Below are 288,358 nucleotides of genomic sequence, written 5' to 3' on the forward strand. Positions count from 1 at the left end.
AGAGACTGTACCTAGAGTCCAGTTGTAAGGCTGATTTTGAGGTCTGCTTTGTTAACTATTTGTGCCCAGTTTTGCCTGCAAGATGTAAGTTTTCAGACAGTCTTACCATCGTTAACTAAACAAATCACATCAAGTGTCATCTATTATTATTATTGTTATTATTTTGTTAAGAAGCAGAGTACAGTGTTGAAAAGTGAGGACATGGAGTCAGACTAACTGGGTTGGGATCACCCAGGCTCTGCCACTAACAGCCTGGTGACCTTCGGCCAGTTCCTTAATCTCTCTGTGCATCAGTTTCCTCATTTGGAAAATGTGGATAATATCTTCTTCTGAATGTTGTTGTAAGGACTGAATAGTCAGTATACATAAAGTACTTAGAATGGTGCCTCGCTTGTAGTACACCTATGGCATCAGCTGTTATCTTTCCTATTTATTAAATGTGAATTTGAGGGCTTCCCTGGAGGCACAGTGGTTGGGAGTCCGCCTGCCGATGCAGGGGACACGGGTTCGTGCCCCGGTCTGGGAAGATCCCACATGCCGCGGAGTGGCTGGGCCCCGTGAGCCATGGCCGCTGAGCCTGTGCGTCTGGAACCTGTGCTCCGCAACGGGAGAGGCCACAACATGAGCTTTTTAAAAAATAAATTTATTATATATTTTTAAATTTTTGGCTGTGTTAGGTCTTCGTTGCTGCCCGCGGGCTTTCTCAAGTTGCGGCGAGCAGGTCTACTCTTCGTTGGGGTGCGCGGGCTTCTCATTGTGGTGGCTTCTCTTGCTGCGGAGCAAGGGCTCTAGGTGTGCAGGCTTCAGAAGTTGTTGCTCGCGGGCTCTAGAGCGCAGGCTCAGTAGTTGTGGCGCACGGGCTCAGTTGCTCTGTGGCATGTGGGATCTTCCCGGGCCAGGGATTGTACCCGTGTCATGCATTGGCAGGTGGATTCTTAACCACTGCACCGCCAGGGAAGTCCCTTGCGCTTTTAAAGTATCTAAATGGTATGAAATTCTGACTAGTTAGGACAGAACAACTAGTATTTCTGGGAATGTATGTGGACTTAAGGGATTTTAGTAATCGAGTAATTTGTCTCCACATTTGTGAAATAAACGTACATAAAATAAAACTTTTTTTGAGTTCACTTAAAAAAGCAGTGTACATAGATTGAATTATCCAGATAATTGTTAATATAAAGTAGTTTGCTCCACAAGAGTCATAAGGAAGCAGTGGTATTTCTGTAGCTCTTGCAGATGTTTATTGGAACTTAATGATCTTTTTATTCTCATACCCTTTTTTAAAAGGAAGAAGTAGGTAATTAATACTCTGTCACATTTCCTGAGTTTTTAAATTATATAAAGTAGGGTGGTGATTTCAAGGGAAGAAAGGCAAGATATTTTTTATTAGCTATAGAAATAAAATTAGGCTGTGGAATGAGTTTTCTCTTTTTTTGTCCTTTAGTCTAATTTGTGGAACATTAACATCTACAGTATCTTATCTTTATTTTTCTCCTCTGATGGAAAGGTGACTATTAATGATTCATTTTTTGAGCATCAAGATATATCATCTGAAGGTGACAATGTTCATGTATGGATATATAGGAAATCAGGCATTTCTTTACTGGCATTTGGTGTTCAGGGGAGAAGAATGCTGCCTACAGAGAACTTGGGGGTTCTGAGCACCCTGCTCCACTCTTGCAGGTGCTCAGTACAGATTCACTGAGTGAACAAAGAGGTGAAGTTCTCTAATAACAGGCAGACTTGTTATATCAGGCCTTGCCATTCCGTGGATGAAATCTTTCTGAAGGATGTCAACTTCCTTTTGCTTTCCTTCTCCAGTCCTGTTCCTGTGATCTCTGAGACTCAAATAAAGAATCAGCCACCATTCAAGATTTTTTATGTCAGTTCAACAAAGGGACGTAAAGGTCAATTTCAAGCTGCTCATATTCTACATAGAATATTCAGAGTTAATGACTGATAAATATATTTTTCTATATGTATATTTGTAGTAGAAAGAATATTTTTATATTTTACCGTCAGCAGCAGAATTCGTTTTTGGGTGAGGATAGGCTCTGTTTAAGAATGTACCATAATAGCTACTTTGAGAAGGATATGCGAAACTGTCCCCGACACTCCCTCCTTACCCTCCCTTCCTTCTTTCTCATGTGGGCTTGGCCAAGGTAGGATTGACTGAGATCAGGAGGGAACAGTATTCCTTGCTTCATATAGAATGGGAGAACTTTTGTGTTTCTGAAAGAAGATCAAGAGAGACAAGGAGAGAAACTCTTAAGAGGAAGGAATATATGAGGAAGATTTAGATCAGCACTGTCCAATAAAACATAATGTGTCATACAGATATATAATTTAAAATTTCCAGTAGCAAGGTTTAGAAAGAAAAAGAAACAGGTGAAATTAATTTTAGTAATATATTTTACATTAACAGCATGTCCCAATTTGGACTAGCCAGATTTCAAGAGTTCAGTGGCCACACGTGGCTAGTGGTTACTGTATTGGGCATCACAAATACAGTGACAAGAGCCCCAGCATCATTAAAGTTCTGAGCAGTGGGAATGGATGAGGGTTCTTTTTTTTCTTCAAATCATTTATTTATTTATTTATTTATAACATCTTTATTAGAGTATAATTACTTTACAATGGTGTGTTAGTTTCTGCTTTATAACAAAGTGAATCAGTTATACATATACATATGTCCCCATATCTCTTCCCTCTTGTGTCTCCCTCCCTCCGACCCTCCCTATCCCACCCCTCTAGGTGGTCACAAACCACCGAGCTCATCTCCCTGTGCTATGTGGCTGCTTCCCACTAGCTATCTATTTTACATTTGGTAGTGTATATATGTCCATGTCACTCTCTCACATTGTCCCAGCTTACCCTTCCCCCTCCCCGTATCCTCAAGTCCATTCTCTAGTAAGTCTGCATCTTTATTCCCATCTTGCCCCTAGGTTCTTAAGAACCTTTTTTTTTTTTTTTTTTAGATTCCATATATATGTGTTAGCATACGGTATTTGTTTTTCTCTTTCTGACTTACTTCACTCTGTATGGAAGTCTCTCGGTCCATCCACCTCACTACAAGTAACTCAGTTTCGTTCCTTTTTATAGCTGAGTAATATTCCATTGTATATATGTGCCACATCTTCTTTATCCATTCATCTGCTGATGGACACTTAGGTTGCTTCCATGTCCTGGCTATTGTAAATAGAGCTGCAATGAACATTTGGGTACATGACTCTTTTTTTTTTTTGCTGTATGCGGGCCTCTCACTGTTGTGGCCTCTCCCGTTGTGGAGCACAGTCTGCAGACGCGCAGGCTCAGCGGCCATGGCTCACGGGCCCAGCCGCCCTGCGACATGTGGGATCTTCCCGGACCGGGGCACGAACCCGTGTCCCCTGCATCGGCAGGCGGACTCTCAACCACTGCGCCACCAGGGAAGCCCGCATGACTCTTTTTGAATTATGGTTTTCTCAGGGTATATGCCCAGTAGTGGGATTGTTGGGTCGTATGGTAGTTCTATTTTTAGTTTTTTAAGGAACGTCCATACTGTTCTCCATAGTGGCTGTATCAATTTACATTCCCACCAACAGTGCAAGAGTGTTCCCTTTTCTCCACACCCTGGATGAGGGTTCTTAAATTAAAAATTTTAATTCATTTTCTGTGTTATGCCAAGATGCAACCCCCTCTCCATCATCCCTGTATCTTCAGTAAAATTCTATTATTGTGTATAGAATATTTTTTGTGAAATTCATTTTTATCTGTATTGGCAGGAATACTATTAAGTATTCACCCAAGCCAGGGGCATAATGTGTCTCCCTCATTTCCGGAAGCCTAATAAAGCCAAGTCTCATTCATTCTACAGCCTTAACATCTCCTATTAACATCTTAACATCCTTAACATCTCCATTCTACAGCCTTAACATCTCCTATATTCCTCTCCTCCTTTCTGTCTGCACTTTGCTTTGTTTACACTGTACAGTAAAAAGAACAGGGGCTGTGTTCCACATTTGGGTTACACAAAGCAGAGAACATAAAATAGCCATCAGGAGACAGATGTGAGTGAGATGAGAACCCAACAGAAAAGGCAAATCAGAGAAGGCTTGGAGATATGGCAGGAGGGCAGAGCAGGGGGTTGCCAGTCTGCATTGGATGGGAACTTGACTCAGTTTTATTCAAGTATTAAAATTAAATTTGGAGAACTTGGGACCATTCAAGAAACTAGTAATTTTTATGGGCAGGCGTAGATGTGAGATCTGGGAAAGGCTACCTAGGATGAATTAACATAACACAACATAACACAACATAACACAACATAACACAACATAACATAACATAACATAACATAACATAACATAACATAACATAACATATTCTGTCTTACGAAAACAATTTGTTGACCTGAACTACAGTACAGGTCAACAGTATACTACAGTTTTGGGTTTGGGTATAAACCTAGCATGAATTGACATAACATTATTCATAGTATTTGTTTTCACATTTAGGGTGACTATTCATACATTTTGTAGCAGGAATATTAGTATATTTAATAATGGGTTGCTCCCTCAGACCCCACGATGGGGTGTGACATAATATAAGATATATGCACTCTATTGAAGTCCCCAAATTTTAGAATTCCAAATTCTAGCTGGCCTCTTGAGTTTCCAGTAAGGGACTGTGGACCTGAATTTGGATTGGAGGTAGGGTGTGGGTGGAGAGAGGAGGAATGGGAAAAGCTTTCCTAAAACACTTCACATCACAGCCTAGAGGTCAGTGCTTGACTTGTCAGCTCTCTGCTGATAGACACACCCCTTCTCCCCTGGTGACAGCAAATGTTCTCTCTCTTTCCCTTACCAGCCTTTATATCTTTCATTCCTTGTTGTTTGTCCTCTACCTCCTGAAGTCCTATAGGGTTGTGTATAGTTCTCCACATAAAATTCTAGGATTGTTGGGTAGTTGGGAGAAACTCTTAAGTCTCAAAGTAAGAGATGCTGTTAATCAGAACTTCACCTCAGAGTGTTTTTTGGAGCAAAAGAGGAGATTGTTTGACTCACGTTGGTTATGTTTAACTGAGTGTGTTGCTTGATCTTGAAAGCATGTAGAAGGCAGTACATGGGCAGTAAATATGTGCTTGACGTTACACATCAGTCACTATTTTATATATAGCATAGTGATTCTGATCCTATTGGAAGAGTAACAGCTCATGGAGTATGCTATTCAGGTATACTATCAAAATCTAGAGATTCTTTCATCTAAGAGAGTTAACAGTACTCTAGAAGGGGCTGATGTATGTGTTTTTAAAAAAACTTTATTGAAGTACAGTTGATTTACAATGTTGTGTTCATTTCTGCTGTACAGCAAAGTGATTCAGTTATATATATGTGTGTGTGTGTATATATATATATATACACATTCTTTTTCATATTCTTTTCCATTATGTTTTATCACAGGATCTTGAATATAGTTCCCTGTGCTATACAGTAGGACCTTATTGTTTATCCATTCTATATATAATAGCTTGCATCTGTTAATCCCAAACTCTAAATCCATTCCTCCCCCACCCCCTCTGCCCCTTGGCAACCACAAGTCTGTTCTCTATGTCTGCAAGTCTGTTTCTGTTTCATAGATAAGTTCATTTGTGTCATATTTTAGATTCCACATATAAGTGATTAGATGGGGCTAATACATACTCAGGGAATAACTTACATGGCCAGAGAGATGTGTTTATCTCTTCTGTGTATTCAGAGGCATCCACAATGTTCTGATATTTTGTATCTTTCTTTATATAATGTCTGATGCAAACTATAGAAAGGAGTTTGCTCTCTCTCAGATAGAGAGTCCTGCATGGCCAGAAGTCTTTGTTCCCCACAAATCTCTCCAGATTATTTTTTTCTGTTTATCTTACTGAGCCAGACTTCTTTCAAGAATTATCTCTCTCCTCTATGTAATATTCATTTTGAAAATGCTTCTCTTTCTATGCAGCTATGACAGAATAATGTGTTCCTTGCTGAACAGAATGCAGAGTAATTTCTTATCCAATAAAAATGAAAAAATGAAGCTGTTCAAAAGAAACTTCCAAATTGCCCTGCAAAGGGAACTCCAGAGAGACACCCCAGCAAGCTGGGAGATCAAAGGGTAACATTCAGGACTCATCCATTTGCATTTATCTTTCATCTGGGCAGCGAGTGATGTGCCAGTCATTAGCCTTTTGCTGTTTCTAAGGCAGCAAACAAATATTACAGTTACTGGAGAAAAGACCTGAAGCCTTGTGGTTGATAAAAGAAAACTCAAAAGTAGGCCTTAAGTTCACAGACATCCACTGTGATTGGTTTTCAGTCAGAGACCATACAGAGCAGTAATTATTGGCCTATGTTGAGTCATGATCATCACAGAAGAGTAAGGACCCTTTCCCCAGAAAGATGCATGCACACACAACTTTCTATAATGTAGGTGTAAGCGTATGGATTCTCTGAAGCCTGTGTCTGTACCCCAGAGTAAGTCTAGAAAGGGAAAAGCATAGAAAGCAAGTATAAATATATGTTCTTATTTTTTTTTAACTTTTAAAATCTGTTTCTGGAAAATAATGCTTTGTTTGTATCTGTATCTTAAAGAAATTACTAAGAAAAGGTAATGTTCAGTTATTTAATTCTGGAATTGTATGTGGCTGAAATAATAGATAGTAGGAATCAATAAGATTAATTTCAAAATCCTGACAGGACAAACCATCTTGAGATTTTTCCAAGGTTTAAAATGTCAGTTTATCTGTAGACACTAAATGAAGAATTCTATCCAAAAAGACTCTGTGGGAGTAGAGCCACCTTGTTCATACCTGAATTATTATTATTGGACCTTTAAATATTCTGCAGCATGGACTTGGACCTTTACATATTCACTGTCGCCTTTAGATGGGCTTTTTGTGGATTGTAAGTGCTCCAGCGTGGAGGGAATAATGGGGATGAGAGGTAGGGGAAGCAGTTAACCAGTTGGTAATATCACTGTGAATGGCTCTCCAACTTAAAAGACATTAAAGAATTATTGTTAACTAAAGAGCATCTTGAATTCGGTGCCTTATACAGTCCAACAATACTATCTAAATGTTAACTTTCTAGGGCCTTGAAATTCATTTTATGGGTACTTTTCATAGCTATTATCATATTTTATTCTCTTTACAACCATGTATGGTAATTATTATTACCATTCTCATATTTTGGATGAGGAAATGAAGGTCAGAGTGGTCAAATAACTTGCCCCCAAATCCTAGTTGTGATAGATCTGGGGCTTCAATCCAAGTGTCTGATTTGCTTTCTTTTGACTCCATCGAGAACAATACATTCCACGTCAGAGTCACCTGGCACTGACAAGTGTTGGTCTGGTTATCACTATCAGTGAGAATTTGTAAAATGAGACTGATTTCTTCTAGGGCAGGAAGAACCAGGGTCACATGAGTGTGCTAGGCTCCTTGTTGTAGAGGAGCATGGAACGGTGGGTCATGGTAGATAGAGAATAATGGCTCTTGGGGTTTGGGAGTTTGGTAGCAAAGAACATAGAAAATAGAATCCTTACTTCTCATTTCTCTCAGCCTACTCCAACATAGCACAGTTTGGTAATGAAGTGAAAGATGTCTTTAGGAATGAGAAAAATAAAATAAAATAAAAAGCAGAGGCCCAATCAACCTTGTGCTTCATTCTTTGCTAAGGAAGATGCTAAGAAGATTTTCCCTCCCAAATTCCAGTTTGAAGCTGAAAGGTCAGAAGTACTAGAACAGATAATGACCAAGGCACAGTATGTTCTAAACCTAATGACAAAGTAGATGCAAATAAATAGCTGGAACTGGAGGGCACTCATCCAAGGGTCCTGAAGGAACTCAAGAGTAAAATAGTCTGTGGGTCTAAGACAATTTATAGTCACAGATGACCCTTGAGTGTTCCTAGAGTTTGAGGACAGGTAACAAATCCAGTTCCCTGTTACAAAAAATTCAACTTTTGTCACTGATTTGTTTTTATTTCTACTTTAAGAAATCAATTCACAGGGCTTCCCTGGTGGCGCAGTGGTTGAGAGTCCGCCTGCTGATGCAGGGGACACAGGTTCGTGCCCCGGTCCGGGAGGATCCCACATGCCGCGGAGCGGCTGGGCCCGTGAGCCATGGCCGCTGAGTCTGCGCATCCGGAACCTGTGCTCCGCAACGGGAGAGGCCACAGCAGTGAGAGACCTGCGTACCGCAAAAAAAAAAAGAAAAAAAAATCAATTCACAAATGTTCATTGAGTATCTACTGTTAGACATTATGACATGATTATGTTTTTGACTTTTCAAGTTGATTTTACTAGATTTCCAGAAAGCTCAACCAATACCCAGAGGTTCCACAAGAATCCTTATAAACCTAGCAGCCTGCCTATTCAGGACTTTAGTCTATTATAAGTTAAACACCACTAGTTTAAGAAAATAAAATCACAGACCAATACCCAAAACCCATAACATAGTTGACGAATAAAATTAGTTTCTTCTTTCAGGTAATTTAAGAGATGATGTTTTATGTACTTATTCTAAATAAGAATGATAGTTTTTGAATGAGGATTACAGGAAAGTGTATTTTTATTTCTTTTCTGTCCTGCCAAACTAGAAATGGTTCTCTAGATTTTTTACAGAAGCATGGAATGGCTTTGAATTGAAACTTTTAAGTTCTTTTATTTCACTCCTTTCAGTCAACCTGAAAAACTATAAGAATCAGAGAAAGAATTTTGATAGAGTCTTTGGGAGATATTCCCCCAAAGAAAAGCAGTATGTAGGTGAAAAGGTACTTTAGCTGATGGTTGTAAAAATGCAACAATTAAGGCTATATAGTTTTGCAACTATAGAAGTTGCAAACTTTTTTTCTCCTTAAACAGCACTTTTTTTTTCTCCTTAAATCCTTTTAAGAGACAGTTGGATTTCTGCTCCCTGCTCTATCTTTCCATGACTCTTTTTTTTTTTTTTTTTTGCGGTACGCGGGCCTCTCACTGTTGTGGCCTCTCCCGTTGCGGAGCACAGGCTCCGGACACGCAGGTTCAGCGGCCATGGCTCATGGGCCCAGCCGCTCCGCGGCAGGTGGGATCTTCCTGGACCAGGGCACGAACCCGTGTACCCTGCAATGGCAGGCAGACTCTCAACCACTGCGCCACCAAGGAAGCCCTCCATGACTCTTAAATGTCAAGGGAAGACAGAGGACCTATGGGGGTGAAGAGGGAAGAAAAGAAAGAGTTGCACTTGGGTATTCTTAATATTAGTTGAATTACAGCCCCCTGACTGTTGCTGGGACTAGGATAATAATAGTCATAACGAGTCTTCAACATATTTGTATATCTTTTAACTTTGGACCTCGTAGTGTGATTGTACTTTCCTAGAAAACTCCATGTAATGGTGGATCATTTAGTAATAAGACTCCATTCTATTTCGTCTTTTTTGTTATATATATGACCTAGCTCAGGAAGTGAGTTTGTCTATTTTTCTCTCAGTTCTTTTTCTCATTGGTATTCTTTCTTCTTCCTTTTATTGTAAAGAGAAGGAAGTTAGACTTTAAGGAATTAGAGGAGGGCTTGTTTGACTTTCCTAAATCGTATTCATTCTCAGAGACTTGTATTTTATAGATGGGAAATAAGGTTTTTCTTATAGCTACCCATAAATTAATGCTGGCCTTTGAGTGAGAAGTTAATATGCGCCTCAGAAATTTCTGCTACTTATCTGGCAATTTTCCTCACATGGAATAAGGATTCACCATTATGTCTAAATGTAACATGAAGATGGAGTTTATGAATGTGCTCTTCATTGGAACTACTGTCAGAATTATGGAGGGCCAACAGTTGTTTTTTTCTGCTCTCTGAAATATTGGTTGAGCTGAATAGTGTTGAGTTGAATAGTGTTCTAACACAGGCTTTCGTTCACATTTGTATCTCCAGACTCTACCTAAAAAGTGCTCAATAAACAAACATCTTGAGCATCTATTAAGTTCTGGGACATGGTGATGTTTAGGAAGATAGGCTCTGGATATAGAACTATGTTGCCATTGTGGTTCCACTGTTCTTAACCTCTTTGTATCTCAGTTTTTTATCTGTGAAAGAAAATAATAGTGCCTTCCTTACAGAGGTGTAAGAGTTAAGGAACACAATGTACAATATCAGGCTAGTTTCGGGATTGTTTGTGCTCAGATCCATTCCTTGCCCTTCCCCAGCAATACTTTGTGTCACAGAGGGGCTGACTCCTCTGAGCTGCATTTCCCCAGGCTCCTGTGTCAACAGACTTCTGGCTGGTGAAAAATTGAGGGGGCAGAAGAAAGGGAGACGTCAGGGCATTTCCCCCTCCCTCTCTACTCCAGGGATATTCTTGGGCAACAACTACATCTTCTTCATGGCACCAGCTCCTGCTGGACAGACCCACCTGGCTTCCTACTTCCTTCAGGTGTCCCCAGCCTCTGGGCTCCCTCCTCCTTTTGTCTCTCCATCCTGTGGGTTACAGTGGCTTCCCGCCGCTGCTGCTCTCTGGCTTACCTCACCTCACTCTTCCCTGTTTGGGTCTCAGTTCCTCCAGTCACTTGTACAACCAATTCCCTGAATTAATTTCTCTGTTGTAAATTCTTAACACTGTTTCTGCTTTTCTGGTAGGTTCTTTATTGATGCATGTATATAAAATATTTAGTCTAGTGCCTGGGCAATAGTATGTTCTCCTTATATGGTAGGTATAAACAAGTATAAACCAAGTAGAAATTAGTAAATCTGTAAGCATTTTAAGTATAAGGAAAAAACCCACAGCCTCCTTATCCATAATTCCAAAATCTATAAAAGCTCTGAAAACTTGAGTGTTTCAAAAATAAGTTTGTGGCAAATAACTTTGATTGCAAATTCTGACTTGAACTGACATGAATTATTTATTTATCCCACTTAGGGTGATTTTATTTATGTTTTATTGCATAAAATAGATGTGCTTGATCTCAGAAGACTGATCAGGCTCCACTGGGAATGTTACGTAATAAATGGTATGTGCATATATTCTCTGTATAAAGTCCCCAAAATTCTGAATTCAGAAATTCATTGGACCCAAGGGTTTGGAACAGGGGATTGTATGGCTGTATCAGATTTCAGAAAAAGAAAAAGTTGAAATGGCTTTGAAGAATGGGAGAGAGAGGAGATGGGGAATTCTGAGTAAAAAGGCAGTTATAAAGAAAAGAGTGGAAAAAAAGGAAAAAATGAGGTGAATGTGAAAAATAGTAAGTAGGAGGAGGAAAAAAGAGAATAAGTAGTATACAAATTATAAAAAGAATCTTCAAATGTTGGATTTTATTGTTAAGAAATAGAGAACCCTTGAAGAGTTTTGAGCAGAAGAGTAACTTAAATAGCATTATGCTTAAAGGAGCATTAAAATAGGTAGGTTGGCATAAAGAAAAAACCTTTTGGAAATGGAGATACATTTAACAGGCAACTTTAATAGGATGAGTAAATGCAATTGAAGTGAGGTAGTGGCATGCCAAACAAAGTACAAATATAGAATCTATGGGACTTGATAATTAACTGGATATGGAGGAAGAGAAGGTGTGATGGTTATTTATATGTGTCTACTTGACTGGGCTAAGGGATGCCCAGATAGCTGGTAAAACATTATTTCTGTGAGGATATTTCCAGAAGAGGTTAGTATTTGAATCAGTAGACTGAGCATAGAAGATTGCCCTCACCAATCCATTGAAGATCGGCTAGAACAAAAAGACCAAGGAAGGGCAAATCTGCTCTCTGCTTGACCTAGAACATCCATCTTCTCCTGCCCTTGGACATTTGCGCTCCTGATCCTTAGGCCTTCAGACCTGGGCTAGGACTTACCTGCTGTCTTGGTTCTCAGACCTTTGGGTTTGAATTGACTACACCACTGACTTTCCTGGCTCTCCAGTTTACAGACGGCGGATTGTGGACTTCTCAGTCTCTATAATTGATCTCTTTCTTTATACCTTTATATATCCTATTGGTTCTGTTTCTCTGGAGAATCTTGACTACTACAGAAGGGTATCTAGAATAATTAAGTTCTTGCCTGGGCAATTGAAAGAATAGTGCTGCCATTAGCAGATGTACGCCAGGCAGGAGGAGGAGCAAGTTTATGCGGAAGACAGTATGTTTAAGTCATGACATACTGAGAGACTCAAATATTAAAGCCATCTGGAAATGACAGAATGTTTATGAAGATGGAAAGTAAATATCAGTTTTGCTAGATTCATTTATGGATTCATGAGATTTTGAGAAAAGCAATTTCGAGTATGTTCTTCATTTGAAATTAACATGTAGAAATCTGGCTGCAGAACTGATGGATTTGCTTTCGTAAAGCTCTTCAAAACAAAAGCCTTGCCAATGCAAGAATTTAAATAAATATACTTTAAGTAAAACTAGAAATTTCTATTCTTATATTAGCTATTCATTTCCCCAGCAACTATGCCACAGTTCCAGAATTACAAATTCAATGAACACATAATTATGAAAAAATTCCAAAGTGATTTTCATGGTTTTTACTTCTTGTGAATTTGGAATTACCATTTTAAGATGATATGAAAATTCTTATTCTTCAAAAGTAGTTTACAAAGTGGACATTTATCTCCTTTTTTTGTGAAATGTCATTACAAAACCACAATCATATTTCATCATTGCTCAAGTACCACTGAAACTGCAGTGTCATAGAAACAGATGAACTTCTCTAATTATAGAGAAAGTGCCTTGCTTAAAGGCAAGCAGTCTTCAAATTTACAACTAGCTCCTTTTCATTAAGTGGGTCTCCTCGTGGCTGGAGTGGTATTAACTGTGGTAAGTGTACACAAAGACACCTGTGTGAGTTTGCTAGAGCTGCCATAGCAAAATACCACGGATGGAGTGGCCTAAACAATAGAAATTTATTGTCTCACAGTTTTGGAGGCTAGAAGTCCAAATCAAGGTGTAAGGAGGGTTGGTTCCACTTGAGGTCTGTGAGGGAAGGATTTGTTCCAGATCTCTCTCCGTGGCTTGTAGATGGCCATCTAATGCATGTCTGTCTGTGTCCAAATTTCCCCTTTTATAAGGACATCAGTCATATTGGACTAGAGTGTACTCTTTTGATCTCATTTTAATTTGATTACCTCTTAAAGACCCTATCTCCAAATAAGGTCACATTTTGAGGTACTGAGGGTTAAGGGTCCAGCATGTCTTTTTGGGGGGACACAATTCAATCCATAGCAACACCTCCTCATAAGTAAGGTATGTTCCTATGACTCAAGTGCCCCTAGGTCCCACTTTAATATAGAAAAAGACTATGGAGTTTCTTGAGAACTAGGTAGAAAGCTAGCTAGCAGCAAAGCAGATGTAAGGATCTCCTGGTTGGTCAGCTGTCACAGCTGTTTCAAGGAGGAAAATTAATAATAATTGAAAGACTAATATTTGCTCACAGAGTCCTCTTTACTTTTAGAATGAAGATATTATCTCCAAAAACTTAGAGCCTGGATACAACATAATTGTCTGCCTATGAGTAAAAGCAATAACTTTGATATGAAAAAATTTTTGAGAGGTACTTTTATTTTATTTAAGGTATTTGTCTTAAATAACATTTATTTACTTAATTATAAGTTTCTGCTGACAGGGCTTTGTCTTATGTTTGACATGTAGTAAGTTTGTCAAATGAATAAATAAACTAATGAACAAATGACATTGTTATATAACATTGGATTATCATTTGGGGATAAGAATAAGGAAGATGAAATTAAAAAATGGAATAATAGAATCCCCTGTAAATAGAATTAAAATGAAATCATAGAACATTATAACTTAGAAGATCCTTGTAAGAGAAAAGTTTAGTTCCTCGTTTTACAATGGAGAATTGAGGGTCAAAGATGTCAATGTTTCTGAGACCACAGGACCAAGTTAGTAATGTGGTGTAGTGGAAGAGCAGGCATTCTGAAATCAGAGTTTTTGTTGTTGCTGTTTTTTTAAACAGTAATCATTAATTCTGTAGATCTGTAGGTCAACTGAGGATTGGCTGCTCTCAGCTGGACTTGGTTGGTGGCTCTGTTGAGTTGTCTGGCCTCTGCTCACATATCTGGAAATCAGCTGAGCTAGGCTGTGCTTGACTTTGATTTGAATTTGCTCACTGTGTCTCTTATTTTTCTCCTGGGAAACTTGGGTATGTTCTCATGGCAATGACAGAGGAGCAAGAGAGCAAGCCCAACTGTGCAAGCTCTTTCAAGCTTTTGGTTATGTCATGTTGCTGATATTCCATTGGTGAAGTCAAAGGGCTGAGCCCAAGGTGAAGTGGTGGGGTATATTCCCCCTCTTCAGTGAAAGGAGCTGTGAAGTTACATGGCGAAGGCCGTGGATATGGAGGGGCAGATTATGAAGAATTGGAGCTTTAAACTACTGCAAGTGATGAATGTTGGGGAGTGCGAGATAGAGGGTGGGAGTTTGTGACTTTTTTTTGCCAAGAATAAGGTACATGCGATCTTGACTTTACTGCATTGCTTTGAGAAATCTGGCTGTCCTCAGTTTCTTTATCTGTGAGCAGGGATTAACGATATCTGTATTACTGGATAATTGTGAACAATAAAGAGGGAGCACTTCTAAAACATTTGTTATGCAGTATATTTTGAACTTATGTTAAGTCTCTTCCCTCTTTTTCAGAGAAATTTCAGGGTGTACATCCCTAAAAACCAAGAAGACCATTATAAAGCAAAAAGCAAATAAACACATAATGTACTAATGTATGTTAGTGCATTAACGTAGAAGAGGAACAAAATAAGGGAAAATTTTCTTGGCCTGAAGAGGATATTCAATGAGGATTAATGGAGGGGACTGGAGAGGGTATTCCAAGGGTAGGGGGGATAAAACAAAATGTGAGGTGATGTCAAAGTGAACACATTTAGAAGATCGTCTCATTACAGTGTTTTCCCCCATGTGGGAGACTAGAGAAAGAGCCTGTCCCACGTGGGTCCTTAAAAAATTTTGAAAAATATCTCTTCTCTCACTTCCATCTGGTCCCTCCCTTTTCCTCTCCCAGGACTTTTTAGAGATTTGTAAAAATGGAGAGAGGACCCAAGGAGGCTGGACTTAGATGTGGTTTGCTTCTCTCCTGTCTTCTGATCTTTTCTCACTGCTTTTTCTAATCCTTGCTAAGAATGGATGTGGCTTTTTTTTTTTTTTATTCATAAAGCCATTATTGATGGCCAGCTCTGTGCAAGGCACTGTGTCTGACGCCGAGTAGAGGTGGTGGAGTAGTGGTGGTGGGATGTGTTTACAGAGACGTATGCAAAGTGTTTCTGCTATCAGGGAGCTGCATATTCTCCATTTGCCTCCACCCCCGATAATCTCCACTCTTTGCTCCCTGCACTGTGTCTCAGGCTGGCCTCTGTTGCCTTCTGGCTTCCATTGGAGTTCAGTCAGTGAACCACCAGCAGGAGGTTACAGACTGGGAGATGAGAGTTTGGTTCCTGCCCGGCAGTCTTGACAAATGGCATTGGCTACACTCCTAAAAGTCATGGCTCCTGTACCCTTTCCTAGAGCTACGGATCCAGCTTCCCCTGAGTTCTGGTAACTGCTCCTTCTTACCCCTTTAGCCTAAGCTGGTAATAGCTTTTCAGCGTTACTAGTCCTTAGATGCTTCATCAATACTTGGTGGTTTCCCTTAATCCACCCACACCTTTGTAGATACCCCTTCACTAAACCTTCTTCAATCACTTCTTCTGATTATGCCATCTGTGTTCCCTCAGGACCCTCACTGATATACCTTCCCACTGTAAGATCAATATGGGAATTGAGAGACAGGTGGTGCTAATGTGCTTTCTTTCCAAAAGGAAGCTTTGCTGGATTAGTGATACCCTATTTTTTAAATATATATTTCATACATTTGCCCTTTTGCTTGGAAAATGCTTTCATCAGGGCTGTTTGTCTTCTCTGAGATACTGAAGACAGCATGTACTGTGTGGTATAGTGGCTTTTTCCCTCCCTTCCTTTACCTTTCCTTCCTTCCTTCCACCCTCCCTCCCTCCCTCTCCCTCTCCCTCTTTTTCTTCTTTCTTCCTTCCTTCCTTCCTTCTTTTCTTTCCTTCTTTCTGTTTACTTGCTATGTGTAGGAAGACGAGAGACAACATCTGAAATTAAGCAATGTTTGCACAAAACTATAGAGCTGGTGTTTTAAGGAAAGAGGATAGCACTAAAACCAGATAATTTGGTCCCCATTTTACATTAGGAAAATTTTAAATGCTGGTGTTTCTGTTTATGCATTATACTTTCTCATGACATACTTCCAACTAAATACCTCATTCTCAATAACCTCCCTGCCCCCTTGCAGTCTGTTGCCAAATTTTATATATATTACTTCTACAGTATCTCAAGAATTGATTTCTTTGTTTCTATTTCTGTTATACATTCTTCTTAAAATCTTATTCTATGGGGCATTTGAAATAGACCTGAGTGTATGATGGCTTGATTTAATTTTTTCTCCATGGCCAAACTCAACTTAGCTCATGAACCCCACGTTCAATTTTGGCAGAAACTCATTCTTGTTAATTCAAGGTTAACACAGTTATGCCATATATTCCTGAATGGAGTATCAGACAACAGCCTCTCCCAGGGTCTGGATTCTGCCTACCTTGTTTCCTATCTCATCCTCTGATGTTCAGTCACTGTTAACATGGGGCCAGGCTGAACCACCTGCAGTTCCTCAGTGTATTTAATGCTTTTTCCTACCTCTGTTTTCAAACGTGTAGTTCTTTTAGCTGGGTAAACCATGTTCCCCTTTCTCTCCTGTCACCTTCTTCACTTCAAGTGAGTGAATAAATGTCTAGTCTCTTTACTTGACCTCTCTTTCAAAAAATTCAATAAGAACCTAGCTTACCAAAGTCCTATGGAAGTAAAGTTATTCCCATTACAAAGATAGGGAAAATGATGCTCAGAGATATGCTCAGCATCATAAAATTGAAAAATATATGAGTTGTGCAGGTGGAATTGAAAATTCCTGTTTCTGACTCTAAGTTTTGTGTCTCACTTTCTGCTTACCATAACCTATTTATTCGTGTAGCACGTATTTGTGGAACTCCTAATATATATCAATCACCGGGATACAGATATTGTTTAAAAATTCTCACAGTTCACTGGAAATGGTGTGTAAGTGGAGAGATAAGCACAACACCAATTGGAGAAGAATTAATGGCAGTAGAGTTAGAGGCAGAGAAAAGTAAACGTGCCATCCTCTGGGAAGATGTGAAAATACTCTCAGAGAGCTAACATTTATTTTTATATATTTGGCTGCACTGGGTCTTAGTTGTGGCACGCGGGATCTTTGTTGCAGCATGTGGGATCTTCATTGCGGCATGCGGGATCTTTAGTTGTGGCAATGTGGGATCTAGTTCCCTGACCAGGGATCAAACCCGGAACCCCGCATTGGGAGCGCAGAGTCTTAGCCACTGGACCACCAGGGAAGTCCCTAAGTTAGTCTTTAAATATAAGTAAGACTTTCCTAAGCAGAATGAAATTCAGGCAGGGGTAACTTTTTTTAATTTAAAATGATGGTAGGTTGTTTATTATACATTTTTTTTACATTGACTTAGATTTTTAAAAGTATTACTTAAAATATTTTCTTGATTTTTGAGTTTTTTTTGGTGCCCCTTTAAACTCTGTGTTTGAAGCAACTACCTTGCTCTTCTCACCCTGGTCCTTTTCCTGTAACAGTCATGGAGTTGGAAAAGGTATACTCTTCCAGTGAAAGATGACAATTTAGGCTTTGTAGAGTGAAGGTGGAGACTGTCCAAAGATATGGCTACAGTGCTGGATTGTGAAGTGGCTAACAGGCTAGGAATTTTTGTTTTGATTTTTTAAACAAGTTTTTGGTTGTCTTTTTTAAAGATTAAGAGTGGTAAAATCAGATTTAATTTTTGGAAGATCTCTTTATAAAGAGTACTCAGTGGAGGAGGCAAGACTTGAACGTGGCAAAAAATTAGCAGTTGGTTTCATCAAACAAGATAAATATTGAAAGTCTAAATAAAAGCAGTAATGATAGATACGGTATTGGAAGTAATGTGATCTTATATTTTTTAATTAAAAGTTTCTCTTACTAATTATACAATTAATTTTTTTCTTCAAGATATGCTCATTTGTCCAAGATTTTTAAAAGAAAAATCATCTTATTTTCCGCCTTTTAATATTTTACTTCACTCCAGTTGAAGTATAAAATGATGGTGAAGTGCAGTGTTACACCTTCACCCCATAATGCTCTATCTGATGAACATTGCTTTATATGTTCTCAAAAAAATCAATAGCAGGAAACCTCAGAGTTGATTTTGTTTAGCACGTCACCACCTATTGAAAAACACGCACATACACACACATGCACACACACGTACAAAATAAGTGCAAAAAGCCCAAGAAATTGAAAGTCATCTCCCAGTCACTCAAGAATTGCCTCTCATAATACTTTACAAATTCTTTCAGCCCTAATAAGGAGAAGACTCCTCCACCACATGAGTGGTTAACTTACTCTAGTGTAGTTTTCTCATTTGTTGACTTAGCAACAGCCTTTGACTCTGAGAGTTAAAAAAATAGGCTGTAAGGAGTAAACATTGATTTACCTAATCAAGTAAGCACCCTTGAAGACAACTAGTTCAAATATAGGCCAACCAGGGTATGTCATGTTTTATTAAGTTGTACTAATTTTTTTGAGAGGGGTCTCAGAGTAACTATACTGGGAAATTAAGATATGAAAATGATAAGTGACGGCAATTAATGTTCTTGATCAGTTTGCACCATGACATCAACAAGAATCATAGCTATAAAAGTATGAAATTAAAAGAATGGAGCAAAGGCTAAGGTAAGTTTGTCCTAGAAAAATATGAAATACTCTGGAAGGTAATAGGTAACTTTATTTTGGCAGTGACTTCTGGCCGACTTGGAGGATATAATTGAATAGATTTTTCTGAGTGTTCCTAATAGGGCATCTTCCTCATGAACCTCAATGCTAAGTGTGTTATCTTGGAAGTTATCATCTCTTCTTTCAGTGGACAGAGAAAGAGTTGTTGAGAAGCCCCCCTCTAGTTTGGTAAATAGACCATCTTTAAGCAATTAAGAAACTGAATATGTATCCGTAGCAGACGTTAGTTAGGCTCTGTCATCATCTTCCCTCCCCTCCCCTCCTTGTTTTCTTTCACACTTTAACAGTTTTATATTTTACATTTAGGTCTATGATCCATTTTGAGGTATTTTTTTTGTATAAAGTGAGAAGTACAGGTTAAGGTCTTTTTTTTTTTTTTTTCTCCATTGAATTTCTTTTGCACATTGCCAAATACCAACTGACTATATTTGTGTTTATTTTCTGTTTCACTGACCTTTGTTCTTTCACTAACATCACTGTTTTGATCATTGAAGCTTTATAGTAAGTGTGAAAATTCAGATACTGTGATTCCTCCAACTTTGATCTTCTTTAATTGAGCTTTTAGTTGTTTTGGTTATTGTAATTCTTTTTAAATTTTATTTATTTATTTTTTTTCGATACATGGGCCTCTCACTGCTGTGACCTCTCCCGTTGCAGAGCACAGGCTCGGGACGCGCAGGCTCAGCGGCCATGGCTCACGGGCCCAGCCGCTCCGCGGCATGAGGGATCTTCCCGGACCGGGGCACGAACCCGTGTCCCCTGCATCGGCAGGCGGACTCTCAACCACTGCGCCACCAGGGAAGCCCTGGTTATTGTAATTCTTTTACTTCATCAAAAGCTTGTAGAATCAGCTTGTTTATATTTTCTGGGAAGAAGAATCATGCTTCTTCTAGGTTTCTGATTGGGATTTCATTAAATCTACAGATCAATTAAGGGAGAATTGACATCTTAACAATATTCTGTCTTCCAATACATGAATATATCTCTTTATTTTTTTTCAGATCTTCTTCAGTTTCTTTCATCTGTGTTTGAAGTTTTCAGCGTATGTATTATGCATGTATCTGTCAGATTTACACCTCAGTATTTAATCCTCTTTGGAGTTGTTGTAAATAGTACTTCTAAAAATTTTAGTTTTTATTTGTACATTTATAGTATATAGAAACAGGGATGAATTTTTATATTGATATTTTATCCTGTGCACTGCTAAACTCACTCATTAGTTCCAGGAGCTTTCTTGGAATATACCTCGGAATTTTCTATATAGAAAATCATGTCCACTGCTAATAGAGGTGGTTTTATTTCTTCCTTTACAAACTAAGTGAATGCCTTTTGCTTTTTATTCTGCTGCTTTTTTGCTATGGCTGGAATCTCCAGGAATATTGAAAAGGAATGGTGAGAGCAGACATCTTTGCATTGTTCCCTATCTTAAAGGGAACATTCAGATTCAGTTTTTCACCATTAAGTATTATATTCCTTGGCATTTTGCAGATTCCCTAATCAAATTAAGGAACTTTCCTTCTATTTCTACTCTTTAAAGTTTTTTAAAATCATGAATAATGTTTGAATTTTGTTGAAGCCTTTCCTGCATTTATTGATATGATCATGTGGTCGTCCTTCTTTAGTGTGTTAATAAGATGCATTACATTGATTTTTGAATGTTGATCCAGCATTGAATTCCCAGGATAAACCCCACTCAGTCATGATCTCTTTGAAATATTCCTAGATTCAATTTCCTAATGTTTTCTCGAAGATTTTTGTATCTATTGTACATTCATGAGGTTTATAGATCTGTAATTTTATTTTCTTGTACTTCGTTTGGTATAAGAATAATGCTGGCCCACTAAAATTAGCTTGAAAGTCTTATCTCTACTTTTATTTTCTGGAAAAGATTGTGTAGAATTGGTATTATTTATTCCTCAAAAGTTTGGTAGAATTTGGCAGTGAAACCACTTGGGCCTGGAATTTGCTTTGTTGGAATGTTTTTGAATTTGATTTCTTTAATAGATATATGACTATCCAGGCTAGCTATTTCTTTTTGAGTGAGTTTTAGTAGATTTCTTATTTTAAGAAATTGGCTCATTTTATCTAAGTTATCCAATTTTAAGGCATAAACTTGTTCACAGTATTCCTTTACTATCCTTTCAAGGTCAGTGAGGGCTGTACTAACAACCCCTCTTTCATTATTTATATTAATGGTTTGTGTTTCTCTCTTTTATTCTTTGTCAATTCATCAATTTTATTGATCTTTTCAAAGAACCATCTTGTTGTTCTATAAATGTCTTGCATTGTTTTTCACTTTTCAATTTCATTGCTTTCTGCTCTATATCATTTCCTTTCTTCTGCTTGCTTTAGGCTTAGTTTGCTCTTCTAGTCTCTTAAGGTGGAAATTAGACCTTTCTTCTTTTCCAACATAGGCATCTAATGCTGTAAGCTTTTCTCTAAGAAATGCTTTGGTACCATCTCACAAACTTTGATATATTTTATTTATTTTCATTTTTATTTAGTTCAAAGTATTTTCTAATCCAACCTCCCTTTGCAGCCTCATCTTCTACGACTTCCCTCATGTAGCTTGTGCTGTAGAGATACTTATTTGATTTTATGCTTTTGTTCCTTCGCTTCTGATGTTTCTATTACTGTGACTCCTTTTTCTTAGTTCAGTCTGTCAGTCTTACTTATCCTCTTCAAATGTCATAAACTCCATGAAGCTTTCCCTGATCACTTCCCAGGGAAGTGATATCCCTTCTTTGAGCTCCCAAAGTATATTATACTTTGCTAATGTCATTTAATAACTATTTCCTTATAGTTACTGCCTACTATAACCCATTTTCTTTGGCTGCAGAGGAGCATTGGTAACTTTACTCTGGGTAGGGCAAACAATGGTCAGAGGAAACAGTTTTCCAGATTTTTGGATTGCAGTATTTCCCTGAATGGTTTCATTATGTACTCGATTACTCCTACAGGTGCCAATATACCTAAATAGGTGGTGGTGGTAGAGGCAGCAACTAATAATTCTTCTTTGCCAGCTAAACTTACACCCAGAATGCTGAAGAATGGTTAAACAGTTCTTTGCTCAATGCTTCCAGTGATGAAAATCTAGAATGTACACATTGGGCATGTTTGTGAAAAATTATGTGTTGCACCTGTAGTCTGACTCATCCCCGTGTACCAAATAAGAATCCATTTTCTTTCTTCAAGTCTTCTCTTTGTTCCTCTACCACTGCCCTTCCCTCCAACACACTCTGCTTTTGTCCTTTTTATTCCTTCTTTTCTCTGGCTCCAAGTCTCTACCTTCCCTCCTGTTCCAAATTACAGCCCTTCTCCCAGCAGTTAACAAGGCCCTTGCCTTATCTTATAGCTTTCAAATCATACACTACTGTATATAAAATAGATAACCAACAAAGACCTACTGTGCACCACAGGGAACTTTACTCAATATTTTGTAATAACCTGTAAGGGGAAAGAATCTGAAAAATATAGATATATATGTATGTATAACTGAAACACTTTGCTGTACACCTGAAACTAACACAACATTGTAAATCAACTATACTTTAATAAAAAAATAAATAAAGCTGGAAAAAAATCCCAAATCATATGGATGAAGATTTGGCAATGTGAGTCATTGTTCTTCTCAGGGCTGTCCCTGGAGAGGTAGATGTTGGCTTAAGAAGTGGGGAAGGGCATTGGATTGCCTCCTACACTGACTTGTTTTTTTCCTTCTGTGTTATTTTTTCTGCATTTCCTGAGTATTTTAAAAAGGCAGTGATCTTACATCATTTATGTTGAGTTCTTATCAATAGGTACCTTATAAAATCATATGCTCTCTTATGTGTCTCCCAACTCTATTAGTTTAATCTTGGAGGATACCATGTCTAATTACCTTTTCCAAATTTCTGTGATTCTTTTCTCTTCCGCATTGATTACGGTGAGCAGAAGGAAAGGCACTTCATAACATATAATATTGTTTGTATACATATATCCACTAAATTAGAATATTTCTTGAGAGTGTAGATTAATTAGTCTTTTTTATTCATGTGTTTCCCACTTATCATTAATAACCATGGTGCTGGATATTTAATTCATCCTCAGTTAATGAATAAAATTGAAAATGAATGAATACAATTAAGACATGGTAACAACAACAACAAAAAAACAGAATACCTGGAAAAGTTTCAAAATGAAGAAATCTAATCAGATTTGCCAACCTGTTGAGGCAAAGAATGCAGAAGGATGTCTTATTAGGAATACAGATTTGGACTCCCTCTTGTGAGAGCACCAGATTCACAGCTAACTTCTGAGCCATCATTGACAGGAAGACACTGGAACTCACCAAAAAACATACCCTGCATCCAAAGACAAAGGAGAAGCCACAATGAGATGGTAAGAGGAGCACAATCACAATAAAATCAAATCCCATAACTGCTGGGTGGGTGACTCACAAACTGGAGAGCAATTATACCACAGAAGTCCACCCACTGGAGTGAAGGTTCTGAGCCCCACATCAGGCTTCCCAACCCAGGGGCCTGGTAATGGGAGGAGGAATTCCTAGAGAATCAGACTTTGAAGGCTAGTGAGATTTGATTACAGGACTTTGACAGGACTGGGGGAAACAGAGACTCCATTCTTGGAGGGCACACAAAAAGTAGTGTGCACATCGGGACCCAGGGGGAAGGAGCAGTGACCCCAGGGGAGACTGAACCAGACCTACCTGCTAGTGTTGGAGGGTCTCCTGCAGAGGCGGGGGGCGACTGTGGCTCACTGTGGGGACAAGGACACTGGCAGCAGAAGCTCTGGGAAGTACTCCTTGGCATGAACCCTCCTGGAGTCCTCCATTAGCCCCACCAAAGAACCTGTAGCCTTCAGTGCTGAGTTGCCTCAGGCCAAACAACCAACAGGGAGGGAACTCAGCCTGACCCATCAGTAGACAAGCGGATTAAAGTTTTACTGAGCTCTGCCCACCAGAGCAACACCCAGCTCTACCCACCACCAGTCCCTCCCATCAGGAAGCTTGCACAAGCCTCGTAGACAGCCTCATCCACCAGAGGGCAGACAGCAGAAGCAAGAAGAACTACAACCCTGCAGCCTGTGGAAGGAAAACCACATTCACAGAAAGACAGACAAAATGAAAAGGCAGAGGACTATGTACCAGATGAAGGATCAAGATAAAAATCCCAGAAAAACAACTAAATGAAGTGGAGATAGACAACCTTCCAGAAAAAGAATTCAGAATAACAATAGTGAAGGGGATCCAGGACCTCGGAAAAAGAATGGAGGCAAAGATCAAGAAGATACAAGAAATGTTTAACAAAGACCTAGAAGAACAAACACCTAGAAGAATTAAAGAACAAACAGAGATGAACAATACAATAATTGAAATGAAAAATACACTAGAAGGAATCAATAGCAGAATAACTGAGGCAGAAGAACAGATAAGTTACTTGGAAGGCAGAATGGTGGAAGTCACTGCCGCAGAACAGAATAAAGAAAAAAGAATGAAAAGAAGTGAAGACAGTCTAAGACACCTCTGGGACAACATTAAACGCACCAACATTCGCATTATAGGGGTCCCAGAAGGAGAAGAGAGAGAGAGAGGACCCAATAAAATATTTGAAGAGATTATAGTCAAAAACTTCCCTAACATGGGAAAGGAAGTAGCCACCCAAGTCCAGGAAGCACAGAGAGTCCCAGGCAGGATAAACCCAAGGAGAAACAGGCCAAGACACAGAGTAATCAAATTGACAAAAATTAAAGACAAAGAAAAATTATTAAAAGCAACAAGGGGAAAATGACAAATAATATACAAGGGAACTCCCATAAGGTTAACAGCTGATTTCTCAGCAGAAACTCTACAAGCCAGAAGGGAGTGACATGATATATTTAAAGTGATGAAAGGGAAGAACCTACAACCAAGATTACTGTAACTGGCAAGGATCTCATTCAGATTCAACGGAGAAATCAAGAGCTTTACAGAGAAGCAAAAGCTAAGAGAATTCAGCACCACCAAACCAGCTCTATAGCAAATGCTAAAGGAACTTCTCTAAGTGGGAAACACAAGAGAAGAAAAGGACCTACAAAAACAAACCCAAAACAATTAAGAAAATGGTCATAGGAACATACATATCGATAATTACCTTAAATGTGAATGGATTAAATGCTCCAACCAAAGACACACACTGGCTGAATGGATACAAAAACAAGACCCATATATATGCTGTCTACAAGAGACCCACTTCAGACCTAGAGACACATACAGACTGAAAGTGAGGGGATGGAAAAAGATATGCCATGCAAATGGAAATCAAAAGAAAGCTGGAGTAGCAATACTCATATCAGATAAAATAGACTTTAAAATAAAGAATGTTACACGAGACAAGGAAGGACACTACCAAATGATCAAGGGATCAATCCAAGAAGAAGATATAACAATTATAAATATATATGCACCCAACCTAGGAGCACCTCAATACATAAGGCAACTGCTAACAGCTATAAAAGAGGAAATCGACAGTAATCGACACAATACTAGTGGGGGACTTTCACACCTCACTTTCACCAATGGACAGATCATCCAGAAAGAAAATTAACAAAGAAACACAAGTTTTAAATGACAGAATAGATCAGATAGATTTAATTCATATTTATAGGACATTCCATCCGAAAACAGCAGATTACACTTCCTTCTTAAGTGCACATGGAACATCCTCCAGGATAGATCACATCTTGGGTCACAAATCAAGCCTCAGTAAATTTAAGAAAATTGAAATCATATCACACATCTTTCCCAACCAGAATGCTATGAGATTAGAAATCAATTACAGGGAAAACAACGTGAAAAACACAAACACATGGAGGCTCAACAATACTTTACTAAATAACCAAGAGATCACTGAAGAAATAAAAGAGGAAATCAAAAAATACCTAGGGACAAATGACAGTGAAAACACACGATGATTCAAAACCTATGGGATGCAGCAAAAGCAGTTCTAAGAGGGTAGTTTATAGCAATACAATTCTACCTCAAGAAACAAGAAAAATCTCAAATAAACAATCTAACCTTACACGTAAAGGAACTAGAGAAAGAAGGACAAAAAAACCCCCAAAGTTAGCAGAAGGAAAGAAATCATAAAGATCAGACCAGAAATAAATGAAATAGAAACAAAGAAAACAATGGCAAAGATCAATAAAACTAAAAGCTGGTTCTTTGAGAAGATAAACAAAATTGATAAACCTTTAGCCAGGCTCATCAAGAAAACAAGGGAGAGGACTCAAATCAATAAAATTAGAAATGAAAACGGAGAAGTTACAATGGACACTGCAGAAATACAAAGCATCATATGAGACTACTACAAGCAACTCTATGCCAATAAAATGGACAACCTAGAAGAAATGGACAAATTATTAGAAAGGTAAAACCTTCCAAGACTGAACCAGGAAGAAATAGAAAATATGAACAGACAATCACAAGTAATGAAATTGAAGCTGTGATTAAAAATCTTCCAACAAACAAAAGTCCAGGACCAGATGGCTTCACAGGTGAATTCTATCAAACGTTTAGAGAAGAGCTAACACCAATCCTTCTGAAACTCTTCCAAAATATTGCAGAGGAAGGACACTCCCAAACTCATTCTATGAGGCCACCATCACCCTGATACCAAAACCAGACAAAGATACTACAAAAAAAGAAAATTACAGACCAATATCACTGATGAATATAGATGCAAAAATCCTCAACAAGATACTAGCAAACAGAATCCAACAACACATTAAAAGGATCACATACCATGATCAAGTGGGATTTATCCCAGGGATGCAAGGATTCTTCAATATACACAAATAAATCAATGTAATATTAACCATATTAACAAACTGAAGAATAAAAAACATATGATCATCTCAATAGATGCAGAAAAGGGTTTTGTCAAAATTCAACACCCATTTATGATAAAAACTCTCCAGAAAGTGGGCACAGAGGGAACCTACCGCAACATAATAAAGGCCATATACGACAAACCCACAGCAAACATCATTCTCAATGGTGAAAAACTGAAACTATTTCCTCTAAGATCAGGAACAAGAAAGGATGTCCACTCTCGCCACTGTTATTCAACATACTTCTGGAAGTCCTAACCACGGCAATCAGAGAAGAAAAAGGAATTCAAACTGGAAAAAAAGAAGTAAAACTGTCACTATTTGCATATGACATGATACTATACATAGATAATCCTAAAGATGCCACCAGAAAGCTACTAGAGCTAATCAATGAATTTGGTGAAGTTGCAGGATACAAAATAAATGCACAGAAGTCTCTTGCATTCCTATACACCAACAATGAAAAATCAGAAAGAGAAATTAAGGAAACAATCCCATTCACCACTGCAACAGAAAGAATAAAATACATAGGAATAAACCTACCTAAGGAGGTAAAAGACCTGTACTCAGAAAACTATGAGACACTGATGAAAGAAGTCAAAGATGACACAAACAGATGTAGAGATATACTATGTTCTGGGATTGGAAGAATCAACATTGTGAAAATGTCTATAGTACCCAAAGCAATCTACATATTCAAGGCAATCCCTATCAAATTACTAGTGACTTTTTTTTACAGCACTAGAACAAAAAATCTTAAAATTTGCATGGAGACACAAAAGACCCTGAATAGCCAAAGCAATCTTGAGGGAAAAAAATGGAGCTGGAGGACTCAGACTTCCTGACTTCAGACTATGCTGCAAAGCTACACTAATCAAGACAATATGGTACTGGCCCAAAAACAGAAATATAGATCAGTGGAACAGGATAGAAAGCTCAGAGATAAACCCACACTCCTTTGGTCAACTAACCTATGACAAAGGAGGCAAGGATATACAATGGAGAAAAGACAGTCTCTCCAATAAGTGGTGCTGGGAAAACTGTACAGCTACATGTAAAAGAATGAAATTAGAACACTCCCTAACACGATACACAAAAATAAACTCAAAATGCATTGAAGACCTAAATGTAAGAACGGACACTGTAAAACTCTTAGAGGAAAACCTAGGAAGAACACTCTGACATAAATCACAGCAAGATCCTTTTTGACCCACCTCCTAGAGTAATGAAAATAAAAACAAAAACAAGTGGTACCTAATGAAACTTAAAAGCTTTTGCACAACAAAGGAAACTATAAACAAGATGAAAAGACAACCCTCAGAATGGGAGAAACTATTTGCAAACGAATCAACGGACAAAGGATTAATCTCCAAAATATATGAACTGCTCATGCAGCTCAGTATTAAAAAAACAAACCCAATCAAAAAATGGGCAGAAGACCTAAATAGACATTTCTCCAAAGAAGACATACAGATGGCCAAGAAGCACGTGAAAAGCTGTTCAACATCACTAATTATTAGAGAAATGCAAATCAAAACTACAATGAGGTATCACCTCACACCAGTTAGAATGGGCATCATCAGAAAATCTACAAACACCAAATGCTGGAGAGGGTGTGGAGAAAAGAGAACCCTCTTGCACTGTTGGTTGGAATGTAAATTGATACAGCCACTATGGAGAACAGTATGGAGGTTCCTGAAAAAACTAAAAATAGAATTACCATATGATCCAGCAATCCCACTACTGGGTATATACCCAGAGAAAACCATAATTCAAAAAGGCACATGCATCCTGATGTTCATTGCAGCACTATTTACAATAGCCAGGTCATGGAAGCAACCTAAATGCCCATCAACAGACGAATGGATAAAGATGACGTGGTACATATATACAGTGGAATATTACTCAGCCATAAAAAGGAACAAAATTGGGTCATTTGTAGATGGACCTAGAGTCTGTCATACAGAGTGAAGTAAGTCAGAAAGAGAAAAACAAATATCGTATATTAACGCATATATGTGGAATCTAGAAAAATGGTACAGATGAACCAGTTTGCAAGGCAGGAATAGGTACATAGATGTAGAGAACAAACATATGGACATCAAGGGGGGAAAGTGGAGGGGTGGTGGTGGTGGGATGAGTTGGGAAATTGGGATTGACATATATACACTAATATGTATAAAATAGATAACTAATAAGAACCCACTGTATAAAAACAATTAAAAAACAGGAAATGCAAATTTAGCTCCAAATGCATAGAACACATGAAAGAAGAACAATACAGTCTTCTACAAAGTTGGCAAGCCTATTTTCTATTCTCAAATACATTCTCAATGGAAATAAAAAACAAGGAAATATCTAAGTCACTCATGTGACTTATGTGGTATATCTATGATCTTATGATCTATGTGGTAGAATTAGGTGATATGCAGTGCTTAATTTCTATTTATGAAAATTAAGTCTTTCAAAACGCACCTATCATCAAAGTGTTAGATACAAATATCTCATTTTTAGGTGTGAAGCTCTCAGATGAATACAAGTTGAAAATTGTATTGGCATACTAAAATGTCTCAGAAAATTATATTATATAAAAGAAAAGCTTCTTATTCAGGAAAATGTGCTGAACTGTATTTCTAAAAGTGAATCAGTGTTGGTTCAAGAAGACTTAATTGAAGTTACCTTGAGCATTGCCTTACTCTATTAGAAGCCTCTCAGATTAAGATTCTTCAGAGAGATTATAGAGCTGAAAGGAATAAGCATGATTCACATTTTTAATCAGGGGAACTTGTATTCCTTTATCTAGGAAAGCAAATCCTTCTTTTCATGCACCCTTAGGTTCTGCCTCTAAGTTTTTTTTCACATTGAGCTCTTCTTTCATATCCTGTGTCAGACTGGGTATCTTGGCAACTCTACTTCGGGTGTGGTCCTTGTCTTGGGGTAGTGATGGAACCTACCAGCAAGCCAGGGTGACTGTTATCCTGGCTTGCTCAGTTAGCTCTTTTCTATACCAAGATGAAGACTGAAGTTTCATTTCAACAACCCAGACATATGTATCTATTTTAACAATGGCCAAATGAAGTTCTTTAAAATAAGACTTTGGAATAATTGAGGTTGATTCTGAAGACACAAAGCTATCAGTAATTTAAAGGTAAGTTTTAAAATAGTAAATGTAGGCTTGTAAGTGATCAATTACAATATGTATACTCAGTAATCACTCTTCATTAGAGGAGAGAAAAACATTTTAGCCATGGGTGGCTAGAAAACAAGGAGCAGTCCCAGTTTTTTACTCTGCTGTAATTTTTGCCCAAAATTGAGCAACTGTTGTTCATCTTCTAATAGAAATATTCAGAGTCTTAGTTTCGGAAATTTTCAGTTTGCTGCATTTGCTGAAGCACCATTATATATATATAATACCTTTTGCCAAACTCTGGTATCATTTTTTAAAACAATTTTATTGAGATATAATTGACATTTATTAAACTACGTATATTTAAAGTATACAATTTGATAAATTTTAACATATGTATAAACCTATCATACCATCACCACAAACAAAAATAATGAATATTTCAATCATCTCCGAATGTTTTCTTGTGCCTTTTTATAATCTGTCCCATTCTCTTCAGAACCCTCTTCCTCCTGCCTCGGCAACAACTTATCTGCTTTCTGTCATTATGTATTAGTTTGTATTTTCCAGACTTTTACAAAAATGGAATACCAGAGTATTTTCTTTTTGGTACTTTGAAAGAAGTATGCTTCTTTCATTCAGCATACTTTTTTGAGATCTATCCATGTACTTGGCATGTATCAATTATTTTTCCTTTTGTTGCTGAGTAGTAATCCATTGTATGGATATACCTCAATTTGTTGATCCAGTCACCTATTGGTAGACATTTGGGTTGTTTTTAGTTTTGGGCTATTACAAATAAGTCTAAATTCCATAGACATCCTTGTATAAGTTTATGTGTGGATTGATACTTTTATATCTCTTTGGTAAAAGCTGGGAATAGAACTGTTGGGTCATGTAGTAGGTATATATTTACCTTTTTAAGAAATTGTCAAACTGTTTTCCAAAGTGATTGTACCATTTTACATTTCTAGTAGCAGTGTATGAAAATTCTAGTTGTTCTCCATCATTGCCAAGAAATGATATGATCAGTCATTTTAATGTTAATCTCTTTCCCTAGAGACTAATGATGTTGAGCATCTTTTGATGTGCTTATTTGCCATCCATATATCTTCCTTTATCTTCCTTGGTGAAGTGTCTGTTCAGTTGTTTAGTCCATTTTTAAAAATTGGGTTGTTTGTCTTATTGAATTATAAGAAATATATTGTGTGTGTATATATATATGTTCATTCTGGATCAATGTCCTTTTTCAGAAAAATGTCTTTCAAATATTTTCTCCCGATCGTTTTAGAAGAGTAAATGTTTTTTAATTTAATGAAATAAATGTGATGATTTTATATTTGTGTCTTTTGTATTATATTAAGAAATCTTTGCAAAAACAAGGTAATGAAGATCTTCTCCTAAATTTTCTGCTGGAAATTTTAGATCTTAATTTAAGGTCCATGACCTATTTCAAGTTAATTTTGTATACGTTCCCTAACCATGTGGTTATCCAGTTGTTCCAGCACCATTTGTTAAGAAGATTCTCATCTCCCCATTGAATTGCCTTAGCACATTTGTAGAAAACGAATTGATCATATGTGTACTGGTCTATTTCTGGATTCTCTATTTCATTTTACTGAGCTAATTGTCTATGTTTTTGATAATACTACATTGTATTATTTATTGTAACTTTATAATAGACCTTGAAATCAAAAGTATAGATCCCTCAACTACATTCTTTATCAAAGTCGTTTCTGTGATTCTCTGTACTTTGAATTTTTACAGAAAAGCCTGTTGAGATTTTGTTTGGGATTGCATTTAATCTATAGATCAATTTGGGGAAAAATGACATCTGAACAATATTGAGTCTTCTGATCCATGAATATGGTATATGTCTCCATTTACTTAGGTCTTTTTAAATTTTTGCAGTGTTTTGAAGTGTTTAGTGTACAGGTCTTACACATATTATATTTGTTCTTTGAGGTTGCTCTTAAGCTTTGTTAGAGCAATCTTTAGCCTAGGTTAATTTGCTTCACTACCAAAGTAATACTCTTCTGAATACTTTACCCGATACCCTGTGGATTACAAGGTTTTCCACTGAGTCTCATGGGAACATGAACTAGTCCTAGCCCTAGGTGGGTTTTATTTGTTGTTGTTGTTTTTGCCAGCAGCAGATAGTTTCTACTTGCATGCGTGTACTAACCAATACTCAACTGCATATTTAAGGGGGGCTTTCTGCAGATCTCAGGAATGTCTCCATTCTTCAGAACTCTGCCTTGCAAACTCTGGCTTTCTTGGCCTGCTGCATCTCTCAGCTTGTCTCCTCAACTCAGAGATTACCAGTCTATGCCTGGGATCCCCATTTCTACTCAGACACTAGACTGGGGCAATTGAAGTGCTCACCACACTGTTTCTCTCAGTGATCACTGTCCAGCGTTGCCTGACATCCAGCATCTGAAAACCATTGTTTCATATATTTTGTACAGGTGTTTAGTTGTTTCAGTTGGGAAGTTATACCTGGTCTCTGTTACTCCAGTTTTGCCAGAAACAGAAGTAATACTACTTTTAAAATCTTCTTTCTACCCTTATCTTTTTGCATTTGTACACTTTTATTTTGAAAGTTATTTCTCTGTACCTAGTATGTAAATTATGAGTTTTTAGTTTTAACTACTGCTTTTGAGGTGGAAGTTTCAGGTAAGACTTGAATCCCAGTAGAGAACTGAGATACAATATAGAAAATGTTGTGCATTTGAAGGCTTATTACTCACACGATGAGGCTTTCTAAGGAAAGCAAAGCTGGCGCCCAAGTAGGTCTGAAAATGGCTTGAGAGAGCAGGGAAAAGGAGACTGGCTTGGCTTTTATTGTGACCGGGGGGTGGGGCTGCTCGCTGGAGCAGGCTTATATGGTTTGAACTTGTGCTGGAGCCAGAGGAGAGCTCTCTTATCAGCTTGCCCACATGTGGGACAGAAGAAGAAGTGGGAGTGGTGAGGCTTGAAAGCTGTCAACAGTCAAACATCAAAAATGGAGTCAGACTCATAATTTACAACTCACCCTGATATTTGACTGATGACTGAAATGGGTCATGTTTCATTTAATTGAATTTGACCTTGTTTAAGTAAGTCCTTATGGCTCTATATAGGTCTTGTAGCCTGAGGTCAGTAAGGGAGGTGAAAGCTTCATTTTGCAAGCCTTTTGCAAGAGCCCAACATTGTGTATTTTGAGAAGTGAAATGAGCATCTTGATCACTTTCAGTCATGTTTAGAACTCTGAAGGGGATAGGGAGTGAGGCCTTGTATTGTGGCTTTAAGTATGTGCAGAAACATGTGAGATCTTGGTTTATATTTTGGGTATATATGAGGCAAGAGATTTCCGGATCTCTTTACTCTAAATAAAGAACATAGGGCTTCCCTGGTGGCGCAGTGGTTGAGAGTCCGCCTGCCGAAGCAGGGGACACGGGTTCGTGCCCTGGTCTGGGAAGATCCCACATGCCACGGAGCGGCTGGGCCCGTGAGCCATGGCCACTGAGCCTGTGCGTCCAAAGCCTGTGCTCCGCAACGGGAGAGGCCACAACAGTGAGAGGCCCGTGTACTGCAAAAAAAAAAGAGAAAAGAATCTTGAGTAAGAAACTGTTCTTGCTGGACTAGATGGTCAAATAACAGTGGCTTAACAGTTTTTAAAAATGTGCAAATGGTGCCCAAATTTGGCCAGGGCATCCAGTGCATGAAGTTTTGGATTGTGTTGGCCCTTGGATCCCACCCATGGTTTGGGAGATCCTAGTTAAAGCACAGCTCTTGAGTGAGCATCCATCACATGTTGGTGTTCATAAAGTACAGTTCATAATACTTTTCATTAAATACATAAAATACAAAAAGAAAACCCCAAAAAACCCTCCCGTTGCTATTCACTCAGCTGTTCCCAAGGGGCTTCTCAGATAGCCAAGGGGTCTTTGAGAGGGCTGACTTCCTCCAGAAATAAGGCATTTGGCAAGGTACCGAAGGGGAGACCACCCCCTCCTGGAAGTAAGATATGCCAGAAAGGCGAGGTTTGTCTCTTTCCTGTGGGTACCATTTCTATTTTAGCAAAGAGGCCTTGGGGGCCTTGCTGAGCTTGCAGGGTGCTGCTTTCATAACCCAAGGCATAATGGGTATGGAGGAGCATGGTCAAGGCCTGTGAGAGCTTTTTGCTTCCAGGATGACCCGTGTACAGTCAGTAATTGTCCCTTTAATGGGGCAATCTAATGTGGCTGAGGAGGGCAGTTTTTTACCTCAGAAGTCCATGGGCAACTTGTGGCCATCATGGAGGGTCCGTAGACTTCAACAGGCATTAGAGGGAGTTGCTAAAGCCTCAACATGGAGGAGACTCTGGGGGAACACTAAGGAGAGTGCTATACTATAGTATTGTAATTCAGACAGATTCTAGAGCCCTTTATTGTGGGGAGACTCATTCAAGGTGGGTCAACTTGTGAAAAACAACATAAATGGGATTAAGAAAAATTTAAATGAGGAATATGTTGCCATCAGAACCTAACTAGGCCTAAAAGATGTTGAGCTTGTTTTAGTTCAGTGGTTGCTTAGAGAGTTGATAGCTGTTTCTTGACAGTGGCGGGATAGAGTTGCTTTTAGGAATGTGACAGCGGCATGTACCACAGTGACTAGTCTTCCTCACATAAGTGACCGACCATAAGTAGTCTGTGTACAACATGAGTGGGCCTGTATATTCCACAGTGTATCAGCCTTTCTCCTGAGCTCTAACTAGAATTAGGGCCAATGCCTGGTTGAGTCATACAACCAGTGGTCACAGGGTAAGAGCTTAGAGTTAGTCACAGCTTATGCTGGAATCAAACTCATGATTCAATCTGAGATACACAGATAGGTCTGGTCCTATCCCATGGCACATGACCCAGGGTCACTCTTTTTTTTTTTTTTTTTGCGGTATGCGGGCCTCTCACTGTTGCGGCCTCTCCCGTTGTGGAGCACAGGCTCCGGACGCACAGGCTCAGCGGCCATGGCTCACAGGCCCAGCCGCTCCGCAGCATGTGGGATCTTCCCGGACCAGGGCACGAATCCGTGTCCCCTGCATCGGCAGGCGGACTCTCAACCACTGCGCCACTAGGGAAGCCCCCAGGGTCACTTTTTAAGTAGGACCCCAATCTTATACTCCTGTCTCTAAATGTTAGTTTTCAAAACTTTCTAATTAGGTCAGTTAAATCTATGACAGAGGCTCAGTAGGACTCAGCAAATGCAGCACAAAGCAGCACAGCTCAAAGTGCAAGCTTGCCAGCAGGCAGCAGCATAGCTCAAAGAATGTGCTAGACAACAAGCAGTAGAGCCAGTTAGCCAGTTGTTTGATCCAGTACATTCCCTTTATACCAATTTGCATCACCATTGGAAAAGAAAAGTTAAATAGTACATGGTTATACTAAACCAAGGAGCTCCTGATTTAGTATATCAGTTAAAAAAAATAATTTTGATTGGTAGACAGAGAGGTAGGATGAAGGCACAAAAGAAAGTGTAATCATCTTTTCTAGGGTAGAGAAGGATTTAAAGAGAAGGGAACACTTGAGCTGGTCTGGAAGGAAGATTAGAAGTTTTCCAGGTGGAAAACTGCTGGAGTGGGGATGGGTTGGTTTGGTATTATAAGCTGAAAGAATTGCACATGCAAAGATGTGCAATAGTGCATTTAAATAATTGTAAGAAGCTCAGGATGGTTGAAGCAGAACGTTCACATCAGCAGTTAGGCTAAAGCAGATAGTGGAGACCTTTGTGCTCCACTGAAAGAAAATCATGATAAGGTTTGCATTTGGAAAGGTCAGTATTGCAGCAGTACATGAATGACTTAGAGGAAATGTCTGGAAGCCAGGAGGCCCAAGGCTACAGTTAGCTCATGTGGAACTTTTATGCAAATTAGATAATGGTATCCTTTCTTAAGGTACTTTATTTATTGGAAAATATTCATATCACTGATTATAATGGATGTTTTATTGTGAAGTGAGAAACTTCTATAAAAAACATATAAATCTGTAATGCCCATGAAGTAAATGGTACCTTCATCAACAATCTTAAGTGTGGTGAGTGGGCAGAGCACAGACTATACAAACATGCATATCTATCATCTATCAAGGCCAATAGCAGCAATTTAAGTTGATATAATCCAAGGGCTTGGTGATCTATGGTTACTCAGACTCGAAATTCCAGATGTAAAATTTGAAAAAGTGGTAGGACTCTTAAGAAATCTCCAATCCTGCCCTGTCCCTTGGGAAATGGGTGGATAATTATGTCATCCAAAAAATGGGCAATAAAAAAAGAAACAGGGTGGTGGTTGGAGGGGTATATTAGGAAATGATAGTTTGGTTTAGCTTTAGACATACTAAATTTGTAGTATTTTTGGACTTACCTGTAGGAAATTAGATATACTAATCTGTAGCTCAAGACAAAAAAGTAGATTGAAGTCACAGACTTGATAGTCACCAACATATTGGCAGTCATAAAAGACATGGGAATATGTCATGCTTAACTACAGGAAATTAGATGGCTGAAAGAACCAAAAGTAAGCATGGCTCCTTGTCTCTTCCTCCCATTTTTTCTAATATTGTGACAGGGTTCTTGTATGATTTCATACAGGGAGAAATTGAGTCTCCCAAACAACTGGTATTGGATTGTCATCCTTCTACCCTGATGTGTGGGGACTCAGAGACAGATTTAATTCAGTTTTAGAGAAATGAAGCAATGTGCCTTTTCTTGAATCTGCTAGTTCATATTCTATATATAGAGGCAACAAAGCTTCCTGATTGAATACACTGGCTCTGAAGGCCAGCGTTCCTTCAACGTGAGAAAATGACATCCCAAAGTGGAACATGGCACGTATAGAGAAGAACCAGCAAAGTGGGGATAACACAATAATTAGGGCAATCTGGACAGAGAGGCAGAGAGTGAAGCGATTAGGGACTTTGAGATCAGATTGCCTGGGTTATAATGCAAGCTCTGCCTCTTACTTGCTATATTAACACGTTAATTCTCCTTATTGGGTCAATTTCCTCATCTGTAAAATGGGATAATAATGGAATGACCTCACAGAGTTGTTTTATTAATCATAGGATTAAATGAAGTGATATGTATAAAACTTTTAATTTAGTACCTACCGCATTTGTTTTTAGCAAATGCTAGTGATGTGCATTTTGCATCAGGAATCTATGTGCTTGCTGTCGATGTGTGTGTCTTTACAGTATGTATAGAAAAATGTTGTAACTATAATTGATTAATTGATGCTTATTCTAATTTATTCACAAAGGACTTTGATGTGGCACTATCATTAGATACAAATATAAAGAGATTAGAATAAAAGGACAAATAAGTTGAGTCATATAAAGCCAAGAGGACACAGCAACACATGCCATAAAGAACAACACAATATTTGCAAGTGGTCATATATTCACCTGAACAAATTTTAAAAGGTGGAGTATACATTTTGGCTAATTCTTCTTTCCAAGATAGTTTCTGAGTTCATGCCATTCATGTATTTCCACCCTGCACTCCTTGCATCTTGGCAACGGAGTAGTGTTTCACTCTCCCTGAAGAGAAAATGTTTTCAAAAAGTTCTTTTCTCCTGTCTTCCCAATTTTGGTTAAGTGTTCTACCATATGCCCAACTCTCAGAAGTAAAACTTTGGGCATATCTTGGTCCCTTTCTCCCTATATCGACTCCATTAAGGACATGTTTTCCTCCTTTGCAGTGCCTGTCCTATCAGATCTCACCTTTCCATTCTCACTGTCATCCCTTTGGTTTAGATCTTCATCACTTCTTGGATGTCCTTTATATTATTTTCCTATCTGTTTTTCCCTCTGCCGTTTAATCTCACCCTATTTCAGTCCCTCTAATACATCTTTATCAGATGTATCAGTAGCTGCTCCAAACAGAGGTATAATCCTATTACCCACTCGCTCGAAAACTTTGAGTGGCTCCCTAATGCATTCCAAATAAAGGATAAACACCTGAGGTACAAGGAATCCTCATAATCTAATCCCACTTTTTATTTCCAGATTAATCTTTTACCATGTTCCAACACATAGCTGTGTTCTAACTGCTACCCCAGTGCTTTCTTCTTTCCTTGTTCCTGCATGTTTAGAGCAGTGTATTAATCGTCTCTGTGTTCCATGAAACACAGAGTGGAGTGCCTTGCTTAAGGTAGAGAGTTCAAGTAAAAACTAGTTTTCCTTTTTGTGAATTGAAAACCCATGGAGTGTTGCCCCCTTTTGTTTACAGTAGCCTAGAGTCCAAACCACCAAATAGGGAATGATGCTGAATGACTCATCTTTTCCTTTTGGTTCGAACCCTCATGGAAACAAATAAGGCAGGGTGAAATAATTCCATACTCTTTTTTCATTTTATCTAGCTTCAAAGATTGTTTAGGGAGATAGAAGATAGAATTCTGTATAGAAAACTTGGATCTCTACTGATACAAATCATATATGTAAACTCAGAGCTGGAGTAAAGCCAATAGTACTTTGAACATTTCCAGAACCCTAAGAATATTCAGGCTTTAACATAGACTTTTATGTAAAAGCTAGGGGATGATCCAAGGACATATATTTCCTAAAGACTTTGTAAGGTTAAAGGGCAGCCTCCAGATTAAAGGGATACTGTAGCAAGTAGCAAGTAGCAAGGTGGTTTTTCACACTGATACTTGGCATTTGGTCAAGTAAGAAATAATGTACCTGACCTAGAAGATAAAGAGTACTTCTTCCTTTTTTATTTTAATTAATTTTTTTTATCGGAGTATAGTTGGTTTACAATGTTATGTTAGTTTCTGCTGTACAGCAAAGTCAGTTATATATATATCCACTCTTTTTTAGATTCTATTCCCATATAGGTCATTACAGTGTATTTAATAGAATTCCTTGTGCTATACAGTAAGCCCTTATAGATAAAGAGTACTTCTGTAGGACCTTGCTGGGTTCCCAGTTTGTGACTCCACCTGAGCCAGTCTCGAAGACCCAGCAGAAGTAGAGAGGAAGGATGACTCAGTCCAGTAAGAATGATGGCCACAGTTTTAAGAAGGGATGACAGGATGATAGATGCACAGGAAAAACATCCCAAGTGCATGAGGTCTCTTGATTATAATATGAACGTCCAAGGCTGTGAATTTTAGAGCCATGTCTTTGTTATGAATCACATTGAACCTCTCTAGGTATAAAGACAATGAATAGTAGATAAGCATGCACTATAAAGAACAGGAAATCTCAATTAAGACAGGCCTTGAGCTTTATCTCAGATGTCAATAAAACCAAACTTCCTTGGATCTGAAAGGGAAAGGCATTCTAAAACTGAAACTCAGCGGTTGACAGGATGCTCCGCACCTCGTGGAGGAGGACAGAAATGTTGTGGGCTGGTGCCTGATGCAATCTTGGCACCATCTTTGATTAGGAGCTAATGTTAGCAGAAAGATCAGGTGTCAGTCATGACCAGAGTTGTTCTTTACTATCTTGAGAAGGTCACTGGATTGCTGCCCCTTCTTTTTTGAAACCTGATCTGGGGACCACAAACAGCCACAATGAGCTGGATCACTGCCATGTGTTCTAAATTGGGCTGACAAGGCTGACTCAGTGCCAGGAGTAGACACAGGATGCAGCTTGAAATATTCAGATGGAGAGAGGGTTGGGTTCTTTTTCACTTTCAGTAATGCTATTTGAAGAGATAAGATTGGATATGAACATCAAAGAGTAAATTAAATGAGATTTGTCTTGCATTTGGATAGAGGAGATCCACAAAGGTCTGCCACTTTTCCATGTTAAATTTTGGTTGTGGATTACCTTCCTGTCTTGGGAGGCTGCTGTTCCTTTCCAATGTGGTGGGCCTTCTCCTTAACACGGTAAATTTAAACTTAGTTCAAATGTCCCGTGAGAAACAATGGAAGATCCCTCTTGTGAGCAAGGATATGTACATAGCCATAAACACAGTTTCTGTTATTTCTGTGTGAATTTGCCAGCTGCACCTCACTAGAGCTGAACTTTTGCTACATAAATAAAACCATCTGTTGTATCCCAAGAATTTCAGTCTCTAGAGAACAGGATCATAAACAATCGATCCTCCCCAGAACTTGCAGTATGTTAGTTTGAGTAAAGCTTTCCCACAGCACTGCTTTAATTATTTTATCTGTTTTTAATCTAAGGATTTTATAATTTGGTCTCTCTAATCTAATGTTTTTTGTGGGTATGTAAGGAAAAAGTCTACCCCACCACTTTGGGCAATGTGAAGAAAAAATGCATCCTTTAAGGTATTTTGCTGAATGGATCACAAATAGATGCTCAGACAGATTAAGAGAGAGTTTGGAAGACGGAAGTATATTATTCCATTTTTCTGATGGGAAAATGAGACATAGAGTGATAAGTTCAAGGTCCCACGTACCACAACTATTAAGGGCTAAACATGATCCAGATTTTGTGAATCCCAGTTGAATAATCTTTTTACTCAACACTGTCTTCAACTTGATGTTTATTTTCTTTGAAGGATGGATAGCAATCATGTTTCTTAGTAAAACAAAGAGAATCCAATCTTTGACCAATTGACCAAACAAGACCCACCAGCTGGGAAATTCGTTGCCTCATAAAAGTGAAATTAGCTTCTTTCTGCTTTTCTCTTTTCTTTAACCTCTCCTGCCCTCTTTAGCAGAAATTGTTTAGTGTTATTTCATTTCATGGAAGAAATGAATTTCTAGGAGGCTTCTGAAACTAGAATATGTTTGTCTAGAAGACCAAAAGGGATTGATCACAAAAGTCTTCTCATTTTAAAAATTAATTTATTTATTTTTGGCTGTGCTTGGTCTTCGTTGCTGCGCACGGGCTTTCTCTAGTTGCGGCGAGCAGGGGCAACTCTTCGTTGCGGTGCGTGGACTTCTCATTGTGGTGGCTTCTCTTGTTGTGAAGCGCAGGGCTTCAGTAGTTGTGGCACGTGGGCTCAGTAGTTGTGCCTTAGCGGGCTCTGGAACACAGGCTCAGTAGTTGTGCCACAGGGGCTTAGCTGCTCCGCAGCATGTGGTATCTTCCCAGACTGGGCTCGAACCCATGTCCCCTGCATGGGCAGGCAGATTCTTAAGCACTGCGCCACCAGGGAAGTCCCGAAACTGTTACCCTTGAATGCTGGCCAGAGAGTGTCTCTATACACAAAGCTGTATTAGAATCACCTGGGGAGCTTAAAAATGAAATACTAATGCCTGGGTCCCACACCCAGGAAGTAGAATTTCTTTGGTCAGGGCGGGGATCTCTAACATAATTCTAAACGTGCAGGCCGGGTTTGAGAACTACTAGTTGATGCACCTTATTCCACAGGGGCAATAAGCCTATGGATTCCAGTCTTTCTGCTAGGGTGGTCTTCTTAGGAATCATTTTAAGTGAAGCTAAGAAATCAGGTAGCAATATGGAAGGAGGCTCAGGAGGGATGGAAAACAGCTGAATGTAGTGGAAAGACTCACTAAAAACTGGTTTCTACTTTTTCCTGAGATTTGACTAATTCTCCAGTAAAGCTTAGGTGGTTGGAAGTATGGAACATAGATTGACAGGGTTTCCTGACCATGGCTCCTGCCGGAGCTGGCCACAGTTCCTCTGGCACCGTTTTTATAGCAGGTTGAAATACTATATAGACTCTGCCTCTTTAATTTGGATGTATAACAATGCTGTTGTTGTTATGATATATTTTGGCACATAAAGGTATTAATAGCAAGTATCTTCACTGAAATTGTATTTGGATGTGACTTAGTAGGCTGCTCTATGCACACACTGATATTTACTGAGCTATTTGGGAACAGGATGTACCCTGCATCTTAAGTGACCATGAGCCTCCCCAGTCCAGTAAATGCATACTTCAACTAGTACAATTTTTAAATATCTTAATGCTTAGAAGTAATAAAAAGAAATTCAAAGAAGTTTAAAAAATAGTTAAAGCTGATGTCTACTTTTTCTTCGGGACAACAAGGTATCATGGATATCAAGTCAATGTTCGCAGTTTGGGAAGAATCTATTCATGAGTTTATCTTATGCCAAAACCATGGGCAAAGTGAATCCTTGTAGCTCGTTATGAGAATTAATCCAACTTTTGTTTAGTGTTAGTATCCTTACTGGTTCCTCTTTAAAAATAGTTCTTCTTTTAGTTTGTAGTTCGTGCTTTTCCCAGGCTGGTTCGGAAGAGCCTGGTAACGCTGCAGCAAACAGGGAAAGGACAGCTCTCCACCTAAGGCACACCAGTTCTCTGGTCAGAAGGCTTTCTGTTAGCATAAGGGAGTGTGCTGGGAGGAGATGAGGGTTTCATCTGTAGGCGTGAGGTCACTATCTCTTTACTTTCTAGGATAGATCTGTTCTGGCCATAAGACATACTTTAAGTTTATTTTTATATCGTGGCTTTAAAAATATTCGATATTGCCAGATACCTACTATTTTAGAACAAGGCAGGAAGGGCTAAGTGAATTTTTTTTAAAAAAACCACTTAATGTGTTTCTCAATACATGTAAATTTTTCTCAAGAGAACCAAATATGGTATCGATTTATAAAGTTTTGTTCTGTTTGTTATTTCTCTTTCAAAATAAGAATGCCACATCCAAACAATTAACCACTTACTTAGATGGGACATTAAAATTTTTTTGACAATTGGTTCTTTAAAGGCTTTGGTGTTAAAATAGTTTATAATGATTCTATTGTAACAAAGTGACGTAAAAGAGTAATGCTCAGGGCCAACTAGTGTGAGTGAGTTCTGGTGCCGGCTTCACTACTCACTAGCTCTGTGACATCGAGCAAATTATCTTGATCTCTGTTCACAGCGGGAGAGAGGGCAGAGGGACTGCTACACCAGCTTTAAATACTATGGTGCACTTAAACACTATTTACATTTCAATGAAGAAATTCTAAAATGAAATTTTATACAGATTTGCTTTCAAGAAATTCATCTCTGTGTGTAAATTATTACTTTAATCATCCCTTAGAAGAACCAGTTTATACTCAAGAATATATAGCAAATTATTTGTGTAAGAGACATCAAGATGGACCCCCGCCACTCCCTGCCCCCCATTTGCTCTTTCCTTCTATGGGAAAAATCTGTTTCCCTGGCCTGTGTATCTTGGAAGTTCTGATACATTATTTTGTCTCTCTTAGATACCCTCAGCACATATGGTAGACTTTTTGATGAAACTAGTGTGAAAAGTCAGAGCCCAGAGCAAAACTTTCTGCTTGGCGAATGTCTCTGTTCTCACAGAAGTTGCTATGAGGCCGGTTTCGTACCTCCAGCAAAACTAGTGCAGTAATGTGAGGGCCCCAGCCTGCTTGTCCCGTCATGGTTGCTGCATTGCCCTGACTGAGATGGACTCAGTCCAAGATCAGCCAGTCACCTCCCCCCCACCAACCAGAATTCTCTCTCAGATCCTTATTCCTAGTCCCTCCTTCTTTGCTTCACCATAAGACCTTACTTTCTCACAGAATTTTATGGGAAAATAGAGGCTATGTGTTGGTTAAAAGTGAATTTCCATGCAGGAAATGTTGCTTTCTCTAAAATAAGGTCCTGGATTTTACATAAAAAGGAAGGTTCTCCAAGATTCTGTGAAGCATTATCCGACTGAAACTCTTGTCATTAAAAATGAAAATAGCATGTTCTCTTAACAGACAGGTCTTTTTGAAGGAAAATGCTGTGTAATTCTAAGTGAAAAAGGACATGTATATTTTTGTCCAATGTATTATTACATTTTAAATGAGGGGAAATAGCTGTCAAATTAAAAGCTTCTGATAATTGATGAAAATAATTAAAACCTAGTAAGTGGTTGTTAGAAATTATATTTAAAAATTGTTAACCATGAAACTCCTAAAAGTAAGCACAGTGAGTCCATAGTATGTATCCAAATATTTCATGAAGAAAAAGAAAGTTATTACTTAGACAATCAGTTGAAATTGGAGAAAATGTCCTCTTCACTGTTACACAGTATGGGCTTATTCAAAATGTTTTTTAAAACATATCTGTTGAGCTTTAGAAAATTATTGGTAGAGTTATCACAGCAAGGTTGAGAGAATTGGATATCTGTAATGGACCCTCTAACCCCCTTATCTGGAAAATACAAAATGTCCTCTAGATGGAGCACCAGGACTTCTCTTTGTTAAGATAAATAAGTCTTAATTTTGTGAAAGGAACTTCAGAACTTCATTTTAAACAGAAAATAAAGAACCTGTTCTTAACTTTGGCATGCATTACCCGGAACATGTACTATTTGATGAAGGAAATGTTATATTTCAGACAACTTATCCTTGCATGTGCTGGAGTAAAATGTGTTTGATTTTTAATTATCCAAGTGAGATTCACTGGGTCCTGGAGACTTGCTGTGGCATGTGCAAGAGCCAGAAAAGCTGCAGATGTTCTCTAAAGACTTGAGTGTAAGTGAGAGGGAGGGATGGTGGAGGCTAAGAGCCACAAAGGTTAGGAAAAGTCCCTTTGCTAGATGGAAGCATTCTCCAAAGGTAGCTTCAGTGTCTACCGAAGAAGTAATCATGAATGTGAAATACAGAAAGGAAGTTTGAAGTCATCAATGCATTCTTCTCATTTTGCAAAAGAATAAGAAGAGAATCAGAGAAGTAGATGTCTTTCTTTTATGCTGATGAGTTAGTGATGTCACAGACAAAATTGACTAAGTAGTATGGTGAAGCTTTGTGGTTTTAGATGTCTAGCATCCAGTCCCTCTTCCTAAAAACACTGATTTTCTTTTGGGAATTATATTCCCCAAAGTGTATGGAATCTTACAGTGGAAATCTGACGTGTCCCATGAAATTCCTTCTGTATAGCCAAGGGTTAGGTATGTGACCCAATCAGTTTTCCAGGGACTTTAAATCTTGAGCAGAGTTTTTGTAAGAAGATAGGAAAGAGTTGGAATTCATTTATCTTAGGTAATCTTATAACCTAATATTCATTTGACTAAACATGATTCTTTTTTCCCCCCAGCTTTACTGAGATATAATTGACTTATAGCATTGTGTAAGTTTAAGGTGTACGACGTAATGTTTTGATATATGTATTCATTGCATATTCCAAGCATGATTCTTCAACCTTCCTATTAGTTCTATGAGATCTCCAATAACCTGATAATTCCCCTTTTGCTTAGGTTGGCCAGAGTTAGTTTCTGATACTTGCAACTAAAGAACCTTGTGATTCCAGCAACTACCATCCACCCAACAATGAAGCAAGACCTTCTTATTACAAATTTAAATCACCCAGCAGAGCTGCCTTAGGTCACCAAGAGTAATTTAAGACTGATTCATACAGGAAAAATAAAAACACTCTTCTAATTGCCCTGACCAGAAGTATAATCAGAATACTATGTTCTAGATCTTTTGAACAATTCCAAATTTTGAATTGTAGTCAGATTAATCTGACAACGCTATTGTAATAAACATTTGTTGCCTCAATAAGAAAAGTTTTCCGTTATATAATATTATGCTAGAGAACACTCTAAAATTATATTTAAGGTAGCATTTATAATCTTTTCTGATGATAAAAGTAATACTGATTTATTTTGCTCAGATTTTTTCCTAAATCTAAAAATTATATAAAATGAATAAACTGTTGCTTCTTTTCCTATTAGAAATGAGGAAAAAATTCTCCAAACTGGTAAAGTAGTACAAACAATAAGCTATAGAATTATGTGAGTCAGACTAAAATAACAATGAAATACTATGACTGTTGAAATTTCTTTCCTCATTCAAATTCTTTCTCAAAAGCATTTAGCTTAACCCTGCTATGTAGAAAATGTGTACAAAAACCTCCTTTTTCTTTTTAATGTAATTTCTTTTAATATACCCAGCAAGTAATCACTCACTCCCACCCACGGTATCTCAAAATATAATTTTTAAAAAGGAGTTTGATGTTTATAAAAGTTTCTTAGGCTATTATAACTAATCTTTGGAATAATGCAGTAGGATATGATTTATAAGCTGACAGGTCTCGTGTTTTAACAATGAAATCTACTGGAAACAGTTAGACCATTCTTATCTTAATGACATTTTAAGGCAAAATTTGCATTTTGGCTCAGCTTGCAAAGCAGGGGAAAAGAATGCTCCGAAGCCTGAGAGCAGGCACGTTGGCTTTCAAAAGCAAGCCAGCAGAGGGCTTTCCTGGGCTTGCTACAAGTGCCTTGTTAATGGCATATTCATAGCACAACTGAAGAAAAATCACCTTATGAAATATAAACTCATATTAAAAGGAAATCAGTTTCCTAGATATGAGCTACCTTATTAAATAAAAAGAAAAGCTGGTTAGTAGATTGAAATTTATATGATTTAATTCAACCTAAAATTTGTCTTTTTAATGTAACATCCTTTTGAAGGTCACAATGTGTGTTAATCAGGTAGAAGTGCAGGTAAAACCTCACCAGACTGTGGGGTTCACTCATATTAGATTTTGATGTAGGTGGTGCCCTATTGTGGCTTTAACTGGGTTGCCGTGCACTGGGGCTGGAGCCAGCTCGTACTGGCTCGTGAAAGCCTGTTATTAAATTTGCAGAATTTAATGAGTCAGTTGGAATCACATTTGTAGCTCAAAATTGGGCATGGTGGGAATATTTACACCATGGAAATCTGCAAACACTCTAAATCTGGGCACTCCCCTTTCCCCTGAGCTGGTTGTTAAACATTTACCAGCACATCTCTGGATATAACAAAAAGGGGATTTTCTTAAGAATTGTGCCATCTCACACCATTTTCATGCCTGTTCATGCCTGCCTCTGTCCAGGCTGGCTGAGTGCACAAAAAGTCATTCTTGAAGGTTTGGTTCCAGTGTCTTAGATATTGGGAGCTCAGTCTGGCTCTTTCTTCACCGACAAGTAGGTGGGATCTGGAGGTGGGCTCTGGAGTCGCCCTTGGGGTTTGGTGTGCAGGGGAACGTGTGTGGATGAGGCAGTGAGCGCAGGCCTTGATGTGTCTGTGAGCAGTGGGCTGCAGCCCCTCTCTCTGTACCTATTGTTTATTTTCTCCCCTCTGGTCTTTCACAGGTTATAGTAATTGAGATTGTCTCAGGCAAGGTTAACCTATGTCTCAGCTGTGCCTTCTAAAATGCTATGTCCTTTCAGCTTCACACCTCACATGGCACCTGTCATTGTTGATGTAATAATATTGTTATTTATAAATGTGGTGGGGCCTCAGATTTACGAACACCACATGCAGATGTGCAATGAAAAATTAGGTTCTTTATTTTTTTCTGTAGCTGACCTTATGATGATCACCATCCACAGCTCTATTTGGTTGGCTTCGGTAAATGTCCTTCACAATTCCAGCCCCTTCCCCGGCTGGCATCTGCGTGTGGAGGTGTCACTGTCCTTGACTGTCTTTGGAACACTGGCTCTGAGGTCTGTACAGTGTTCTCTGAACTAGTGCTGGTCTCCTCTGGGAGTGGCTGGTCTGGACTTCTCCGTGGGTTGGTGACCTTTGCTCTACAGTTGTTCGTATCCCTCGTGTTTTGCTGATGTTTGCAACTGCTGATGGAAGCTGCTGTAACTCTTGCTTTGTTATTCTGGTTATTTTCTGATGATTTGGGGCTCTCCTTCAGCTCTCATTGGCTTTGTGGAACCCTTTGAAGTCTGTGAATCCTTGGCCATGCATCCAACCACCAGACTTCTGTGTCGGAGGTGCTTCTTTCTTCAGATAGCTGCCCTCTGGTGAGCTCTGAAGTCAGACTCTCAACAACCTTCCATAGCATTCCTATGGAAGCATGGTCTCATCTGTCAAGTGGCATCTGAGGGCTGCCAGGAGAGCTGCACTCAGGTCCTCCCTTTGCTTAATCCATACTTTGCTTCTACCTTCCACATGTCTTTTGTGGAGCCACCTTCTTCCCTACCTTTGATTCTTTCTCCTCCCCACAGTCTTTCTGGCTGTGTGTGATGACCTTTAACTCCTTCTTCCTCCTTACCTCACTGAGAACTCCATAGAAAACTCTAAGACCTAATTCCTAAGTCCTGCTTCTTAATATATGAGGGGGAGAGAAGTAGTATAGAAAATCTCCTTCTTTGGAGATTTTGGAAATACTGTTGGAAAAGCTTGGCTTTTAAATTTATTATCTTTTTGTAGGCAAAATATCCTATTTTGTAGTTTTGAAGCTGAATATCATATTTTCCTTTTTTCCTCTGAATAATATGAAATCCTAAATGCAGATATATGCCTCATTCTAACTTGGAGAAGATCATACACATAAAATTGCAAAAGAGAAAAAATATATTAATTATCCCCATTACATACATGTAACTTTGCTCACCCTCTGGGTTATACGCTACATGATAGAAGGCTCTCCTACTGTTCAAGACCTGTTCTCTCTCTTTGAATTTGCAAACAAAGCAACTGACATAGGATTAATCTCCAAAATATACAAGCAGCTCATGCAGCTCAATATCAAAGAAACAAACAACCCAATCCAAAAATAGGCAGAAGACCTAAATAGGCATTTCTCCAAAGAAGACATACAGACTGCCAACAAACACATGAAAGGGTGCTCAACATCACTAATCATTAGAGAAATGCAAATCAAAACTACAATGAACTATCACCTCACACCCGGTCAGAATGACCATCATCAAAAAATCTACAAACAATAAATGGTGGAGAAGGTGTGGAGAAAAGGCAACCCTCTTGCACCATTGGTGGGAATGTAAATTGATACAGCCACTATGGAAAACAGTATGGAGGTTCCTTAAAAAACTAAAAATAGAGCTACCATCTGACCCAGCAATCCCACTACTGAGCATATACCCTGAGAAAACCATAATTCAAAAAGAGTCATGTACCACAATGTTCATTGCAGCACTATTTACAATAGCCAGGACATGGAAGCAACCTAAATGTCCATCGACAGATGAATGGATAAAGAAGATGTGGCACATATATACAATGGAATATTACTCAGCCATAAAAAGAAATGAAATTGAGTTATTTGTAGCGAGGTGGATGGACCTAGAGTCTGTCATACAGAGTGAAGTAAGTCAGAAAAAGAAAAATACCATATGCTAACACATATATATGGAATCTAAAAAACAAAAAAAATGGTTCTGAAGAACCTAGGGGCAGGACAGGAATAAAGATGCAGACGTAGAGAATGGACTTGAGGACACGGGGAGGGGGAAGGGTAAGCTGGGACAAAGTGAGAGAGTGGCATGGACATATATACACTACCAAATGTAAAATAGCACAGGGAGATAAGCTCAGTGCTTTGTGACCACCTAGAGGGGTGGGATAGGGAAGGTGGGAGGGAGATGCAAGAGGGAGGGGATATGGGCATATAGGTATACGTATAGATGATTCACTTTGTTATACAGCAGAAACTAACACAACATTGTAAAGCAATTATACTCCAATAAAGATGTTAAAAAAATTAAACAAAATAAAATAAAATGAGGATAATGATAAAAAATAGATACCTTATATGATAAAAAATATATTGATATATAATATATCATATGCATGTGTGTATATTTATGTGCATATATTAATATATGTGCCTATATACATATAATGTATTATATGTGTGTGTATACATACATGCATACGTGTATGTACACACACACACACACATACACATATAAAATCCTGTTTATGTTACTCCTTTGCTTCAAACTCTCCACTAGTTTCTATTCTTCTGAGGGTAAAGTCCAAAATTCTTACAATGGCCCAAAGCACTTGAATGACCTTCCTTTGCTGTTCCCACATCCCAGCCTTGGCACCGTTCTCTCCCGGCTCACTCTGCTCCAGCTGCACCAGCTTTTATTTCTTCAAACCTACTGTGCTCTCTCCTTCTTAAGGCATCTACATAAGCTGTTTTCTCTGCCTGGTAAAACCTTGGTTCTCTCTGGTTAACTCCAGTTCTCAGTTTAAAAGTAACCTTCTCTTGGAAGTCCCTTCTGACCCTCCCCTTTCCTGCAAGACTCTCTGAAGGCATCTTGTACTTTCTTTAAGGGCACATATCACAATTGCAATTAAATAATTAACTTCATAATTATTTTAATGTTGTTTACCTCACTGAGGAAAGAGGCTATCATATTCATTTCTCAATTTTTTTTTGCCTATAATTATAGTACCCATTGTTAGTTTGAGATGATTTGAATGTTTTATCTTTATGTGTTTTATCGTCATACTACTTAACATAGTGTTTCACCCATAGTAAATGTCCTAGAACTTATACCAATAAATAGTTATAATTTTTATTTTCTCTATTTTCCCCCCCTGCCTCCTTCTGTCTCCTCATCTGTAGGAAAAGGAGAGTTCTTTCTGAGATATTTCTGTGAAGATCAAAGCAATCAAACTCAAACCAAGAAGTAAGCCAGGTGTTAGATTCTGAAATGTTGAATTCAGCTTCGTGTAGCAGTTTGCTATCAGAGACCTTTTAAAAAAATGCCACTGGAACTTCTAATGGATCACAGTTGCCTCCAGAATGCCTCCAAGTCCATTATATTTAGCATGGAACATAAGGCTTTCCACGGTCTGGACTTCGCCTCCTTCTAGCTTCATTTCCCATCTCACTCCACCCCGCCCTCCAATCCTGCCCACCAAGCCCACGTGTCAGGAAAGGGAGATGATCATCATTATTACCATCACCTCTAACAATGTTTATTAAGAATTAGTTTACACCAAACACTGCGTGAGGGCCCGTGGGGACATACAAAGATGTTTAACTCAGGATCACAGCTCTCAATCACCTATTAATCTAGTCGAAGTGACAGATATACTCATAAAAGATAGTTAAATAGCAAGTGCCAAAGAGTGGTTGAGAGCAGAAGAGCAATTTCCTGAGATGCCGCTAGTGCTCTGCTTTAGGTTTATGTTTCCACAAGTCAATGTGACTTTTGGGAATCAAGGAAAGGTAGAGAGGAGATATTTAATGTTCTGCCTGTCTCTTTGAAGGTAAGTCCTATGATTTATCCACTGCTTTGTGTAGTCTTCCTTCTTCCTCATCTTCAAAACTATTGTAATTCAATCTGAATTCAGGATACAAAGGAACAGATGTTTGTCAATGACCGATGGCCCTCATCCAACTCTCCTTGAGCCCTTGGCTTACTAACTTTACAAACCCAAATTTATTAGCCTGTGGAGAGCAGTGCTTGGATTCATTCACATAGAGGAGTTAACCTGGTCCACTGGTTGAGGCCATGCATTCAAATACCAAAAAAAAGAGGCTTTGAAAACTCTACTTCCCCAAGAGTCTTATAGCGAGGCATATATTAATTTATTCAGTTAACAAATATTTTTGAGACAATGAGGAAAGGAAGTGATTAAAATGTGTTCCATGCCCTCAAAAACCCACAGTAGGTGAGACAGACCAGTAAATATATAATACATTGTTCTGAGAGCAATGACAGTGGTATGGATGATGCATCACACAAAGGACTGAGCACCTTGTTATTGGAGAAGGGTTACACAGCAGGGGTGATGTTTAAATTTAATATAGAAAATTAGCTTGGGGAATTCCCTGGCTGTCCAGGGGCTAGGACTCTGTGCTCTCATTGCCGAGGGCCCAGGTTCAATCCCTGGTCAGGGAACTAAGATCGCACAAGCCGTGTGGTGCGGCCAAAACAAAAAAAGTTCAAGAGCTAGTTTTGCTTTACCAGAAAAGAGTGGATATTAAGTCCCCTATGTCTAATCTTGTGTATTTTCCTATCTGTTTTACCAGAAGTGGTAGTTCTTAGGCATAACCTGTGAAAAAAAGTAGAACTAGATGCTTTCTTTCAGACCTAGTGAAGACCACTCTGAAGAGAAAGCCCTCCCAAGTGCCAGCCAGGGAAGGGCCATATCACCACCTCTAACTGCTCTACCGAAGCACTGACCTTACTAATTCTTCTAAATAAGGAAAGTTGATGCTACAATATTGTTGCATATAACTAACAACCCCAAATCTTAATGGCATACTACACATTTATTTTTCTGGACCATGTGAATCAACTCTGAGGCTATTTTACACTGCAATCTTTTCCACATGTTTCCTCGTTCCCCTTGGACTAGTGGCAACCCAGGACATATTATTCTTCCCAGGGATAGCAGAAGTGCAAGAGAACAATCCAAAACTCTGAAACACAGGTAAACCCCTGCTGGAGTTGTGTCTGTTAACATTACATTGGCCAGAAGAGTCATGTGACCAATTCAAACATCAATGGGGAAGTGAAGTATACTTCTACTACTCCAATGGGAGGTATTGCAAAAGCACACAGAAAAGGGAAGACGTGATTCTATAACAAGGAGAATATGAATGAACAACTGGAAATAATAATCTATCCAAGTGTGTTCCTGCCTGTTGTCTGCATACTACCACATAATTCTTAGATGAAAGCCTTCATCTCCAAGCCACTCAGTGCTGAAAAATGTCTCCCAAACCCCCAGTCTTGTCACAACTTCCCTGTGTCACTGAAGTTGCCCCAACTCCCAGCAGTGGGGTACTGTAAGAGAAGTCTAACCTAGAGGTTCTCCTGGATCTGACTCTCGGGTAGCAGAAGAGTAGCTGTATTCAGCACAGTGCTTGGTGATAAAGAGACGATTTCACAGTGCCTCATTTCTGTTTCTCTTGGGGTTCTCACTCACAACTTTCATCTCCCTTCTATACCTTTCAAGAAGATTTTTCTGGGAAAATGTAACATCTTTGGGTATATATAAATCCTAGTTTTCCAATTTTTTCCTGTGGCTAAACAGATGATTTGGGAATCTTGGAATAGTAAACCCCATCTAGTTTATGGTAACTCTTACTAGAAGGTCATTGTTCCAAGATCAGTAGTTGGCAAGCTAGAGACCCAGGAGAGCCGATGGTATAGTTCTTGTCCAAGTCTGAGTCTGAGGGCAGAAGACCAATGTCCCAGCTCAAAGACAGTAAGGCAGAGGCAGCGAATCCTTGCTTACTTGCCTTTTTGTTCCATTCAGTCCTCCAGTGGATTGGAGGAGGCCCACCCACACTGTGGAGGGCAATCTGCTTTGTTCAGTCTACCGGTTCACATGTTAATCTCATCCAGAAACACCTTCACAGACACATTCAAAATACCGTTTAACCAAATGTCTGGGCACCCTGTGCTCCTGTCAAGTTAACACATAAAATCAACCATCACAGTCAGTCATCCTCCTTTTTCTCAGTTCCTCTGTCTCAGTCATGGATCACTGCATGTCAAGGAATAAAATTCTAACCAAGTTAACTCAAGTAAAAAGGAAGTGATTGGATAGATAGAAACCAAAATGTGGTGAAACATCTTCTCCGTCACTTGTTCCTTTGCTTCCTTCTGAACATCTGTTCCATTCTATTTCTTTTTGCAGAATTCTTTCCTATTTAACAACATGTACATGATTGGGAAATAGCTGCCATCCCTAATTCTGTGTGACCACAAAGCCCCAGGGCCCACAGACTTATGACTACATGTGACTTTCATCTCTATGATTTATGTTTCAATGCCTGAGAAAGAGAATTGGATCCATTGCTAGGACCACCATATATTATTTCGTTTAGCGTCAAGTGCCTATCCCTAGTGGCCAGAGAATGTAAGTGCCTTACTTCCTATTGCTGCTGTAACAAATTACCACAAACTTCATGGCTTAAAACAAAAATTTATTATTTTATGGTTCTGGAGATCAGAAATCTGAAATCAGTTTCACTGGGCTAGAATCAAGATGTTGGCAGAACTGCATTCCTTCTGGAGGCTTTAGGAGAGAATCCATTCCATTGCCTGCTTCTAGAAGCTCCCTGAAATCCTTGGCTGGTGGCTGCTTCCTCCATCTTTGACTCTCTCTTCCACTCCAATCCTTCTGACTCCTGCTTTCACTGATAAGGACTCTATGGTTCTATTGGGCCCACAAGGAATTAAGTTAGAGGAGTTGTTAACTTAATTACATCCATAAATCTCTTCTGCCATGTAAGGCAAAATTCACAAGTTCTGGGAATTAGGATGTGGTTGTCTTTGGGGAGCGATTATTCCACCTATCATAGTGAGAGTTGTAAAGATGTAATGCCAATGGAGCAGAAGCTATGTTGCCTCTGGGAGGAGTTTCTCTGCATAAGAAGTGTGGAAAGAGTAGGCATATTAAATAACAGATACACTTCATCTTCCCAAACAAGGAACTGTTTACTAGCAGGTAGTGAGACTGGCCCTCAACCTCCACTTAATTTTTCCGACCTCTGCTGCTTTCTCCTCCAATGGGATCTATCAATTCCTCCATATTTGTAATGCACTTGCATTCCTTTTTTTGTACTAGAATAGACTAGTTTGGTATTTAATTTTCCCGAAGCTAGAGTCTGTATTACAACACAGATGCCTAACCCCCTTAGACTCATGGATCAGAAAACACTGGATGTGATGGAGGTGGTGTTGGGGATCTGTGCTTCTAATATACTCCCTAGGTGATTCTTGCATACACCAAAGTTTGAGAACCACCTCTGTATTCTCAGGTAAAGCTGATAAACTTATCTTGTTAGAAGAGAAGACTGAAAAAAACTTTCCAAAGGAACTAGTGTGTTTTCACTGCAGCTTTTGGGAGATAATGATAACAATTTTGCATGTAACTCAGTAACACTCTAATTCAGGCTGCAAGCCAGGAAGAGGTCATGTCAAGATAAGGGGGAAACACTTTTTAGGGCTGATCCGACCTTCTTGTGACTCTCAAATCACAATGAAGGGCTTAGTTTTTTCTGAGTTATGTTTTCATACTGATTTGTGCTCTGCTGAAAACCACAATGGTGCCACGTCTCTAAAGGCAGTTTTTCTGTATTAACCTTGCCAACTTAGAAAAGGTAGAAGATGATAAGCTGATGTTTGACACTCCAGGCTGCAGGTTGCAGTGGCTATTGTCATAAATCATTGTCAGGTGTCTGAGTTGGAATCTTGGTTGTTATATGAAGTCATCTGAACCATCACACTTAGGGATCTGACAGGTTTTCTTTTATATTTTAAATAATTTGATCCAAGTATGAGATGCTTTAATATGCCTTCTTTATAAATGTATAGTTGTTTGTTTTGAATAACTTGGATATAATTATTAGAAGAGTTAAATAAGAACTTACCTGTGAATCATAGATGGCTCCATATCACGAGTTTGTAATTCAGTTGAGAAGGTATGTTGCAAATACGTAAAGTAGTAACCTGGAAAATGAGAGCATATAATTTTTGATAGCTGATGGTTCTGTTTTTGGCAATGCAACAGATGAGATGATCTAAAAATTTGTCAGCTATAAAATACTTGGGCATGCTGAATAAAATAAAATATTCATCTATTTAAGTGGTTGAATAGAAGTAAGGAATATCACCAAAGGCCAAAGACAAAGCAGAAACTAGATTTGGCATTCCCTCACTTTGAGTTTGGGATTTGAATTTATACTCAGTATGCTGGGAACCCTCAAATTGAGAAATTAACACGAAATTCCTTGGAGCAATTGGCAGAAGTAAATGCAAACTCTTTTTTGGAGAGGCATAACTTCAACGCTGGCAGTAAAGAATTACCACAGAAGATGTTCTACCAGATGGGAAACCAAAATTCAAAATTACAAAACCTATGCGGTAATCCACCCTAAGTGTGAGAAGCCAACACAGCAAGCAACAGGGTTAGAACCCTCCTCCTCCTGAGAAATTCAAGTAATATTATCCCTCAGCAACTCTAAAATAAGTAAATCTAAAATGACTGAAGATATAAAATGGAATTGAAAACATGAGAAACCAACATAATTTATATTGTTATATGTGTAGTACATTGTATATTACACTATATATTATAAATGCACATGTAATGTGCTATAGTATGTAAGTGCTACAGTAGTTTAGAAAATAAAGAGAACTGTAGGAAATATTGGTTTTATATCAAGAACTTGATGCTAAAGTGTTGACAAGACAAAGCTTTAGTTGTAGGAACATTACTTCTTTCAAGATGAAAGATATTGCAAATCAGTGACACCATAGAAACTTGAAAAATGAATGTCCCTATAAAACACAACACATTAACTTCTGTGGGTGAGCTTTAAATTGAAATCATGACCAACATAGATACCACTTATGACACACAGTCTGTATTCAGAAAAGCTAAGATAGATGTCATTTACAAATTAAATTATATGAAGCATTCCAGAAAGTGCTAAGCAGCACACCTCCTGAAAGCATAAATAGAATACTGCAAAACTATCTTATAATAAGGCAGTTAAATTCAGAGTGGTTAAAATCACGTCAAAGATATAGGATTCTTTTTGCTGCTCAATGATAACATAAATTCTAGATAAAATCACTGAACCTGAAATATGTTAGGTTTAGTAAGGCAAGTGAGGAATAGTTGCATTTCACTAGTAGAATGTGATATGATGGGAATCAAATGTTATCTATTTTAGATTTGATTTCAATGAATGAAGAATGAGTGTTATATAAATCACCATAGAAATTAATTTTTCTTAAAGGTGATGAATTTAATTAAAAATACCCCTTTCTTTATTATTGACATATAAACTATAAGCCCAGCAATTTCCCATTCCTGACAGTTGTTTTTAATGTGGTGTGTTGAGGCCAATAGGCTGTCAGGTGTCAACTTTCTAAAGATCATATTCCATGTGGGAAAATGTGCCGTGTTCTTGTATCAGAAAGGGAACTGTTTATCTCATGCATTATGTAGTTGCCTCAGACTTCTTATGAACTTAATATCTCTTCACAAGCTGGTGACTGACTCACTTTTTGCCAGAGTTCCTTTGTCAGGGTAGAATGAAATATAAAAGCTGTCAACTAAATTTTGACAGTAATAACTACATGTAGCAACAGTCATAAATTCCTTTTTTTGTGGTTCTGGGTCTAATCTTTCATCTAAGCTCTCTATTCTACTGTAGCTATTCATGGAAGTCTATTTTACCTATTTTCATGCAGGCTACCATTTAATGTAATGAATTCATAATGTAGTTAGTTGAAAAAGAACTTGGAATTTCTGGTATTGTTTTCTCTGCCATTGTTCATTCTCCTTTACTAATCTCTGACCTACTCTAAACCTGGATGGACGAGGAATAGAAAGCCAGCATATGCTAAACCTCTAGCTATAAAAGAATGGTCACCCTGAGAATTCCCATTATAATTTCTTCTATTTTCTTTACCAGACAAAATAATGTATAGGTTTTAAATACATAGAGTTCAAAATAGAATAACAGTAATAAATATGCCAGGTGATATAACCTTGGAATTTTCAACTTTAACCAGTGAAAATGGCTGTGATGCTTTTGAATCAAACGTTTAAAGATACTGTATGAAATCTGAGATGAAAAGTTGAGAGTTATTACATTTGAATTAAGAATGTAAAATATCCAAGTTTATATTAGAAAGAAGTACTTTTCACAGGCTTTATATTGCTGTTTACTAATCCTTTTTCACCAAGATCTGGTAGTATTTAGAAATAACTATAAGCGTTATCAAAATGTTTCTTTTTTGAACCATGAAATTTAACTTTGGTTTCCATTTGGGAATTTTCCATAGGTATGTCACTTGTGACAAATTTTAAGTCAAGCAGCTACCAGATTGGGGAAAAAAAATCCTAAAATATGATTTATAGAATCTTCATATTTTAGGTCGATTTTTATGGGAAATTATGAAGATAAGAGAAACCGTTGTAAATTAAGGAGGGGACTTAGTAATGTATATTTGTTATGTACATTTCCATGTTTTTCAGAAAGAGTTAATGAGCATTCTATGTAAATCAATTTGGTGCCTCAAATTTAAAAATTCTTTGGAGGAAAATTATTGCTCTCTAAACAAATTTCAGGCTTAACTTTTTTTTTTTAACATCTTTATTGGGGTATAATTGCTTTACAATGTTGTGTTAGTTTCTGCTGTATAACAAAGTGAATCAGCTGTACGTATACATATATCCCCATATCTCCTCCCTCTTGCGTCTCGCTCCCACCCTCCCTATCCCACGCCGCTAGGTGGTCACAAAGCACGGAGCTGATCTCCCTGTGCCATGCGGCTGCTTCCCACTAGCTATCTGTTTTACATTTGGTAGTGTATATATGTCCATGCCACTCTCTCACTTCGTCCCAGCTTACCCTGCCCTCTCCCCGTGTCCTCAAGTCCATTCTCTACGTCTGCGTCTTTATTCCTGTCCTGCCCCTGGCAAGCTTAACTTTTAAATTTATTCTGTATTCACATCTTCTTAAGTATCTAGAATATTTTAATTTTGATTGTGGTTGAGTAGATACATAATTTCTAGACCAATAATTAGAATGTAACTATAAATAGCTAGGCCTATCTGTTTAGACTTATATTAATTTATTGTCTAGTTATTTTGAGTAATGACCAATAACCTTTTAATAAATATTTATTAGACACATATTATACTTAAATTATTTAATCTAATCCATCAAAATTTAAAAATGAGTGTACATGTACGTGTGTGTGTGTGTGTGTGTGTGTGTGTGTGTGTGTGTAGGCATATAGCTACTTATACTTTGGGCGAGTTGGTGTGGTTTTCCTGCTTTAAAAATGAATTTATAGGCAAACATCTTCTCTTGGCTCATAGAATTGGCAATTATGTAGGCAATGGAAAGGCATTAAAATCATGTAAAGCAAGAGTAAAAGATTATTGAGTTTGCGACACAGAAAATAAACTGTGTATATAGTAGATGTTGGGCATGCAATACATCAGGATGTTAAGGATATTTTCACAGAAAAGACCAGGAAGTCACTGCACAAAAAGTGTCTGAGTACAACAAGGTATTAAGAACTGCTGTGTGTTTTTGTCTCATAAGGTAGTTCCTGTGTAGTTAGATATTCCTTACCACTGTGCCCCCATCTGTTAAGTGAGTCTGATACTTTGCAGGTAACTGATGGAATCTGCTGTAGGAAACGTGCACCCCTTATATAATCATGGCCTTCACTCATTTATGGGGCTTAGATCATCTCTATGGAGTTCATTACGAAATATTAGAGCTGTTCTCTAATGCCAATCCAGGTAGTCAATTGCCACCAGAGAAGAGTGCACTTAGTGTTGGATTAAGAAGTTCTTTTTTGTTGTCTAATTGGGTACTTGTCCCAGAGGATGGAAAAACAAGGTGTGAAGGAAGGTTTTCAGGATTAGGTGAGTTACTTTATTTTCTTTTTAAAGTCAAATATTAGAATATTATCTTTTTGTGTTATTTTCTGCTTCTATTGCAGAATGTTTAACAGAAAGATCTGTGGGCACATGAATATGTCAACTTAAACTACACTGTAATGGGACTGGAGTTGAAAATATATGCACATAATTTTAGTTTACTTATAATTCTTAAAGAAAAGTTTATGAAAACATCTAGACATTCTAGGAATGATTGATAGGATTTTATTTCAAAGGACAGTAATTATTTTATGAATAAAACAGTCTTTCAAAGGACAGTAATTATTTTATGAATAAAACATGGAATAGATCACTAGTTAGGAATAATGCTTATCTCTTATGACATCAGGAGATAACAGGGTTTTTTGTTTGTTTGTTTGTTTGATGCTACTGACTTTAGAAGTCATGAAAGGCTAATATAGGCTAAAAAGGCGTATGATGTGCAGGAGTCGGGCAGGGTGTAACTAATACCGGCTCAGTAAGAAGCTGCCATGCATTGCTAATGAGAGATTCAGCCAAAGGGTTGCCTGCAAGTTCTAAAGCTTCAGATGCTGTATGTGGTTAGAAATCCTGGAATTGCTTTTTGAATTACTTTATTACAAAGCTGTATTTATAAGAATTTGAGCACTCTACAAGTACTCATACTTCTAAGATGCCATCTTAGTAAAGACCAACAATTTGGTTACATTTCAGGGAGAAAGGCTATACTGAAATGAACATTGTGAGAAAACTCAATTTAATGATACCTTGGAGTATATTCTTGCTTCATATACTGCTGTTTTCATTACAAGGTAAGAATTCAAGTTAAACTTTTACCTTATTTTATTGTATTTTAGTCTTCCTTGTAAATTGTAGAAACTGTTTCCTCTTATACTGTAAAACATTTCCAAGTCATTAGGATGGGTATGTACTAAATGACACCCAGATCATTTTTTGGGAAAATTTTTAATAATATAGATAATTTGGAACTTCTGGTTTTCATTTTCTGAGTCTCTTTTTTAAATGTTAAAATCATGATTTTATCATGATATGCAGCTGTACTGGAAGAAGCTCTGATTCTAACTTTTTCTCTTCTAAATAATGATTTTAAACAGTTGTGTAATTTAAACATTTGAAATTTTATAAAAGATAAGGAGACATTGAGTACTTAAACTTTCTTGATGCCATCAACCCAAAGAATGGTAAAGGAATGTTTTAAGAAGGACTTTAATGTTTGAGACTAAGCATTGATTTTCAATTATATTATAGTAATATTTATAAATTAATTTTTATAAAATATTTTTATGGCAGAAAGCATTTCTTTACATTCAGTTATTAATTTTTAGTCCCTGAAAAGGGCTGTATATTTTGGGGCTTGTAGAGGAAGTGGGAGAAATTACTGAAGTGTAGAAGACCAGCGAGGTCACAGACACTATCTTCCAATCCTAGTAGTGACTGAAACTCCAAGGAGAAAATGTCTTAGAGCAGCGAGAGCTGGAGGGGACTTTGAAGATCAACCTGGCTACCACTGTTATTTTGTGATGTGTTTGCTTAAGTATGGCATTTACTAAGTCGTAGGACTGGGACTAAAACTTGGATCTCTGACTTCAGGACTAGTGCTTATTCCACTGTATCATGTCTCTGTATAAATCAAGGTACACTGCCCATTCTTTCTGAATTACTGGTCACCCTGATGTCTCACAGGGAATTTGCTGGTCAAAATCCTCTAGAAAATGTAAAATAACTAATAGCAAAACTCAGTCTAAGTTTCAGAATTTAGGTTTAAATGATCTGTTTTATAATCAGATCATGTGATCAAGATATTTGGATAATTTTTTTCATTCATATATATATATATATATATATATTTATCTCTGGCAGGTTATATTTGTACTTCATCCATCTTGACGAGAACATCAAAGTGAGTATTTCTTGTTCTTTATGTCCTCTAAAACATAAAGATAATTGGAATGAGCAAAGCTCAGCAGGTCAGTGTATCTGCTTTTGAAAAATAAATTAAATATTTTACAAAATAAGGGCATGAGATTTAGTTCTTTAAAACATTTCCACAAATTAAAAATTACTAGGCATTCAGTTCCTTATTTATGAAACAAAAATATTTCCTTTCATTTTAATTACAAGAGGAGTTTTTGGTGGTGTCCAATGACTGTAGATACTAAGGGGACATTTTTCACTTCAAAGATTTGAAAAGAAGTTATATTCAGTAATTTCCTATTTCATATTATTATTAATGTACATTGTTGATTAGAAATGTGCTGTATTCTTAACATAGAGTAAACGTTTTTAATGATAAAAGAATAAAATGTTTCTAGCAGTAAATAATGAAAATCATTTTTTGGACTAAACTGATCTTAATGAAAAATGGAATTCTACTCAAAAATTCTACTGTTTGATTTTGATAACCCACAGTTTGATGTGCTTATGCTCATGAATGTTAATCTGCCCTTTAAGACATGGAAAGAGAGAGAATCGAGTATTATGTTTGAAAAACGTGAACCTGCACTTGTCGAATACTTATCTCACCAGTTTTATGAAGGCATGTGGAGAAATTATCATGCATGTTAGTGCTACACTGTTACACTATTTTATTTATTTCTCTATCTCAAAGTTCCTTCCTAAAATGCAGTTTACATCAGAGACTGGAGAGATCTGGGGACACTCCCAAATTTTGTAAAATGAGACAGTGCCACCACCCAAATCTAACCCCTCCAAAGTGGGGAGGGGGACCTTTTCAATGTTAAAGCAAGAAAGACCTCTTTGATAAAGTGATGGAAATCAGGAGGAAAACACCAGCTCTCTCTTGGGAAAGGCTTGTTCAGGTTGCCTAGGGGCCTTTGACTATACAAGTTCTTTTTGTTTTCTTCCAGAAACGGGTTTAATGAAAATCAACAGAAAAGAGCTCTTTTAGCAGCCCAGGTAGGTTATGCCTCAGAAGGAGAGAGAGGCAGAGAAACAATCCATCCTGCTTTGGGCCTCTGCTGTCACTTCAACAATGAGTCCTTTGTGGAGGCGAATAAAATGCTAAAAACAAGACAGGAAAGAGGAGGAAGAGGCAAAGTAACTTCTCTAGTGCTGTTCTGTGACCCTCCAGCTCAGGCTTAGCTCACATTTACTTGTTTGTGGTCAGATGCTTTTTGCTATTCACCTCGGTTCCCTACTGATAGGCTCCCAGAATTTGTGGGAGATTTAATCTCACTACTTGCCAAAACATTTTAATTGGTTTAAAAATTAAGCACAATGTTAAAGGACAAATACAAGCAAAGAGGGGCAGAGAAAGGTGTACGTGATCTGAGTAAAGTACCACAAAAGGGCGTCAGAGGTGTCTTAGTGTCCTGACAAATGGGTTTTATATTATCTAATAAATCTAAATTACAGGCATTGATGAAGAGGTGACCTGACCTTTCTTTTTTTAGAGGGGTGGGGTAGCACTGAATTTGAGGAGGCCTTTTTGCTTGGGTCCCTCTATATAAAGGATATTGGATAACATAATTGCAATATCTTCAAATTATGGTTGGAATGTTTAAATGGGTGGATTTTAAAAAATATTTCTCCATTAAAGATGGATGGTAAGATAGAGAATCCTAACTCAATATTAAGACATTTCTTTGGAAAGTAATATGATTTGAGTATTTATGTAGCAAACAGCTTATATATTCAAGGTGTTTGTCAAATGCTGAATTGCAGTCAATTTCTATTAGCATTTTATGATGGATGCCTGGTTTTTTTTAATATTTTGTGAACTTAAAGAGAATTGAAAAAAAATAGAGGGCAGATTTGATATGCTGTTGTGATGATTCAGAAGGCAGAACTAATTTATTCTTATCAAGAGTGGAGCTCTTTCTTTGCACTAGAATGGGCAAAGGATTGTCTATGGAAGGGAAACACTTTTTTTCTTAAAAAGAGTATTTTGTGTACTTAAGTATCTATGTATCATGTGAAGTGGTTAAAATGATTTTTCTCTGAGAAATGTCAAGTTGGCCAGTAGACCATATTAGCCACAAAAAGATATCAACGTGACTCAGCAGAAAATCCAATTTTGAGAAAAACTGCATTCTGGTAGAACCCACTAGATGAAGAACCTGTGAAATATACCCCCACAGGTGTCACATGAAACAGCCTGTGGATGGGCTTCTACTGTAGACCATTTGGATGTTTTTAGAATTTGTATAATTTACCCCCCTAGACTTATCTTAATACCTCCCTTTTGTTAATAAGTGAGGAACACACTTGCCTTGATTTCCCTTTTAGAGAGAATGAATAGCTGGACACTTGCCCTTCTCTTTCCTGCAGCTAGAGAACATGCACCAACATTACTTAACATCTGAACAAATTTTAAGGGAAGAAATGTTAAAGAAGGGCAGTGAGGTCGCAATCATGCGTTTCACTGTTTAGGATTGAAATTTCATCTGTTATGAGGCCATTCTTGTCCACAGATTCACTCCCCTGCTCTAGGAAGACGGAGCACTGATGGACAGATAAATGTGCACGTAAGGACTCAGGAATATGTTGGCAATGAGATAACAATGACCAGAGAAAGGGTAGACACAGACTTCTGTCAATGGTGTAATTGTGCGCTACAGTGATTTCTCATCTAAAGACTGTATTTCTCTGTGCTTCTCACCCTCCTGTGGAGATGTAATCAGCACGGAGGAAGAATGGGTTGTCCTCTTTCATCGGTTATGTGAATATATGCACCCACTGCTTGGAATTTTTTTGCATTTGCATCACATTTCAAAATTCTTCTCCTGAAAGCAGGGGCAGATTATTTATTTATTAGAGGTTGCATACAGTTTGTATGTGCAGGAGTGACGGAGAGAGGAAAGGGAGACTAGGAAGGGAGAAAATCCAGCACAGCTCTGTTAATGAGGGGCCTTCCTGCTTTAGGCATCTGGGGCTCAGTCTTGCTGGCATCCCTCTGAGGAACTGTGTACAGTGTTTTAGAAGTGTTTCTCCAAGGGATGGGGGAGCTGATATACTTATCCACCAACACCTGCCTCTCATTCCTTGAGGGCAGCTTCTGGGGGGACTTAAATCCCCTGAAAGTCATTTCTCTTGTCTATCCTGATTGGACTCTACCCTAAGGCAGAGACAAAAAGAAGCCGGTGCTTGAGGGTCTCAGTGTGCACAGAAACCCAGACGCAGGTGAAATCCAAGGTGAGATGAGAGGATAAGTGGAGGGGCATCAACAGAACATTTTATAGTCATGGTTCTAAACAGCTTTGGAAGGCAAATCATTCCCATTTGCATAATGTCTATTTCTGGTTCAGTTGGTATTTGTTGACAACACACAAAGGACCATACTAGAGGTATAACCATGAACAGTGGTGTTTGTTCTCTAGAAATTCAATGTTTAGTGGAGGTAGAGCTGTAAAGAAGTCATTTCTGTGTAACTTGTTCATCGAATCTAAGACACCACCAATTTTTGCCAGTATTTGTATGATATAAAAAAATGAAAGAGCTCCCAGTTATAAATGTAAGATGTGCCATTCTGAGTTCAGATCTGTTATAAAAATAAAAGCTGTGTGTCATGTCTTAACATGAAATGTTATAGTATGATGAGTGGAATGCTGCAGAGATTAGGATGCTGTGGTAACCAGGAGGCTGGTGTGCTAAGTACTTATTGTGATTTTCATGGAGGAGGTGTAGCCTGAGTTGGGTAAGAGGATATGGAGTGAAAAACAAATTATATGTTTTTGCCTTGGTCTAATGTTGTCAAGTGTATTCAGTTTTTGCTTAATAATAAAAGTAGGTAACATGTTTACAACACTTATGTGCCTTGCACTATTTTTGGTGATTTACTTATCCCATTTCATTTAATCCTCACAATTCCGTGAGGCAGTTATTGTTATTCTGTTTTACAGATTGGGAAACTGAGGCTGAACAGGTTAAATAATTTGTTCTAGTTTATAAGCCTGTATGAGACAGAGTTGAAGTCACTATACACTTTTAGTGAGCATCAGTGATGATTCATCAGCACCAAAGTAAGAAGAATTTGGTGCCCGGTAATATTGGTTGTTGTGTTAGATTTAGGCAGTTGCAGACAATATAGCTAAAGAGAGAATAAGACTTGTCTTGAGGGAATCCAAGTCATAGACTTTTGTGAGTCTGACTTAGTTTGAAGAGGGAGGAAAGGGAAAAAAGAGGAGATTGAGCAGAGAGGACAAAACCTTGGAGGAATGAAAGCAGGAGACAATGAACTTGGAGACATGATGTGGGCCAAGGACTTTAGAAAAGAGCCTTGAAGTGGTGAGAGAGTGTGGGAATCCTTTTGTCTGCCATGGGGCAGGTTTGCCCTTTAAAAGAAAAAGTACTGCAGTGCAAATTGCCAAGATAAAACTTTTACCATGTAGGAAGGAGACCGGAATCTGTTGAAAAGAGGATTGTACCTGAAGTCACGTTCTTTATCACCCCTTTTTTTTTTAACATCTTTGTTGGAGTATAATTGATTTACAATGCTGTGTTAGTTTCTGCTTTATAACAAAGTGAATCAGCTATACATATACATGTATCCCTGTATCTCCTCCCTCTTGCGTCTCCCTCCCACCCTCCCTATCCCACCCCTCTAGGTGGTCACAAAGCACTGAGCTGATCTCCCTGTGCTATGCGGCCGCTTTCCACTAGCTAGCTGTTTTACGTTTGGTAGTGTATATATGTCCATGCCATTCTCTCACTTCGTCCCAGCTTACCCTTCCCCCTCCCTGTGTCCTCAAGTCCATTCTCTATGTCTGCGTCTTTATTCCTGTCCTGCCCCTAGGTTCCTGAGAACCTTTTTTTTAAGATTCCGTATATATGTGTTAGCATACGGTATTTGTTCTTCTCTTTCTGACTTACTTCACTCTGTATGACAGACTCTAGGTCCATCCACCTCACTACAAATAACTCAGTTTCGTTTCTTTTTATGGCTAGGTAATGTTCCGTTGTATATATGTGCCACATCTTCTTTATGCATTCATCTGTCGATGGGCACTTAGTTTGCTTCCATGTCCTGGCTATTGTAAATAGAGCTGCAATGAACATTGTGGTACATGGCTCTTTTTGAATTATGGTTTTCTCAGGGTATATGCCCAGTAGTGGGATCGCTGGGTCATATGGTAGTTCTATCTTTAGTTTTTTAAGGAACCTCTGTACTGTTCTCCATAGTGGCTGTATCAATTTACATTCCCACCAACAGTGCAAGAGAGTTCCTTTTCTCCACACCCTCTCCACCATTTATCGTTTGTAGATTTTTTGATGATGACCATTCTGAATGGTGTGAGGTGATACCTCATTGTAGTTTTGATTTGCATTTTTCTAGTGATTAGTGATGTTGAGCATCCTTTCATGTGTTTGTTGGCAATCTGTATATCTTCTCTGGAGAAATGTCTATTTAGGTCTTCTGCCCATTTTTGAATTGGGTTGTTTGTTTTTTTGATATTGAACTGCATGAGCTGCTTCTAAATTTTGGAGATTAATCCTTTGTCAGTTGCTTCATTTGAAAATATTTTCTCCCATTCTGAGGGTTGTCTTTTTGTCTTGTTTATGTTTTCCTTTGCTGTGCAAAAGCTTTTAAGTTTCATTAGGTCCCATTTGTTTATTTTTTTTTTTAATTTCCATTTCTCTAGGAGGTGGGTCAAAAAGGATCTTGCTGTGATTTATGTCATAGAGTGTTCTGCCTATGTTTTCCTCTAAGAGTTTGATAGTGTCTGGCCTTACATTTAGGTCTTTAATCCATTTTGAGTTTATTTTTGTGTAAGGTGTTAGGGAGTGTTCTAATTTCATTCTTTTACATGTAGCTGTCCAGTTTTCCCAGCACCACTTATTGAAGAGGCTGTCTTTTCTCCACTGTATATTCTTGCCTCCTTTATCAAAGATAAAGTGACCATATGTCCGTGAGTTTATCTCTGGGCTTTCTATCCTGTTCCATTGATCTATGTTTCTGTTTTTGTGCCAGTACCATACTGTCTTGATTACTGTCACTTTGTAGTGTAGTCTGAAGTCAGGGAGCCTGATTCCTCCAGCTCCGTTTTTCTTTCTCAAGATTGCTTTGGCTATTCGGGGCCTTTTGTGTTTCCATACAAATTGTGAAATGTTTTGTTCTAGTTCTGTGAAAAATGCCATTGGTAGTTTGATAGGGATTGCATTGAATCTGCAGATTGCTTTGGGTAGTATAGTCATTTTCACAATATTGATTCTTCCAATCCAAGAACATGGTATATCTCTCCATCTGTTTGTATCATCTTTAATTTCTTTCATCAGTGTCTTATAGTTTTGTGCATACAGGTCTTTTGTCTCCTTAGATAGGTTTATTCCTATGTATTTTATTCTTTTTGTTGCCATGGTAAATGGGAGTGTTTCCTTAACTTCTCTTTCAGATTTTTCATCATTAGTGTATAGGAATGCAAGAGATTTCTGTGCATTAATTTTGTATCCTGCTACTTTACCAAATTAATTGATTAGCTCTAGTAGTTTTCTGGTAACATCTTTAGGATTCTCTGTATAGTATCATGTCATCTGCAAACAGTAACAGCTTTACTTCTTCTTTTCTTATTTGCATTTATTTCTTTTTCTTCTCTGATTGCTATGGCTAAAACTTCCAAAACTATGTTGAATAATATTTATCACGCTTTTTTCTTATCCTTCACTCTTTCCAGTTTTTCTAACATCATCTGGTCCTCAGTTTGACAATTATGAGGCAAATTTTGGGAATGTGTATTCTGGTGAATGTAAAAATGCTGTTGGAAAGGACATTGCCCAAGATGATACACTAAATTGGCATTAAGTTGGAATAAAAATCCATAATTGATTAGTTTTAATAATCCACAGCTATTTGCTACTATTCCATATTAACCTCTAGAAATCCTAGGGTTTTATCTGGGTTGCTTAGGTTAATGTAAATCTCTTTCTTGCTAATTTTTTATGTGTGAGGCATTATGCTGGAATCTTTATATACATTATTTTATTTATTGTTTGAACTACTCAGTGAAGTATATATGTGTCATTGTTCCCATTTTACAGACAAGTAAAAGGAGGCACTAAGCAGTTAAGAAACTTGCCTTAGTAATGGCAGAATCAGGACTCTAATCCAGATCTGTTTGATTCTATAATTCATGATCTTAATGATTACCCTGAAGTGCCTTGGGCTCTATAAACAGATACATTTAAATTTCTACGAACTTTAAAGTGTCAGGTCTTTGGAGACTGAGGGTGTCACACTCACACTTCAGCAGCAGAAGCTTCTCTGGATGGTGTCTGCACAGATGGGGCTGCAGGAAGTGGGTACATCACTGTCTGTTGCTCCTTTGGTCCCATGCATTTTCTCCAGACCCATCTGCACTTGAAAGTATTAAAAAACTGCTACTCCTGCAGGCAAAGCAGTCAGTTAATGCAAAGATTAGATTCTGACCAGGCTCTTTTCCAAGGAGGGCAGGGAGGCAGAACTGAGGTCAGAGAGCATAAAGGACTTGTCAAATTCAGGTAAGAAGCAAAATCAACCTTGAAATCAGATCTAAGTACAACCTTAGCAGAGCCCTTTCTGCCTCTCCAAGATTTTGCCTCAATAACCCAAGGAAATATGGAGTCAGCTCTTTATAATTTCTGTGTTTGTAGCTGTTTTCCAGATTTTCCAATTGCATGTTTGTCTTGAATTAAATAATTTAATTCTCTTGAATTCTTATTTATTTCTTTTAAAGTTTGAAGCAACTTCTCCAAGATATTTCTTCCATGAAGCTATTAATTGGGGTGAGAGTAAAATAAAAGGTTAGTGCTACATCTATGTTTTTGTATTTGCTTTCTCAAAAGACTCTTTTGGGGGATATAGTGAATCAACTCTCAATGATTTCCACATAATGCATGAAGGAAGCTGAGCCAGGGTGGTAATAGTACTTAGTAATAGTTTGTTTACTTCATATAGAAATTTGAATTATATTTGGAAATACACAAGGTTAAGCAGTTAGACAAAGCTGATAACTATATGACCAGGAAAGCTATCACTGGGTATCAGGAGCTTTTTTTCTGAATCAATTACTGGCTCCTCGATTCTTTGACATTGCTTTTTTTTTTTTTTTTTTTTCGGTATGAGGGCCTCTCACTGTTGTGGCCTCTCCCGTTGCGGAACACAGGCTCTGGACGCGCAGGCTCAGCGGCCATGGCTCACAGCCCCAGCTGCTCCGCGCCATGTGGGATCTTCCCAGACCAGGGCACGAACCTGTGTCCCCTGCCTTGGCAGGCGGACTCTCAACCACTGTGCCACCAGGGAATCCCGACATTGCTATTTTTGCTTACCAATTTTCCATTTCCATTTAGCAGAATGCTAATGGTAGTTTGAAATTCAATTTGAATTTTTTGTTGCATTTAGAATAGCAGGGATTTATGACTAGTTTTGTTTTGGTATCTGTTTTCAGGAGAATACACGGGTTGTAACTAAATTTTTGAAGGAGATACATTTGCTTACATAATTACTTTGACACATATTGATTGGAAAAATACAAGATTGTAACCTAAGAGAAAATTTGAAGATATATATGCCCCCCTAGAAAAAGAAAACTGCATTTAAATTTATGAAAAACATCATTTTAATCTATATTTATGATTAAAGTTAAAGCAGCTCATTTCTCCTCAGTTAAGATATACTTAGAGAGTTGTATGTCTTTAAATGTAGAGACATTTTAGATCAATGAATTTTAAGGTGAAAGGATAATAGAGTTTTAAAATTCTTGCCTTCTGCAGAACTGTGGTTAAAATACCGCAATTAGATAAGTGCCTTTCATGACCTGACCGTATTCCGGAGAAGGCCAATCTTTAGTAAACACTTTACGGTCACTCAGAGATGTTCTCTAATTCTATTGATGTGTTACTTAAATCCTTTCTGCTTGAGTTTTGCCAGTTGTCTCTTGTGTTCTCCTTATTACAGGACAAATTTTCACTGTGATTCATCTGCAGTTTTAAAACTCACTAAGGAGGTCATAGTTTCTTTCTTCCTCTTTTCAACATAATTCTTTGGGGTGATTTTTCTTGCCATGAAAGAAAGAATATTTTTGGTGACAACCAGCAGTGACGTTGGCTTCTGCCCCGTTAAAATTAACTATGGGTCAGAAAGAATGCATCCATTTGTAATTAAGCCTGAGGATTAATACACAAACTTCAAATGGAATGTTTAATCATTCTCTTAAAAAAGTAGTTTCCTTGTGAGTTCTATTATATATTGTGCCTGATCCCTTGAGCTAATGATGGACGTTTTTCTTTAATACAACACTTGCTCCTGGAGAAGTAGCTGATAAGACGTGCCAAATTCCGTCAAGGGAATCATCTGCAGCTTGTGTATTTCTGGTTCTCATCATCTGGGACAGGGATTCCTTACATGGGAACTTGACCTTTCAATTGCTTGAAGGAGGCTAACCTTTGCTCTCAGGGTAGTTTGAGATGTGAAAGCCTGTCTTTCTTGTTTCACGGCACACATAATGAAATGAACTAGATAGAGACTTAAGGGGCTTAAGTCTTTAGCTCATCAAGGCAATAGGCCCAGGGTTCTGTTTTAGTTAACAGAGGTTACTGTTAGTCCAAGGTAAATCTTGACAGATTTATGTTTATAAAAACTGATGCACACCAGAAGATAACTTATTTTTTTGCCCTTCAGGTTCTTGTCCTCATGAATGCCTTAACGGAGCTTTCTGTTCTAAGGCTGGTACATGTGACTGTCAAATATTTCAGGCACTTGGGACACGGTGCCAGATTGGTAAGTTTCAGGGATACTTATGAGAGAATTATGAGATGCCGTGGAGAACATGAAGGCATAATTTGCTGTATTAGTGTTCATTCTTTGGGAGTTGGTACAATAATGTTGTGTATTAACTAGAGTATCCACAATGTATTTCCAGTAATTTTGAAACAATGTGAAAGAAAATGAGTATACCCACTTTAACTTCTCACTGAACTCTAGTTCCTCAAGTGTTTTTTCTTTTCTGTTTTTAAATTTTTATTTAATTTTTAAATTAGAGTTGATTTACAATATTATTATTTTTTCATATTCTTTTCCATTATGGTTTATTACAGAATATTGAATATAGTTCCCTGTGGTATACAATAGGACCTTGTTGTTTATCCATTCTATATACAGTGGTTTGCATCTGCTAGTCCCAAACTCCCAATCCTACCCTCCCCTGCCCCCCTCCCCCTTGGCAACCACGTCTGTTTTCTATGTCTCTGAGCCTGTTTCTGTTTCATAGATAGGTTCATTTGTGTCATGTTTTAGATTCCACGTATGAGTGATATCATATGGTATTTGTCTTTCTCTTTCTAACTTACTTCACTTAATTCGATAATTTCTAGGTCCATCCACATACCTGCAAATGGCATTATTTCATTCTCTTTTTTATGGTTGAGTAATATTTCATTGTGTGTGTGTGTATGTTTGTGTATGTGTGTGTTTGTGTTTCACATTTTTATCCATTCATCTGTCAATGGACATTTAGGTTGTTTCCACGTCTTGGCTATTATGAATAATGCTGCTATGAACATAGGGGTGCATGTATCTTTTCGAATCATAGTTTTTGTCTGGGTATATGCCCAGGAGTGTGACTGCTGGATCCTATGGAAACTCTATTTTTAGTTTTTTGAGGAACCTCCATACTGTTTTCCATAGTGGCTGCACCAATTTACATTCCCACGAATAGTGTAGGAAAGTTCCCTTTTCTCCACACCCTCTCTGGCATTTGTTATTTGTAGATTTTTTTTAATGATGGCCATTCTGACAGGTATGAGGTAGTACCTCATTGAAGTTTTTTTTTTTTTAAACATTTAAAAAAATTTCTTTACTGTTGTATCTATTTTATTTATTTATTTTTGGCTGCATTGGGTCTTTGTTGCTGCGTGCGGACTTTCTCTGGTTGCGGCAAGCGGAGGCTACTCTTCATTACGGTGTGCAGGCTTCTCAGTGCTGTGGCTTCTCTTGTTGTGGAGCATGGGCTCTAGGCACACGGGCTTTAGTAGTTGTGGCACATGGGCTCAGTAGTTGTGGCTCATGGGCTCTAGAGTGCAGGCTCAGTAGTTGTGGCACACAACTACTTAGTTGCTTAGTTACTCCACAGCATGTGGGATCTTCCTGGACCAGGGCTGGAACCTGTGTCCCCTGCATTGGCAGGCGGACTCATAACCACTGCACCACCAGGGAAGCCCCCTCATTGAAGTTTTGATTTGTATTTCTCTAATAATTAGCAATGTTGAGCATCTTTTCATGTGCCTGTTGGCCATATGTATGTCTTCTTCGGAGAAATGTCTATTTAGGTCTTCTGCCCATTCTTTGATTTTTTTTTTTTCTTCTGTTATTGAGTTGTATGAGCTGTTTGTATATTTTGGAAATTAAGGCCTTGTTAGTCGCATCATTTGCAAATATTTTCTCTCATTCTGTAGGTTGTCTTTTCATTTTGTTTATGATTTCCTTTGCTATGCAAAAGCTTATGTTTTATTAGGTCCCATTTGTTTATTTTTGTGTTATTTCTATTGCCTTGGTAGACTGACCTAAGAAAACATTGGTATGGTTTATGTCAGAGATTGTTTTGCCTTTGTTCTCTTCTAGTAGTTTCATGGTGTCCTATCTTATATTTAAGTCTTTAAGCCATTTTTGTGAGGTTGCGTTCTAACTTCATTGATTTACATGTGGCTGTCCAACTTTCCTGACACCACTTGCTGAAGAGACTATCTTTTTATCCATTGTGTATTCTTGCCTCCTTTGTCAAAGGTTAATTGACCGTAGGTGTGTGGATTTGTTTCTGTGCTCTCTATTCTGTTCCATTGATCCATATGTCTGGTTTTGTGCCAGTACCATGCTGTTTTGATTACTGTAGCTTTGTAGTATTGACTGAAGTCTGGGAGGGTTATGCCTCCTGCTTTGTTCTTTTTCCTCAGGATTACTTTGGCAATTCTGGGTCTTTTATGGTTCCATAAAAATTTTAGGATTATTTGTTCTAGTTCTGTGGAAAATGTCATGGGTAATTTAATAGGAGTCACATTAAATCTGTATATTGCTTTGGGTAGTATGGCCATTTTAACACTATGAATTCTTCCAACCCAAGAGCATGGGATATTTTTCCATTTCTTTAAATCATCTTCAATTTCCTTTATCAATGTTTTATAGTTCTCAGTGTATGAGTCTTTCACCTCCTTGGTCAGGTTTATTCCTAAGTATTTTATTTTGTTTTTGATGTGATTCAAGTGTTTTTTCCATTTTAAATGGTACTGGCCCATTAAAACCAGGCTTCCAATTCATCTCTCTTTTGCTTTATAAATTAGATTTGTTATTTGGAGCCACTCATTCTTTTTGACTTTGAATTAATGGAACATTCTGTACATAAAAGAGAAATAGTGTTGAGAGCTCTTCAAAGGCAGAAGGTTCTTAAAAATATTTTTATCCATGGTGTCTAGGTTAGGACCCTACATCAATAATGACTAAAAAGCATTCATTTGTTTAATGAGTATTTATTGAGCATCTACTCGATCCCAGGCTGGGCACTGGGAAGAGTGAGTAATATAGACATGTTTCTGCCCTCTTGGAGGTTACAGTCTAGAGGAGGGGGACCAACACATAACAGATACACAGTAATTACACTTGTGACGTTCTGTAAAGGGAAGTGCAAGATTTTATGAAAATATGCAACAGAGGTAAGGCATACTATCAGAGAAGACTGCCTGAATAATGAATAACTCTGTTTTTTCTTGAAAAGGCCAAAGTTGGCCAAGCCTAATACATTTAGGTAAATTACAAAAAGAAAAGATAAAATGATTGTGCCTTATCTTTATGCTCTTTATAGAGTATATTAACACATTTTAATGTCTTAACCAATATGTATTACACGTTTTGAGTGCTCCATAAATGTCACTGATTTTCATATTAATCTAGAAGGAAGGGTCTACAAAATCAAAATGGAATGGAAGGTGACCCACAAAGGTATAAAGGGAGATAGGCATGAAGGCAACAGGAGATAAAGTTGTATGCTTTAAGACAAACACTGCTTACAATGTGACCAGTTTGAAGTCATGAATTCCTAAATTCCAGCATACTTTGGATGACTAATGCTCCCCATCCCCAGGTCCCAGGCTTCTAAACATGACTTTTTGGTCAGTGGTTAATTTTCTCTGTGGATGCTATTATTTTTGAAAGAATTGCAGAGACTAGAACACTGTCAGTGTTAATTTTTAGAACCCTTAGTGGTGACATTTCTTTCTTTCTGAGCCATTATATTTGCTTTATCACTATCACCTTCTTTTACTTTATCGTTATCTCCTCTCTTCCTCTCTTCCAGAGTCTTTGTTTGGAAGCAAAAATTAAGGAAGTTTCTAACATAAATCCTTTCTTCAAAACAACTTGGAGACCATGTTTTTCTTCAGAAGAGTTTGATAGTTTTGAGAGCAGTTGGTAATTTTGTTAGGTATTTTTCCCTGTGATATTGTCCACCAAAGAAGAAAACATTTATTTTAATGAAAATTAGAATTACCTAGCATGACTGAACCTTGCCAGAAACAGGTATAATTTGTTTTATTCTACTAAATATTATCCTATTTCTTTTCAGTGCCAAACATGGGCAGTGGCAGAGATGGGATTTGCAAAAGCTGGGGACAGTACCACTTCGAAACTTTTGATGGCATCTACTATTATTTCCCAGGAAACTGTTCTTACATCTTTGCGAAGGACTGTGGTAATTTGGAGCCTCGGTACACTGTATGGGTAGGTGATTCTAGGACATAATTAACTTAAAAATTATTTCTGGCCAAGTCTGTATTTTTAAAGTACTGGACAAATCATGGAAAATATATAGTAATCATAGCATGAATACTTAGGGCCCTGACTAGGGAAGGAGAGGGGCTGGTTCTGAATGGGATGGGACAAATTTGTAGCTATTTTGAGTATATTTCTATCAAGATGGAGCCTAGGACTGGGAGAAGAAAGGTTTGCATCCATATGGTAGGGACATGTAGGCAACACAGAAATGTCTATATCATGGATGTCATAATATCAACTCCAGTTGACATACTCATTCTTCACGTTTTATTTGATCATGTTGAAGAGAGGGTAGGTTCAGGCATCAATCATATTACTCGTGTATGTTTCCTTCTTGACATGTCCAGTGTGATGGCCATCTGGATGTTTTAAAATCACATACCTCGGTCTAATCTGGGGGCTGGAATTTATTAAATGGAGTGAATGAATTATATAAACACAGGCTAAAGGATGTGGAGACAGGCAGCTAATTTCTAGGTAGACTGATACTATATGATTGAGCTCAGAGAGTTAGTTCTTAATTGCAGAGTTCTTTCTTCAAAAGAATTCATAGGAGACATCTCAAAATGCGAGCTGCAGAGTAGCTCTGGTAGAAGTAAGGAAGTAGGGACCTCTTTCCCTGCTGTTGTCTTCCTCTGAATTTTCTGGTATCTCGAAACACAGCTAGAAAACTGCAGTGCTGTCCTGTTCTAAAGCTAAAACCCTCCATAACTATCATTTGTTTGAATCTCTGTTGTTGAATCCCTCCGACTTATGTTGGAGTTGCCTAAATTTTCCTCCTCTCTTAGACGAGGCAAATATTCAAAAGTAGGCCCTAAAGCTTTTCAACAGCAACAAATCCTTGTGCCCTCAAAAGGAAATGAAGTCTATTGAAAGTTAACTTATGGGACATGAGGCTAAAACATTGGGGGTCTCTTTAGGTAAGGAAGTTAGTGGCATGCGTTTTTAGTTCATACAGGGCTCAGTCCCCTATTGTCCTTTACTCATCCACTCTAGGAAGGAGTTGCTGGGTTTATCACTCAAACATCTTCTGACTCTCTCATTGAAATGTTCTTGTCCAGTGTCTGATCCTTTTGAGGACTAAGGTGTCAAGTAGATAATTGTGTGATCCTAACACACAATGTTCAACTGTGCTTCCAGAGTTAATAGATAATTGTTTTTACTTGGCCCTGTTTGGTTGGTGGAATTTGCTTTCACATTAACAAATCCATTTACTTTAAATGTCATCTATCCCCGATTTTAAAAGTTGTTCACCTCTTTTGTAGAAAATTTGAAAAAATTCAAAGAAGTCTAAAAAGTACTATCAGAATGATCAGTCAAGGCTTATCAGTGCTAATGGCTTCATATATTTCCTTCTAATTTTTTTCCTCTGGATTTTATACACATAAATTTGAAATTTTACTATGCATAATTTTATTTCCCGCATTTTCACCTAATATTATATCAAGAACTTTTTTTCCACGTCAAATGTTCTTGACAAACACAGACTTTGTTAGCTGTATTTGTTCCAACTATGGAATACTGAAATTATTTAATTGTACCCTGTTTTAGAAATTTAGATTTAAAAAATATTTTCAGTATTTTAAAAGATGTGTGTTAATAAATATCTTTATGCATATATCTTTTTATGCTCTTGATTCTTTTCTTTTTCTTCTTTAAATTCAATTTTATTTTAATGAAAATAATACATGTACTTAGTTTAAAAGATTTCTTCAAGATATATGAAGCCAAAAAATGGCCCCTCTTTCCTTCACTCCTTGACCCCAGCTGAAGTCTGATGCCCCAAAGGCAATTACTTCAATTTTTTTAGCTGTTTCTTCTGGCTTTTACCTAACATGTCAAAATGTGCTATTATTTCTTTATTTATCAAAGTTAGGACTTATTTCTTCACTTCTTACTATGGAAAATGGGAAGTCATCTGTTACGTTATCCTTCGTGCCCCTAACACACACACACACACACACACACACACACAAACACACACACTTCCCTTTTCTCCTCCTAATAGTTATATCACCGTTATTGGTTAAATATGTGGTTTTTATACTATTGTTGTTTACATATTGTACATATATGAAAAATATTTATATAAATATTGTTGAGAGCCGAGCCTAATATGTTATTGTGATTTTATTTCTCTGTACAATTTTATAGAATTAACAGTTATCCCATTTTTCATTTGCTGCATTTTCTATACTTCAATCATTTTTTCCTTCAAAGTATCTCTAAACAACTGTTCTCAATATGGTCAGATACATCAGACAATCTCTCAGTTTCTCTTTCCTTCCCATGTGATGTCCCTTCCTCAGTTCTTCATCTTCCTGTTCCAACTGAGAGTGGTTGTTTTTGAGCCTACTGTACACCTAGCACTTAGGATTTTATTCACCATCTTCCTGGAGAATTTCATTCTTCTGTCTCCTGTATTGGTTTCCCTGTTTCTTAGGTCCCGTGAAGTGTCTAGCAGTCCTTGAATTTTGTTCATACTTGAGAGATAGGCTCTAAAAAGCTTATTGGATGCTCTGATCATGTGGGCAGTGCTTGTTTATAGTGCTTTCTGGAAAGGGAAGATATTTTCCTGGCAAGAGTGTTACCGAACTAGGTTCATTTTGCCCATCTTGCAGCAAGCCAAAATGCTGAGGTGCCGGGGTTTGCAGCAAGGAGAGGGTTTATTAGGCAGCCAAGCGAGGATACAGGAGAACAAATCTCAGATCCATTTCCCTGAAGGCAAGGGTCTTGGGGTGTTTATTGGATAAAGAATAAAAAAGCAGGGTGGCCTGAGGCGTGGAAGCCTGGGGCAAGGTGACTGGAAAAAGGTGTGGGGAGTCGTTGTTCCAGAATGGAGGCACTTAGCATGATCTGAGGGTGTTTTCAGCCCTCTGACATCAAAAGGTCACCACACTTGCACATTGGAGCAAGTTGGAGGGGAAGGGGTCCTCTCCAGTCTTAACCAGCTAACTCAAACTAGACACCCCTGACACCAAGTTCCTGGAAAACAACTCGGGCAAACATCTTATTGTTTAGGCTACATGTTGCTTGGAGTACATGCAAATCTTTGGTAGCAACAATTAAAACGACCTTGGTTAGTGAAGGCAGGTGAAATGGATTTGACTAATGATTACCCATGTTTCAAGAGTGCATAGGAGGGAGAAATTTGAAATCTTGATTATAGTTTGGAAATCACTTTCAGAATGTTGAAATTCAATTCATTCTGATTTCTGATCATTTTGCATATGGTCTTTTAAAATTTCCCCTCTTTTTTTTTTTTTAATTTTATTTATTTATTTATTTTTGGCTGTGTTGGGTCTTTGTTTCTGTGCGAGGGCTTTCTCTAGTTGCGGCAAGTGGGGGCCACTCTTCATCGCGGTGCGCGGGCCTCTCACTGTCGCGGCCTCTCTTGTTGCGGAGCACAGGCTCCAGACGCGTAGGCTCAGTAGTTGTGGCTCACGGGCCTCGTTGCTCCGCAGCATGTGGGATCTTCCCAGACCAGGGCTTGAACCCGTGTGCCCTACATTGGCAGGCAGATTCTCAACCACTGCGCCACCAGGGAAGCCCTCCCCTCTCTTTATAGAAATTTTAATTCTTTTTATCCCCAATGTTCTGAGATGTCATTATGTGAATTTTTTTTTTCTTTTTTTCCCATTTATCGTGCTAGGTACTTGATAGGCTCTTTCTAGCAATCCAAATCCTTCACTTTTGGAATAATATTTCTTTCTTAATTTCCTCTCTTTCTCTCTTTCATAAATTCTGTAATTCAGATATTGGAGCGCCTGAACTAAGTGACTGATTCCTTAATTTTCTCATTGATTTATTTCTCTTTTCCATCTTTTTGCTTTTTTGTTTTACATTTTGGGAGATTTCTTTCCAACCTTAAATATTTATCTTCCAGGAGTTCTATTTCAGTTATAAGTTTTTCCTATCGTACTGTCAATATCCAATCACCTATTTTTATTCCTTGAATTTCACTTTTAACATCATTTTATTCTTGTTTCATGAATGGCCTTTTCTCACTGTTCTCCCTGAAGATATCAATTATGGATTCTTGGAAGTTTATTTTTCTGACTTGTTTTTGATTCCTTTGATCTCCTTTCTTTCGTTTATTTGGCACCTGCCTTTCACATTGCAGGCTTTTATCAAATGATCCATGAATGTTTATTCACATTTGAGAATTAGGCTCTAAAAACTGGTTGGAAGATCTGAATACATGGATGGGGGCTTGCTTGTCTAGTGGGAGATTGAGCAGGGAGTCTCTGGTTTCATTAAATAAGCCCCCAATATTCGTATCTGTACATCTTTTTCAATTTTGTTTCTTCAAGGAAACCTCCTCCAGTATCCTGCCTGGGGTCATATGTCTGGATTCCTGGATACTGAGAACATTTTAGTTATACTCCTACTTAGGCTTTTTGCATTTGCTATTCCCTTTGCCTAGAATGGTCCAAATATCCATATGGCTTGCTCTTATCCCTCCTTCATCTTTACTAGAATTTCCCCTTCTCAGCGAGGCTTTTGTTGGCCATTCAGTCTAAAACAGCCCCCAACCCCCCAACAACCCTCGATACACATGCTGTCTATCTCTTTTCTCCACTTAATATTTCTTCATGTCATGTAGCATATTTTAGTTACATGTAGTTATATATTTTTTATTAACTGTTTTTCTCTAATGGAATATAAGGTTCGTGAGGGCAGGTATTTTTGTCTATTTTGTTGACTTCTACATCTCCAGAATCTAGAACAGTGCCTGGTACATAATAAGTGATCAATAAAATTTGCTGATTAATCACTAAATTATATATTACATTCTTATAGTATTAAAAATCTATCTTATCATTGGTGATTTTTCTTATCACTTTTATGCTTTGAAAGTTCTTTTCCATCTATATAGTTATATATATTTTCTTTCAGCTATTTTCTGCTGTCATTATTTAGACCTTTTAAACTTTATTTTGGTGGTAGGGTAAGAGAAACTAACATTCCTCTTCTCCTTTCTTACTCTTCTCTTTTCTTCCTTGCTTTCTTTTTTATTTTTACTAGTAAACTAATATTCCCATCAGTTTTTTTGAGAAATAACCTCTCTTCCCTAAAGTGTTTGGACAATTTTATTTTTAGAGTTATAGTTACTTTTGCAACATTTAAATATTACTTTGTGTAATATATATATTTTTAACATCTTTATTGGAGTATAATTGCTTTACAATGGTGTGTTAGTTTCTGCTTTATAACAAAGTGAATCAGCTATACATATACATATATCCTCAGATCTCTTCCCTCTTGTGTCTCCCCCTCTCCCACTCTCCCTATCCCACCCCTCTAGGTGGTCACAAAGCACCGAGCTGTTCTCCCTGTGCTATGTGGCTGCTTCCCACTAGCTATCTATTTTGCATTTGGTAGTATATATAAGTCCATGCCACTCTCTCACTTCGTCCCAGCTTACCCTTCCCCCTCCCTGTGTCCTCAAGTCCATTTTCTAGTAGGTCTGCGTCTTTATTCCCATCCTGCCCCTAGGTTCTTCATAATGACCTTTTTTTTTTTTTTTAGATTCCATATATATGTGTTAGCATATGGTATTTGTTTTTCTCTTTCTGACTTACTTCACTCTGTATGACCGACTCTAGGTCCATCCACCTCACTACAAATAACTCAATTTCGTTTCTTTTCATGGCTGAGTAATATTCCATTGTATATATGTGCCACATCTTTTTTATCCATTCATCTGTCGATGGACACTTAGGTTGCTTCCATGTCCTGGCAATCACGCCACATAGTTTTAGAATATTAACATCCTGTATGTAAAGATTCAGATCATTTAAATAAATATGCTGAATTAACTTGTACTTTATGAAGTTACTTCTGTTGTCCAATTTCTGAAGCAAATTTCTTTTTTTCTCTTGAAAATCCTAACTGTAGTTATAATTTTGTGAAGTTTCATGGGACTAATGATGCTATAGAGCTGTAGATGTGCATTGTGGATTTAGTTAACTCAGATGAAGGCAAGTTTGTGTATTGTTGTTGGTTTCTATGCTTTCTCTTGTTTTTCTCCCTTTAAGGTTCATAATAGCCCTAAATGCCTTGGTTCAGTGTATTACTGTTATCGGTCGATCAGCTTGTTCTTTTCAGACCAAGAGGAAATTCGAATTTATGGGCATGAAATAAAAAAGAATGGAATCAGGTAAGATGATAAATGATATAATGAAGGTAATACAACGGATTAACAGAATTTCTAAACATCTCACTCTGGAAGTGAATGTGGAGAGAAGGGAGAGGATTTCTTCAACAGTAACCTTTAAGTTACAGCATACAGACATAAAAATTTCAGTAGGCTCCAAAGCCAACCAGGTGGCCAGGAATCTAACAGTTTAGCCTCCCTAATGTTTTTGCAGGATACAAATATACTTATATAGGTGGAGGTAAGATTATTACATCTACTGGTAAGAGAGATTCAGGAGAAATCCTCATAGTTCAACTCAAATTATTTTTGCCCCCTTTCTTAAATCTTTTCTTCTTCTTTTTTTTTTTTTTAAAGCAGTAAATCTAAATAAAACTTAACCTCTGAAAATCCTTTCCAAATTTGTGTGAATGAGGTTTGGGTGTCAGGATTTTCTGTTAGTGTTCTGACGAAGAGTTGAGAGTCAATAAATAACTGGTCTTCTTGAATAGCTAAGAGAGGGGCCCACTTGTAGAACTGAAACTTTAGGGGAAGCGGGTGTTTATTTATTTGGTGGAAGGTTTCATACATTTTAAACTAGAAGTACTGTGGAGTAATCTACCATCCAATCTAAATAAATATAGAAATACTCAATTTTAAGTTGCCCCCCCATCCTTGACACACTCTCTATCCCTTTTCTCTGCTTAATATTTCTCCTTCATGTCATCTAGCATAGTACATATTTTAGTTACATTTCATCATAAATTTTATTAACTGTCTTCCTCTAATGGGATATATTTCATGAGGGCAGGTATTTTTTGTGTTTTGGCTGACTTATGCTGAGAAAAGTAAATTGTGTGATAGCACAATTCTATCCATCATGCAGAATTCGCCAGCAAGTGTTTGAACCATGGGGATTTTTTCCAGGGCAATGGCTGTACCAACCTATGTACTTTTTTTTCAGTTTAGATTCCTCAAGAGGCAGCAGATGATAGCAGGAAGGGCTTTGGATGAAGCAGCAGGGGAGCCAGGCACTGACCCAGGTTTTGTCATAGTCAGGCAACCCCAATCAGCCCCTCTGCCTCTCTTGGGCTTATTTTCTTCATCAGTTGGGTTCTGTACTTTTCATTTTCTTATAAAAGAAAGATTATCAATTTGAAGGGGAAGGCAATGCACTTACATATGTGTTTCTTGGAGCTGAATTTAAACAGTGGTTTAGGATTTTTATATGGGATTTGGGGTAACATAGTGGGCACTTAAAAATTATTGTTTTGTAAAACAAAAACGCCATTTAAGTAGATTTTCAAGAATACTAACCCTTTGTTAAATATAGGACATAATATTTAAATTTTAACTCAGAAAAAATATTTCTTTGAAGATTTCCATTTGTATAATAGAAAGAAGATGGTTCGTATTATTCAGCTAAATTGCTTATAATAATGCTATACCGGGCCTAGGGCCTATCTCATAGCAGATGCTAGATAAATGTTTACCAAAATGAAGTCAAATGTGTTTGGCTCTGCACATCATACTTTACCTTTCTGGACTTCAGTTCTCTCCCCTGTGAAATGCAGGGTTTTGGTACATATGAACCTGTGAATAATTTTCAATATTAATCTGTGCATTCAGTTTAGTTTGCATTGTTAATGTTTCAAGTTGCATGGAGGTTTTCTTAAATTTATGAGAGATTATCTAACTTCTAGTATCATCACCCATCTCTACTAGCATCTTTTAATGTATAGACATTTGGATAATCACAGTTATGCACGTTTTGTTTTCAAAAATTTTGTGTTTATTCAAATTTACTATGAAAGAGATCAAGTGACAAATGACCAAACCAAGGAACACCTGCAAAAGAAAAACTATACCTTGCCGCAGTGAACATCCCATTGCTATGGAATATCTTTATCAAACATGACTCACTTTTTTCAAGTATAGCTTTTATAAACTTGCAAACTTAAACAATATTATTCGTACTAACTTTTACTAGGAATTGAAAATGAATTTCTTATGTTTATAATTTTTAATAATAATAGATTATGACAGTAAAGTCATTTATTCTCTGGTGTAAATTTTAGTTATTTTCCTATTCTTATAAATCTTATGACTAAAAAAATTATCTGCACACATACTTGTGCAAATGATTACAGATATTTTGAATTGTTTCTTTAGGGACTATCCCTATGTTAATGAGTATGTTTAATTTTATAGTTTTTATTTCATGTAGCCATGTTCTTACTGGAAAGGAACTCACTAATTTGAAGTTTTTGAGAGAAATGTATGAATGTACCTACTAACCTCTCACCTCACATTATTCACTTAGCCTGACTAGTTTTCTTCTGTCCTCTTATGTCTCTCACTTCCTCTGTATGTGTACATGCTTGTGAAAAATGGAGAGAATAGACATTGGATCAGGAGTTTAAATATTCAATGTGACCCTTGCTTAAATAGACCAAATTGTATGCAACTTAAAAATTATGAATATAATCCTTACAGATACTGTATGGAAAGTATTTTTTATTCCTAATAATATACTTTGCAGCATTAAAAATAAAAAATTATAATTAACATGGCTTTTTCTTTTGGAAAACAATGACTTGTACCAAGGTGACATTTTGGGGATAGAAGCTCTTATTTCTTTACAGCCAAGTTTGAAACAAAATTAAACAAAATCATCACTCAAAAATGTGTTTACATACTTTGAGTATTGTTTGTTCTTACTTCAAAATTGTTGAGCAGCATTTTTAGATTATCTTAAACTCTCTAGATAAAAATATAAATACATTCAGCTCTCATTATCCTAAATAGACAAGGTTATTTTCCAGATTTTAAAAATCACTGACATTTAGCAGAAGTGTGCTTTTGGTTGGTTGAAAGAAGCATCCAATTATAAGTATAAAATCTTAATCAGTATGCAAAAATAGGTATCATTTTTACTCTCTTTTTATTTCAATATTAAAATTTCAAAAATGTTGAAAATCTTAACTGCATAGTTTATTCAATAATTTTGAATAATAATTATCTTTTATTTAATTCTCATTCACTTCAAGAAAGAAATAGATCATCTGTAATTGATGTTTCATCATAATTCTTAGATTGCCTTTGTTCTATTTTTTCAAGTTTAACATTGCCTCAGACAATTGGACAGGTTTTCATTGAGAAACTAGCTGACTATATTCTGGTGAAAACAACCTTTGGTTTTTCATTGGCTTGGGATGGAATATCTGGAATTTACCTGAAGCTGTCTGAGGAGCATAAAGGGAAATCATGTGGCCTATGTGCAAACTACAATGACATTCAATCTGATGATTTCATCATTCAGCAAGGTAAGTGGAGCAGAAGAAATGGGTGGGTACTTCTGAGCTCTTCTTCCTTCACTGATCACTCTGTTTATACCCAGAAGGGTACAACTTGTCCTAGGTTGGGTAAAAATGGTAGCTATCGCTTGCCTGCTTATGTGATTTTAAGTGAAGCTTGAAGAGGAAAATATTTTTGTGTCATTCTTGAAAGCCATGAGCTAGCTTACATTTGCTAAATTAATACAAGTCAGGTCTTACTCATGTAACAAATACTAACTGAGCATTTACTTTGTGTCTGGCACTGTTGTAGGAGCTTGGGATATATCAGTGGAAAAAAAAAGCTTCTCCCTTCTTGGGGCTTATATCAACATTTTAGTGATTCAGACCCATTTGGGGCAAACTTGTCTACTTTTGGGCAACAGATATTTTGCTTCCAGTCTTGATCGGAATAAATTAAATGACTTCCATGTAATAGTTTTGTAAATACAATAAAATGTGAGCAGAATTGATAAAAGTTGAGTAATAACTTGGAATGGTTTTTATCATGTATAATGATGTACATATCATTCATTCATCTATTTATTCTAAGTCATGAAACTGATCCCAGTGAGCTGTTAAAAATGGGTTTTGTTTCAATATGGGTACTAGTTTGCAGTGGCAACAAAATAAGAGAATTACAGGACACAATCATGATGTACTGTTCTTAGTACCAGAAGACCTACCTGGCTTTGAATCTTGTTCAGCTCTTACAAGTTTTATAATTTGAGGCATCTCAGTTAATCTCTCTGATACTCAGTTTCTTCAGCTGTTAAATAGGGATTAAAATAATTTGGAACACAGAGCATTGTTAATAGCATAGCTTGATACCATTTAGTAATAGTTAATATGAGTACATAGCTATATTATTCCCAACTCTTACAACATCCTGTAAAGTGGGTGTATTTTCTTAATTTTACAATGAGGACACAAGGTGATGTGCCCAATGTAACACAGCTTGTAAATGGTGTTATCAGAGTTGAGTTAACAGATCCAACTGGCTCCCAATTCTATTCTTAGATAAATGTGAGAGAAACTGACTTTTAATCTGTAAAGCGCTATATAATACTGTTTGTTTTATATTATAAAATTAATAGAGGAGATTTGCCCATATGTTGTGTTTTAAGGGAATGAAAATCCTACGTAGAGTGTGGGTTCTGGAGTCAGAATGTGGGATTCATATTCTGCTTTGCCACTTGTTAAACTTTCTAAGTTTAATGATATACTAGTAGTGTATACTTCATAGAGTTGCAAGGATTAAATGAGGTAATCCCTGTAAAATACTTAGTACACTACTGTACTAAGTATATGGCACATAGTTAATACTGAATACATTTTAGCTAATTTATTATCATCTCCAAGTGTTCTCAATGAGCCTATAATGGAGCTAACGTGAAAATGTTTGATTAAAGACATTGCTTTAGGAGGCCCTTGTCAAAATGCAAACATTTTCCCAGGATGCATAATGCTTCATCAGTATTAGTTTACTAGTAGCTAAAGAGCAGGGTTTCAAGGAGTCAATTTTCTTACATGCAAAATGGAGATAATAATAATGACCCTTAGAGCTTCCCAGCCTCTGAGAATCTAATGAGAAAATGTAAGTGAAAGTGTTTAAAAGTCTGTGAGCACAGTACAAATGTACAGTATTGTACATTTCATCACGAAATGGTGTTTTGCATCCGGTTGGGTATTTAGAATGAGAGAGTTCACAAACTTGGAATCTTGAGACTATATTAGGAGGTAGGGTTTTGGACGTAGGCAGAACCAATCAGATGGCAGCTATTGATTTCTTTTCCTTCTGTATCAAAGCTTTATGAAAAAAATAATACTCAATTCAATTCTCAATGTTAGAGTTAAAGACTGCCATGGGCAACTTCCCTGGGAACATCTAGGGAACATGGTATAGAAGTTGGGATAGAAAATAGCATCTGCTCTTGTTAGAGGCAGAGAGACTCAGATTAGGATTTGCGTTAAGAGTCAGACAGACTTTGATAACCTGGAACATAAAATGGTTGCTTACAGTGAGATAATTGGGCAGCAGGCAGAGGGGTGTTAGCAGATTATTTGTGGGAGAAGACCGGAAGGAGGCAATTTGACTGAATTACGGCTGAACTGGCAGAAGGCAAGAAGGACCCTGGAAAGTATATGGAAGGAGCCTAAAGAGAGATTTCAGCTTTTTCACAATTTTATTTAGTGCACAGAGTAAAGCAGAATGATAAAAAAACTAACTTATGATAATTTATAAAGATGTGACTAGAACCTGCTTTCCGATTTTCTCTCATACCGTAATAATGCAAGAATACTTCTACAGGTGAGCTGTATTACCTTTAGCTTAAAGATGCCTAGTATTTTCTTGAAACTCAGCCTGTACTTTGCTGATTAGATAAATCTTTAGAGGCAGAGAGGGAGTTTGATTGAATCCCATTGAATTAATAATTTCTTAACAGTGATTAAAATTGTATTTCTGCATTCCTATGCATTCTTCAGGCATGATTTCACAAAGAAATGAGCCTTTTCAGAATTTCTGTAGATATAGAAATATTTAAATTTGTTGTCTAGTTGAGATTCTGGTTCCATAATTCATGTCTATGGCTAGCTACTCATAGAAGCCCTGATTTACTCTTGTTTTTCCCAGCATAATAATTACTACTGCCTCTCTTTCACTCTTAGAAGTGTTCCAATATGGACAGTAAATTGCTCTGTTTGTAGTACATTTTATATGAAACATTTTAATTTTAGTTTTGCAGGCTCCCGGACCACCAACTGATATGGATTTAAAGTCTCATAGTAACCAACATTTGTGACTTTTTTGTTAATGCAGTGTAGTGAAAACAGCTAAATATGTGGTTAAAAGCTGGAACTAAAGTGAACTCTAAGGGATTGCCCAGGTTGTTTAGTTACATTAAAATTTGTGCATAAATATGGAAATAGGTGGGCCTTTAGGAAATATTTTTGATTCTGCAGACCTTTAAAAGTATGATGATGCTTTGAAATGAAATGTGACTATAAATTTACTTAAAAGGAACATCAGTTTTTCCTTTTAAAAATAAGTATATTTGGCTTCCCTGGTGGCACAGTGGTTGAGAGTCCGCCTGCCGATGCAGGGGACACGGGTTCGTGCCCCTGTCCGGGAAGATCCCACATGCCGCGGAGCGGCTGGGCCCGTGAGCCATGGCCACTGAGCCTGCGCGTCCGGAGCCTGTGCTCTGCAATGGGTGAGGCCGCAACAGTGAGAGGCCCGCGTAACGCAAAAACAAAAAAAAATTAAAAAAAAATAAAAATAAGTATATTAGACCAGACCCATGCTTGGTTCAGGGTATAGCATTTCCAACAATATCAGAGATAATAAAGTGGACCAAACATCTAGGACTCTACTAATCTATTTAATAAATATGGAAAACTCCCTTGTATTTATTCGTTCACTTATTTAGCAAATATATTTTGTGCACCTACTCTATACCAGATAGTAAACTAGGGATCCAGCAATAGGACCGCTTAGACAAGCTCTCTCCCTTCATGTAGTAGAAGGCAAAATAAATAGACAAATTAAAATATAATTTTTGTGAGCAATAGCAGCCATTAAAAAAGGGGGAAAAGGAGACTAAGTGACAGAACAGTGTATGTTTGGTGGGTCTAGCTCATGTGCCGGAGAAGGCTTCTCTGAGGAGGTCATATTAAATAGATGTCCACATGAAGTAAGGGAGACAGCAGAGGGAAGATTGGGGTGGGGGAAGAGTGATTTCGAAGGAGGAGATGCAAGAGCAAAAGCAGGAGCAGGGTGGAAATGAGCTTGAGTGAAGAACATTATAAAGCTTGTATGATTGGAGTAGGCTGAGCAAAAATAGGAGTGGAAGATGTAGGAGGGATAGGGTGGGGTAGAGTGGGTGAAACAGGTGGGGAGTTGGGGGAGTGCAGAGGCCAGATCAAAAAAGTCTTCCAGGCCCCTGTGAAATTTGGGATTTTATACTAAGAGAGCAAAGCGTTCTTATAGATGAACGTTTACAATCTTCCCCCAAATTGGTAGTAGTAAGTAGACATCTTCCTATCTTGAAGATGCTGAGATAGAATGGTGAACCATTTGGCTTGCAGTTTTTGATTCTAGTGGTCCAGTAGCTTGTCATCGATGGTGGACCTGTGGCTGTGTAAATCTCAGTGGTAGAGATGCTAACACTCAAATATGAAGGCTGTCAGATGGAACTTTGAGATGTCATCTTGTTTGGGTCTGCGGAGTCCTTGAGATTTCAGATTCAGCCCTTGTCCGAATGTGGGGCAGGATTAATTTTCATGTCAGACCCTGAACTTGTCCTCAGGCCAGATAGAAGGCCCAGAGTGCTCACCACCAACTGCCTGTTTGTTGCTGCTGCATAGTAGCTCCTGAATCTTGCCTCTGAATAATGCTGGGATGGTATCAGGATTCCTAATCTGTCCCGAGCATCTTTAGAAACACTATTCATCATATTCCAATGGAATGAATTCACTTCTTAGTACCCTCTTCTCCAGGTGTCTTTTCCATTTTTTCATTGTCTGTATGACCATCCTCTGAAATCTCCACAAGGGCTCTAGGTACCCCAAAAATGGAGCTACAATTTTAGTAAGGTTCTGACTTATGTCAAATAGAATGAGAGGGCTGTCTGAAAATTTTCATACCAAACTTTGACTTATGTTTCTTAATTTTATGCATATTTTTTCTCCTCTCTGCATTATAAACTGCAGGCTTAACTGGTATTCATTTTGTACCACTCACTTTTCAACCCTTCCCCATTTTGCTTCAATGAAGTTTGCTTTCTCTCTCCAATGGTATTAACTTTTATTTGGTACTTAAACTTTGTTCAATTTATTTTTATTATGCTGAAGTAATGTTATAGTCTAATATCATTGGTAATTATAAAGCTATTGAGTTTAACTTTTTGACCAGGAAGTTTATGTTGGTGAACTGTGTCTTTGTGGAAAGTGATCCTATTATACATATTTTTTTTGTATGTGTTTGTGTGAAATAGAGGACTATACAGAAGACATTGCTATGTTTGCAAATAGTTGGTTGGTGCAAACTCCAGATGACCCCAAATGTGTACCCACACCCTCAGATTTTCCAAATCCATGCTCCAGTGGAATGCCAGCATTTGAGGTAAATATGACGTGAAAAATTTAGGCATGTTGGATACACCACACATATACTGTATTTGTATATTTAACACTAAGCATTTTTAGCGTAAATACTACATAAACACTATTAAAATCAGGAAATGTAATGCAACAAGAATAACTTAATGATTATTTCAAAAATGGTGACTACAATGAGTTTCATAAAAGTAGTACTCATTATAAAAATATGTAGTTAGAAAAATGTTGTTTAAAATTTATAAGCCTACATACTTTCTCTTTCCTAGTAAGAACAGAGTGTCTTGCAAACAGATCAGCAGAAAAAAATGAGAGTACAAGCATATCATTCAGTATATTCTGCTGACCGCCATCTTTTTCTGCATAGGCAATCTTCTTCAAGTGTCAGATACTGTTGCAGTTTCCCTTTTTGAGCTGCCATGAATATATTGATCCATATTTATATATTGCCAGCTGTGTTAATGATCTTTGCAAGTAAGTGAAATGATTTTATTTGCAATAAAATTTTCTTTATCCAAAAAGAAGAGCAAAAACAATTGTGTAACTTCATCATCTCAGCAGTTCACAAAATGTAATGGGAAATGTAAAACATAAACTGTACTAACAGCTATTAAAATCTTACTGGATAACAGGTACAGTCTGAGTGTTTTATATTAACAGCATGAACAGAGTACATTAGTTCTTATACACTTTTTGTGCCACTGATCCCTTTTGGGAATCTAGAGAGGCTATAGGCTCTTTTCAAAATAGTGTTTTGAAATGCACAAAATAAAGCATATAAGATTACAAAGGAACTAATTACATTGAAATAGAATTACTGAAATAGTAAATGAAATGAATTTCTGATCCATGTGCTCTTTTATGTGCATTTCAGGTCTAATAACTAATGTAGTTTGATATAGTGATGAGTATAAACAATATTTTGAGATATCTGCAACAATTAAATGAGAAATGAAAATATGGAAAAATGAGATATGAGTTACATTGATGACAAAGTTACAGATTCTGCTAAGAACATTGTGATGTGTTGCCCATGTGTGTAACTGAAAGAAGTGCTAAATATCAGCTGGAGATTAGCAAAAATAAACATGTAGTATTTTTCACATCCAAGGGCACAGACTCTTGCCTTCACTCCCGGGTTAAGAACACGTAGACTAAGGTGGTTGTCTAGGGAACAAATTCAGTGAGACTCATCATAACGTGTTCATCAATGTAGAACTTATAAATTACCCATTATTGAGGTGAAGTCCTTTTTATTTTAGTTTTTCAAAAGTTTACCAAGTGAAAGATACATGTACCCTGATATTCATAGCAGCACTATTAACAATCGCCAAGACGTGGAAGCAACCTAAGTGTCCATCGACAGATGAATGCATAAAGAAGATGTGGTATTTATATACAATGGAATACTAGCCATAAAAAGAATGTAATAATGCCGTTTGCAGCAACATGGATGGATCTAGAGATTATCAGACTAAGTGAAGTAAGTCAGAAAGAGAAAGACAGATACTATATGGTATCACTTATTGTGGAATCTAAAATATGACACAGGTTAACTTATTTACAAAACAGAAACAAAGACGTAGAAAACAAACTTGTGGTTACCAAAGGGGAAAGGGGGAGGGGAGGGATAAATTAGGAGTTTGTGATTAGCAGATACAAAATACTGTATTTAAAATAAACAACAAGGTCCTGTACAGAGCAGGGAACTATATTTAATATCCTGTAATAAACCATAATGGAAAAGAATATGAAAAATAATATGTATATATATATGTATAACTGAATCACTTCGCTGTACACCAGAAACTAACACAACATGTAAATCAACTATACTTCAATTAAAAAAAATTACCAAGTGTATGTGATTAGCTATCTTGAATGTTCGAGAATATCTCAAGAAATTTTTATGTTTGCATCTTTTAAGTATCCCAAGAAGTTTAAATGGTACATGGGAACATTGCTGTAAAGGACCAAACTAATTTTTGGTTGAGTAAAACCACTGAAATTATATCTTGGGTAGCTTGTTAAGAGGTCTAAGTTTATCAAAAGTGAAAACAGAGAGGAAAGGTTGAGGTAGTGTGAAGTTATTTATAATCACTCTGCTTTAATTAAATTAAGATTATTATAAAAATAATGAATGTAATAATATTTTCCAGATGTTAAAATGAGATTGTTTGGGAAACTTCTTAATTTTGAATAAAGTACAGTTATACCTTTATTTGTATGTATACTCTCAGGGATTTCTGAACTAATGCAGGAGCTTTGAAAGAGCATTCCCTCTGCCTAAAATATTGAGTACTGACCTTTATATTTTATAACATTCTGTCCTCTATTTGGTTTTATTTTTCATTTAAGTGCTATATTGTTCTATCTCTGTTCTATCACTTAGTCTCTTTTTTGAGGACTCTGTAGGTAGTCCATTGTCCTTATTTAGCCATCTATATGGAATTAACAATTGTTCTTATTCCATGATGACTCATTCTGGGACCATTCTCCAACAGTCTTCTCACTTGTCTTATCATCTTTAGCACTCGTTTCTCAGGTAGGCTGAAGTGAAGGATCACTTGGCAGATCCAGAAAAGTCAGTCGCCATTTATTAGTTGGGATATTGTTTGGTTGCTTCAAAAGCATCAGTGGCTTCGGTTCAATTGAATGCTTATATTTCTCCATTGACTCAGTGATACTATTGCTATGTCATCCCCCAAGGCCTAGGGTATTATTTTCAATTTCATTGTCAAAACTGGCTCACCACTTCCATGCTCATATTTTAACCCTTAGGAAGGGAGAAAAGGAAATAGAGGGCTGTCAGCATTTTTAAGGAAGTGATGTGGAAGTTTCATGCACATTCTCACTTTTAACCCTTTGGCCAGAACTTAGAAACATGGGCCATACCTAGAAGTAAGGACAGCTGAGAAATGTTGTCCTTGGCTGGGCAGCCATATGCCCAGCAAAAACTTTCAGGTTCTAATACTGAAAAGAAGAGGGAACTGGGCATGAAAAGTAGCTGGCCATACCTACTTCATCTGAAATTTCATCATTAAGAAGTTAACATTTTTGTCTTTTGAAATTTTGATGTATTGAGGCTTTGGATTTCAAAACCTAATGGCTTTCTTTAGGGCAAATAAAAACAGCAGGATGGTGAAACACCTTTTACTGGTTGAAATCAGCTGACACCTTAAGATACATATCTGAGGTGAAGAGGCAGGGCAGAGCAGGCAGGTAGTACCAAAGAAAGGGCTTTATAATGGAATAAGTGGGCATTGATAAAATGGAAGTGAGAAGGTACCAGGGTTAGCCTTTCACTCCCCTCAATATTTCACCCAGGACTATACCTACCTACAATCTTTTTCCCCTAAAGGAGATTCTCTTCATTTCTTGTGTTAAAAGACTGCCTACAGGGATCCTATACCATGATTATATAATTGTGAATCTGCTGAACACAAATTAATTTCCTGCTTGGATTATGATAGTGTATTGAATTCAATTCAACACATTTTCTGAGTGTTTATTCCGAGTTGAGCATTGTGCCACATCTTGGTGAAATAGAAACAATTTATTATGCTGATTTTTAAATTTTTTTCCTTTAAACCCACATTTGTTTATTTATTTATTTTTGGCTGTGTTGGGTCTTCGTTTCTGTGCGAGGGCTTTCTCTAGTTGTGGCAAGCGGGGGCCACTCCTCATCGCAGCACGCGGGCCTCTCACTATCGTGGCCTCTCTTGTTGCAGAGCACAGGCTCCAGACGCGCAGGCTCAGTAGTTGTGGCTCACGGGCCCAGTTGCTCCGTGGCATGTGGGATCCTCCCAGACCAGGGCTCGAACCTGTGTCCCCTGCACTAGCAGGCAGACTCTCAACCACTGCGCCACCAGGGAAGCCCTATTATGTTGATTTTTAATTTATTTTATTTTTAAATTTTTTGTTGAAGTATAGTTGATTTACAATATTATATTAGTTTCAGGTGTACAGCATAGTGATTCAATATGTTTATAAATTATACTCCATTTAGCATTATTATAAAATATTGACTATATTCTCTACGCTGTACATTACATCCTGATAGCTCATTTATTTTATACCTAGTAGTTTATACCTCTTAATTCCCTTCTCCTATCTTGCCCTGCCCTTCATCCCTCTCCCCAGTGGTAGCCACTAGTTTGTTCTCTATGAATCTCTTTCTGTTTTGTTATATTCATTCATTTCTTTTATTTTTTTAGATTCCACATATAAGTGAAAACACACAGTATTTTCTTTTTCTGTCTTATTTCACTAAGCATAATACTCTTCAAGTCCATCCACGTTTTTGCAAATGGCAAAATTTTATTCCTTTTTATGGCTGTGTAATGTTCCATTTATAATATTCCGTAATATTTTCTTTATTCATTCATCTTTGATGGAAACTTAGGCTGCTTCTGTATCTTGGCTATTGTAAGTAATGCTACTATGGCAAAACAAATTCGGAGTGTTTACAGAACACAAAAAAAGTGTTGCTGGGCATGGTGAATGGGAGAGAGAGAGGAGATGAAGTTAGAGAAGTAGGCAGAGTCTAGATTACCTAGCGTCTTAGGGCTCATAGTAAGGAGTATGAATCTTTGCTTGATCTTATTTCATACAACTTGACTATTCTCAGCGGATCTGAATTTGCCCTTTGCCTTATCTCTTACCCTACTCTGCTTATTCTGGGTAGGCTGACTGTGCTTTAGCCTGAATTATGTCAGAATGTCAGTTAGTTCATTTGGGATATAATAAATCTGGGGGGAGGGGGTAGTACAAAATGAAAATGCAAGGCCCCCTGTTAAAAACATTGTTGAGAATTTCAAGATAGTGACAGCAGAGTGTGAAACCGAGTACAGGGTCCAGCTAAGTGAAGGGCCTTTTTAAGAGCAGGGCCTTGTGTGACTGACTACACAGGTCACATTCCCATAAAGCTGGCCCTGATCTTGATAAATGTTGCTGAAAAAAATGAATGCCTTCTACTGATGAAAAAAAACAATGCTGCTGTGAACATTGATGTGCATATATCTTTTTGAATTAGTGCTTTTGTTTTCTTCAGCTATATACCCAGGAGTGGAATTGCTGGGTCATAGGGTAGTTCTATTTTCAGTTTTTTGAGGAACTTTCATTCTCTTTTGCATAGTGACTGCCCCAATTTACATTCCCACCAACAGTTTACTAGAGTTCCCTTTTCTCCACATCTTCAGCGACTGTTTGTTATTTTTTTGGCAACAGCCATTCTGACAGGTGTGAAGTGATAATCTCATTGTGGTTTTGATTTGCATTTCCCTGATGATTAGTGATGGTGAGCATCTTTTCATGTGTCTGTTGGCCATCAAAACAAAAAACAATTTAGAAATAGTCCCTGCCCTAGGAACTCAGATTCTAATGGGGCAGAGAAACAAACCTTCAGCAATTATACATGCTTTAAAAGCAAAGTGCAGTGAATGTGGAGGAGAGAACTACTAACTTTATCAGGTAGTGCCTAGAGGAGATGACAGCTGAGTTGGAATTTGAAGGATGATACATTACCAGTTCTTGAACTTGTCGTGTTTCTGCTTCTAAGAATGCTAAACTTAGCAGCAAGGAAATGCTTCTAATTTTGCCACACCCAAATCAATTGATTTATTGATAAAAACAACTATTGTTTAATGTTCATTTTCCCTATTAAAGTTCACATCCAAAATGGAAAAATAAGCTTATTTTCCCCTCAGTAAATTGCAATAATAATTTCTTTCTTGCCCGATTGTTGTTTTTATGCAATGCCAAATGTAATATGCCCAGTACAGTTCCTAACATAACATAGTCACAGTAAATAGTAGCTATTTGAATAATAGTTGCATTGGGTTGGAAAGCCAATATTCAGTTACTTTGTTAGTTTTCAGAGCCTCCATTAATTGTAGGAAACAATGCACATATTTAAAGTAAATCATAGATTTTAATGTCTTTCTAGGAATTCAACAGTTTTAACTTACCTTGTTTTTCAGAGACTTTTCTTATTCAGAGGTTTAGAATATTTTCTGAGTTTCTGAAGTTTATATGCTCAGTTCTTTTTTTTCCTTCTAAAGCTCAGTTAATTGGACTAGATAAGCTTCATGACTCAATTACAGTAGCACAGGATAAGTGCAATTTGAGACTGGTGGCTTTGGCTTTTACAACAGAGATACTGAAAATGCTAAGGCTCACAAAATACAACATTCGTAAGGTCATTATCTTGAAAGATATTTAACTATTTAATTTTGAGTTTCAGTTGGGTTGAAAAACAAGCCCACTACCTTATAAACCCTGTTTATTTTATAGATGCCTTGTTAATCTGCTTTGGGAATTGGCAGACCTCTTATATTTGTTTGGAGGAGTTTCTAAGGCGATTATAAGAAAATACTTAAAGGTTATTCACTCTTGGCAGCATTATAAAAGTAACTAGCTTTAGTAATTTAAACCTGAAAGAATTAAAAATCTTCTTTTAAATCTTAAATTAAATGCTATTTATTTAATCTTTCAAAAGTTCTGCAGGTTATTAGTATTGGTTTTATTCCAGCATGTATACTATCAAGAGCATGGTATCTTAGAAATAATTTTCATATTGGTTGTTTTTGCTGTGATAGAATTTTATCTGTTCTAATAGGATTTGTTAAATTCTGAAAGACCTAGGATGCTTTGTGTGGGAACAAAAAAATACAAGGATTCTGGAAAGAACATCATAATTAAAATAGAAATCTTTTTCAGTATAGGTACTCCCTTGAATCAAATGAAAAGTGGCCAAATTATTGAAAGATGAAACAATTTACCTAGGCCTTTTTAGCTGGGATCCCATGTTTATCTGTTTTCTGCATTATTGTACGTAACATATTATAATGTATTATATACAAGCTGACATCAGCTAATATTAGAATATTCACCACATACTCAGCATTTCTTGAGATCAGGAGCTCAAAGGTATGGTTTCTGTCAATATTTCCTGTGTGATATTGGATCTGTCTTTTCACTTTTCAGAACTCACAATGATGAGACCTATTGTCGAGCAGCCACCGAGTATGCTAGAGCCTGTTCCCATGCTGGCTACCCTATTCAAGACTGGAGAGATGACTTTCCAGCATGCAGTATGTTTCATTATTTTCCAGCCCTGTGCACCTCTATTAATTTTAGGCTTATCCTAGTACTCAAAACTTACCCTAGTGCTCAAAACTAATGAATTGCAAATACTTGTTATTGATGCAATAATGTTGGTAAACTTTTGCATACTTTTAAAACACTGTAATCTCTGTCTTTCTGTGTCTGCCTTACTTCACTTAGTATGATAATCTCTAGGTCAATCCATATTGCTGCAAATGGCATTATTTCATTCTTTTTTATGACTGAGTAATATTCCATTGTGTGTGTGTGTGTGTGTGTGTGTGTGTGTGTGTGTATACACCACATCTCCTTAAGACAAATATCATATGATGTTGCTTATATGTGGAATCTAAAAGAAAAAAAAAGACACAAATGAACTTATTCCAAAACAGAAAGAGAGTCACAGACACAGAAAACAAACTTATGGTTACCAAAGGGGAAATGGAGGTGGGGGAGGGATAAATTAGGAGGCTGGGATTAACATATATACACTACTATGTATAAAATAGATAACCAACAGGGATCTACTATAGCACAGGGAACTATACTCAATATTATGTAATAACCTATAAGGGAAAAGAATATGTATATATATATATGTATATGTGTATATATATATCTCTGAATCACTGTGCTGTACACCTGAAATGTATACAATATTGTAAATCAACTATACTTTAATAAAAAATTAAAAAAATCCCCAAAACCCCACTGTAATCTTTTTGAGTGTTGAATAAAGTTGATTTACAGCTCGCCTGTTTGCCCATTTTAGTTGATAAATGTGATGACAGCTTTGTCCATCGGGATTGTATCAGTTGTTGCCCACCAACCTGCACATTTGAGGACCAATGTCTTGGGAGTAATCTCCATTGTCTTGATGGATGTTACTGCGCGGATGGTAAGTGCTTCATGAAAGAAACCATGTCTGCACTCCTGGAAACTAGTACCCCTGTGATCCAAGAATCATATCTTAATGTCATCTCTCAGGATGATAGGGCTGTTGTGATTTTCTATCCTTGTAGGATTTGATCCTTGAAGTGACTAGAAGGAATGGCTGCTTTTCTTTAGTAAAAGCCTTATTCCTTTGCAAATTTCCTTGGAAGTTTGGAACTTTGTCTTGAAGTTACCCATGGCAGATCTTTTGTTCTCTTGAGTATTTAAAGATATTTAATAATTTATATACTTTCATTTTTTAAAGATGAAATCAAGTTCAGAAAAAAAAAAACCTTCACATTTTGGCAGTACAAGATTTTAGTCCTGATGTAGTTTTAATATTTGAAATTAGAAGTAACATAGTAAGTGATAGAAACGGGATTTAAATCTGCTATACTGATAGACATTTATAAGAACATTGAGGATTTACTCAAACCCTTTTATTTTTACAGATTAAAAAAAAATAGAATCCCAGAGATGTTAAGTGATTTTCCCACTGTCATACACTTAATATGACTGAGGACTACTTGGAATCAGATCTGTTGACCTCAGTCCATTGTTCTGTCAGTGCTACTCTAAGTGCTTTGGACCCGTGCCAGGCCTAAACTGTTTGTTACCAGCCAGTGATGAGATAAGGAGTTTGCACCAGAATATAAATCCGTGCACCAAAATATAAGTCAATGCTTCCTTCATCTAGAGAGTCTTACTCTGAAAACCAGATCAGCTGAATCAAACAGTGTGCTTAGTAACACTGGTTCGACCACCTTTCCTCATTAGAGAGAAGTACTAAATGCAGTTCTACTGTACTAACCCTTTGAGAAGCACTGCTTGGCTCTTTATTATCTGTGTGATGATAGTGTAAATCTCTCACTTTGACATAAACAGAAATAAAACCAAGAATATACTTTCTCCCTCTTCTCCTCCCCTCTTCCCTCAAAAGCAAAGAGACATTAGTTGCCCTAATTTTGTACTGTGAATCTTGAATTTCTGATGGCAAGTCATGGGATAAGAAAGTTGAAAACCACTGAAATAGACCCTTATAAGGTAGCTACTGATTGAGACAGAGCAAGGCTGTCGGTAACCTCCTTGAAAGTAAAGAAACTTGTTATTTCCAGCACATAGTGTAAGCAAGTGTTCAATAAAAGTTGGTTGAATTATTATATTCAAAGAATACAATCTTTATTATTTATTTTGTGAATTTGATATGTTTTTCTTAAATAGGCCTCATAATGGAAAATGGGACTTGCATCTCCTTGGAAAATTGCCCATGCAGTTTTCATGGATTAGCTTATTCAGTTGGTTCAAAAATTGAACAAGAATGTACTGAATGGTATGTGATTAATGTACAGCTAATTATTTCTGGATACTTGACTAGTTGACCATTTTACCATGACATATGTTTAAAGAAATATACTTTTTATTGATTTTTCTTCCAAAAATTCCAAGACACAGTTTTCCTTTTATTTAAAGCCTTACAGGGACAGGGTGGTGGGGGGAACATCTATATTTTCTTTTATGATGTAATTCTCCTCACTTCCCTTGGTAGTTCTATAAAATCTTATATCCATGTGATGAACTGTTGAATTGTCTTGTTATTCATAATCACCAATTTGCACAAACTTTTACCTTTAGAACTTGATGGTTCTCTTGGCCTTCTCTACTGAGTACCTTAAAAAGTGACTATCCAGTTTTTGGCCATGATTAGAGACTTTTAGAAATTCTTCTTAAATTAGCTAACTAAAACTATTATAGCCAAAGATTAAATCCCTTCAGGGCAATCTAAAAAGAAACAGAGGTGTAAATGTCTTTAGGCAATTTTCCCTTAGGTGTCTGTGTATATAACTGAAATGCAATTGAAAACTAACCCTGCTCTTAGATACTGATTTGAGTTCCTGCCATTCTGAGACTGCTTCTGTCCTCCAAAATTCATACCTGTTTGATGGTAGAAGGCAGAATTTATCGTACAAAGGGAATATCTTTTCTCTCTCCTTAATGTCTGATGATGCTCAAAGCCAACTTTTAAAATTTTTAGTAGATGAGTTAACTTATTAATCTTAACCTCTCTCTATATATTTCTCTAATGATGTGGGTAAATACTTTATTGTGTGTGACCTTTTTTGGTTTAATCAATGAGGGAAGGACAGAAACAGAAGTTCTCTGCTTAGTGTTTTTGTTCTTGACTAATGCAATAAATAATAATTTAGGTGCTTGCCAGTCCAAATGTATCAGTTAATTGAACTTTTGGAGAGATATTTTTCAAGTCAGATTATTCCGAACCTAAAAAACATGATACATTTTGGTTACATTTACCAATACGTTATTGCAAATATTCATACAGTTTCTCTATACAATTAGATTAATATTTTTATCATTTCATTTAGTGTATGTGTTGGTGGAGTTTGGAACTGCACTGAGCATGACTGCCCAGGTAATCTTTTAAAATGTTTTTAAAGACAATGTCTTGATTTTCTTGAAATTGAGGAGGAAGCTAACACTGATTTTTGTAAGGTCATCTCATATAAATGCAATGATTTCTAAATCCAGATATTAAGAGGATAGTGGAAAATTGAATAAATGATAGCTCTGAGCAGACAGCTTTGGGAAAAATTTACTAAAATAGTAGAAATATTCTAAAAAATATGTGGGACAGGTATCATTTAATAAATTTTAAGTTAAATTGAATAACATAATTTAGTAAGTTTGTCAAACACTTTAGTTATTCTTTTTGATACCTAAAAATTTATCCTAGGTTGACCTACTTCTTTTTAAGAATAAACATAATTTCTTCTTCCTTCTCCTTTTCTCCTTCTTCTTCTCCTTCCCCTTCTTCTCCTTCTCCTTCCTCTTCTTCTTCTTCTTCTCCTCCCCTCCCCCTCCCCTCCCCCTCCCCTCCCCCTCCCCTCCCCTCCCCTCCCCTCCCCTCCCCTCCCCTCCCCTCCCCCTCCCCTCCCCTCCCCTCCCCTCCCCCTCCCCCTCCCCTCCCCCTCCCCCTCCTCCTCCTCCTCCTTCTTCTTCTTTTCTTCCTCTTCCTCTTCTTCCTCCTCTACTTCTTCTTCCTCTTCTTCTACTTCTCCTTCTCCTTCTTCTCCTTCCTCTTCTTCCTCTTCTCCTTGCTCTGCTTTGCTCCCCTTTGCTCCCCCTTCTCCCCCTTCTCCTCCTTCTCCTCTTCCCCGCCCCCCCCCGACCTCCTCCTCCTCCTCCTTCTTCTTCTTCTTTTTCTTTTTTGGTAGTTCAATGCTCTGTTGTAGGTGATTCTCATTTTACTACTTTTGATGGTCGACATTATTCTTTCATTGGAATGTGCCAATACATCCTTGTAAAAGGAACTGGAAAAGATAAATTCACAATTACTTTACAGAAAGCTCACTGTGAGCAGGTAAGAACATTTCAAAATGACCAGAGGAATGTTCATTTTTTTTGACTCAAACTTCTTATCTCGGTTAAGAATGGTAACATGAATGGGTATAGTTATTTTCTTCAAAAATAGGACACCACTGATTGTTAAGATGCATCATTATTCTATATACTACAAAGAAAGAAAGCATGTTGATGATTAATCTGTTATACTATTAATATCATGTATCCTGATTTCAGAGATATTAAATATCTATTAAAATATAGGATATTAAAATAAATTCAGAGATATTAAAATATATTAAAAATATATCAGATTAAATAGTGCGTATTTATTGTACTTTCTTTCTTAAAAATGGTATTTGTTTATGTATAGGTTTTTGGAACATTTCATGACTGCACAATAGACAATAAGCTTTTTGTTACTTCAAAACTGCTCTCTCTTTTTTTTTTTAACATCTTTATTGGATGTTAATTGCTTTACAATGGTGTGTTAGTTTCTGCTGTATAACAAAGTAAATCAGCTATACATATACATATATCCCCATATCTCCTCCCTCTTGCATTTCCCTCCCACTTTCCCTATCCCACCCCTCTAGGTGGTCACAAAGCACCAAGCTGATCTCTCTGTGCTATGTGGCTGCTTCCCACTAGCTATCTATTTTACATTTGGTACTGTATATATGTCCATGCCACTCTCTCACTTCATTCCAGCTTCCCCTTCCCCTTCCCTGTGTCCTCAAGTCCATTCTCTATGTCTGCGTCTTTATTCCTGTCCTGCCCCTAGATTCTTCTTTATTCCTGTCCTGTCCATCTTTATTCCTGTCCTGCCCTAGATTCTTCAGAACCATTTATTTTGTTTTAAGATTCCATATATATGTGTTAGCATACGGTATTTGTTTTTCTCTTTCTGACTTACTTCACTCTGTATGACAGACTCTAGGTCCATCCACCTCACTACACCTCACTACAAATAACTCAATTTCATTTCTTTTTATGGCTGAGTAATATTCCGTTGTATATATGTGCCACATCTTCTTTATGCATTCATCTGTCGATGGGCACTTAGGTTGCTTCCATGTCCTGACTATTGTAAGTAGAGCTGCAATGAACATTCTGGTACATGACTCTTTTTGAATTATGGTTTTCTCAGGGTATATGCCCAGTAGTGGGACTGCTGGGTCATATGTTAGTTCTGTTTTTACAGACTGCTATCTTAAAGGTGATTTTTGACAGAATTTAACAAGTTTCACATCATTCTAAATAGATATGATGGATTTTTTAGCATTCTGGAATATTTATTTTAAACATAAAATGGTTGTTTCCAACAAAATTCCAGTCTACTTTGTTAGCTTTTTTTTAGTTTGATTTTTATTTTTTCTTTTGCAATATGTCAGGTCTCAATTAACCTTCTGTGTGGAACAGTAATTCTCCTTGTTCTTTTCTACATTGAATTTTTAAAATATTTAATATACCACCAATGAATTTGGAAAGATCCTTTAATTATGCAGTATGGAAAACATAATTATTGGCACTTTATTGAAAAAATTTCTATTTAATAATCTGTGTAAACTGTATGTATGTATATGGTATATTTAATGTACTACATAAAGATATATTTTATTAGTAATGGGGCTATATTATATTCACAATAAGATGTAATAACTATTATATTGCTTATTCTCAAGTTTTCTATATACCATAAATTTTTATCCATGTGTGCTCTCTCCTTTCTTTTCTCCTTTCTCTCCCTCATCCTCTCCCATTTCCTTCTCCCATTGGTCCTGTCCCTTTCTATGTCTTTCTCTCTCTCTCTCTCACTCCTTTAATTGATAATTTGATTTTTATGCAGAACCTTGGCTTGGTCTGCCTTCAGTCTGTAACTCTAATTCTGGAGGATGATTCCAACAAACAAGTGACCCTTAGTAGGGGAGGACAGATCCTCACCAGTCCTAACCAGGGATTCAGTCTGAATGGTAAGAAGCAATGCTGATGGTGTACTTTTCTTACATGAACAACAACAGCAGCACGACTTCAATGGAGTCTTTTCCCATTAGCCGACTAACCTAACATTTATTGAGTGACTATGTGTTGCCAGCTCCTCAGCCAGACTTAGTTGAGACTGCCATGTTTATGGGATCTAGTGTTTATCTCAAGTGGACTAGAGTTTGGAAGAGGAGAGATACGAGTAAACAGCCACTTAAAAATATGATAAACCTAAAGATATGCATAGGGACTTTGGGGGTCTAAATGATTAGGTACAACTCACTCAACCCTGCAGGTATGGTCAGGAAATTTTCTTAAGGAAGGGACTATCTCATTGAGCATTTACAGCTCCTACATCCTTACGTATGAAGGAGATGGGGGAAGTGTTCTAGGCATAGCAAAGAGAACTATGCAGTATGTTTAGGGGGAACTGTAACTACTTTGGCATTGCTGCAGCATGAAGAGGGTAAGTGTAGAATGTCCAGAGATGAGAAGAGGGAAAGAGATGGGGGTGAGAATGGGAAAGACCTTATTTTTTAAATTGAAGTCTAATTGACTTACAATATTATATTAGTTTTAGTTATACAACATAGTGATTCAATATTTTTATAAATTGTACTTCATTTAAAGTTATTTCAAAACAATGATTGTTATTTCCTGTGCTGTACAATATATCCTTCTTGCTTATCTGTTTTATACATAGTAGTTTGTATCTCTTAATTCCATGGGGAATGCCTTATATACAGGGCATCATACTTTGTGGTTTTCCTGGGAGGCCCTGTTCATGCCTGTGTTCCAGTATAGTTGCTAATAACAGTCTGTTTTGCTTTCAGAAATGTCTTGAATTGTGTTATAAATTACATGGTCACAGTCAATGTCGTGCCAGGATGTTGATTGAACTTGATATGAAATTGAATATGCAATTGTTATTATTTGACCATTTTTATGTACAAAGATGGCAATCTCATATGCTTCAACCAAATAAGCAATGAGTTTTAATGAGGAGACTAACTTTGTCTTTTTTTTCTTGGTAGACTACTATAACAACACTATGGAAATGGCTTTGAGAAATGTTAGACAGGAGGCACAGATAATAGTTAGGATATTATTAGAGGAGGGCATACAAGGAATGAGGAGGAACTGATCCAAGACAGTGACAGTAGAGATGGAGAGAGGAAAACAGATTGAAATTTTATTTAGAAAAAAAGTGCTGTCAACTCGGTGATGGATTGGATTGGGGTTGGTTGGGGAAGGACAATAAGGGGGATGAAGTGATCAAAGAATGATTCTCAGATTTCTCGGTTTGGTGACCAGACTGATGGCAGAAATTGTGATAGAGATGCAGAAGCAACTCTTCTGGTTGCAAAAGTCAAATTCAGTCTTGAGCACAAGTTTCTCTTCTCTAAAGATGTCTCATAAAATGGTGCTTCTCTAGTGCTGTGCTCCCCTTTTTGCTGACAGTTTCAAAGGAATGGGGGGTTTTTGAAAAAGTGCCCCTTCCTTATTGAATCATGACCAATTCGTGGGAACACACACACACACACACACACACACACGTTAAGGAAAAGAGATCAGATTTCAAATGTCTAAGGACTGTCCACCCCCACCATGAGATGCTTGCCAACTGAAATTACATGTGCACCTGACAATCTATTAAAAATATCTGCTGAAGACCCAGAGGGAAATGGAAGAAAAGAAAGCAGGCACAAGGTGATGAAAATTGGCCCCGGAGCACAGGAGCAGGAACTGGGAAGAAGTCTTTTGGAAGAAGACTCCCGATGTACATTAGCATTTCAGAACACTGCCTGTGAGTCTCAAAGCTGATTTATGTATGTTCTTTTCCTGCAGGAATTGTTGAAATTCAGACTCTGTCATCCTTATTTATTCTTCTAAAAACCACGTTTGGTTTAAAGATTCTGTTTGCTATAGATGGGGAAAGAGTTTATATTCAGCTCACTAGTGCGTGGAAAAGAAGAACGTTAGGTCTGTGTGGCACGTTTAATGGGAACATAAGGGATGATTTTCTGTAAGTATGATCTCTGTATAGCTAACATAATTTAATGACTAGTAATTTAGAGGATATAAATTCTTACATTAAAAATGTTTACTTAACTAATAATAGCTTAGTACTCACTGTTCCAAGAGCTTTACATGGATTACTGTATTTAAATTTTGTAGCAATCCCCTGATTAGTATCTCTGTTTTATAGATAAGGAAGCTAACTGAGGCACCAAAGTGACAAATAAATAGCTCAGTCACATAGCTCAAATACAGTGGAGCTGGACTTTGGGTTTAGGTAGCGAGACTCAAGAGCCTGAAGGCTACCCACAGAATAACTTCCCGTTATTCTCTCTCTGCTGCCTATCCTATCAAGCTTAACGGTATTTTATGTAAAAAAAATTTTGCTGCCTTTAAAAAGTCTTAGAATCATTTGGTATGAATGATAGTAAATTATACTTTAATAATATTGATATCATTTGGTATGAATGATATCTCTAAAGCAACATTGTGGCATCTAAGTTAATTGGATTTTATGATAGTTGGTGTTTCATTAGGAGAAAAAGCAATAAAATACATTTATACCCCTTGTATTGACAAAGCACTTTCACCTACATGTGATAAGACATGGTGTATAACTTAGTGTAAATGCTTTGAGCACCTGTTATTGTGCTAAGCACTGTGGGACAATAGAGGCAGTAAGACATTGTTCCCATCCTCAAGGAGCTTATATTGTGGATTGGGAAGGGACAACCGTCTTTCAGAAATAATTTGTTCTAGGCGAGGTATTAATCACAATATGTATAAAAATACTGAGGTGAATTCAAAAAATTAAGTGTTAACTTGTGTGGTTGTGGCTAGAAGCACAGCAAAATTTTGAGTAGCTCAGGGTGGGCTGGGTAGGCGGGGAGCGTTTCCTGGAGAAGCCATTCTCCAAATGCCATTAAAAAAACACTTCTGCATATTCTTCCTGCTTTGGCTTCTATCCGCTCCCTAATCTTCCCCATTAACTCCTATTTATTTTTCAAACCAACGCGGTCATTATTTGCTTCAAAAAGTGAGTTTGTATCCCACCAAAGTTAATTTTGACTCTTTTATCTATGAAAATCTGTCATTTATCTGTCCGGTTTCCACTTAAAACTGCAAAGGCGGGCTTCCCTGGTGGCGCAGTGGTTGGGAGTCCGCCTGCCAATGCAGGGGACGCGGGTTCGTGCCCCGGTCTGGGAAGAGCCCACAAGCCGCGGAGCGGCTGGGCCCGTGAGCCATGGCCGCTGGGCCTGCGCGTCCGGAGCCTGTGCTCTGCAGCGGGAGAGGCCACAACAGTGAAAAAAGACCGTGTCCTTAATCCTTATATTCTTAAGAACTAGCAGAGTACCTTATATGCACTAGACAGTTGAACTGAACGGAGGTAGGACTTTTGATGTGGCACCGAGAAGAGAATTTGGATCAGCAAGGAGAAAGGGCATTTCAGTTTTTTAATTTTAAAAGAGAGTTTCTTTTACCTTTTCTCCTGTGTAATTAATTTGCTTTTAGGTCATTTACGGGTTTTGTTTGTTTGTTTGTTTCATTTACTGGTAGATCAGAATATTGCTTTCTTATCAATTTGTGAAACAGAAACTATATTAAGTGACTTGGTTAAGATGTGCAGAGGAGGCATTAAGCCTTTTCTCTTCCTGTTTGTCAGAATGGGTTAGTAGTCAATGTTTAACAGATGGCAGATCTGTCTGCCTCTTTCTAAGGCACCAGTCTCCTCCATGTATAAACATTCAGGCCTGATAACAGTGCAGGATAATATTTCAGAGTCAGAGATAATTTTCAAACATTGTTTAGCTTTCCAGCATAAGCAGTTAAAATTCCTTGCATCACAAAGTTAATGTGAATCTGCAAACATAATGAATGGAAAATATTAATTACTTGAAAATTTATTTTGTATGCCTTGTTTTAGTAAATTCACTACGGTGAACTGAAAGGCTATTTTATAAAATGAATGCAATAAATAAATGGGTCTACATTTCAGCTTTTTTTTTGGTATTTATTGTTTTAAGTGAATTAAATGAAATAAGAGAGCCAAGCTCTGAGTCAGTTCCTCCTGGGAATCCTGAGTACACCTATCACCTTGACCTATTTTATTGTGCTTTGTAGGGATAAAGAGGGATGGAGAGGGAAGGAATGAGAAGAGCTAGTGCAAGTCATGCAATTTCTGTGAGTCTTCATGTTCTCATTGGAGCAAATAGATTTTGGACTGGGTGTTTGTTATAATTCTATACATTTCTAGAATAGTTTCATTTTGAGGAATAGAAAAAAGAAGGAAAGGGTGGCTACAAGGGATGAGCATGGTGGAGTAGCTTGTGTGGCTCCCTCTTTTACTCCTGTCTTTGTGGTGAGAAGCTCCATATAGCTTCATATTGGTGATTGAGATAAATGGTAGGCAAAGTAGTTATGTTTATTTGGACACTAAGAGAGTGAAGATAAATGCTACTCTGTTATTTGGCCGTGTTGTAGCAATTCATGCAGTTATGGCTTGCATTAGTGAAGTTTTGCTTGGTCAAAGCTTCCTACAGGAAACCTAGTCCAACCTGATTCTCTAAGTAGTTCTGACAGTGTCTGGCACAGCTCCAGCAGGGATTGTCACTCACTATTGGCTGATGAGTTACTAAATCTTGATGACTTCTGGAGGGGGCATTTTAGTGTCTGCCTCTTAAACATTGTTGTGGTTTATAAGCCTGAAGGATAGATATTTCTCTTCCACTTTGGTTTGCTGAGGGAACTGAAGAAGTGAGAAAACGTGGGTGAAGAGTGCCTCATACCATTTCTCCTTAATTTTCACTTGGTTTGTTTGCCCAACCTCACAGTGGAACCTCAGTATGTCAGGCCTCATAATGAAAATTGAAATACTGAACCAGCAGTGTAGACTATTTCTTCTTTAGGACATTTGTCTTTACCCTGAAAAGAATCACGTGAGTTCTCTACCTCCACCTCCCTAAACCACACGCATTCATGCTTTGGTTGTGTGATATTTCATCAAAGTGGTGTGAACTACGTTTGAATCTCACCTCTGACACTTAGCAGCTGAGTGAACATTAATATTTCTCTAAGCTTCTGCTTTGCCTTCTCTCTAAAATGGGGATAATGGTGTGTCCTTCACAAGGCTGAAATGATTATTAAATAAAACCATGTATGTCCACAATTTGACACATTGTAAAATCTTAATAATAAGAAGCTAACACCGTGTATATTTAAAGATGTAATAAAACATTTCAAGCTTTAAGATTTCTTTGTAAATTAAAAAAGTAGTATTCTCTTTTTTCAATATTTGAAGACTCTGAAGGAAGGAAATGAATGGGAGAGGCTAAGAGAATATTATATTTGCTTTCTAGTTCTCCATCAGGCATGATAGAAGGTACCCCACAACTTCATGCAAATGCATGGAGAGTTTCCTCCACTTGTTTTGCACCTGTTCATGTTCCTATGATGGATCCCTGCAACATTAATCAACAAAACAGTAAGTCTTTCTGCATGTAAACCTAAGAAAAAGTTCTCTCTATTACTGTAATTTTGTAAAATTAGATAGTGATTTTAAATTCTGATTTTCTTCATTATGATAAAATCGATGCCATTCTTTATGTATTTTTATTTAATACATATGCCTCTTTATGTAATCTAGGTTACTTTAAAAAAGAACTCCAGAAAATGACTCTTTTATTTACTACTCTGCATTCATAAATTTACTTATTTTAGATGTTCAGAAATCCCTCAACTGTTCCCAAATGTGAGCTAGCATTTTGGGTATTTCAGATTATTTAAATGCTAAAGAAAAATCTCTGGAAGTATTCTAATAATGCTCGTATAGTCTTGGGATAGTCAACTTCGGTTCCACAGTGTGACAGTGCGTGTGAATTCTCCTGTTTATTGATGTCACACTACGAGTTCCTACTCACAGAACATATTATGGCTTCATAAGCAGGAAGCCAGTGATCCAGAGAAGTTTTGTGCCGTCAGGTGTGTAACAATTTGAGATTGTCGTAGAGTTCCAATTTACAACGACAGTGCAACTCACATGCCAAGAATTTTTGGCTGTATTTTTTTTTTTTTTACTAAAGCCACAGCAGACCACGTGAAAGGCTATTTTACTGTTCAATAAAAGAAGGCGTATTTTTTTTTTTCAAAATCACTTTGTGAAAGAAAATCAATGTGCATGCTTAAATAGATATTTTTATAATTTAAATTTGTTCCTTTATTTTGGTTGGTTTACTGTTTTTATGTAGTTTTAAAAATTCATTATTAATATTGATTGAGTACCCATGAGAAGTTAGCAGAGTTTCTGGATTTTGTAGTGGTTGTTTGGAAGGATTCTGTTTATTGTTCTGTGGTCCTTATTATTAACTTATAGTTTTAGTGTCCTGGAAAGAAAACAAGATAATCTTGCTTTTAGTGATTTTTTTTTTAATCTAGGCCAACTTCTAATTTATCAATTGGACTTTACTCCAATTTTCTCTGGTTGTTTCTTTAATGACCTCCTTTATTCCCTACCATTTTTTTATATATATATTTTTGTCCCCATATCTTATGTCTTCTATGACATATATATTTTAGATATTATTTTTCTTCACCTTTGCCATGAACTATTATTTTTTAATTTCAAATAGGTAAATTCAAAAAGATCCCCAAAGAAAGGAAAATAAATAGATGAAAGTCAACTCTAATATGGATTCTGAAGGATATTTTTAAACAAGGATTTTCTGAGTCACCCTTTCACTTAATGTCAGTAGGAATGTTTTTTGATCTACAAATCTTTAGGGCATGCAATAAAAGCTATTGCTTGGAGATCCTGGGAATTAGGAGTATATATGCTAATAGTATGCTGTTATAGTCTGTCATTTGTTTTCATATATTATGTGCATAACAATGCAAAAATATATAATACTCAGGTAATTACTTAGATAATTACCATGTGTTTCCAATAATAAATATATTTAAAATGCTCAGCAAAAAAAGTTCAGTATAATTCCTCAGTAATGAAAAAATTCTATCTCTAGCAGCTCATCTTGTCTCTCAAAGACAATGACAACTCAAAGATTGATTAATTTTATCTGTGAAGAAATCAATGCAATCAATGCAATCTTGGTCCATTGCACCAAGAAATCACAGGACGAGGCTTTTTCAGAAAGATGAAATCCAGATTGTTTTGTCAAACTTGGTTACTCCCATAAAGAATTATATCTGAGCAGTCATTCTCAAGGAAAAGTCAACACATTTCAAGAACTTATTATACACATCCCCTCAAATGGCTTGGTAGTGATAGCTCATAGCCTTTAGCATATGTTCCATTACCAATTTCTGTTCATTATTCATTTACTCACGTATTCGTCATAGATTCATTTATCAAACATTATTGATCTAATATTTACCAGACATTGTGCACTATGCCTTGCGCAGATATTGCATTTAATGACTATGTGGCATCTACCTCATTACCATTTACCTCAGAGACTCCATTGGAGTGAGATGATTCCTAGTCCTTCCTGGATAATTGTGTATCCCAGGGAATTGCCATAACATCCACAATTGGCACTGCTTTTATTGTGTGTGGATGTTGGGAGGTAAACATTCTAATATTCATCAGTTCTTTATAGCAGAATTAGGGTGATTTCCTAAGATGGTCCTCAGGAGATGGGGTAATTGAGGCCACTTCTGTCAGTTAACCCTTCTGTTGCTCAACTTATTCAGGTATAACACAATACTCTTTTTTTTTTTTGCTAGAAGAATATTAAATATGGATTAAGTGCTGTTACCAATATTACCAAAAGAAGTATAAGCTGAAAATATTGGCTCTTATTGAAAATAATATGCAGTACAGTGTTATTTCTCGGAAAGCAAGATGCTTGGATAGTGCTGGAATTTGATACTTCAGGGGTATTTGATACTAGCTAGACTAGTAAATGAAGTGCTAATGGGGTTCTTTGTCTGTTAGTTGGATATGCAGCACACTGTGATGTTATCCACCAAGAGCTCTTTGCTCCTTGCCACATCTATATTAGCCCTGGGCTGTACTATCAGCTGTGCCGCCATGATGCATGCAAGTGCGGAAGCGCCTGCCTATGCAATGCTCTTGCCCACTATGCCTACCTCTGTGGCCAGCATGGTGTTCCCATCGATTTCAGAGCTCAGATTTCATTCTGTGGTGAGTATGATGGCATTGTCACTGATAAAGATGATCAAATAACACTTTAGAGATTTTTGTATTTGTAATTACCGCTATTTTTTTAAATAAAAAGTCAATATTTGCTTAGGTTATTTGACTTATTATAATGTGTAAACATGAAAAAAAGTGAAATACTTCATTTCTTAAAATTGGAGCTCTGTTGGATAAGACCAATGGCTTTTGACTATTTTTACCATAAGCAAAATTAGAGTGTAGTTGTATGGTTTGAAATATGCAACAGAAATAATTTGAAACATTTGAAAAAAATTCTTATAGAAATGTTCTAAATATTGGAAAGTATGGGAAAGCATTATGTGGTAGAGTGACACAGATTTGTAGGTAAATAGGTAAATTATGCAACAGACAATTATTATCTCAAGTTCTTAGGGCTCGAATCTTCCTGGTTATGATGTCTGTTGTTATCATGCATAGTAGATTGTTTCCTTTCCTTACTGTTCTATAATTTCTTTTATGATTTAATCTTTCTTTATCAAGACTGCCCATTCCCCTTACCACCATTAGAATCTTCTGTGACCTGGGTTTCAGGAGCTTCATTCTCTCCATCTCTTCATCCCTCAGTGGTTTCAAAAAACTTTTTCCTATTATTCCAGGAGTAACACTGGCCAGTTGTGATGTTAATTTCTCAGCTTGGGCTTTCTAAGACAAAAATAATGTAAATATAAAGGTAATGTAAATCCATATACCAAACCTGTGCAGGAATTTGATTTCTCAGAGGATACTTTATTTCATCAGAGACCCCACAGAGTTAGAGAAGCTTTCCTGGCATCTCCCTGTACTATGAGCAGATTTCTTCTAGTCCAGAAGTTGGCAAATTACACCCTTGGGCTTCCCGTGTTTTTGAAAATAAAGTTTACTGCCCATATGTTTGCATATTGTCTATGACTGCTTTTGAGCTACAGGGGTAGAGTTGAGCAGTTGTGACAGAGACTGTATGGCCAGAAAAGTTGAAACTATTTACCATTTAGCTCTTTACAAAAAAAGTTTGCTGACCTCTGCTGTAGTCCATCTTTTCAACTGACGATGGAGATTGTTTTGGAGGTCCAAGTTAAGCGTCTCCCAATTCCTCGCCCTGAAAAGGACTAACTTTCATTTTCCATTTCCTTAAGAGTTAAATATCAGGTCCAAGATTACTAGGACCCATCCTCCCTTCCTCTACTTAAAGTTCTGAATTTTATTTCTCTCTTTACTTCTGGCGTATGGAGAAGTTACCCTCCACCGCCATTTTTTTCTCACAATATCAATTATACATTTAACATTATTTCAGTTGTGTTTTATCCAGCATTTTTGTTTGTATAAGTGTGTTTTTCGATTATTTTAGTTTGCCTACTGTAATCAGTTCAGTTTGTTCTAAAAAGAAATTGGAGGGTTTAGCAAAAAGTGCAAACATGATTAAAAAGGCAAAAAACAGGAGCTGTGAGTACAGATTGATAAAGTCAAGTTTTGTGCTAATTGTAGAGGACTAAAAGTTTACTTAGGATTAAATAATGTCAAAGAAGAAGGTGGTGTCAGTATAGCAGTAAATAAATTAAAAATGTGAGGAAGGGAAGTTTATTTAGATGGATAAAATGGCTTAAAAATATTTTTAAAAATTATAGCACAGACTGTTAAAGAATGTTATGGAATGTCACCTTTAAATATATTTCACATAGAAATTTTGTTCTTCTGTTACAGTGAGGCAAAGAATTATTTTATTTATTTATTTATGATATAGGATTCTGTAATGTTCTAGGTTTATTGATGTAAGATATCTTCTTTTTTCATGATTTATGTCTATCATAGACTTATAACCCAGCATAAAATGCTTCTCGGCCCTGTGGAGATCTTTCTCAACTGATGCTTCTTCGTCCTCAGGGGTGGTGTGCCAGAAAGGCATGATGTACCATTACTGCTCCACCTTCTGTCGCCGCTCCTGCATCTCTCTCTCTTCCCCAGAACAGTGTCCTGATGACTGTGCTGAAGGCTGCAACTGTCCCGAAGGCAAATACTATGAAGACACACTTAGCTTTTGTGTGCCCATGTACGTCACAGGAGTGGGTTGACAGCGTCCAGTTTTTATCTCTTTTCTCCCTTACAGGATAAATGGGCTATCATGCCTCTTTCCTTTCTTTCTGTTTTTTATCTAATTGACTCAGCACCATAAATTTTTCCACTATTAAACAGTCACTTTTTCCATGAAATAAGTGTGCGTATTTGCAAAGATCTGCTTGTGAGTTGTTTCTTTAATAGTTCTTAATGTCTTTACCTTTATTTATTTATTTGTTAACCCTGTATGTGTTCACAAAAGCTCTATAGAAAGAGCTAAGGAATCTGATGGTTAATCCTGAAGTTTATTCCCACTTGCTTTTGCCATATCAATAATGATAGCAAGGTTTATGTTTCACGGTCATGTGGCAGATTTTAGTAGCAGGATTTTAATGTCTCTCAGCGCTCAGAAATTTCTCAAATCTCATATGACATTAAGACTTTTGTTGTCTACATAAGGCTAAATGATATACCAGTTGTGTTTCTCTGAAGTGCCTTCAGGGACTTTTTATTTGGTGACAAAAACAACACAGTCTGTTCTGTCACTAAAACAATACAGAGCTTGAATTTAGAAAACAAAATCTAAAGCTGCACAAGGCTTCACATTTGTATAACAGAATTGCATGGGATCTCATGGAGTAATGTCATTGTTAGACTGTGCATTAAAATTACCAGTACAGAGCATATGGTCTGCTTGAATTTCAGTGTTTTTTTAAAATTTATATCCTATTTTGTTAATTTAACCCTTTCTTTTCCTTGCAGATTTCACTGTCGGTGTCATTACAGAGGCAGCATTTACCAACCTGGGGAGCTCATCCCAACGCTCTCAGGCTTATGGTAGATTTCAGTGATGGTGATTGTTCTTGACAAATAACATGTAATCATATAACTTCTTAACCAAAACCATAAATTGAAATATGACACCTATAATTTGAAAAATACAGATAACCTTAATATATACACTTTTAAATCATATATATTACATTTATATATATTAAACCCTTATATATATATATATATATATATATATATATATATATATATAAACCACATGTATATATTACATTTCAACATGGAGCGCCTAAGTCTTGTGCTCATAACTGCAGAAAAGAGCTATGAATTGAAGTTTCAAATAGTGAAATGGAAGGCCTTTGATCAGTTTGATTCTCAAATAAAAGTTAAGGATGAGATGAGTGTTCAAATACTGTAAGTTACTGAGGGGTTTTAGTTTTGTGGTTTATCCACTGGCTTATTGAGAACTGGTGTGTTTTTCCTTATCATGATACCTTCTTAAGGGATTTTCAAGATTCACATTGCCTGAATTTGGTTTTTGCCTTATGCCCTGACTTTTGAACTCAGGTTGCAAGATTGGACTTCACTCTATCTTCCACACTGCTGCCAGAATGACTTTTCTAGAATTCAAACCAACCATATCACATCTGTGTTTAAGGTCTTTAGTGACTCACTTCACGGATAAATTCTTAGTGTCTTAATAGGAGCTGACCTTTGACTCTTTGCCATCTGCATCCCCTGTCACTTCCCACATGGTACTCTGTCGCATGGAAAGCTGTCCTACCCCTACATGGCTTTGTACTACATCTCCACTCAGTGTGACAGCCTTCCTACTTTAATCTATATTGTAACCTTCATCCCTTCTTCAAAATTTTCTCGACTTTGTCTTCTTTGACTGCCCTGATGTCAATTGCTAACAGATTTTTAAACATTTTTTGGTGCTTTACTTCTATGTCTTAAACGTTTCTATGTTGCATGTCACACTGGCTAAATTATTTATTTGTATGTCTTTCTCTCCTACTAGAATATAGTAGGCACTTGGCTAAAGACTACGAATTTTGGTGGTTGAATTCCCCATGCCTGTCACAGTGCCCCACACATATATGAGTGTTTGATAAAAATATGTTGAACTGAAATAGCTCTCTTCGAATTGGACCTACACCAATAACTTATTTGTAAAAATGAAAAATCATATTTGTCAATTCTTGCATGTTATATTGTTTTTGAAATACAGAAAAAACTTGAGGTTTGGTTTCATGAATTAACTACTTGTTTACTTCTACCAGCCAGTGTTCAAATGGGACTGTGAAATGTGATGAATTAGCAACACCCTCTGCTGGTAAGATCTGGATTTTTCCTTAAAGAGAATGTGCCTCTAGTACTGCTCCTACTCTTAGGGCAGAAGTTATTAATCCGTCACAGCCCTCCTTGCCAATGTGCATGGAGGAATAGCCTTAGAATGTTTCTCAACATGGTACTCTGGCGCTTCCTAACTTTTTTCACATTCGGAATTATAATATTTGTAGGACAGTGTGGGGTGGACATATAAGGCTGCTTAGGGGCAGAGCTGATCAACCCAGGGATGCTGCCTTGATGCTGCCTATCCCAGCACCACCCCAGGTGCCCCAAAGGCTTTAGGGATATTTATCCAGACACCTGTTGGAACTCACTTGTGCAACAGCAGTTAGGAAACCCTACTCCAGACCAGCAGATTCTAATGTACACACAGTCACCTGGGGATCTTGCTAAAATGCTGATTCTGATTCAGTAGGTCAGGGGTGATGCCTGCAACATTTCTGTTGATGGCTGAAGTGATACTAATGCTACTGGGTCCTGGGCTACATTATAAGTAGCAAAGCTTTAGTACTAGCAGCCATCAATTAGAAATGGCATGTAAAATGACATCGACTGCCATCTCTCTTGAGGGTATCATCTTACGATTGCATATCATTCCTGAAGATCTTATATATTAGGAGACCCTTTATATTACTTATTTTCACCACACAAAAAGCCTCAAATTTTTGGTCACTGTGGAGAAATTCTAGGCAAATACTAAACAAAACTACCTTTTGTTGATTTTAATGGGCAGGAAGAGTGTAGGCTGCTAAAACTAATTGTGAGCTATTGCTTTGTTATTTATTTGCACAGTTATGTAATATATTTTATAAATTAGCTTTAAATTATATTCCCTGGATTCAATTTATGAGGATTCAGGCTGTCTAGGGCTTCTTTACAGTGTATGTTCATGGACCACACACATATTCAATAGCTACTAGGCCCTCCCTGCCTTGCCCCATTTGCGTCAGGGTGGCTCAGCATTGAAGAAAAGGATGCCCAGGTGGCCAGACTTCTCACAGAGGAATCCCCAAGATTCCTTTTGGCCCTAGATAAGGGGTGTTATTTAATCCCTCTGAGCTCAAAAGTTTCTGGAGCAATATGTAAGCCCTAGCCTGCCTGTAATTATGTCCATTTTCTTCACGTCTACATTATAATGGGGACTAATGTAAATAATGACTCAGAGGTGAAGCAAGATCTAAAAGTATCATGTGTTTGTTGTAAACATACAACTTTGTAAAGTTTAAATGTACTGTATTGTCAGTCCTCAAAAATTGATAATGTATGTTTGGATTAATCAAAATACCCTGGTTCTTGATCTCAGAAAATTATATATTAGTTGTTTAGTTACTGCTTTATGGAAGGCAGCTAAAGTTTTCAAACTCAAAATAGATTTTGGAAATTTAGGTGATTAAAGGAAATCTGTCTAGGGAATGTTTGTAAGCTCATGAACCAAACATCACAGAGTAAGATCAGTTATTACTGTTGAATGCACGGTATTCTATGGTGAATTGTGTTTTGATGACAAATGCATGTCAATAAGATTAAATGTATAGAGCAAATACAAAGTTAAGGGTATTTTATCTGTGCCTTGTCCCTGAAGTTCACATCTGCCCCGAGGGAAAACAGTATTTCGACTGTAGGTTTCCTGACCCTGAATTACCAGCTGGTGGTGTAAATTGTGAAACTACATGTGCAAACCTGGCTATGAACTTCACTTGTGCCCCATCGTCACCCTGCATAAGTGGCTGTGTTTGTGCTCCAGGGTAAGACTCTTTTTCTTGAATGTTTAGAATTTGATAGAAAACACAAGAGCACTTAAAAACATTACTTATAGGAATAGCCAAAATTGTGTTCTGACTAGTGGTTCACTTTGAGTTGGTAACTGGAAGACTGTTGTAATTATTTTTCTGTGCTCATGGAACATATCACATATGTTATGTGTGAGATGCATATCGCATGTAACACATGACTAAATAATGTCACAATATGTTATATATACAATATAATTAAAGTAATGCAGTGAATCGAGGAGAGAACTCATTTCAGGATGGACTTGGCATTTACCTCCTGATTCAGCTACAATCTTGGGAAAATGATAGTGAGCCACTCTGTATTCAAAACACTTGAAGTACATATCTTTTGTATATTCTGTTGTGCTGTTACTATTGTTGATTTTAAATTATATTATTGATGCCAACTGATCTACCTAATGGATGTTACAGAAAATGGTGTGTTGAGGCTACTTAGGGCAGTGGCTAAGAGTGGGAGCTCTGGCTTGAGACACACCTGTTTCAAATCCCAGCCCTGCCGATATCAGCTGCGTGATTTTTCTGCAAGTTCCTTTAAACTCTCAGGCATTGTGAAATGTGGGGTGTGTGTGTGTGTGTGTGTGTGTGTGTATACACTCAATAAGTATGGGCCACTATTTTATGGCAGCATAATTTACTCTTATCTTTGTAAATTTTCTTTAGTAGCAGAAATGCCTAGTATACATGGAAGGTAAATACAGAATCTGGTGGCTATTTGCTTCCTTGCAGGCACACGTGGAATGTGGCCTCACTGGCCTTCCTTCTTCTGGTAGTGAATAGAGGCAGTGCACAGAGGGAGGGCCACCTAAGGCAAAGAGGTCACCCATTCTTTCTCGATGAACGTACTCACACAAAGCAATTCCTGGGCTCTATTCATATAAACCGGGAGCAAAGAAGAGAGAGGTTTTGTGGTCTGTTTCCCAGGAGAGTCACATTTGTCTAAATGGTCCCCATCTGGAATAGGCTGAAGAGCCAAGTAATGGGACTGTATCAATCTCTTTAGAAAGAAAGGACATAGAAGGAGTGTGAAAGAACAAGGCCTTGCCTGGGAAAATAAAGGCAGGTAGAAATCAGGTCATACAGCAGCTGAGCAAGGAAGACATTTTAGTAAAAAGGACAAGGGAAATAAAACCTTTATTATAGTAAAATAACTGAACCCTACAACATTGCTTGATTTGTTTGATTTGATTATGACTCAGAGATGCATGGCTGATTAAATAAATCTACATCCTAATTTTGTTTCATGTGCTTGATGCTATTATTTAAAAAAATATCTATTTGCTGTCACCTTTGACTTTTAGTTCAACAGTGATTTATTAATTTACTGGTCAAATTTTATTACAAAAACTTAAAGTAATTTCCTCCCACCTTCTCTTATTTTATTGAAATAAGTATAGTTGGAATTGACTAAGAGGCCTCTCACTGTTTGGAAATAATTTTGTTACATGGAACTTTCTATTGTAAAGTTGTTTTTGGTAGTATGATTTGTACTGACTTCCACATGACCTTGGCTGACTTATTTTAGGACAATAAGCCTGGTGTCACTTGTTTTCATGGGGCTCCTTATAGTGCCAGCAGTTCATCGACTACAAATGGACCACATACCTTAGCTCAGAAATCATTGTGGATTAAAGAAATGGAAAGTCATATAGTGGAAAGAGTCATATAGAAATGGGTTAAAATGTTGGCCCTGTTTCTTATTAGGTAAAGTACTTCGAGACAAATCTTAACCACTTGGAGTCTCAACTTTATCTTTTTAAAACGGGTGTAATACTATCTACTTCATAGATGGTTGAGTATATGCAGCACACTAGTCATATGGTAGGTGCTCAGTAAATGTTTATTTTATTATTAACTCCACTTCCCAAACCTGCTTAAAGCAGACAATTCACAGTGATTTACAGCTGTCTTCTTCCTTCTTCCAGTTTTGATTAGTTATGAAAAACTCATCAGTCATCAGTGTAACCATTTAAAACCACTCATTTGGCTGGTTGTTTAAGAATTGTGCTTACAACATTTAATGGAGTATAATCTGTAAAAATACTGAATCACTATGCTGTACACCAGAAGCTAATATAATATTATAAATTAACTATACTTCAATTAAAAAATTAAACATATGAATAATATTTTAAAAAATAAAAGAAATGAGAATTGTGGTTCATTTCCGTGAGGCATCCCTTATCTAAACAACTCAGCAGCCAATGTTAATGAAGCACCTAATATCTGGGACATTGTGTTAAGACACAGGGATGATGGTGCGAAAATAAATATATATAAGATAACAATAGAATCTACCTTATGGAATTGTCACTAGGATTAGATGAGTTAATGATGTATTTAAAGTGGGTGGAACAGTGGCTGGGCCATAGTTAACACTCAAAAATACTAGTTTTTGTTATTGTTCTTATTTTCTCTGTAAGACGTTTAATGAATTACTTGCAGTTCGTTGTGGTAAATCCTCCAATAAAAGTTTGTACAGATTGCTATATATAGGGAGTGTGGTACATAAAAGATTGCACTGAAAAGATTGCACTAAATTGAGTCTTGAGTGATGAGAAAAAAATCTTTTAGTTTTCTAGGTAGAAGAGAGATGCAATGCTCAGGGAAAGTGGCTAGAAGTTTGGAAAGGTTGAGGGGAGAAATTATGGACTCTAGGGCACTGTTGTCTGAAAGAAAGAAATCTGAATGAGTTGATGCATCATTTATATAAATTGTTTCATTTCTTCACCTTTACTCAACAATTGAGTGTCTGCTATGTGCTAGGCATTGAAACACAGCCATTAACAAGATATTCATGGTCTTCCGGAGTGAAACTTAAAGTCAAATGGATAACATATACATTAGATAAACTATGAGCGAGGAAGCAGAGCACTAAAGGAACATATGTGATTATTTCTATTTTAGAGAAGAGGCAAGAAGTCAGGAATCCTGACTTCTATGTTAATTTTGACAACATGGAATCCTCACATTTTAAAGCAAGTTCAGAAAAGAACTATGTATTTTATCTATTTTTACTGGCTAGATTTGAATGTTGCTATTACTATTTTATTATCCATTATTTATTATTTTAATTTCTTTTATTATATTATAGTTATACTATTATATATTTAAATTATTGTATGTATTATTTATTAGCATTTTATTATTATTTATGGAAGCTATTTTTGAGAAAAGATTTTAGGAATATTGAAAAATATATGTACATATTATATTAAGGGTATTGAAATATTTATTATATATAATATGTATTTATTTTATCTTCATATCAAAATATTTTGATAATACACCCAAATTGATTTTTCCTTGAGATTATGAATAATGATTTTGTTTTAATTTTTGTATTCAGAGGTATTTTAAGATACTTTCTTATGGGGTAATCTTTCATGAAGGAAATTACACTTTGAAGAAACCAACATTCAAAACCTGATATGTTAATAATAAAATGTGAAACACTCGATATAATGGTTTCTTATTCAAGACACACCTAAAGTCTCATGGCTTTTAACTTTAAGCACTAACAAAAGAAGCTTTTGATTACTCTCTCTATCCTGTAATAGAAAATGTTATCCAGCTCATACTTCACTATTTTATAAAAAAATTCTTAGACTCACAGACTCTTCTATCAAGTAGCAAATATTAAAGAAAGGGAGACTTACCTCCTCTTTAATTGTTTTTTCAGAATATCTCACTTTACCCGGAAATTTAGGCTTCTGTCTCCCTTTTATTGTACTAAGTGATAACAGAAAGTTTAAAATTTTGCATCCAGTCATTTGCCTGGCATTTATTTATTTCTGTGATGTGAAAGGTACTGTGTGTAAAATAGGGGAGAAAGACTGGATTCGATCCCTCCATAGGTCAGATAGAACATTCTTACGACAGCTGTAACAAATATAGATGGTTTTGAATATGACAAGATTGCTGATTTTTTAAAAAACTGAAATTAGTAGTTTATATTAAATAGCATTTACTTCTTCACTTGAAAGAATGGCAGAGCACAAAGGAAAGTGTTATGTTCCTGAAAGCTGTCCGTGTATCTGGAAAGATTGGGAGTACCTCTCAGGAGAAGTGATTGCTACACCATGTTATACCTGGTAATGAGATCTGTTTATTTCACAATTTTCCTAAGAAATTATATTAGTTTCAGTCATCCTGTATTTACTTAATGTGACTGATTTCAGCAAAAAAGCAAACCACGTCTGAGTAAATAAGATTTTAAAGGCTTTCAGGAGTTGGTTGGGAGCTACTACCTTCAGGGAGATCATTATTTTTACTCCTATTTGTTCAACCCAGGAGAAAAAAATGAACTATGACAATTTGAAAATTTAATAGGAAAAACATATCTCAAGTTTATAAGAAAGTGGTAAGTGTTCCAAAGAGAAGGTCACGTTTGATGGAAAGTTTTCTGTTTGGAAATAAGCCATAAAATAAAATTGAAATACAGTTTCCTTGAAATGTGGATAAAAATTCTAAGTTCATGAACAAGTCCTGCCTAAGGTATTTAAATGGACTCCAGTAGATGAGATGGCATTGTGGTCTTTTAGCCACCAGCAGGCGTATGTTTAATTTTTCATTCCATCACCTGTTTTCTGTGTGACCCAGGCACAAATTCCAGGATTGGCTGTGATGTCTGATAATTTATTTAGACAAAGTGGTAAATATATGCCTTATCTATCATTGTAATAAAATGTTATCAGAACGAATTGGCCATATTTATAAGGGCTATTGGCTCAGTGAATGCTTTTGAATACAAACCTTCCAATATTTATGCTGCTTGAAAAATACTAATTAGAGCCAGGTTTCTTAGAAAGGTAACAGTGTTTGTATTATTTTCTAATAGTGTTTGTCGACGAGGAATGTTCAACTGCACATATTATCCATGCCCAGCAGTGTGCACAATATATGGGGACCGTCATTATCATTCTTTTGATGGACTGGAATATGATTATATCAGTGATTGCCAGGTATTTTTGATAAAGGTATGTCACAATTACTTCCTTTTACTTCCAATTATGTAAATACAGTGTAAAAAACAAGTATGGTGGACCATGGCATATCAAATCCATGTATCATTAGTAAAACCTATAAAAGTTATAGCAATTTAAAATTAATTTCCTTGACTCACTGTAAAGTTTTATTATGTATAAGTAATGGGCTAATTTGTAAACTTTCTGTGCCTCTGTTTTCTCATTTGTAAAATGAGGATAATAATTGTACCTATCTCCTGGGGTAGTTCTTAGGATTGAATGAAATAAATATATGTAAAACTCTCAGAGAGTGCTTGCTATTTAGTAACTGCTTAATAAATGTCAGCCATTTTTATTTTTATTGGTTTAGTTTGGTGAATACAAATATCAGACATTAAATCATGTTTTGGACCACGTATTGTTTATAGTTGTAGCAATCAAAACGACATGGTTCTCAATTCTAGACATGCTATTTTGATGGTATGCTTTGGTAAACCCTGGGCTCTGTATATCTGATAAAATCCTTAAAATTTCTCATATCTTTAATGCATTCAGATTTTCTGTAACCCTAAATTTTATTTAGATATCATTGATCCCAGAATTAAATTTCTAAATGAAAAATGTAAGCTTTAGGAAGAAGTTGCACAAAAATAAGCAAAATAACATCTTTTTCTCCAGCAAGGTAACATGCGGTTATCTTGAATTTGTGTTTTTTTCTGGGTAAGGCTTTTATGTTTTTAGAGCTTCATGTATGATCCTGTTCTTTAAGCATATGTCAAGAAAGTAGACATATTCCCATTTTGTATTAGTTATATTAAATAAAAAACAAACAGTAAAATCTATAGCCTCAATGGAAACCACTGAGTTTCCCTTTCAGTGCTATTTTTAGCCTTCTTTATGAACAATTTTAAGTTTCTTAAAGAATAAATCCCTGGGAATGGATTTGGCAGTGAGATAATTATAGAAGATGACAAGTTGCCTATAGGGGTTGCCTATAGTGTGTGTGTGTGTGTGTGTGTGTGTGTGTGTGTGTGTGTGTGTGTGTGTGTGTGTGGTTTTGATACAATTTGGAGCATAGGAAAAGCACAGTGATACATATACATTCTATGAGTATTTGTCCTCTTAGAACAAGGCTTATTTAGCAAACAATTTTACATGAGAATTTTCTTGTCCCCTGAAGTTTAGGTTGTAAATTGAGAAGCTTGGAAAAGTAAATAACAATTTAGAGATTTGAATACATAAACAGATACTTTTTTCTCAAAATGCATCAGACTGATTTTATACCAAATCCTTACTTCTCTTGATATTTAGGTGTCTCTGACATTCCTTAAGATCCCTCTTCCTTTGACTTTCTAGATATTATGCAGTTGGAGCCCTTCAGTGTCTCTTCTGGTTTCTCCATTGTCTCTTTGTTGCCTTTTCTTTTAGCGTAAGTCCCAGACCATAGATGACTGAGTTGGCTTCTTCAGGGCAAGGACCAAACCTTAGTCACCATTGTTTTACCAGTGTAGAGCATTGTGCTGGGAACATAGTTGTCCACTGAATATTGACTGAACTGGATGTCTGTTCTTGGCTCTCTGCCCTTTTCTCCTAATGCTTGGTGTGATCATCCCTCTCTACCATCTCAACCTCATCTACAAGCTGATGAGTTCCAAATTGACATGGACAGCTCTGACCTTCAACTTCTAGGCTCTTCTGACTCAAGTTCATCCCTATAATAATACACTTTTTTCATTCTGTTAATCTTTCTAAGACTCACATTGCTATCATGTCATTGCTTTCTAAGAACTACGGTTGACTCCCAATTACCAGCTTCCATAAAATCAAACTTCCCTTGAGAGCCTTTGATAATCTTTCAAGGGTCTCAGTTAGCTCCACCCCTCCTTTATGTCTTTTCTCAGGGTATTTTCCTGTACCTGATTGCCTCTACTCCCTCAAAATAACTTTTCTAGTTCACATTTATCTGTTCTGTTCTTCCACATCCTATTGTATTTAATAGTCATCATGTCAAAAGTAAGCAGCCCATTATATTCTGATTATTTTATGTGTGCTCAATTAGATTGTGTATCATTTTATATCAGAGCTCTGCGTTATACTGCTTTTGGATTCCTCATAAGGGCTAACACAATTATGGTTGTACTATAAGAGCTGTAAAATTACTTGCTCAGTTTTTTAACCATTTTTTTAGAGGGTAGAAATCACAAGCTTACACTTAATTAGTAATCTTTGTTATAAACTCATATACATGCCTTTAACATGAAGTATGTAGAACAGTGCTTCTTAAACTTTAGTATGTATGCACATCACCTGGAAATCTTGTTACAATATAGATTCTGATTTTATGTGTTTGGAGCAGTATCTTGGATTCCGCAATTTTTAATAAACTACCCTGATGTTTCATGTCCATAGTCCACTCTTTGAATAGCAAGGATGTAAAGCATTTTCTTCTTTAAAAAATGAATTTTAACTATTTTTGAAATTCTCTTCTTCTGAATAGTAAACTTTGTCACATCTAGAAAAAACAAAGTATCATTGACAATATTGTATCAAACATGACCTGTTCCCATTGGATATGTCATTGAGTTTAATTAATGATGCTTTTTATGCTTTCATTTTAAGTAGCAAAACAAAAATTCTGCCAAACTTTGTTTTCATTTTGTGTAGGGAAAAAATTATTTATAAGTATTTACTAAAAACATTTTAAACCTTGTTCATGTATCACCATATTTGCAAACATTTTCCAATGTGTGACAATGGTCTTTGCTCATGCATTATCATTTCATTCATTTAATAAACAATTTTTAGGGCCTATTAAATGTAAACTGGGTTAACAAAAACACGCCTTCTCTATTTATTAAGATAGAATTTTGCAAGAAAATTCTGAAGTTTTGAAACAAGGATCAGGACCTACATTTCTTTTTTCCTCCCCCCAGTTATTTTGCAAAATGCTGGGCATTTGGTGAACTCTTAACAACTGCTTATTTGATCTACCTGGCTTTTCCTTAACTCCTCATTTGTCTTTGCAGTAGAGAAATCATAGTATTTACCACTGAATTTTCAAACAATTATTGTTTTTTTTTAATTGAAGCATAGTTAATTTACAATGTTGTGTTAGCTTCAAGTGTACAGAAAAGTGATTGTGCAGAAAGTAGAATATTTGTCTCAACTCTGATTCCTGACAAAATGAAAGTATCTTCTTCTGTTTGATCCTGAATGATGGTAGCAGTCTTTTTTTTATTGGTGCTGCAATATAACAGTGCCATTTTATTTAGCAGGCAAGAGCCATTAAGGTTTGGCGTTTAGATTTTATAAACCTGATTTCCTATCATCACTTTAATTTTCTACTATATCCTTCTGTAAAAATGCATACATAATGTTCAGTCTCAGATTTTAATGAGACATGCAAACCTGTATATGAGAAGACATGTTATAGGAAATGTTATTCCAACATTTGAGTACCTAATTAAATACCTGGGTTAAGATCTGTCATTAGGGTTCATGTGGTAAAAATAAGATATAAAGAATATTAAAAGTCTAAAGCTTCAAGTTTTAGAATTGTATATGCCTTTTTTTTTTTGACACCTTTATTGGAGTATAATTGCTTTACAATGGTGTGTTAGTTTCTGCTGTATAACAAAGTGAATCAGCTATACATACACATATATCCCCATATCTCCTCCCTCTTTCATCTCCCTCCCACCCTCCCTATCCCACCCCTCTAGGTGGTCACGAAGCATGGAGCTGATCTCCCTGTGCTATGCAGCTGCTTCCCACTAGCTATCTATTTTACATTTGGTAGTGTATATAAGTCCATGCCACTCTCTCACTTTGTCCCAGCTTACCCTTCCCCCTCCCCGTGTCCTCAAATCCATTCTCTATGTCTGCATCTTTATTCCTGTCCTGCCCCTAGGTTCTTCAGAACCATATATATATATTTTTTAGATTCCATATATATGTGTTAGCATACGGTATTTGTTTTTCTCTTTCTGACTTACTTCACTCTGTATGACAGACTCTAGGTCCATCCATCTCACTACAGATAACTCAATTTCATTTCTTTTTTATGGCTGAGTAATATTCCATTATATATATATGTGCCACATCTTCTTTATCCATTCATCTGTTGATGGACACTTAGTTTGCTTCCATGTCCTTGCTATTGTAAATAGAGCTGCAATGAACGTTGTGGTACATGACTCTTTTTGAATTATGGTTTTCTCAGGGTATATGCCCAGTAGTGGGATTGCTGGGTTGTATGGTAGTTCTATTTTTAGTTTTTTAAGGAAACTCCATACTGTTCTCTATAGTGGCTGTATCAATTTACATTCCCACCAACAGTGCAAGAGGGTTCCCTTTTCTCCACACCCTCTCCAGCATGACCAACATATACTTGATAAGCCAAGAAATATTTTATTCGACCATGGAGTAATTATTTCATACCAAAGACAAATTAGTGATTAACCAATGAAACCTAATAGTCATGGTTTTGAAATATTATCATTCCAGATAGTAAATTTCTCAATACTTGGAGATTTCCTGCTGCAATTTTAATTAATTAATTTATTTTTTAAGAATCAGCATTTCCTTTGAGAAGGATAGAATGGCTGCCAGCACCATTCATTTACTTGCTGCTTTTTCATAGACAAGAATCACTTCTGTGAATATCATATTTAATTCCTTCTTCCTTGTCAAGCAGCTCTCTTTCCTCCCTGTCTTGATTACAAATTCCAGACTTTGTCATTTGTAACGTATTTTTATCTGGTAAAACTTACCATTTATTTTTTTGGGCCCTGTGAAGGATCTAGTAATCAAATTCATAAAAATTTCCCTTTTATTTGCCAATGGGACTTTAAAAAATTAATACTTACTCAGCTTTATCTTGAAAGTATAATGTTACTTGATCTGACATATTGAAGGGATTGTAAAGTTTTTTTTTTTCTTTTTAATCTCTGGATTGTGGAGCTTTTTTGTTTTTTAATGTGGACCATTTTTAAAGTCTTCACTGAATTTGTTACAATATCGCTTCTGTTTTATGGTTTTTTTTTGGTCACAAGGCATGTGTGGTCTTAGCTCCCTGACTAGGGATCAAATCTGCACCCTCTGCATTGAAAGGCAAAATCTTAACCACTGGACCACCAGGGAAGTCCCTGGGTTGTGGAGTTTTAAATGTAATCTGATTCCAGCGAATACTTACCCTATCTTTGTTGATGTTCATCAAACTTTAAAAATTCGAGCTTCCCTGGTGGCGCATTGGTTGAGAGTCCGCCTGCCGATGCAGGGCACGCGGGTTCGTGCCCCGGTCTGGGAGAATCCCACATGCCGCGGAGCGGCTGGGCCCGTGTGCCATGGCCGCTGGGCCTGCGCGTCCGGAGCCTGTGCTCCGCAACGGGAGAGGCCCCAGCAGTGAGAGGCACGCGTACCGCAAAAAAAAAAAAAGAACTTTAAAAATTCAAGTTCTCTGATATTTTATTCATTTTGGAGGCTGTTTATGCTATACTTTAAATAGCACAAGGAATATAGCACATTATTTTTTAAGTGTGTTGAAGCAAATCTAGGACAAAGTTCATAATTGTATTTCCTGAGGTAAGACTTTTTTAAGAGTAAAAAGAGTTGAGAAACCAAACAGCAACTTGACTTGCTATAAGCTCAAAGAAAGAGAGGACACTGGATGTTTTCAGCAAAAGTGGGAAATTTAATATTCCAACTCCTGGATTTCAGAGCCAAACTCTACTTCCATTATCTATGATAGGCCCCTGTCACTGCTAGGTTTCTTCCTGTAACTTGTTCTAGATTAGGTTTTTCAACATTCTGTTCAGTTGATAGCTCAAATGTTTGGTGCTCTCCTTAAGTCTCTGAAAACCCTTCTAATTTCATCGCTCTCAAATTTTTATACCTTGTATCATATCATCATTTTTCATGTCAATATTTCTTGTGTGATTTCTATGTGTCAGGCCCTATACTGAGAAGTGGAGGTACAGAATGTGCAAACATAGATATCAGTTTAGGGTCCTTTGAAACTTAGGCTGATGGTGGAGAGTTATTAATCACCAAATCGCAAAATTCATATAAAATTGCCACTGTAAAAGTTAATGATGACCTATGCAAAATCCAGTTAAACCTTTTAAATTTTTATCTTCCTTTTTTGAAGTGGTTCTTGCTTTGTCTTCTCTGAGGTAATTCTACTGCTTCTGCTGGTCTTTGACCACTCCTCAGTCTCCTCTGGTGGTTTCTTTCTCCAAGAGTTTCTTAGAACACTGGGACTCACAAGTTCCATATTTTCATGCCTGTCTCCTCTATAAAACTCTTAGTTGCTTGTAATCTCATAATATCTTGAAGGATAAACCCTGTATGCATTTATGTATGTACGTAGGTATGTATTTATCCATCCATCCATCCATCTGTCCATCCATCCACAGGAAGTGAAAACAGAGAGGAAAAGAAGTCAAAGGAAATCATTACACCCTATTTAGGCAAATGTAAAGATCTAGATAGAGCCAGATAAAGCTTTCTCTGTCAAATAAGAGTAAAATGCAAATTAATGGCATAGTAATTATACAGTGATGTGGCACTTCAGGAAAAAAAGAAAGAGAGATAGAGGAGAAAGAAGGAAAGAAAGAAGTAACATGTAAAAATTAGATGAAGATTTCACTCTGAATAAAATTTACTCCCCATAAAATAAAAATATTTTCTGCCTTCCAGAAGTTATGAAAGAGATGATGGAATTAACTAATAAGAATTTAAATGTATGTTAAGGGAATAAAAGTAAGTGAAAAAGGAAACGGTAAAATTAAGGAACAAATTAAGGCCCAAGATACATTATAGAGTTGAGATAATAAGCATTTCTTTTAAAAAATGATAAGTATACCATCTTTTGTTTACATTCCATTCCTTTTGGTTCAAATGTGGGAGATAATCTAATTGTCTAGAGTTGTCTTTTTTTTTTTTTTTTTTTTGCCTGCATTAAAAAGTCCCTTGGCCCATCAAAGAATGTGCTGCTTTGGGGCCATTCAGCTGTGGAACATAAACCATGGCTCCCTGAGGCTACTGTATCAGCAGGGACTTTCTGTGGGATAGTTACTGTTAAAAGGGGCTGGGACTATGACAGGTCTTAGACTGACATAGCAAGTAAAATAATATACTACCTTGAGAGGTGCTGACATTTTGTTTTGGAATCACTTGGGAGAATATTCTCTATCAGTGTTTTCAGTACCTGAGCATAAAGGGTTTGAGGAATCTATGTGGCACATTGCTGTTGACCTTTTTCCTCTAGCTTTGTGTTACTTACTGTGTTGCTTAGCAACTCTGTAGCATTATCTCCAAACCTAATATTAACTTGAAATATATATTAGAAACGGAAATTGGAGAAATGTGACTCTTAGGACTTGATAGTTTCAAGTTACTGTCAGCATAACATGATATTACCAGGCAGACGATACAATATAGAATATTTCTTGGCATTTCTGAATTAATATAAAGACTAAAGCTAACATTGAGGCACTTTAATTAATAGTAATAGAAATGTAATGGCAATAGGAATCCTTTCAGACAGCTTTTCACATCCCTTAATCTAAATAACTGTTTCCAAGAGGAAGAGGAAAACAAAACCCTGAATTATATATATATTTCTTCTTTGAAAATTGTTCATAAAGGCAGAAAAGTGTGGCATTATTTTTTGAGTAATACAATGCCGTAATCATCTTGATGACCCTTATTATTCTCCTTTTCAAAGTTTAGGCAATGCTTTGGAAAACAATTGTTTAAGAAGAAGAAAAAGCTCTCGGTTCCTATGAAGTAAGGAAAATTGGGTCACAGAGGAACAAATTAATTACTCTGTCAACAGCATTCATTGAAAACCTATCCTCTAGGCACTGTGTTATAGTGATTACTAATAAGACAGGAAGAATTTGGCCAAACCAAGAATTATATTGAGCTAGTGTTCGTATTGTTGGTGGTATAAAAAACTAAGTATGGAGAATTTACATCAAGACCTATATGATTTCCAAACATTTAAGGACTCTTCTCACTTTGAAAATAAGCACTGCCCCATATATCTAAAAATGAAAAGGATTCAGGAAATGTATGTGAGCCTTTGAAAATTGGAATTTGAGTTCAAAGAGAATTGTCCCTTTCCTTTTGATGAAATTCCCACCTTCCACTAGGTAGTGGAAGGACTCAGGGCAGTGTGGCTTTAACTTTTGGGGTGAAAAGGACCACTTCAAAAATTTGATGAAAATCATAGACTTTCTTCCTAGAAAAATACAGATACTCAAAAACAGCATTTTACAATGAAATTCCAGAGTCTGTAGAACTATTGAAGCCCATCTATTAAACTGGAATAAAAGTTAAAAACCCTGTTTCCAGACAGAGAGTTCTCAGTGGATGGAGAGAGGAGTGGCTGAAGGAAGGTGAGGGTGAGGTAACTGGTGAAAAGGTTAGATTGAGAGTGTGTGGGACTAAATAATAGTCTCTGGAACTAAGGATTTCCTATAACCTACAACTGAATTTTCTCGTCAACCGTTACTAAACTCTTCCTAATTGCTCTGCAAGTGGCATTAAAAAAGAGGGTTTTGAACTCTGTCTCTGCCCTTATTTAGCTAAGTGACTTTAGACATTCATTTAATCCTTCTTAACCTCTGTTTCTTGATCTGTAAAATGGAGATAATACATAATTCAAGAATTATCATAAGAATTAAATGAGACAATGCATGTAAAGTTGGAAGGAAGCCCTCAAATGATATGCATCATTTTATTTACTAATACAGTGTCAAAGTTTTATATTTATTGCAATTTTATCTTGTAGGCAAATAATTATTTAGCCAGAAAACTGGCTTAAAATAAAACAAAAGACGTTGTCTAAAATGAAAATATTTCTTTTAAAATTCTCCTACATGACATGTCTTGTTGGGTATTTGATAAGAAGAAACTAGTTGATAAATTTGAGCTGTAATAATAAAATGGAAAAAAATCCTTGTTGGAACAACATTTTAACAGGAGCTATTATAGATAAATGTTTAAAGATTGAGCTATCTTGGTATACTTTTATTAAATTCTTCACATTATTAGATCAAAATGATTTTTATTTTAGAGGTAAGTTGTATTTCAGTTTCAATACAATTCATTGTAAATCTTGGACTTCTTTAAGATTTGTTAATGAAAAATAAGTAAAAGTTATATATAATATACATTTGTATTAATATAATATTTTTGACATTTCAGAGTACAGATGATTCAGATATATCTGTCATTAGCCAGAACAAGAAATGCTTTGACAACGATATTGTTTGTTCTAAGAGTGTTTTGATTTCAGTTGGGGACACTGACATTTACCTGCATGATACTCCTTACAAACAGGTTAGTGAATTATTTCTTGTAAATCATTTTAACTTGTCCTGAGGATACTGAAAATAAAATAGAAACATTGTGGGGGTACTTTTCTTTATAAGTGGTTACTAGGTTTGAATTTTTTTCTTTGTCATTTTATGTAGCTTCAGTAAATCATACTTGATTTGTCTCTTTTGTTTATACTCCACTTCTCCATTTGCTGATTCTTTCCTTGTCACCTGTTACCTGGAGTACTTCAACATTCTCCAAGCTAGACACCTGGCCTCCTGTCTTAGTTTTTCCCCTCTGATCCATCCTGCCACAGTGCAGCCAGAGTGGTTTTCCTAAAATGGAAATGTAATCTCCTGACACCTTAGTGCTTCAAAACTTTCAAGTGACCTCCCATTGCCCTTACATGGCCTCACCAATCTGGCCATTGCTGCCTCTCCTGCTGTACCTTTCATCGCTTTCTGCTTCAAGCCCATGTTCCAGAAGTTGGAGCTTTTATCAGTTCTTCAAATGCTCTATATTCTTTCTCTCACCTCTGGTTCTTCATGAATGTCATTGCTCCTACCTGGATCAGCCTTTCCATTTAACTTATTCTTATGTGATAAGTTTCATCTTATCTCCTTCAAGGAGTTCCTCCTCTTGCCCTCAAGCTCCCTGTCAGGACATGCATCACACTTCAGTGAAATTACTTGTGTGGTGGCAGTGGTTCCCAACCTTTTTGGCATCAGGCACTGGTTTTGGCACCAGGGACTGGACAATTTTTCCATGGACCGGGGGGTTGGGTGATGGTTTAGGGATGATTCAAGTGCATTACATTTATTGTGCACTTTATTTCTATTATTATTACATTGTAATATATAATGAAATAATTATACAACTCGCCATAATGCAGAATCAGTGGGAGCCCTGAGCTTGTTTTCACTTGCCACTCACTGTTAGGGTTTTGATATGAGTCTGCAAGCAGTTGATTTATTATAGTCTCCGCACAGTCAAACCTCTCTGCTAATGATAATCTGTATTTGCAGCCACTCCCCAGCGCTAGCATCACTGCCTCAGCTCCACCTCAGATCATCAGGCATTAGATTCTCATAAGGAGCGGGCAACCTAGATCTCTCACATGCGCAGTTCATAGCAGGGCTCACGCTTCTATGAGAATCTAATGCTGCCGCTGATCTGACAGGAGGTGGAGCTCAGGTGATAATGCAAGTGATGGAGAGCGGCTGTAAATACAGATGAAGCTTCTCTCTCTCGCCCACTGCTCACCTCCTGCTGTGTGGCCTGGTTCCTAAGAGGCCACAGACCGGTACCAGTCCAAAGCCCGGGGGTTGGGGACCCCTGCGTGGTGGTCTGTGTCTTTTTTATTTGTCTGTGAGTTCTGTGAGAATTGAGACCGCTGTCTTATTTGTTCATTCTTGTAAACTTGGAGCCTGTGCAGTTTGAAAGAATGAATAAAATTCATTCATTCAATCATTTATTCATAATATCTACTTTGTACAAAGTTATGTATTAATTATTGGGACTACAACAGTGAAAAGACACTCACTGTGCTTGCTTTTAAGGAACTTATACTGAGGTGAGGGACATGTTTCAAGTAAATGAGGCTGTGCAGTGTGGTGTGCTATGGTAGGAGTGTGTTTAGGAAATCAGGAGAATCCCTAAGAAGAAGACCTAAACCAACCTGGGATGTTCAGGGTAGTTGTGAAGAGCATAGACTGGTGTCAGTTAGTACTCACTTAGAACCTCTGTTCTGTCACCTGCTAACTGTGTCACTTTGGGCAACTTTATTTAACCCCTCCAAGCTGCAGCTTTCCCATTTGTAAATTTGGGATGATTATGGAATCTACTTCCTAAATTCACATGAGGATTAAATGAAAGAATGAATTTCGGGAAATGGCTCTCCTCCTCTCCTTCACCCTCCTTATTTTTGAAGGCTCAGAAGACATGCTTTGGGGGAAATGATTTGAACTGAGTCTTAAGGGATGAGTAGGTATTAGGCAGGTGAAGAGAGAGAGTAGAAAGGCAATCAGTACAGAGGAACAGTCATGTTGAAAGGAGCAGAGTTCAAAGATAAAATGGCACGTTTGGAGAACTGCAAGCAGTTTAGTTTGGTTGATGTGGATGGGGATAGTGGAGGGAGGGTGAGGCAAAGAGATTCAGGGAGGAGCGTCCAGATTGACTTTCATGCAGGAAGCTTGGGGACAAGGGCAGTAGACAAGGAGGCTGTGTAATATAATATTTGAACTTACTCTACAAGGAAGAAATTTTGGAATTAAGTGACATGATGTGACATATGGCCTTTATAAAGTGGCCTATTTTTGAGTTTTTAGACTAGCGTTTCTCAGTTTGGTTTGCAAAACTTCTGCATTAGAATCATCTAGAATATTTATTATAAGAGCTGGTTCCTGGATTCCACCTCAGGAATTAGAATGGCTGAAGTTGATGACAATCAATATTTCAATGGTTTCCCCAAATTCTGCACACTAAAGTTTGAGAATCGGTGCCCTAGATCTTAGCTCATGTCTCAGTAAGAAATGTTGAGACCAACCAGGCAGCAATCAAGATTTGAGCAAAACAGAGTTTGTACAAGTCGTGCTAACATCTTTTTGAAGTAATTACTGCAGTTTGGTGTAGCCATCAGCTGGATATTCATTTATAGGTGAAGGTTCTCTCTAAGAGAAAGGATGTGTTAAAAAAAGAAAAACTGAAAATAGTAAATGCTTTTATAAAGACTGTTTGACTCATTTTTGAAGTGGTAATTGCAGTTCTGTGTAATGTTCATCTTCCAATTTTCACCTGAATGCAGGTGCTGATGAATCTCCTTCATATAAGTTGTGAAGTATAAAGTAAGATGAAGAAAAATCATGAAGATAGTTTGACCCTAACAAATCTCTGGCTAATATTTTTTCTTGAGCATCAAAATTGAAAATAAGTACCATTTGTTTTATGGCAGATGGATTGCTCATTCAGGGGAAGGAAAAAAACCTGTTATTTTTTTTCAATAAATGTACCACTCTAATTTTATCAAATATGTAGCATATAAACATTTTATGAGTTGAAGCTGTATTTTAAAAGTTTTAATTCTCTGCTCTTTATAACTTACTTTTCTAACATCACTAGAGTTTATTTAAAGCGCAATAATTCTCCCCTGAAGTGCAGGTCCAATTCATAATACCTCAACCTTATAAGGAGAAACGTCTTTACTTCCTAATCTGAAAAGTAAGGAGTACACCATCTCCTTTTGACCATTGTTCTCTTGTAGCAAACTGCCTTGTCTAATAAAAATGAAGGATTTAGCTCTACAGGCAAATAGAGAGGATGTGCTTTTACATCAGGATAACTAATACAAAGCCAACCTGAAGGAAGTCCAATAATCTTATCCAAAAATTTATTTTATGTTCCAGTGATATGTCAACCAGTCTGAGGGAAGTTTAATAGGAAAATACATGAAGAAGGTATTTCATGGATTGAAAAGGAGCTATAAGCTACAAACATTTCACTTACTTACTTTGATTATTGCTGTTCAGGCTGGAAGCTGAGAACTAAGAACAGGCCAGTGCAGGAAGGCGTTAAAAATATATGTTATCCTTGATCTAGAAGCTGCAGATACTGCCATGAACTTGACAAAGTGCATCCTTCTAGGAGCTAACGTTCATGTAGGGGGGAAGACAGTTAATAATGCCAAAGACAAATCAGATAATAGAAAGGTCCTGAAAAGTGTAATCAAAATGGTAAAAATAGGTTCTATGGCAGAGGGTGATATGGGGGCCTGGCAGGCTACACATATTATGGACCTAGTGAAAAATGAAAATGTAGAGCCCTTGATCAAACAGGGAAAATTTTTTTCCTTTGTTTTTTAGTCTTTCTTTACCTGCCATGGTGTTTTTTCTTTATTATTTAATGCCTTGCTCACTTAGACACAGGGTACTTCCAGGTTGAGTGCAGACCCTCACAGGTACTGAGGGCATTGCCCTATAACTCCAACTTGGCACTTGGAAGTAGAAGGAAATGAGGTTAGGTAGAGTCCATTAACAATTCATACTGTCCTATACAATATACCGAGCGCTTATAAGTATGACCTTGATCTAGGAGACTGAAAACTCCTTATGGATGTGACTGAGTTTATTTAATTTGCCCTATGAAATATTTATAAAACGGTACACTATAGTACAGTGTTTCCAAGCTATGCTTTTGTTCTTACTTGGGGGAGAAAAATAACCAAAGGAATTCATATCTCCTTCACAATTTTTATTTTGCTTCTGGTTAAATTTGTTTTATTTACTTTGATTTAACCATGTATTTTTAAAGTTTTTATGTGACTTAATTTCAATGTCAGATTCAGCATAATATTTTATAGGGTATAGCCCTTGCCCATAAAGAACATTGCATATTCTCACTTTAGGTTAAAGGTACTCTAAATTTTCCCAGTGGGTTCCGTCTCTAGTTTCTCCCTATTATCCTTTCTAGCACACACATTATTTTCTTTTAATATACAAACATGGTCTGTCATTTTACTATTCAAAAGCCTTTATCGAGGACATTTTGCACATGGAATAACAGCCATTGATTGTGATGGGTAACTTGATGGCAAAGGGTCTCAGACTATGCTTGTCATGGAATCCATGCTGTAGCTCTCTGGTGCTCTCCTTAGTACTGAACAATCTTAAACTTCCTGCCCCTAAGCCTTTGTTCAAACTGATTCCCTTCTCTTGGGATGATTTCTTCCTCATTCTCTTTTCCAGCCCTTTATATCTTCCTATCATGGCTTCTTATATATCAGTATATATGTTCCACCTCTTGCAAAGAGCCTTCCTAAGTTCCTTTTATGGAAATTCATCTCCCTGTCCTCCTTAACACCTCTTTCTCTCTATAGACACACACACACACACACACACACACACACACACACACACATACACTTTGTGCTTTTGTTTTTCAATTATTCAGGTAAAGTCATACATTTTTAGTACTCAATCATATTTATTCACCATCAATATAAAATTTCTGGGTCAGCAGGTATATCCCCCTAATGTACTCTATGTCCACGCCTTGTTTGTGCTCTTCTCTATATCTGAAATACCTTTTTCCCTTTGCTCATTTATCCATGTTGAGCCTATCCACCAGTGTGTATCTTGTTACCAATTTTATGATTTTCCTATTTTATGCACTTGTTCTGTCTTTCACTACAAAATTCAGGAAAGACAGGGCTAAGCAGAAACACTAGTACGTAGATAATTATTGATGGATATAATTAATGTTTACATTTTGGTGAGAAAACAAGAAATTCATTTTTTTCTTTATTATGCTTTTTCTTTTCTTTTTTTTTTTTTTAAGAAACGATCAGGTTTTTTTCTGGAAAGTAAACCAACATACCAGCTTTGGAAGGCAGGGTACTACATAGTAGTATACTTTCCAGAGAAAGACATCACTATTCTTTGGGATAAAAAGACAACCATCCATATCAAAGTTGGACCACAGTGGAGGGTAAGTCAGCCTATTTGGTAGGTCAATCCAAATGAGATGCAAAAAATGAAATTACATTTACCTTTTGATGTTTTACAGAAATAAAATGATTGATGTTTTCCTTTAAGAAATAAGTTATATTTTCAGAATTACTAACTCAGACCCCAGAGAAGAACAACTTTACCAAGTGCTGTATACAGTTCTTTTTTACTTCAACCTTACAGTATCCAGTTTTTCAAAGTTACTTAGGTCAGGTTCTTTTTTTCCCATTCCCTGCAGCATGGTTATTTGATATGTTTGTAGTAGAGTTAGATTCATTTATTACAGTTTGCATTCCATCTTTTCCTCCATATTCTGGATATTTTTTTTAAGTTTACATACAGTAAAATTCTAAAAAAAAAGTAAAATAATTTACTTTTGTGGTCTGCAGTTCTATGGATTTTAACAAATGCATGGAGTTGTGTATCCACCACCACAGTTCTAGATAGAACAGATCCATCAATTCCCAAATTTCTCACATGTTGCCTCTTTGTTGTCAACTCCTACTTCCAACCCCTCACCCTTGGCAACCATTGATCTATTTTCCATCTGCATAGTTTTGCCTTTTCTGGATACAGTAGAAATGAAATCATGCAATCTATAGCCTTTTGGGTCTGGCTTCTTTGACTTGGCAAAATACATTCAAGATTCATCCATATTGTTGAATGAATTAATTGTTTGTTCCTATACACTGCTAAGTGGTACTCTGTTGTATGGATGTATTAGTTTGTATTATCCATTAATGGTTGAAGATTCAATCTGGGTTGTTTACAATTTTTGTCAATTTATATTTTACATTGTTTTAACTATTGTTTACTGTTAAATATTGTACTAGATATTATTAAATATTTTTATTATTTTAGATATTTAAAATTTTATTAAACATTTAAAATTTATATGTTAAGGTTGCTTTTGAAACGTTGATATAGTTTTAAAAATCCACTTTATCTGAAATTGAAATTGAGACTCATGGATATAATCTGTGGCAAGTTAGGGAAAAATGGGGATAGTAATAACAAATTCTTATAAAACTAGAAAATATACATATTTTAAAATATTTTAAAATGTTATAAACTTAAGATATGATTGTATATTGAAGTCATTTTCTTTCAGCCCTATGCAAAATAAAGCCCCCAAATCTATTCCTAGGTGTTTACTGGCATCTTGAATTTCTTTGATGAAGATGAAGTAATTTAGTCACTGCCATACTTCTTCAGCTATGTTTTCTGCCATTGTCTACCATGTATCCTCCCTTCCTTACTTTTTTGAAAACAAATTAACCATTTATTCTTCTACATCTTCCCTTACTTTTACTGCTGCCTTAAATTTTGGGGTGAGCAGTAGCAGAAGAGGCCACTGTCTTTGAATAGGTATTGTGGCTTCTGAGAGCAGAGGCACCATGGTAAGCAGTGGCCTTGGCAGTTGCAATCCCAAGGTTATTGCCAGCTTTGCTGGAGGCATGGGCAGCCAACTTTACCATTAACAAAGGGCTGCGTTCCATTCTTCAGTACATGAGGGGAGAGGTCAGTTTGTTTAATTTCAAAGCTTAAGGAGGATTTTCATTGCTTTTGGAATCTCATTCTTCCCTGTACTCTTAATCCACCTCCCTCCCCAAGAGAAAAGTTTTTCACATTATTTGAGAAAATGCAGTGGACATTGTTGATGTGGATAATCCATACGGTACTTGCAGTAACCACTGCATAACCCATAACAAACTTTATAAAAATTAGGTAAGATGTGGATTTCATTTATTGTGTCTCATGGTGGCATGGTATATGAATATAGAGTTAATGTTTTCTTTAAAAGTTATGCTTTGAATGTTTTGGCTTTTCAAAGTACGACCTAAAGAAAGGTAAATTATTTCTATGGTTTCAACATTTATAGTCTTAGAAAACCTTAAACATAATAGGAAGTGGATCTTTCATCATTAAAATGTAAATATGTAAATATACACAGAATATGTATATATATACACATATTTGTGTATACACACTCAGACATATACTGTAATGTTTGTATTATACTTGTACAAATACTGTAGTATTTGTATTATACTTTTCCAAGTTACTTATATTATTAGTTATATCAATGCTAATACAATGGTGTGAATAGATAAACTTTGGGGTATGGAAAAACATTTTTGAGAATCTAAAATAACTTAAATATAATTAAATAGACATGAAATTCCACCTTCTTGAAACATTTTTAAAATGATTATTGTGGAAATTCTTAAAATGTCTATTTTAAATCTCTTGAAAATTTCAGTGAATATTAGTTCTTAAATGTTAAAATGAATATAGAATATTTCATGATAATTTTCTTTTACTTTAGGGCAAATTATCAGGATTATGTGGAAACTTTGACAAATGTACTTCAAATGATATGACCACATCCAATAACTTAGAAGTGAGAAATGCCCAGGTATTTGGAGATAGTTGGGCATTAGGACAGGTAAGTGGAATATATGTATTTTAGAACTAAACAAATATTTTTTGTTGTATTTATCCACTAAAACATTTTATCCTTGCAGAAAAATTTATTTAGGTAATACTATTTTATGTAATATTTGTGCAGTAATTCATAGTTGACAAACTCAAACTACTTTCACATTTAATTTCTCATGTAATCCTGTGACAGTCTTGTAATGTAAAGGGTGTTGACTCCATATTATAGATGAAGAAATTGAGACTCAGGAAGGTTAAATGACTTGCCTAATATTATATATCCAGAAAGCCGCAGGAGTGACTTTCGAATTCACATTTTCTAATCTCATGCTTTTCCTTTCACTGCAAAATTCTCTTTATTTGTATTTCTAATGATGTATCTTTTGTCAACTCAAGGTAATGAATAAATGAAGGCAGTATTTCTTAACATTTGCTCTCCAGACATGGCTGGATGTGAGATGGGGAGGGGTAGGGAGTGGATTTGTGGCCAACTTACCTTTGGGAGCAGTTAGAATACATTAAGTCAGGCATATTTCTTTTTTGAAGGATTTCTTGAGGCATTATATTCCTCTAAGGGAGGGATGTGTTTGAAGGGATTCCCGAACTTACTGACACAGAACTTACATTTTTGTGTATTAGTTATCAAGGAAATAGTTTTCTATGGGACACAATCTGAGAAATGCTGAACTCAGAAAACAGTCAAACTGGAAATTTGTTCTACTCTTTTCTTCTACTTTTTTTTTTAACCTATTTTTTTTCTAACTGAAAGTAGTGTCTGCAACTACAATTTCCTGGTTGGTTACTGTTTGGTTAGTTGCCTTACTGTTTTGCCTAATTTACTAATATATCTAAATCTTTTTATAAAAGATTAACATTCATCCAATTTAGTAAAATGTAAGCAGTATATTTCATTGTGGTCTACGTTGGAAAGTATAAAGATTTTATTTTTTAAAATATAAAATGAATTAAGGAATATCTAATTTATAATAATACTTAAATATTTGGACTCATCAAAGAATTTTAGACTCATTAATACCTAATGGACAAAGCTGAAAATAAAAAAAAATTCATTCAGTAAGTTCTATTTAGAACTTAATGTTTTCCAGGATATATGAACACATAATATTATTAAAACATAGCCACTGCCCTTAGGAATTTAGAGTCTAGTTTAGCAGACGAGGTAGAAAAACTTAACAATGGAAATATGAGACAGGTGCTTGGATAGAGGTGTATACAGCATGGAGTTCGTGATGGTCAAAGGAAGGTTCCCCAAGAAGGTGCCATTGAGCTGACTCCTACAAGACTCATAAGAGCTCTACAAGTGAAGATGATGGGAAAGAGTGCAGCAGCAAAGGAGGGAGCATCCCTTTAGAACGTGTTGAGAAGACTGGAGTGAGTATGGTGCCTAACAGGAATTTTAAGAAGTTCAATATGGCTGTGGTGGAAGGTTTGAAGTAGGGAATGGCTGGAAGGCAAAATATGAAGCTGCAAGATACGTGTGCTAGGATCTGGACTCGAAGACCCTAAATTAGTTAGGCTCTTATAATCCAGCTAAGAAATGTTAAATCAGTGAAGATTTAGAAAACTATCTAAGTCTGAGAGACATCTGAAACATCAGCATCTGTTGAAAGGACTGCATAAGGAAAGATGAATTTGGAGAATTCAGGAATGCCTCCCATCTTCCTGACTTATTGCGTAGACACTGGTGCTCTTCCAGGAGACAGGGCACAGAGGAAAGTGGGTGGTAGGGGACAGTGGGGACAGGACAATGGTGTAAGATAAGTACATTTTAGAATGTGTTGAGAGAGAAGTGACAGAGATATTTATGTGGAAATGTCCCAATTTTTGAGATCTCAGAAAAGAGATATGGGCTGGAAATATGGATTTGGTAGTTACTATCATATTCAGGTTGCTGAAGGCATGAGAAGTGTACAGAATGAAAAAAATAGAGATTTGAAGATCAAGTCTTGCAGAGAAGGGAGGTGGAAGGAGGATGAAGAGTGGCAGCAAATGAACTAGGAGGAAACCCTAGTGGTGCCACCGGAAACACATGAGAGACATGTAAGAAGGGTAAAGTATGAAACAGAATCAAAGACAGCGAAAGGGCAAGTGAGATGAAGATGGAAAAGTTGCCTTTACTTTTAGTAACGATATCAATGATGACCTTCTCCAGGCCAGTTTCAGGGAGGTGGATTAGAAGAGGCAGAGACCGAATTGTTTAGGATGTGGGAGGTGAGCCTGTAGACACTTGAGTGTATGCAACTCCTCAGAGGATGGCTTGTGACAGAAAGGAAGGACGTGAAAATTAAAGGAAAGAGAATAATTTGCTTAGGCAATTTTTTTAGTCATGTAATGCTGCACTTGACAGTTTAAAAAAGATTTACCTTCACTCTCTAATATTTTCATGATTTTAATAGTAAATTTAGTTGCTTGCAAAGATAATATATACTATTAACACTGAGTTGGCTGACCACAGGTGCTTTAGGTAAAGTCTGTCTAAAAGAATGTGAATATATTAGGTATGATTGTGGTGGATGAAGTCAGATTAGGTTACTCTGGTTTCAGCTTCAGAAATCACCCCTTAAAAACATTCGTTTCTCTTTTTCCTCAGTGTGAAACCCCAAGTGAATTATTTAAACCCTGTGAGGCACATCAGAACAAATTTCCTTATGCCAAGAAAGAATGCTCCATTTTGTACAGTGATGTTTTTGCTCCTTGTCGCAATGTGGTAAATGAATGCTTTACTAAACTTTCCAATTTAAACAAGTACTGCTGTATTTATAATATTGAGATGAACAGGACAAATAATTTAGCTACCCAATGGCTTTTCAGGTATACTACCTAACCCTTGTTAGGAAGACAAATTTGGGAGTTTGTTTTTCTGTGGCACTGACACATTTAGTTGATTTACATTCTTCCTGACTCCATCTTATTTAACAGCGTATATAATGCTTGTTAATGATCTATTTCAGTTTATGAAACATTTTTACGTCCATCATCAAAGCCATAAATGACTGATCAAAGCCATAAATGCTTATTTTTCTTCAGATGACACTACCAAATGGGCATTCTTCTCCTTAACCCAAAGTATAGTTTAAAAGTATTATTAGTGACACATTTAAAATGGTTTTAGAAGCACATCCCAAGATTGAATGTAATTTATTTAGAAATTTAACTTTTAAAATGTCTTTCCAACATAATAATTTTAGGTTCCAATAGAAGTTTTAAAAATAGTTTAAGATATTATTAAAAACTAAGCAAAAGTACATTTGTAAGTAGAACATTCTTTTAATGCCATGCGAATATGCCAATAAAGAAACAGTGAGCTTCTACAGATATTAATCTGCTGTATTGCAGATGTTGAAGTTATATTTGTTAGTCCCGTTACCTGTGTTGCTAGTTCTTTGATCTTACATTTGCCTAATAAATTCCTTTGGATGAATAGAAGTTTGAGATATTGAGAACTCTCTAGGTGGCAGTGTTAAGCTGATAATAGCAAATTTTGAAAATCTACCAGTTAGTTTTCTTTTAGAAGGTTGAATTTTAATCAGTTGTAGTTAGTAGTTTTTGAAATTAATTTATCTTTCACTTCATTTTCAGATTGATGTTACTTCTTTTGCCAAAAATTGTCATGAAGACACGTGTAACTGTAACCTTGGTGGGGATTGTGAATGTTTATGCACAAGTGTAGCGGCGTATGCGTACAAGTGTTGTCAGGAAGGGGTTTCTGTTCACTGGAGATCATCTACTATTTGTTGTGAGTATCCTCTCAGGGCATCATCATTAGGTGGGAACCTTATGAAGAGATTCATATTGTCTTATCTTAGAAGCGATACCATGGACTCATGGAAATAGAATTTCTTTAAGATGAGTAAATTTTATATTCTTTTGACAATGCAGATAAATTGTAGTATAGCTAAAGGATTTATAAAAGAAACTTTGAAGTAAGTTTTTCTGTTCTGTGTTAGACTGTTATGACTGTAACATTTGAACTACAAATTATTTACATACCATTTTCAGAGATACTGTTTATGACCATTTCTCTTATGGCTATGAAATTCCACTGTTCTAATGATAAGAGACATAGTTTTAAAAACATCATTTTGAATTTGCTTTCAGATTTGACTCTAAACTTTTCATTTACTTGTGTAGATAGTAAGTCATCTGATGAACAGCTTATGATTTTAACACTTTCAGTGGACATCTATAAATTGGCAGATATATTTGCCTACCTATAAAATAATCTTAGGAAATTTAATGAATTATTACAGAGCACTCTTAAAGAATCCTCTTTGCTCAGAGAAAACTCGCAAATGATGATGTCATTCTGAGTTCTTTCACTTTGTCATTGATAAACCATATCTTGCATATATTCAGATAAGTGGTGAGATCCTTATTTAGTTTAACATTTCTTCTTTTTTCCTTTTAGCACTCGATTGTGACTATTACAATGAAGGTATGTGACATTTAAAGAATATCACTATAGTATTCTATTAAATATATCTTCAGATTCAAAATTCTTGAACAAGTTTGCTGGGAACAAGGTATGAAGAGTTCATAATTTGGCATACAGTTAACCCTTGAACAAGGAGGGGGCTAGGGGCGCCAACCCTCTGTGCAATTGAAAATCCATGTATGGCTGTGTAGAGAGGAAAAGATGATTTTCAGGAGAAGAAGATACAGTCTGAAGGTAGGAAGTTGGGAACGTATACATTTAGGGAATGGCAAGTGAGCCAGGAAGGATTAGAGACGTAAGAAGGAAACTGAGGTAGAGCTGAGTCCCCTGGGCTGAGTCACACGACAGTTTCCAGGACTTTCTGAATGGAGATTTAGTGGTCTTCTAATAATGCACTACCTTTTCTGGGAACCAAAAGCTATAGTGTGGTTGTCATTAACTGCAGCTGAAGTCAGATCTGGATTAGAGTCCACTCTCTGTCACGTATAAACATTGTGAACCTGGTTAAGTCATTTAAGTTTAATTATTTTGTTTATTTCTATGTTTGTTGTGAGCTTAGATGAGACACTGTATGTCACCTATACTGCTGGAACAAAATAAAGCCTTATTAAATGGTGCTGTTATAACTAAAAAAAAAAAAAGAAAATCCATGTATGGTTTATAGTCACCCTGTGTTATCTGCAATTCTGCACCTTCAGATTCAACCAACCATGGATTGTGTACTACTGTAGTATTCACTCTTGAAACAAATCTGCGTATAAGTGGACTTGCACAGTTCACACCCATGTTGTTTAAGTGCCAACTGTATGACTCAATGAAAGCCATTGCCTTCTAAAATGTATCTAAATTTCTAAGTATTTGTGCTAAAATTTATTCCCTGTAAAATAAAAGTGTTGTAACTAAGTTCTCAGCACCTAGGAGGCTCTCAGTAGTTTTTGAATAACATGAATGAATGAATGAGTAAAGCTAGCTAATTTTTTAGGTTAAAAGGATGAAAGATATATACCAAACGTATACCTTTTACCATTATGAATAAATATGGACATTATTCAAACTTTTATTATGTTGTGGAAATCAAAGAAACAAACTATAATATAGGAATTTATTTAGCCATCATTTTAGGCAAAATAATTATTTATATCTTATCAGAATGAGAACTTACTGATTTAGTAATAATGAAAATCTCCTAGTCTCCCAAGCATTCAGATTTGCAATGGGAAGTCTAAGAGGAAGTGCTGCCTAAAACTAAGGCATAGATGTAAGAGACAGAGAATTATATGCTCATTGAAAATGCCAGACATTAGCAGAATTGAAGCCTGCTTTTTGTCAAACCTATTTAATGAGGAAGGCATAGCCACTTAAACCTAATTCAGACAAATAAAATGATCCAGGGAAGTGTCCACTTTGACGGTAACTGGACAAAAACCCATGATGAGTAGGTTAGAGTAACAGTTATAGGAAAGCTGATCTATTAAAGAAGAAAACCAAACAACCAATGCAAAGTATTTTCCATGACTTATTGAGCCAGGAAGAAATCTGTCAGCTGTAAAAGTACAAAGAAAGCCAGAAAATTTTAGTAAAATAGAGATGATGAACTAAAAAGAAAATGGACATTTTAGTCTTTGGTTGTTTCTGTTATATCTTTGGAAGTTTGAAGAGGAAAAAAATCCCACATTTAAAAAATTCTGTGTTTGTTAAAGAAAATCTAAACTAAACATATTTCCCACACCACACCCACTCCACAACAATCCTTTGGATTCCATGCTTAAGATGAGACTGATTGCCTAATATTAAGTACTTAATAATAAAAATGGCTTTTGTTGTGTTAACTATACCTATATCATATAATTTAAGCTTCAAAATATGCCTGAAAGACATAACATTATTATTATCATTATTAACACTTACAAAGGAGGAAATTGAGGCATAGGTGAATTAAATAACTTGGTCAAAGTCGTTTAGCCAAAATGTGGTAAATGGATTTATAAACAATCTAAGTTCAGAACCCACGAGCTTGATCTCCATGCTACACTGCCTAGTTATGGTTATCACATCCTAGTCTAGGAATGATCACCGCACGTCGTTATCATATGCTGTACACAACGTACACAGACAGCAAGTTGAGAAAACGCTCCAATAACTTCCTCGCTTAAGAATTCTTTCCTCACACAGTTCTGCTGTGAAAATCTCCATCTGTGCCTTTGTACTTTCTGGCGTTCCTTCAGCAGGCCCTTGGAAACAGAAGCAGAATTTTCTATGAATATTGAATTTCTGCCTCTTACTGCTTGGTACATTTTGCTTTTTGTCAATAAGTCTGCTGCACTTCTACTGATGGTTTTTTTCCCTAATGTGTTACAAGATTCTTCAAACCAGTTCTTCTAGTTTCATTTGTAATACTGTATTGGTAGTATTCAGAGGGTGAACACGGGGCGTTCGGCCTTCATGAGACCCACGAGAGACAGAGATTCTGTTTCCTATGATCAAAGTAATAGGGAACAGAGTCAACCTGCCAAGGAGAGGAAGAGTTGTGAAAGTAACGTGATCAAGGTAGATAATTGAACGGGAATAAAGAATTGTGGAAGTTGTTAATAGTAATAAAAAGAAAAAAGTTTTAAATGAGCATTCTTCATTTGTTTCATCTCAAATAATTTCACAACTATTGTAAACTTACCTAGTCTTCTTTGGACATTCATAGCTGGCATTTTTCTCTGGACAGTATGTTATTAAAATACTTAAATTATTCAAAGCAAATGCAGAGATAAATGATTGTGATTCTGTAGGAGGAAAAAAATTTTTAAAGTAGGAAAATTCAGAGGTTACTACTGAGATAAGTTCAATAATCCTTCACACAATGACTGTTTCTAGTATCTTCATTTTTATGGCATTTGCTAAAAATATAAAGGTTCTATTGCTGTAGGGAGTTAAGACTTCAAGATCCTGCTAAAAATTGTTGTGCAAGTTTTAAGTTCAGAGTGATTTTATTAGATCAGATATTCTTAATACTGTGCTTAAATAATAACTACAGGAAATGATTGCTTTTAGTAGACAGTGAAATTATAATTCTCCCTGCAGAAAATTAATGATAAAGTCAGTGACTTTTGTCCCTCAATTGCTAGTGAAAATGCAGGAAAACAATTCAGACACAAGATATCCATCGACTGGGAATCAACTCAGGAGCTTTCGATTTTTATACAAATGGATTTCTCAGATGACAGTTGTCTCTTCAGGTTGCTGTAGGAAGGTACTTGTGCAGTAGGGGAGAGAATATTTTGTTTCGTGGTCTATCTCCTTTCTCCTGTTCTTCTCTTGGACATCTGTGAGGGTGCTTGAAGCCCACAAGCTGTAGTTGCATATGTCGTCTTCATTTTGAATTGAATCTCATGATTTACATGTTTATATATCTATTTGTACATTATTTACATAGTCACACAAATCTAAATTGGTGTATATTTTCATCTTGGAAGTTTATGTTGCTCTTGTCTTCCCTAGAAAATGAGCTAGTAGGTGGTGGAGACTAATGATATAGTTTTCTTGGGTGTTGTAGACTTTGGCTCGTAGAGAAACTGTGCAGGGTATATATTTGTAACAGTGGTGAGGAGTCCATTGCTGCCAGGCTCATAGCGAAATTCTTCCTGCATCTGCTCAGTTCCATCTTGGTGTGGGGGGCAGAGGTTTTCAGAGCTCCATGTGCACTCAGGGTGTGTGAGTCCCTCCTAAAGCTCCTTCCCCACGGCTTAGAGGTGTCCCTAGCTGCTCAGTGGTGAAGTGTCTCAGCTGATGACTCAGTGGATGGGACGGCACTTGAAGATTCATCCTATAATCCCTACCTTCTCCTGTTCCTCATGATGGAAATTTTGGTTCTTGCTCTCCTTCCTGTCTGGGAGACTTTGTAACCATCTAATCCAATTATCTTCTCCCCTTCTCTTAGGCTTGGTCTTCATCCTGAAAGGGGAAAAACCCAGGTTGTGGGTTTCTTTGAATTTTTTTCCATCCATCTTAAGAGTAGTCTGGGAAAGGAAAACTGTCCTTGAGATAAAAATTGGAGAAAAGAGGAAAAGTGAAATTTACTGAGAGCAACCAGATTGTTCTTTTCTGAAACCACCTATTGCACCTATATTAGCATTTTACATAACCTACAACGTAAATATCTACATATATCTGTAAAAGTACACAGCTGATAATTATGTAATTTAGATAATTCAGAAGAAACCTCAAAGTTTTATAGTACCTCACTTATTTTAAAACATTAAACGTCATAGAGATTGGGTTGAAGGTAAACATGTTATCATAAAACTTAACGCATCAATTTATTTTTAATATTAGTGAATTTTAAAATTAATTTATATAGTTTTCTTTATAAGATGAAGTTTGTAGGAATACTACTTTGACTGAGTTTCAGGTTTGGTTCTACACTAAGTAGTTTTTTTTACTATAGTATCTATTTTTCACTTTATATGAAACCATTGCAGTGTATGGAAATGACAGCATAAGTAACATGACATTTGGCTTCTCTGTTCAGCATCATCTTATTTTCTTCTTTATAGACATACCTCACTGATGAAATTCAGTAATCCCCCAAATAGTAAAATATTGTATATCATGTCTGTGAATTCTGTGTTAATGTAATGCAACCTATTAAGGAGAGATGATTTTTAGAAGACTATCAAAATACCTTACCATTGATAGAACTAAGCTTAAGTTTATTGAGAGTAGATTAGAGTCTTGGAATATTAGAGTGAAAGGTTACCTAGACAAACATCTTCAAATAGGTGAGAAAATTTGAGGTCTAGAAAGCTTAAGTCAACCTTTTATCCATCACCACTAGGTATACATGTACATATACATATACACATACGCAGTCATGTATATATATATTCTAAACTGCATATTCTAAATATGTATATATTCCAAATCAATATAATATATTCTTTTTGAAAAGAGTTGTTATTTTGTTACTGATGAATGTTTAAATGCTCAATAATTTTCGGAGTATTTTTTGGTATTAGAATTTATTCCATTGAAATGGCAGCTTGAAATGTAAAAATCCTATGCCAACTTATAATTCTCTCATTTGCATTTAACTAGGGCTTGGAGAAGGACCATATATGCTGGCAAGTTATGGGCAGACTGGCCTTATTCTGGGGATCAATATGACCAGTAGAAACATTTTCTCTCTGCCAAGAAGTAGTATTCATGGCAATTTATTTTTTACTTTTATGATCACTCCAGGCCTTTTCAGAGATAAGGCATCATGTAAGTATAATTTCCAACTGAAAGTAAGAATTTAGTTTTCCATTGACCTTTTTTCATTTATTCATGCAGTAAATATTAATTGGGGAATCTAATATGTTTATGGCATTTTTCTAGGTGCTCTAAAGGATTTGAAATAAAATAAGACACTGGTGTATGAACTAGCTCTCTCTTTTGTATATAAAATCATTTCTTTGTTTATCTGTTGGCATATATAGATGCAATTAGAATTGCAATTGTTTGGCTGAGTTTTTGGTCCCAAATAAAGCACAGCTTCAGTTTTCATAGCATTAATCACAGAACTTAATTTGAAATTTTTGAAAAATAGTCTGCTGATAATTAACATGTGAAAGATTTTAATGCCAGATTAAAGTTAAAGAAAAAAAGTTGTGACTTAATATCAAGCAAGTTAAGTTAAGACCATAAATCAAAGTCTAGATAGTCATTGAGACGGTCTGTTTTTCTTATGTGGCCTTGTCTGTCGTGGTACCTGGCACCACACTCACTGGTTTGCCCCTGTACATCTATACTGGTCGTATCCACTTGGCACTTGTTCTGCCTGGTGGTTAGTGTCCCCTTCTGATCCATGATGTTCAGGCTACATTGTTACTATTCTTACCCTGCTTAGAACCATGCATGTTGTGTTCTATAAACTTAGGAAATATTTATTGAATGAATGAATCTGACTTAAGTTTCACTTAATTCAGAGAAATCTCCTGATTTTCCAGTTAAAATAAATTGCTCCATTCTTGTAAAAAGAGCTCCTTTAATTCTTTTTAATCTGTGAAAATACCTATCACAGTCTGAAGTTCTAATTTATATATTAGTTATATATTTTTTCTCTTATAAAAATATCTTTTATTTTTCTTCGCATCTTCCAGTGCTCAGCAGAGGGCTTTGTAAGTTTTAGGACACAATAAATGCCTTTGGAATCGTTTATTGGATTTGAGAGAGCTCTTCATTGTGTGATTTACAAAAATTAATTTTTTTAATAGAAAAATCCTAGTACCTTTAAATTAAGGAATTAAGACCTAAAGAAATTAAGGTTTAAGAAATTAAATCTAAAATCTCAATGAAGAAACTTATGCCATGGGTTTTATAAATATAAGGGAAACTTTTAAAGTGCATAACAAAAAAGCATGGCACTTCTCAAATGCTTTGTAGTTGTTCGTTAGCTTTCTCATCATCTCTGGGGAAATAGACAATAATGTTGAGCAAATAGTCTTTTCTTAATGCAGTAAAATCACTTGCAAGAACATTTGCTCATTAAGAATCCAGTGATATTGAAATGCAGCACCATGTTTAAATTGATCTGTTTCTCTATTCTCGTTTTCTTTTCTATCATCCAATTTAGCCATTTGTAGATTTTGTACATTTGAAAATGTTAAAGCTTGCAAGTACAAATGTGTGTCCAATTAACTGTTCAACTATTTGTATGGAATTGTACATTCTGGGGTCCTAAGTTGAAACTTCTTTTTTTCGCCCAAAGACATGATCAATTATTTAAAAATTGGAACTTATCAAAGACTGATTATTTTTGGAGCTGTCACTTTATGCATTGCATTAAAATACTATTTTTTCCTTTAGAGATCTTATAAATCATTTCTGAAATCTTTGAGATTGGCATTAACTATGTATGACAATTGTGCAGTTCTGTTTTTGTCAGCTTTATAAATGAATTTTATGATGCCAGTGCTGATGATCTGCCTTCTCCAGAGAACCCAGGGAATTGTCAAACACTGCTCTGTTTTACAGCATTGGCACTTGTTTCCTTGGAATCTGCTGAAAGGCCAAACTACTTTCTCTATGTCCATGATGATGACACTCTTATTCTGAAACTGTGGGAGGTGAATTCAGCCTTTCGTCGGAGAGCCACATTTTTTCACCATCAGGACCTCTGGATTCCTGGTTACAGTGCTTTTGAGTTATGCAGCAAGAAAGGCTTTTTCATCATATTGACAGATTCTAGTGCCAAAGCATCAAAATATGATGATTCTGAAGAATTTAAACATTTAAGTAGCTTCAGCATAGAAGGTATGTTTCCTGAGATCTTCAAATACAGATTAAGTAGGTAACTTAAATAATGACAGAATATTTATTAGGTTTTAATTTAAAAATCATTTTTAATTAGTTGCATGACCTTTTATGACCTTAGTAAGTTTCTTAACCTCTCTGCCTCTCAGTTTATGCATCTGTAAAATGGGAGAAATAATAATACCTACTTCATAGAGTTATAGTATCCCATAAGTTAATGTGGTAAATTGTTTAGAATAGCCTTAAATGATGTTATTTTTATGATTGCCTCAATGATTACTTTCAGTGCTGTCCGGGCTTTGGAAACAGAACTTACCCATGTCTCCTTGTTGTTTAGTTTTGTATCTACCTTTTCCTTCATTAGAAGGCAACTTCTCATATAGTTTGATTCTTAATGATAAAGACAATGTGTTTATCTCTGTTCTTTGAATACTACGGAGTCTGGTTCCACTGACCTCTAGAAGATTTTTTGGTTCAGCAGAATCCTGGTCTTATTTCTAGAGATCCTTGCTGTTCTATAGCTATTGAATTTTCTAAATTTCAGAGAGGAATCCTCACTGCCTTATCCAGTGTTTAAAAGTCATGCTTTATTTTCAAAACCTAAGAGCTCGATATCTGCCTTGAGTCTCCCAAACAAATTTTTTTCATTCTAACAGACTCAGATTCTAAGTCAGTCTAAGAGAGCTTATCATTTGCCTTTTTTTGTTGTGGATACATTTCTATAAATCTCTTTGGATTTTAGAAAATTCAAACTAAGCTTCAAATTTTTGCCTATTGAATGGGGCTCCTGGACTCATGAGAAAAAGAGTCACTGACATGGCTATACAACATTCTATAGAATGAGTGTGATATTTTTACTTGAATTTACTTAAAAGTTGAATTTTGCATGCCTTTATTTCCTCTCCAATACACAAATCTGCTGCATTAGAACCAGACCCAGTGGCCTTACCTGAGCTTTGGAGAACTGCAGCCAATGGCATCATCAAAATCTCAGAAACTCATCTTTGTGGGCTTCCCAAACCTAGGATACACTAGGGGTTTATTCTAGTCTTGGAACCAACCCTCTCTCATGCCCCATGATCCTAGTAACCCAGGTCTAATGAGTATTTTAATATTTAGATGCATAGATGCCTTCCAGAAAGCCTTATTTTCCTTCTCATACCTTGGAATTGAATTCCATATCTGAAGTCCAAGAAACATAACCTGCTTCCTGAACTTTCTCCCTTATGGAGCTCTCTCCTTCAGAGATAGTTCTGGACTGCTGCAGAAGGACTGGTCTATGATGTGGGAAGGGGAAAATATTAGCAGAGTGTGCAGGAGAAAGATCTTCAGTCAAGGAAGGTTTTTCTAACTACAAGCATGTATTATTAAAACCTATTCATTCATTTTTGTCATTAGATAATACTTACCGTGTACAAGGCAATGAGCTAAATTCTATGAGAAGAACAAAGATGGAGTGTTTTCCTTACGTCTGATGTCAGGCAATAAATATGTCTTTGGTCTTGTCATTTTTCCAGTTGTTTGAATTTGGCAAGTCACTTGGCTCCTCTTAGCCTCAATTCCTTCATTTATAAAATGGAGGTGATACCCACTCAACAGGATTGTTGCAAGGATAAAATAAAATTATGGCCAAAAATTTATTTTGCAAAAAATAAAATTCCAAACAAGTGTATGCTATTATCATGATACATAGATCAATGAACACCCACTAAACATAAAGAAAGGAAGAAGATTTAGAATTTTCCTTGGCCTCCTGCACCTCTTGCTTTTTTAAATGTTTGGAAGATAAACTAACATTTTGATATTCAACCTGAGTATGAAATGCTTTGATCAGCAAGCAGTTACAATGCTTTTTATTCCCCATAGCCCTGTCTTTTCCACAGCCTTATAATCAAAGAAAGGTCAAACCCTAAAGGTTTACTATCATAAATCATTATTTTTCAAGCTGTCCATTTTTGTACACAATCTAAATTTCATTTTTCCCCAGAAATCCAGGCAGCAGTGCCTTACAGGAGGATGTGTGAATGGAGATATGAACCTTGTGCCACTCCCTGTTTTAAAACGTGTAGTGACCCTGCAGCTCTAGCATGTAAATTTCTTCCACCGTAAGTCATGTTTAACCATTCATGAACAGATTCTAGCATTAGTAGATTCTGCTGTCAGTGATTTTTTTTTCTTAGATTAAAAAAATTCTTAACAATAATTTGTTCTAGATACTCATTCACGAATTTCTTTTGTTTTATTCAAGCTGTAGTTATTGAGGGTCTGCTATATGCCAGCAATTCTTCTAGCTGTTAGGGATACAGTATTGAACAAAGTATTTACCTTTCCGCAGCTTAAACATTTTGTTGCATTGAGGCAGAGAATAAAAAATAAAAATGTAAATATATAATGCAATATATTGTTAGATGGACTTATGTATTCTGGAGAAAAATAAAGGAAGGTAAGGGAGCATAAGGCAGGTGTGTATGTGTTTGCTCATTAATGTAGGGTGGTCAGGGAAGAATAGGCTGACAAGGTGACATCTAGTAAGAGATGTGCAGGAAGTGAGGGAACTAGCCATGTGGCTATCTGGGGAAAGAGCCTTTCAATCTGAGAAACGTGTAAAGGTCCTGAGATGGGAATGTGTTTGGTGTGCTTGAGGATGAGCAAGGAGGCCAGTTAATTGGAGCAAAGTGAACAAAATTGAGAGGTAGGAGAAGAGAGCAGAGAATCGTAGTGGTGGGTGAATCATATAGGGCCTTGTAGCCTGTTGTGAGGACTCTTTTTTTTTTTTTTTTTTTTTTTTTTGCGGTACGCGGGCCTCTCACTGTTGTGGCCTCTCCCGTCGCGGAGCACAGGCTCCGGACGCGCAGGCTCAGCGGCCATGGCTCACGGGCCCAGCCGCTCAGCGGCATGTAGGGCATGTAGGATCTTCCCAGACCAGGGCATGAACTCGTGTCCCCTGAATCGGCAGACAGACTCTCACCACTGCACCACCAGGGAAGCCCTGAGGACTCTTTTTCTCTGAGTAACGTCCTGGTGTATTTTGGGCAGAGGAGTGACAGGATCTTTTAAAATGTTTACACTGGCTATTACACTGACTTTTGGTGAGGGGAAGAACAGGGGCAGAGCTGGGCAGTAATACAGACCTGAAGGGGATTTGACTAGGTTGGTAGCTCTGGAGTTTATGTGGGAAGTGAACAGATTCTGGATATATTTTGAACTTAGGGCCATAAGGGATGCTGATAGAGTCAAGGTCAGTTATGAGAGAAAGAGGAGTTAAGGACTCCAGTTCAGGTCTCAGCATTTTGTAGGTTTCAGAATCATATGAAATCGCCATTTTTGTGGTCAAAACTGGTCAAATATCAACTCGAATGATTTCAATTTAACGGAAGGGCTGAGTTGCCATTTACTAAGATAAGGAAGATGTTAGGAGGAGCAGTCTGGAGGAAAAGCCAGGAATTTGGTTCTGAGGATTTTAAATTTCAAACTGAAAATTGTTCGTTGGATTTGGTGATCTGGAGAATAGGAAGAGGCAAAATGGAGATAAGCAATGTAACAGCTTTTTTTTTTTTTTTTTAAGGAGTTTTGTTGTAAAGGAGAACAGAGAAATGCAACAGTAGTAGGAGGGAATATTTTTAAAAGAATCATTTTCTATTAGTCAATTATAAGCTTCTGCTCTACAACAAACACTGGCACTAGAAAAGGTTCTGACATATGAGTAAATGAGATGTAGCCCTTATTTCAAGGAGCTCACAGTCTTTAGGAAGAAGACAGGAACAATAGCAAATAATTGACAATACAGGGGAAAGAGGGCTAGAGGAATAACCACCACAACAACTAGCACATTGAAGTATTTACAGCATGACACATGCTGTGCTAAGTGCTGTACAATTGGTAATCTCATTATTCCCATTTTCAGAAGAGAAAACAAACTGAGGCACAGAGAAGTTAAGCAACTTGCCTCAGACCACACAGTTTGCAGGCAGCAGAGCCAGAGTTTAAACAACTACATCCTGTTGTACGTAACAGGTGCTATGGGAACAGAGAGAAGGAAATGATATTTCTGTTTATTTTCTTAAAAATAAAAACAACCAGTTCTTTCTGAAAAGAAGTCTTCACCATTCACTTGGACCTCCCACATTCACAAACCTATTTCCTGTCTCTTCTGGGAGCCATCAGGAGGAGGGGAAATAACAGGGGCCCCATAGGAAGGAGAGCACGTGGGGGAGGAAGGAAGAAAAAGAGAGGGGCAAGGCCAGCCCTGGCACTGGGGAGGAAATGGAGCTATATTTTGGAGTGGCATTTGGCTAGTTTATTTCTTGTGGCATACCCAGTCTCCAGGGTGGTTGAACCCAGATCCTCAGTGCTTCCATTGTTTGGTCTGTAGCTCCCCCGAAGTTTCTTTTTTGGTATAGTTAGAATGCAGAGAAGAGACTCGGCATGAAACTTCACCCCTGCCAAACTGTTTCTCATCTCTGTCTTCACCACTACTTCTTTCTACTTCTTCCGGTTCCCTGGGCTGAGGCACCTCATTATGGCTCCCCCTGGTACTTGCCGTCCTGAGGGGAGACTCAAGTACTGAGTTGGCGTGTCAACATAGCCCTGCACGCCTCCTTCAAGTCCCCAGCAGAACCACCCTGCTTGTTCTAGATGATTTCAGTTTCTGGCACATAGCAAGTGTTGAAAATAAAAATATCTAGTGGAAATGAGAACTTTTATGAGAAAAGATGCCAACTAGCATACCACAGAGCCCATATGTAAGCAGAGCTATCCCTATTACATAATATACCTATTATAAGAACTGTTCTACATCTGAGGCATATTTTTCAGTCAGAAGTTGACTAGATTACCAGTTGTATGACAAAATAAAGAGGACCCTGCTGTGTGCAACCATGATGACATTTTAAAGGAACAAGTTACTGGGTTTTGGAAGATGATTTTAAAACGATAGCTGTGGTTTTGACTTGCATAAAGCAACTGCAGAATAATTGAGTTGCATAAAAAATGATGTTTATTTAATGTGAGGATAATCAACCGGCCCTAGTATTTTCAGTAATCTAGTAACTTTTTTCTTTTTTGCTTGACAGAGTTTAGAGTAGGATAGGAATATCATATACTAGTTAAAATTTTATTATTTAAGTTCACTTTATGAAATAAATAATTGGTCTTATAAGCTGAACTGTTAATGTTTTTTAAAAAAATTTGTGAAGGAAGTATCGAAGAGATGGCCAAAGGGTCTCTGTTAAAAAGAGAAATTAGCTTTTCTTGGTTTTGGATTTCCTTCCATGAAAGAGTGCCCTCTGGTGGCAACACATGCCCCTAGTGTCAAGTGAATTGGAAAGGGGCTGTATTTTTGGTCCAAATCTTTTACTTTATAGATAAGGCAAATGGAAATGTTTTAAAATATTAAAAATAGTATCATAGCCTGTTGGTGTATTTGAGAGGCAGATAAGCAAGACTTTTTTAAACTATATGTACAGTAATTCTCTCTAGTAGGTATGAATCTAATAATTGGTTGTACATGAAGGATATATTTCTTTTGCATCAGAATAAATTGGACTCTGAGCCCCAACTGGACGAGAAGGAAGACTTTACCTCAGTCATTATCTTGGCTTCATTCCCTTAGAGGATAAGCATTCAGGATGGTCCTGCCTGTTTTTGGTCCCCGATTCCCAAGCCCATGCTTCTTGAAATGTGGGCCTCCTGATTTCATGTGCCACAAACAAGACCAGACGTGTGGGGGCTTGAAATTCAGTCTCCTTAGGCTCATATACAATCACCTCCTCCCAGAGCACGGCCACTGTTTTGGGCACAGGCCCTGAGGCTCTTGAGAACTGCAGCCTCTGCCATCCCCCTTCCCTGTTCTCAGACAAGAGCAACCATGTCCCACCTCCATCTCTGCCACCCAGAGATTTCTAACTACTTTTCAATGACTTCAGGGCTTAATAATAAGCAGGGGAGCCCCTGAACATTCTCTTTTTGTTCTACCAACATCCTTATGGATATTCAAAGAGTGTGTCTCTCTGCTTATATGTTGGGGAGTATAGGAAAGTAACGATACGATGAACATAGAGTAAAATCACAATTATAGAACATGGCCTTAGTGTGTCCCAAACGTAAGTGTATGTTTTGAAAATTCTGTGTTCAGATTCTGCCTCAATCATGAATACTTCTTTATCATCCACTAGCTTGTGATTTCGTACAATGAGGTATGATGGAATAACAGCAAGCAGAGCACTGCTTAGTGCTTGACAAGGAGAATAGAAGAATTTTAGGAAAACTGTATCTTAGTTTCCTCTATTAAATGTAATATATTTTCATATTAAAATATTTTTCTTACTTTAATTTTTTTTTCATCTAAAGGGTTGAAGGATGCTTGCCCTACTGCCCTAAAACTATGATCCTTGATGAAGTCACTCTCAAATGTGTTTACCCAGAAGACTGTAAGTGTGAACCTTACTTCACTTATTCTGAAAAGTAAAATACTTGAATATTTTTTATATGATGGCAAGTGACTATAAACAGAAGTTTTAGACAGACAATAAACCTTCATGAGATTCTTATTCATTGTCCTTTTCAAAGTTTTTGGATTCTGAATTACTTTCTAAACCATGTAAGTCTTTGCTCTCACATTCCTTCTGCAAGCTCTCTCCCAAAATATTTTCCTTAAAGCTAAACATCCTCATATGAACTATGTGGGCTTCACTTTAAGCAAAACAGATTAAAGAAGAGTATCTTTGCTTCTTTGTAGGCATACCTCTGATTCCCACAGAACCAGCATTAATTTCTCCAGGTAAGCCATCTCTACCCATGTTTACAGGTATCGTTACAACTTTAGACACTAAACTTAGCATCATGTAATTTAAATCTTGGCACTCCTAAACAGCTACTGGTGTTAGTACTATCCCATCCATGAGAGAACCCAGCAGTCACTTTGGTCTCACTAAGTAGCTGTTCACTGGATCAACAAGCCACATTTTCAGAATGGCTTCTACATTTGGTCCACCTCTGTCCCATTTCAGTTAGTATAGATAATAAGAACTTCTCTCACGTTTTTGCCTAGAATTTAGCTTTTGCTAAATCCTGATTAAATTTTCACAGTGACTAAGTTGACGCTGAAGAGACTTTAAGGTAAATGAAGTCATCCTTTAAGCACTTTTATTCTCATTCCTGTGTTCTCTCACAGCCTCTGGAGGAGGCATTCTGGGCTCAAACCCTCACTTCGCTCGCTCACTGTGAAACTTGCCTCAGGAAAGGATTGAATAAATCCACTCACAGTGAGGCTTGACAAACCTAATGTATTATATCTCCTGGGGTTATAATTTAGAAAAATTCAGATATTTATTCTTTAAATATGTTTGACAAGCTTTCATTGAGTGTCAACACTGCCAGGTACTGTCCTGACACTGGGGGTGGGGAGGGGGGAGGAAGGGAGAATGGTGAACAAGTCACAGCTCCAACCCTAAAACAGCGAATAGTCCATAGGCTGTTGTGATATTACGGTAGGAGTAAGTCCAAGCGGTAAGCAGGAGGGGTCTTATTCTGGACGTGTGGTCTCAGTTCGCTAACAGAAGGTCAGAGGTGGATAGCTAGAAGGAGGAAGTGTGTGCACGTGCAAAGGCCTGCAGCCGAGCGGGAACCCATCACACAGAGGGGCTTCAAGCAGGTCATCGCACCTTGAGAGTGTGGTGTGGGGGAATTGTGCCAAGAGATGGTCTGGAAGAGATGTTTAGAGGCCAGATCACAAACGGCCCATGAGGAAAGTTGTTGGGTTTGTGTTTTTTTCTGAAGGCCATGGCGAATCACTGGAGGATTTTAATAAGTCCTGTGACATCTTCCAAATAATAGTCTTGCTACAATCATCGCTATTACTACTATTCTTTTTTTTTAATTATGATATTTATTATTTTATTTTTATTTTTTTCACACACACACACTGTATTTTATTTTTACAAGAGATAAATAAACTGACACCAAGCATTGTAAATGCATGACCACAACAAAAGCAACAATGATTGCAATTACCAAACACGAAACACACTCATACTATGTCATAATATTGACATTCAGTCCAGTAATCCTCCACTGTAACAGCTCCTTTACTTTGCAGTGAAAATTGATTTGTATAGTTTTTGTCTCTGAGTCCTTGTGGGATTTTTTTTTTTATTCAAACAGAAAGTCACAAAGATTATAATCATCCTCACCAGTTCACTCAGTCCCATGTAATTAATTTTTTTTTCATCTTGATCTTTTGTTAGCACTTTTATGAATTCATCAGTTTTCCATTAGAGTTCTGAAAATGCTTATTCATTCAGTTCAGCAGTATAGTCAGTTACCAGAAACCTGTACTTGTCAGAGTCTTTTCCATGAATTCCTTGAAGATGAAACCCTTTTATAGGAACATTTTTGCAAAAGCATCAGAGTACACCCAGAACTGTCTGTAAATGACAAAAGACTTAAAAATTACCACGGTTAAAGATTTGATGAAAGTTCATAATAATGCAATTGACAAGGAAATTTAGTTATTTCTGAGATATACATTTTAAAGTAATAACTAGAATTATGACATAACATTATACCAGAACATATAAGGTTTTTAGAAATTTCATGTAATGTCTGAATCATTTATATTAACATATTTCCATACAAATAACCCAACGAAAGTTTAGTATTAGTTGTTTTTCTTTTTGTTTGTTTGTTTTTTTATACAGCAGGTTCTTATTAGTCATCAATCTTTTTTTTTTGTGGCACACGGGCCTCTCACTGTTGTGGCCTCTCCCGTTGTGGAGCACAGGCTCCGGACGCGCAGGCTCAGCAGCCATGGCTCACGGGCCCAGCCGCTCCGTGGCATGTGGGATCTTCCCGGACCGGGGCATGAACCCGTGTCCCCTGCATCGGCGGGCGGACTCTCAACCACTGCGCCACCAGGGAAGCCCTGCATGTGTCTTTTTGAATTATGGTTTTCGCTGGGTATATGCCCAGTAGTGGGATTGCTGGATCATATGGTAATTCTATTTTTAGTTTTTTCAGGAACCTCCGTACTGTTCTCCATAGTGGCTGTATCAGTTTACATTCCCACCAACAGTGCAAGAGGGTTCCCTTTTCTCCACACCATCTCCAGCATTTGTTGTTTGTAGATTTTCTGATGATGCCCATTTTAACTGGTGTGAGATGATACCTCATTGTAGTTTTGATTTGAATTTCTCTAATAATTAGTGATGTTGAGCAGCTTTTCATGTGCTTCTTGGCCATCTGTATGTCTTCTTTGGAGAAATGTCTATTTAGATCTTCTGCCCATTTTTTGATTGGGTTGTTTGTTTCTTTAATATTGAGCTGCATGAGCTGTTTATATATTTTGGAGATTACTTCTTTGTCCATTGATTCATTGCAAATATTTTCTCCCATTCTGAGGGTTGTCTTTTCATCTTGTTTATGGTTTCCTTTGCTGTGCCAAAGCTTTAAAGTTTCATTAGGTCCCATTTGTTTATTTTTATTTCCATTACTCTAGGAGGTGGGTCAAAAAAGATCTTGCTGTGATTTATTTCAGTGTTCTTCCTTTGTGTTCCTCTAAGTGTTTTATTGTGTCTGGTCTTACACTTAGGTCTCAAATCCATTTTGAGTTTATTTCTGTGTATGGTGTTAGGGAGTGTTCTAATTTCATTCCTTTTTTAAAAAAAAAAATTTATTTATTTTATTTATTTTTGGCTGCGTTGGGTCTTCGTTGGTGTGTGCGGGCCTTCTCTAGTTGTGGAGAGTGTGGGCTACTCTTAGTTGCAGTGTGCATGCTTATTGTGGTGGCTTCTCTTGTTGTGGATCACGGGCTCCAGGCTCACGGGCTTCAGTAGTTGTGGCACATGGGCTCAGCAGTCGTGGCACACGGGCCCAGATGCTCCATGGCATGTGGGATCTTCCTGGACCAGGGCTCAAACCTGTGTCTCCTGCACCAGCAGGCAGATTCTTAACCACTGCGCCACCAGGGAAGCCACTCTAATGTCATTCTTTTACATGTAGTTGTCCAGTGTTCCCAACACCACTTATTGAAGAGACTGTCTTTTCTCCATTGTATATCCTTGCCTCCTTTGTCATAGATTAGTTGACCATAGGTGCGTGGGTTTATCTCTGGGATTTCTATCTTGTTCCATTGATCTATGTTTCTGTTTTTGTGACAGTACCATATTGGCTTGATTACTGTAGCTTTGTAGTAGAGTTTGAAGTCAGGGAGTCTGATTCCTCCAGCTCTGTTTATTTCCCTCAAGATTGCTTTGGCTATTTGGGGTCTTTTGTGTCTCCATACAAATTTTAAGCTGATTTGTTCTAGTTCTGTAAAAAATGCCATTGGTAATTTGATAGGGATTGCATTGAATCTGTAGATTGCTTTGGGTACTATAGTCATTTTCACAATATTGGTTCTTCCAATCCAAGAACATGGTATATCTCTCCATCTGTTGGTATCATCTTTAATATCTTTCATCAGTGTCTTATAGTTTTCTGCATACAGGTCTTTTGTCTCCCTAGGTAGATTTATTCCTAGGTATTTTATTCTTTTTGTTGCAGTGGTAAATGGGAGTGTTTCCATAATTTCTCTTTCAGATTTTTCATCATTAGTGTATAGGAATGCAAGAGATTTCTGTGCATTAATTTTGTATCCTGCAACTTTACCAAATTCATTGATTAGCTCTAGTAGTTTTCTGGTGGCATTTTTAGGATTCTCTATGTATAGTATCATGTCATCTGCAAACAGTGACAGTTTTACTTCTTCTTTTCCAATTTGTATTCCTTTTATTTCTTTTTGTCTCTGATTGCCATGGCTAGGACTTCCAAAACTATGTTGAATAATAGTGGTGAGAGTGGACATCCTTGTCTCGTTCCTGATCTTAGAGGAAATGCTTTCAGGTTTTCACCATTGAGAATGATGTTTGCTGTGGGTTTGTCGTAAATGGCCTTTATTATGTTGAGGTAGGTTCCCTCTATGCCCACTTTCTGGAGAGTTTTTATCATAAATGGGTATTGAATTTTGTCAAAAGCTTTTTCTGCATCTACTGAGATGATCATATGGTTTTTTTTTTTGCGGTACACGGGCCTCTCACTGTTGTGGCCTCTCCCGTTGCGGAGCACAGGCTTCGGACGCACAGGCTCAGCGGCCATGGCTCACGGGCCTAGCCGCTCAGCAGCATGTGGAATCTTCCCAGATTGGGGCACGAACCCATGTCCCCTGCAACGGCAGTGGACTCTCAACCACTGCGCCACCAGGGAAGCCCGATCACATGGTTTTTATTCTTCAATTTGTTAAAATAGTGCATCGCATTGATTGATTTGTGTATATTGAAGAATCCTTGCATCCCTGGGATAAATCCCACTTGATCGTGGTGTATGATCCTTTTAATGTGTTGTTGGATTCTGTTTGCTAGTATTTTGTTGAGGATTTTTGCATCTATATTCATCAGTGATATTGGTCTGTAATTTTCTTTTTTTGTAGTATCTTTGTCTGGTTTTGGTATCAGGGTGATGGTGGCCTCATAGAATGAGTTTGGGGGTGTTCCTTCCTCTGCAATTTTTTGGAAGAGTTTGAGAAGAACAGGTGTTAGCTCTTCTCTAAATGTTTGATAGAATTCACCTGTGAAGCCATTTGGTCCTGGACTTTTGTTTGTTGGAAGATTTTTAATCACAGTTTCAATTTCATTACTTGTGATTGGGCTGTTCATAGTTTCTATTTCTTCGTGATTCAGTCTGGGAAGGTATACCTTTCTAAGAATTTGTCCATTTCTTCCAGGTTGTCCATTTTATTGGCATAGAGTTGCTTGTAGTTGTCTCTTAGGATGCTTTGTATTTCTGCGGTGTCTGTTTTAACTTCTCCTTTTTCGTTTCTAATTTTATTGATTTGAGTCCTCTCCCTGTTTTTCTTGATGAGTCTGGCTAATGGTTTATCAATTTTGTTTACCTTCTCAAAGAACCAGCTTTTAGTTTTATTGATCTTTGCTCTTGTTTTCTTTGTTTTATTTCATTTATTTCTGGTCTGATCTTTATGATTTCTTTCCTTCTGCTAACTTTGGGTTTTTTTGTTCTTCTTTCTCTAGTTCCTTTAGGTGTAAGGTTAGATTGTTTACTTGAGATTTTTCTTGTTTCTTGAGGTAGGCTTTTATAGCTATAAACTTCCCTCTTAGAACTGCTTTTGTTGCATCCCATAGGTTTTGGATCGTCGTGTTTTCATTGTCATTTGTCTCTAGGTATTTTTTGATTTCCTCTTTGATTTCTTCAATGATCTCTTGGTTATTTAGTAACGTATTGTTTAGCCTCCACGTGTTTTTGTTTTTTACGTTTTTTTCCCTGTAATTCATTTCTAATCTCATAGCGTTGTGGTCAGAAAAGATGCTTGATATGATTTCAATTTTCTTAAATTTACTGAGGCTTGATTTGTGACCCAAGATGTGATCTATCCTGGAGGATGTTCCATGCACACTTGAGAAGAAAGTGTAATCTGCTGTTTTTGGATGGAATGTCCTATAAATATGAATTAAATCTATCTGACCTATTGTGTCATTTAAAGCTTGTGTTTCTTTGTTAATTTTGTCTGGATGATCTGTCCATTGGTGTAAGTGAGGTGTTAAATTCCCCCACTAGTATTGTGTTACTGTCGATTTCCTCTTTTATAGCTGTTAGCAGTTGCCTTATGTATTGAGGTGCTCCTATGTTGGGTATATATATATTTATAATTGTTATATCTTCTTCTTGGATTGATCCCTTGATCATTTTGTAGTGTCCTTCCTTATCTCTTGTAACATTCTTTATTTTAAAGTCTATTTTATCTGATATGAGTATAACTACTCCAGCTTTCTTTTGATTTCCATTTGCATGGCATATCTTTTTCCATCCCCTCACTTTCAGTCTGTATGTGTCCCTAGGTCTGAAGTGGGTCTCTTGTAGACAGCATATATATATGGATCTTGTTTTTGTATCCATTCAGCAAGACTGTGTCTTTTAGTTGGAGCATTTAATCCATCCACATTTAAGGTAACTATCAATATGTATGTTCCTAATACCATTTTCTTAATTTTGGGGGGGGGTTGTTTTGTAGGTCCTTTTCTTCTCTTGTGTTTCCCACTTAGAGAAATTCCTTTAGCATTTGTTGTAGAGCTGGTTTGGTGGTGCTGAATTCTCTTAGCTTTTGCTTGTCTGTAAAGCTTTTGATTTCTCCATCGAATCTGAATGAGATCCTTTCCGGGTAGAGTATATCATGCCACTGTATATCATGCCAGGCTGCAGGATTGTAGTTCTTGCTTCTGCTATCTGCCCTCTTGTGGATGAGGCTATCTAAGAGGCTTGATGGGAGGGACTGGTGGTGGGTAGAGCTGACTGTTGCTGTGGTGGGCAGAGCTCAGTAAAACTTTAATCCGCTTGTCTGCTGATGGGTGGGGCTGGGTTCCCTCCCTGTTGGTTGTATGGCCTGAGGCAACCCAACACTGGAACCTACCTGGGCTCTTTGTTGGGGCTAATGGGGGACTCTGGGAGGGCTCATGCCAAGGAGTACTTCCCAGAACTTCTGCTGCCAGTGTCCTTGTCCCCACATTGAACCAGAGCCACCCCCCGCCTCTGCAGGAGACCTTCCAACACTAGGAGGTAGGTGTGGTTCAGTCACCCCAGGGTCACAGCTCCTTCCCCTGGGTCCCGATGCGCACACTACTTTGTGTGTGCCTTCCAGGAGTGGAGTCTCTGTTTTTCCCAGTCCTGTCGAAGTCCTGCAATCAATTCCCACTAGGTTTCAAAGTCTGATTCTCTAGGAATTCCTCCTCCCATTGCTGGACCCCCAGATTGGGAAGCCTGACATGGGGCTCAGAACCTTCACTCCAGTGGGTGGACTTCTGTGGTATAAGTGTTCTCCAGTCTGTGAGTCTCCCACCCAGCAGTTATGGGATTTGATTTTACTGTGATTGCACCCCGCCTACCGTCTCATTGTGGCTTCTCCTTTGTCTTTGGATGTGGGGTATCTTTTTTGGTGAGTTCCAGTGTCTTCCTGTCGATGATTGTCCAGCAGTTAGTTGTGATTCTGGTGTTCTCGCAAGAGGGAGTGAGAGCACGTCCTTCTACTCTGCCGTCTGGTTCCTCCCCAACTCATTACTCCTATTCTTAATAGCTACCATTTACTGAGTACTTACTATGTGTCAGGCATTGGAGTACGAACTTTGCATGTATTTAATCTTTATGAGAAAGCTAAGAGAGAGGTCTTATTATTAGCACTGTAGAGATGAGGAATTACTCTACTGCTGTAAAATTTTAGACATCAGTGAATTTAGTATAGTTTAAAGCATATTTTGAGAGGGGCTGGTAGTACTTTCCCTGTGTTGTATAATCTACGGAGTGAATAAGTTTAGAATAACACTGCATGTACTAAACCTGGGACATACACTGTTAATTCCTCTAAGTACTGCTGTCTACTTTGCATTCTGTAATATCCCCCCAAATCAATAGTCATTGTATATTTTAAACATCTAAAACAATTTAAAGTACCATGGTCACTATATTGGGGAGATAGATTTTACTCCATGACCCTCAGAAGTAAGAAAACTACCCTGTAAAATTATTTTTATTTGTAGATGATATGATCCTGTATACAGATTATTCTAAAGTATCCACTAAAACCTGTTAGCACTAATTAATGGGCAAATAATAATACATCAACAAGCTTACAGAAAAAAAAGACCAGTGACTAAAATCATTGTGTTTCTATGTACTAGCAATGAACAATCTAAAAATGAAATGAAGAAAGCAATTCTATTTACAGTAGCATAAAATATGTAGGAATACATTTGGCAAAAGAAGTATATGACTTGTACAATGAAAACTACAAAATGTTATTGAAGGAATTAGGAAGATCAAAATAAATGGAAAGCCATCTCATGTTCCTGGGAGACTTAATATTGCTAAAATGACAATGCTCCCAAATTTTATTTACAGATTTAATGCAATACCTATCAAAATCCCAGTTACTTCTTTGCAGAAATTGACAAAGTGACCCTACATTCATATGGAAATGCAGGGAACCTAGAATAGCCAAAATAATCTTGAAAAAGGACAAAGTTGTAGGACTCATACTTTGCAATTTAAAACTTACTATAAAGCTATGGTTATTACGACAAGCTTGATTATTATAATTCTACCCCAAGACAGTGCTTATAACCCATTGATGATTTTAGAAAACAATGGACTAATTTATTGCTGAGACCACTCAGACCCCCAGTTACCAGAATTTTTCATGACTCTGTGCTTGCTCTGGGCTGGAACTTTGTCTCCTATTACTTTGCTCAAACATTTATGATGATGGAAATGAAGATATTTAAGTCTGTAAAAATTTCATATTCTCTAGAAGATACAACATCTAATATACCATGAACACTGTTTATAGGACCAAGCAATGGGAATTTTTATTCTACTTCATTTATTTTGTAAGTTAGGAGCCATAAAATAAGTACAAAATTAAGGTTATTTATGGAATTTATTTAACAAAAAAATAAAAGTTTTGTCTAATGTCATTGTGGTAGGCTGAATAATGGCCCTCCAAAGATGTCCATGTCTTAATGCCCAGAATTTATAAATATGGGACCTTACATGCTAACGGGACTTTGCAGATGCGATAAAGTTAACAATTTTGAGATGGGGAAGTTATCCTGGATTATCCATGTGAGCCCAATGTAATCATAAGGGTCCTTATAAAAGAGAAGGAGGAGGGTCAGAGTCAGAGAAGGTGTCACATGTCAGATGTCAGAATCAGCAGGGAAGGAGAAGGGGAGGGAGGGAGAGAAAGAGAGAGAGAAAGAAATTGAGATTTGAAGATATTATTCTGTGGCTTTGAAGTTGGAAGAAGGGACCATGAGTCAAAGTATTCAGGCAATCCATAGTTGGAAAAGGCAAGGAAACAGATTCTTCCGTAGGGGCTCCAGAAGGAGTACAGCCCTTGCTGATATCTTGATTTTAGGACTTCGGACTTCCAGAACCACAAGATAATAATTTGGTGATGTTTCAAAACACTAAATTTGTAATAATTTGTTTACAGCAGTTATAGGAAACTAATATAGTCATTTTTAGATGGTATCAACAATGGACACTGCAGTTACAGCTAGACAAAATTTCAGCCATTCATTTTCACTCTTCTACAGTCCTTCAGATTTTGAATATTTTAGAGATACCTTTAGTACTAACAAAAAGCTTTGGAAGAACTCTTACAAATGTGTTTACCAGTTGTGTTTTCCCTTTCCATGGGTAACTCCTTCGCCACACCCAACTGGGGTCTCCAACGATCCACAGCAGCAACTATTCTGCTCGCAAGGAAAACATTTTAGAGATTCACCAGGGAAATGAATCAACTTCACTACGCATTTTAGAAATGCAACAAAATTTGTAACTCCTGAGCAATCTTTAGTGATACTATTGATATTTCTACCTGTTCAAAGAATTGTGTTGACACCAACAAGGCACTGAAGATGTTTCTAGGATGGTGCTTAAAAGCCAGTGCTCTGGAATCAAAATTGCCAAGTTCGAATTCTGCCTCTGACACTTACCAGCTTACCTCTCTACAACCTTAGTCTCCTTATCTGTAAAATGACAATAATATTATTATCTACTTCACAGGGTTCTTGTTAGAATTAAATGAAATAATCTATATAAAATTTCTTAGCATGGTCTCTATCACAAATGAATTTTATATATGATCAATACCACTCCACTAATGCAGGGGACCTCTTCATTTCCTTCAGAAATGATTACTCCATCAGACTTCACTGCGATTGACAAGCTAACACCTACGCCAGGTTTGGAATGTGAGGTATGACTGAGTAATCTCTTCAGCTATTTGTCATTTCCTTATTGTGTCTACTCATGTTTCTGTATCACTATCCAGATGCTATTAAACTTCTTTTGATATGCTCTCTAGTCTTTCTTTGCTAAATTAAATAAGCATTACATTTTAACAATTTTATTTCCTTAACTGTCAGATATTTCTTAGTAATTAGACTCTGGTCACACTAAGAAAAACAAATAAAATGCAAATGAAGTCTTAAGGATGATTCCTTAATAGTAGTAATTGTGTGATAGGTGTAATAATAATTATGTGTGATAACTTAATACTTTTATTTATTGATTTATTAATTGGATAATTTATTAACTTAATAATAATTATGTTTCTTTAATAGTTCTTTAATGATAATAATTCTTTATAATAATAAAGAGCATATTGTGGGCTTCTCTTCGGGCATTCAAAAATATTTATTAAGCAGCTGCTATATGCCGGGCACTGTGCAAGATGACAAATATATACTAGTAAGCAAAAAAAGATAAGGTCATTGAATCCCAGAGCTAGTAATTGTCTTGGCTGAAACTTGAGAAATTATCTCCTTACTCCAAATATGCTACTTGTTCTGATAAACCAATGATTTATTCAACCAATTTTTATTTAGCACTATTTCTGGCTAGGAACTATTCAGGTACCATAAGTAAAGCAATATAAAAGCAGGCAAAAATTCCTGCTTTTATGGAGTTTACATTTTATTGGATTCTGAAACAGCCAATAAGCAAAATAAATTACCAAGCTATGTAAAGCACTAGAGATTGCTGCTCAGGAGAAAAATAAAACTATTTTCAATGAAATGATCCTCACTGAACCTCACTGAGAAAGTGACTGTTACTTTAGAGCAGAAAATCTGAAGAAGTGAAAGAGTGAACCACGCAAAGAACCAGGGCAACAGCATTCCAGGCAGAGGGGCCAGCCAAGTGCAAGGCCCTGAGCTGAGAATGTACCGAACATCTTAAAACAATAAAAGAATAGCAAGGAGTAAAATAGTATGGAGTAAAATAGTAGGAAGTAAATTAGATTATGTAATAATAATAGGAAATAAACTAGATTATGTAAGGCCTTGTGGATGATTGTGAAGACTGTGGCTTTCATTCTAAATGACACAGGAAGAGAAAAGGGAGATTTCTGAGCAGAGGAATTATATCATCTGATCTGTTTCAGGATCATTTTAGCTGCTGTGTTGAGAGTACGGTGTAAAGAGACAATAGAACCAGTTAGGAGGCTATTGCAGGAATTTAGGCAAGAGATTGATGGTGATCTGGACCAGGTGATAGCATTGGAGATGGTGACAAATGTCTGGGTTCTGGATCTATTCTGAAGGTAGAGGATACAGAAATTACTGAAGAATTAGATGTGAGGTGTGAATGAAAAAGAGGCATTAAGGATTCTAAGAGTTTTGCCTTGAACAACTGAAGGATAAAGTGGGCGTTAATCAGGATGGGGAAATTGTGGGAAGTGAAGGTCTGGGGTGGGTAGAGTCAGGAGTTCAGTTTTGCCACGTAAAGATTAAGATTCCTCTTAGACATCAAAAAGCTATGGGTACACAGATCTGGTGAACACAAGTGGAGTTTAGGGTGGAGATCAAGTTAAGATGAAAGTTTTGTAATTCTCAGTGGATAAAGGGTATTTAAAATTGTGGGATTAGATGAGATCACAAAGGGATTGAGTGAAGACAGGGAAGAGAGAAGGGCCACTACAACTTCAACAGATTGAGAAACAATGACAAACATGCAAAGGATATTAACCACTGAACTAGGAGAAAATGGAGGAGATTGTAGGTGATCTGGAAGCCAAGAAAAGAAAATATTAAGGAAGATGGAGTAATAAGCTATACTAAATATGTTAACAGGTCAACTAGATGAGGTCTGAGAATTGATCATTGAATTTAGCAATGTGGAGTTCATTGGTGACCTTGTTAAAGATTCTTTCAGTAGAGTGGAAGGTATAGATTCTTTAGGTGGTTTAGGTGTTGTTTAGGTGTTTCAGTTTTCTTCTATCTCCTTTCATTTTCTGGGAGTTGATACAACTTATACACAGAAAATTTTGCAAGACTGAAGTTGACTATTTGCCTACTTTTGGCTTTTAAATTGAGAAGTCCTCTCTTAATAGTCTCACTATTTAGAAAACTCTTTACCCTCTCTTATTCTTGTTTTTTATCATGTATAACACTGGAATGATAGAAACTGCCCCACAAAATTTAGGGAGAATTAAATGAAAAAAGCTACTTTATTAGTGCATGATATATAATAGGTGCTAAATAGATGTTAATTTTTCTTCCTCCATCCCCTGAGATGCAGTATAGAGTAGTGGTTAAGAACACTGGTCTTCAGAGCAACAACGCCTGAATTTAAGTTCTGACTCTACTAGCTATGAAACTCAGGGCAAGTTAATTTGACCTTAAACCTGATTTTCTATCTGAGAAATAGGGAAAAATATTAGCTCCTACCTCAGAGGGAATAAAATAGACTAATTAGAACAATGTCTGGAGCGTAATAAGTGTTATATTATTTAGCATTGCTATAGTTATTAGTATAATTTATATAGAATGTAATTTATAAAAAAATCTATCACTTATTTATTTTTTTATTTATTTATCTAGAAGTCTGTGAGCTATATATAAAAAGTAATTTATGATTCTATCCAGGTGCTGTCAAACTGATATCACATTTGAGTTTTAATGGAATATATGGATAATATTAAGTTGTAATTTTTTTTAAACTGACCTCAACAGAAGTCTTAATCATATACTAGCTTTATACAACATAATATGAAAGGTTGACTGCCACTGTATAAGTCTGCTTGCAAAGCACTAATCTAGACAATTTGGAACAAGACTTCAGTTTGCTCAGAAGTTGGGTATCTGGGCAATTCTGATAGTCAAATCAATATTAAGGTAAAGTTTAAATGAAGTTCATACTGAATATTTCAGAGAGGATACTTCAACAAAAAGCTGTAGTGAAATTTTAATTGTTCATCTTTCAAAAGCTTTTGTATTTAGGAAATGTACACTATAAGCAATGTGAATGGGAAATTTAAAAATTAAAACATTAGTTGAAAATGGAAAAATATGCTTTAATTTTCTTTTTTATTAACAGCCTCAAGAATTTGATCCTGTTTATAATTGTACCCAATATATATGCCTTGATAAGGAATGGAAGTTGTACAACTGGTCTCTTAATTGCCCAAAGGACATAGAAATGCCTGACTGTGGTTTCCGGGGAAGAGCTGTTCAAGTGAACAGAGATATTTGCTGCCCTGAGTGGGAATGTCCGTGTAAGTCTGCGTTCCTTACATGGCAATGAATTTTTAATCGGGGGAGATTATTATTTTTTTTGAAGCAATCACCTCATCAAGACAAAGTTATTGTTGAACTTTCTTCATTTGATTTATGATTTTGATTCCCAGTAACTTTTAGAGTTGCTTTTTGTCAAACATAAGGAGACTAATTTAAAAGATGTTTTAAAAGGAGCAGTTATTACTGTAATACAAATAATTAGTTAATAGACTAAATCTACTCTCTACCACTTTTTAGGTCGGTGTTCCATGTTGTCAGAACTCAGCATTATTACATTTGATGGAAATAATGCAGCATTGTATAGTATGGCTTCTTATATCTTAGTAAGAATTCCTGGAGAAGTTATAGTTGCTCATATTGAAAAATGTTCCATGAATCAGGTAAGTCATAATCTATTCTTTTGTCATTTCTTCATAAATCTAGTAGCAGAAGTATGTTGCAACATTAGGTATTCCCAGAGTAAGAAAGGACTCAACAACTCACTGAGATTTATCTTCTGGTACTTAAAACAAAATGTGTTTCATGTGAATATATTTAAAGGCATATAGTATTAATCCAAATAAGGTTTAAAAGTCAAGTAATGTATTTTTTTTTAATGTTTTTTCTTTCAGAATGGAAACTCATTTAAGAAGCTAGTGAGTATCTGCAAAATGTCTAGTGAATTACTTATGTTTATTGCTAAAATTATGTTTAACTACATAAAGTTTCAATTTTCTTTCAAATTAAGGCTTCCTCTGGAAGAATCTCTGCACTTTGTTTTAAGAAGTTAAATTTGACCACACCTGTACATAAAGTACTTGTCAATCGGGCAGCAAGAAAGGTAGGAACACAAAGTAAAGCATATCCTCATAATGGATGAAATTGAGAAATTACATAAGCAGAGTTATTTCCAAAAAGAGGGGAAATTAAACACATCAGTGGAATTTCATTGCTATGATGTCTAATCATTCTTTTCATGGACAGTTGAAAATGTGTTTCATACTATTATATGTCTCCTACCATAACATGCCAACTGTTGCAAATGTTTCTCCCCTTTTGAGGTTAACTGAAACAGCCATATTAAACATGCTAAAGCTCTCTTGGATCATATGAGTGGCCAAGCTTCTTAGTGTCAGAGTTAATGTTTAGTGTTTCAGATTAGACAAAGTGGAAATGATGTGAAAGAGAGGATCATAAGGTTGCAAAGGGTAGCAGCCAAAAACACCCGAAGGAAGACTACTGAGAGAAAAACAGAGGGAAAGAGTAGTTTTGAAATGTTGACACCATTAATTGATAGCTTAAAAAAATGAAGGAATATTTAAATTTGTTGAAATGAACTGAAGAAGAGCAATGCGCCATTAAAAAGTTGGAAAGGAGCCATTTGATTTTACAGGAAAAACCTTTATCCAAAGGAATTATATTTACCAAATAGGAGTGAGTTATAAGCTGGATGCTTCACTCAGATCTACATGGTCTCTCAAAAACATAAAAAAAAAATTTATAAAGATTTTGCTCAAAATGGCTGAGCTGTTGTTATATGCTTTCTGGAAATAATTCTGTTAGCACAGGCCGTACATTCTAGACTGGAAACAGTGTTAAAGCAAGCCTAAAATGCGGTAAGATATCAGAAAGTTTAATTTTAAGTCAAACTTAAAATATATGAATGTGTTACTTTTTTGGACATGAGAATTTCTATATATACCTTTGATTTAATGAGGTTGGTATATTAACAGGAAGTGGGTGGGAAATTAAACTCAAACCTGGTCCGTGCTGTTGTTGTGAACATTTGGTTGGAAGGGCTTATTTTTGGCCTCAGCTGAACTGATGGCTGGTCATGTATTCAGTTGAAAACTTGTTAACTTAAAAAATCATTTAGTGAGTTTATGTGATAAAATGACACAGGTCCTGATCTCAAGTAACTTGCAGTTGTGTGTGGGGTGCGTAAATGTCATTATCTGCCAATTAAAAGGCAGTAGGAGCTATAGTGATAGAATGATGACCAAGATATCATGGAAACAGAGATACAGGTCATTGAAAAATGCAGTTTATAGGAGGGTCAAGTGGATATTTTTGGAGGAGGTGACACCTAAGATAAATCTTAAAGAATGAGTAGAAATTAACCAGGCAAAGAAGGCTGTTCCAGCTTGAGGGTGGCAAGAGGAGGAAGATATAAAGATGAGAAATTGGATGGTTAGTCAGATAGAACTCTGAGAAATTTACTGCTAGTTACAGCTCATGGTTCCATGTCATCATTGTTATTTAAAGCACTGTTTTCAAAGTAAAAATCCTTGGATTCCTTATATTAGTATTACCAAGAAAACGTGTTAAAAATATAAGATCTAGGATCCAATCCAAACCTTGGAAGTAGAATTTCTGGTAATCTTAATCTTTACCAAGCTTCACAGATGGTTATTATGAACATTATAATTAAACAAACACTGATTTAGAAGATCAAATAGAGGACCCAGATTAAAGAAAACATCCTGAAAAAAACTTTATTATCTTTAATTTATATTAGGAGGTAATGGTATAATCAACATATATTGGGGGAAACATAAAAAAGCATATATAACGTAGAAGAAAGTTAGGTTTTGAAGAAAATAAAGGGCAATGAGGTTAGAACAAATATTGACTATAGCAAGACAGCAAAAGAACAATAAAAGAACTTAGGAGTTGTGAGAAACTGTGGCAGCAGCAAATAGATTTTTAAGCATTTAAAAATAGTTTATGTTAAATCAGAAGAAATGGAATAATCTGAATTTTCCTAATTTTTATGAGTGTATATTAAAACATAAACATTGTTCTAATAGGTGTAAATGCATTATGTAATTTTAGGTAGAAGTGGATTCTATTGCTGTACCTTTGCCTTTTTCAAATGAAGATCTGTCCATAGAGGATTCTGGTTCAGTGTATGTGATTACTACTCCAGCTGGACTAATCATAAAGTGGGCTCATCTTACAGGGATCATAGACATTCATTTTGGCTCTCAATTTAACTTGTCATCCTACACAGAAGGACTTTGTGGTAAGCACTGGTTTTCAAATCTCTATTTCTTCTTTTTTTTTTTCTGTTCACATTACACCGTCTTGACCCCTCTTGCCCCATTTTTTGGGTTGGAGAAGTGATGTTAACTTTCAGTTCCCCATGTGAGTAGTGAAGGAAGCAATGTCTTTCCATAAATGGACTTAGAAGCAAGAAATAACAGTTCAACTTGGGTATTTTATGGAAATATATGCTTACCACTGTTTCTACAATACTGTTTGTATTCCTACTAGCTCATCTTTATTACGCATTAATGAAGTGTCAGGCATTATTTTACATACTTTAACTCATTTAATTCTAACAGTAGCCTCAATAAGTAGGCACTAGTGTTAATTTATAAGTGATAAAAATGAGGCATAGAATGATTAAAGACTTAAATAACTTTGTTTCTTATTTTTTTAAGTTTGAAATCAAAGAAAATTTAGTTAAGTCATCTTGAAAGTTATATACAGGGAACACAGTGTTCTGAATATTAGTCCCAGTTTTCTTATGAAGTGTAAAGCCTAGTACCTTTACACTTAGGTTCCATAGGTGTAACCTAAGTGTAAAGGTACATATTACACTTCCTTATCACAATATGTTACATAGATACATAGTGATAAGCCAAAGGAAACAAATTAGAAATATCTCTAGGTACATAACAAAATAAAAAGAACAATTCTGGCTCTGGTGTCTGCCAGAGCTATCCCGTTTACAGATGTTTAAGTGAACATCAGTTTCCTTATCTTTAAAATGGGAATAGTAAAATCTACCTTCAAAATTGTTGTTAGAATTGAATGTGAAAGTTAACGTAAAAACACTTAACACATTGCTTAATACAGTCAATAAATATTAGCTTAGTACAAATACATCTATTTTAAACTCACTAAATATTAATTGAGTAAAAGTTAATGGATCAGCTTCTGAGTGTCTGGCATTATGCTTGGTGCTGACAACTCAAAACAAATAGACCAAGTCCTTGCTCTCAACAAATTATATGAGATACCTAAATTTCTTCTTCAAAAATGTAAAGCATTTAGTGGAAAGTTTGGCTAAAATGGTTTACAATTTCCTTGCCTGTTTAGAGCATGCTAAACACAGCACAGACTTCTGTGGTGGCTTAGGTTATCATTGTGGAAATAGTTATTGTATATACATGATATTGGGTATACATAATAACCCAATAGATATTATTGAGTAATAACTCAGGGATTTGGGGAATGCATATTTTCTCTTCTGAGTTATCACTTCTGTGTGCTATAACTTCTGCTTGGTTTTCATGTTTGTTTGGTTCTTTTCCTCTACTGTCAGCTCATGCTTTTATGGAGACAGTCTGCTAACTGGATTCTTAACTAGTCACTATAGAGAAGGGGCTAGGGTCACCTTTTTGCTAACAAGGGTCACCCCCTAAACTTCCTGACCTCCACAATGGGAGAGCAGTGGTTTGTTAAAAGGAAATCAGGGTGCTGGCTGATTGAGTTGTAGTGGACAAGAGTGTGACCCAAACTGAGTATGGACACCAGAATGGGAGGTCTATATTGACAACTTGTTCTACATAGCACTGTGAAGTCTGCAGGAGTGGTGGCTAGAGTTGCAATGAAAACATATTTTTACTACCAATACCTCTTCCCAGAAGAGTTTAGACTTTAAACATAGCTGCTTTACAGTATAGTTCAGTTAGCTTGAGTTTTATTTATTTATTTATTTGCACTGTACTCAGTCTCCTGTATATTTACAAGTGTGGGGCAACTGTGGCAGCAGAAACCTTTATTGATCTTGTTATAACTGCTTGAGGATTAAGATTTGATACTTGAAAAAAATGTTTAACTCGTATCTTTTATAGCTAGGAGCCTTGGGAATTAAGAAAAAATTATGTCTTAAAGTAGGGTGGGATTCAGGTAAGGTATGATCAGGGTCCTAGGCCCATTTCTCTGTACTTCCCTTGGCTTTTCACTTCACTAGATAAAAAGTAAGCTCTGTCCTCAGTTTGGTTTCCCTGAAGGAAGCTAGAGGCTATAGCAGGTCACAGCATCACAGCCATCAATCGGCCATGTCATTGCAAGGAAGAGAGATTGTCTATGTCCTAGAATTCCCCAGGTCAAATCCTGAGCTTAACAATGGTTGTTCTAATGTTGAACAAATCTGTGTGTCTAAGTGACTGCCACAAGCTGACTGGTTTATGCCTGGATTACCTGTAACAGTTGTTAATGAAAGGGAGTAAGGCTTACCTTTATGCTTACCAGGGCCCTCTGCTGGAGTGGTGTCATGTGCTAGGTAATGGGGCAGAGATAGTTCCTGAAGAGAAAAATTTAATGTTTTCAGGCAGGGTTTTCCTGGGGGAATAGATGCTTAGGAGGCAATCACAAAATGTCTACTATTCTGGGGAATACCCTGTCAGATTTAAGAACTAGTTCTTAAATTATGAGATAGTGGTAATAGTGGAAGAGTGTAGGGACAGAATCAATCTCCTCTTTCTTCTTCTATGATCTTTCAACATATCTTGACTTCTAGGATTATAATTTCTTTCTTATCTGGTTAAGACAGTTCTACACTATTTTATCAAAGAATCAGACACATAATTAAAAAAAATCAATCAACGTTAAAGTCAAAGGACATAAATTTGGTGCCTGATTCAGTAAATAATTTATTCATTTTAAATCAGTTATTGAGATGATTTACTTCTGTTGCCTATATTTGGTTTAAGGGAAAAAAATTTTCCTTCTAAATGTCACACATCTTTTTAGGAACTTGCAATGATGATCCAGATGATGATCTAAGGATGCAAAATGGCACAATCATTACGAATATAGAAGACATAGAATTATTTATTGAGAGCTGGGAAATTGAGAAATCATTTGAAGTAACAACGAGGAGGCCTTTTAGAAATTGTACTGAGCACGACTGCAGTCACTGCATTGAGTTATTAAATAGAAGAGTTTTCATCCCATGCCATAATGAAGTAAGTTGAAAGCAACCATAAATCAGAACTGTCATGTTAGACATGTTGAGAGGAAAAGCCAATAAATTCTTGTTCTTGCCATGATGTTCTTCTACTGAGAATAGTTTATCCCCAAACCTCCTCTCAGTACGCTTTGGAATTCAAAATCATTTACTGTTTATTGACTTATAGAACAGGAAGGATAATTATCTTTTTCTCCCCATGTTTTTTTTTTCTGAACTATATCTACAGCTTTCAAGAAAAGTGAAATTTTGTCCTATGAATAAATGCCTCTAGGAGAAAGAGATGAATGCCATTTGATAACCCAGTATAGAAACCAAGACAGTGAGGCTTTAATCAATTCCTGGCCTCTTAGGAGAACAATTTAATTGTTCTTTATTAGTCTCTAACTTAGGAGAACAATTTAATTGTTCTTTATTAGTCTCTAACTTTCTGACTTTAGGTGGTTAGTAGATATTTTAAATAATCTGCATCGTTAAAAAAAGATCTGTTGTTAGAGACAAAAGACAGACAAATACAGCATTTCGTGTATCGTTAAATGAAAAGTTAGTGAGATCAAGTACCTACTAGGCACTGTGTTAAACTCCTATGATACAAAGATGAGTAAGACCCTCTCCTTGCTCTCGAAGAGTCTAGAAGGAAGGCAAGTCTGTGAACAGATTAATCAACATATACAGTATGGAGATGCATAGGCACCCAAGTCGGGAGAAGACTTCCCAGGGTTTCAGACATCTTAATTATTTAGAAGGATGAGTTTGCCAGGAGAGAAGAGGGAGGAAGGGAGACCTAGGCCAAGAAAACAGTATGACAAGAGCAGGGTTGCTGGAAAAGACCATGTTAGGAAAACACTGAAATAGCTTAGTGCAAGACTTACGGAGGGGCGAAGTCTGGGAAGGAGAGTGAGTGAATTGTCAAAGTAGAAGGAGTTCACTCTAGGACTTTCTGTGTTCGACCATCAAGCGTAGACGCCATAGTTCTCAGCCTGCCCTCTATGAGTTCTCTGAGGGAAAAGACAAAGGATATGAAGTCATGGGATAAAAATGGTGTATCTTTCTGGAGCTTCAGTTTTGCTCAGAGATTTGCAACAAAGTAAGTTTTAAATGTTTACATTTTAAAATGCATGCATATAAAAATGAAAAAAATAGCAAATACTTTTTAACTCATTTCAGTGTCATTGTAATCTGTCTTTTTAAAGCATAAAGACTTTCAAAAATTGCATTTTTAACTGTGAACTTAGAAGGTTGATTACATCAGGAAACTTTTCAACTTGACTATTCAAGGCATAGTGAGGCAACATAGGGTACCATTTAGTCTATGATAGCTCCAGCTTTCCCTTAGGTTCCTCCCAGTGAATTTGATGGCAAAAGAAAGGAATGCTTGACATTTCGTTTTTCCGCTTCTAATCTTCATCCTCATTTGCAAATCTCCACATAGCAGGCAGATGATCTTTTGAAAATGGAAACACAGTTGGATTATTTCTCTACCTAAAATCCTTCAGTGTCTTTCACTTACCCTTAGAATACGCTCTAAATTTATCAGGGCTTATAATTTCCTCTATGCTTTGGCCTGCCTACTTTTCCAGCTTCCTCTTGTGCTACACTTTTCTTACTGGCTAAGCTCCAGGCATTCCAGTCTCCTTTCAACTGTTGCACTATTGCAAATGGGCTTTTATGCTTGGAGTGTCCTAAGCTAGAATACTTCCCTCCTCTGATCTATTTTAGCATGGTGACTCCTCTTGATTCAACACGTAGGCTTTAACTATGAGATCCACAAGGCAGAGAACAGGTCTGTTTTAGTCACCTTTATATTCCTCATGAATAGTACGGTGCCTGATAAGTAGTTAGGTGCTCAATAAACTGTGAAAGGATGCATAAGTGAATGGAGGATACAGGAGAATCAGCTTTTGTGGGTTCAGTAGAGAAGGGTTACAATTTTTTTTATATTGGAAAAATTAAGTCATGTGGGACTTCAAGGCAAAAATACCCAGAAAAAATTTGAAGCTATTCTAGATCTCAGAGGAGACCAGTTGAAGCCAGAGGTCAAGTTTGGGGAGTTATTAGTATATGGAGTTTTTAAAAATAACAGTAACTCATGTATGATGTGCCAGAGTCTGCTCTCTATACTTTCCATATATTAGCTCACAGCAATCTTAAGTAGTAGTAGGTTTATTATTAACTCTATTTAACTTATGAAGAAACCAAGGTGAAGATGTAAATGCCCAAGATGGCGGTAGAAACTGTGGGAATGGGTGAGCCCAGGAAGAGCGTTTGTAGTGAGTAGACAGGGCGATCAAGGAAGGGGTCTAGACAAATACTCAGAATGAATTAGGAAGAGGAGACAGCAATGAACAGATGGAAAGGCACCAGAGTGTGGTGTTCTCAAAGTCAAGGGAGAGGCTTTTAAGACACAGGGGCCGTGCATGGCATTATACGCCTCTGAGAGGTTGGCGAGGGTTTAGAATATCAGGGTGTTCCCTGGATTTGACAAGTAGGGGGCTCTCGATGATCATAGCAAGTATTCCATGAAAAGTGAAATGGTTGGAAACTGAGGAGATTCAACAGAGGAGACTAAAAAGAAAGTAATATCTTAGTTTTTATAGATATGGACCTTGAAGAAAAAATGATAGGATATGAAAAATATTAAGTATTTTTATCTGACACTTTGACCTGTGTCCAAATTTAACATCTGAATGTAGTTGCTTAGTATGTTTGCTGAATAAATGAGCAGAGAAAAATTGGAGTGAATGTTGTTACAAGTTAAATTATTTAGATTTCAGGTATCTCTAGATCAAAATGAAACATACTCTGTAGAAAAAATGAGTTTCTAATAAGTTGAGGCATGACAAATTATATAAATTATTTGACTAACGTTCAATATTAGTACACGATTTTTTGAGAAGCATTTATAACCTCATTTAATGGGCAGTGCCATGTATCATTACAGAAAGCTTTAGGAGTTTCCAGTTTTATCTGTAATAGATCAAAGTCTTATTCAGTATATAGAAAACATGATTGTAACCCAAAATGTAATATCAGAAATAGGTTTTTGCTAGATCCACATACTCTGTTTCTTTTCTATCTTTATAAGGTAGATTTATGTACATTAGTACAGACAATATTTATCTTATCTAAAACTGTGTGTTTAAAAAATTATAAATTCAGAAGTGACATCTAATATTACGAAGCTTTGAAAATCTAAGGTCAAAGAGGAACTATAATGAATATTAACTTGCTACCTTTTGATTCTTCAAATAGTTTAGTCTAGCTTAGGGCCTTCAGAGAAATAAAACAACATAACTTATCCCAAGGCACAATGTATCTCTAGGTTTCACCACAAGACTTTTGTGAAAAGATGTGGATCAATTATACCTATTTTTGGAACTATGAATGTGATGCTCTTTCTGCATATGTGGCTCTATGTAACAAGTTTGACATTTGCATTCCATGGAGAACACCTGATTACTGCTGTAAGTAGTACACTTCAAACAATATTTTCCAACACTCAAATAATAGTCCAGTTTTTTGTATTCACTTCTTTCTTTTCCTTTTCAGCACAAAATAATTTTTTAAAATTCATTTATTTATTTATTTTTGGCTGTGTTGGGACTTCATTGCTGCGCACGTGCTTTTCTCTAGTTGCGGCGAGCGGGGGCTACTCTTCGTGGCGGTGCGTGGGCTTCTCATTGCAGTGGCTTCTCTTGTTGTGGAGCATGGGCTCTAGGCATGTGGGCTTCAGTAGTTGTGGCATGTGGGCTCAGTAGTTGTGGCTCATGGGCTCTAGAGCGCAGGCTCAGTAGTTGTGGCACATGGGCTTAGTTGCTCCACGGCATGTGGGATCTTCCCGGACCAGGGATCGAACCTGTGTCCCCTGCATTGGCAGGCAGATTCTTAACCACTGCACCACCAGGGAAGTCCACAAAATAATTTTGTGAGAATAAAGCGAATGTAAGTGTAACCTATAGTTAGGTCTCCCACTTAAGCAGCTTCTGTTTTTATCCTGGTCTAAATTTAAAGCAAGGGTGGGGGTCAAGAAGGTGGAGTAGGAAGACCTTGAACTCACCTCCTCCAACAGACGTACCAAAATTACAGTTACTTACAGGGAAACCATCTATGAGAATGACCTGAACACTAGCAGAAAAGATATTCCACAGCAAAAGTCATAAAGAAGGAACAACACCAAGATGGGTAGGAAGGGCAGAGATGTGGTATAGTCAGGACCCACACCCTTTGGTCAGTGACCTATAAACAGGAGGTATATCACAATTGTAGAAGTCCTTCCTAAGAAGTGAGGGGTCCAAGCCCCACATTGTCCCCCCCAGCCTAAAAGTCCTGCACCAGGAAGATGAGTCCTCAGAACTTCTGGCTTTGAAAACCAGTAGGGCTTATGTTTGGGAGAACTGGAGGGCTATAGGAAACAGACTCTGCTCTTCAAGGGCGTGCACAAATTCTCCCATGCTCCAAGTCCCAGGGCAGAGGAAGTAGTTTGAAAGGTCACTGTGTCAGAACCACTTGCTGATCTTGGAGAGCGCACTGGAGAGGCAGGAGGCAACTGAGACTCGCCCTGGGGATGGAGATGTTGGAAGCATCCATTTTTGGGAGCTTATTCTACTGCAATAACACTGGCGCTGGCAAAAGACTGTTTTGGGATCCTCCCATTAGCCTATTAGTTCCAGGGGATTCTCTGCCCTCCAGTGGGTCAGCACCAGCTGCAAGCCCTCCAGGCTGTGCAGACAGCCATGCAGAAAGCCTGCTCCACCCTCCAGGGGCCCTTAGTCACTGCGGCATTGCAGCCAACCAGGCCAGGGGCCAGCCCTGCCTACCAGCGCACCCACACTAGTTGGCACTGCCACAACAGAAGCGTGCACACAGCCTACATAGGGGGCACTCCTAGAGCATGCAGCTCTGGTGACTAGAGAGGAGTGTGCCCTCATAACAAAAACCAGAGCAAGACACCAAAGAAAAGAAAATTACAGACCAGTACCACTGAGGAACATAGATAACAAAAGTCCTCAACAAAACATTAGTAAACTGAATTCAGCAACACATTAAAAGGATCATATGTCATGATGAAGTGCGATTTATCCCAGGGATGCCAATGATGGTTCAGTATCTGCCAGTCAGTCAGTGTGATAAACCACATTACCAAACTGAAGAATAGAAATCATCTCAATAGGTGCCAAAACAGTTTCTGACAAAATTCAGCCTCCACTTATGATAAAAATCTCTCAATAAAGTGGGTACAGAGGGAGCTTACCTCAATATAATAAAGACCACATATGAGAAAACTACAGCCAACATCATACTCAATAGTGAAAAGCTAAAGGATTTCCTCTAAGATCAGGAAAAAAACAAGGACACCCACTCTCACCACTTTTATTCAGCATAGTATCAGAAGTCCTAGGCACAGCAGTCAGACAAGAAAAAGAGATAAAGGTGTCCAAATTGGAAAGGAACAAGTAAAACTGTCACTGTTTGCAGATGACATAATACTATACATAGAAATCCTAAAGACACCACCAAAATCTATTAGAACTAATAAATGAATTCAGTAAAGTTGCAGGGTACAAAATTAATATACATCAATCTGTTGTGTTTCTGTACACTAATAACAAACTACTAGAAAGAGAAATTAAGAAAACAATCCCATTTACAACTGTATCAAAAATAACAAAATACCTAGGAATAAATCTAACCAAAGAAGTAAAAGACTTGTACTTGGAAAACTATAAGACATTGATAAGAGAAATTGAAGATGACAAAAACAAATGGAGGGAGTTCCGGGAAAATGGCGGAAGAGTAAGACGCGGAGATCACCTTCCTCTCCACAGATACACCAGAAATACATCTACGCGTGGAACAACTCCTACGGAGCACCTACTGAACGCTGGCAGAAGACCTCAGACCTCCCAAAAGGCAAGGAACCCCCCACGTACCTGGTTAGGGCAAAAGAAAAAACTAAACAGAGACAAAAGAATAGGGACGGGTCCTGCACCAGCGGGAGAGAGCTGTGAAGGAGGAAAAGTGTCCACACACTAGGAGCCCCTTCGCGGGTGGAGACTTCGGGAGGCGGAGTGGGGGAGCTTGGGAGCCGCGGAGGAGAGCACAGCAACAGGGGTGCGGAGGGCAAAGCGGAGAGATTCCAGCGCAGAGGATCGGGCCGACCGGCACTCACCAGCCGAGAGGCTTGTCTGCTCGCCCGCCGGGGCGGGCGGGACTGGGAGCTGAGGCTCCGGCTTTTGTCGGAGCGCCGGGAGAGGACTGAGGTTGGCGGCGTGAACACAGCCTGCAGGGCATTGGTGCGCCGCGGCTGGCCGGGAGAGAGTCTGGGGAGGGGTCTGGACCTGCCGAAGAGGCAAGAGACTTTTACGTCCCTCTTTGTTTCCTCGTGCACGAGGAGGGGGGATTGGGAACGCTGCTTGGGAGAGCTCCGGAGACGGGCGCGAGCCGCGGCTAAGAGTGCGGAGCCCAGAGACGGACATGGGACGCTAAGGCCGCTGCTGCCGCCGCCAGGAGGCCTGTGTGCGAGCGCAGGTCACTAGCCACACGCCCTTCCGGGGAGCCTGTGCAGCCCGCCGCTGCCGGGGTCCCGGGATCCGGGGACGGCTCCCCCGGGAGAGCGCACGGCGCGCCTCAGGCTGCAGCGTCACGCCGGCCTCTGCCGCTGCAGGCCCGCCCTGCACTCCGTGACCCTCCCTACCCCCCGGCCTGGGTGAGCCAGAGCCTCCGAATCAGCGGCTCCTTTAACCCCATCCTGTCTGAGCAAAGAACAGACGCCCTCCGGCGACCTACACGCACAGGCGGGGCCAAATCCAAAGCTGAGCCCCTGGGAGCTGTGAGAACAAAGAAGAGAAAGGGAAATCTCTTCCAGCAGCCTCAGAAGCAGCGGATTAAAGCTCCACAATCAACTTGATATACCCTGCATCTGTGGAATACCTGAATAGACAACGAATCATCCCAAATTAAGGAGCCCTGTGGATGAAAGGCTCTTGGTGCTGCAGCCAGGACTCAGTGCTGTGCCTCTGAGGTGGGAGAGCCAACTTCAGGACACTGGTCCACAAGAGGCCTCCCAGCTGCACATAATATCAAACAGCAAAAATCTCCGAGAGATCTCCATCTCAACGCTAGCACCCAGCTTCACTCAACGACCAGCAAGCTACAGTGCTGGACATCCTATGCCAAACAACTAGCAAGACAGGAACACAACCCCACCCATTAGCAGAGAGGCTGCCCAAAATCATAGTAAGTCTACAGACACCCCAAAACACACCACCAGACGTGGACCTGCCCACCAGAAAGACAAGATCCAGCCTCATACACCAGAACACAGGCACTAGTACCCTCCACCAGGAAGCCTACACAACCCACTGAACCAACCTTAGCCACTGGGGACAGACTCAAAAAACAACAGGAACTACGAACCTTCAGCCTGCAAAAAAAAAAAAAGGAGACCCCAAACACAGTAAGATAAGCAAAATGAGAAGACAGAAAAACACACAGCAGATGAAGGAGCAAGATAAAAACCCACCAGACCTAACAAATGAAGAGGAAATAGGCAGTCTACCTGAAAAAGAATTCAGAATAATGATAGTAAGGTTGATCCGAAATCTTGGAGATAGAATGGACAATAGAATGGACAAATTGCAAGAATCAGTTAACAAGGACCTAGAAGAACTAAAGATGAAACAAGCAACGATGAACAACACAATAAATGAAATTAAAAGTACTCTAGATGGGATCAATAGCAGAATAACTGAGGCAGAAGAACGGATAAGTGACCTGGAAGATAAAATAGTGGAAATAACTACTGCAGAGCAGAATAAAGAAAAAAGAATGAAAAGAACTGAGGACAGTCTCAGAGACCTCTGGGACAACATTAAACGCACCAACATTCGAATTATAGGGGTTCCAGAAGAAGAAGAGAAAAAGAAAGGGACTGAGAAAATATTTGAAGAGATTATAGTTGAAAACTTCCCTAATATGGGAAAGGAAATAGTTAATCAAGTCCAGGAAGCACAGAGAGTCCCATACAGGATAAATCCAAGGAGAAATACGCCAAGACACATATTAATCAAACTGTCAAAAATTAAATACAAAGAAAACATATTAAAAGCAGCAAGGGAAAAACAACAAATAACACACAAGGGAATCCCCATAAGGTTAACAGCTGATCTTTCAGCAGAAACTCTGCAAGCCAGAAGGGAGTGGCAGGACATATTGAAAGTGATGAAGGAGAAAAACCTACAAACAAGATTACTCTACCCAGCAAGGATCTCATTCAGATTTGATGGAGAAATTAAAACCTTTACAGACAAGCAAAAGCTGAGAGAGTTCAGCACCACCAAACCAGCTCTACAACAACTGCTAAAGGAACTTCTCTAGGCAAGAAACACAAAAGAAGGAAAGGACCTACAATAACAAACCCAAAACAATGAAGAAAATGGGAATAGGAACACACATATCGATAATTACCTTAAATGTAAATGGACTAAATGCTCCCACCAAAAGACACAGATTGGCTGAATGGATACAAAAACAAGACCCATATATTTGCTGTCTACAAGAGACCCACTTCAGACCTAGAGACACATACAGACTGAAAGTAAGGGGATGGAAAAAGGTATTTCATGCAAGTGGAAACCAAAAGAAAGCTGGAGTAGCAATTCTCATATCAGACAAAATAGACTTTAAAACAAAGACTATTAGAAGAGACAAAGAAGGACACTACATAATGATCAAGGGATCAATCCAAGAGGAAGATATAACAATTGTAAATATTTATGCACCCAACATAGGTGCACCTCAATACATAAGGCAAATACTGACAACCATAAAAGGGGAAATCGACAGTAACACATTCATAGTAGGGGACTTTAACACCCCACTTTCACCAATGGACAGATCATCCAAAATGAAAATAAATAAGGAAACACAAGCTTTAAATGATACATTAAACGAGATGGAGTTAATTGATATTTATAGGACATTCCATCCGAAAACAACAGAATACACATTTTTCTCAAGTGCTCATGGAACATTCTCCAGGATAGATCATATCTTGGGTCACAAATCAAGCCTTGGTAAATTTAAGAAAATTGAAATTGTATCAAGTATCTTTTCTGACCACAACGCCATGAGACTAGATATCAATTACAGGAAAAGATCTGTAAAAAATACAAACACATGGAGGCTAAACAATACACTACTTAATAATGAAGATATCACTGAAGAAATCAAAGAGGAAATCAAAAAATACCTAGAAACAAATGACAATGGAGACACAACGACCCAAAACCTGTGGGATGCAGCAAAAGCAGTTCTAAGGGGGAAGTTTATAGCAATACAAGCCCACCTTAAGAAGCAGGAAGCATCTCGAATAAACAACCTAACCTTGCACCTCAAGCAATTAGAGAAAGAAGAACAAAAAAACCCCAAAGCTAGCAGAAGGAAAGAAATCATAAAAATCAGATCAGAAATAAATGAAAAAGAAATGAAGGAAACAATAGCAAAGATCAATAAAACTAAAAGCTGGTTCTTTGAGAAGATAAACAAAATAGATAAACCACTAGCCAGACTCATCAAGAAAAAAAGGGAGAAGACCCAAATCAATAGAATTAGAAATGAAAAAGGAGAGGTAACAACTGACACTGCAGAAATAAAAGAGATCATGAGAGATTACTACAAGCAACTCTATGCCAATAAAATGGACAATCTGGAAGAAATGGACAAATTCTTAGAGAGGCACAACCTGCCAAGACTGAATCAGGAAGAAACAGAAAATATGAACAGACCAATCACAAGCACTGAAATTGAAACTGTGATTAAAAATCTTCCAACAAAGAAAAGCCCAGGACCAGATGGCTTCACAGGCGAATTCTATCAAACATTTAGAGAAGAGCTAACACCTATCCTTCTCAAACTCTTCCAAAATATAGCAGAGGGAGGAACACTCCCAAACTCCTTCTACGAGGCCACCATCACCTTGATACCAAAACCAGACAAGGATGTCACAAAGAAAGAAAACTACAGGCCAATATCACTGATGAACATAGATGCAAAAATCCTCAACAAAATACTAGCAAACAGAATCCAACAGCACATTAAAAAGATCATACACCATGATCAAGTGGGGTTTATTCCAGGAATGCAAGGATTCTTCAATATACGCAAATCTATCAATGTGATAAACCATATTAACAAACTGAAGGAGAAAAACCATATGATCATCTCAATAGATGCAGAGAAAGCTTTTGACAAAATTCAACACCCATTTATGATAAAAACCCTGCAGAAAGTAGGCATAGAGGGAACTTTCCTCAACATAATAAAGGCCATATATGACAAGCCCACAGCAAACATCATCCTCAATGGTGAAAAACTGAAAGCATTTCCACTAAGATCAGGAACAAGACAAGGTTGCCCACTCTCACCACTCTTATTCAACATAGTTTTGGAAGTTTTAGCCACAGCAATCAGAGAAGAAAAGGAAATAAAAGGAATCCAAATCGGAAAAGAAGAAGTAAAGCTGTCACTGTTTGCAGATGACATGATCCTATACATAGAGAACCCTAAAGATGCTACCAGAAAACTACTAGAGCTAATCAATGAATTTGGTAAAGTGGCAGGATACAAAATTAATGCACAGAAATCTCTGGCATTCCTATATACTAATGATGAAAAATCTGAAAGTGAAATCAAGAAAACACTCCCATTTACCATTGCAACAAAAAGAATAAAATATCTAGGAATAAACCTACCTAAGGAGACAAAAGATCTGTATGCAGAAAATTATAAGACACTGATGAAAGAAATTAAAGATGATACAAATAGATGGAGAGATATACCATGTTCTTGGATTGGAAGAATCAACATTGTGAAAATGACTCTACTACCGAAGGCAATCTATAGATTCAATGCAATCCCTATCAAACTACCACTGGCATTTTTCACAGAACTAGAACAAAAAATTTTGCAATTTGTATGGAAACATAAAAGACCCCGAATAGCCAAAGCAATCTTGAGAACGAAAGAAGGAACTGGAGGAATCAGGCTCCCAGACTTCAGACTATACTACAAAGCTACAGTTATCAAGACGGTATGGTACTGGCACAAAAACAGAAAGATAGATCAATGGAACAGGATAGAAAGCCCAGAGATAAACCCACGCACATATGGTCACCTTATCTTTGACAAAGGAGGCAGAAATGTACAGTGGAGAAAGGACAGCCTATTCAATAAGTGGTGCTGGGAAAACTGGACAGCTACATGTAAAAGTATGAAATTAGATCACTCCCTAACACCGTACACAAAAATAAGCTCAAAATGGATTAAAGACCTAAATGTAAGGCCAGAAACTATCAAACTCTTAGAGGAAAACATAGGCAGAACACTCTATGACATAAATCACAGCAAGGTCCTTTTTGACCCACCTCCTAGAGAAATGGAAATAAAAACAAGAGTAAACAAATGGGACCTAATGAAACTTAAAAGCTTTTGCGCAGCAAAGGAAACCATAAAGAAGACCAAAAGACAACCCTCAGAATGGGAGAAAATATTTGCAAATGAAGCAACTGACAAAGGATTGATCTCCAAAATTTATAAGCAGCTCATGCAGCTTAATAACAAAAAAACAAACAACCCAATCCAAAAATGGGCAGAAGACCTAAATAGACATTTCTCCAAAGAAGATATACAGAGTGCCAACAAACACATGAAAGAATGCTCAACATCACTAATCATGAGAGAAATGCAAATCAAAACTACAATGAGATATCATCTCACACCAGTCAGAATGGCCATCATCAAAAAATCTAGAAACAATAAATGCTGGAGAGGGTGTGGAGAAAAGGGAACCCTCTTACACTGTTGGTGGGAATGTAAATTGATACAGCCACTGTGGAGAACAGTATGGAGGTTCCTTAAAAAGCTACAAATAGAACTACCATATGACCCAGCAATCCCACTACTGGGCATATACCCTGAGAAAACCATAATTCAAAAAGAGTCATGTACCAAAATGTTCATTGCAGCTCTATTTACAATAGCCCAGAGATGGAAACAACCTAAGTGTCCATCATCGGATGAATGGATAAAGAAGATGTGGCACATATATACAATGGAATATTACTCAGCCATAAAAAGAGACGAAATTGAGCTATTTGTAATGAGGTGGATAGACCTAGAGTCTGTCATACAGAGTGAAGTAAGTCAGAAAGAGAGAGACAAATACCGTATGCTAACACATATATATGGAATTTAAAAAAAAAAAATGTCATGAAAAACCTAGGGGTGAAACAGGAATAAAGACACAGACTTACTAGAGAATGGACTTGAGGCTATGGGGAGGGGGAAGGGTAAACGGTGACAAAGCGATAAAGAGGCATGGACATATATACACTACCAAACGTAAGGTAGATAGCTAGTGGGAAGCAGCCGCATAGCACAGGGAGATCAGCTCGGTGCTTTGTGACCGCCTGGAGGGGTGGGATAGGGAGGGTGGGAGGGAGGGAGATGCAAGCGGGAAGAGATATGGGAATATATGTATATATATAACTGATTCATTTTGTTGTGAAGCTGAAACTAACATACCATTGTAAAGCAATTATACTCCAATAAAGATGTTAAAAAAAAAAAAAAACAAATGGAAACATGCCATGCTCATGGATTGGAAGAATTAATATTGTTAAAATTATCATTTACCCAAAATAATCTAGAGATTCAATGCTAACCCTATCAAAGTACCAAAGAAATTTTTTACAGGACTAGAACAAACAATTCTAAAATTGTATGGAAACACAAAAGACCTCAAATAGCCAAAGTAATCTTGAGAAAGAAAAAGCTGGACATATAACCTTCCCTGATTTCAAACTATACTACAAGCTATAGTAATCAGAATAGTATGCTACTGGCACAAAAACAGACACATAGATCAACAGAACAGAATAAAGAGCCCAGAAATAAAACCACACTTATATGGTCAATTAACCTATGACAGGAAGCAAGATGTATTTGGGGAAAGAAAGCCTCTTCAATAAATGGTGTTGGTAAAACTGGACAGTGGCATGCAAAAGAATCAAACTGGACTACTTTCTCAAACCATACACAAAAATAAACTCAAAACAACTAAAGACTTAAATGTAAGCTGTGAAACCATAAAATTAGACAAAGATATAGGCAGTATGCTTTTTTGACATCATCAGTCTTAGCAATATTTTTTTGAATATGTCTCCTCAGGCAAGGGAAATAAAAGCAAAAATAAACAAATGGGACTAAATGAAACTAAAAAGCTTTTGCACAGCAAAGGAAACTATCAACAAAATGGAAAAGCATCTTAGTGAATGGGAGAAGATGTTTGCAAAATACATGTCTGCTAAGGGGTTAATAACCAAAATATCCAAAATACTCATATAGTTCAACATCAGAAAACAAACAACCCAATTAAAAAACGTGTAGCATATCTAAATAGACATTTTTTCCAAAGAAGGCATACAGGTGACCAACAGACACATGAAAAGGTGCTCAATATCACTAACCAGCAGAGGAATATAAATCAAAACCACAATGACATACCACCTCACACCTGTCAGAAAGACTGTCATCAAAAAGACAAAAATAACAAGTGTTGGTGAGGGTGTGGAGAAAAGGCAACCCTCCTGCACTGTTTGTGGGTTTGTAAACTGGTACAGCCACTATTGAAAATAGTATGGAGTTTCCTCAAAAAACTAGAAATAGCATATGGTCCAGAAATTTCAGTTTTGAGTATTTACCTGAAGAAAACAGAGATAGTAACTCAAAAAGAAATATGCACCCCTATGTTCATTGCAGCATTATTTACAGTAGCCATGAAATGGAAACAACCTAAGTGCCCATCTATAGATGAATGGATAAAGAAGATGTGGTATATACACAACGAAATACTACACAGCCATAAAAAATGAAATATGGCCATTTGTGACAACATGGGTGGCTCTAGAAGGAATTACGCTAAGTGAAATATGTCAGACAAAGAAAGACAAATACTGTATGATCTCAATATGGAATCTAAAAAACAAAACCAAAAACAAACAAAAATAGATTCTTAGATAATAGAGAACAAATGGGTGGTTGCCAGTGGGGAGGGGTGAAATAGGTGATAGGGATTAAGAGATACAAACCTCCAGTTATAAAGTGAATAAGCCTAGGCGATTTAATATACAGCATAAGGAATATGGTCAATAACACTGTAATAACTTTGTATGTGGACAGATGGTTGCTAGACTTATTGTGGTGATTATTTCATAATGTATGCAAGTGTCAAATCACTATGCAGTATACCTGAAACTAACGTAATATTGTACGTCAACCATATTTCAATTCGAATAAATGAATGAATGGATTTAAAGTAGGCCTCAATTCTCCCAAAAGGAAACCTAGTCCACAAACGTTAGTTAGCAAAATAGATTGAAATATTGAAGAAATCACAGAGGTTTGAAGGGGATTTTAATCTTATATCCTACAGCACACTTTGCTGGTCCTCATTCAACCTGCCTCTCTTTCCCATGCTTGTCCTTACACGTTGGTTGTGGAGAGGTTGGAGATTTTTCTTCCCCCTTTTCCTTCTTCCTAACATAATATCTACTTCCTAGAAACCAGTCTTTCTGGCTTTCTTTGATTAATATCTAGGTTCAATATTTTTCCAGATACATGTTTGTATTTCCTTTTTCTTTTATATTTATCCTTTGGCCATTTTTATACATAGGGCTCAAGCTTTCTCATCAAGTTATAACTTCATACAAATTTTTTATTAAACTTTTCAACAAACTTGGGCACATTTTACAGAAAATATTGTTAATTTAATTATAGCCATTCAATGGTAAAAGGTTTTCAAAATGAATGTTACTAAAATGCTCAAAATAAAAGGTTTTCATCCCCCCCCAAAAGAATAAAATGCACAGATAAAGAATAATATATCACAGACACCAGTTACATGACTCCACTTCAGAAATAAAGCAGCTCATGGTGTACCCTCTCTTGTCCCTTTCCTCTCCCTACTCCCCCAGAGGTACTCACTATTCAAGAGTGGGGTTACTTGATTCACTGGGAACATACGACATCTTCAGTTTTACTATTACAATCGTTCTCTACTGAGATGTTACCAATTTACACCTCCACCAGCTGCATGTTCATTTTTTAACAGTATGACTTTTTAAGATCACTGAAAATCAACAAGAATTTTCTGAAACATAATTTAGAAACTGCTCAGCAATGGTAGTTTCTTCTGACAGTGAAGGATTAAGCCTAAATACGCGGGATTTTCCTTTTCTATGACTTGGTTGAGTTGCATATTTAAAACATGTTTCTGTGCTTATTCTGTGTGGACTGTTGTATCTCCTCCTACTGCACAGAGCAGTAACTTCATAATAGTTGATTCTATATTTATGCCAACCAAATTTGGGCTGCGTTTTGGTCGTATTTATTTGATATAAATCAGATGAATTTTTCCTGCTATAACATAATACTAGCTGGACACCTGGAAGATGGCCAAAAATACTCATTGATTCTTTTGTTTCTAATTTATAGTTAAGTAATACATGAAAAGTAGACTTTGAGGAGACTGAAAATGTGCAAAATTTATTTTCAGAAAGAAAACTAACATTTCTTCCTTTTACTAGAATTCAAGTAGGTCACTTTTATCATTAGCAAATTCCACAAATCCTCTATTATTTATAGCTTTGAGTTGCCCAGAGGGGAAGGAATATCAACCCTGCGTGCGACCTTGTGAAGCAAGAACATGTCTGAACAGATGGTTCTATGGACACTCTTCATGTCTGGATTTAAGAGAAGACTGTGTGTGCAAAAATGGAACCATTCTTCACAGGCCAGAGTCAACTCAGTGCATTCCAGAGGAAGAATGTGGTAAGCAGAGAAGTACAAAATGACATCTTAGGGACCCAGCAAATAAGTAATACTTTTTTAGAACTTGGAGAGATGTGCTGAGAAAGACTGATTAAAGGTCACCTTAAGTGTTGGAAAGGAAGAGAGTATGTAATTTGATTTTAATATGATTTCAGTTGAAGTTACCAGAATTAGGGACTTTGGTGGTGGTATGTTTTAATCTCTACTTATGCTTATAATAACTGGAAAAGAATATGGCAAATTAAGAATGAAGAGAATAGTGTGTGGACTGAATTGAAAGTTCAATTATTTCACGTATTAATGATTCAGCTTTACCTCTATGAGCCTGAGGTTATGCATCTGCAAAATGGGGAAAATAATAGGACTTATCCCACAAGGTTAGTGTGGGGATACATAAAATAATAGAAGGAGTTTTGTAACAATGCCTAGAGAAAAATAAACACTCAAGAAATTTCAGAAAGTGTTGTTATCTGGGAGAAAACATTGAGTATTTCTACTTTCATTTTCAAACCATTTTATCCTGACACATTGTCTCCGTGGTGGTTGTGGATAAAAAAGGGCCCAACTGAGAAAATTGCAGTGCAGTACTTTATCTATCATAGGGCTCATTGTTATGGTCAGAAGTAACGCTAGTAATTCAAGGGAAAGGCAAGTAGAAGTGAAATGCATATATTGTTTCAGAAAAAAGTTTGTGTTTGCCACTGAAGAAGTATTTGTGGAAGAATTTGAGAATATACATGGTTATATTTGTTTTTAGGGACCTGTGAGATTGGTTTGGTAGTAAATAAAGTAAGAGAAATTCACTGGAGGCTGGGAATATGGTGGTCACTTCATTTATCTTTATTATTCCTTAAAAGAACTACTAGAGGGCCATATTTATCATTATGTAAAACATTCATAATAAAAGTAATAGAGTCACTAAATAATATTTTGCTTGACTACCTACTTTCTACATTTAGATTTTAAAGCTGAAATGTTTTGAATTTTGATATGACAAACATGTTAATGTGAGGTAGAGACTACCTTGTTTTCTAATGCCAGTTTTAACAGTTGATATTTTAAAACCAATTAAAATTTATGTTACCAAGTTTGTTCAAGCTAAATAAATTGTATTAACAAGACTTAAAATGAATTTAAAAAATTAACAAATCATCTTATTTATAGAAGAGGACATGCAAATTTACAGATAGTTGTAGAAGGGAAAAATATTTTCTGTGGAATATAAAAATTTCATTAAAGAAAAATGTAAGCTAGTAGCTGATGAACAAAAAGAAGAAGCTGAGAAAGGGTAGATAACGGGACATGTTACCTGTGTCACTGGGCCAAGTCACAGTCTGAAATCAAAACATCACAGCTTGGTTTATTTTCGTGCCCAGGTTCTAAGTGATATAACATTGACCATCTTTTTAAGCGTGCACTGATAGTGAAGACCAGCCTCGAACTGCTGGGGAAGTTTGGAATGGGGGCATTGACGAATGTGCCCTGTACAAATGTTTGGAGAATGGAAGCATTATTCCCATAGAACCTGATTGTGATGAAGAGCCCTCGCCAATTTGTGAACGAGAAGCTGAAGTCGTCCTGAGCTTCATTGATAAGTGGACCTGCTGTTCAAAGGAAGTTTGCAGTATGTATGCAGGCTGAAGCCTTACAGTCTGTTAATGCCACAAAATATGTTGATATTCTTTGTGAAAAAGCAGGGTAGGCATGATGCTTGGTGTTAAAAAAAATGTATGGGGTTTGGGGCTTCCCTGGTGGCGCAGTGGTTGAGAGTCCGCCTGCCAATGCAGGGGACACGGGTTCGTGCCCCGGTCCAGGAAGATCCCACATGCCGTGGAGCAGCTGGGTCCGTGAGCCATGGCCGCTGAGCCTGCGCGTCCGGAGCCTGTGCTCCGCAACGGGAGAGGCCACAACAGTGAGAGGCCCGCATACGGCAAAAAAAAAAAAAAAAAAAAAAAAAAAAAAATGTATGGGGTTAAAGTAGCAATGAAAGTATTGCCATAAATGTCACCTACACTTTCTCAAAGCAAGTTTTACTTCATTATAGTTTTGTTGATTTTGCAAATAGACATGCAAAACTCTGGCTATTATCAAATAATAATATTCAGAAATACGTGAAGATAAAAGATCTGGGAATCTTTGACTTATGACAATCAGGGGTCAAAGACAACAATAGGTGACCTTAACTCTGCTGCCTTTTCACATATGACCATTCTATGAGCTGAATGGTTTAATTGTAGTGTAAAGACATGCATAGTGAGAATCATTTCCCTGCTTTGAGTTAGAAACACAGGATTTTAGTTGTGTTCACAAGTTTTTTAATACTTCTGTTTATTTCCAGGCTGTGACATGACTTTGTGTGAAACTGCCATTCCAACATGTACAGATAGTCAAAAATTGATTGTTGGCTATAGCCCTCTTTCTTGCTGTCCACAGTACCAATGTGGTGAGTAATTAATTAGGAAAAGTAAGAATGAGGTTCGCTGTTCAGAGTAGTGGATTAAATTCTCATTTTTGTGTCTACAAGGAAATTTATTATAAAAGATTGTTTGCAGAGCTGTCTTGCTAAAGGTAGCTTTTTAAAAACCTGCAATTTCTTTATAAATATGTATATGTATGAACTTTAAATCTATTTATTATATATATATAATTAACTCATTCTAAAAACCTTAATTTCAGTGGAAATATGTATTTTGAATGTATATATTTGTATATTTTAACTGTAAATAATTTGCCATTTCCTATATATTTCTGCTAAGATTTTATGGCAGGAGATATATATATATATATATATACACACACACATACATACATACAGATGATTAATCATATATATGATTAATAGAATGTTATATATATATTTTAAATGTCTATTTACATATATTTTATATGTAAAAGTATTTATTTTATATATAAATAACCTGCTATTTCCTATATATTTCTGCTAAGATTAAGATTGTTTTAATGAGCTAATTATCACTAAATTCAAAGAGAACTGAGCCACACTATTTCATTTATTTATTGTCTCACTCTATACACATTTCCAAATATCTCTGGACTGTTTCTGCAGAATGTGACCCACTCAAATGCCCCGAAATTGCAGTGCCAGAATGCAGAGAAGACCAGTTCATGCTTCAGGTTCAAGAGGAAGAGACTTGCTGCTTTCCTCCTGCCTGTGGTAAGCATTCTGTGAGGTCATTTCCTGGAAGAAGAGGGAGGATCTAGGGAAAATCTCTCATTTCATATGAATTTCATGGGACTCAATGGTAACCAAAATTCTGCTGATATACTCTTAAAATTCAACTGAACAAGAATAGCAGAAAAGAAAGTACAGCATTTTAAATGATTCTTGACAATTATTTCAATTAGTACTACTTTTCCCTATCGACAAAGACTATGTATATCATTGAAAACATGATCAAGGTAATATAATCAAAAACAAAAAATAAGGCTAACACCTAGTTCTTTTTAAAGAAAAATTTAGCCCTGGCTTTCCTGAATAACCAACGAAATAAACGACTCTGCTAAGCAGCTCACCTTTTTAAAACTTCATCTCCTGTATATCCTGTGTAAGCAGATGATCTCGAAAAGAGAATGGTAGAAATAAATGAAAGGTGTCTGGGAAATAACTGAATTTGAGCTAAATATTCTGACAAACTAGACTTTGAAAAATAAAGAATTCTCTTTACCATTTCACTGAGGAATTATCATATCAAAGGCTGTTGATTAATGTAGGTTTCAGATAAACCTATGTAGATCAAAACACTTCTTTTTGTATCATTTAAGGTTCTTTGACTGCAGTGGCAACAACTGATTGATTCTGGCTAGCTTAAGCACAACCAATTATTGGGAGAATTGGGGAATCAAGATTTTGTAGAATCAAGATGAAGCATTCAGTCAAGCCCTGGGAAGAAGGGAAACCAGCTTCTCTAGGTGTCAGTCACTAATGATTGAGTCAGCAACATCCGTTTCTCGTCTCGATGTGCCTCTATTTATGACTCAAATGCTATAGAAAGACATTCTCATTCGTACAAAGTGGGTTTTTCCTACACATGGGCCTGGTAAGAGTGAGGCACCTTTATTAAGAGTCACTCCAAGGCTGCGTAGGTGAGGCATTTCCTCAAGTGCATTAAGAGAGTTGTTATCAAAGTTGGAAGAGGGATGCTAAGAGCTCAGAAGAACAGGTGCCTACTACATTGTTCATTCTTGGGAGTGATCCAGAGTAGTGAATTAAGAAAAATAAGTATATCAATGGTATTTTGATCCTAGTAAGAACAAATTACTCCTGAAATCTTATATTTCTGGTAAAATGGTTCTTCTGTGTCACTGTGCTTGGGAAAGTATAAAGCAATACACTCAGATAGTATTATTGTTTTTATGACCAAATAAGGAGATCCGTTTATTAAATCCTTATTTTCCTTGCTTCCTATTTTGTTTTACATAATGTATTTTTATTTTGATTTTATATGTGTACAGTAATCTGAACTGATAACTAGTTTGTTTTTAGCTCAGCTGCGACTTTGCCTTTTTGTTTCACCTTTAGTTTGCAAATCCTGCACTGAACCTATTCCACTATGTACTGACGGAGAATTTCTCACTGTGGATCTTAATACTACACAATTCTGTTGTCCTCAGTATTACTGTGGTAAGTATATTTTAACTAATTAAAAATATCTAGATATGTTCAATATTTAAGAAGGCCAGTGCATGTTAATTGTACTGTTATATGAGACCTTAGTTGAGTTCTAGCATATTAAATACATGTAATGTTTTCATACATCTAAGAGTGCTTCTTGGACAGTATTGTTACCTCCCCAAAATAGATTAGCTATGACTTTTCTCATCATCCTAGACTTTCTAGATATACACGTGATTCCATACCCTCTTCACCTCCTTTCTCTTCTTGCCCCCCTGCCATTTCTCAGGGTTCTTAACCTGATGAGTGTGTCCTAGTTCTACTACTGTTGTTGTATGTGCTTGTGTTTGTTCGGTCCTTACCAACACACTGCAATTGGGTGATGGGAGAGGAAGCTCTGGGGAGATCCAAGTCCATGTATCACATCAGTAATGGCAGTGAACTAAATGGTAGCTAGTGAAAACCAGCAACTACGTGAAGTTAATCTTTACTCATGTTATTTTTCTATTTAGTGTGTGAGCCAAATCTCTGTCCTACGCCACTACTCGACTGTGCACAAGATATGAAACTTGTGAAAGAAAATGTATCTGGTCAATGTTGTCCAATATGGCACTGTGGTAACTAATTTTCATATTTTAAAGTTTTACTAGAATGTATTAATATATACGATCAATATAAATATGTTGTTTTTTGCCTTTTAGAATGTAGCTGTGAAAGTCTTGTTGTGCCAACTTGTGAAGTGGTAAGAACACATATTTTTATTGAATTTTAATATAATTTAAATCAGTTTATTCTTCCTTTATTGCTTTCATTTCTGATTTCTTTTCAGAGTTAATGGAATTATTCTCTTTAAGTTGTACTGAAGTAGATTAAATCTTCTCTGATATTAGGGAGCAGTCAACATTTTAAATTATACTTGAGACAGGAAAGTACAATCAATATGTTATTTTTTTTTCCACTGGTGACTGAATCTACCAGCCTTATATCTACGTAAGTTCACCGGTCTTAAAATAAGCACAGTATTGAAAATATATTACCTCAATGATGAAAGGTTTTCCAATGATTCTTTAAGAAAGTGCACTAACAATGCATCTGTTTCAGAGGAGGAGGGGGTATAAACATGTAACTGTCTGTACCTTGTTAGGGGTTATGTATGAACATGCAAACCTTATAGAAATTCCAAAAATTTAATTTTTAGAAATAATAATTATGACTCTGGTATCACTTATTTAACCATTAGATGGAGGTTATGGTGCTTTACAAGTCTTTTTTTTTTTTCTTTAAATATTTACCTCCATGGTATGCCTCTAAGACTTGAGAAAGATAATATATTCCTGGCCTTATTTATCAAAGAAGACATGTTTTCTTTCACAAAGATTTTCTTTTTCTTTTCCTTTTCAAACAATGTATATCATTAGAAACTCATTCAGACTTTTCAGGCCAAGGCTGTATTCAGGGGAATAAATGAGGCAGTTTTTAAAGTAACAGAACCCTTCTTAGGATGCCACTGTTTCATTTAAAAAGCAGGGTGCAAAGTTTCAGTTATGCGAGATGAATAAGTGCTGGGAGAACTGTTGTACAGCATAGTGACTATAGTTAACAGCACTGTATTGTAGACTTTAAAATTTGCTAAGTGTTCTTACCACAATATAATAATAATAATAAATAAGAGAGTGGGAGGAAACTTTTGGAGTTAATGGATAGGTCTATGGCACGGTGATATTTCATGATGTATACTTATCTCCAAATATGTCAAGTTGTATACATCAATTACATACAGCTTTTTGTATGTCAGATAAATTAATTAAATTGTATTTTAAAAAAGCATTGGGCTTCCCTGGTGGCGCAGTGGTTGAGAGTCCGCCTGCCGATGCAGGGGACATGGGTTCGTGCCCCGGTCTGGGAGGATCCCACATGCCGCAGAGCGGTTGGGCCAGTGAGCCATGGCCGTTGGGCCTGTGCGTCTGGAGCCTGTGCTTCGCAACAGGAGAGGCCACAACAGTGAGAGGCAAAAAAAAACAGAAAACAAAGCATTAATCTAACATTTACTCTAATGATGAGTTACCATCTGTGATTTGCATACAATGTTTAAGCTTTACAAGTAACTTTCATAAAAATTCTCTTGGATTATTTTGTGTATACATTATATATATAACCTACAGAAAAGAGTGGAATTCTGATATTGTATTTTTCTCAAGTTCTTCACAGTTTACATAACAAGTTTTGTATATTATTTCATTGAATCTTTACAAAGTAGATATATTTAGCTCATTTTATAAGTAAGAAAACTGAGGTCTAGAGAGAGTAAATGATAGACTGAGATCTTCAGGAATTAGACCAAGGGTTGTATCTAAACGCCCATGCAAGGCAATTTATTTTTAACATTCCTTGTTCTACAAAGGTATTGACCTGACCCATTGTTCCTGAAATTGCTAAATATTTGTTTCAGTGTCTAAGATGATATATATATATATATATATATTTTAAAAATTTATTATTTATTTATTTATTTTTGGCTGCATTGGGTCTTTGTTGCTGTGTGGGCCCTCTCTAGTTGCAGAGAGCGGGGGCCACTCCTCACCGCGGTATGCAGGCTTCTCATTGCGGTGGCCTCTCGCTGCGGAGCACAGGCTCCAGGCGCGCAGGCCCCAGCAGTTGTGGCTCGGGGGCTCTAGAGCACAGGCTCAGTAGTTGTGGCGCACGGGCTTAGCTGCTCCGCGGCATGTGGGATCCTCCCGGGCCAGGGATCGAACCCGTGTCCCCTGCATTGGCAGGCGGATTCCCAACCACTGCGCCACCAGGGAAGTCCCTAAGATGATATATTTTAAAAAAGCACTATCTAATCTTTTGGAGTAATTTATGCAGTGGGGGAGTTTGATTTATTATTATTTTTAACTCTGTATTCCAATATTTTATTTCCAATCCCATTAGAATTGTATAATGACTAAAAGTCATAAAACATCAAAGGTGTTAATGTTTATGAAACTACTTTACATCTCGTAAAGCACTATAAAAAGTGAGATATTATTAGCTTATGGAGAAAAGTGCCTTTTATATATTACTATGAATTTGAGTTATTTTTTGTGTCAAGAATCAAATTAGTTTTTATTACTGATGTCATATGAAAATTAAACACACCCAGGAAAAGTTGATGTTTAAAATACAATCCTTGAAACTTTAAGCCTGAGTCCTACACTTGAGAAGAACCTATACCATTTCCCTAGTAGGGAAAAGTTTAAGCATCGGTCGTAACAGCAATTTACTAACAGCTAAAGGTTATAGCACTTTCTGTACATCAGCTTGTTTTAAGCTCTTTACATATGTTGATCCATTTATTTCTTTCAACAATTCTGAGGCAGATGGTATTATTATCCCCATTTTACAGATGAGGAAGGTGAGGAGCAGACTGGCTAAGTAATCTGCCCTAGATGACAGAGCTATTAGGTAGCAGAGCATGATTGGCACAAGGGCAGTCTTGTTCCTGTGCCTGTGCTACTAATCATTGTACTACACTCTTCTGCTCTTGTTTTATATGCTAAAGAAGCCTTGCTCTGATGCAGACATCAGAGTTCTGGACCACCTCTACAGAGCAGATCAAGAACATTTTCATCAAGAGAATTTTCTAGGGTTAGCAAGCATTCTTTTATCTCTAATTGCCCACTAGAAGCTCAGAATCTAACAATATAATTTTAAAGTTAGGACAAATCTTAAAGATCATCTTATCCACCTTCACTCATTTAATAGATAAGGAAATTTAAGTTTAGAGAGATTGAGTGGTCTATGATCACATTTTTATTGTGAGTATTTGCTATAGGCTACTAATTAAATGACCACTGGGTTAATCAAAGCTTGTTCACTGTCAGATATTTTTATGAACTTGCTATGTGGCTGTGGGGTAGGAAACTTATTAGATGTTATATTGTGCATTTTTTTTACAATGGTAATATAATAAGCCATATTGATAAGTCATATAATAATATCTTTCTAATAGGGAGAATTTCATGCAATAGACCTCAACTTTCAGAGTGACTGTGGATGTGTACAGTATCTCTGTGGTAACTATGTTTTTTGAAACTTTTAAATGATAATGAATATTATTGATATCTTTTGTTTACTATGAATAAATTAAAAATAAGTTTTGAGATGTACTACACATTTTAAGCCATTGGCCAGTTTTTAAGTATAAAAAGTGTACTTTTTATTTTTCAATTTCCTCTTTTGTAATATTCCTAAATGTTCTGAGAAACTTGGTAACAGGACATAAAAATGATTCATTTTCAGAGGCTTCACAGAATTTAAAGTTGATGCCAGCATTCTTTTTAGTGTATATAATTTAATTTAAAAGTAGACAACATCTAAAAGAGATTTTTGCTCACTGTTTTATTATTATTGATGTTAACACTGCAAAGCATAAGGTTGATTTTTCTATGAAATAACAAATCTTCATATTAAGTATTAGTAGGTTAATAGAAAATAAACTTTTGTTTAATAGCTTAAAACTTTTGTATTTTTATATGAGAGAAGAGTTAAATCCTATGTTCGCAAGGCACAAAGAGCTTCTGAGCTGCATTCTTCATCACTATTCTAGCCTACTATGAGCCACTTTTAATGATGTGATAGCACATTATATCACCTACCGTCATCATAAAGTATGATTTATATGACTTTATTTTGCAACACAAAAAATTGAAAAATTTCTCTCAAAATAACGAAAAACATGAAATGTTACACAATCCCTTCATGAAGAGACCTACTGTTATTGATTTAGATTTTGCCTCCATTTATATCCACTCCCCAAAATTGTCATGTTATGTTTCCAGAAGAGGGAACAGCAAGTAGCTTGATGATCACTTTGGGCTAAAATTCTGGAATCTGCTATAAAGTATAGTTTTTAGAGGCAGTTCAAACAGTGTATAGCAGTTGAGTTTAGGAATCAATTTCTTACTCTGTGTTAAGGAATAAATGCTACATTCATTATTAAGTGAACTCGAGCTGTTAACAATATATAAAGGTAAAGATCTTTACTGGTTTTGAAAAAAATTGCATATCACAATAAAAACATAAACTTAAATAAAAGTTCCAATGATCAGTTAATAAAAAACTTAATATAGTACTTTTTGTTGACTTTTTTTGTTTTCTTAGAAAAGGATGATGTGTGTGTGTTTCAAGAAGTATCAGTATTGAATCCTGGCCAATCTATGATAAAGTATTTGGAAGGGGACTTTTGTTACATGGTAGAGTGTCTAGAAGAGAAAGATAACCTTACAGGCTTCCACACTTTGAATTTTACAATGTTGAATTGTTCAAAAGAATGTGATGTTGTAAGTATTCTTTGTAAGTCATTCTGGTGAGAGTTAATTAATCTTTAAATGGCAGCTGTAGAATTTGAATGAGTGAATACTCCATAAGTTAAAAATATACACTTGAATAGTTCTTTAATAATCTGTTAATTTGTAACTTATCTATATAATGCAGTTTCCTTTTCTTGTGTATAACCTTGAGCTTCAGGAATCTTATTACCTATACAGCTTGTTTGACCTGAGCTTGTTAAATCTACTTGATGAATCTTGGCTGCTAGATGTAAAGGTTAACATCTACTTCACTTCTAATACAGCTATATAAAGTCAGTTATTATTTGAAGTGCTTCAAATTCAACCTCAGAAATGCTTTACAGGTGTTCTGAGACAGCATAGGTTGTACTGGGAAGCACTTTCAGAATGAATTCATTAAAAATATCAGTATTGTTATTGACTAATTCAAATTATTATGCACAGCACCAGGTATACACTCCATCGCCAAGTGATTATGATTGTTGTGGTACCTGCAAAAATGTATCCTGCAAATTTCAAATGGAAAATGGAACATCAGTTATATATGAGGTATGAATTTCTTCGTTCCTAAAATGTGCTCCATGGGTAGCTGTCTGTGCTATTTTCTAAAGAAGCTGTTCTATAAATTTGAAAAATATCACTCACACACACACATAGTGTTCCACATACAACAAGCACACCCATATACAGCATGCTTACAGCACACAAGACATAGTTACATTTTAAAGTATCTGATTTCTGTTGTAAAGGAGCATGTTAACATGGTTTCTTAAACTTATTTTATCATAGATCCTTACTTTTTTCCCCAGATGTTAGGAATGGACTTTGAGAAATGTTGATTTCTAATAATTAGAACAAAGGAAAAGAACAATGTTATTTTATTCACTCATTTGAAATGAAACATTTTGATAGAAATCTGAAACTCAAGTTGTTAGCACTTTATTATTTCAGGTATCAAAGATTTCAGTGGGTAAATATGACAAAAGATTAAGAATATTTGAAAAAATTTTTAAAAAGAAGATCCCAAGAGTAATGAATGCTATACCACATCTTTCTGCCCAAAACAATAAAATTATTATTCAGAATTCTTCTGTTATCTCATAATAACTCTATGGAGGTTTGAAGACTGACCTACTCCTTTCCTTTTTTAGAATAGAAGAATGGAACCATGATTAGTACAGTTGTTAGTGATGTCATCAGATTTAGGAGTCTCACAAATTCTGTTTATAATTTACATTACCTGAAGGTAGTTCCAATTTATTATTGCTATCCTTAAATTTTTTCCATTAATAGTTTAATTATATGGAGGTCTTATTTATGTTGTTCTTAAGTACAAGGGATTACTCATAGACCCAAAAGAAAAAGAGATTTCTCCAATCCTGTGCATTTTATTATATAAGAAAAGTGAACAATTATCTTATTGTTTCATAGTCTATTGTTTTATAATTATGTGAAAAATAGTGTTATTGATTTAAATAATGTTGATATTGTTTATTTGTTTAATCATAGCAATATTTGTTTCATATTATATCATTTTAAAGAGGGAGACTTGAAAAAGGAAGCTTATAAAATGAGGAGACATAGGTGTGAGAGAAAAGGAATCAGAGACTACTTGAAAATATACAGTCATGTGGGGATTTAGTAAAAGAGCAACATAAACTCTATAGATGTCAGTAATCCTGTGATAGCCCTGAAATTTAAATAAAGATTAAATTATGTTTAGAATATTTTTTGAGAACACAAGTAATGTAATATAGGTAAACATATATGAAGATTGTTAACTCTTGGCTCTTTCAAAGATAAGCTTTAGTTATCTGGAAATCTAATTCTTATGGAACAAGTAATTTTTGATTTCAGATAAATTAGATAGTACTATTTGAATTGAATATTAGAATTAATATTCAAATTTGAATGTTTTATCTTCTTTTATACCTGGACTTGTAGATCTTTTCCAGTTGAGATTCATAGAAGACCTGATGATATTTATACATTAAAATAGAATCTACAGAAAATAAAGTTTGTCAGAATTGTTTGCTGGTTCACAAGGAATCTTCAAGTCAGAGTCTGACTAGCATTTTAAAATGCAGATTATAAAATTAAAAAAATATCAACAATTACAGCCTAATAATTATATAATAGTTATTTTCAGCTGATTTTATTTCTAAATAGGAATTCTGAAATCAAGAATGAAATAAACACTTAGGGACTCCCCTGGTGGCACAGTGGTTAGGAATCTGCCTGCCAATGCAGGGGACTTGGGTTCGAGCCCTGGTCCAGGAAGACCCCACATACCACAGAGCAACTAAGCTCTTGTGCCACAACTACTGAGCCTGAGTGGCACAACTACTGAAGCCCATGCACCTAGAGCCTGTGCTCCGCAACAAGACAAGCCACCACAATGAGAAGCCTGCGCAACACAACAAAGAGTAGCCCTGCTCACCACAACTAGAGAAAGCCCATGCACAGCAAAAAAGACCCAATGCAGCCAAAAATAAATAAATAAAATAAATAAATTTTTTAAAAAAGAATGAAGTAAACAGTATGTTGAAAAAGTTGTTAAAAGAATAGGGATATGTTTAAAAATAACCAGACGTTATAGAAAACTAGAACCACAGGTGAATAATCACTATCATCCAAAGATTTTTAAATTTTTTGGTGATAAGGGAGTAGAAGGAAAAATAAACAAACCTCAGGAGAGGAGGTGTACTAAGTATTATGACTTGTTGTTTTATAATTAGTAAGGGAATATTAGAGCAAGACCTTTGACACTTGGCCACATTAGATAATTAATTTTGTAGTAGAAAAAGATACCTATTTGCTTCTTTCCTCTCTGTTGCTTTGTTTCACATTTACATCTTGGTTCTAGTATGAAACCAAAACACCCACACACACACATGCCACATATATGTATTTTTAATTATTTTAGATAAGTTTGGGGACATTGCCAGATGGACATTTTATGTTACAAGAAGCTCTCTGAATCTTGACTTTTGATTCAGTAGGATAGGAAACATTCTACTTAAGAAATATAGCAGATTTTAATAAGCAAACAGTAACTTTCTCTTTTATTTTTAGGAGGGGAGTACCTGGAACTATAATTGTACCACATTTGAATGTGTTAAGACTGACGAAGGGACGATGATTCTGAAGTACAGTATGGTCTGTCCCCCTTTTAATGAGACTGAATGCAAAATGGTTTGTACCTTGTTATAGCTAAGAAAATTTGGCATTAAATATAATTTAGAAAATACACATTAATATGTTTTCCAAGGTCATACATACATACATTATGGCTTATTTATTTTGCTAAATGTTTTATTTTCATGTATACATAAAAGCTCTGTTATATTTTCTCAGTTTGACACTTTGAGTTATATATGGCATTCCAAATAATTTTGAGTCTCCCTGAATGGACATGATGCTATGTCTGGGTTTTTAATATGTAGACCAAAGGATTATTGAAAAATCCTTTGATCAGCCAACTTAGCCTCTTCTTTCCATATGGATTAATAAACTAATCAATCAGAACTTGGTCAAATTTCTCTTTCTTAAACACACAGCAGATTTATGCTGTCATTCGCTGTTTAAAGCATACTAGCCTAAGTGAAATTTGCCGTAGTTTCTCTGAGCATGGGCCACTGTGAAACTCAGCACATGCCAGAGCATTGCTGATTCTTTAGTTTTGCTCTTCCAATTCCCTTTTCTCTCGTAGAAGAGCCTATTGGGAGAGTAGATTTTCAAAAGCCACACAATTTTTAAAAAAAGATTCTTTGTAGCCTTAATTATTTAGGAGATAATAATCCCTAATGAAAAGTAAGCTTTATTCTGTTGTGCGAGGCAATATTTTTAAGTGTGGAGAAATAGCACAGTTTCACTTTTTTTTCATGATGTGCCATTTTAGTGATGATGGTTAGCTAGTTGGCTGGCTAGTGAGATACAATATGTACTAAAGTAATAGAATTTCAGCTCTTGAAGGAATCTTAGGCATCATCTTATTTCACAGATTCATTTTTATAGAATAAATTCTTTTATTTGAATTACAATTAGCAAGTTACTAAAAGCAATTAGCAACTTACTGTAAGAATTCCAAAATAGATGAAATTTTCTTAATTTAGCCTTTGTCAAGAGACATCCTGAAGTGGGGAATTTTTTTGAATAATAAAATATTAAAGAAAAAGAGACATCATTTTAACATTCAGTTATATTCAGGAACTCAGTCTAGTCTCAAAAAGTAGTTCAGATTGTTTCGAGGAGTTTAAAAGATATAATGGCCTCTATTTAGAGTCCCTATTAGTACTTTGATTTGGTAAGAAAACCTTTTGTGGTATTTAAAATGGATTCTTTTAAGTAAGTTAATCCTTTTGCACTTTTTCATATTACTAATGAAGAAATAACAAATTTTAAACAAAATATCTGCTCCTAATTTTACAAACAAAAATTCTTATTAGAAATTGTTAAATTTCAATCATCTTTCTATAAAGTCTTTGTGATGTTTAGTAAAAATATTGAGAAAGTTGGTTTTTTATTTCTAGTTTAGGATGAAATGACAAAACACTGAATTTTAACATTATTCCTTTTTTCTTCCTAGAATGAAGGGATTGTAAAGCTTTATAATGAAGGCTGTTGCAAGATCTGTAAGTGAAGACAAATTACATACATTAATTTGATTAGTTTTAATTGCTCATGATTATTATTTTTTCACATAAAATTCAGTTCCTATGTTGCAATGAGGGAAACAAATTTTATAATGTTTATTATTTAAATGTTTTTGTCATGCGGTTGATTATTTTGTAATTTAGTCTTTATCTTCTGGAGCATAAGTTTTTAATTGAGATGAATTTTAATTTAAATATTAGAAATTTATTGTTGCATTTTTCAAAAGGTATTGCACAGGATTTCAGTAGGTTTTAAGTTTGAAAGTGCCCTATGGTCAAATGTGCTTTGAACAGGCTGAACTACACAAAGGAGGTTATGATGAGACGTCAATAAGGATATAGAAAGTGTGATATTTTCCAAACCTATTTGAACAAATCTATGGTTCTGTATAATACATTTGAGAAATACCAATTTAGTCAATTATATTTAAATCATATATATAAAACTTCCCATAATTATTTTGACAAAATTATGTGCATGCAATATATTTATTTGAATTATAAGGTTTATTTCATAGTGCGTTTTAATGATTTTAAGGACTGAAATAGAATAGAGCGGTATTCATGCAACCATTTTTATTTATGTGTTTATGATTTTATTTTTTGTGTTCATGAATTTATGTCAAGAAAAACGTTTTAGAGGGGAGTGGAGGAGTGCTGCTTCATGGGTATGGGGTTTCTTTCTGGGGTGATGAAAATGTTCTGATATTGGATAAGGTGGTGGATGTACAACATTTTGCATGTATTAAATGCTACTAAATTGTGTATTTAAAAATGGTTAGTTTTATTTTAATGCAAATTTCACTTTAATAATAGAAAAAAATGTTCAATCTCACATAATAAAGTTATTAAAATCCAATGAAAATACTAAAACAAAAAAAAGAAAAAAGTTTTAGGAAACTTGGCATAAATAGTAATTTTAACATTGTTTAGAGAAGCTTTTGGGAAAAAAGTCTACAACACAATTCAGGTTAATAATGCCACTGTGTAGGGTTGGATTTTTAGACACAAATTATCATGCCTCTCAAGGGAGATTTCTGAACTTCTTTCATGAAGGGCTAAATCCCATAAATATGTAAGAATAGTCTTGTCTATTTAGAGGTGTTAGTCATATTGAAAACAATATTAAAATGTATTAGGGACTTACCTGGTGGCACAGTGGTTAAGAATCTGCCTGCCAATGCAGGGGACACGGGTTTGATCCCTCGTCCGGGAAGATCCCACATGCCGCCGAGTAACTAAGCCTGTGTGCCATAACTACAGAGCCTGTGCTCTAGAGTCCGCAAGGCACAACTACTGAAGCCTGCGCGCCTAGAGCCTGTGCTCCGCAACAAGAGAAGCCACCGCAATGAGAAGCCCGTGCAACTCAACGAAGAGTAGCCCCCGCTCACTGCAACTAGAGAAAGCCAGCGCGCAGCAACGAAGACCCAACGCAGTGAAAAATTAATTAATTAATTAATTAAAAATAAAATAAAATAATTATCTTTAAAAAAATAAAATAAATTAAAATTTTGATGAAACATAAGTAAAATATATATTATTGAACATAATAACAGCTTATAAATCAGAAACTCACCTGTTTTCTACTGACAATTTATTTCTCACAAAATTCCAATGATGGGTTCTGCATTTATCCTGATTTTCAGTTTAGAGAGTTTAAGTAACTCATCTAAGTCATACCTCTTGTGGGATTTCCCTCCAGGCCTGATCTCACAGCCTGCTTCTTAACCACTAGTGATATTCTGGAACATCATCAGTATAAGTTTTAGGAGAGGGCAGAGGCTGACTGATGATGTCTGCTCATCAGTGCAGGGCTGGAACGACAGAGTCTATTTACATGAGGTGTGAAAAGTAAAATCCAACACATTCATACCCACCCACAACAAACATTCGGATGTCCAATTTGTTCTTCTATTCATTTGCTGGGGCTGCTGTTAACAAAATACCAGAAACTGGGTGACTTAGCAGAAATTGATTGTCTCAAAGTTCTGGAGGTTAGAAGTCTAAAACAAAGGTGTCAGCAGGGTTGACACCCTCTGAGGGCTGTGAGGGAAGGGTCTCCTCCAGGACTCTCTTCTTGGCTTGTTAGACGGCCATCTTCATGTTCACATGGTGTTCTCCTTGTAAGTGGATCTGTTTCCAAATTTCCAGTCATAAGGACACCAGTCATATGAATTAGGGCCCACCCTAATGACCTCTTTTTCACTTGATTACCTCCGAAAAAAACCCTCTCTCCAAATAAGGTCACATTCTGAGGCACATAGGAGTATTTGGAAGACAGAATTCAACCCATAACAGCTATATTGCCAGGATTTTAGTGGGTAATAGAGTACCACTTAATGCTTTTTAATTACTGGGGCTCTTAGACACATACTAATGAAAATTTTTGCTCATTAGAAATGAGCAGTTTTTCATTGTTTTCTCTGAATCAAATGTAAACTAATGTGTATCAAATAGTCATTGTATCAAGAACTCAATGAGTGAAATTTAGGCTCCAGAATCTAAGGAAGTTTATATTTTTATGCTCTCATGTCTTTTTCCTTCTGCTTCTTTAGATTCTAGACTCTTCCATAGGTATGAGATATAGGAATAGAATCACATTGCAATGTAAACACCTTGAATTCTGTAACCCCATTTTAATTATTAGAGAAGTGAGTGTATTTATGTTATCTGAGGGCAGACAGGGGAAGATCTGTTTGACTTGACCGTATTGCTACTATTGATTGTCCGTCACGTGTCAACACTCTATTAAACCCATAGCAGACAGTACTGCAACGAATCTTCACCACAGTTCTGGAAGGTAGGTGGGGAGGTAGGTATGGTTTCCCTACAGGTGAGGAAATGAAGGTTCAGAAAAGTGTATCACACTAATCAATAATACTCAAAAGATTTAGGCCTCTCCAGTGCCTGGCCTCAGGATATTTCAATTTTGCCAATTTTACTTCAATTTTGAAGTACAGAATAATAACAAGCCTCCTCATTTTCTCTCATCTGATGTATAAGGCCTTGTGAAGTAGTTTCTGCTTTGTCATTAGAGAACCCCTGTCTGTAGTCTTTGCTTTTGGGTGACCAGGCTTTATCAGAGAGACTGTGCATACTGCGTATTGTTGCAGGTGCTATGCTAAACAAAATGTGTTACAATAAAGTCTCTGAGGAATAAATAGGAAATGGCTCTTGGCACGAACAAATCCAGCCAACTAACAATACATTTACGCTGTCCCAGTTTCATTCATTGAATGAGTTAACACAAACAGATTTTTACTGAGTGCCTCTCACGTACCAGACACCCTTTTAGGCACTGGGACCATGATAGAGGATGAAACAATATCTGCATGCATAGTGTATGTCATCAAGAAGGGGAAGAAACAATAAGAGGTAAATATACACTATTATGTCAGGTAGTGATGAATGGTATAAAGAACAATAGCGCAGAATAAAAGCGATGGAGAGGGAGGGAAATTGGGTTGTTCATTTAAGTGGGTGATTAGAGAATGCCTCTGTGATGAGGTGTCATTTGAATAGGGACTGAATGTCCTTGGGAGCCAGCCAGGTAGAGTGAAGAGTGTTCAAGGTGGAGGAAATGGCAAAGTACAGTCACAGCACAGGGATGAAAGTGATAGAAGAAGATAAGGACCTTATAGGTCATGTCAAAGATGGTTTCCTTCTTGACTATTCTTTGTTTTAAAACTTATGAGAATAGAAGGGCTAATGAAGTAACCACTGGGTGAAAGCATCATAAGGAACAAAACAGCCTGCCCTCTGCCACCAACACTGAGCCTCAGTCCACACCGTATTTGGGAGGTCGGGGAAAGGAGAAAGAACAAGCATAGGAGATTGAGGAGGAGCCACAAAGAGATGGGAGGCAGAGCAAAGAGTACGCTCTGGAAGCCAAGTGCAGAAAGTGTATCCAGGAGGAGAGAGTGATGGACTGAGTCAAACACTGCTGAGAAGTCAAGTAGGATGAGAACTGAGATGTGATCTTTGAAAATAGTAATTGAAAGTCATGGATGACCTTGAAAAGAACAGTTTAATTTCAGGCAGTCTTTGCTACCCATCTCTGCTTCAACCAGAGTGGCTTAACTTTTATATACTTCACATGTTGGGATTTCATACAAGCATTTATTTTATTTTATTTTATTTATTTATTTTGCGGTATGCAGGCCTCTCACTGTTGTGGCCTCTCCCATTGCGGAGCACAGGCTCCGGACGCGCAGGCTCAGCGGCCATGGCTCACGGGCCAAGCCGCTCCGTGGCATGTGGGATCTTCCCGGACTGGGGCACGAACCCGTGTCCCCTGCATCGGCAGACAGACTCTCAACCACTGCGCCACCAGGGAAGCCCTCAAGCAATTATTTTAAATAAAGATTTTGTGACTAAACTCATTTGAAGATTGGAGCTCTAATTCCAGTCTTTTGCAAACAAGGAAATTCAGAATGATTTAGTCTCTTTCCTAAAATGACAGAGCAAATTAGTAACAGAGTGAGATGAGAACCTTGGTTGTTTTGTATCCTGATTCAGGGATTACATTCTCTGTCATACAGCATTAACTATATATTATTGGGTGTATTATCAAGTGATAATACATCATGCACACAGAAGCATATTAATAGATTAATTAATACAAAGTGTTTTCATTAGAAATTGTGACATCATTTCAGAGCCATAAAATCAAGTATGAGTCATCCATACATTTCAACATGGTTGATAATAATTCAGTTACATTCTTGAATTTTACATTAATATCCATTAAGATAATGTGATTTTAAATCTATTGGTTTATATTTTAAAATTGATTTATATATATGTATGTATGTATGCCTTAATTATGTACATGTATATTTACCTGTACATGTACAGGTAAATATGTATTACATTAAAATATAATGTATAAATATTACATTAAATATAATAATAAATATACACCTGACACAGGTTGATGTTAGCATTACTCCATGTGTGGAATATGTTTGATTTATAATTATGATAATTATTCTAAGACAATAAGATAAAGAGATAAATATAAAGCTAGAAAATATATGAGAAAAGTTGAAAATAAATATTAACATACACTATGTAAGAGTAAAATTCTCACTATCTCTTATTATAGAAATATGTTTTATATAAATATATCAGTTTTCAATTATAAATATATTCATATGTTTAATTGAATTAAGAAACAATTTGATACGGACTTTTGATGAATAAATACATTCTGTATTTTATCAGGCAAACGAGACGAAAGAATATGCCAGAAAGTGATTATTAGATCAATCATAAGGAAACAGGACTGTATAAGTCAAACCTCTGTAAGTGGAAAAATATCATTTGTTACATAAAGCGTATGTGTCTTTCCAGAAGTATATGTGTCACAGCACTGGTAAGTTTGTAAGCCAACAAAATGCCAACACTTAAAATATTTAACTTTTGGAGATTATTCCTACATTCTAATATTAAAATATTCTGTTTGTGAAGAAGTATGAATTATTCTTGGCATAAATAATCAACAGTTCTGAATGTTAATTGCAATACAGAGAGATGGAAGTTTAAACCTAAATATATTTAACCACATATTGTCTTAAGTGTGTAATTTTAATCAGCAAAAATAGTCTTAGTTCTAACTTTTCCCACTTTAATAAGACCTGTCTGATTCTATAGTCTACTTAATTGTGATACAATACAGGTTACAATAGAATCATTAGATTGTGATTACTATATTCCATAGATCTGTCTAGTTATGTGTGCATATTTCATACTTTGAATTATGTCAGATTGCCATCTTGGACAAACAATGTGCTACCTTAGTGGAATCAATATCACTGTTCTAAAATTTTTTAAACAATTTTCTCATCTCTTCTTACAGATAAATGTTGCATCTTGCGATGGAAGATGCCCATCAGCTACCATATTTAACATCAATATTGAGAGCCATCTAAGATTCTGTAAGTGTTGTCGTGAAAATGGGGTGCGCAACTTTACTGTGCCACTGTATTGCTCAGGCAATGGCACTGAAGTCCTGCACACTCTCCAGGAACCTATAGACTGCACATGCCAGTGGAATTAAATTCTTGGATTCCAAGAACTCTATGCAACATCATAAGGTCAAATGGAGTTAATTTTTATCACTCTTTTTAAGGCACTGGGCAGATTTATACTGTTTAATAATGCATTTTTCAGACTATGGGATATGGCAATTTAACACTTGCTACAAAATAAATAAAATTTCCAGGAAAAACTAGATTTATTGACTTAGTCTGTTTTAGAGAATCAAATGATTTTAAGGTGTTCAGCTGAAATGCTGTTATATATATAATTGCAGCATGCAATTATATTCTCATCTATTAGAAGGTTGTTTCGTAGGATTCTTTCAGTTTCACTCAATAGTTTTTTCTTTTTAATTTGAAAAGTCTGCCATAGCTATTCGAATTAAGATACTCTTCATTGCTACTGTTTATTCTGGTAAATGTAATCAGTTAATAGTGGCATCTGGATAGTCATAAAGAGTGGTACGCTTAGAGACTGATCATAGAACAATAGGATTTTAGATTATTTGAAGTCTGAGTGGATATTAGGAATGTTATTGCAAATTTCCCTTATTTTGCAAATTTATCAGATAACCAGAGAAGCTATGTGACTTGTACAAATTCATCCAGTGTAATGATATAGTGAATTCATGTTAACAGCTGAATTAAGTCTACATCTTTGACATTCCAGCAATATGTTCTTTCCTTTTGAACAGTATGGTAAGGTGTGTATCACAGAACCTTTTATTCTTAAGGAGTTTGCTTTGCCTAGAATTAAGAATTTTAAACTCAATTCCTTTAAAAACAAGGAAAAAATGCCACACATACATATGTATATACATACATGTAATAGTTACCTGAATAATAAGGAACGGGGAAATGTAGCATCATTTGCTAAATAGAGGAGGGAGATCTCGGGCTTTTATTTTTTGTACCATTAAAACTGTTTTCAAATATGTTGTTATTATTTAACATTTAGTTAGCTATTTACTGTCTCATAGACGTCTGATTTTTGAGATGTATTTGCCTAACTATTGAAGTTGCATGCTATTTTTCTGTTCATGCTGCTGTTTTGCCAATGAAGGATGAAATAAAATGATTTGAATGTATTAGTTCTACAGTGGAATGCCGCACTTTTTAAAGACAGTAGATTATTGACATTTGCAAGGAATATATTCTAAGATCTTTGCAAACCCCCCAATTGTTTGCCACTTATAGTGTATAATTATCTGATTCTCCTCATCTGTAAAAAGGAGAGAATGCCCCACTTGGTATGATTGTTGTGAGGATCAAACGAAGTTGAACATCAATGAGAGAAGAGTAAAACTGCATTGAAAAGTGGATGTGGGAGCCTGATGACTAGGCTGAGCTAGGTGATTTGTTTCTATTTCAAAATCATGCTACCCAGAAAAATTACAACAGATTAGATATTTTGGGACCCCCAGGGTTACTTAGAAATGGATGAAAGAATCAAATGAACATTGCATCTGCAAAGCCCCAGTATCTACTGTATATAAAAATTGATTTAATCTTATTTGCACTTAATAACACTTATAAGTGTTCTGTCTAGACATTAACATTTCAATATTCTTTGATTCCTGTTAACATATAGATTGAATCAAATCTATTTGGTTAAAATATACTAACATTTTGCTTAAGAGAAACTGTATTTACCTCAAATGAGGTACATAATATTGTATATTGTCTACCACTCATTTCTTTATTTTCATACTCTGTTAAATATTTATTATATTAAAAATATTGAATTGTCTTTAAACCTATTTGTGGGGAAAAAGGGAAACATTTTCCTAGAATTTCATAAACATTCTCAAATACAATAAATCTATATTGAGCACTTGCTATGTGTCAGGCACTGTTCTAAGCTCTTGAGGACATGGGCAATACAAAATAGACACAGGGCTCACCCTCATGCAACTTAGAGTCTAGTGAGAAAGTAGGTATTGCATAAATAAACACACCTGCGGGGAAAGTCCAGAAGGAAAACCCAAAATTCTTTGGAATGTAGTTCAAGGTGGCCATCAAGTCAGCAGAGGGGTACAAATGGACTTTCCATAAATGGTGTTGGGACAACTGGATAGTAAACTGAATAAAGAGATGTTAGATCAGGGTATATGGAGTCTGGGATATGAACTTCTCAATGTAGAACAATATATTTTTTGATTTCTGAATTATGTTTGTATCACATATTCCTCACACTTAAATTAGTTATAAAATAAGTATAAGGGATCTTAGAAAAGAACAGTCAGGAAAGGAGGCTGAGAAAGAGTAGTTATAGAGTTTGGATAAAGCCTGGAGCCTTGATGGGGGTCATAGAAGCCAGGAATTGGAGTTATTCTGTCAAATGGTGATGAAAAGTCATTTGATTTATAGAAATAAGAGTTCACTGGTGTTTCTTACTATGAACAAAAGCCATAATGAAGTGGTGTATTAGTCAGTTTGGGCTGCTATAACAAAACAGCACAAACTGGGCAACTTAAAAACATCAGACATTTATTTCTTACAGTTCTAGAGACTGGGAAGTTCAAGATCAAGGTGCCAGCAGACTTGGTGTCTGTGAGGGTCTGCTTCCTGGCTCAAAGACAGCAGTCTTCTTGCTGTATCCTTTCCATGACAGAAGGGGTAAAGGAACTTTCTGGAGTCTCTTCTAAAAAGGCACTAATCCCATTCGTGGGGGCTCCACCCTCATGTTCTACTCACTGCCCAAAGGGTCCACCTCCTAATACCATCATATGGAAGGTTAGGACTTCAACATATGAATTTTGAGGGGACATGGCCATTCAGCCCATTGCAAATGAGTTGAAAGGTGATAGGTAGATGATAAATTGGACTCAATATGTGCACTGCTCCTGATGTACTCATGCCCAGATTCACTCAAACACATGCTTATGTTTCTGCAGCTGGTGCCGCCTGCTCCCATCTTCATCACAGTTTCCCCTCCCAGGCAGCCTGAGGCAGCTAGGCAGGAACAGCACAGCACATGTGCAGCAGGCCCAGACTAAGCCATTGACCTCCTTGCCTTACTCTGACCACTGTCTCAGTCTTCTGGGGAGGAAGGACTGCATCCCTCCCCCATGTCTGCCTTAGGGGCTCTGGTTTCTCCTACCACTTCTGAGCCTGGAAGAAGCATCATGCCCCCTGATTACCATGAAGAACTGAGTAATGCAGCCTGGAAAAAAGGAGGAATTAATACCCTGTGAAGTAAACTCTGAACAATGGACAGGTCCAGGAGCCAGCAGGTAAATTGCTCACTGTCACCCCTCATCCTCAATGACTATTCCAAGATGCAGTGGTTCGATTTGGCCTTTCCAGATATATCTGTTTGGTGTAAGCAGTGGCCTGCTCTCTAACAATCTGACTTGTATTAGCTTTTGTCCCTCTCCTGCCTCACTTTCCTTAAATCAGTTCCTTGAAGAGTCTTCTTCACCTCAGTAAATGACAACTGTCAAATTTAGTGTGTGTGTGTGTTGCATTAAAACTACAAGATGTGATTTTTAGCTTAGATTTTTTAAACAGCTAACACTCTTTATTGAGTCATTTTGGAAGGGAGAAGAGTAAAAACAAACTCTCTTGTATTGTTTGTAGGAGAAAAATAATACAAAACATACACATAAATAATTTCTATTGTCACTTTGTTTATTTTTGTTTTTCTCCCTGCCCCTCCTGATCTGGGATTAAATTGAACATAATTTTTAATTTCTTTAAGAATTTTTAGTGAAAGCAGTCTTGAGAAAAAAGAGCAAAGCTGGAGTTATCATGCTGCCTTACTTCAGACTCTACTACAAAGTTACAGTAATCAAAATAGCATGGTATTGGCACAAAAGCAGACACATAAATCAATGTATCAGAATAGAGAGCCCAGAAATAAACTCACACACCTATGGTCAATTAATCTATGACAAAGGAGCCAATAACATACAATGTAGAAAAGACAGTCTCTTCAGTAAGTGGTACTGGGAAAACTGGACAGCTATATGTAAAAGAATAAAATTAGAACATTTTCTCACAGCATATACAAAAGTAAACAAAATGGATTAAGGACCTAAATATAAATCAGAAACCATAAAAGTCCTAGAAGAAAACACAGGCAGAACACCCTTTGACATAAATCATAGCAATATTTTTGAATCTGTCTCCTAAGGCAAAGGAAACAAAAGCAAAAATAAACAAACAGGACTTAATTAAACTTAAAAGCTTTTGCACAGCAAAGGAAACCATCAACAAATAAAAACACAACCTATTGAAGGGGAGAAAATATTTGCAAATATTATGACCTGTAAGGGGTTGATATCCAAAATATATAGACAGCTCATACTATTCAATATCAAAAAAATGAACAACCCAATTTAAAAATGGGCAGAAGACCCAAATAGACACTTTTTTCCAAAGAAGACATACAGATGGCTAACAAGCACATGAAAAAATGCTCAACATCACTGATCATCAGGGAAATGCAAATCAAAACCACAATGAGATATTACCTCACACATGTCAGAATGGCTATCATCGAAAAGTCTATAAATGAGAAATGTTGGCAAAGATGTGAAGAAAAGGAACCCTAGTACACTGTTGGTGGGAATGTAAATTGGTGCAATCACTATGGAAAACAATATGGAGATTCCTCAAAAAACTAAAAACAGAACTACCATATGACTTAGCAATTCCACTATTGGCTATATAGCCAAAGAAAATGAAAACATGAATTTGAAAAGATACATGCATCCCAATGTTCACAGCAGTATTATTTACAATAGCTAAGATATGGGAACAACCTAAGTTTCCATCAACAGATGAATAGATAAAGAAAATGCGGGGCTTCTCAGGTGGCACAGTGGTTGAGAGTCCGCCTGCCAATGCAGGGGACACGGGTTCGTGCCCCGGTCTGGGAAGATCCCACATGCTGCAGAGCGGCTGGGCCCGTGAGCCATGGCCACGGAGCCTGAGCGTCCGGAGCCTGTGCTCCACAACAGTGAGAGGCCCGTGTACCGCAAAAAAAAAAAAAAAAGAAAAAGAAAATGTGGTATATACATACAATGGAATATAACTCAGCCATAAAAAAGAATGAAATTCTGCTATTTGCAACAACATAGATGGACCTGGAGGGTATTTTGCTTATTGAAATAAGTCAGACAGAGAAAGACAAGTACTGTATGTTATCACTTATAGGTGGAATCTAAAAAAATAAATGAACAAAACAGAGACTCATGGATATAGAGATCAAACTAGCGGTTACCAATGGGGGAAGGGGGAGGGGCAAGATAGTGGTAGGGGATTAAGAGGTACAAACTACTCTGTATAAGATAAATAAGCTACAAGGATATATTGTACAGCACAGGAAATATAGCTTTCTGAGCTTTTTATATGAAATTAATTACCATGCAATGTTTCAAGATTAATGTTCACATTACACAGAAAATAACACTATTGAAATCCAGATATCTCAATAATTTCTTAAAATTAATCTATTGAGAACATGTGTGGCTACAATATATAGATTCAGAAGATTTCAAGATACAGAATAAGTATGACTCTGATCAGAGGGCCTGTATGTAGCCCAAGTGGATTAGGATTCATGTTTGTGCTAATATTCCCAGACAGGGTCGCTGTGAATGATTGTACATTTTGGTCCCAGTATTAAAGTGCTCATCTGAGGGGCGAGGCTGTGCTGAAATCTGACTCAGGTTCCTCAAGCCAGGTCGTGAACCAAGACAAGAGACTGTTTCTACCCAGAGGATGAAATTCCCTTTTCTTTGCACAAAGGCACTGGCCTCTTGCCAAGCCAAACACCCGTCTTTGGGACTGCATCTTCCCAGAGGGAGGAGCCTGTTTCTAATAACTCCTGAGGTAAGAAAGGGGAGGCATTTTCTAATTCATCCATCAGACATTGTGCCTTTTCCTAATACACCTGTCATGAGTAGGCACCTTTTCCTAATTTGCACAAAGGTCAGCAACTGTCTGTTCCCAGCCTTCATTTCTTTCTAATAAAGTCTCAAAAATGACTATAGTGCTTGAAATCTTGCCTCTAGACTGCATCTCTGGGGAAAAAACCCTTAACTTTCAGAGTTTTTCTTCAACAACTGCTAACTAGAAAGCTTTAAGTTCTAGCTAACATAAAAGTTCTATTATTAGATTATCTATTATCAGAAAATACAGAGATTAGCAAACCTTGAGACTGATAAAAAAATAAATTATACTTACTAAACAGTATGGAATTTAAGTTTTCTGCTTTCTCAATCATATTTATTTTGTGTCAAAATTATCTTAAATTATATGTCTATATTTTCTATTAAAAGCTATATATGACACATATAAATAACTTCTAGTTTTGTGACCCAAGTTAATAGTTCTATATGTGACTAAACTATAATCCTTACCATCAGTGTCAATGGCTCCATTATTTACTTCTTATGTTTGATTCATTTCTTGGTTGCTTGATTTAAATCTCCAAGTAATTTTTCTCTAGAAAAGTACATGGAGTGTATATTTTCTAAATTTTTAATCACAGTGTATCATGACAGCTAAGATTTCAGGCTCTCAGACCAAGTAGGTACAAATTCAACTCCTGATACCTTCTTTTGCTGTGTGACTCTAAGTAAATTTAACGATTTTGCACTTCATATTTTTCAAATTTCTCATTGGATTAGTGTAAGGCTAATGGACTTAATGCTTGTAAAGCACTTACTATAATGTTTAACATGTAAAAAGGACTTGATATATATTAGCTGAGTATAAAAATCTGAGGTGATAGTTTGCTCCTCCTTACATCCTTTCATGCTCCTCTGATCACCCAAATTGTCAAAATTCATGAAAAACTACAATTTCCTTCTTTCACAGCTACTGTTTTTGTTGTTAGCCATCTTTCTTCATCTCTAATGTTTGTGTTGTGATGGCCACTCATAAAATACAGTGGGATGCTGTTAAAACCTGTTGTTTCCTGGCAGCTAGTATGTCTGAATAGATATAGAAAGACCAGGGAGACAGTTGGAATGAAAGAAACTTCAGGTACTTTTGAAAGATGCACTTTTGTAATAATACAGTTTCTGACCAGTTTCTGGTATTTACAGATCTCAAAACTCCAAGTTAAGGAATTGGAAATGGGAGAGCTGTAAATTATTTCCTTTCCCTTTTCCTGGTAGACTTTAATCTATTATAAATAACAGAATTTCTTCCAAAATCAGTTTTGTTCTGTTAAGCAATTTTAGTTTATGAATTTTTTTGTTTTTATATTTTTCTGTTTCTTCACTGTTTAGCGATACATTAGCCAGGGTTACACTGAAGTGCTGGTGATACACCATTATAAACTTGAAGATCCATTTAAACATTTTTTTTATGGTGCCCCAAATTTGGAAACAACTTAAATAATCTACAGTTCAGTTGTTGTTATATAAATTATATGATATTCATAACTTGGATTATTATGCACAATTCAAAATTATATTTTCAAAGATTCTTTACTGAAGCAACATGTTTTGTGAAAAAAAGCAAAATATAAAAGTAAATAATTTCAATCTTGCCAAAAAAAATATATATGCATTGCATAAACAATATCGGGAAGAAACAGATGAATATGTTCAACACTTGCTATCTTGGGCTGATGGGATTATGGGTAAATTTATGATAAATTATGGTACATTTTCCATGTATACAAAGATGTATACATCTTTTGTATACACCTGTGTACCAAAAATGTATACAAAATGTATACATCTCTTTAAAAAGCAAGTGTTTCTTTGGGGATTTGAAAAAACAGATTTTTTTTCTTTTTTCTTTTTAAGGAGAAAGTGAAGTCCTTAGAGAAACAATTGTGGTAGATGGGACTAAAATCAAAATTACCCCGAAGTATAAATTTTATTACTTAAGTAATGCATAAACAATTCTACTCATTTTTGCATTTTTTCTTTAGAATTAGCCATTTTGAATAGTATCAACCTCAAACAAACATTGTAACACTTAATAGAAGAGAAAAATAGAAAACTGGTTAGCTTAAGTAAAGGAGTGTATATTGTGATTCATGTGGAATTTGTGGCCCATATTTTAAGAATGATGTTTGTTTGTATTAAAAGAGAAACGCTCACCAGCCTTTTAAAATTTACTACAGTGGTAATTGTTTCTCTTCACTTAAGAATTAGAGATATTGGACTTCCCTGGTGGCGCTGTGGTTGAGAGCCCGCCTGCCGATGCAGGGGACACGGGTTCGTGCCCCGGTCTGCGAAGATCCCACATGCCCCTCCGCGGCTGGGCCCGTGAGCCATGGCCACTGAGCCTGCGCATCCGGAGCCTGTGCTCCGCAACGGGAGAGGCCACAACAGTGAGAGGCCCGCGTACCGCAACAAACAAACAAACAAAAAAAAAAAAGAATTAGAAGATATTGAAAAGGAACACTGCTTATATCTATCATTGTCAAAAAATGACCATCTTCAGCAGCTTGATTTTGGCTAAAATAACATGCATATACTACGTGTTTATGTGGCACACATAGTTGAAATAAAGCACTACATTTTCTTGTCATCTGTGGAACACTTATTTTTTGTGCCCTTTTCTGTCCTGGATAAGAATTATATATTTTGTAATACATACAGTATACTTTTAGCACCCAAATCTTATCACTGATTTTATTTTAGAATAGTACAAACTCGGAGATCAAATACCAACTTTAAAGAAAATGTCTATAAAATTTTGCAAAGAAGTCTTAAGGAAATGAACTGACCATAATATTAGGAAAATAAATACCAAATATATGAGAATTATTCAATGATGAGAACAGTACAATAAAATCAACATTTAGAAAATGATTTAACTTCAGAAATAAAGTACATAGGTTATAAATATATTAGACCTTTTGCTAAAAGTAGTACCTAAATACCTGTACTTTTTAAGTTATAATCATTTCCTTGATCTAGCCTGAGCTCTAAATTATATCAAATAAGACAAAATTATTTAGTCAATGAGCAAGGAGATTCTATAGCTCTTTATGTAATTAATGGTTAGGAGAACAGACTCTGGCGCTAGAGTGTCTGGGTTCAAATCCCAGTGATGTTACTTACTACTCTGGGAGAGGAGCTGTAGCATGAGTGCCAGTCCGATGGATTCCGTCAAAGAATTTGAGAATTTGAGACAACCGGACTTTGAGATGGGCAAGAGAGAATGAAATGCTGGGACTTGAATGCATTAACCTCTGCTTCCCTTACTCTGCTAGCTTCATCTTTCCCACTGCATCCCAAGTTGTTGCATGTGCAGCTTTGATAACTGCAACCTTGCATACAGCCACGGCCACGCAGCTTTGGTGAAATCATCTTTATTATGTTTGTCAACAAAGAGGAAGGGGCATCTGTCTCTGAGCTCTTGTTGGGAAATCCTGTGCACTGATTGGTCAGGCTTGCTTATCACCTGATTAATCACATTGCCTGCTGGGTGTGTATTAGCTTTCTATTGCCATGAAACAAATTACCACAAATTTTGTGGCTTGAAGAAAAATGTTTATTATCTGACAGTTTCTGTGGGTCAGGAGCCTGGACAGAGTTTAGCTGGGCGCTCAGGATCTCACCAGGCTGAAATTAAGTTGTTAGGTGGGACTGTGATCCATCATCTGAGGTTCTGGGTCCTCTTCTTCCAGGCTCATCCAGGTTGTTGGCAGAAGTTAAGTTCCTTGTGATTGCAGAAAACTGAGGCCTGTTTCCGTGCTGGCTGTGGGCTGGGGCACACCCTTAGCTACTGGAGGTTATGCTTGTATTCTAACCACTTGGCCTTCTCACACCATGGCTGCTTACTTCTTAAAGGCCGGCAGGAGAATCCCTCTTTTGTTCTGCTACAATGAAGTCTTATATAATGTAACACAGCCATGGAAGTGACTGTTATTTTTACAGGTCCCACCAACCCTCAGAGGAGGGGGATGGTACAGGGTGTGACTACCTGGGGTGAGAATATTGGGTGTCATCCTAGAATTCTGCCTACAGTAAGGGTTAGAGTATTATGCTTGGACCAGCCAGTATCACTGGCCATCCGTATGAGCTCACAGAGTTCCGTCATCCTCTACTCTCCTATGAAGGGAGACAAAAACAGTACCACTAATTTATCCAGCTTAGCAGATTTAAGGAAGGATGTTTTTATGTTGGTCTTTAATCTTTTTCTATAATTTTTCAAGGTGTAAGGATAATGGACCTTCCCCTCTGGATATAAAGCCCTTGCAGTAAGTCAGGATTTCACTTCTGCCTCTCCTTTTCTTTCCCTCTACCTAAGATACTTTCTGCATCAAAGTTTCCCAGTAAAAGTTTACTGAACTGAATTCATTACATGTTAAATGTGTTGATAATCTCATTTAGAAAAAAATTCCCACCCATCCTGGCATACTTGTTAACAAATCTAGCAGGAAAGCCATAAACTTAATGGACCAGACCTCTGAATTACTTCACAACCACCCCTATTCTGGAGATGAAGATCCTTTTTGTACAGTCCTGATTCTCAACATGACATTTGCATTTTAGTCCACACCAATGGATATAGATAAAACCAATTTCTAATCTTGGATTCTGATGCACAGCCAATAATACTTGATTAAACATAACATTTTCACTCAAAGTAAATTAATTTGGATTATTTTGGATAATTAAATATTTTCATAAAAGATCAAAATAACTGCTTTTCATATTGTATAAATGAATATGCTAAAAGAGACTACCACCCATTTTAAGGAAGTTTTACATTGTAGAAAAGGCCAATCCTACTTATAGAACCAAAAAGCCAATCTTTTTGGCACCACATTTAAGAAATCAAATACAGATGAAAAAATGTTGCTGATCCATCTTTTATTTTCTTTCTCTTTTAACTCACGCCAGCAAAATAAAGCTTAGGAATTCTATAGCAACAATGGCTTCCCATTAAATAGTGATAGAAATATGGCTCACTTTGATTACATATCAGCTTGTAAAAGTGTTATTTTTGTGAGAAAAGTTTGAGTAAAATATCTTCTTTGAAAGAGGAAATTTAAAAAGATCTGTAAGAACAGGAAACATGAGACAAGGAAAGACAAAAAATAGTGCCACTAGTTTTCCAATTCAGAAGATTTAAGGAAGAATGTTTTTATGTTGGTCTTTAATTTTTAAGTATGGTTCCATTTAAATCTTAAAACAGTACACTTTTCTACACTCTGGAATGTGACAGATCTTGGCCACTCTAAAGGTTAACACATAGTTTAAAAAACAAAATACAACTGAGCAAATTTTACAGATCTAATTGGCTTATTCAAGGATGCATGAAAGGGGCAGCATCCAATCTAGCAGACAGAAAGGAGCTCCAAGGAGCTGTATAAGATGAAAGATTTTTACAGGCAGAAGGGATCAGGAACAAGGAAGTTACACTAGATGAAAAAGAGCAGTTGGTTGTGACAAGGTCACTTTCCTTTAGGGAATGGCAGGAGTCTATCAGGCAGATTTCCTAACTAGTGCTAATCAGGAGATTCCTGATTGACTGGTGTAAGATTCCGGTCAATCTGGGAGAGCTGAAACTGTAATTAAGTCTCAGTTTGGTGACGTAAGGCTTAGCATAAGTGACTCCGTTTGGGGCCTGTTGTCTTGTTTTTAACAACATTAAGAAAGTTTCTCATGAATATTGCAAAGGACTCTGAAAAAGACTCTTAAGAGTTCATGGCAAAGGCAGAAGTTTACAGTAATATTATAAATCACGCATGGGTTTTTCCAGAGTGGCATGATTCATGTTAAAATTTCTATTCAATATTTCCAAAAACATTTTTTTGTTTGTTTGTGGTACGTGGGCCTCTCACTGTTGTGGCCTCTCCCGTTGCGGAGCACAGGCTCCGGACGCGCAGGCTCAGCGGCCATGGCTCACGGGCCCAGCCGCTCCGCGGCATGTGGGATCCTCCCAGACCGGGGCACGAACCCGTGTCCCCTGCATCAGCAGGCGAACTCTCAACCACTGCGCCACCAGGGAAGCCCTCCAAAAACATTTTTAACCTTTACATTGTGGTAAGTCCCAAGTGCCACCTAGAAAAGAAAGTTTTATAATATTCCGTCAACAAGTATTTATTCAAAAAATATTTGTAGAGTGCCTACTATATAAGGTATCATGATTGGCTCCACAGGTAATATGATCAATGGGACATAAATTTTACCTTCGGGCAGATTATAGTCTGGTAGAGGTACTAAGATGTCCACAGATATCTATATAAAAAATAGAATTCAGTGAAGCATCCATTAGAGGCATTAAGTACCACAGAAGCACAGAGGAGGGGGATATGACTCTTGTGAGGAGGACCCAGGCAAAGCTTCATGAAAAAGGTAAAATAGAAGGGAACTTTTAAGGACACAACCAAAAATGTATGAAGTGAACTGAAAATGTTTCTGGAAGACTTCAATGGGCAGAGTAAGGAATTAGGAAGGCTGAGGAGCCATCCAAGACACTGTGAGTAGGAAATTAACATTATCAGAACTGACTACTTTAGGAAGATTAATCTGAGGACAGTTGAAAATGGATTGAAGTAGGGGAAAAACTAGAGCTAGAGAGGCCTGTTTTAGATCAATCTAATAAAAAGAGATGAAGGGAGGTCAAATATCTAGATGTGATATTGTGATTTATATTAGGAAATATATATTTGGTCTTAGTCCTCATTTCTGGCACAGAGCTCCTAAAACCTTTGGAATTTCCTAAGTGGTGAGAGCCATAAAAGTGCCTCTTGTTATGTTAAGGTAATTTTGGGGGCCTAAGGATGGGAACTGGTTGCCAGGAGAACCAATCATGTGATTAGATGGTTTGATCTTTCAGGCTGGCCCTCAGCCTCTGGAGGGGGCTGGAGGCTGGAGGTTGAATCAATCACCAGTGGCCAATGATTTAATCAGTCATGCCCATGTAATGAAGCCTCCATAAAACCCAAAAAGGACAGGGTTTGAAGAGCTTCTGGGTTGGTGAACACTTGGAGATTTGGGGAGAATGGCTTGCTCCAAGAGTGTATGTTAACTCCACACCCATTCCCACATACCTTACCTTATTCATCTCTTCAATCCAGCTGTTCCTAAATTATATCCTCTTATAATAAACTGGTAATCTAGTAAACAGGTTTCCTGAGTTCTGTGAGTCGTTCTAGCAAATAAATCGAACCCAAGGAAGGGTTTGTGGCAACCTCCAATCTGTATCTGGTTGGTCAGAAGCACGGTTAACAACCTGGGCTTGCGACTGGCATCTGGGGTCAGGGGTCAGTCTTGTAGGACTGAACCCTTAACCTGTGGAATCTGATGCTATCTCTGAGTAGACAGTGTCAGATTGAACTGAACTGTAGGACACCCAGGTGGTGTCCCAAGCTTTGCCTGGTGTTACAGAGGTGTGCCCCCCTTAACACACACACACACCTCACATGTTGGAATTAGATTCAGGAACCCGAAAGATTAGATGACAGGGAAAGAGGGCCCAGATTGAGATAGTAACAGCAGGAGCCAAGAGGAGTAAGTTTATGCAAAGAGTCAGAGTATACAACACTCAGCAGCTCCTTCACTAGAAGTGAGGCTCCATGCAGAGGAGGACTAATTGCACCTGTCGCTAGCCCTCAGTGCTTAGCACCGTGCTTGCACATAATATGCACTCAATATTTCTGACTGAATAAATGACTGGAATTTAAATGTGAGGAAGGGGTGGGTATTGTGTTTACTTGTATATTTGCCATGTTTCCACCAGGGATGTGGTTAATGCAGCTATGTCCACCCAACTTCTGGTGAAGACAACGGTTACCTTTCATAACAGATACATAAATAAGACCCCAAACAACACATTTCCTAATAGGGAATTCACCTTGTAAGATGTTAGTGATCTCCATTATCGCTTAAATGACTTTCGTTTGTGTTTCTCCATCTGAAAAATAAATTATTTTCCTTGAGAATAAATGCCCTGAAATTGTACTAAATCTACACTTTCCGTTTTCTCAAAAGAAAAGATCCATGATTTTCTTGAATCTTTCACTTCATTTCTCTATAACTAAGTTCCTAGGTAAAAAAAAGGGTAAGGCAGGAACAAGGCCATACTTGTTATTTGATGGGATAACCCTTCAGGAAGGAGAGCTTTTTAGGAAAGCTCCTTGATTAACTTGCTACCAAGTTTATCGACCTAGTGGAGAGACTGATGTAAACTACAGAAGGTGATAGTGTTTTTGACAGCTGCTTATTTAAAATGCAATTGTTTGCACAGCAAATGTATGACAAAAAAGCCATGTTGAAATATATACACTTTATTTTTTTATTTAATTCACTTGATGGATTTTAATTTTATTTATTTTTCAGACCAGTTTCCTGATTTTTCTATCCCCCCAAGTTTTATAACACTGTATAAGTTTAAGGTGTACAGCAAAATGATTTGATATATGTATATATTGTGAGGTGATTACCACAATAAGTTTAGTTAACATCCTTGATAGATTTTTAATTTGATCAGATTTCTCACAGACTAAAAGCTAATTCATTGGCAATGAAATCGTTTGTGACATAATGCCTTGACACTTTCCACTTTTAAAGACTAAAGATATGCAGGGCCCTCAGGAATTAAAACAACATAAATATAGTTCACATGTATAACTGCTTGAATTAAGACATGGTCTGTGACATCATGAAGTTCCTAATCTGGCTGAGAATATATATAAATACATAAAAAGTAAATTTTTGTGTTACAATGTAAACAAAGTTCTATAGGAAAACAGAAGTGCAAAGGTTTATGGCCTGTTACCTCACTGAGGGTATAAATTAGGGTGCCAAGGAAGAGGAGAGAGGTGAAGTTGGAAAAGTGAATTTGGCCAGAGGTACATCGTAAGCAACCAAGAGTCAGAAGAGACTTTTAAGTAAGCACCTAAAAAGTAAGCTTTGTTTTGTTTTGTTTTTCAAACCATTCTTATTTACTTATTTAGGCTGCTCTGGGTCTTAGTTGCGGCATGCTGGACTCTCAGTTGCAGTATGCAGCCTCTTAGTTGCAGCTTGCATCTAGTACCAGGGATCAAACCCAGGCCCCCCGCACTGGGAGCGCGGAGTCTTACCCACTGGGCCACCAGGGAAGTCCCAAAGTAAGTTTTTAAGTATGCTCATGTGTGTATTTCAGAAAGATCACATTAGCTAACGGTGTATAGGAGAGACTGGGGATATCAGATAAAGAGACAGTCCAAGTATGAGTTTATTTGCATTAATCCAGTGAACCAATATTAGTTGTCACTCTAGTCAGTGTTTACACTTTACTAAGCACTGTTTAAGCTTACTTTTGGCCACAGTCAACTTTTCAGAGAGATGATCAGCTGGTAAATGGAGCCATAGGATCTGAACTGAGTTTCCAACTCTTAAACATGGCACATACTTTCCGGAGAGAAAGGTAATTCGGTTTTCAGTTAAGCCCGTGACTGTGGGAATAGAGAGGAAGTAATCAACCTAAGAAATATTTTAGAAGGAGAACCAAAGGGAATTTTGAGGACAACTTGGCTTTGAGTAGTGAGGGAAAAGATCTGAGGATGTAGAGTTGGTGATTTTTTTGTTTGGTTGGCTGACCCTCTGCTCAGGAAAGTCTGGGAGAGGGAAGATCATGAATTTAGTTTTGGAAGGATGCTTTTGAGTTGCCTGTGGGGGACATCCATGTGGAAATGGCCCATGCAGACCTGTAAATACTGCTCTGAAGCCCTGGAAAGAAATGAGATCCAAGATGGCATGACTGGGAGTCTGAATATGACTGAAAAACATAAAAGTGAATGAAATAACCCCGACTCATGAAGGGTTGGATGGGACCTGGGAGTGCTTGCACATGCACCTAGACCAATGTCTTCAAGAGCAACAAAATACATGGAAACTGTAAGGGACTAAAAATAATTGCTTGAATGCACAGATGGGGCTAATATTAACAATAAGATACAAAAAGGCCACAAATCAACTGCCATTTCTGAGGTGCCAAGAGCAAAAGCAGGGAACTGTGCATGAGCCCTGCACACAGAACCACCCAGAGGGTGGGCAGACCACCTAAGCTACCCCTGTGCCAGACCCACCAATCCTCCCTCACCCCCATTTAAGGAAACAGCCCACCCCCCCTCCCCCTGCAGGAATGGGCAAGTGCACCTGTTTCTTGTACTCACTCCCTCCAGCTGTAGCAGGAGTCCCAATAAAGCCCAATAAAGCCTTACCTGAACTCTTCGTCCGGCCTCTTACCAATTTCTGTTGATCATGAGACAGCCTGGGGCCTGAAACCTGGGATCTGGGACCCTTTGCTGTAGTGCTTGCACCTGGACAAAGGTCCCCTTCCGCAACAAAATACCAAAGAAACTATAAGGGACTAAAATTAACTTTCCGCATGCGCAGTTGGGGAAAATTAAGAACAACAACATACACAAAGACCAAAAACCCAACTGCCCCTTCTGAGGAGTCAGGAGCAAAAGCAGGGTAATGGGCATGCAGCCTGCACACAGCACCAAGGGGGTGGGCAGACCACCCAAGTCATCCCTGCATCCTGACCCCTAGACCCTCACCCTATATGAGGAATCAGCTCACGCACCCCACCCCCCAAGGGAGCGAGCAAGGACACCTGTTACTTGATTTCGCTCCTTCCTGCTGAAACAATAAAGCCTTGCCTGAATCTCTTATCTGGCCTCTCATCAAATTCTATTGATGAAGGAGTCCAAGAACCCTGGCCTGTAACAAACATAGAGTCCAAAGACCCTAGTGGTAAAAAAGTCACCATGGGTCAACTCAGTTTTTAAGTTGCAAATGTCAAGGATGATGTGGACTTAAGAAGACAGAAGAACCATGTGAGGGTGATGTCAGGGAAGCTAGCTGAAATCTCAGGATGGAAGTAAGGTTCAGTCAATTCTGTTAAACACTACAAAAAACAAGTAAGCAGACCACACAACTGTTACCAATGAAAGAAAGCGGCTTCATACACAGCCACATTGGATGAAGTTAAAACTGGGCTCAGCCAGGATTCTTCGCAGCCACGGCGGTCGACTTCTGTTTTTCCTGAGGCCAATTTGAGTCCTCCTTCACCGCCCTACTCTTTCCTCCCTTCTTGCATGTACTGTAATTCTCCTCCACATCAGTGTTTGGTGACTTGCCTCCCACGCCTCTCCCTTCCCGCAGCTTGCCGTTTCCATGGAGACCTTCACTTAATTAACCCCGCGGAGAGAGAGGGCGTTGCTGGCGGGAGCAAAATCCACCAGAACAGCTGCGAGAAGAGCTGGAGCGGAGCTGAGGCTTGCTGAGCGGGGCCTGGAGGAGAAGCGCGGAGCAGCCGCGAGGTGGGGGCGATGGCGAGCTCCTTCCCCCCGCAACCCCCGACCCCGTCACCCCGGCGCAACACGCGGCGCACGAAACTTGCAAAGTGCTGGCTGCGCGGCTGGGGTCAAGGTCTGGCAGTGTCTGGGCGGGCTGCGCAGGGCACCCGCCACCCAACAGGCTTCCTCCACTGAGCACCAGTCGGCTTCCAGGTCCCTGGTCTTTTTCCTTTCCCCACCAGTCTAACCATTCTTAAAACCGCCGCCCTTTTCTTTAAACTCTGTTCTTTTCTTCATTGGTCAAAAGTTTGGGACTATTTCTAAAACCGCGCGGCCGGGGCCAGTTGCTCTCTTTTTACACTTTGGGAGCAAACCCTGACTGAGCTATATTTGAACGGGGATTTGGACTTCAACAAGCAGCAGGGAGCGGCGTTCTTATTATGCAGCACCCAAACCTTCGAAATTCTACCTGACAGATTTGGGGGAAAAAATTAATACCCCAACCCCGCGGTTGGAACGCTTATAACAGGTTGCTGAGAATAAAGAACAGGGTTAAAGCTTTGTAGTTTTGTGGAGGAGTCTGTGGATTGAATGATTAGGTATTTCTTTTTAACTGCGTTGCATTTTATCCGAGGTGAACACCTGCTTAAGGAGACCCACAGAAGATTTTGTAGGAAGAAACCTGCTTTAGATTGGGCTTTAGAGAGCTTTAAAATTGATCCTGGGGACCTGTTTACTATTAAAATGATATTTTTCAGGTTCAGAAATATGTATTTTTAAAAAAATACAGAGGTGTTTATTTTTTCCTTTATACCTTAAGTTGAACGTGACAGTTCCTAAGTCCCCAGGGACTCAAGGTTCCTGGGAAAAGTTATACAAGCTTTTTGGATCAATGCATTTTAAAAAATAAATTCAGTTGGAACGAATGTTGAATGTTTTTTCCATTTAAGTTTCAATTGCATCCACTGTATTTGAAATATTTTTCATAATGATGGTATAATTTAAAAATGTGAGGAATTACTGCCAACAAAGTAGCAGTGTAGGTGTTCTAGATTTTCATCCATTAAGCTTAAATAGTTTCACACAATGCAATGTAATTTTGTGTAATTGCCTGATAATTCATTTTATTGCTAACATCTCCTTTATATTTAATTATAGCAGCTTCTAGAAGCAAATTGTTTTGCTATTTGTTATTAGTTGAGAAGTACTGATGTTTCCAGTTTTATTGGGTGGACAACGTTATGAAGCACCTACTTATTAATGCCTTAACATTCGGTTCGATGGACAGTCTAAATTGAAAAGACCTGACATTAAAGTGATATATATACACACACAACCTGAAGAATTTCCAATAGTTTAGTTTTGAAACTAAAAATATACATGTTGAATTGAGCTGAATATACTTTATTTTCCAGATGGAGAAATCAATTATTCTACTGCTCTGGATACAATATGTTTTTAAGGTAAGACATTTTTGAATGTACTCTTTTTGGAATTAATGCGCAAGATGCTATTGCATTGAGTCTATCCATTTTGGAATATAAAGCGTATGTTGAAGACAAGTAACACTAAATATGAGATTTAGTACCTAAGAAAAGTTTTCTTTGGTAGGTGCTGCACAAATATATGCATATTGGTGGCAGCTGTTTTCACTGCTTGTAAATTGTTTTGGGGGGTGATCAGTGCAGAGGGAGAGAGATCAGAATTTGGTAGAAGTCAAGGTATAATGAGGCATTTTCAAGTTGTTTTTGGTAGGAATTTTGATGAATGTATCATTCTCTTGGGAGTTGAATTATTTTTTTGTCATCTAGGGAACGTAAAGGGTCTCTGATAATGTGGTCTGGCTATTTTGCCTCAGTTGCTAACATTTTCTTTACCTACAAACGAACCAAGGTTTTAAAATAATTCAGAGTCAAACATTTTGCACTCAAACTTATTTTCATTCTAAGTGCTTTGCCAAGAATCCATTATCGTATGGTAGTTCTATTTGTAGTTTTTTAAGGAACCTCCATACTGTTCTCCATAGTGGCTGTATCAATTTACATTCCCACCAACAGTGCGAGAGGGTTCCCTTTTCTCCACACCCTCTCCAGCATTTATTGTTTCTAGATTTTTTGATGATGGCCATTCTGATGGGTGTGAGATGATATCTCATTGTAGTTTTGATTTGCATTTCTCTAATGATTAATGATGTTGAGCATTCTTTCATGTGTTTGTTGGCAATCTGTATATCTTCTTTGGAGAAATGTCTATTTAGGTCTTCTGCCCATTTTTGAATTGGGTTGTTTGTTTTTTTTGTTATTGAGCTGCTTGTAAATTTTGGGGATTAATCCTTTGTTAGTTGCTTCATTTGTAAATATTTTCTCCCATTCTGAGGGTTGTCTTCTGGTCTTGTTTATGGTTTCCTTTGCTGTGCAAAAGCTTTTAAGTTTCATTAGGTCCCATTTGTTTATTTTTGTTTTTATTTCCATTTCTCTAGGAGGCGGGTCAGAAAGGATCTTGCTGTGATTTATGTCATAGAGTGTTCTGCCTATGTTTTCCTCTAAGAGTGTGATAGTGTCTGGCCTTACATTTAGGTCTTTAATCCATTTTGAGCATATTTTTGTGTATGGTGTTAGGGAGTGTTCTCATTTCATACTTTTACATGTAGCTGTCCAGTTTTCCCAGCACCACTTATTGAAGAGGTGGTCTTTTCTCCACTGTATATTCTTGCCTCCTTTATCAAAGATAAGGTGACCATATGTGCGTGGGTTTATGTCTGGGCTTTCTATCCTGCATATACCCTGAGAAAACCATAATTCAAAAACAGTCATGTACCAAAATGTTCATTGCAGCTCTATTTACAATAGCCAGGACATGGAAGCAACCTAAGTGTCCATCAACAGATGAGTGGATAAAGAAGATGTGGCACATATGTACAATGGACTATTACTCAGCCATAAAAAGAAACGAAATAGAGTTATTTGTAGTGAGGTGGATGGACCTTGAGTCTGTCATACAGAGGAAGTAAGTTAGAAAGAGAAAAACAAATACCGTATGCTAACATATATATGGAATCTAAGGAAAAGAAAAAAAGTCATGAAGAACCTAGGGGTAAGATGGGAATAAAGACACAGACCTACTAGAGAATGGACTTGAGGATATGGGGCGGGGAAGGGTAAGCTGTGACAAAGTGAGAGAGTGGCGTGGACATATATACACTACCAAACGTAAAATAGATAGGTGGTGGGAAGCAGCCGCATAGCACAGGGAGATCAGCGTGGTGCTTTGTGACCACCTAGAGAGGTGGGATAGGGAGGGTGGGAGGGAGGGAGACGCAAGAGGGAAGAGATGTGGGAACATATGTATATGTATAACTGGTTCACTTTGTTATAAAGCAGAAACTAACACACCATTGTAAAGCAATTATACTCCAATAAAGATGTTAAAAAATAAATAGAGCTGCAAAAAAAAAAAAAAAAGAATCCATTATCATCAGGGTACACAGTTTGACATGCTAAGAGGGTGTGCTGTGACTTTGTTTCTTCCTTCTCCCTGACCCCAGGATCCTGGTGATTCCTCGTTTGAGAGATATGCATCTAAAATTTGCCTGCTCTTAGTTTACTTGCCTTTCTTTTTTAAAAAATTTATATTGGAGTATAGTTGATTTACAGTGTTGTGTTAGTTTCTGCTGTACAGCAAAGTAAATTGGTTGCACACATACATGTATCCACTCTTCTTTAGATTCTTTTCCCATATAGGTCATTACACAGCATTGAGTAGAGTTCCCTGTGCTATACAGTAGGTCCTTATTAGTTAGCTATTTTATATGTGGGAGTGTGTACAAGTCAGTTCCAATCTCCCAATTTATCCCTTCCCCACCTTTCCTCCCTAGTAACCATAAATTTGTTTTCTACATCTGTGACTCTATTTCTGTTTTGTAAATAAGTTCATTTGTATCATTTTTTTGGGTTCCACATATAAGCGATATCATATGATACTTGATACTTCACTTAGTATGATATCTAGGTCCATCCATGTTGCTGCAAATGGCATTATTTCATTCTTTTTTATGTTTACTTGCTTTTCTTAAGTTATTTCCTGAACTATGCTTATAAATACAGTATCCAAGGGATGTTACTTAATTTATGTGTAGAAATTGATGTTACTGAAATATTTTTCAATCATAATTTGGTATATTTTAGGTTTCATTTTTTGTAAATTTGCTTATAAAAAATAACAAAGGCATTTTTATTTACTGTTACTTTTCTTTCCCATTTCAGATCTCAAAAAGTTTCCATTTTATACCAAAGAATAAACAAACAACAACAATTTTTATTGAATGGGATGAATTTCCTAAGGGAGGAAATCCTGAATTTTATTTTTTAAAATACGAACTTGTTAATAATTTTGCTCAAAAAGTAAGGCATGTTTTATTTTTTGGCTCTGATAAAAGTGAGCATAGTGTAAATTTGTTGTAACTGAATGCCACATCATAAACAGGAATTTAATAGTCATTGCAATATCTTACTTTAATTTTACTAATATATAAAATGCTAGCATTTTATTAAATATCTTCAATAACTAGTTGATCAAAATAATATTTGACTATTTCATCATCAGAATGGTTATGTATTTTCCTTTTTAGAATTTATGTACTACACAGAGAGCAACTATTTAAAACTTAATATTTTATGTAAAAATAAATAGTTGATGTATGTTTGCATTTCATATTGGAAAAACTGCTTCTTATGAAGAGTAGAGAAGTCAAACCTCTAATTATAATGCATCTTACATAGAGTTAATAAACCTTTCTTAAGCAGATGAATCTCATTATTTACAGAATGTGAAAAGGATTCCTGCAGACCCACAAAGGCTTCCAAAATCAATAATAACACTAGAAGAAAGTGAAGACTGTCACATCATTATCCAGTCCATAAAATATGGACAAATTTTAAGTGAAAAGTCATTTCAAACCCGTAAGTAATATGTATGTGTTGTTCAGCTATCTTACCTAATTATAAAATGGAAAATTTTTTATTACCAGATCATTTGAATTTTACAGTGATTAATAGATATGCAATGGTAATTAAAAATCACATCCCAATAGTATTTTGTTTTTGATTATAATTTAAATTTCAAAATTTAAAGGAAATTGTAAACTAAGGTAAGAATATGATTTTCAGTTTTGACATTTAATGTGTGCTAATATGAATAGATAGGTATAGTGGAGGTATTACATGTAATCCAGATTATTCTTAAAAATCCTATAATGTGGATTGTAATCTAATTCATTCATTCTAAGCAGAGTGCAAGAAACTCCCATATAGTCTAGAAAAGGTTTTATAGTTAGATAATATTTTCCCATCATGGTGAATCTTTTGTAATTCAATATCCTTTGTGTTTCATTCAGTTTTATTTGAAACCATACTAATTATTCTCCCTGATCTTTTAGGTGGAATATCAACTAGAAATATTAAAACAATAGCAACAAGTACGAGTGTTTCTTTTAACTGGAGTGTTCTATCTTCCAATGACACTTTAGTGTCAATATCACTTAATAATTCTTCACAAATTATGCAAAATAATGTCATGTTTTATGAGTGGGATGATTTGAAACCTGCCACCTTATATGTTTTTACATTTGAATTTAAACAATTGCATTTGGATTTTATAAATATATTTCAGAGACTGGATGTTCAAATTGAAACAGGTATGTAGATATTTCTTATTAACTTATATATTATATATTTTGTAGATAACTTGGCAACTTTTAAAATACGATTCAGCCAAGTATTAACCACTGTAAACTGCTTGTAAATGAATTAATATAGTCCTCTTTTTCTAACTATATTATTCTGATATTTGAATGATTTACTGAACAAGCTTGATTTAGCAGGGTAAAGGTAAGAACCAACTTTTTCTTCCACGTCTTCTTTTAAACTGAACCAAGTGGGTTCTCTTTTGTTTAACTCTGGCAATGGTTCATATAGATTCCATGGCTTTTTAGGTGACTTCAGTATATCAATGAACATTCTCATTTTCAGATATTAAAAGATCATTAAAATCTAGTATAAAAATATCAATCTTTCATCAGCATACCCAGAATGCAATGGACCCTCATATATAATAAGAGGTGAAAAGTGTAGCTCAGCAGACTTAGAGAGCTAACTCCTTTGGTCTCAAGTTATTTTTAGAAACATAGCATCAAATTGTATGCTATGGAATTTAGAGATATTCTAGTCCAGAGTCGTTGGTTTATGGTATGTCAATGGACTGTATCTCCAAAAAGAAAGTTGTTTTAAGAAACTGAGTCAAATAAATCTCTCTTTACTGAAGGAAAAAAAAAATATATATATATATATAAATCCTTCATCCTATTTAAAGTTTCTCCATTACTCATCCCGGATCAGACCTGACCCAAATTTGGAATACTGCAAGGGGGAGGTGAATGTGTTCAGTATTCTGGTGTTTTCCTATTTCCTGTTCCTTCCCTCGTATGGTAGGAAAAGATATGAGAAGAAGACAAGAGTCATAGATGGCTAGTGGGGGCAGTGCACTTTCTGTGATGGGCTAAGAATCCCATTTTAATACCTTCTATAGGAATAATCAATGAACTGCAATATTTTTTATAATATTTTGGTAATAAAAAGACAATAAGGTATTTAAGCATTCCCTCTCCCCATTCTTCTTTTTCCCCTATGAAAAAAAAGACAGCAGTTCAAAAGATCCTTCTTACATCTTCCTAATATGTTGGGTTGGGCACTGATGAAGCATAAGCATGAGCTGAAGTACAGTTTCTACTCTGAACAGGCTGATATTTTCCTGTCTTTCTGTGATGTGTAATCTTGGAGAAAAAGGCTAAGTGGCTGGCCATTCAGTTTTTTCTGGAAGGTGAACCCATTTGAAGTCAAGTGACAGAGAGCAGAATTCTAAGCAAGGATGATGTCTAGTTCTCTAAATTAAAAAGAAGCCTGAAATATACTTTAAAAGTTCTCTACCAGTACAAGAGTAAGGGAAAGGAAAGGTAACAAAGTAATTTAGAAAGAAAAACATCTGTTGTTTTGTGTTAAGTTATAATTGGATGATAATTCTGCATAATTAATTCTTACAGCTACTTAAAACTGTTTTAGTTGGTGGTAATTCATTTACTACTTGAATAATGACAGCTTTAGCACTTTTATTGGTTTGGGAGAAACACAGGGAAAGTGCACAGTTAATACTATGAGGTTTTCACAATTAAGTAGATGTTAAGAAACGTAATTATGAAATGCTACATTGCTGAATCCATCTTTAACAAAGCATTTTTCTTTTGGTAGGTTCATGTTCGCAAGGATGGGTAGCATTAAAAAATAACTGTTATAGAATTAGCAAAGAGAATAAGCCATGGAATATAGCCCAGCAACATTGTAAGTTGTCTTTAATTTCTGCACACCTTGTGGATATAAAAAATGAAGAGGAAAAAAAATTTATGTTTTCACATCTCAGGTCAAAGAATCAAATAATAATATGGACTGGTCTTAACGATTTGAAGGTCAGTATATATAAAGAAATATGTATATTGTGATAAAACTTTTATCTATATTCATTGATTCCTTCTTACTTTCATTCAATAAGTATTTATTGAGTACTTTTTTTTAAAAGATTTTTTTTGATGTGGACCATTTTTTAAAGTCTTTATTGAATTTGTCACAACATTGCTTCTGTTATATGTTTTGGTTTTTTGGCCACGAGGCATGTGGATCCCAGCTCCCCGACCAGGGATCAAACCCACACCCCCTGGACCACCAGGGAAGTCCCATTTTTGAGTACTTCTTATAAGCCAGACACTATTTCTCTTTTTATTTTTCCAATCTCTCTCTTTTTTAGAGTAGTCATCGGTTCACAGAAAAATTGAGGGGAAGGTACAGAGGTTTCCCATATACCGCCTGCCCCCAGGCATGAACAGCCCCCCATTAGTGACCTCCCCCACCAGAGTAGTAACTTGTTAGAACCCCGGGACCTACACTGGTATGTCATTATAGCCCAAAGTCTAAGGTTTACATGATGCTGCACTCTTGGTGGTGTTCATTCTGTGGGTTTGGACAAATATAAAATAATGTTTCCATCATTTTGGTATGGTACAGAATATTTTCACTGCCCTAAGAGTCCTCTGTACCGTGTCTGTTCATTCCTTCCCCACCTCCTTCAATCTCTTTTGTAGGCATTTATTTCTTTACCTAATTTCTCTTTCATTTTGGTCTTTCCCAGACCCCTCTTAAATTCATTTGATTGATCTTATCTATTTCTTCACTTAGTTTACCACCTAAACCAGTTAGTCTCAAATGTTTATCTAGTCCACTTTCCTCTTATGACTACCAGACACCTATCTAATTTTCCTCTACTTATCCCTTTTGGAATTTTCCACAGATACTTCAACATTGCTAAAACTGACTTGTTACCTCCTTCCCATCAAACCTGCTCCACTTCCTCTATTTCTCACCTCTGTGAACAATACCATAATATGAACCCCAAAACATGGCGGTCTTCATTTTATTTCTTTCACTGTAGCCATCCAGGTTTATGAAGTTCAGTTTCACTAAGAGAGATACAGAAAGATCTGAAGATTTGAGTCAATACCAGTGAAATAAGGAATATGTGACATTTTTCTCCAAAAATTCCTAATACCATGGAAGAGCTAATGAAATCTCATTTTGGTTCACGTTTTGTAGGAAAACTTGAGACCTAACACAATTATCTGTCTAGTCTGTGTTTTCTTCTTGATGATCCGTTTACTTTTATTTCCTGCCATTCAAAAATAAATCCTATTCTCCATGAGATATGCTGATCTCTAGTGACCCAAGGCAAATTCACTCAGTTTGATACCAATTTTTCTTTGGAACTTTGCATAAGCTTGGGAGAAACTATTGGCAATCTTTGATTGCATTTGCATCATCCTCTTAATGAGCTTCCTTTATCTTTTTTTTTTTTGCGGTACGCGGGCCTCTCACTGCTGTGGCCTCTCCCATTGCGGAGCACAGGCTCCGGACGCGCAGGCTCAGCGGCCATGGCTCACGGGCCCAGCCGCTCCGCAGCATGTGGGATCTTCCCAGACCGGGGCACGAACCCGTGTCCCCTGCATCGGCAGGCGGACTCTCAACCACTGCGCCACCAGGGAAGCCCTCCTTTATCTTTTAATAGGAAGTGAATGAAATTCTAATAAAGATTCCTCAAACCACAGTTCATCTCAGAAGTCCCCCTCCCAGAGTGCCAGTGTCTTTGCAAGTAGGCCAGTTAGTGTATATATAGTTGTTTCCTGCTGTTAGTTATGGTGGTTATAAACTGTTTAAATTAGAATGTTCTCTTCCAATAGTTACGGTTCCTGGTTTCTGTTATAAAGTTAGGTCACATGGTCATGATAGCTAAAGTGAGGCTCTCAAGGCATCCTCGTGGTTGCTATGAATTTTTCTAAGGTGTCTAAGATATGGACTCTGCTTCAATATACTTAAAAATAATTTGGGAAGCAAATGAACCATCAAAGTAACTATTAAAAAAGAAAACTTCCTTTGTAGTAATAACTGAGTCTTATAGTGTCTCCTAAGTGCTAAGTGCAATTCTATGTGATTTACTTGTATGACGTAAGAGGAAATTGGGGCACATGTGGACAGGCATCAAAGTCTGATCTTAACCACTGTACTCTACGACCTCTGCATGAAGCTGGTCTCTTGAGGTTGACATCAGAGTTAGCTGCTAGGTCTTAATCCTTGTGGTAGATTAAGAAAGCACTCACCTCTTTAAGTAAGCCCATGCTGAGTAAGTGTGAATTTGTTATTGGATGTCAAGGATAAAGACTGTCTTATTCATCATTGCATTCCCAGCTTCCAGTTGGGACCTTGCCACTCAGTAGGAGCTTAATGAATGAAAGATTAATAGTTTCTTTATTCTACTTTGGGAGGGTTACATGGGTAAACTCACTGAGTTCTCACAACAACCTAATGAGATAGGCAGTATCATTATTCTCATTTTATAGATAAGGAAAATGAACTCAGAAAGATCCTGGGTCACATAGCTAATAAATGGCCATGCCAGGCCTTGAACCTGTATCTGTTTGACCAACCCTCATGCCCTAATCACTTGACCATACTGCCTCTGAACCTCTGTTTTCAAAATGGCAGTACGATATATGCAATAAAGCAGACTCTTTAGGAAACGATACTCCTCCATTCTATTTGGTGGAATTGGAATGTACTGTTTTAAAATCTCTTCAGGAGGGAGCAGGTCTCCTTAGTCCTCACCCAAGCAACTAGCTTGGCACCACGCTTGATGTTGGGGATAGTGTCATAATCACAATACGGACATAGTCTCTGTTTTACCGAGCTCATTATAAGAATTATATTTGTTTGTGAGGTGCTGTTATGTGCCTGGCATTTTACGTACATATTTTCTAAACCTGTTGAGAGAGGTCTTCTCTAAACCATGCAGAGTAGTCATGATTAGTCCCATTTGCATAGGTGAAAACATTTCATTTCTAAGAGGTTAGCAGTTATCTGGGAGTAGATAGTAAGTGACAGAAATACTGATTAGAATCCACATATATCTTTGTTGAAGCTTCTATTTTTCCCACTCAAGGAGAGTAGCCGCGTGACTATCTAAAGATAGATTCATTACCTGTGAGAGTTGAGGTTGATGATATTCACCAGTGGCATCCTTAGCAGAAAGGTAACAACAGCCTCTTCTGATGCTTAAGACTTATTTGTTGACTTGAAACAAAATCACTAACATCTAAGGAATAATGGGTCTGTGCCTGGCATTGTGTTGAGCCCTTTGCATGCTGCACTGCCTGTGATCCTCACAACAACTTAGATGTAGTATACCCATTTTACAGCTGAGAAAATAGAGGTTTAATGTGAAATTTAGCAATTCTCCTGAAGACATGGCTAATGAGTGAATGGAAATGAACTCTGTCTCCAGCTCAGAATCTTTATCATGAAGGAAATCCACACAAAAATGTGAAACTGGTTGATGATTTAACAGTCTTAGAAAATTTTATAATATAGATGTGTCTAATAAAAATCTTATACACATATTTGAAGACATGATACTTTTCCTTTAAATTGGCTTAATTTGTACATCTTATTACAGAAAGAAGGTCATCTCACATGGACAGATGGATCATCTTTTGGTCTTAAGAAAAATGAAATTTTTTCTTTTCCACTACTACCCAAGAATGAAACAGATTGCTACATTTTACAGCAAAATGCAACTGGATCAAACTATTTCTTTACAAGATTTTTCTGTTATGTTCCCTTGCCATATGTTTGTGAATATGAATGTAATTATTTTATTAGTATTCTTATATTCATGCATCTTACTCTTTTACTACTTTAAAGACAGAATTATAATTTCTAATAAAAATAATTTTCCTTTATATTTTTCAGCACCTTCTCCACAGGAAAACCTTTTATTTTATGTAAAGGATGTTGGAACAACTGAGGTTGTATTTAGTTGGAATGATTTGCGTGGTTGGAATAATTTGAATAAGTGGCTGAAACTGGGGTATAAAATTATCATTAAATATTATTTAGATTATACAGAAGAACAGCATTTTGAAAGCGTGCCCCCAAATACTACAGAAAAAGCAATTACCCAACTGTCTCCTGGCCGTGTTTACAGATTTTTATTCTCTGCAATAAGTGAATGGGAGGCAAAGACTACTTTAAGTCCGGTATTCATTGTTGAAACATGTAAGTTACAAGACATCTGAAAGTATAATTTTTCAAATATTTAATATCATCATTAGTACATAATTCCTGAGGGTCTGCTGTTTTCTCATAACATTCTGGGAAATCTCTCCCTTTAACCATTGTAGGTTACAATGAATCTGTTTACGTGTTTGACTTTCCTATTAAATTAAACACCCAGGAGGACAGGAACTGTATCTTATTTGTTTTATATACCAGCTAGACTGGTGTCCAGTTCATAGTAGATAATCAGTAAATTTGGGGGAAGCTGAATTTTCGATATGTGCCAATAGCAGGAGATAAACAGACATGCATCCCAGACTTAAAGGGACTTACAATGGAGAGAATTAGTAAGGAATAAAATTAAATGCAAATAAAACTGTATAGAAAAATATAATTACCTAAATTCCCATCCAGTGGTACATTTGATAAATGCTTTCTAGAATTCAGAAGGTGGGTGACGGGGAAGACTCGTGGAAAGGAGAGGCTTAGATTCACACTTGAAGGAAGAAAAGCACGTTTTAAGCAAAAGTGTGGAGGTAGGAATTTGTAGGAAAAGAACAGTGTGGATTGACTGGAGATCCTCAGGGTGAAATAAGTTTGACTGGTAGGTGGTGTCAGATTTGGGCATGCCAGGGGTCTCTGTCTTAGATGGTTGGGCTTGACCTTAGAAACAAAGGAAATCCATGAAGACTATAGTTTCTAAGACTTGTTTTACCTTTTACAAACACTTTTAATGCATTCTTTCCCCTTTTGCCTTTTACAAACAGTTTTAATGCATTATTTCACAGTCTTTATCTCAACCTTTGGAGTAGCTATATAGAAATGAAAAAACTGAGCTTCAGAAAGGTTAAGTAAACTGACTAGACTAACATGCTTTGTTAAGCCACACAGGAGTCCAGGAACCCAGATGGTCTTGTTTTAACTCTCCAGTTATTGCTTCTAAAGAAAGAATCAAAAAGAATGTGCGTGCATATCTGTGAGTTGGGAGGGTAGGGAACAGATACAGGTTTGAGACTGATACGTGCAAGGTGCTGTTTTAAGAAAATTAATCTGGAGGGATTAACTAGGAAAATCACTGGCACTGGATGAAACAATTTGGAGTTAGGAAACATTTCTGTAAGAGGATGAATGCCTGAGTTCTGGTGATGTTGGAAATGAAGAATAAATAATATGAAGTCCCTGCCCTCTGGTCTGACGAGACAGAAGTAAAAGACATATATAATGTATGATCACTAAATGCCAGAAGTACCATTGTGATGGTGCTTGTAATAAAATTGATTGAACAGTAGTGTGTGTCAAACACAAGTGGTTTACCCTCCTTATCTCATTTAATCTTCATAATTACTCCTATAATTCCCATTTTATAGTGTAAAAAAAAAAACAAAACTCCGAGGCTCAAGATCACTAGTATAATGTATTTTTCTGGTTTCTTTTCATCCATCTACTAGGTCCGTTATCAGCCCAAAATGTCACAGTTACTCATGTGACCCCAACGGAAATATTTTTACACTGGGATGGTCCAGATCCTGTATCTTTTCACCATTATTTTGTGGCTATTTTGGATGTTGTAAACAATAAATCAGAAGAGGTGTTTGTTGAAAAATCCAACACATCAACAACAATTGGAAATCTAAGATCTTTCCATCATTATCTGATCTATCTCTTCAGTGTAGCAGAAAGAGGAACTTTAAGCTGCTTTGAGAAACCTGTTTCAGCCATTACAGGTAAGTGTGGGCACATTTTGCCTTTTGATCAAAAACACAAACTGCATATTTAAAAATACTATTTTGCCAAAATTTAATAGTGTCGATCCTTTCATGGGTACAAATAATCGGTTGAACATTTGTTTGGATGTTGAATCACAATGCTAAGCATGGATTCTAAAGACTAAATTCATTTAGATTTATATGAACCCCGTAAACATCTGTGTTGTTCCTCCCAGAGTTCCTAGAAGACATGTTTTGTATCATAGCCTTTGCTGGAAAATAAATTATCCTAAGAGATGAAGATTAGTTCACCCAGTTCTCTTTAACAGCACTAGATCCAACAAGTAGATCTGCACATTTAATCAGTTTTACCTGGTCCTTCTTTCTTTCCTCATGCAGTGTTGAGAGTTGACCTCTAGGGGGAAGTGTCATCCCAGGACTTTTGGCAAATGCATTTCTAATCTCCACTCACCACACGGCAGTTTTTGAATCATTGTCTAGAATATAATCATTAAAGTACTCTATCTTTTAATTAAGCATTCTATTTACCCCATTAAGTATAAGTCAATCTTTTTTGAAAAGCGAAAACACTATTTATGAAAGTACATAATTAAGCACATTTTGGCATATCCCTGTGTGTGTATAACACGTGTATTGTCTGTGCATGTGTATTTTACATGTCTATATGCAAAGTTCTTTGAAATTGCACGAGCTAAAATTTAAATGCGCTAGAACTGAGGGAGGAGGAAAGGAAAACGTGCACGTGCACAGACGTAGATTAATTAACCTCATATTTGCTGGGAATACTTGGGATTCTTTGAATAACAATAATAAATTGTAAAGTAAGTAATAAAATATGTTATTTCATGATTACTGAATGCAAATGCTTAAGATACATGTGTTCACTGTTGCAAATCCTAATCAAAAGTATTTTTCCAATTGGATACGAGAGCAGATGTTTTCTCTTCCCTGAGCCCAAAGCATCTGTCAATTGGTAAATGCTTGATTGACTCCCTTACACTTTAGGGAGATGCTTTCATTTTTAACTGACAGGCAGACTAGGAGGATTTCTCACAGATTCATTAATTTTGAAGTCACATTAAAATCTTTCATGGTAGATGTAGAGCAAGTGACGTCTTCCTGTACTAATGGTGGGAATGTATAATGGTACAGTTATTTTGTAAAGCAGTTTGGCAGTTTCTCAAAAATTTAAACATAGTGTTATTATGTGACTCAGATATTCCTCTCCTAGTTATATATCCAAGAGAATTGGAAACAGTTGTTCACAAAGGAAACTTTATATGGATGTTCATAGCCTATAAGCAAAACATGGAAACAACCCTAATGTCTATCAGTTGATGAATAAACACAACATGGTGTATCTCTACAGTGGAACATTATTCAGCAATTAAAAAGAGTGAAGTACTGATACATGCTACAACATAGATGAACCTTGAAACGATATTAAGGAAATTAGTTACATAAGACCACATGTAGCATGATTCAATTTATATGAAATCCATAGGCACATCCATAGCGACAGTAATTAGATCGGTGGTTGCCAAGAATGGGAAAAGAGAGAAAGAAGGGAGTGGTGGGTGACAGCTCATGGGTATAGGGTTTATTTTGGGGGTGATGAAAATGTTCTGGAATTAGATAATAGTGATGCTTTCAAAACCTTGTCAGTATATTAAAAATGACTTAATTATATTCTTTGAAATGGTGTTTTGGGTACCTGAATTAAGTCACAATAAAGCTTTAAAAAAAAATCTTCCATGGTATGTCCCTATTTGTTTAATAGGGACAGGAGAAAGGTACACGTGAGTCTGCACATTTAATTATGCCATTTGCTATGTATGTTGACTCTAAACTGACACAGCTATGCATGTCTAGGATTTAGTAATCCAGTGCTCTTTTACTTTCCTGAGGTTGAAGCAATATGCATTTTTTTCATTTGTTATTCACTCAGTAGATTATGTTTCAGTGTCAGGAATTGCAATGGGTACTAGAAATGCAAAGGTGAATAAGACTAGTATCCACCGTCAGAGAGCTTACATATTAATGGAGTGAGACAAATTTTTAAAAAAGGATGATGCTGTATTATAATTGCTATTATATGGCTTATGCTCTTGGTACTGTGGGAGCATAGAGAGGGGTCAGTTAACCCAGACTTGGGGTACAGGGATGGCCATGAAACTCTTCCTGGAGGAGTGATGTACTGAGTCACGAAGGAAGAGTAAGAGTGAACCAGGTGGCAATGGGGAGGCAGAGGGATGTTGTGAGTAGGGCAAACAGCATGTGCACAGATGGTGAAGACCGAAGAAGAGGCATCTATCTAACCATAACTGGGAAAGTCAGAGAAGGCTTTTTTTTTTTTTTTTTTGTGGTACGCGGGACTCTCACTGTTGTGGCCTCTCCCCTTGTGGAACACAGGCTCCAGACTCGCAGGCTCAGTGGCCACGGCTCACGGGCCCAGCCGCTCCGCGGCACGTGTGATCCTCCCGGACCGGGGCACGAACCCGTGTCCCCTGCCTCGGCAGGTGGACTCTCAACCACTACGCCACCAGGGAAGCCCCAGAGAAGGCTTTTTGATGAGACTGACAACTGAACAGTAGGAAATGGGGAGTAGATTGGCATGGCTAGAGGACAGGGGAAATGTAGTGAGAGTTTAGAAAATGTAAGCTAGGCACACAACATGAAGGGCCTTGATACAGAGAATATATTTTTATTCAATAAAATCTAACTCTTCTGGGTTAATGGAACCTTTGAGAATGTGGAAAAAATAATGGACTTTTCTCCCATAAAAATGCACAGGCATGGATAGAAAATTCTTTGAGTAATTATAGGACTATAACAGACTCATAAGTTTTGTAGGTATGTAAGAAAAAAATATCTGAAGCTGTTTCACCATGGAATCTTGTGAACAGTTTTCTAATTGGACTATTCTGGCATTTTCTGATAATTTTACATACATAATCAATTTCAACACCTAAAGTCAGGCTGGCTCCAATTTTGTGAATTGAAGGTATGGAATGAATAGACTATGGGTCTGACCCAGAATATTTTCCTAAGAAATTAAAATGTGGTGTTTAATTGTGTTTCTAAGGAGGTGAACTTCAAAACAGATTAAAAATCACTTTATAGTTTCTGAAAACAAAGTAATTTTGAATATCATAGAGAATTCTTTAAAGATTATTTAAAGTAAACTGTTGAACAGTTTAAAATTGCATAATTATCCTTATAGACATGAACTAATGATTGATCATTGTACCTGAGAACTATCAAAAATTTAGGGGAGGCATGTAACACAAGACAATGAGACTAAAAGGAAGACATTACAATTTCCAGAGAATTGTATAGTATTGAAAATCCCCAAGCCTGATATTCAAATAAATTGTGTAAGGAGATAAGCCAAAGTATTTTCTTTGGTTATTACAAAACAGTATCAAGAAAATTCTCCAATACTTGTATAGTAATCACAAAGACATATTTTTCTCTAAAATTCAGTCCTTTTCAAGACATGGTGACCTGAGGATTTGTTACATTTTAAACATGAATTAATATTGAACTGAGATATTTTTACTCAGCATGAATAACGCTGACAATAAACTAAAATGTATGTATCCATTTATCTATTTCTCGAAGGTATTAATCCACCTCAGGAAGTTTATGCTAAACTTGAAGATGTGGGAGAAGACAGTATAATTCTTCAGTGGGGATCCCCACCAGACAGCCACGAGGTCTACATTCAAATCACATCCATATCAGATAGAAGAGAAGTCAGGAAGCTTTTTGTAAAGGATGCTAATAGAGTCAAGGTTGATCACTTAATCCCTGGAATGACATATGACATTGGAATGGCAACAGTAATGAATGGGAACTTGAGCGAGCTGGTCACTATTCAACAAACTCTAAGTGAGAATCAAGTACTTTTCATTCTTAACAGATATTTGCTGATTTGGGGGTATTGTAAAATAGTTTCTGAGAGAGCCGTCTGGTAGCAGGTTTTATCTTTTTACAATAAATAGATTCTTAGTGTGCTTCAGGATCTGGAGCAGTTCGCATCTCTTGTATCCTGAAAATGTCCTGTGCTTGTATAAAGGCAGCATTGTTCATGATTAAGAACCTGATCCTAAAGCCACACTACCTAGGTTTGAATCTGGGTTCAGCTATTTGAGTAACCCTGGGCAATGTATTCAACCTGTTTATGACTCAGTTTCCACATTTGTAAAGCGGGAGAAAATAATAGTGTGTGTTTCATAGGTTGTCCTGACAATAACTGATTTAATAAATGTAAGGACTTAGAACAGTGCCTGACATACAGCTGGACGTCTTTATAATTTTTATTGCATCCACAAAGGCGTGCTGTAGCACATTGGATGGAAATATTGACAGTGTATAAAAGGTTTAGGACTAAAAAAATTTTCCATTTTTTTCTCAAATAAAATTAATATACTCAATAAGTAATTATTGAAAATTTAATAAGGAGGAAGAAAGAAAAGGAAAAAATGAAAAGTAAATACATGAAATAATGTGTATAGATATTTATAAATTATGGTAAATATTAAGAAGGAAAAGAGAAAAGTGATGTCAGAGAGTGTCCACTGAAATAAAAACATAAAGCATAAGAACAGTGAGTTTCAGTTTCATTTGGGGATCTTACTGAGGACTGTAGCCTGGGAGACAGCCTCTCAGAGAGCTTTGAGGAACTGCTCCAAAGAGGTGGGGGGAGAGGCCAGTATAGCATATGTGATTTTTGGCTAAGAGGTACGTGCAATCAAACATACGTCTTGGTAGAAGGTTACTGCTAGTCATGAGGAACAGACATCTCAGTTAATGATTTTAGTGCTTTTCTGAGCATGGGAAGATGTAAGAATATGGGTTCATACAAATTTTTCCTGAAATATGTCTAACTGCTTAAGGGCCTGTTTTCCCAAAGCACAGAGTGCTTCATCTCATTCGTTCTCCTGAATTCCTTTCAGGGTGTATCGTAGGTCAGCGACTGCAGTGGCTAATGACTTAATCCTGGTGTAACAGTATGGCAAGTGACATTCCTTGTTTTACAAGAGTAATTGAAGTGGGATGGAGGGTTCTACTGGAGATGGGCTGTAACAGAAGGAGTTTCATTTGAATGGAGACTTAAACCGTGAGAAGGCGCCAGAGCAGAACAAGGTGGAGGAAGGGTACTTTAGGCATGAACAGCTGGCATGAAGGCTGTAAAACAGGAGGAAGCTTGGTGTGTCTGAGAAGAAAAAGGCCAGGATAAGTGTTGTCTAAGGAAGAGGGAGAAGGGTAGTAGGAAATGGTATTGGAGAGGTAGTCAGTGGTCAGAGCGCATAGAGCTTGTAGGCCATGCTTTTGAGTTTGTTCTGAGGGCAGTGGGAAGCCATTGAAGGGTTTATGCAGGAGAGTGACAAGGTGGCCTATGTTACAAAAATGTCTCTCCTGATATGTGCAAAGAATGATTTCTATAGGAGTGGGAGTGGAAGTAGGGAAACTGGGTAAGAGGGTGTTGTAGAATATAGGCAAAAGATTATGGTGGACACGATGGGGAAGTGCAGATGGAAAATAGAAGACACATTTTATATTATGGAAGTAAGAAGTCTGAGCTTTCACACTGGAGTGCTTGTGATAAGTAAGGGAGAAACTGTGGTTTTGAGTTGACTAATTTGGGTGGATAGTGGTGACTGTGAGGAAGGAAAGCTCATTGGACCTCACAGGCCTTTTGGCTAACAAAAAGGGCAGCCTGATGGAAAAAGTGAATTGGTTCAAAAAATTGTGTCTTAGCAGGGTCCACACTCAACCAGCATCAGATCCTCCTGTTTTAACTTCCAAAGACTAAACCTAAATTTAGTTCCATAACTTTCAAGCTTAAATTTTTGAGAAAACCTACCTAAAGATAAATGTAATAGGAAACCGTTGTGAAAAAGGAGACAACTGAGAAAGAGATATTGCTAAAAAAAAAAACTATTTCATGTCTATTAAACGACCCAATGCAAATTTATAGTCAGAACAGAAGTACTAAAATTAAAATGCATAAGTGGAAAATGAACTGTAGTCTTAGAGCCACCAATCATTACCAGTTATTACCAGTATGAGGTTAGATTTTCCCCATATTGTCTCAGGGCCTAGGTTTTTGCTCCACAAGATTTAAATCAGTGTGTGTGTGTGTGTGTGTGTATATATATATATACTTGTATATATATATATACTGGGTCTTCGTTGTATATATATTCGTTGTGTGTGTATATGTATATATACTTGTATATATATATATATATATACATACACTGGGTATATATATGTGTATATATATATATATATATATATATATATATATATATATATACACACTGGGTCTTCGTTGCTGCATGTGGGCTTTCTCTAGTTGTGGCAAGCGGGGGCTACTCTTTGTTGTGGTGCCCGGGCTTCTTACTGCGGTGGTTTCTTTTGTTGTGGAGCATGGGCTCTAGGCGCGTAGGCTTCAGTAGTTTCAGCACGCAGCCTCAGTAGTTGTGGCGCACGGGCTTCAGTAGTTACAGTGCGTGGGCTCAGTAGTTGTGGCTCACAGGCTCTGGAGCGCAGGCTCAGTAGTTGAGGCGCACAGGCTTAGCTGCTCTGGCATGTGGGATCTTCCCAGACCAGGGATTGAACCTGTGTCCCCTGCATTGGCAGGCAGATTCTTAACCACGGTGCCACCAGGGGAGTCCCCACTGAGTATATTTTTAAATTGGTTTTCATCTCTAAAGTCTTATTCTTCTTTGACTGTAGGGAACTTAGCATATTTCAGCCCATCTACCATCTAAAACCAAATTTTGCCATCCTTTCTATACAGTGAGCTCTTTTGAAATCTTATTAGGCTGTCTATCTTCAGGTGTATGCATAGTTCTCGACTCTGGTTAATTCAAGTACTTATTTATAAAGTCACCATCCAAATGGATGCTGAAACATGGATTAATATTTATAAATCCTAGGAAGAATAATAGAATTTTAGGGTTTGAAGTTAGAACAGAGATTTTCTCATAAGATACGTAATTCCTCTGATCATTTTGTAATGCATCCCTGTAATTTTCCTCTAGTTTGGAGCCATGTCTGTTCTCCAGAGTATCACAAAGCAAATCTACTCCCTGATTCACGTAAAAGTCCATCATATGTTTGGAAACACCCATTAGGTGCTTGTGGTGTCTATATTTTCTTCTGGTGAATTTTCTCTAGTTCCTTCAAGTATTCCACTCTTTCTTATAATCCTATTTGTCTTTCTATTCAGTTCTTAAACTTTATAATCACTTTTGGCATCACTTGATTATTTATCATTCATCATTTTTACTTGTGTCAAGGTGATTAAGCAAATATTGACCTATCCCAAGGTGCAAAGGTGGAAATTAACTCTTTCCTTGTATTCATTCAACAAATAGTTGTTAACTATTATTTACTATGTCCTGTTTCTCTTTCTTCCATACGCTTTGAGGCTGTTAAGAATAGAGGGACATTTACCTTTTAATGAGCGTCTACATGTTACAGACATATAGAAAAGAATAAAATTTACACATTCCTTTATTTTCCTTTCCCCTTTGAACCTTCTCTCTTTGTCTCTTTCTCAGTTATCCTGAAAGCAACCAAACAAAACTTGATCTCCAGTTTATTACTGTGCGCCTGAACTATGAAGTGTGCACTTTGAGAGAAGTCGGTGCTTATGACAACAGACCTTGGAACCAGATTACCTGGGTTACAGTTCCAGCTCCACAATGATCAGTTTATGTCTTTTGGAAAGTCATTCAACCTTTTTGGTCCTCAGTTTTCTTCTCCCTAAAATGGGAATTATAATAATCTTATCTACTTTATGAAGTTAATATAATTTAAGGGCTCAGAGACCAAGCAAGCACTCTGAGAGTCTTTGAGGTTGTTATAATTTTTATTTCTTAGTAAAGCTGTTTTAGCTATTTATGTGGTCTTTCTTTGTCTAAGGAGTTAGCTACATGCAAGTTTTATTGAGGGAAGGAAATCTCTAGGAGAGCTGGTGTTTGAGTTTTCTTTTTTTCCTCTCGTTTTTAGAAGAATAAATTTTAAGATAGACTGGGCATCTCTGAGGCCTCATTCTAACTTACCTATAATAAAAACCTTTGAATTTGGCCTAGTTCAGTTTATCTCATACTGAAAAAAAACTCATACAGCCCTCAGGGCTGCCACTTCTTCTGAAAAAGCTTTTGCAGGAAAATAGGTAAGGATGGAGGTCATGGTCATAGAGGTGGAGACCCACTGGAATCCACCAGAAATGGCAAAATCTTCTCCCAGTTGAGTTTTCAGAAGTTCAGCGTATAGTTTTGAAGAGAAGGAATAACTTTATCCTATTCTACACCTGTCCAGCCTTGGTGTCCCTCTGCTTTAACATGTCATGTGTTAATACTGTTGACTATATCTCTTTGGACAAGTGGAGTTGGTGTAAAACCTTATATTTACCCCCTGGAGGGAATGTTGCTGACTCTGTATACTTTTAGAACCTAGAGTAAACTATGCCTATGTAAAGGCTTGTCTCTCCCTAGAGAATGTTTTCAGCACCCAAGAGCATGCAAGTGAATTTTCTCCATGAGGGCACCGTTACTCATTTCCAATCTGCAGGTCTTTAATTGTTGCTCATAGTACATTTAGAAGCTTTCATAGATCATTGCGCACAGATTCAGATGGATTGGATACTTGGGGAATGTCATGCTAGTCTTGCAAAACCATGCTTACTGTGAGAGCTTTGTAGCCGAAGAAAGCTGTAAGGAATTTAAAGAGGAAACCCACCAAAAATGTTAGTGATGACAGAAAAAGAAAAGTAAACATAACTGGAAAAAGAAAAACATGGTGAAAGTGCCTTGAAACCCAGTAATATACCATATAGAATGTGCTATGGTTAGTATATTGAACGTTTCCTCATAACCACCAAGAACATAAAACGAAAGTTATATATTACAGCTGAATGAATTGGGGGAGAGATTGCACAGATTTTGTGTTCTATATTTCTAATTATAGATGTGTGTTTAAATCTTTTTAGACAGTACTGGCTCTGGGTAAAGTGACAGAATCACATTGTCAGATCACATTGTCACTGTTCTAACAGTGACTTAGAACAAGTTCCATTGCATCAAACCAGATGTCACCAAAAAAAAAAAAAAAAAAAAAGAAAGGAAAGGCCGTGTCATTTACTGGAAGGAAAAAAAACTTTTTCAGAATGTATATTTTAGAAGACGATAGAAGATATCTATTTGGAAGAAGACAGACTTAAGGATATACTAGATGGTGTCCCAATAATCTAAAAATAGAATTGAAATTAAAATTGACCTGAGGAAAAATAATGTGAATAGAAGTCACCTAAAATTTCAAATCTGCTCTAAATAGCAGAATAGAGGGTTGTGGTACAATAAAGCTCTTTAATAGAGGTCAGGGAGAGTATGAAATGTAAATGAATCCTTCCACCAAACTGTTGCCAGAACCATGTTCCTAAAAATGAAATGAAACGTCTGCTCACAGTCGCTGTGCAGACAGGATAAAGTCTGATCTCGAGAGCATGGCACGCAAAGCCTCTCACAGACAGCGGCCAGCCTCAGAGGTGGCCCGTTCATGCCCGGTCCCTGTTCCTCACACACACCCTGTGCTTGAGCCACCCTGAGTGCCTGCCCTGTGCCTGGAACTGCTCTGAGCACTTTATGCATAAATGCAGTCTCTCACTTAATTGTTACAGGAACCCTGCAAAATAGATGTCCTTCCCATTATAGGGAAGAAAAAGCCAAGGCACAGAGTGACTAAGTAACTTACCAAAGACTAGAAGTTGGAAACTAGTTGCCAAGGACTAGTGACTAGTAACTTGCCCTGCTAGTAAAGAGTGAGAAGAACTTGGTATTCCCTGAATACACGATGATGCCCATTTTGGTTTCCAGGCCTTGCTAATGCTTTTCTCTTGGTCTGGGATTCCCTCCTGACTACCTCTCCCCACCACGCACACTCTCTCCGGTAGACTTGTACTATCCTATAAGACTCAGATAAAACATCATCATCGACTCTGGAAAGCCTTCCCCAATTACCTCTGCTAGAATTGTTGATTTCTTCCTCTATTCTCAACAGCCTTTTGTTCATGTCACTCTAACCATTTGGGACTCTATAGTTAGCGATCTGTGCATGTCTTTTCTGAGATTGGAAGCTCTTTGAAAGCAGGAATCTGGCCTTATTTACTTTATTTGAGCACTCCTCCTAGTATATAGGTTTTCAAAAGTATTTTCTTAATAAATAGATAAAAAGGAAAAAATGGGAAAATCTCAGATTTTTATGTTTTTTTCAGACTGTTAATGAGAATCAAAAAATGAAAGCTAATTAGGTCCTTTCAATATATAGGTACATACAGTCTTTCAGAATGTACACCTTATTACTCTGTCCAGTGGTGACCTAGTAAACACAAGTTTCATATATAGGCATTTAATTTTTTCACAAATTCTACAACATGCTAGACATAATATAGAGAAATATGAAAGTTTTAAGAAAATACTAATTATAAATATCTCTCTTTATCTTTCAGAGCCGAAACCAGTTCAAATTGTTATCCCTTATGAAAGTCATAGTACCTCTGTAATCTTATATGTTCAGATGCCTGATATTGGAGTTTTTGATGGCATACATATTGCAAGTGACAGAGGGCCAAATGTAACCAGGTTTTTGAAACAGGACAATAAAATAACTGTTGACAATTTAACCCCAGGCACAGAATATAATTTCTTTGTTTCTACGATCAGTGGGACTAAATTAAGTAATATGTATTATGTGCCAGCAGTAAAAACATGTAAGTATTTTAGGACTTGTCTAAGATGCTTCTTTTTTTCAAAATTTTAATTTATTTATTTTTTAACATCTTTATTGGAGTATGATTGCTTTACAATGGTGTGTTAGTTTCTGCTTTATAACAAAATGAATCAGCTATACATATACATATATCCCCATATCTCTTCCCTCTTGCATCTCCCTCCCTACCACCGTCCCTATCCCACCCCTCTAGGTGGTCACAAAGCACTGAGCTGATCTCCCTATGCTACGTTGCTGCTTCCCACTAGCTATCGGTTTTACATTTGGTAGTGTATATATGTCCAGGCCACTCTCTCACTTTGTCCTAGCTTACCCTTCCCCCTTCACATGTCCTCAGGTCCGTTCTCTAGTAGGTCTGCATCTTTATTCCCGTCCTGCCCCTAGGTTCTTCATGACTATATATATATATATATATATATTTAGATTCCATATATATGTGTTAGCATATGGTATTTGTTTTTCTCTTTCTGACTCACTTCATTCTGTAGGACAGACTCTAGGTCCATCTACCTCACTACAAATAACTCAATTTCGTTTCTATTTATGGCTAATATTCCATTGTAAATATGTGCCACATCTTCTTTATCCATTCATCTGTCGATGGACACTTAGGTTGCTTCCATGTCCTGGCTATTGTAAATAGAGCTGCAATGAATATTGTGGTACATGACTCTTTTTGAATTATGGTTTTCTCAGGGTATATGCCCAGTAGTGGGATTGCTGGGTCACCTGGTAGTTCTGTTTTTAGTTTTTTAAGGAGCCTCCATACTGTTCTCCATAGAGGCTGTATCAATTTACATTCCCACCAACAGTGCAGGAGGGTTCCCTTTTCTCTACATCATCTTCAGCATCTATTATTTGTAGACTTTTTGATGATGGCCATTCTGACGGGTGTGAGATGGTATCTCATTGTAGTTTTGATTTGCATTTCTCTAATGATTAATGATGTCGAGCATGCTTTCATGTGTTTGTTGGCAATCTGTATATCTTCTTTGGAGAAATGTCTATTTAGTCTTCTGCCCATTTTTGGATTGGGTTGTTTGTTTTTTTTTTGATATTGAGCTGCATGAGCTGCTTGTAAATTTTGGAGATTAATCCTTTGTCAGTTGTTTCATTTGTAAATATTTTCTCCCATTCTGAGGGTTGTCTTTTCGTCTTGTTTATGGTTTCCTTTGCTGTGCAAAAGCTTTGAAGTTTCATTAGGTCCCATTTGTTTATTTTTGTTTTTATTTCCATTTCTCTAGGAGGTGGGTCAAAAAGGATCTTGCTGTAATGTATGTCATAGAGTGTTCTGCCTATGTTTTCCTCTAAGAGTTTGATAGTGTCTGGCCTTACATTTAGGTCCTTAATCCATTTTGAGTTTATATTTGTGTATAGTGTTACAGAGAGTTTTAATTGCATTCTTTTACATGTAGCGGTCCAGTTTTCCCAGCACCACTTATTGAAGAGGCTGTCTTTTCTCCATTGTATATTCTTGCCTCCTTTATCAAAAAAAAAGTGACCATATGTGTGTGAGTTTATTTCTGGGCTTTCTGTCCTGTTCCATTGATCTGTATTTCTGTTTTTGTGCCAGTACCATACTGTCTTGATTACTGTAGCTTTGTAGTATAGTCTGAAGTCAGGGAGCCTGATTCCTCCAGCTCTGTTTTTCTTTCTCAAGATTGCTTTGGCTATTCGGGGTCTTTTGTGTTTCTATACAAATTGTGAAATGTTTTGTTCTAGTTCTGTGAAAAATGCCAGTGGTAGTTTGATAGGGATTGTATTGAATCTGTAGATTGCTTTGAGTAATATAGTCATTTTCACAATGTTTATTCTTCCAATCCAAGAACATGGTATATCTCTCCATCTGTTTGTATCATCTTTAATTTCTTTCATCAGTGTGTTATAGTTTTCTGCAGGTCTTTTGTCTCCTTAGGTAGGTTTATTCCTAGGTACTTTATTCTTTTTTTTTTTGCCATGGTAAAAGGGAGTGTTTCTTTAATTTCTCTTTCTGATTTTTCATGATTAGTGTTTAGGAATGCAAGAGATTTCTGTGCATTAATTTTGTATCCTGCTATTTTACCAAATTAATTGATTAGCTCTAGTAGTTTTCTGGTAGCATCTTTAGGATTCTCTATGTATAGTATCATGTCACCTGCAAACAGTGACAGTTTTACTTCTTCTTTTCTAATTTGGATTTCTTTTATATCTTTTTCATCTCTGATTGCTGTGGCTAAAACTTCCAAAACTGTGATGCCTAATAGTGGTGAGAGTGGGCAACCTTGTCTTGTTCCTGATCTTAGTGGATATGGTTTCAGTTTTTCACCATTGAGGACGATGTTGGATGTGGGTTTGTCATATATGGCCTTTATTATGTTGAGGTAAGTTCACTCTATGCCTACTTTTTGGAGGGTTTTTGTCATAAATGGGTGTTGAATTTTTTCAAAAGCTTTTTCTGCATCTACTGAGATGATCATATGGTTTTTATTCTTCAGTTTGTTAATTTGGTGTATCACATTGATTGATTTGCATATATTGAAGAATCCTTGCATTACTGGGATAAACCCCACTTGATCATGGTGTATGATCCTTTTAATGTGCTGTTGGATTCTGTTTGCTAGTATTTTGTTGAGGATTTTTGCATCTATGTTCATCAGAGATATTGGCCTGTAGTTTTCTTTTTTCATGACACCTTTGTCTGGTTTTGGTATCAGGGTGATGGTGGCCTCATAGAATGAGTTTGGGAGTGTTTCTCCCTCTGTTATATTTTGGAAGAGTTTGAAAAGGATAGGTGTTAGCTCTTCTCTAAATGTTTGATAGAATTCACCTGTGAATCCATCTGGTCCTGGGCTTTTGTTTGTTGGAAGATTTTTAATCAGTTTCAATTTCAGTGCTTGTGATTGGTCTCTTTATGTTTTCCATTTCTTCCTGGTTCAGTCTCAGAAGGTTATGCTTTTCGAAGAATTTGTCCATTTCTTCCAGGTTGTCCATTTTATTGGCATAGAGTTGCTTGTAGTAATCTCTCATGATCCTTTGTATTTCTGCAGTGTCAGTTGTTACTTCTCCTTTTCATTTCTAATTCTATTGATCTTAGTGTTCTCTCTTTTTTTCTTGATAAGTTTGGCTAATGGTTTATCAATTTTGTTTATCTTCTCAAATAACCAGCTTTTAGTTTTATTGATCTTTGCTGTTATTTCCTTCATTTCTTTTTCATTTATTTCTGATCTGATTTTTATGATTTCTTTCCTTCTGCTAACTTTGGGATTTGTTTGTTCTTCTTTCTCTGATTGCTTTAGGTTTAAGGTTAGGTTTTTTATTTGAGATGTTTCTTGTTTCCCAAGGTAGAATTGTATTGCTATAAACTTCCCTCTTCGAACTGCTTTGGCTGCATCTCATAGGTTTTGCATCATCGTGTTTTCATTGTCATTTCTTTCTAGGTACTTTTTGATATCCTCTTTGATTTCTTCAGTGATCTCTTGGTTATTAAGTAGTGTATTGTTTAGCCTCCATATGTTTATATTTTTTACAGATTTTTTCCCTGTAATTGATATCTAGTCTCATAGCATTGTGGTGGGAAAAGATACTTGATATGATTTCAGTTTTTTTAAATTTACTAAGGCTTGATTTGTTATCCGATGTATGATCTATCCTGGATAATATTCCATAAGCACTTGAGAAGAAAGTGTATTCTGTTGTTTTTGGATGGAATATTCTATAAATATCAATTAAGTCCATCTTGTTTAATGTCTCATTTAAAGTTTGTGTTTCCTTATTTATTTTCATTTTAGATGATCTGTCCATTGGTGAAAGTGGGGTGTTAACATCCCCTACTATGATTGTGTTACTGTCGATTTCCCCTTTTATGGCTGTTAGTATTTGTCTTATGTATTGAAGTGCTCCTATGTTGGGTGCAGAAATATTTACAATTGTTACATCTTCTTGGATTGATCCCTTGATCATTATATAGTGTCCTTCTTTGTCTCTTGTAGTAGTCTTTGTTTTAAAGTCTATTTGTCTGATATGAGAATGGCTACTCTAGCTTTCTTTTGATTTCCATTTGCATGGAGTATCTTTTTCCATCCCCTCACTTTCAGTCTGTGTGTGTCCCTAGGTCTGAAGTGGGTCCCTTATAGACAGCATATATATGGGTCTTGTTTTTGTATCCATTCAGCCAGTCTGTGTCTTTTGGTTGGAGCATTTAATTCATTTACATTTAAGGTAATTATCGACATGTATGTTCCTAGTACCATTTTCTTAAAAATATGGAACGCTTCACGAATTTGCATGTTATCCTTGTGCAGGGGCCATGGTAATCTTCTCTGTGTTGTTCCAATATTAGTATATGTGCTGCCGAAGAGAGCACCTAAGTTACTTCTTGATTTTGATTTTGTGTGTCATTTCAAATTAGTAGTCTGCATTCACTTTAACACAGTTGTTTTCAAAGATCCTTTAAAACATTTGCAAAAACCTCATTACTGAGCCTGATCTTTAATTGCCCAAGTATGCAGATAGAGCTAACCTTGTTTAAAATTAGTAAGTCATGAATTTTTTTCTTACGTATTAACAGAAAAAAAATACTTGCGTATTAATCAGGATTTTCAATGACTTAATCCGAGTGAGAAATGTGAGTAATATTTAGGCAGATTATGAAATCTAGATCATATTTTTTGAGTGTAGGGGCCCTGATAGTGTCTCTCAAAGCATATAATCTAAGTGTGTGTTTGCTCATCCCATGCTGCCATTTGTCTGGAAAGAACTAGCTTGTATTTTCTTTACCTCTTTGAATATTTTAAATTAATATGTTTAATATTTGTTCATACCAATACTTACATTTTCAGATTCATGTTGATTTTGATTTATCTTTAAGTCACTCAAAAATTCTACAGATATTAATTTCGAAATTTTGGGATACTTGAAATTTTCTAAGATATCCATCTACTTGATGTAGAAATAAATGGCAAAGAATAATAAATGCCATATAAAAATCATGTGGTGTCCTAAAAACATATTTCTGAATATAAATATAAATAAATGTCCAGATTCTTAATGATTTGCTCTTCCTGACTATAAATCTTCACATATGTAATTATACCACTACGAGTCTTCTTCCCCCAAATTGTAATCCTTCCCTTACTGTTTAAACTCAGTTTTTTCCACAAAATAATCTCAAATTGATGTCACAAATCACGTTATTCCAATAGCATTTTAACATGTTCATAGTCAGCTCAGTATATGTTTATTTTACTTCTGCTTGTAATTTTTGTAACTTTTTGTATCTGTATTCTCTGTCTCTCTTATATTATGAATCATTGTGGGCAGCATTCTATTTGACAGTTCTTTTCTTTAAAAATAATTTATACTTGATAATCTATATCAATGTCATTATATCAATCAGCAGAAATACCAATATATGAGATGATTGTCTAAAGCTGACATTTTTCAGGTTTTCTAAAATAATTGTTTTCCTTTATGCTAGATGAGATCTTTAAACTGGGAAAACTAAACACTAAAACTCATCAGATAAAATTTGTTTTTAACTTCATCCAATATTTGATACAAAGGGATTCTTCTTTGTGTATACTTCCTATTTCTCTCTCTGTTGTCTTTTCAGCTTATGCTAATAGTTTCAGAAAGCTTTAATTCTTTTTTCCTCCTTTGAATATTGTACATTTACTCCTGTGAGTTTGCTGTTATGTAGTTTTTACTGCAACATCAAAGTTAGCTGCATGTAATGGTATTTACAGTGATTCTGAGTATTGCAATAGATTATCATATTTTATAAGCTGTCATGAGTAAACAGCTATTTTTAATTAGGATAGATAATTCATTATTAAACTATTGTCCTTTTTTACACTGTGCTTTTTATTCCCTTTAAAGGGGTAAATAATAATTTTTAAAAAACCCATTAGAAAACATGCAGGAGGAATTTAAGTGTTTCGTGTATTTTGGGTAGGTCTGGAAGCACCATCAAATATCCATGAGGGCAAAGTTACAAACTCTTCCATTGAAATTCTCTGGAATCGAGCTGATGGGAATTTTCAGCATTATGAAATCACATGCATAAACTGTGCTGCTGCTTTCATGGTACGTTATAAGGGGTTCTCAGAGGAATAACTTTTATTCTGAAGCCAGTATTGCTGCATTCTTATATTAGGTAGTAGTGAAACTAAATAACCCCCAACATTTTTTTTGCTTGTGTTTGATGGTGGAGCATTTCTTAAATGAACACTTGGTAAGTTATTCTTTTGGATCAATAGGTCCAGAAAGTATTTCAAGAAGCAGCAACATTCTCTAACCTGGATCCTGCCACAGTGTACACCTTTTCAATTCGCACTGAAAAAGAAGGTTTTAAAGACAGTTCTCCCTACATAAAAGAAATACAGACAGGTACAGCCTATGTAAGCACTTTAGTTATTATTCAGTGTTCAAATATTTTTTCTAATTTCCAATTTTCTAAAATATTTTATTGTTAATATAATCAGAAGGATTCTATAAAAATGCTTTGGTTTTATGTGTTATTTTCTTTCTTTTTAAAAAATTTCATTTATTTATTGATTGAGGTACCATTGACATATAAGTTTCAATGTTCAAATATTCATTTGGTTCTTATAGGGAAGATTTAATAAATAGTTCATTCTTCTCAAATTTTCTTAATGGGCAGGCAGTATTTCCTCTTATCTCTTTTTCTATTTCCCCTTGTATGAATTAGCACAGTCTCTTTTGTGTGTCTGTTTCCAGACAATAGAGTTGCTAACTGTCTGGGTTCTGGCCAGAGTCTCCATTTGTGATTTAATTTTTCCATTGTTCCGTTAAACAGACAGTGAAGTGCCATTTCCCCAGCATTAGCAACTTACTCCCAGTGGCAGATGGTGATTTATTCCATGGTAGTCATATGTAATAAAGGATGATTGGGAAGGGTGTATGCAAAATGTGTACATTTTCAAATGTAGATGAAGTAAAATTGTCAACTGTTCTACTAATATAACTATTTTAGATATTCTTGACATGGGTGGTATGGGAACATCGATTGATGTATTTAGAAACTGGTCGTGTCTGGTATTCTTTTACTGTAATAACATAGAATGGAATTGAGAGAGAATATCGTGGCAATTTTGTTCGTTTCTTATACATGGGAGAATTTTAAAGGGGCAACAAAATAGATATTATACACTATTTTAACATTTTTTTCCAGAAAATAAAGGAAGCATTTCATATTTAGATTGCAGTTAACTTTCCCTGCTGATTAACCTTGTCACTGTTTGGTATTTAATTAGAATGAGTCCTAAAAATCATTAACTATTTCTAAGGTTGGTGATTACACAAGACCAAGATATCGCCTCTTCCTACATTATAGAAGCAGGGGAAATATTGAGCACAACACTGCTGGGGTACATATCGGCTCTGTTTCAAAGTTTACAATGATTTTTGTTTGTTTGTTTTTTTCGCCCCACTCTTTTAACTTCTCATATCTACCAGGAGGAATAAAAGGAATGTCTTGGTTACCCTCAGAGTTTGCAAAGAGTCAAACAAATCCTGAGAGTATTTCAGGGTGGTTATAAAATAGGTGCTTTGTACGATAAAAAATGTTATTTTATGTGTATGTTTTAAATGATATAGCCCCAAGTGCGGTTGAATTTCTGAATCACAGTAGGAATTCAAATGCAGTAACCGTTAGCTGGCCTTCAGCTAGAAGTCTTCTGGATGGATACATTATTTCAATATCCAGTGAAAGCTTAATGAAAGAAGAAATCCTGCCTTCCACAAAAAGGTATGAAAATATTGAAAAGAAATTATATCAAGTTACATGGAACACAAGATGAACATTTTATATGTGTTGTTAGAAAGCTATGTTAGTGGTTTAGTATAAATAGAAATTAGAAAACTTTTCAAGAGAACTTTTTGGACTATAATGTGATAGGAATAACTAAATCTGATATACAGTACCAAATTATTTATGCTAATAGATAGTAATGAATTAATTCATGATTTCATCATGCTTGTATGTATGACATACACACTTTTTGACTTAAATTTCTCCATGTAAGAAGCTATGCTTTCTCAGTAACTGTTTGTGTGTAAGTGTAGCAAATTGTTTCCATAATAGACAATAAAAAACCAAAACTTATATATAAAATTCTTTCTGCAAATAGTGTGAGAAGATGGAGTTTTCCAAATGTTTCTGAGCTAAATATCTTAATGTTTGATTTTTCTTTAATGTGTAGGACATTCTCATTTAACAGCCTTTCTCCAGGGACTGACTTTTTAATTAGCATTATAGCTACCAAGGGACTAAAGAGAAGCTATCCTACTGTCCTCATGGTTAGCACTTGTAAGTTCATTTTATATTTAATTAACTTTTCATGGGTTAAGGGAAAACAGTTGTATTTAAAGCCAATATCTAGTTAACAATCAATATAGAAGTGGTTTATGACATTATGGCTTGAAGAGAAGGAGTACTTCATTTACATGGAGAATGCCTGCATTATATTCCTTTCTCTGTCATTTATTGTGACCTTGGGCAAGACTATGTGACCTTGGGCAAAACTATGAGGTTCTTACTTAAACGATGAGAATAATTATTCCTGCCTAGGTATAAAATCTTGTTACTAAAATCAAATGCAAAGCTCTTTGTGAAAAGAGCAAAGTACTCTGAAACCCTAAGGTATTGTCATCTTGAAATACTCAATATTTTTCTAATATTTTGACTGTATCTGTTAACATGTGGGTTTTATCCAGTTACTGAGAGCAGGGGCTACTCTTTGTTGCGGTGCGCAGGCTTCTCATTGCGGTGGCTTCTCTTGTTGTGGAGCACAGGGGCTTCAGTAGTTGTGGCCTGAGGGCTCTAGAGCGCAGGCTCAGTAGTTGTGGGGCACGGGCTTAGCTGCTCCGTGGCATGTGGGATCTTCCCGGACCAAGGCTCGAACCCGTGTTCCTTGCATTGGCGAGTGGATTCTTAACCACTGCACCACCATGGAAGTCCGGCACTGTCTTTTCAGTTGCATTTCTTGGGTTCAGTTTGCCTCTTCTGACCTTATTAGCATCACTTACACGTATGCCTGCCCTGAACATATACAGATGTTCCAAAGAGCCCTGTCACTTGTGGGTCACAGTCGAATGTGTGCTCAAGTACCCATGCCCTATCAGTGTGAGAGGAGGCTTCCTCTCAGGATTTGCAGTGTGGAGGATGGGAAAGCACTGGAAAATGCAGCAACAGTCACATCAATTCCTGGAAAATAAACTAAAAAATTTGAGCACTTATTATATAGCAGCAAGGTACTATGTGCTTAAGTTACTGTGTTGAATCTCCTGGAGTTATCTAAAATGTAAGTTAAGGCTCATAGGCGTTCATAACTCATTACTGACGGTGAGATTTAACCCAGGTATCTAACTCTCCAACTGATACGACACTCTGCTGCCTCTCACAAAGACCATCCTAAGAACCATCAGCAATAGATGAGAAAAACCTTTTTTGAAAAAATGGTAGTTCCTGTTTTATATCAGTGAAAGCGTCTAAGATGGCTGCTTAGATTTGGTTGTGTTATTATCATTGTCAGCATCATCATCACCGTTGGCATCATCACCGTTGTCATCATCATCACACTGAGTGCTTGTTCTTTGTCAGGCACTTTGCTAGCATTTTCTATGCTTTATGTCACTGAATTCTCAATCATGATATTCATTCTAGTAATAATGATGAGATGCATGTTTTTATACGAATGAGGAAACGGAGGCTTAGAGAATTTCAGTAGCTTATACAGGATGACAGATTTCAACCCATATTTCCCTGACATCAAATTCTGTCCTTGTAACCACTGCTTTAGTGGAAAGGCCACTATGCTATAGGTAGGACTGACACTACCCATTCTTAGCTCTATGGCTTTGTGCAAATCATTATTCTGTTTGGACCTCAAGCTCCTCATTTCTAGCCTAGATTTAACAGTACATTCTGTATTTTTTTTTTAAATTTATTTTATTTTTATTTATTTTTGGTTGCATTGGGTCTTCGTTGCTGTACACGGGCTTTCTCTAGTTGTGGTGAATGGGGGCTACTCTTCATTGCAGCGCGTGGGCTTCTCATTGTGGTGGCTTCTCTTGTTGTGGAGCACGGGCTCTAGGTGTGCAGGCTTCAGTAGTTGTGGCATGCGGGCTTAGTTGCTCTGTGGCACGTGAGATCTTCCCGGGCCAGGGCTCGAACCCGTGTCCCCTGCATTGGCAGGCAGATTCTTAACCACTGCGCCACCAGAGAAGTCCATACATTCTGTATTTTAAGAGGTTGTTGCTTTGGCTGTGTTTTCCCAAACAAACCTGGCAACTTCCCCCCCCTTCCCACTTTACAATTTGACTTTTGTCTTCTATTGTATATTAATAATTTTTGGTCTTTTTTGTACCTCTCTTTCTTTGCAAGCTACCTCAAATCCATTTGGAAGTAGATGGAATATTAAGAAATGTAAAAAAAAAGCTAAAATATTATGGGACTCTAGGGAAATAGTAAGTTAATTCCAGTTGAAAGGGAATATACATCAAAGAAAAATAGAATAAAAAGGATTGTGAATCAGTGACACAGGTTTAAATCTACCACTGGATTGAATTCTAATAGACTTAAATCAATAAGTAAGTAAGTACAAAAAAAAATCACACAGAATTTGAATATTAGATGTGAGATTATTCCAATAAAATTTTAATGTGGCATTTCTTCCAGTTAAGGAAAGAAATGCTACATTTCATTTGAAATTTCTATAAATTAGAAATAGAGACATGCTACTGAATTGAAAAAATAAGTTTCTAGAATCTTCTCAGATAAAATGTTTAAAGGGAAAAGGAGTTTGGAAACTTAAGGAAGGGGGCTAGATATATCTCTTAACTTATGCAGTGCATAAAATTCTAAGTTAAAAATCTCACTTGTAATAACTTCATACTGAATTCTGCTATGACAAAAATAAATAATGAAAATCCATACTTTATATAATTTTATTGTAGAAAAAGGCTTTCTAGAAAATTTGTTTTCCTGTTGCTTTGTGGAGATGAGGAGACTTGAGACTCAAGGTAATAGCCTACACAAGATCACATAGTGCTAAACTGACTAGAAAAGCCTGCGTATCATGTCTGTCTTCCATAGTGTGACACTCAAGTTTATCAGTCCAGTACAGATAACATGATGATAGAAATTTTTTTTTTCAAAGCTTTCATTTCCGTGTCTTATTTCCTTGCCCTAGATCCAGACCCACCATCAGATTTGCTGATTTTGGGGCAGGAAGAACACACAATATATTTGTCTTGGAAACTCCCACAAGGAGGCTTTGAAAGGTTTCAGGTAAAGTTGGTATCATGCAACCTTGATGTTTATTGAGGCCTTTATTTCTTTCCTTTTTGTCCTTCATTTTACATTTCTTAACAGTTTAAGAAATTATGGTACCACTCCTTTCCTGTAAGGTTTTCCTCCAAAGTAAATTTTCTGTTTGTTGCTTTAAAAGTACAAAGTTGTCATGGGAGGTTTTCAAATTTGAGTAAAAGCTGGTACTTGACTTTAAATGAGTTCGGGGGCTTCCCTGGTGGCGCAGTAGTTGAGAGTCCGCCTGCCGGTGCAGGGGACACGGGTTTGTGCCCCGGTCCGGGAAGATCCCACGTGCCGCGGAGCGGCTGGGCCCGTGAGCCCTGGCCACTGAGCCTGCGCGTCCGGAGCCTGTGCTCCGCAACGGGAGAGGCCACAACAGTGAGAGGCCCGCATACCGCAAAAAAAAAAAAAAGAAAAAAAAAAAATGAGTTCGGGTTTTCAGTGGAGATAGACACGTGCTTATGTAGTACAAAAACGTGCATAAAGAAATGCTGGTGCTGGAAGATAGTGCTTCTGTGACAGCACTGGCCACAACGAAGATTCCAGAAGTTAAAGACAGGTGATGTGTCACAGGCTCCCTTTCAACTCCATTCTACAGATTTAGTTGAGAGTGGAGACTTGCAGCCCAGAGGGTAGGAGAGAAAGATGTACAGAGAGGCCGCTTTTCAACTGTGTCTGTGAAGTAAATGCGTACGTTTTTGTTGCTTTTGCTGTTAATAATGTGACCTGGCATCACGTGAGGACATATTATACACACCCTACGTCCTGCATTGTGTGGCTTGCAGAGAGAGTAAGCTTCTGGAGATAGCACTATTGCTTTGTATTCTACGTGGGCAAACGAGTTTTCTATACTTTCATAGTGGTAGGAGATGGTAATTTTAGTTGTAAATAACAGAAAACAACCTGAAATAGTTTAAGAAATAAAAATTTATTAATGAAAGAGTGTGTCATGGACACCAAGGCAAAGAATATAACAAGGTGTTGGGGAGAACTGGAATCAGATGTTTAAGGCTACTGAGGCCCCATGCATTGTTTTCTTACTGTCTACTTCTTTCTGCTCATCAGCCGTAGTTTATTTATTTATTTTTCCTGATGACCAGCTTTCTCTGTTAAGCAATCCATGTGGTGAGTGGAAAAATGCCATGTACAACTTCTAAGCACACATGGTGCATTATGAACCACAGAGAAAGACAGATATGCTCCCTAAATTCCCAAGGAAGAGACTGTGATTATTCCATATTGTAGACACCCAGTCCAGTTTGTAGTGTAGTGTAAAAGTGGTGGCCATGGGTCTGTGGGTGATGGGGGTTATAGCGTCATTAGAATTTGAGCAGATATAACAAAAGGTGTTTCCTGTAAATGAAAAACAATATAAAGTTTAATAATTTATAGAATCAATACAGCCTAAAAGGAACCAGAGCCGTAAAATTACCAGACATTTGAAATGAACTGATTAGTACATCTGGGTTTTATATTTGAGTATGAACTTCTTAACAATGACAGTTCATAAGAGAAACAAGATATTAGTCACTATATGATAGATATAAAAAGAATCCACACTTATTTAAGGTATCTGGTACTAAAGACAAAGAGGGATGTAGTGGGCAGAATAATGGCCTTCCAGAGATCCGCAGCCTAACTCACAGAACCTGAAATACGTTATATTACGTGGCAAAGGGGAAGCAGATGGAATTAAGTTTGCTAATTCGCAGGTTTTAAAATAGGGAGATTATAGAGAGTCTAGATCCAGATGGTGGAGTAGGAAGATCCTGAGCTCACCTCCTCCCATAGACACACAAAAGCTACAACTACGTATAGAATAACTGTCTCGGAGAATGGCCTACAGACTAGCAGAACACATTTTCTACAACCAAGGATATAAAGAATAGGCCACAGTGAGACAGGTAGGAGGGGCAGAGGTGCAGTCTAGTCAGAACCCACACCCCCAGTGCGGTGACCCACAAGTGGAGGGCTATCACAACCACAGAGGTCCACCCTGAGGAGTGAGAGGTCCGCGCCCCACGTTGGGCTTCCCAGCCTGAGGGACCTGCACTGAGTAGAAGAGCCCCATAAGGTGTGGCTTTGAAAACCAGCAGGGCTATGTATGGGAGAGCCAGAGGGCCATGGGATGTGAGACTCTGCTCTAGAAGGGCTCACACACAAACTCGCTGACTCTTGGGTCCCAGTGCAGAGGAAGCAGCTTGAAAAGCAGCTAAGTCATAAGACAAGAAGATTCATTGACTAGTGTTAGGGTGTGTGCTGGAGGGGCAGGGATCTGGTGGAGGTTTCTTTGGGAATGGAAGGGCTGGCGGGTGCAATTTATTTTTTAACTCTCCTTCCACCTACCTATCACTCTCAATCAGCCTAGTCAACACCATGTGCCTGCCCCAGTATTCCCCGAAGGCCAGTCCTGCCCAGCCAACCACCCTGGCTAGATTTTCCAAAGTAGCTCCTAACCCACCCCACCCAGCAGGTGGCCTTGGCTGGCCCAGTGCCCCTCCACAGCAGCCCCCACTCTGGGGGGGGGGGCAGTTCTGCATACCAGTATACCTGCAACAGTCACAGCTGGGCCTCACAGCTGGTCATGCTGGGGCCAGTCCCACCCATCAGTGGGCCTGCAGCAAGCACGGCCCAACCACCAAAGGAAGGCACACAGAGCTCACATGGGAGATAATCCTGGGGCACCTTGCTCTGGTGACCAAGGAGGACGGCATCACTGGGCATCACAGGACACCTTCTAAATGAAGCCACTCTTTCAAGACTGGGAGATTAGCTGTTACAACTTATACATAGAAACAAACACAGAGAGTTAGGAAAAATTAGGAGACAATGAAAAAGCTTCCAAACAAAAGAACAAGACACAACTTCAGAAAAAGAATAGAATGAAATGGAGATGAACAATTTACCAAGTAAAGAGTTGAACATAATAGTCATAAAGATGCTTACTGAACTAAGGAGAAGAATGGATGAATACAGTGATAACTTGAACAAAAAACCAGAAAATATAAAAAAGAACCAGGCAGAACTGAAGAATGCAATAACTGAAATTTAAAATACCCTAGAGGGGAATGCTCAACATCACTAATCATTAGAGAGATGCAAATCAAAACTACCATGAGGTATCACCTCATACCAGTCAGAATGGCCATCATCAAAAAATCTACAAACAATGAATGCTGGAGAGGGTGTGGAGAAAAGGGAACCCTCTTGCAGTGTTGGTGGGAATGTAAATTGATACAGCCACTATGGAGATCAGTATGGAGGTTCCTGAAAAAACTAAAAATAGAACTGCCATACGACCCAGCAATCCCACTACTGAACATATACCCTGAGAAAACCATAATTCAAAAAGAGTCATGTACCACAATGTTCATTGCAGCTCTATTTATAGTAGCCCAGAGATGGAAGCAACCTAAGTGTCCAGCAACAGATGAATGGATAAAAAAGATGTGGCACATATATACAATGGAATATTACTCAGCCATAAAAAGAAACGAAATTGAGTTATTTGTAGTGAGGTGGATGGACCTAGAGTCTGTCCTACAGAGTGAAGCGAGTCAGAAAGAGAAAAAACTACCATATGCTAACATATATATGGAATCTAAAAAAAAAAAAAAAAAGTCATGAAGAACCTAGGGGCAAGATGGGAATAAAGATGCAGACCTACTAGAGAATGGACGTGAGGACATGGGAAGGGGGAAGGGTAAGATGGGACAAAGTGAGAGAGTGGCATGGAGTTATATATACTACCAAATGCAAAATAGATAGCTAGTGGGAAGCAGCCGCATAGCACAGGGAGATCAAGATCAGCTCGATGCTGTGTGACCACCTAGAGGCGGGGGATAGGGAGGGTGGGAGGGAGATGCAAGAGGAAGGAGATATGGGGATATATGTATATGTATAGCTGATTCACTTTGTTATAAAGCAGAAACTAACACACCATTGTAAAACAATTTTACTCCAATAAAGATGTTAGAGGGAATCAACAGCACATTAGAGGATACAGAAGAATGGATCAGCACCTGGAAGACAGGGTAGTGGAAATCACCCAACCAGAACATAAAAAGAATTTTAAAAAATGAGGATAGTTTAAGGAACCTCTGGGATAACACGAAGCATACCAATATTTACATTTTAAGGGGTCCCAGTAGGAGAAAGAGAGAAAGTTCTAGTAGACCTATTTGAAGAAATAGTGGCTGAAAAAAATTTTAACATGGTAAAGGAAACACATCCAAGTCCAGGAAGCACAGACTGAAACAAGATGAACCCAAAGAGGTCCACACTAAGACACATTATAATTAAAATGTCAAAAGTTAAAGAGAGAAATGTAAAAGCAGCAAGAGGAAAACAGTAGTTACATACAAGGGAGCCCTCTTCTGAGCTGAATTTTTTTAGCAGAAACTTTACAGGCCAAAAGGGACTGGCATGATACATTCAGAGTGCTGAAAGGAAAAAACTTACAACCATGAATGCTTTACTCAGCAAGGTTATAAATCAGAATTTAAGGAGAGATAAAAACTATCCCAGACAAGCAAAAACTAAAGAAATTCATCACTACTAAAGCAGACTTACAAGAACTGTTAAATGGAGTTCTTTAAACATAAAAGGCCATAACTAGACACAAGAATATTATGAAAAAAAATTCCACTGGTAAAGGCAAACGTGTAGTAAAGGTAGTGTATCAACCACCTGTAAAAGCTACTATGAAGGTTTAATGACAAAAGAAGTAAAATATATCTAAATACTTAGTCAAGCAATAAACAAAATAAAAACATGTAAAAAATTATGTTAAAAGTGTAAAGTGCTTGTTGGGGAAAGTAATAAAATGTGCTTTTAGGGTGCTCTAAACTTAAGTAACCATCAACTTAAACTAGACTTTTTTTTTTAAGACTTTTTTTTTGTTAAGACCTTCTTATGTAGGTCTTCCGCCCATTTTTGGATTAGGTTGTTTGTTTTCTTGATATTGAGCTGCATGAGCTGCTTGTAAATTTTGGAGATTAGTCCTTTGTCAGTTGCTTCATTTGCAAATATTTTCTCCCATTCTGAGGGAGAAAGGTTTATGGTTTCCTTTGCTGTGCAAACGCTTTTAAGTTTCATTAGGTCCCGTTTGTTTGTTTATTTTTGTTTTTATTTCCATTTCTCTAGGAGGTGGGTCAAAAAGGATCTTGCTGTAATGTATGTCATAGAGTGTTCTGCCTACGTTTTCCTCCAAGAGTTTTATAGTGTCTGGCCTTACATTTAGGTCTTTAATCCATTTTGAGTTTATTTTTGTTTATGGTGTTAGAGTTCTAATTGCATTCTTTTACATGTAGCTGTCCAGTTTTCCCAGCACCGTTTATTGAAGAGGCTGTCTTTTCTCCATTGTATATTCTTGCCTCCTTTATCAAAGATAAGGTGACTATATGTGCGTGGGTTTATCTCTGGGCTTTCTATCCTATTCCATTGATCTGTATTTCTGTTTTTGTGCCAGTACCATACTGTCTTGATTACTGTCGCTTTATAGTATAGTCTGAAGTCAGGGAGCCTGATTCTTCCAGCTCCAGTTTTCTTTCTCAAGATTGCTTTGGCTATTCGGGGTCTTTGTGTTTCCATACAAATTGTGAAATTTTTTGTTCTAGTTTTGTGAAAAATACTATTGGTAGTTTGATAGGGATTGCGTTGTATCTGTCGATTGCTTTGGGTAGTATAGTCATTTTCACAATGTTTATTCTTCCAATCCAGGAACATGGTATATCTCTTCATCTGTTTGTATCATCTTTAATTTCTTTCATCAGTGTCTTATACTTTTCTGCATACAGGTCTTTTGTCTCATTAGGTAGGTTTATTCCTAGGTATTTTATTCTTTTTGTTGCCATGGTAAATGGGAGTATTTCCTTAATTTCTCTTTCAGATTTTTTGTCATTAGTGCATAGGAATGCAAGCCATTTCTGTGCATTAAATTTTGTATCCTGGTACTTTACCTAATTCATTGATTAGCCCTAGTAGTTTTCTGGTAGCATCTTTAGGATTCTCTATGTATAGTGTCACGTCATCTGCAAACAGTGACAGTTTTACTTTTTCTTTTCTGATTTGGATTTCTTTTATTTCTTTTTCGTCTCTGATTGCTGTGGCTAAAAGTTCCAAAACTGTGTTGATTAATAGTGGTGAGAGGGAGCATCCTTGTCTCATTCCTGATCTTAGTGGAAATGGTTTCAGTTTTTCACCATTAAGAACCATGTTGGCTGTGGGTTTGTCATGTATGACCTTTATTCTGTTGAGGTAATTTCCCTCTATGCCTACTTTCTGGAGGGTTTTAGTCATAAATGGGTGTTGAATTTTGTTGAAAGCTTTTTCTGCATCTGTTGAGTTGATCATATGGTTTTTCTCCTTCAGTTGGTTAATATGGTGTATCACATTGATTGATTTGCATATATTGAAGAATCCTTGCATTCCTGGGATAAATCCCACTTGATCATGGTGTATGATCATTTTAATGTGCTGTTGGATTCCGGTTGCTAGTATTTTGCTGAGGATTTTTGCATCTCTGTTCATCAGTGGTATTGACCTGTAGTTTTCTGTTTTTATGACACCTTTGTCTGGTTTTGGTATCAGGGTGATGGTGGCCTCATAGAAGTAGTTTGGGAGTGTTCTTCCCTCTGCTATATTTTGGAAGAATTTGAGAAGGATAGCTGTTAGCTCTTCTCTAAATGTTTGATAGAATTCACCTGTGAATCCATCTGGTCCTGGGCTTTTGTTTGTTGGAAGATTTTTAATCAGTTTCAATTTCAGTGCTTGTGATTGATCTGTTGATACACTTTATATTTCTTCCTGGTTCAGTCTCAGAAGGTTGTGCTTTTCTAAGAATTTGTCCTTTTCTTCCAGGTTGTCCATTTTATTGGCATAGAGTTGCTTGTAGTAATCTCTCATGATCCTTTGTATTTCTGCAGTGTCAGTTGTTACTTCTCCTTTTTCATCTCTAATTCTCTTGATTTGAGTCTTCTCCCTTTTTTTCTTGATGAGTCTGGCTAATGGTTTATCAATTTTGTTTATCTTAAAGTACCAGCTTTTAGTTTTATTGATCTCTGCTATCGTTTCCTTCATTTCTTTTTCATTTATTTCTGATCTGATCTTTATGATTTCTTTCCTTCTGCTAACTTTGGTTTTTGTTTGTTCTTCTTTCTCTGATTGTGTTAGGTGTAAGGTTAGGTTGTGTATTTGAGATATTTCTTGTTTCTTGAGGTAGGATTGTATTGCTATAAACTTCCCTCTTAGAACTGCTTTTGCTGCATCCCATAGGTTTTGGTTTGTCATGTTTTCATTGTCATTTGTTTCTAGGTATTTTTTGATTTCCTCTTTGATTTCAGCAATGATCTCTTGGTTATTTAGTGGTGTATTATTTAGCCTCCATGTGTTTGTATTTTTTTACAGATTTTTTTCCTGTAATTGATATCTAGTCTCATAGCATTGAGGTTGGAAAAGATACTTGATACAATTTCAGTTTTCTTAAATTTACCAAGGCTTGATTGGTGACCTAAGGTATGATCTATCCTGGAGAATGTTCCATGAGCACTTGAGAAGAAAGTGTATTCTGTTGTTTTTGGTTGGAATGTCCTATAAATATCAATTAAGTCCATCTTGTTTAATGTGTCATTTAAAGCTTGTGTTTCCTTATTTATTTTAATTTTGGATATCTGTCCATTGGTAAAAGTGGGGTGTTAAAAAGTCCCCTACTATTGTGTGTTAACTGTTGATTTCCCCTTCAATGGCTGTTAGCATTTGCCTTATGTATTGAGGTGCTCCTATGTTGGGTGCATAAATATTTACAAATGTTATATCTTCTTCTTGGTTTGATCCCTTGATCATTTTGTAGTGTCTTTCCTTGTCTCTTGTAATAGTCTTTATTTTAAAGTTTATTTTGTCTGATATGAGAATTGCTACTCTAGCTTTCTTTTGATTTCCATTTGCATGGAATAGCTTTTTCCATCCCTCACTTTCAGTCTGTATGTGTACCTAGATCTGAAGTGGGTCTCTTGTAGAAGGCATATATACGGGTCTTGTTTTTGTATCCATTCAGCCTGTTAAAATAGACTGTTATATGCATAAGTTGTTATGTGTGAACATTGTGCTAACCACAAACTGAAAATCTGTAACAGATACACATAAAATTGAAAAGAAAGCAATACAAACATAACACTAAATAAATTCATCAAATCAACAAGGGAAGAGAACAAGATAAGAAGAAAGAAACCAAAAATAATTTACAAAAGCAACCATAAAACAATTTAAAAAATGGTAATAAGTATATTTCTGTCAATAATTAATTTAAACGTGAATGTGCTAAATGCTCCAATCAAAAGACAAAAGTGGCTGAATGGTTAAAAAAAAAACAAGAGCCAAGTATATACTGCCCACAAGAGACTCACTTCAGATCTAAAGACACACACAGACTGAAAGTAAGGAGATGGAAAAAGATACTCCATGCAAATAAAATGAAAAGAAATCTGGGGTAGCAATGCTTATATCAGACAGAATAGACTTTAAAACAAAGACTGTAATGGAGCAATTAAAGACATTACATATCGATCAAGGGATCATTCCAAGAAGACGATATAACATTTGTAAATACCTATGCAGCCAATATAGGAGCACCTAAATACGTAAATATTAACAGACATAAAGGGAGATATTGATAGTCATACAATAATAGTAGGAGACTTTAACACCCCACTTAGGTCAATGAACAGATCATCCAGATGGAAAATCAGTAAGGGAACATTGACATTTAAGTACACATTAGACCAGATGGACTTAATAGATAAGTCTATATAGAACATTTTACTCCAGAAGAACAGAATACACATTCTTTTCACACAGGAACATTCGCCAGGATAGATCACATGTTAGGCCACAAGGCAAGTGTCAATAAATTTAAGAAGATCCCGATCACATCAAGCATCTTTTCTGACCATAGTAGTACACAACTAGAAGCCAGTTACAAGATGAAAACTGGAAAAAACACAAACACCTGGAGGTTAAGTAACATGCTACTAAACAACCAATGGGTCAATGAAAAAATCAAAGAGGAAAGTTAAAAATACCTGGAGACAAATGAAAATGGAAATACAACATTGCAAAATCTATGGGATTCAGTAAAAGCAGTTTTAAGAGGAATGTTTATAGCAGTACAGGCCTACATCAGGAAACAAGAAAAATCTCAAACAATCTAACTTTATACCTAAAGGAGCTAGAAAAAGAAGAACAAAACCCAAAATTAGTAGAAGGAAGGAAGTAATAAAGATCAGAGCAGAAATAAGTGAAATAGAGACCAAAAGAACAATAGAAAAGGTCAGTGATACTAAGAACTGGTTCACTGAAAAGATAAAGGAACTTGATAAACCTTTAGTTACATTCATCAAGAAAAAAAAGAGAGAGGGCCAAATAAATAAAATCAGAAGTCAAAGAAAGAGGAGAGTTACAATCAACCACACAGAAATAGAGGATCATAAGAGATTAATATGAACAACTATATATATCAACAAATTGAATGACCTAGAAGAAATAGATAAATTTCTAGAAACACACAATCTTCCAAGACCAAATCAGGAAGAAATAGAAAATATGAACAGACTGATTATGAGTAATGAAATTGAGTCAGTAATGAGAAAACTCCCAAAAACAAAAGTCCTGAACCAGACTGCTTCACGGTGAATTCTACCAAACACTTAAAGAAAAGTTAACACCTACTTTTTTCAAACTATTCCAAAAAAACTGGAGACGAAGGAATACTTCCAAACTCATTTTAGGAGGCCAGCATTGCCCAGATACCAAAATCAGATAAAAACACTACAAGAAAAGAAAATTACAGGCCATTGTCACTGATGAACAGAGATGCAAAAATCCTCAACAGAATATTAGCGAACTGAATTGAACAATACATTAAAAAGATTACACACCATAATTAAGTGGGTCTATATCCCAGTGATGCAAGGTGGTTCAGCATCCACAAATCAATCAGTGTGATACATCACAATAACAAAAGGATAAAAATTGTATGATCATCTCAGTAGATGCAGAAAAACCATTTGACAAAATTCAACATCCATTTATGATAAAAACTCTCAACAAAGTGCGTATAGAGAGAACTTAACTTCACATAATAAAGGTCATATTTGACAATCCCACAGCTAACATTATACTCAACAGTGAAAAGCTGAAAGCATTTCCTCTAAGATCAGGAACAAGTCAAGGATGCCCACTCTTACCACTTTTATTCAACATAATATTGAAAGTCCTAGCCACAGAAATCAGACACATAAACAAAATTAAAGGCATCCAGACTGGAAAAGAAGTAAAACTGTTACTCCTTGCTGATGACATGATATTATATATAGAAAACCCTAATGATTCAACCAAAAAACTATTAGAATTAATAAATGAATTCAGTAAAGTTGAAGGATACAAAATTAATATACATAAATCTGTGGTATTTTTATACACTAATACTGATCTCTCAGAGAATTTAAGAAAATTTTATTTACAGTTATATCAAAAAGATTAAAATACATACTGAGGAATAAATTTAACCAAGGAGGCAAAAGACTTGTGTGCTGAAAACTATAAGACACTGATGAAAGAAAATGAAAATGATACAAATAAACGGAAGGGTATATCATTTTCATGGATAAGAATTTATATTGTTAAAATGTTCATACTACCCAAAGCAATCTATAGATTCAGTGCAATGCCTATCAAAATACCAGTGGCATTTTTCACATAAATGGAACCACAAAAGACCATGGATAGCCAAAGCAGTATTAAGAAAGAAAGAGAAAGTTGGAAGTTGTATGCTCTCTGATTTCAAACTATACTACAAAGCTATAGTAGTCAAAATTGTATGGTACTGGCACAAAAACTAACACAGATCAATGGAAAGAAAGAAAGGATCCAACCCTCATTTATATGGTTAATTAATTTACAGCAGAGGAGCCAAGAATACACAATGGGGAACAGACAGTCTATTCAATAAATGGTGTTGGGAAAATTGGACAGCTACATGCTAAAGAGTGAAACTGGCCCACTTTTTTACACTATATTCAAAGAAAAACTCACAATGGATTAAAAACTTAAATGTAAGACCTGAAACTATAAAAATTCCAGAAAAAAAACATAGTGTGCCCTTTGACACTTGTCTTAGCAATATTTTTTTGGATCTGTCTCCTCACGCAGGGAAAACAAAAGCAAAAATAAACAAATGGGACCACATCAAACTAAAAAATTTTTGCACAGCAAAGGAAACCATCAACAAAATGGAAAGGCAGCCTATGGAATGGAAGAAGATATTTGAAATGATATATCTGCTAAGGGGTTAATATCCAAAATATGTTAATAACTCACACAACTCAATATCTAAAAAACAATCCATTTAGAACATGGACAGAGGACCTCTTTAGGCATTTTTCCAAGGAAGACATACAGATGGCCAAAAGGCACATGAAAAGATGCTTAGCATCACTAATCATCAGGGAAATGCAAATCAAAACCACAGTTAGATACCACCTCATACTTGTCAGAATGGCTATCAAAAAGAGAACAAATAACAGGTGTTGATGAGGATGTGGAGAAAAGGGAAGCCTTGTGCACTGTTGGTGGGGATGTAAATTGGTGCAGCCACTATGGAAAATGGTATGGAAATTCCTCAAAAAATGAAAAATAGAACTGTCATATGATCTACCATTTCTCTCCTGGATATTTATCCAAAGAAAACGAAAACACTAATTTGATGCAACTTTGATATACATGCCTGTGTTCAGTTTCCTGTGATTTTATAAGGTGTGGTAGGCAGTATGGTGCAATGGAAGGATTAAGGCCCTGGAATTCCTTGCTTTGAATCCTAACTTCACCTCTGTTGTGAGACCTTGGGCAAATTTTGATCCTCTTTGGTCCTGCTTCCTCATCTGTCAATGAAGATTATTGTTATTCTATAGAATTGTTTAGGGTATTCAGTTAGATCATGTGTTTGGCAAGTGTTCTGGCATGCAAATTCTGTGAGGTCTGGGCTTTTTTTATCTGCTTTGGTCACTATTTTTTACATTATTAAGACCAGTATCTGATATACAGCAGAAGTCAGTAAATATTTTGATGACTGAATGATTATCAGTTTTCTTTTTTTTAGTTTTCACAGTTCATATTTCACAATCAAGGAAGCTTAGTGTTTTAAAATTTTTAAAAAATTAATTTGTTTATTTTTTTATTGAAGTATGGTTGATTTACAGTGTTCCAGTAGTTTCAGGTGTTTAGCAAAGTGATTCAGTTATACATGCATATATGTATTCCTTTTCAGATTCTTCTCCCTTACAAGTTACTAAAAAATACTGAGTATAGTTCCCTGTGCTATATGATAGGTCCTTGTTGGTTATCTATTTTATATATAGTAGTGTGCATATGTTAATCCCAAACTCCTAATTTATTCCTCCCCACCCTTTTCCCTTTGGGGAAATTTGTTTTCTATGTCTGTGGGCATATTTCTGTTTTGTATATGAGTTCATTTGTATCATTTTTTTTAGATTCTACCTATAAGCAATATCATATGATATTTGTCTTTCTCTGACTTCACTTAATATAATAGGTCCATCCATGTTGCTGCAAATGGCATTATTTCATTCTTTTTTATGGCTGAGTAATGTTCCATTGTATACATGTATCATATCTTCTTTATCTGTTCATCTGTCGATGGACATTTAGGTTGAAGGAAGGTTAATTTTGATGTGAATCCCTCCTTACCCTTTCCCTTGCCACACAGCCATCAGAGTGCTCTTTCTTAAAAGTAAATAAAATGTCATTCTTGTGCTTGAAAGATTCCTTACCATGGCTCAAGGCTCTCCCTGTCCTTTGTGACTCCACCCCAGCTCCTACCAATCTCTCCCATCTCAGGAAAGGACCCTGTCCTGAAATCACTTGCTCAGTTATCTTTGATTCTTCCCATTCCTTCATTCCTCAATCCATCACCTGGTTCTGTCATTTCTACCTCTGAAATGGATCATTAATGTGTCCAGTTCTCTTCATCTCCACTACACCACCCTTGTCCTAGTTACTCTCATTTCTTATGGAGACCAACAGCCTAGGTGACAGACGATAGCCTCTCACCTCCTAACTGGTTTCTCTGTTTCCATTCTTGTTTTCCATATAATCTACTTTGCACACACAACAGCCAGAAAGAGGGAGAGAGAAACAGAGAGTGAGAGAGCACTGTTAAAAACATAGTATCTGGGCTTCCCTGGTGGCACAGTGGTTGAGAGTCCGCCTGCTGATGCAGGGGACACGGGTTCGTGCCCCGGTCCGGGAAGATCCCACATGCCGCTCTGCGGCTGGGCCCGTGAGCCATGGCCACTGAGCCTGCGCGTCCGGAGTCTGTGCTCCGCAACGGGAGAGGCCACAACAGTGAGAGGCCTGCGTACCGCAAAAAACAACAACAACAACAACAAAAAAAAAACATAGTATCTTTCATTGGTTTAACAACCTCCATTAGATTTCCATTGCCCTCAAATGAAGTCTAAACTCCTTGCCATGGTCTCCAAGAGCTCACCTGATTGGATCTTCATCTAATTATGCTTCCTGCTTGGTTACCATGTTGCTACCATATTGGGCTCTCTTTCTGTTACTTTAGCATGGCAAACACTTCCCCATTGCAGGGTTTTTGTGCTTGACATTCATTTTGCATGGATATCTTGCCGCCAGTTTGGATCGACTTTTTCCTATCATTGTTTTCTCAGCTCAAGAATCATCTAGTCAACTAAAAGAAAAATGCACATTGTAAGAGTTGTGGCTTTCAGTTTTACTCGGGGAATTTAATGAGGACTGTAGCTTAGGAAACAGCCTCTCAAGTAGGTCGAGGTAACTGCTCTGCGGAGGTAGGGGAGAAGCCAGTACATACATGGTTTGGGGCTAAGAAATATGTGTAGTGAAGCATACATCTCAGTAAAAGGTTACTGTTAGTCACAAGACACAGATAATGATTTTAGTACTTTTCCATGTATGGGTAAATGTAAGAATCTGGGTTCATTAAAAGTCTTCCTGAGATATACATCTAACTTTCTGAGGGGCCTGTGTTTCCAGAGCACAGAGTGCCTCATTCTGTTTTGCATCCCAGATTCCTTTCAGGGTGTATTGTAAGTCAGCAACTGCAGTGGCTAATGACTTAATCCTTGTAGAATTAAATGGTGAGCAACATTCTGTTTTATATTCTCATCTCCTTCCTTGATTACCTAATCTAAATAAAATCACTCTTTCTATTCACTCTGTGATGTAGCTGAGCTATCTCATTCATTTGTTAATATTGAGTAGCTTGTTGTTTGGCGTCACCACTAGAATGTAAGTTCCCTATAATCAGAAGCCTTACCTGTCTTGTTTACCATAAAATACCTAGTACCAGTAATAATGCTTTCCCTGTAATAGATGCTCAATAAATATTGGGTTGGCCAAAAAGTTCTTTCTGGTTTTTCCATAAGATACTATGGAACGAAATTTTTGGCCAGCCCAGTATTTGGTAAATAAATAAAACTTTGCATAACAGTGTTCCCATATATGATTGGGGTGATTATGGAGGGAGGATATCAATACTGAATATAGTTACCAGCAAAGGGTAGAACTAGAGGTGAACTTTTAGGAACGGGTAGTGTTCAGACTCTTGGAAAAGAGGAGAGCATATTCTACACGAGGAAGTTCACAGATAGGAGAGAGCGTTCTATTTGTCATTCGTAAATGTCATTCAATGATAGGGGCATCTTGAATAATAAATGATTCATGAAAAATTCTAGCCTTTCTAGAATGATTTAATTCATTCCTGTTTTAGTGTAGGTATTCTCTAGAGAAAATTCTAGGCACTTACAATGTTAATTGTAAAAAATCCACATTTTTTACCCTTATCTGTTTGTCCTAATTCTTATATTTCAAGACAAGTGCCTAAAAACATGATCTTTCCTTGGGGTTAACCGAGGCCATAAATTTATTTGTTGTCAGATAAAATATATACCCCTAGAATTATGTTTTTACTATTTTTATATGAACACATTTTTTTTCAGAGACTGTAATTTATGTATTTTTTAAGTAAAACTTATTTTAAGAAATCACATTAATCTTTCAGATTCAGATTGTTTATTAACTATATTATATCACTAATGATTATTCTAGTCTTTCTCAACCAATTAAATTATTTGTTAAATTTTAATGAATTAAGCAACAGTATCCTGGTTGCTTAGCAAAGTGTACTTGCATAATTGGGATCATTTTCCTAATCATTTAAAATTAATCATCCCAGGTTTCAAACTATGCTTTAAAAGTAGAAATAAAGCACAAATTATGTTTTCTTCAATTGATTTCTATTAGATGTATGAAGTCCACATAGTTGGGGAAACAAATTTCTATTTTACAAATTTATTTTAAAAAATTTACATCATTTTATCATGAGATGACTGCAGTCAATTTCTTTTTCTTTTAACCCTTCATTAATGCCTTACTATGATTCTTTGTATGTTTGAATTTAGCACTTCCTTAAGATTATATTCTTCCTCTGCTACATGCTACTTTTCCCTACCATTTCATACCAGAAGTTCTCAGCATTCTATTCACTATTCCTATCTTCCCATATGCCAGACAAGCAAGGTAATTGCCAGTGACACCTTATAAATCAATAAGCAATGATATGCTTCTAGACCTCATGATTATCTTCCTTCAGTAACAAAACACTCTTCCCACAAGACAGTGATAAACATGTTTGCCTAGGAAATTTGTTTCTCTGACTCTTAGCACATGACAAGTGTTTTTTAAAGCATAGTGTAATTTAAATTATAAAATTAATGCGATTACTTTCATTTAGATGTATCTTTTCTTTTACAACATGAAATATGGAGTAAAGAAGAGTAAAGATTGTTATAAGTAGCTTTTAATGACTTAAAAAAATCTCCAAGGTATCGGAACTACCAGATTACTTACTGGTGAAGATAGGACAGATCACAAATTCTGCCTTGCAGTATTAATCTATGTGATGTGACTGGTATCGAGTTCGTGACAAATAAATCATTTTTAAATCATGAAAAACATGTATTTCTCTCTCTCTTTCTCTAGATATCCTATTATATGACATCTAGAAAGGAAAAACTATTTAAAGTAATTGTTTATAGCAACAAAGCCAAAGTCAAGAATTTGACTCCGGGTATGGAATATGTGTTCCACGTGAAGACAGTTAGAGGCAAAGATTACAGCATATCTGTAATGAAAAAAGTGGCTACAAGTAAGGAAATGTCATAAATAAAATTTTTGCTTTATAGTTTTATAAGAACTGAAAGTATTTTGGCCCAGCATAATTAAAGCTATTTTTAAACATAAAGCTTGATAATTAAGGAATAATGATGATCATAATATGATTAAGAGAACTCTCAAGATATATATGAACTTAAAAAAGTCTTTGTCTAAATGTATTGGGAACTACATAGAGTTTTTTTTCTAATCTGAAGCAAACATGTATATATATGTATATACATACATATCATGTATGTCACATATATGGAATATATGTATACATATACACACATTATATATACTATGTCATAATGATATAAATGCAATTCATTTTCTATTGAGGTGGGGGTTTGATAAGCAGAGAACTTCTATTTTTTCTTCCCTGATGGTTGTAAATTCATTGTAAATCAATTTCATAATGTTTTGGAGTGGGGTGGAGTAATAGTGTTTGTCACCAACAAGTCTTGTGAAAGTTTATGATGTTTACAGGATCCCCTCTTGGTGGAAACTAAATGATAACGCAAGAAACAATATTACTTCACCTGATGAATGGATTAAAAATGCAGGGATATAGGCATGCTGAAAACTTTGATGTAACTGAAAGAACCACATTTGAAAATGCCCTTACTTCTGGCCCTCACATCCTCTCTTAACTTATTCTGTTTCATCTTCAACCACCATCTAGCTATCTGCTAGGTGGTAGCTAATGAACCTATAACTGTATCATATAAGGATATTTCTGGTTGCAAGCACTCAGGAGGCACAATTCTAAAGGAATGACTATTGGAAGTGACTCATGATTGATTAAGGAAAGATATTTGGGAACTAGGGAGGATGTTAATGGGTCACTTAAAATAAAACTCTTGTATATATAATAGCCTATTTCTCTATTTGCAGAGCTGAACATGTAAGACATTATATTGTACATGAATAAATTCAAGGATTATTATGTAGATGTTTAAATTATACTATTTATGTTTGCTTTATTTTCACATATATGTGTGCAGTTTTTATTTACATATATTTACCTTTTCAATAGAACCATCCAGGATATGTGGCTTAACATTGAAAGCTGTGAATACTTCTTCTGCAAATTTAATATGGAATCCAACAGAGACCAACTTCACTCATTACAAGATTTATATATCAAACGGAACATTTGCTAAAGAATATCTTATTTGGGGAGTGGTGACTGAGCACACAGTTACAGATCTGACTCCTGGTAGAATATATAACATCACAGTACATAGAATGAGTGGCAATGTTGAAGGATCTGGCACATTTATCAGAGTTGTTGCAGGTATACAAATTCTTTTTGATATTTAAAAAATTTACATTTGTATTTCATATTATACTGTTCAAGATAAAATTTCAATGCATTTTTTGAAATTTGAAATTTTACAGTCTATAGGATAGTTCAGAGGGTAAAAATACTCATTTTACTGGGATATTCTGAGGATTTTTGAGATATGTAAGATGTAAATTGGATAACATAGCATCTGGTACATAGTCAGTGCTCAATAAATGTAGCTAATACTATACATAGTTTCACATCAGATGAGAGGTCCAGCTAATGAAATTAGGTGGTTGATTTGGGGATCATCTGTTCTCCTAAAACCTTGTTCTTTGATATTCCACTATGTGCTATACACATGAAAAAGCATAGTCTTAGGGTGTGTGGAGAGTAATAAAGGATACAAGCATGGAAATACATATAGTATAAGTCAAATTAATAGGTGAAGCAGTGGAAGTGTTTAAGTCTTATTGTGGTTGCACAGAAGAGGGAATGATTACCTTCATAGAATGGATGGAAAAGGCTCTCTGGGGCTGCAAAAGGATAAGGAGTTTCCTAATCAGATGAGAGGGCATGTGGGGTGTGTGGAAAGGAGGATTCACAGAGAGAGGGAACAGTCTGTGCAAAATTATGGAGGTGTAAATGATATGGTGTATTTGTGGAACTTTAAGCAATTCAGCATTGCAAGATTTTATTGTTTTTATATGAGAAGAGAACAAAATCCTATTCTGAATAACTTAAAGCATCACTTTTATATCTGAATGAAGTTGTGAAACCTATTAATATTTAAAATTTTTCAAAAGAGAACAAGATTGCAGTAATAACTAATGAGATTACTCTTAAATGATCTTTAAGGCTGTGGATCTGACAGATAACCCAAAGCAGACATATGATGATAACTCAGTCTATAGACATTTGTTATGTGGGTGTCACACTGTATTAGTTTCTTATTGGTGTTGTAACAAAGTGCCACAAGCTTTGTGGCTTAAAATAACACAAATTGTGTCAGAGTTCTGTAGGCCATAAGTCTGATATGACATGGTTCCCATCAGGCTAAAATCAAGATATTGTGAGGGCTGTATTCCTTTCTGTAGGCTCTTTGATCATTCAGGTCGTTGCAGAATTCTGTTCCTTGTGGCTGTAGGACTGAGGTCACAATTTCCTTGCTGGCTGTCAGCTGAGATCTGATCCCCTTCTAGAGAACGTCTCACTCCTTGGCTTGTGATCTTCTTCCTCTATCTTCAGAGACAACAAAGGGAGGTTGTCTTGCAGTCATGATTCAATTCTCTTTTTCCTTTTTTCCCCATTACTTCAGACTCCTCTTTCTCTTCTAAGGGCCTTGTAATTAGATTGGATCCACCTTGATAATCTAGGTTGCTCTCCCTGTTTTAATCTTAATTCCATCTGCAAAGTCCCTTTTGCCATGTAATGTAACATTTTCACAGGTTCCAGGGTTTAGAATGTGGGCATCTTGGGAGCCCATTATTCTATGTGTCTTACATACTATTGTTCTCCTAAATGTATGTATTGTTCTCCTAATGTATCACATATATATATATGATAATGCAAAGCAAGCAGAGTTCAGAAATCATACACCAACTTTACTCCTGGATTTGACGCTTTCTAGCTGAGTACTATTGGGCGAGTTACCTAGTAAAAGAGTTGATGATCTCTGAGATTCCTTATGGCTCTTAAACACTCTATTACACTTTATTTTTATATTATATATCAATATGTAAGGCACATCTTTATTTCTTAAAAAGCATGTGTGTTAAATGATGAATGTCTTTTTCTTCAGATTTTGCAGTAGGTAAAGTACACAATCAAACACATTAAAACTGGACTCACTGTAGAAGTTTTAGTCTATGGCAAGGTTTCCTAACCTCAGTACTATTGACATTTTGGGCTGGGTGATTCCATCTTGTGGGGATCCGTACTTTTTAGGGTGTTTAGCGTCATCCCTGACCTCTACCTACTAGATACCAGTAGGATCCTCTTAATTGTGACAATCAAATTTTTTTCTAGAAATCCCCAGAAGTCCAGAAATTGCCATAAGTTGGTAAAAATCACAACAGATGTATGGTAAGCACTGATCTGTATGGTTAGATAGAAAAATCAAATAGTGCACTGAGCAAAGGTTGGAAAAAGATACGATAAATAAAATGTTTTGCTTACGCACAAGTCAAGGAGACAGTGTGGTTAGTGTGAGTGACAGGGTTCGCTCACTTAGATTGTGATCAGAGGAAAAAGTGAGCAAGGTAATGCCAATATCAGGAAAGTTTCATGGAAGATGTTGAATAACAATGGTCATTTGAATTAAAGAGAGCACTTCATGAAATAGCAGGAACTTGATGTTCTGGTTGGATTGTGGGGTTTAGGTGATGGTTTTGAGAGATTAGAGGTAGGTAATGGAGAGCTGTGATTTGGGAGGTGAGCTGATAAGAGGAAATGGGAAGGGGTGGTAATCTGGGTTTTCTGATGTACCTCTGGAGCAGAAAGAGGTTTTACTGCCCTACTTTTTACAAAGGAGAGAGTGGTGATCATGGAACAATGCTGGGCAGAGCACTGAGTGGATATGAGGAGGGAGCTAAAGCTAAGAAATGAAATGGCAGTAATGCATGGTTTTACTAAGGGATGACCAGGGTTTATAGGGAAAGATAGCAGAATGAACAATAGCTTTAATTATAGCTTGCATTTACTAAGATTTTGCTATGTTCAAACCACTCTTCTAAGCACTTTACATGTGTTAACTTATTTTATTCCCACAACAGTGTGTGGGATAGGAGGATTATTATCTTCAGGTTGATGAGGCCAGAGAAAAATAGAGAGGTTAAGAGTTTTGCCTAAATTCTAAATTTATGTGACAAAGCTACGATTTGAACCTAGTTATCTAGTTATAGGACCTGTGACCAGTGCCTTACTAAAAATTGATTTTTTTAGACACTTGTGGCACCTAATATGATGCTGACTTATTAGAGGATGTTTATTTTACGATACCTAGCCCATTTCCAAAGAGGGAAGAAGCTACAGGAACTTGATAAATAAATGTTGCCTTGACATAAAGACATATTTGGATGGAGTCCCCTAAAGTTAAATTGGAGGTCACTTCAACTAATAATCTTAGACTTTAAAGGAAAATTATAGATCATCCTATTAATGCTTGAATCCTTTCTAAAATGTTAATACATTTAGGATTTTTCAACGTGCTATTATTCATAAGCCACTTTGTGAAGGTTAGAGGGACGCAAAGTTATCAAGGTGATTAAACCTTGAGCTCTGAAGCTATTGCTCCTGGGTCCAAATCCTGGCTCTACTATTTACCTATTTGCTTTGAGACCTTGGTGAAGTTACTTAAATGCTTTGTTCCTCAGTTTTCTCATTTTTAAATGACAATAATCATAGTATCTCCTTATGATTTGTTACAGCTGTTACCTAAAACAATGAGTGAAAAAGCTTAGTGCAGTGCATAGTGCATCATAAACTTGATATGAGTTACCTCTTAATATTCTACATGTCTGATATCTCCTCAGTCAGAACATATATTATACCTAACCTGTGATAAATCATGAAAAGGCTTAAATGTGATATTGAAAGCATATCATATATAGTGTTGGTACATATGAATTATAAATAAAAGTTAATAATAATGGTGATGGGACTTTTAAGTCTTCACATTTTATTTTAAAATATCTGTCCATTGTAGGCTTTGTTTCCTTGGTACTGTTCTGATAGGTTTGTTTGACTCTTTTGTGGGTATTCTGAAGTATGTAACATTTTGGTCTCATTTTGTATACACTCTTTTAAGAATCACAATCTACTGAGGAACTCCCTAAGAAGCTTGCTTTTCCATTTTGAATCTCTTCTTACTCTCTGTCTCAAAGGTTAATCCACCATAGTTTGTATCAGAACTTTGTATGTGAGGTCCTTTTAACTCTTTTGAGCTCTTTTCCTGTATAGACATCATAGGATCATACTTCTGTTTTTTTCTCAGTTTCTCGAAATGCAGTTGAAGTAAATTCACTGAAATGCCAAGGAGAAAAGTTGAGAGATGTTTTAGAGCTGCACTGTCCAGTAGACAGTGATGAGCAACACGTGACTGTTGAGCCTTGAAATAGGACTAGTCCAAATTCAGATGTGCTCTAAGTGCCAAAGACACATGGCATTTCAAAGACTTCGTATGAAAAAAAAGTGATATTATTATCTCATTAATAATTTCATATTGATTATGTGTGAAATGATGTTTTTGATATGTTGTGTTAGATAAAATATATGATTAAAATTAATTTTACATGTTTCTTTTTACTTGTTTAATGTGGCTTACATTGTATTTTTATCAAACAGTGTTGCTTAAGTATGAATCACAAGACACATACTTAAACCTATTTAGGGCTCTGAGCTACCCTGCAATAAAAGATGTTTAACTTAGAAAAGGAATTATTTAACAAAATGGTTTGATCGTAAGACATGTATTCAATTCTAAGGATTTAGGGTACTAAGGATTAATTTTTGGAAAATTCCGGTCTAAAAAAACTGACTAGGCCTAGAATTCCTCTTGCTAGCCCTAATTAAATTGAACATTATGTGATTTTTTTCTTTTAGA

At 36.7% G+C, this 288,358-nt stretch overlaps 1 protein-coding gene across 2 annotated transcripts; it reads left to right on the top strand.

The window, feature by feature from the left end:
- Positions 1 to 59,624: 59,624 nt before the first annotated feature.
- On the top strand, positions 59,625 to 213,442 carry OTOGL (otogelin like; the record flags this gene model as incomplete). 2 transcript variants are annotated; one of them, XM_082849594.1, is made up of 58 exons in its annotated part: positions 59,625 to 59,703; positions 60,773 to 60,812; positions 61,780 to 61,828; positions 68,581 to 68,647; positions 70,524 to 70,622; positions 74,452 to 74,606; positions 80,702 to 80,823; positions 83,920 to 84,125; positions 89,132 to 89,259; positions 89,620 to 89,726; positions 96,240 to 96,346; positions 97,132 to 97,257; positions 98,514 to 98,622; positions 99,674 to 99,720; positions 100,523 to 100,668; positions 102,499 to 102,622; positions 104,481 to 104,658; positions 108,008 to 108,132; positions 110,602 to 110,811; positions 112,705 to 112,870; positions 113,638 to 113,712; positions 114,954 to 115,006; positions 116,606 to 116,768; positions 120,800 to 120,907; positions 121,654 to 121,792; positions 130,997 to 131,131; positions 136,442 to 136,591; positions 138,941 to 139,060; positions 141,665 to 141,781; positions 142,654 to 142,810; positions 143,483 to 143,509; positions 148,595 to 148,762; positions 150,515 to 150,793; positions 152,781 to 152,898; positions 157,142 to 157,221; positions 157,530 to 157,598; positions 167,524 to 167,591; positions 170,714 to 170,891; positions 171,151 to 171,293; positions 171,525 to 171,548; positions 171,641 to 171,733; positions 173,728 to 173,917; positions 176,659 to 176,873; positions 180,198 to 180,339; positions 192,578 to 192,763; positions 194,175 to 194,387; positions 195,102 to 195,206; positions 195,831 to 195,938; positions 197,304 to 197,405; positions 197,909 to 198,013; positions 198,098 to 198,138; positions 201,388 to 201,451; positions 202,539 to 202,717; positions 203,171 to 203,275; positions 205,802 to 205,921; positions 207,315 to 207,360; positions 212,608 to 212,687; positions 213,242 to 213,442. In XM_082849594.1, the coding sequence occupies 58 exons, from the start codon at positions 59,625 to 59,627 to the stop codon at positions 213,440 to 213,442; spliced, it is 7,056 nt and encodes a 2,351-aa protein (XP_082705720.1). The 2 variants fall into 2 exon arrangements, with proteins under 2 accessions (XP_082705720.1, XP_082705721.1); XM_082849595.1 differs by lacking the exon at positions 130,997 to 131,131.
- Between the last annotated feature and the right edge of the window lie 74,916 nt (positions 213,443 to 288,358).

This window comes from Leucopleurus acutus (genome assembly GCF_964270905.1).
Source record: "Leucopleurus acutus genome assembly, chromosome: 11".
Lineage (NCBI taxonomy): Eukaryota > Metazoa > Chordata > Mammalia > Artiodactyla > Delphinidae > Leucopleurus > Leucopleurus acutus.